The 235,322-nt window shown below is 39.6% G+C and overlaps 3 protein-coding genes, 1 long non-coding RNA gene and 1 pseudogene across 5 annotated transcripts; 2 read left to right on the top strand and 3 right to left on the bottom strand.

Annotated features, from left to right (window-relative positions):
- The first annotated feature begins 42,675 nt into the window (after positions 1 to 42,675).
- KLF9 (KLF transcription factor 9) lies at positions 42,676 to 70,655 on the top strand. The gene is made up of 2 exons (XM_061132846.1): positions 42,676 to 44,168; positions 67,253 to 70,655. Exons 1-2 carry the CDS (start codon positions 43,664 to 43,666, stop codon positions 67,480 to 67,482), a joined length of 735 nt encoding a protein of 244 aa, XP_060988829.1. The 5' UTR covers positions 42,676 to 43,663; the 3' UTR covers positions 67,483 to 70,655.
- Positions 70,656 to 70,820: 165 nt separating this feature from the next.
- Positions 70,821 to 137,283, top strand: LOC133048796 (uncharacterized). The gene is made up of 3 exons (XR_009691118.1): positions 70,821 to 70,898; positions 71,254 to 71,339; positions 135,582 to 137,283. It is a non-coding gene; the product is annotated as an uncharacterized LOC133048796 (long non-coding RNA).
- On the bottom strand, positions 85,433 to 85,795 carry LOC133048691 (10 kDa heat shock protein, mitochondrial-like). The gene has a single exon (XM_061132473.1). It carries the CDS (start codon positions 85,770 to 85,772, stop codon positions 85,464 to 85,466), a length of 309 nt encoding a protein of 102 aa, XP_060988456.1. The 5' UTR covers positions 85,773 to 85,795; the 3' UTR covers positions 85,433 to 85,463.
- On the bottom strand, positions 99,627 to 100,738 carry LOC133048423 (large ribosomal subunit protein eL36-like; annotated as a pseudogene).
- SMC5 (structural maintenance of chromosomes 5) lies at positions 122,092 to 229,069 on the bottom strand. Of its 2 annotated transcripts, XM_061132559.1 has the most exons (25): positions 228,785 to 229,069; positions 222,831 to 222,972; positions 211,330 to 211,382; positions 187,502 to 187,664; positions 186,471 to 186,605; positions 184,843 to 184,983; positions 181,491 to 181,652; positions 180,622 to 180,693; positions 157,343 to 157,598; positions 155,435 to 155,589; positions 152,467 to 152,580; positions 142,048 to 142,142; positions 141,296 to 141,428; positions 138,649 to 138,822; positions 137,294 to 137,463; positions 134,810 to 134,933; positions 134,419 to 134,541; positions 130,349 to 130,474; positions 128,395 to 128,439; positions 127,850 to 127,945; positions 127,316 to 127,420; positions 127,006 to 127,125; positions 125,681 to 125,860; positions 125,506 to 125,601; positions 122,092 to 124,481 (listed from the first exon to the last, which is right to left on the bottom strand). In XM_061132559.1, exons 1-25 carry the CDS (start codon positions 228,973 to 228,975, stop codon positions 124,338 to 124,340), a joined length of 3,315 nt encoding a protein of 1,104 aa, XP_060988542.1. In that variant the 5' UTR covers positions 228,976 to 229,069; the 3' UTR covers positions 122,092 to 124,337. The 2 variants fall into 2 exon arrangements, with proteins under 2 accessions (XP_060988542.1, XP_060988543.1); XM_061132560.1 differs by lacking the exon at positions 128,395 to 128,439.
- Positions 229,070 to 235,322: the final 6,253 nt, after the last annotated feature.

Genomic DNA, 235,322 nt, shown 5'->3' with positions numbered 1-235,322 from the left:
TGAAATCACTGTGTGTTTCAGGGCAAACTCTCGTGAGCTGATCTCTGAGAGGCTGTGGAACAGTCTGGAAAGTCCAAAGCTTTAAAAACTCTACATAAGAATTCTCCAAAGCAAGTGACACTCTCCAAGTGGGGGGCAAGGTAGGGGTTGGGAAGGGAGGCTCCCAGGAAAACGCCCTGGGGCTCTGAAAAAACCCTGAACTTGGGGACAGTGGACAGGCTGGGCACCTAGGCTCTCAGAACCTCTGTAAATGACATTAATGACACCTCCCACAGAGTTCCACCTGTCAGTCCATAAGGATGACAACACGTTTTAGCTGCCTGTATCATCAGGGAAAACAACAAAATACACCAATGGCTTTAAATTTGATACACAAGAAGAGAAAGAATGAGGAAATTCTAAATAAAAATCATAAGTTACTCTTCATTTTTCACACACTGACTTCCAAGATAAAAACCACCCCAGTTCTTTCTTCCCCATGGCCTCCTGGGTGCTCACATGGGGCTCATTTATTCCACGTGTGTGAAGAGAGAACACAGGGTGTTTAATTCACTCAGTGTCACTACATATTATCCACATTAAAATTGGGAAAGAGACAGTTTAAATGAGCATACAGTCTGAATCCCAGCTTTCCATAAATTCATCCTGGTGGGCACCTAGGCCTCAATATAAAAAGAACAAAATTAGTTCCTTGATTAATGGTGCCTCTTTCACTAAAATGTTAAGAAGCAACCTCTTGAACTTCACAGAGTACTGTGGCCTAGACCCATCAGGTAACTTACCTTGAATTTAGATAATGAATCATGCCAGTATTTGGGGGAAAGTAAAAAATTGCAGACTATCAGCAATCAGGTCAACTGCCAGAGAACATGCAACTGGTGCCTTTCATGATGTCATCAGTCATCCATTCATTAAATCATTTGTTCAACAAAGGAGAAGATCTTCAAGTCTGGTATGAATCCTTCTATTAGTGATATTGTTGTTCAATTACTAAGTTGGATCATACTCTTTGCAACCCCATGAACTATACAGCACACCAGGCTTCCCGGTCCTTCACTATCTCCTGGAGTTTGCTTATACTCATGTCCATTGAGTGGATGATGCTATTGAACCATCTCATCCTTTGCCACCCCTTTCTCCTTTTGCCTTCAATCTTTCCCAGCATTGGGGTCTTTTCCAGTGAGTCAGTTCATCACATTAGGTGGCCAAAGTATTGGAGCTTCAGCATCAATCCTTCCAATAAATATTCAGGGTTAATTTCCTTTAGTATTGACTGGTTTGATCTCTTTGCTGTCCAAGGGACTCTCAAGAGTCTTCTCCAACCCAAGAGTTTGAAAGCCTCAGTTCTTCACCACTCAGTCTTCTTTATGGTCCAACTGTCACATCCATACATGACTACTGGAAAAACCACAACTTTATATAGACCTTTATCAGCAAAGTGACATCTCTGCTTTTTAATATGCTGTCTAGGTTTGTCATAGCTTTTCTTCCAAGAAGCAAGGGTCTTTTAATTTCTTGGCTGCAATCACTGTCCACAGTGATTTTGGAGCCCAAGAAAATAAAATCTGTCACTGCTTCCACTTTTTCTCCTTCTGTCATGAAGTGATGGGACTAGATACCATGATCTTAGTTTTTTGAATGTTGAATTTTAAGCCAGCTTTTTTACTCTCCTCTTTGACCCTCATCAAGAGACTCTCTGGTTCCTCCTTACTTTCTTCCACTGGAGTGGTATCATCTACATATCTGAGGTTGTTGATATTTCTCCTGCAATCTTGATTCCAGCTTGTGAGACATCCAGCCTGGCATTTTGTGTGATGTACTCTGCATATCAGTTAAATAAGCAGGGTGACAATATACAGCTTTATCATACTTCTTCTATTAGTGATGCAACATTCATCAAATTGGATGTCCCTTCCTTTGTAGGTTGCAGATCACAGTAATTCCTACCTTGGAGATGTGCCATGAACATTAAATGAGTAGCTTTAATTATTAGTAATAATAGAAACAATAGCTATGGCTCAGAGCAGACTACATGCATGAGGAACTAAGAGTCATCTTGCTTCTCCCACTCTAAGAATGCTCTCTCCAGCCTTAAGGCCTTAAGTGGGTGTCATTGCCCTCATGGTCACATGCCACAGGTAGACATTAAAGAGAATCTTATACAAAGAAAGCTTTGCAAAGTGTCATGTTTCTAGTAAGACGATAGTTCCATCAGACTAAGCCACCTGACTGTTTTTGGAGAAAGAAAAAGAGCTTGAATGAGTAGGAACTAGAAAACAGAGAAAACAAAGGATGAAGGTAAATACATAAGAAACCCAGTTTAAGCAGATCCTATCTTTCTAGCACAAAGTTTTGATGAGCACAAAAGCTTCTCTAAATATGTCCCTGCTAACCACAATTTAAGCACAGTGTTTTGTAAAGAATGTGTGCTGCCAATATATGCAATAAATATGCTCTTGCCTCCATGGGATAAGCAAGAGTTCAGTTCAGTTGCTCAGTTGTGTCTGATAAGCAAGATGAGAGAACCAAACATGAATTACATGGTGCCCTCCCCTAGGGCATCTGTCTGGTAAATGCTCGATGACTTAGAAAGAAAGTTTTCTATTTCAGTTCTAGTTTTCAAATTCCAGAGCACTTTACCTCTCCCACTCTTAGAAAGCAGTTTCTCCTGAGTCTGTAGTTGATCTCCCTTGCCAGAGAAGGCAAGGAATTGGGATGGCCCCATGCCTGGTCCACCTGATCCACTGGGTGGACCACATAGCACCCGATAGAGTGCCAAACACACAACATATTTTCCTCCTTCCAACGTTCTACACACATACACACACACAGTACTAACTCTGTTTAGAACTGCCACACCTATAAAGGCCTTACTTTAGAAGGATGCAGAACTGACCATAGTTGTTTATATCTGAACCCCTATCCTTTGCCAGTTGTTTAACACCTAGTTCTCCAAAGAATGAGGACCACCACATTTTCATCTCTTCAAACCTCATCACAGCCTCCCTCCAGACATATCTTTCTCTGGCTACCTATAAGTCATTGACTATTTGGAGCTGAAAGAGCCAATACAACACACAGCCTCCACCATACTTATTATATAGTGAAATTAAGAGAGTGAAGCAAAAGGGGGATGCTCTACATCATAGAGTCAGTTCTGTGGTCAGAAAGAGGACCTAGGTCCTTAACTTCTTGTCTTTCATGTGTTCATTTTCCAAGGAATTAAAATCCCAATTTGGAAACAAGACTTTATTCAAAGAGATAACCAAGATGGCAGCAGAAATATGGAAGCAGTCCCTTCCTTACCTTTGTTGACTTTGAATTTTAAAGGCTATTGGAGAAGAGTTGTTCTATTATATGTAGCAAATGTACATGTACACACACATTTCATTGTGCATAAGTATTGTTGTTGTTCAGCCGCTAAGTCATGTCCAACTCTTTGTGACCCCATGAACTGCAGCACGCAAGGCTTCGCTGTACTTCACTATCTTCCACAGTTTTCTAAAACTCATGTCTGTTATGTCAGTGATGCCATCCAATCATCTCATCCTCTGTTGCCCTTGTCTTTCTTGCCCTCAGTCTTTCCCAGCACCAGAATCTTTTCTAATGAGTTAGCTCTTCACATCAGGTGGCCAAAGTATTGGAGTTTAAACTTCAGTCCTTCAGTTTCAACTTCAGTCCTTCCAGTGAATGTTCAGGATTGACTTCATAAATATACCCATCTACAGTGTTAAGCCCTAAGATATGTGTGTGTTTATAGCATTATTGTATGTTATTATATATACTATATATAGTATTATAGCATATATATGTTAGATTCAGTTGACCTGGTCAGCTATTTAGGTTGGCTCCTGAAGAATTTTATTTGCATATAGAACCAGGTGCCTCATGGGAAAATTTTGACATAATAAAATGTGAGTCTCAAAGCCTCTGCTTGGTTGAAGAAGTCAGTTTGCCTTAAAAAAGGATGCCTAGGGGGCTATTCCTTGGGGTACCTCTGCTCTTTCTTCCTGCTGTGTTTTCCTGAAGTTCTCTCCTCTCTTTGTGATGTTATTTTATGGAGGGTGCTGGGGAAAAGAAGTCTGCAGCAACTGCATCAAAACAACAGTCATGGGTTTACACCTCCTACGGGGGAGGGACTGGTGGCTGTGGGAAGGCGCTCTGGCACTCTTCACTGAGGGCACACAAAGAAAGAAAACGGGATTTGTCCCCTGCAAACTGGTTAGACTGAACCAAAGAAACACTTTCTGTTTGTCCCTAGTCTTTTCAATGATGTCAGCACCTCTACACCCAAATCCTAGAACTCAGCTGTTGTTTCTTGAAGGAATCCCTTCCTCACCCAAATTTGAAACCAATTGAGGAAAAGAGGAGTCAGGCAGATGGAGATGAAAATGCTATCCTTATTGTTTGCTATAGGCTGACTTTGTGCCCCACAGAGTCACATGTTGAAACCCTAATCCCCCGTGTGACGGTATTTGGAGATGGTGCCTTTGGGAGGTAATTAGGTTATGAGGATAGGAACCTCAGGATGGGATTAGTGCCCTTATAAGAAGAGAAATGAAAAAAAAAAAAAAAAGAAGAGAGAGAGCTTGCTTCCTCTCTCTGGTCTCTTCATCTCTCTATGATATGTGAAGATACAGAGAAAGGACAGCCATCTGCAAACTGCAAAGAGGGCCCTTGCGGCAACCTGACCATGCTGATGTCAGACCTTCCCAGCTCCCAGAAGTGTGAGAAATAAATGTTAAAATAAATGTCATGAGTCTATAATAATTTGTTATAGTAACCCAAAGTGACTAAGACTCAGAAAGGCTGGGTGGGAAGATGTGTGAAGTGTGCAGTAATAATGAGTTTTCTAATACCAAACCCCAGAACTAGGTGGACAACTCACCCAGTCACAGGCAGCAGTGATTGAATGTAAGGCCCCAACCAAGGCAAAGGCTGCTCTATATAGAGGATGCGTGAGCAGAGGAGAATGGGGGTTTTGGCTGGCAGGCCAGTCCCAAGAAGAGGGAGAAACTGAGCCACACAATTCAATTCCTTGTCTCAAAGTCATCATTCTGCTATGTCACCTAACCTCTCCTGAGAGGGATGAGTAAAAGGGTATGGAAGGGCCAGGAATGTTGCTGTAGTAAAAGGCCCTCCACATGAAAGGAATATTGAGTCAGAAGTAAACACTCACCAGCATGAGCCAAGACACAAGCCAGCCAAGTTCCAGGCGACAGTGGAGGTCCCCCAGCATGGCTCACAAATGGTGCTCTACTTCCCAAGTCATCATCTTTCCTAACTTTCTAGTCTCACTTTGTTTACAGTCCCTTGGGCTGCTCCTCTGGATTTTGAGTCATGACACCCCATCATGAGGGAAAGGAGTAACAATTAAACCCAAGGGTTTGTTGTTTCTGTTCTTCACTTCGATGACTTGGCTGGAGGATAGAGAATGGACAAGGAGGAGCAGGTCAGATGGGTACACAGTACCTCTGCCTGCTCACTTTTTCCCTGTCTTCCCAAAAATGACAGAATACAAGCAAAAGTACTCTAAAGTCATGGCTTTGCCTTAGCTAGGAAATCAGGAGTCTACCTAAGAGCAGTCTTTTGGATTTACAAAGCCCATTATTTCCTGGTAATACTCACTCATGCATTCATTCAGCATTTTCGTTGAACACCTGAAAGGTTGCAGGCATGGGGTCCTGGGGACACAGGCACAATCCAAGCTCTAGTGAGATTTCTGTTGATCCATTAGTCAGACAAGAATTTATAAGCATCTATTATGCACCTCATTGTGCCAGACAGTGAACACCTGAGATTTATCTGCCTCTAACCTGCTCAATGCAACTGTGGAAAGTGCAGACTTGGAAGTGTCCAAAAGCATGGTTCCCTTTGGGGTGAGATTCCTTCAGATTGCATGAGAGTGGTGGAGGGTTTAGAAAAACAAAGTAAATGAGTGATTCAATTAACTAAAATGTCTCTCACGGATGACTGCACAACTTCTGCACCCCTTAGAAGAGCTAGTGAGCATTACTCTTGAGTAGGTAAAGTGAAAGTGAAAGTCGCTCAGTCATGTCCAACTCTTTGCAACCCTTGGACTATACAGTCCATGGAATTCTCCAGGCCAGAACACTGGAGTGGGTAGCCTTTCCCTTCTCCAGGGGATCTTCCCAACCCAGGGATTGAACCCAGGTCTCCCTATGTGGCAGCTTTAAAAACATTAAAGGCTTGAGAATCTGCATCCCATCCTTGACGGAAGTGTGACTGCTGACCTGACTGTGGCTCTTGGATGAATTTGTATGTTTGGCTTGAATATGTATGACTGGCTCTTGGATGAATTTGTAGACACCATAGATTTCTTTCTGTCTGAGCTTCTTCTGAGCATTGTACATTTTGATAAAATTTTAAAACAACACAGCAGGTAAAAGAATAAAGTCTTGTGTCTCCTTTAGTCTCAATATATCTCTGTATGAAGGGCAGAAAGCCAAAAAGTTCATGTCTAAAAACTCAGGTGCTATTTGTAGCTTTCTAATGAGCAAGACTATGGGGGCCACTTACTCATTCGTTTTGTTACTACAAAACTTAGCATGAAGATAGGCACATAGTGGGTGTTCAATAAGGGATTATTTAATGAATAAATCAATTTCCAGAGATAAATCTCCAGTATGTCCAGCCTTCTACAAGCACAGTGTGACTTTGGGACTGGCCAGCAGTAACTACAGTGTTTATACTCCACCTGGAACTAGAAGCAGAGCAGTTCTTATATGCTGACCCTTAAAAGGAAAAAAATGAAGTATAGAAAGAGGATAGACTCATTCAGAAAGAAAGCTGAACCCTAGAAATAGAGAACTAGAGCACTTGAGAGATAAGAGGACTGGGAATTTATACACCCAGTCTTGTCCTCCATCGCGCAAGTGCTGTGAGGGGACAAGGGAGTATCTTCTCAGTCCAGATTCCTGATTCCCCAGAAACTGTGAGATAATAAATGTTTGTGGTTTTCATCCACTAAACTTTGGTGAAATTTGTCACATGGCATGGATAACTGATAGAACAACACTGGAAAATCAGCAAAAGGTACAGATTATTTTTGAGCCTAAGATACTGTTTCTTTCTTCCTTTTTTTGAGGGGGGGGTGCATTTGGCCTGGTATGTGGGATCTTTATTATTGATAGTTCCCCAACCAGGGATCAAATCTGTGCTCCCTGCATTAGATGCTCAGAGTCCTAACTACTGGAGCTGCCAGAAAGTCTAGATACTGTGTTTCTTTAAAATGAGCTTTATTATACAAACTACAACTACTCTCCTGATCCACATTTGTCTAAGTGCCCCATAGCGTAACATTCTGTTGTTCCACCCTATTATGAATATCCCCATTCCACCCCATTATGAATGTCCAGGCCAGGCTCCTGACTGTGTAAGCTAAAAACTAACAGCTTCCCAGTGGGAAGTAGTCCCTTCCTCTTCTGCCTCCCTCCGGCCTCAGTGTGGGCCCACCACTGATGATTGTTACGACCAGGACATCAGTTAATCATGATCTCACAATCATATAATCAAAGAACCATAAGATTAGAAAGAGCCCAAACGAGATTTATTGACTATAAATTTAATAAAGGTAAAAATTGTATGTCCAGTTAGAGAGGAAATCCTTAATAATTCTTCTCTCCCCTACTGAAGAAAGCTCATAGAGCAAAGAGCCCACTGAGTTCTCTCATTTTTAACTTTGTATAATGAAAACCTTCAACATAGAGAAGTAGAACAATATAATAAACCCATAACTCTTGCATCCATCTTCATCTTCAACAGTTACCAACTCAAGGCCAATTTTATTGCATCTCCTGCTCGCTTACTTCACTATTCACTTAACCCTCACCCTGACCCTTTGGGTTATTTTAAAACAGATTTCAGCTATCATATCATTTGTAAATACTTTAGTACATATCTCCAAAAGAGAAGTTGAGAACTTTCTTTGTTTAACATAATCATGATACCATTCTTATGCCTAAATTTTTTTAAAGGAATTCCTCAATGTCATCAAATATCCAGTCACTGTCTTATTTCCCACAATTGTCTCACGTTTTGTTTTACAGTTGGTTTGCCCAAACAAAGTCTACACATTGCTTTGGTTGATACGTCTTTTAAATCTGTTTTAATTTAATTCTCCCTCCATCACCACTCCCCACCTACTACGCCCTGAACTAGTGGTACATTTTGAGGCAATCTTTCCAACCTTAGTGAACATGTTGTTCTCTTACTTCCACTAGTGACTCATCTCTCCTGATCAACAAATAACAGCACACTGGACCTCCTTCTTTAACATATAACTTCAAGAGATGTGCTTGAACTTGGGTCCATTTTAAAGTATCAAAATTTATCAAGGAGAGAGAGACTGATTACACATCATCCTGGAGGAGATAGAAGTCAATTTCACACTACAGTTGATATAACACTTCTTAAAAACTCTCCTATTGGGGGATATTTCATGAAAGTCAATAAATATTTTGGTCCATTGACGCTGCCCTTGCCATAACTTTTAAATAATAAATATGAGATGAGAAAGTGTTTCAGCAGCAGTACACATCACTTACATCATGTGGCCTTTCTTCTAAACCTCCTTAAGATTTTTCTTATTTTCTCTAAAGTGGGATAAAACTAATAGCTTCACAGGAAAAATCTCACTGAGGCCTCTTTCCAAGTTTTTCCCAAGCGGAGGCGCATCTGTGGAGAGTTGGTGTGAAGTGAAAACACAGGGAGTAACTGATATCTGTGAATTTATTGGGGTCATCATGATGCTATTAACTACAGGGTTTTGACAGGAATGCTGTGAAATCTCCCAAGCCTGGTGTTGCTTAGGACCCAGGAGGAAGCACACTCTCAGGGCATGTTTACTTTTCAGACCTGTCTCCCTGGGCTTGCAGTTCACCTCTGCACTTAATACCTGGTCAGTCAGAGCTGGGCACTGCATTCTTGGAGGTGTGAGCCTCATTACGGCTTTTTCTCTGGTGCATGCCTGGGATCTGTCCTGCCTTGGAACAGGCAGGAGTTGAGAGCAGATGGCACCTTTTCATGACTTGAGTCAATTAACAAGGGATTCCAATCCGGCCTGGAAGGCCTGGCTGCCAGAGGGCCCTGGAGCAACAGCTGGAATAAAACTAATAAAAACAACTACAGAGCAATTTGTGAAAATGTCAAGGCCAGCACAAACACACTGACCCTCGTAAACCTTAATGTGAACTTGGAGGGGTTGGCCCAGCCTGCCTTCAGGATGGCAGAGCGGGTGGGGGCGGCTGCCTTCTTGCCAATTCTGGGGTCTTTCCAAGTCTCCTACTGCCTTGCTCCACCGCCCAACCCTCTCCTGATACGGCTTGCTCCAGTGGACCAGTCATCTGGGACAGTCACTCTCTCTCAGCAGACCCTCTCCATATTAAACTCCGTCTGCAATGAATGGAAGTGTCAGATGTATCAAAGGGGGCTAGAGCCGGGAATTCTAAGAGCCTGTTAAAAACAAAACAAAACAGCAGTTCCTCAAGCCCATACAGACACTCAGAACTTAAATAAGTAAATGTTAGGATTCCAAACTTCTTTTATCTCTTCCTCCCTCCCTCTAAATGGTTTGGAGTATACTCACCACTGTTTACACAAAAGCAAATGCCTCTCTCAAGATAAATGGACTTTTTGTAAACCTACAGCTGTGTAAGCTACAAGCAGTTACAGAGGTGATTAATTGATCGAGACAACAGCTTAGCTTATGTAGACACATGGCAAAAGGCAGCCCAGATCACAATTTTGCAACTACTGTAGGTATTGAACCAAATGACTGTTTCAGGATCCCTAAAGTCAGTTAAACTGAGGTGAGGAAAAATTAACCTATATTGAGAAAGGGAAAATAATATCTGCTTTTATTTCTTAATTATTTGCAAATGTGGTTTTTAAAAATACTTTCATGAGGATAATGCTTCTCCCTGGGACAAGAGGACAGTCTCCCAGAGGGGGCATGTAAATGGCTGCTGGAGAGCTGGCAATGTTGCCCCTATTTGGCCCAGCATGATGGTCACATCAAAATTTGCTTTGTGATCAGTCACAGGGTTGTATATTCCTATTTTGTATGCTTTTCAGCATGTGAGAGTGCTTCACAATTTTACATATGTATATACATTGTGTGTGTGTGTGTGTGTGTGTGTATCTTGTTTTCAAGATTAATAGACAGTCCTAAATAATGCACAGTCCCTAAGATCAGTTTGCAAAAGTTTATTTTTAAAGTATTGGATTGACCAAAAAGTTCGTTTAGGTTTTCCCATAAGCTGCTATGGGAAAACCTGTATGAACTTTTCGGCCAACCCGATAACTTTCGTTTTATGGGTGCCTGTAAGAACTCCTGTAACTTCAACTGTGTCCCTCAATTGCCTGCTTCTGAGTTATGTGGGGTGACTGTATAAAAGCAGAAAGTGGGATCCCCACCCAGCTCAGCTGACATAGACTTGGGAGAGGGAAGGCAGGAGGGGGGATAAGTACTTTCTTAGAACCCAATACCCAAGCCAGAAAACTGAGATGATTTGCGCCTCCCTCTGGTGCACCACCCACATCCAGACAACTGTCCCATCCCTGCTGTGACTCAGCCTCTCTGCTGCTGCCTTTCCCCGCTGACCTCCTCATGTGTCTTCAGGCTCCATTCTTGCCCTCCACCACTCATCTTCTGTACCATTTCCAGGATATATTTCTAAAACACAAGCATGACAGTGATAAGAGATCCCCTTTGCTAAAGCCCCACCTTCCTCCTACACACAGCCCAGCTCCTGGGCCGGGTCAACAACTGTACCTCTCCACTCTCCTCTTCCCCAGGTATACCTGTGGTCCTCCCACACCTCCAGTCTGTTCTGCAGGTTACAGAGGTACCATGTTCTTTTGCACATTCTTGTCTTGGCTAATTTTGTCTCCTCTGCCTAGAAGTTCTGCTGACTCCCTTCTCCAAGCACAGTCCTACTCAGATGTCTCCTTATCTGCCTTCCTTTCCTGCTGCCGGAGACCCTATAAGCCCCTCCCTTGCCATGACAGGACCTCTAGAATGATACCTTTTTTCTGTTCTTTCTTACAGAGAACTTGCCTACACAGTTATAAACACCTAAAGAAAGACACACTGCCTTGTTTCTTTTCGAATTCCTTAAACCTTGCACAGTTTGAGGCCCAGGGTTGGTGCTCAGAAATGTTTCCTCCACTGAATTTAATTGACCCTAACAAAAACCCAGTAAAACCTATCACTTGCCTCCGCAGCCTTGGATCCTCTTACCTAAACTGTTCGCTTTTGGTTCCTTTCCAGTCAGGGTGAACATTTGATCATTTCTGGCCTACACTGATGCTTCTCCTAATGCAGGTCTCTCTCCTAAGCCTCCTCTTATTGGCCAAGCTTGGGCTTGAGCAGCCAACATTGGTGCCAACAACTATAACAATTACACACTTTTCCTGCCAAAAGCAGCCATGACCTAGGGGTAAAATGAGCATGGTCACTGGAAAGTGTTCAGTCTTTGCCGGTTGATGGAACATTCACCTTCTGAAGCAGTATGCAATAGATAGAATTACCCTCACCTGAGGCAGAGGTGTCTGGGAGGATACTTATCTCCCTCCAAACCAAGCCACCTTTTCTTCCAAATGCCTTTGCAGTCTAGACTTCTGCCTCCCTTCCCTGGAACTTGTCTTCTTGGCTAGAGTTTGATTTTCTAGCCTAAGATGGCAGAAAGTCATCTTGGAATGCTTTGAATTCTGCAGGCAGTTGCATTGACTCAGGGGCTAAGTACAGCTTTTATTCACACTGCCTAGAGACACCCAGGACTGAAAACAGTGGGTCAAGCACTGGGTCCATGAAGTATTATATTAAAATATTTGGAGAGTGGACAACATCAAAAAGGACATTGGGTAAATCTCAAAATGTAATAGGAAGAATTTAGAGGTCAACAAGTCCACAGTCCCATTTTACACATAGGAAGCTGAGGCACACAGAGGGGGAATAGCTTGCCCATATCACACAGCTGATCAGCACTGAGCCTCACTCCACTTGGGGCTCTTTCCAGCATCCTTCCATACTTAAGTCTGAGGAGTTTCTGGCAAAAACAAAGTCCAGGGTTTTCTAACACCTCTGCTCAATCCATCTTTCATCTGCTCAGTTGCTTTTGTAGGGGTTGCATTTCAGATTCCCCACCTACTTATTTACAGTGCACATGTGACCCCCAGTGGCTGCAGAGTGTGGACCCTCTCCCGTGCACTTGCAGAACTTTCTCTTAAGCCATGGTTTCTAAACAGGCACCAGACCACCTGGAGTGATTTTTTAAAATATAGAATTCTGGTCCTCATATTAGTATTTTTCGTTTCAGTAGGAGAGGCTCAAGAATCTGGTTTGCTTTTATTTTTAACTCTTTCGCTAATTCCCTTGTAAGGTAAAAATTCAGGACCACCCTGACAACTTTCCTTTTTAGGTCCCTTCCAACCTGGAGGTTCTGTGCTTAAATGTCATATGGAATCTCTCACTTTTGATTTACTGGCAATCACCCATCATTCCTAAAAAAAAAAAAAAGGAAAGGAAAAGAGAAAAAGGAAAGATAAGATTGGAAGTGTGGGTTTGTTGTCCAGACTTTGAGCAAGAAAATGAGCATCCAGAAGAGAATGTGAAAGTCGCTCAAGGTCACCCATGACCTGCCTCTGTCCGTAGGAGAGCCCAGGGGTTTTAACTCACTGACCACGAGGTGATGCTGTCCTATAGAATAAGCAGCAAAAAGGAGACCTGTGACCCTGAATGACTCAACCATTGCCCTGCAAGGTGAAAGTCATAATGTCTGTGCACCATCTCTTCATCCATGACATGAGAGTGATAATGCTTGCCTCCATTTGACAGAGATGCTTATAAAAACACCGAAAGTATAAAAGTGTTAAGAGAAGACAGACTGTCTTTTTAAAATAACTCACATGCTATTCCCTCTTAAGTGGCTGTGTCAAGTAAAATTTCCATTTAGATCCAGCATGGAAATATGAACTATGAGAACACTGACATCTTAAACCACTGTTCATATAACTTGGGCTGCATAGGTGGCCTCGCTTAGTGTGGTTACTTCAGTTTATAATTTATTGAAATCAGCCTAACACCAACATAAAACTTTATCAGGTCAGGTGACTCTTTTAGTCTCCAGTCAAATCCAAAACCCCCTTTACAGAGCTTGCAATATGGAAGGTGCCTCCAAGGCAAAAGTCATAAACCCTTCAACTATAAACTCTGGTCTAAGGAGTTAGAAACTAAGAACTGGCTGAAGACCACTGCTTAGTGATCCAAAGAAGGTTCCTATAATCATTGCAGATCCCTGGCAGAACCTCTGTATTAACCATCTACTCCATCTTTGTCCCAACTCCCACTAATCTGGTTAGGTGATGGGAAACACTTAGGCATGACCAGTAGAATGCCTTAGATAGAATCGAAAGCTTAAGAAAGCCTTGAAGGACTTCTCTGGTATCTCAGTGGTTAAGAATCTGCACTTCCACTGCAGGGGGCACAGGTTCCATCCCTGCTTGGGGAACTAAGATCCCGCGTGCCATGTGGTGAGGCAAAAAAAAAAAATGAAAGCCTTGAATAAAATTCCACTTAGATGTATGGAATTTCAGTGGCTACTGTCTTGTGGGATTTAAGACTCTACAATGCTTAAGTTGTTTTGCAGTGTTCTTCCATCCATGTAATGCTCATACTCAGAGATTACTATAGTGTTCCCAGTGGTTTGTGGGATGGGAAATTCTGACCAGTCTTCACATACATGTAGTGGGAAACTGCAGAGAGAACAAATGAGCAGAAATACAGAGGAAACAGAGAGATTAGGGGAAATGGAGCTCCGGGACAGACCAGAGAGCAAAGTGGAGACACAGTGAGATGATGAGGTCACGTGTGAAGCTAGAGAAGCAAATGTGAAAAAAGAGAAGGGAGAAGAAGAAAAGGCCAAAAGGTGAGAATAAGATATCTGCCTTTCAAGGAATCCACATGCCAGGTAGATGCAGATGAAGACCATTGTCTGCTCCAAATTGTTCTGAGCTGAGGCAGTAGTAATAGAGATGGCGGTGACTGGAGTTTTATTGACTGCAAGGAGAGAAAAGTCATGTCAGCCTGCATACTGACTGGAGCAACAACTGACCTTCCTGGGCCACAGGAGCCACAGGGAGATCAGGCCTTCTGGACTGGTGTGCAGAGCAAAGCCTTGGGCTGTAAAATCAGACCACCTGCCCAGGTTCTCTGCAGAGCCCCTATCTCTGATAGAAGTCAGATCTGGGGGAAACATGGGTTTCCACTTGTCTGATTCAGCTCGGGCTGCCATAACAAAATACCACTGACTGGATGGCTTAAAGAACAGACATTTTTTCCCCAGTTTTGGAGTCTGGAAAGTCCACTATCAAGGTGCCTTGCTGGCCGGTTTGATTCCTGCTGAAAGTCCTCTTGCTGGCTCACAGGTGGTTGCCCTCTTGCTGTATCCTCACATGGCAGAGAAAGAAATCATGGCTTGTTGTTTCTCTTCTTTATAAGGGCACTGATAACATTTGTGAGGGCTCCACCCATGACCTAATTAATTTACTCCCCAAGAATCCACCTGCAATGTGGGACTCCTGGGTTCAATCCCTGGGTTGGGAAGATCCCCTAGAGAAGAGAAAGACTACCCACTCCAGTATTCTGGCCTGGAGAATTCCATGGACTTTATAGTCCATGGGGTCCCAAAGAGTCAGACACGACTGAGTGGCTTTCAGTTTCACCCCCATATCCAAATACCATCACACTTGAGAGTAAGACTTCAACATAGGAATTTTGAGGGGACACAAACATTCATTCCATAGTACCATCAGTATTTGTCTTTCTTATGAAAATTTTTAAACTGCAGTGAAGTATAATATAAGCCACAGGGCTTCCCTCGTAGCTCAGTTGGTAAAGAATCCACCTGCAATGCAGGAGACCCCGGTTCAATCCCTGGGTCGGGAAGATCTGCTGGAGATGAGATAGGCTACCCACTCCAGTATTCTTGGACTTCCCTTGTAGCTCAGCTGGTAAAGAATCCGCCTGCAATGCGGGAGACCTAGGTTTGCTCCCTGGGTTGGGAAGATTCCCTGGAGAAGGGAGAGGCTTCACTCCAGTGAAGCCACTCCAGTATTCTGGCCTGGAGAATTCCATGGACTGTATAGTCCATCTGGCCGCAAAGAGTCAGACATGACTGAGCGACTTTCACTTTTACTTTCACCCACTACCCAGACTTAAAAATGTTAACACTTTCCTGTATTAGTTTTAAATCTTTATTCTAAATGTTACATCTATGCTTGGAAACTTATCTGGACCCTTCTCTGATCCTGTTTCCTGAGAACTAACCACAGTCGGAAAAATTGTGTTTACCCATTTTATCTGTCTTTTCATATATTTTTTACTACATATATGTTACGATGATATGATAAGTTGCTTCAGGCGTGTCCAACTCTTTGTGACCGTATGGACCATAGCCAGCCAGGCTCCTCTGTCCATGGGATTTCCCAGGCAATAATGCTAGAGTGGGTTGCCATTTCCTTCTCCAGGGGATCTTCCCCACCCAGGGATCGAACCTGGATCTCTTAAGTCTCTTTTTCTGGGAGGCAGGTTCTTTACCACTAGCACCACCTGGGAAGTCTTACTACATATATATGCATCCGTAAACAATTGTTGGCATTGTTTGAGTGTGTTTTTAAGTTTTGCAAAAAAGGTAATACATAGGATCCTGAAACTTGCTTTTTAAAATTTAAAAATTATGCTTTTGAAAAGTAAAGAATTAGTCCCTCAGTTGTGTCAGACTCTTGGTGACCCTCTGGACTTTACCCTGCCAGCCTCCTCTGTCCATAGAGATTCTCCAGGCAAGAATACTGGAGTGGTTTGCCATTTCCTCCTCCAGGGGATCTTCCTGACCCAGGCTCAAACCTGAGTCTCCTGCATTGCAGGCAGATTCTTTACCATTTGAGCCACCAGGGAAGGCCTGATACTTTTGAGATCATTCATATTGTTACTTATAGATCTCATTTATTCTTGTAGTTGTTGTATGCTATTCCCTTATCTGAATAGCCCTCAATTTATTTATTCATCCTCCTTTTAATAGACTTTTGGTTTTCATTTTTTGCTGTTATAACACTGCTTTAAAATTCTTGTGAGAGCTTCTCTTGGATATAAGCTTGGTGGTAGGGTACATATATATATATCCAACTTTCATAGATATTACCAAGTTATTCCAGTAGCAGTCCTCCCAGTTTGTGTTCACCAACAGTGTTTGAGGTTTCCTTTTCCTCCACACCCTCACTATTGTTGTTGACTTCTAATTTTCACTAATCTGATGGGTTTGAGATAATATCTCATTTTAACTTTAATTTGCATTTCTATGATGTCTAGTGAGAATGTGCATCTGCCCCTTCAGGTCAGCCTCTTCTGTGAATTTCCTGTCTTTTCTTTTCTCATTTTTTTCCTTTTCTTTGGTTAGTTGGTTTTTTTCCTCAAGTATTTAGGGAAGTTCTTTGTATGTTGTCTGTAATGCAGAGTCTTTTCCCAAGATGTAATTTATATTTTAACTCTGTTTTTTTTGTTGTTGTTGTTGTTCTTTTATTACTTAGACTAGGTTTCTTTTTCTTAATATAGTGTCTTAATTTTTCATTTATGGTTGCAGTTTTTGTTTTATTTAAGAAATTCTTCCTTATCCTAAATTGTAGTCTGCCATAATTTTTTTTAAGTCTTGCTTTTTTTATTTAGAGCTTTAATTATGTAGAATATATATATATTATATATATATATATTAAGTATGATGGAATGTAAAGATATATTTTTGGCTTCCCAGGTGGCGGTAGTGGTAAAGAACCTGCCAGCCAATGCAGATTAAGAGACACAGGTTTGATCCGTGGGTCTGGAAGATCCCCTGGAGGAGGAAATGGCAAACCACTCCAGTATTCTTGCCTGGAGAATCTCTATGGACAGAGGAGCCTGGCAGGCTACGATCCACAGGGTTGCAAAGAGTTGGACATGACTGCAGCAACTTAGCATCAGCAGCAGAGATATATTTTCATATTTCTCATATAAGATATCCAAATACCACAACACAATGAATAGTTTATCATTTCCCTTATTGATTTGTAATGTGCCTTTATCTTACGTTTTCTTGTATGTTTATCTTTATGGGCTCTCCATTCTTTTCTATTAATCTTTCTGCTTTATTACTGCATCAGTATACTGTTTTCATTAAATAGCTGCATAATAAATAACTCTTGATATCTGCTAGAGCAAATCTCCCTCATCCACCTTCTGTAGTTTTTCAAAATTCTCTTAGCTTATTCTTGGCTTCTTCATCATCCAAATTAATTTTCAGATCAGCCTGTTAATTTCTATGAAATTTCTTTGGGATTGTGTTAGTAAAGAGTTGCATTAGTTAGGAGTTGATCAGAAACACACAACCACTGTGAAAGACATAGAAGAGGGATTTATTACAGGGTTGTATCTGGTGTAGGACCTGAAGTCAACAAGGCTAGCAATAGGGAAGGAAGAAAAGTGGGGCAGAGCAGAGACAATTAGGAAACCACAAGGGCAAGCCTGTGTCTTTCTCTCACTGTCCCCAACCTCCGTGATAGAGATGACCTTTCAGATAAGCTGCCATAGAACTGTCACACAGACCTGGTCCAGCTGCTACCTCATGAGTTGCAACAGGGCCTAGCCCTCAACAGAACTTCAGAGCATAATAAATTACTGCTGCTTTATCTCTACTACCCTCCAATTCTCATGCTTATCCTAATCCAGGACCATTCAATGAAGAGAAGCCCGCATGACCAAGATCCCCCCTAGCTAAATTGATGCTGTTCAAAACTACCTCAGGAACTTTATTTAGAATGGCTTTAAGTTATAGAATAATTTAGACTAATTGTCATCCTTAAAACATTTAGTCATTCCATCCATGAAACCAATTTCTCTCCTTTTAATCAGATCTTCCTTTATGTTCCTTGAACATTTTATGAATTTCTCCAGAAGAATCTTACACATATTTTGAACCTTAAGTACCTTACAAATCTGTTTAATATTTTGAATGGAATCTTTTAGTGTTTAATATCTTAGCTGATTACTAATGGTTTATAAGTTTTGATTTCTGTAAGTTTACCTGCTACTGTTCTGAACTATTATTCAGTTCAGTTCACTTGAGTAGCTCAGTCGTGTCCGACTCTTTGCAACCCCATGAATCGCAGCACGCCAGGCCTCCCTGTCCATCACCAATTCCCAGAGTTTACTCAAACTCATGTCCATTGAGTCAGTGATGCCATCCAGCCATCTCATCCTCTGTCGTCCCCTTCTCCTCCTGCCCCCAATCCCTCCCAGCATCAGGGTCTTTTCAAATGAGTCAACTCTTCGCATAAGGTGGCCAAAGTATTGGAGTTTCAGCTTCAGCATCAGTCCTTCCAATGAACCCCCAGGACTGACCTTCTTTAGGATGGACTGGTTGGATCTCCTTGCAGTCCAAGGGACTCTCAAGAGTCTTCTTCAACACCACAGTTCAAAAGCATCAATATTTCGGCGCTCAGCTTTCTTCACAGTCCAACTCTCATATCCATACATGACCACTGAAAAAACCATAGCCTTGATTAGACAGACCTTTGTTGGCAAAGTAATGTCTCTGCTTTTTAATATGCTGTCTAGGTTGGTCATCACTTTCCTTCTAAGGAGTAAGCGTCTTTTAATTTCATGGCTGCAATCACCATCTACACTGATTTTGGAACACACAAAAAATAAAAGTCTGATACTGTTTCCACTGTTTCCCCATCTATTTCCCATGAAGTGATGGGACCAGATGCCATGATGTTAGTTTTCTGAATGTTGAGCTTTAAGCCAACTTTTTCACTCTCCTCTTTCACTTTCATCAAGAGGCTCTTTAGTTCCTCTTCACTTTCTGCCATAAGGGTGGTGTCATCTGCATATCTGAGGTTAATGACATTTCTCCCAGCAATCTTGATTCCAGCTTGTGCTTCTTCCTGCCCAGCGTTTCTCATGATGTACTCTGCATATAAGTTAAATAAGCAGGGTGACAATATACAGCCTTGACGTACTCCTTTTCCTATTTGGAACCAGTCTGTTGTTCCATGTCCTATTCTAACTGTTGTTTCCTGACTTGCATATAGGTTTCTCAAGAGGCAGGTCAGGTGGTCTGGTATTCCCATCTCTCTCAGAATTTTCCACAGTTTATTGTGATCCACACAGTCAAAGGCTTTGGCATAGTCAATAAAGCAGAAATAGATGTTTTCCTGCAACTCTCTTGCTTTTTCGATGTTCCAGCAGATGTTGACAATTTGATCTCTGGTTCTTCTCCCTTTTCTAAAACCAGCTTGAACATCTGGAAGCTCATGGTTCTCATATTGCTTGAAGCCTGGCTTGGAGAATTTTGAGCATTACTTTACTAGCATGTGAGATGAGTGCAATTGTGCGGTAGTATGAACATTTTATGGCACTGGAGTAAAACTGACCTATTCCAGTCCTGTGGCACTGCTGAGTTTTCCAAAGTTGCTGGCATATTGAGTGCAGCACTTTCACAGCATCATCTTTCAGGATTTGAAATAGCTCAACTGGAATTCCATCACCTCCACTAGCTTTGTTTGTAGTGATGCTTTCTAAGGCCCATTTGACTTCACATTCCAGGATGTCTGGCTCTAGGTGAGTGATCACACCATCGTAATTATATGGGTCATGAAGATCTTTTTTGTACAGTTCTTCTGTGTATTCTTGCCACCTCTTCTTAATATCTTCTGCTTCTGTTAGGTCCTTACCATTTCTGTCCTTTATCGAACCCATCTTTATATGAAATGTTCCCTTGGTATCTCTAATTTTCTTGAAGAGATCTCTAGTCTTTCCCATTCTGTTGTTTTCCTCTATTTCTTTGCACTGATCACTGAGGAAGGCTTTCTTATCTCTCCTTGCTATTCTTTGGAACTTAGTTCTAATCATTTGTGTACTTGGATTTTTCTGTTTAGACAGTCCTATCAACTGTAAGTGTTGAAAATTTTGCCTCTTCCTTCCCAACCTGATGCTTCCCCCCCACCAAATTTTTTTGTTTCTTTTTGTCTTACTCAATTAACTAGAACTTCCTCTTTCGTCTAGACTAGTGTGGTAAAGGGGGCATTCTTGTCTTGTTTCTGGCTTTAATGAGAAAACCTGTAGAATTTCACCACTGAGTATCATAGTTCTTATAGATTTTTGGAATGTACTTTATATTAATGTAAAAACTTTTCTATTTCTAATTTAAATCTTTTATCATGAAGAAATTTTTAACTGTTTTCTTTTTATTTATTAAAACAATTATGTACATTTTCTCCTATATTTTGATTGTGATAGCCAGCCTCCAAAATGGCCCTAGTAATCCTCATCTCCTGGTATTCCCACCTTTGTGTAATGCCCTTCCATTAGTGTGGGCTAGACCTAGTGATGTACATACTTCTTTTTTCTCAAATTGCTGTTTATTTTTTTAACTTCTTATTTTATGTTGAATTATAGATGATGAACAATATTATGATGGTTTCAGGTGGACAGCAAAGGGACTCATCAGTGCATATACATGACTCCATTCTCCCCCAAACTCCCCTCCCATCCAGGCGGCCATATAACATTTAGCAGAGTTGCATGTGCTATACAGTCGGGCATGATGTACATAATTCTGATGATAATGTGGCAGATGTGATGGTATGTGATTTCTAAAATTAGGTTTAAAGCTTTTTGTGTCTGGTTTTAATAAATGAAGTAGTTTTCTGTCTTTTGCTGTTCTATAAAATATTTATACAGGAGAAATTATCTGTTTCTTAAAGATTTAGTAAGACCTGTTTGTAAAATTACCTGGGTTTAGTGTCATTTAACTGAGGATTTCCAAGCCAATATCTTAAATATTTACTGATAATTCTTCCTGATTCACTTTTTGGTGCTTTATGTTTTCCTAACATATTGTCCATTCCATTTAAGTTTTTAAATATAGCCTTAACCTAGTTCATATTCATTATCTGTGAAGTTTTAAATCTCTAGCATCCATTGTTGTGATCGCAATATTGTTTATTTTTACATTTCTCTTTTATCCCTTGATTAATCTTTCCAATAATTTGACTGTTTTATTAAACCCTTCAGAAAATCAGTTTTGGGCTTTTTTGAGAACCTCTGTTGTTTCTTGGTTTTCTGTTTTACTTAATTTCAGTTTTATGATTATTATTTTCTTGCTTCTACTTCGTTTGGATTTACTCTGTTATTTGCTATTTTCTCTTTACCTTCTCAAATACGATATTTAATTTGCGTCTTTCTTCATATCTAATAAATGTGTTGAATGCCCCACTTCAAGCAAAAACCTTTCTCTTCACTGCTTCTGCCTGATTTTGGATCCAGAGCCTGCTGCTTCTAGGGCTACTCCTTATTTGTCTTTCTGCTCCTTTGCTGATCAACAAATGTTTATCTTGTCTTTGAGCATGGCTGTGTAGTTTTATTTTCTCATTTTATTTTTTAATCTATCAATGGTATCATTGGAGCAAAGATGCTGATTGATGCATAAACTTAAAATACAATCTTGACAGAAGCCTCAAGCTGATTCTTGTATGGAGCCTCAAAACACAAAAGCCTTTGTCTACATGGAAAAGTTTAACCCTCCTGGAAGGGACAGGGATGTCATTCCAAATGTTGATTCAAAATCTGTGTTTGTAGACCTGAAGCTCTTTTTTTTTTTGCCCCATCCCATATGCTCATTAAAAAAAAAAAATTTTTTTTAATGAAGTATAGTTGATTTACAATGTTGTGCTAATTTCTGCTATGCAGCCAAGTGATTCAGTTATACATTTATATATATTCTTCTTTATGTTCTGTTCCATTGTGATTTATCATAGGATATTGATATAGTTCTTTGTGCTGTACAATAGGACTTTGTTGTTTATCCATCCTATATATAATAGTTTGTATCTACTAACCTCAATCTCCCATTCCATCCTTCCCTCAACTCCCTCCCTCCTTGGCAGCCACAAGTCTGTTCCCTATGACTGTGAATAGTCTGTTTCTATTTTGTAGTTAGGTTCATTTGTGTCATATTTTAGATTCCACATTTAATGGTATCATATGGTATTTGTCTTTCTCTTTCTGATTTACTTCACTTCGTATGATAATCTCTAGGATCACCCATGTTGGTGTGAATGGCAGTATTTCATTTTTTATGGCTGCGTAGTATTCCATTGTATACATAGACATCTTCTTTAGCCATCCATCTACTGATGGACATCTAGGTTGTTTCCATGTCTTGGCTATTGTGAGTAGTGTGGATATGAACATGGGCAAACATCTATCTTTCTGAATTAGAGTTTTGTCTGGATATGTGCCCCAAAGTGGGATTGCTGGATCATACAGTGATTCTATGTTTAGTTTTCTGAGGAAGCTCCATACTGTTTTCTTGTGGCTATACCAGTTTACATTCCTACCAAAAGTATAAGAGGATTCCCTTTTCTCCACATCCTCTCCAGAAGGTTTTATTTGTAGAGTTTTTAATGATTGGAGGCCCGCAACTTTGAGTGCTGTCCCACATATTCTCCCTAAATTTGGGTGTAGGGGTATGCATTAGCTTAGCCCTGCGGTAATTGTGTTCCTGGCCAACAGTGGAAGTGATAGCCATCACAGGGTTTACCCCAGTTGCCCCACTGTTTACTGACCCCTTTGTTTGGTAGAAAAATCCTCCCTTGAAATTTCCAGTCAAAGAGAGTTTGCAAACTGTTGGTAAGTCAACACATGTTTAAATTACTAAAACCCCAAAGATCAATTTACCCTTGAACTCATATAAGGATATGCATCCTAGTTAGGAGTATGTGGTCATATGGCAGTGATGGAGGTGTGAACTATACATGAAGCCATTGAATAACTAACTCTACACCCAGTCTTCCTAGGGGGAGAATTTTACCATGACAATTTAGGTAAGAAAAAAACGTACATTTTTATATTAAAATACACATAGATATGTGGCATCAATACAAAATTCCTGTGAGTCATTGTAATACAACACCAGTCTTCAAAGAAATGACAAGAAATTGCTTTTCCTTGGAGTCAAGCTCTTAGAATCTCAGAAGTTCACTCTTCTGGTTGGTTAGGATATTTCAGTAGAAAAGTTGGAGAAGAATCATCATAAGTGAATAAAGTAAAATATAACGTGGCATGAACTGTCCATTCCTTACTCATTCATTCACTTCAGATTCTTTTTTTTTTTAAAGTCGCTCAGTTGTGTCCAACTCTTTGCGACCCCATGGACTGTAGCCTACCAGGCTCCTCTGTACATGGGATTCTCCAAGCAAGGGTACTGGAGTGGGTTGCCATTTCCTTCTCCAGTCACTTCAGATTCTTATTTTCCTAACTTGTTAACCAAGGAGACGAGGACTTGAGGTAAGAGGTAGTGGTTAGGATGTTTAAAGCCCAAGAGTTTAGTCTTCTTTACTTTAAACATTTCTAGTTAAATCTAAAACAGAAACAAAACCTATGTGCAAAGCAGTAAGGATAACCCAGAGTTAAATATTCTGCTCAAAAGTATGTCAGTCAGCAGTTGTTCCCTTTCTTCTTTCATTCACACCAAAAAATTACTTGCCCTGTCCTAGGTCTGTATAGTCTCCCTTTGAGTGCCATATTTCCCACAGTATGAAACATATGACCTGACAATGAAGCAGAATATCTGAAATTAATACTGTCCTAGAAAATATCTGACTCACTGGAATTGTACTACCAAAAAAAGCCAATGATTGAATAGTATACAGCCTTCCACACAATGACAAGACATGAGAATGAAATCTCAAATGAGATAATTTTGTCACTATACCTAACATGTACTAGATGGTCAATAAATGGTGGCTAGAATTCTCCATATTCTGTTCTCTGCACCAGGTTCCTCTGGGGATTCCTCACTTCTTCCACCATTGTCTGCTCCCCAGTATTCTCAGGCTTATCTTACACAACAAGGGTTCCTACTGAAAGAGGGCCTGACCATTATTCATTTATTCAGTTTTTCAGAGAAGGCACTGGCACCCCACTCCAGTACTCTCGCCTGGAAAATCCCATGGGCAGAGGAGCCTGGTAGGCTGCTGTCCATGGGGTCACTAAGAGTTGGACATGACTGAGCGGTTTCACTTTCACTTGTCACTTTCATGCATTGGAGAAGGAAATGGCAACCCACTCCAGTGTTCTTGCCTGGAGAATACCAGGGACGGGGGAGCCTGGTGGGTTTCCGTCTATGGGGTCTCACAGAGTCAGACACGACTGAAGTGACTTAGCAGCGGCAGCGGCAGCATTCAGTTTTTATGTTTTCCTTTACACGTTAGCAACTTTTCACCATCCCAGCCTTTGAAGAGTTATACCACTTTATTTTTGACATAACTTTTCACTCAAAAACTCACAAACAATGAATAAGAAGTAATATTTCTTCATTTGGGTTTCAAGCAAAAAACCTAATCACCAATTTTCTTGACATAGGTTTATTGTAGGAAATATCATTTGGAACCAATTTACATTGTGAGCCATGTTTATATAAACCCCAGACATTTGATTTTGCCCAATGAAAGGACCAAAGAGGTCGCAGCATATATGACCCTTTGACCTGTTGAGTGCATTCACTATTTCCATTTATTTTGAAGCACTCTCAAGCTTAACCTTGATTCTGCCATAAAGGTATTGTTCTGTGCTGTAATTTTATTTTTAGCCCCATGTAAGTGCAAAAGTCACCAAAGTGTTGAAAAATTGAACAAGAAAGAAAGAAAAAGAATGATAATAATAAGCCTTTAATACATTCTCTCTGTATAAATGGTATTGATTTAATTTTTGACTTGCTGCTTATTACTTAATTAAATTTATTTTTATCATTCAATTGACATGTTATTTTTTACCTGTAGAGTCGTTTGGTATCTTGGGATGGGATACAGCACAATTTTTCCCATTAGTTTTTTTAAATTTTTTTTTATGTAACCATTTTTCACACAGCAGAATTTTCAGTAAAAATAAAAGTCATGAGTGAGAGATGGGTATACTCTGTTCAGGGCGCCCCACAAGGCATTGGAAATCCAGAGATGAATTGAACACAGATTGTGCCTAAAACTCATAATCTATTAAAAGACACTGATGAATCAGCATACAACTTAGAAAGCAACAAGATGAATGCTGTAGTAAAAATGCAGGGAGAGAAGTTTTGGTCAGCCAGAGGTACGAGGATGAACTCTAAGAGAGCATGTGAATTTGAGGCAGGAGATTGTTCAGAACTTTTACTTAGGCCTGGCTCCTTCAGCAAAACAAAAGTATCTTATTCCTTTAGAACTTTACAAATTAACTAGATTGTTAATCTGTAATAAAGTAATTTAAGGTGAGGAGTTAGTGGCTAATAATTACTCAGCTGTCTACTAGGCAATTCCTCTGGACTGTCCCACAGACACTGTGAACTGTAAAATATTTTTTAAAAATATTTATTTGGCTGCTCCAGGACTTAGTTTTGGTATGCGGGATCTTTAGTTGCAGCATGAGGCATCTAGTTCCCTGACCAAGGATCAAACCTGGGCCCCCTACATTGGGAGTGTGGAGTTTTAGCCCTGAACCAAAGACATATCCCCAAACCTGATTCTATATCCTCACCTACAAATCTATGTTTGCCACAGTTGTTGAACCCAGAAACCTAGGAAACATCCTTAGCCCCTCTGCCCTTCTCCACCAAATCTGATCCCCAACCTTTGTCAGTTTTTCATCCTAACTGTATCTCGGCATACTTCTCTCGACTCTTTTGCCACCATCCTATTCCAAGCTACTTTCATCTGTTCCCTGGATTCTCATTTCCCTTCCTCTAATCTCGGTTCTTTTGATTCATTCTTTAGACTACAGACAGAGTTGTGTTTCTAAAATGCAAGTCTGTATCTCTTTCTTGGATAGAGCCCTGAATGACTTGCTATTGCACTTAGGATAAAGCCATATGGGTATTCACAGCCATTTAAGATCTGCTCCATGCTTGCCTTCCCAGGCTCAGCTCTCTCCGCTTCTGCCTTCCCAGGCTACACTTCTTTCAGTTCCTTATATGTAGCCTGATCTCTTACCTCAGGACCTTTGTACTTGCTATTGCCTCTTCCTCAAACATTCTTCCACTCATTTCCCCTGCTTGCTTGCCTAACTCCTCCTCAGCTTAGCTCTGAGTCCTTCCCTGATGCTCTTATAAGGCAAAAGGACCCCTATTATGTTTTCTTTGTAGCACTGTTTAATTCTCTTGTCACAGCATTAATTATACAGTATTACATTTGATTATCCCTCCCCCCACCCCCACTTCTAGTATATAGGATTGGGAAGACAGTAGTCGTGTGTCTTCTGTTCACCGTTATATCCATTGTGCCATTCTGAGTGAAAGCAAAAGTCACTCAGTCGTGTCCGACTCTTTGCGACCCCATAGGCTATACAGTCAATAGAATTCTCCAGGCCAGAATACTGGAGTGGGTAGCCTTCCCTTCCCCTTCTCTAGGGGATCTTCCCAATCCAGGGATCGAACCCAGGTATCCTGCATTGCAGGCAGATTCTTTACCAGCTGAGCCACAAGAGAAGCCCAAGAACACTGGAGAGGGTAGCCAATCCCTTCTGTAGCAGATCTTCCTGACCCAGGAATCAAACCAGGGTCTCCTGCATTGCAGACAGATTCTTTACCAACTGAGCTACCAGGGAAGCCTTTCTGAGTAGCGTGATGAAATCTTGTGCTGTCCTGCTCCATCCCACCTGGTTCATGAATTGTGCCTTTGTCCAGAGTATCCTGCCATCTTGGTTATTATGTGTGGTATCTCAGTGCATGTGTTCTTCTCACCCTATTTTACTTACCAAGGGCCCCAAAGTACAAGTTATCCTGGCCATTCGGATATGCCAGAGAAGCCATAAAGTACTTCCTTTAAGTGAAAAGGTAAAAGTTAGAAATTTAATAAGGAAAGAAAAAATTGTATGCTGAAGTTGCTAAGAGCTGCGGGTGAGAATGAATCTTCTGTTCGTGAAATTGTGAAGGAGGAAAGAGAAGTTTGTACTAGTTTTGCTGTCACACTTCAAATTGCAAAAGTTACAGCCGCAGTGCATGATAAATGCTTACTTAAGATGGAGAAGGACTGATGCTGAAGCTGAAACTCCAATACTTTGGTCATCTCATGCGAAGAGTTGACTCATTGGAAGGGACCCTGATGCTGGGAAAGATTGAGGGCAGGAGGAGAAGGGGACGACAGAGGATGAGATGGTTGGACAGCATCACCGACTCGATGGACATGGGTTTGAGTAAACCCCGGGAGTTGGCGATGGACAGGGAGGCCTGGCGTGCTGCGATTCATGGGGTCACAAAGAGTCGGACATGACTGAGCGACTGAACTGAACTGAACTGAAGATGGAGAAAGTATTGAATGTGTGTAATAAGATAGTTTGAGAGAAAGAGGCCATATTCACTTGTGTTTTATTAGAGTATATTGTTATCATTGTTAGATTTTTAGTTATTGTTAATCTCTTAGTGTGCCTAATTTATAAATTAAACTTTATCATAGGTATCTATGAACAGGAAAATACGTATAGGGTCTAGTACTATCCATGGTTTCAGATATGTACTGCAGTCTTGGAATGTATCCCCTGCAGACAAGGAGTGAGTACTGTATAGAAGAGGTGTATCTCAAAGTGTCTTTTCCCAGAGTGACCTCTTCTTGGTCCCTGAAGGGCTGGAATATTGATTCTGGGTTCCTGTGAGGCCCCTCTAATTCTCTCCACATCACCTGCCCACCTCCTTCAATGACATGGCACTCTCTGTCCTTGCTGTAATGTAGCCACCGTACCAAAATCTCAAGACCCTTCTCTGAACAGCTTCTGCATTGCCAAACTGCTGCTGGGTTATTCAGGGCCTGTGTGCAGACTGGTATCTGCCTCTCGGAGCATGTCCAGTAGCCCTGCATCCGGAAATTGGCCTACTGAGCCTCACAAAACTCCCAAGTGCTGCTGAATATCTGACTCACCATTTTTTCTGCACCAACAAGGCATAGAAAGAAGCATGATAAAAGATAAATATAATGATAGACCAGATATGCAAATACAAAAGCGATTATGTAATGAACTTTATGACAGCTAACACATTCCCCAGTCAGATCTGTTTCCTCCTTGACGGGGTGAGGTAAGAAAATTACATATCAAATCTCATACAGGGTTAAGCTGACTCCCTGAGCTAAGAGGCCAGAGAACTAGTTGGACAACTTTTCTGCTTTTGCTTTTGGAACTGTTAGGCACTGCTTGGGGGAAACTTTAGAAACTTGCTTATCAGTGCTGTAACTAGTTTATGGTTGGGTTCCCAGGCAACTCTTCACTAAGTTCAAACTGATATAAATTTTGTGGAGAGCAATTTGGCAACACAGGGAAGTCCTGGCATTTTCCTCTTTGCTCTAAGCTCTGCTTTTGCCCTTCCATGCTCTGCTCTGCAGAACCAAATCCGTATTTGCTGGGTCAGTGCAAAACAAAAATGCTAGACTGTTCAAAAAAAATTTCAAAAGAGTCACAGCAGGGGGCCCTTCTAAGGGTGGGGCCCTTGTGCAGATGGAATGGCCATGAAGCTGGCCTGGCTTCTCTGTATCACAGGGAGCTGGATTCTGCACATTTTCCCCAGCCTTCTTTGCCATTTTGATTCTGATTAGGTTCAGTCAGTTGTGGGTATTGGTGGGGTGGGCGGGACCACCTGAAGGCAGGCAGGAAGGAGGCTTTTGTATCCCTCTAGCCATCTGGTCTCAGAGGCAGTGGGGTATCCCGTGGTTCCAGCCGCTGCAGTAGTGTGACTGCGGTTCCCACATCCTACAGCAACCCTAGCAGCAGCATGAATGGTTTCAACAACAGTTCCGTCTTCCCAGTGTCTGCAGTAAGCATGTCCTAGGTTCTGGCAATACAAACTCCTCCTGTTTGCTGCTGTAAGCCTAGGGTTGGTAGTAGCTTCTTGCAGTGACTAATCTAGGGGTTATCTCACCTTTTTGCCCCTTCAGCCCTTCCAACAGTAATTTTTCCTTAAATAGTTACCCTGATTGAAACAATTGCCATGGTTTCTATTTTCCTGGTGGGGCACTGGTTGAAAAGTAGCTAAATACTTAAAATCACATCTACCCATTGACCCAGGTAGTCAACTTCTAAGGATTTATATACTAAGAATATAATCACAGAGAGGGGAAAGAACTAGCCAAAATACTACTTATTATAGTATTGTCTGGCATGCTGCGATTCATGGGGTCGCAAAGAGTCGGACATGACTGAGTGACTGAACTGAACTGAGCTGAACAGCATTGTCTGGAATAGTGGAATTTTGGAAAAACCTAATTCCCAAATATCCAACAATGCATCCATTAACAATAATGAGGTGGGAAAGACACATATTAATGAAACAAAATGTAGCATAAAATCCAGAAATGGACTCAAACATTTATGGAAATTTAGTATATGACTAAAGTGGAATCTCAAATCAACACATAGCAAGGACATTACAAGGAAAGACCAATATGAGGGATACAGACCAAAACCCTCATGAAAATAATATGAAAATACTTAACAAACTATTATCAAATAGAACCAAGCAGTATATGAAAAGGTAATAAATTATAACTAAATGTGATTTATTCTAGAAATGCAAGTTGACTTATTAGTCATATATTAGTCAATATAATTCACCACATTAACAGATTAAAGGCCAAAAAAAGCATATGATCACCTCCACAGGTATAGAAAAGGTACTTGTTAAAATTAATGATAAAAACTTTCAATAGGGACTTCCCTGGTGGTCCAGTGGCTAAGACTCCACCTTCCCAATGCTGGGGGCCTGGATTTGATCCCTCAGGGAACTAGATCCCACATGCCTCGGCTAAGACCTAGTGCAGCCAAATAAATAAATAAATAAATTTAAAAGAGGGAAAAAAAACTTTCAACAAACTAGGAATAGAAGGGTACTTTCTCAGTCTGATAAACTGTATCTACAACTTAGAGCGAACATTGTACTTAATGGTTATGGCTTCCCAGGCAACTCCATACACTGCAAAATTGTTCAAAGTGGCATAAACTTTATGGAGAGCAATTTGGCAACACAGAGCCAGCCTGGGCCTTTACCAGTTTGCTCTCAGGTAAGGTCAAGAAGGAGAAGGGGACGACAGAGGATGAGATGGCTGGATGGCATCACCGTCTCGATGGGCATGAGTTTGAGTAAACTCTGCGAGTTGGTAATCGACAGGGAGGCCTGGCATGCTGCAATTCATGGCGTCGAAAAGAGTCGGACATGACTGAGCAACTGAACTGAACTGAACTGAAGGTCAAGAACAAGGCAAAAATGCTCACTCCCCCTAATTGAGCCAACAGTTTACTAGAGGTTTTAGCAAGTACAAGGAGGTAAGAGGGAAAAAAAAAAGAGGCACAAAGCTCAAAAAAAAAAAGGAAGAAAAACTGTCTTTATTTAGTGGTGACATGATTGTATCTTTAAAAAAATAAAATCAACACATAGGATTAAAATAACTAGATATCATCTGGAAAAAATTTTAATTGGGTACACACTTCCCAAATTCTGAAGTACAAAGTGAAGTCGCCCAGTCGTGTCTGACTCTTTGTGATCCCATGGACTGTAGCCTACCAGGTTCCTCTGTCCATGGAATTTTCCAGGCAAGAGTACTGAAGTGGGTTGCCATTTCCTTCTCCATCAGAAATTACACCCCCCAAAAATTTTAAATAGATCACTAAATCATAAGAGGATGGGGGGGTGATGTTTGGGATGGGGAACACATGTTAAAAAAAATAAAATAAATCATAAGAGGACTAGAAAAAGCCATGGGACAATTATAATATGAATGGAGAAGGACGTTCAAATTACAAAATATCTAGAAGTATAAGAAACTGATATAACAATATATATATATATATATATAACAATATATATAACAATATATAACTGATATAACAATAACAAAAAACACTTGTGCATGACAAAAACTCTAAGCAAAGGTAAAAGGCAAATGACAAATTGGGAAAAAATATTTGTGATTCATATCACAAAGGTCTAATATAGAAAGACTCTAGAGGGGAAAAAGCCCACAGTCTAGAAGAAAATGGATAATAGCTATGGGTTAAAAAAGGAAATATCCAGAGCTCTCAAACATATGAAAAGATTCTTAACCTCATCTCTAATGAGAGAATGAAAATTTAAAGCACCCTGAAATACCATTTTTATCAATCAAGTTGGCAAAGATCAAACACCTTTTTAACCACTCATTGATGAAGATGTAGAGAAACAGGCACTTTGTTTTTTACTTTTTAAATTTTTTATTTTGTACTTGGGTAGAGTTGATTAACAATGTGATAGTTTCAGATGAACAGTGAAGGGACTCAGCAATACATACACATGTATCCATTCTCCCTCAAACTTGTCCAGGCCACCACATAACATTGAGCTATATAAGTTCCATGTGCTATACAGTAGGGCCTTGTCAGTTATCCATTTCAAATATAGCAGGGTGTACAAGTCCATCCCAAACTCCCTAACTATCCATTCCTTCCCCTGGCAATCATTCTCTAAGTCTGTGAGTCTGAGAAACAGGCACTTTTATACATTGCTAGTTTATACTTTTATTCATTGCTATTTGGAGTTTGTACACATGCGTGGTACATGGTACAAACTCTAGGGAAAGCAGTTTGATATCCATAAGATTACAATGGCACATAGCTTTTAACCCAGCATTACACTTTTAAAAATTTTATCCTTGAAGTATATTGCTCAGAGTAAAAGAAGTTTATTTAAAGTAGTCTTTTTCAAAATCCTAAAAGACCCAAAGTAACATAAATGCTGAGCAGTAGTGAAGTGAAGTGAAGTCGCTCAGTTGTGTCTGACTCTTTGCGACCGCATGGACTGTACCCTACCAGGCTGCTTGGTCCATGGGATTTCCCAGGCAAGAGTACTGGAGTGGGTTGCCACTTCCTTTTCCAGGGGATCTTCCCGACCCAGGGATCGAACCTGGGTCTCCTGCATTGTAGGTAGACGCTTTTACAGTCTGATCCACCAGGGAAGTCCTGCTGAGCAGCAGGGGACTCATTAAATAAATCAAGGTACATTTGTATTAGAATTCTATGGCAGCCCTTAGACAGGAGGAAACAGGAGGAGAAGACCCTGATGCTGGGAAAATTTGAGGGCAGGAAGAGAAGGGGACGACAGAGGATGAGATGGTTGGATGGCATCATTGACTCAATGGACATGAGTTTGAGCAAACTCCAGGAGACAGTGAAGGACAGGGAAGCCGGGCATGCTACAGTAGATGGTGCAAAGAGTCGGACATGACTGAGTGAACAACAAAAAACAGGAGGAAACTATATGTTTTCATCTGTAATAGTGATCATGAAGATATATATATATGTATTTTAATTTATTTATTTTAAAAAGTGTATTTGGCTGCACACGCAGCATGCAGGATCTAAATTCTACAACAGGGATTGAATTCAGGCTGTGTCCTAACCACTGGACCCACTAGGAAGTTCCCCAAGATATATTATTAACTTGGTAAAGCAAGATGCATAACAGGAGCTTCCCTGATGACTCAGGGGTAAAGAATCTGCCTGCCAATGCAGAAGACACAGGTTTGACCCCTGATCTGGGAATATCCTATATGCCATGAAGCAACTAAGCCCATACGCCACAGCTATTGAGCCCATGCTCTGAAACAAGACACCTCAGTGAGAAACCCCGTACAGCAACTAGAGAGTAGCCCCTCGCTCTCTGTAACTAGAGAAAAGCCACACAGTGATGAAGACCCAGCACAGCCAAACATAAATAAAATTACTTTTTTAAAAAAGATGCATAACATTGCTATGATACTAACCATTTATATAAAAATGTGGGCAGTGTTTTTGTATTTCTTGGATATATAAAAAATGTCTCAGGAAGGATTTACAACAACAACTTTGTTGCTTCTGGAAAGGGTAATTAGATATCTGATGGATAGAGCTGGGGAAGAGATTTTTCATTATATATCCCTTTAAACTTTTAAAATTGAACCATGTGAATGTTTACTTATTCAGAAGATAATTATTTTAAATAATAAGGTAGAATGTAAAATACTTTCAGCTAGAATTGTTAGCTGAAATTATTCAGCTGACTTATTAACACACTGAAAAAACGATTATAAAAACATATATATGGCCTGATCTCACTTTTTTTTAAAATGTATAGTTGTTCATAAAAAGAATAAGACCAATATATACTGAAATATTAACCATGGTTACCTCCAGGTTTGTGGTATATGATTGATTTTTATTTCTTCTCTTTGGGTTTATCTGTATTTTTTAGCTCTTTTACAATGAAAAGATATTCATTTTGTAACAAGAAATAAGTTATTAAAGAAAGCCCCACAAATACATGGTTTACCATCTCAGCTGGGCAGCTGTTGCTATTTAATGATCCTGTTACTCATACTGAGTCAATTCACTCTTCCAATAGATAGAAACTGCAATGTGCTAGGCCCAGTGCAAGGAGATATACATAAGGTGGCTTATTTCAATGACAGGCGTTCCAGACCCTTGCCATGTTCCCCACGGCCTCTGTCACATTCCCCATCATCTCCTTTGCTCCACAAAGAACACTGGCATAAACTCCCCAGGGCTTTCCTCTTTTCTACCTCCAAATTTCTCCATGTTTCAGCCATATTCACATTGTTCTTTCTGCCTCAAAGGAAGACAGAGCTTTCCATTTTCGTTCTAGGCTCTTGAGACTATGTTGCCCTCTGTACCTTGTTTTATCAGTGATGTCCTCCTTCATATATTACAAATTTCTGCCTAACCTCTAACTTCTCCTCAATGAAACATATTAAAATATTTGCAATCTAGACTGTTCTTAGCATCTTTCCTTCCCTCTATATATCCCTATATCTGCTTTTCCCCTTAACCTCCCAAATTCTTGCAAAACTACCACATAGTGTCTGATATGTGTTTACCTATAGTTCCTAGCTCAGCTGATTTGAGTTTGATTAATGTGCCTCTAATCTACTGAAACATTTCTTCCTAAATGTTTCTGTTAGACTGCAAATAATAGAGCATCCAACTGTCAGTGGTCTATACTTTTAAAAGAGCTCTTGAGCAGTTGTGTTGAGAAAAGAAACCAGGTCAGGAGTGGAAGCTGGAAGACCAGCTGAAGACCACTAAAGTTATCCATTTGAGAGATGAAGGTGGTGCAGTAGAGGAGACCAGAAGTGCCAGGTTCTGGCTGTATTTGGAAAATACAGCTAACAGGAGTTCCTGATGGAAAAGCTGTGGGGTATAAATTAAAAAGAGGAATCAAGAATAACTCCTCGGTTTGGGGCCTGAGCAATCAGAGTCACAGGAATACTGTTCACCTAAGATGGGAAGGACTTTGAATTAAGGAAATAATTAGTAGTTCAACTTTATTTTTATTGATGTATAGTTAATTTACAATGTCGCGTTAACTTCAAGTACACAGCAAAGTGATTCAGTTATACATATATATGTATTCTTTTGGGGATTATTTTCTAATATAGGTTATTATAAAGATACTGAGTATAGTTCCCTATGTTATACTCAGTAGTTCAATTTTAATATGTTAACTTTGAGATTCCTGTTAGATCTTCCAAGTGCAGATGAGGAATGGATAGTCAGGCATGACTTTCAAGACAGAGGTCTGGCCTGAAGATAAAACTTGGGAGTTGGAACTTCCTTGGTGGTCCAGTGGTTAAGACTCTGCCAGTGCCACAGTGTGGGTTTGATCCCTGGTCAGGGAACTAAGATCCCACATGCTGAGTAAGGCAACCAAAAGATTTTTTAAAAAGATCCTGCAGGTCGCAGTGAAGATCAAAGATCCCATGTGCCACACTAAGACCGGGTGAAGCCAAATCAATAAATATATTTTAAAAATAAATAAAGTTTGGGGGAAAAGAAAAGACAGGAGGGAGTACCACATATTTTTGTGCTGAAGTGAATAATTTAGCAGAGAAGGACAATTGATTAGCAGGAGATGAGATAATTTCAGGAACAATCATTAAACAGTCAACAGGGGAGGAGACGATGGTGCCAAGGTCTTGATTTAGATAAGAACAGAGACACGACATACGTGAGACAGGAGGGAAGGCAGAGAGGCAGGTAGGATGGAAGACATGGTGGGTAGAAGATGAGGAGTTCTTGTGAAATTGCTTTTATTTTTCTCAGTGAAATGAGAAGTAAAGCTTTCAGCTCAGAGTGAGGAAGGGGAGAGGTGTTGGATATTTGGGAAAGGAGGTGCAATGTAGTCATTTCAGAGTGTGGGAAAGTAAACCAACTAGGGAAATGCAGAGGGCAGTGTTGAGAGCCCACTGGAGATTCATGATCATAAATTTAGTGACAACAGCTAGCACCGTTATTTTTGTCTGGTGTGTCAAGCTGGACAGAACCAGGGTTTTGCCAGGCAGGTGGTCCCAGATACAAGGAAGTGAGGAGTATATACAAAGGGGTGGTATAGTGATAGACTATGAAATGTAATGTAGGTAGGAAAGATGTGAGAATATAAGGGCTGTGATGAATATGGGAAAGTAGATTGGAAGTAAGAATAGGGGCAAAGAAATGTTCAGAAGGGATTATTAGGGTTATTATTAAAGAAGCTGGAAGGGAAAGAGGTGTTGATCAGGGAACAGAATGTTTGAAAAGTTCAGCAGTGCTGCTGTTATTTGCTGATGCAAAGGTCCAGGGTACCCGCATGACAGTAGGGTGGAGAGGGATGTGATTGGAGGGTTTCAATAAGGATACGGAATTCACTGACAATGTTAGCAGGAATGAGGTGGGGGTAGAAGACTGTGTGTCAGGTGCTAGAATCTCCAGGGAGTTGGGGGTGGGGTGGTAACACCAGAGAGATGTGGCAGAAGACAGTAACAAGCAAGCTGTGGTATAGTCTGATGGCAGGTACTTCAGAGCAGCTGGGGGCAGATGGGACAAACAGTCTTACTTGGGTAGTAATGCTCCAGGTGTGGGGAGACCTGCTGTGTTAGGAAGTCTACTCTCTAGGGCCTCAATAAGCTCCCTTCTCTCCTTCGCCTCTGAGAGGCCATCCAGGGTGGGATTTATTCAGGGTGATGGAGTCGGAAGGAAACCAGGGAAATGTTGGGACTTTTACTCCCTCTTCTCTGCTATCAAAATACCAGGACAGCATCTGTGCAACATGTGTGCTGCTGAAGGACAGGAAGCTGATAACAGTGGCCGGCCCAGTGGTGGTGAAGAGGTGGTTTTTAAATAGGGTGAACTTCAGGCAGGCGGCACCGGAAGCTCAACTCTCATGGCCTCCTCAGAACTCTGTTCATTCAGCTTCCTTTAGGGGGAGAGGCTGAATTCTTCCTCCGCCGCTGGGAAGCAGGCTTGGAAAGGGAAGGTTTTGCCAGATTCCCTATGGAGAGGGTGTGTCCCTGCGAAAACAGGAATCTGCCTGAAAACCTCAGTCAGCAGGGAACTTTGGGCACCCTGTCCGAAAAGGGTCAGCCTGTGATGGCGAATAAGCCCGCTCTGCGGCATCCTGGGTGAAGCACTCTCACACGGTCAGCGCTATCACTACCTGTCGCTGGACAGGTGGCCACTCATGGGGGTGGCCCAGGGCGCTGGCCAAAAACGCAGCCAGGCAGGGCCCCCACAGGATGCTATCTGGTGCCAAGTGGGGAGAGGAGGAAGGGAGGGAGGCAGGCCTCTTCCACATTCCTGGGCGGGGAGCCCCAAGGGCCTTTCCAGGACACAGACGTGCCCCAAGTGGACACAGGGCAGGGCAACCGCAGCCACAGCCGAGTCCAGGGACGTCTCATGACTGCAGTGTTTTGCTGCAGGTTTCCCAGCTGCTCTGGGCGGGAGGCGGCGTGGGGGTGGTGGGGGCGAGGAGGAGGAGGGTGGAGAGGAGGCGGGAAGTCAACACACGACCACAGAGAGAGCCAGTTCCCTGCGTTCAGAGCACACCAGCCGCCTCCGGTCCCGGTGGGTGGCTGTATGTGTGGAAATGAAACTGGGAGGGGACGGGAGAGAGGGAAGAGTAAGCAAGCGGTTCTCGGCTGTTATCCACCCATCTCGCCTTTCCTGACCCACCAGCCCACTCCTCTCTGGGGTGAGGGGGTGGGAAGGAGACGGTTCACGAAGCGCCCACCCCCAAGTACTCGTAGCTAGTTCAGCTGTCGGTGAATCAGACAGTCTGAGCAGCTGTCACCTGCGCTCAGGAGGGGAGCAGGGGGGCGGCCTTGGGAAGGGGGAGGATGGATGAGTGGCAGATGCTGTACTGGCCTGGGCGTGGGTGCCGCCTGGGGCTGGGAAGAAGGGGTGTCTACCTTTCAACACCTACACACGGCTGACCCGGTCCCAAGGACACTGGGATATCTGGGGTGGGCCGAGGGCATGGGGGCACAACTTAAGTGGGAACTGGAAGCGAGGTAGGGGGTGGAAGGCGGGGAGAGTCTGTCTACTGCGGCGGGAAGCGCTGGGGAGCAGGGCTGGCCGGGGCCGCGGGGCAGGGCTGCTGCCCGCCGCCTGCCCGCGCGGGGTTATGCGAGGTAACGGCGAACCGGGAGGAGGAGGGAGGCTGCGGGGGCCGCGGGCCGGGGTGTCTGGCGCTCGTTGGACAAAGAGATGATGAAACGTGAGCGCTATATTTACCAAGGGGGTGGAGATCGGGCGGGGGGCGGGGAGTAAAAAGGACAAACTGTTCCACAACAACCGCAGGAAACACAGCCCATCTGACTCACCGGGAGGGCCGCGCCGACCCCCTCTCAGGCTTAGCCTGGAGGCAGGCGCGGGGCTAGAGGGCGCGGAGGGTCCCCGAACTGACCTAACTGGGCGCTACAGCTATGGCTGGGGGGTGGGTTGATTTATATAAATAAAGGCACTTTAGAGTCAAGGGCTGCGCGCATACGTGTGTGTGGCTTTTGTGGGGCAGGGGAGAGCGCGGAATGGCACGAATGTTTCCTAACCCTGTGGCCCGACCATCGCGGGAGAGGTTTGCCTGCAAACTCTTCAAGCTTGATTCCTGCAAAGTCATCTCCTCCCGCACAGCCTGGCCAGTCGGCCCGGCCCGCCCCGCCCGCGGCCAGCAGCACGCGCTTCCCCCGCTCCCCCGCCCGAGTCCAGCACTCGGCGCTCAGAGTTGGGGTGCGGTGCGTGCTATGTTTAGAAGCTGATGTCATCCGACACCCTACTCTGCAGTGTTCCCAGGGGGACCGCAGGGCAGGTTTTCCTCTTCCTCACAGGCGTGGGTGATGGAGAAGGTACCTCCTCCTCCTCCTCCCAACCCCTCCCCCCAACACCTATCTTACCCCGGGGATTTTTTTTTTTTTAATGCAATCCCGCCAGAGTTATGAAACAGGGTGGTGGGGGCCGTACGCGCACGCAGAGGGCGCAAACCCTAGAGCTTGGGCCACGAAGGGCCAACCAGAGGCCCCCGCCCACTCCCACCCTCTCCCGACCGGGTGAAGGGGCTAATTTCAAGGTTAGTTCACGTGGGCGCGGGCGCCCGGAGCTTCTTGCACGAGTTTGGGGCGGGTTCCTCATCCCCCAATCTAGGGCAGTTTGTTCAACTGCAGTAAAGGGAGCTTGATGTTCCAGCAGGGAAGGGATTTCTGAGAACTAGGACTGTCCTCAGATGAACTCGCCTCCTCCGGCTGCTGCTGCGGCGGCCGCCTGCGGAAGACTTTTTAAAAGGGCGATGCCAGGCCGGGGCGCGCGGCGCGCGAGTGGCTGTGCCGCCCGCCAGTCTGCGGCCCGAGCGGAGCGCCCGCCCCCGAGCTCGGGTGATTCAGCGTGCGCGGCGCGGGGCTCCTTAGAGCGCAGGGGGCTGCGAGCTAAACTTATCCTCCTGCATATGCATGAACGGGTGGCCTTTCTGCTTGGCAAAGGAGAGGCCTGGAGTTTTGCGGAAGGCTGCTAAGTGGAGCGAGAGCAAAGTAGGGCGTCGTGCAATTTTTCGCTGGGCCGGATCCCCCCCCCCCCCCCCGACCCGCGCGTGTTAACTGTCATTATGGCCGCGGGCGTTTCACCAGATAGGGGTTTACCTGATTGAATTTCAAATCCGGGAACACCGCCATTGTTGGAAGCCCGATTCTTTCAGCTTCTCCTCCGTCTTCCCCAAACTCCCACCTTCCCCTAATTCCTCAGCTCTTAACTAAGACGAAGACTGTGCTTCTCCCACCGCACCTCCCTCCCCCGTCCCCCAAATACCCTCTGTGCCTTGATGGGATCGCTGAAGTCGAAGGGCCTGGGTCCTGAAAGAAGTTTTGGATCCAGCCCAGAGTGAGGTCCGACACGTGATTCCCTACCCCCAGTGGGCCATCTGTTCTCCTTCCTTCCCGCCTGGAGGCTGGCAGCTCTGCCCAGCACCGTCCACGCCTCCCAGCAGGAAAGAAGGAAAGAGTGAGAAAAGCCAGCGTTGGCGGAACCCACTACCTACAGAGTGCAATTTTAACCTAAACCTCTCTGAGCCTTGGGCATGGGTGAGATTGGGCAATGTGTATATTAGACTAAGCTTCAGGTGATTAGCTCCCCGGGAATTGCTTTGGGCTCCTTTGCTTTGGATTAAAACCAACAGGGAATGCACCTGGGAATGGGCTGAATTTGCCTGGAAATAACTCACTTGGAGCTCCGGTGGGAAACTTGTCTAGGAAAAGGGATGGGATTCTGTGACACCTCTCTGACCCCAGGCCACTTCGCACAAACTAATTTGAAGAAAGAAAACAAGAAATTGAGGAATAAAGGATTTAGGTGATCTTGGATGAATTTATATTTGTGCCTGCTCTCCAATTAAATATTGATTTAAGGTATTCTGACCTTTACTGCCCTAAAGAACTGTATTTGTAAATGCACAGCAGAAGAGTTGGTGTTTAAAAAACCCAAGTATTAGGCTTTTTTGGTTGGGGCATGAGGGGGGCCCAGAGACTATGTAGATGTATTAGTCTAGTCTCACTAATTCACAGATAAGGAAATAGCTCTAAGAGGTTGCGTAAGGTCACACAGCCCCTCTCTGGCCCAGGAGGCCAGTTTCCTACCCCATGGTGACTTAAACACCTGCTTAAAATCAGCTCACTGTAGGTACTGCCTCTGAGGAGGGGTGATAATGATAATTACTTTAGGAAGCACAGAAAATCAGACTTCTTGCTACAGGCATTGTTCTTGAGAACTTGGAAAATAAAGCCAAGACTTAGACAGGAATTAGGGAGGAAAATGCATACTTTAAAATGGTAAGCACAGTTCTAGTCTCTGAATGCTTGTGCTTCTCTCAGTTGGCTTGTGTAATTTTGAAATGTATGTTTATAAAGATTAACTTGGGGGAAAACAGAGTTCTTATATTTATGTGGCATAATGTATACTTTACTAGTAAATTATTCATTGTAATTAGGGATGATTCACATTAATCTGGGATAATTTATTTTGCCAGAATTTTAATTGGGACAATTGCATACTGGCAAAAAAGCAAAAATTAGTTTTAATCATAAAACTATTATAATATGCACCCTAGCACAGAAAGGAAACCCTATTGTTGAAAATACAAGAAAAAAATCCTGATGTAGGAATTACTAGTTGTTGTGAGACAGCTGTAACTATCTCTATCTATATTTGTTTTTAATATCATGCCTCATTGAGGATAGAGCCTCTTTTCATTTCTCTATTTACCCTTGCCTAACTCATTAGCAGAAACAAATATCTGGAGAGGGAATGAGTGGAAAAGGAGGAAAAAGAGAAAGCATTCTACACTTGTGGAATTATTGGCTTTAAAAAGATTGTAAATCAAGTAGCATTTATGTTTGTAAATGTGAGAGAAATTCATGTGAATGAAATCTCAGTTGTATTTTATTACTTCTTGTATAATTCTGAAATGAATGGGTTGGAAGAGTTTAGGGTTTACGTCCAGTCCGAACAAAATTAAAGGGAGTTAAAGAGAGCAAGAAGTAAATGTATACTTTAAAAAAACCTATGATGATTGACTTATTCAAGTTCCTAGATACAGTCTTCAAGAAAAGATACAGACTTTGTTTTTTATAATAACCCCACATTAACTCTAGAACTGTCTGCTATGAAGATACCTGGTGCAATGACAGTTACAATGCAAATCTGAGAGAGTAACAGGCCTTGATCATAGTAGTCCTAGAGAGATCCTGCTGGTATTTGTACTGGACCTTAGAGGGGCAAGCAAATGTAGAATTTCTAAGTGGTTATGTAGCCTTGGGGACAGAGTCTGTCCCAGAAAAATCATGAAGTAGGCAAATTTCTTTGGGCTTCAGTGAATTATTTTCTAAAATTAAGGGGATTGGAATACAAGAACTCGAAGATGACTTCACTTTACATGTACCTACCTTACTATGTTGGTAGTGGTGGTGATGATATTCTTAGTTGACCAGCACCCCCTTTCTAAACTTCCCTTTCCCGTGTAGTCACCTACTGCAATATCTTTCTGTGCCATTTTAAAAGCAAAGTCAAACTACACTAGCCTTCAAACTAGGAGGGTAAATTTGAGACCGCTCCTTTAGAGACCAGAACCTTTTCCAAACCTTAACAAAGGCTAATAGCCAGGGCGGGTTATGGTTGGACCTCATTGCATCTGTGTCACATAAAAGCAGGTACCTCTCACACCCACTTAGGAAAGTAAATGCATTTTTAATCCTGTGGACAGTACACCTCCTGCAAGAAACATCGGCCCTAGATTCCTTTTTCAGCTATCAAGATGAATAACAACCCCATCATTCTTTCAGAGAGAGACGCAAACCTAGTTAATCAGACTCTCAAGAGCCATACTAATTGTTGATCAAGTAATGCCACAATATTCAATGGCTTTGGCTGGTTCCAGTTCTTAAGAATCTGTTAAGCAAAGTTAATATTTCACAAAACCAGAGTTCAGTTCTGAAGCACAAAGAGCGAGGAATCATATTTATGTTTTCCATGGAGTTCTCTACCTGATAAGGTAGAGACAAGTCACTTCTTTGCATCTTAATGTTACTATCTGTTAAGTGAGGGAAGGGATACATACAGACCCTAACATCCCACAGGGGCTGTGGAAAGAAAATGAATTAAAAATGTTTTTGAAGTTTTAAAAGTTATACAGGGATTTTTTAGCTCCATTTATTTGAGGGAGATTAAAATAGTGTCAAAACAAAACGACAACAGCTTACTTAGAATAAACTGCAGGAGGGAAAAAGAGGAATTAAAGACGCATCACAAAAGCAAAGATGAAGTGTTCAAAGTAAGTATAGTCAGAACAAAAACAAGCTTTAAAACAGAACTTTTGTCAGCTCTGCATTTTCGAGATGAATTAGTCATAGTTAATGCACTGGGTGGAAGAATTATTAAAAATCTACCTAAAAGTATGCTGCTTCCCAAAACGGAAGAGAACGAATTGATGCTTTCTCATTTGTGTTTATTCTTGGGCAACTTGGCCTGATAATATTTAGTTGTTTTCTTTAATTATAGACTCAGTTTGCGTTTATTCATCACCCCTGCCCTCCCATACATATCTCCATTTTACTATCAGCAACACAAAGTACAAGGATATATTCAGTTTCACTACAGCTCTTCCCGTTTACAAGTGTGGAGCGCTTGTCTTCGGAACGCCCTTCTGATTGGCTAAGCCAATGTCAGTGACATCAACCAACTTACTTTTGATTGGAAGGTTGGTTGCTGGGACTGTAGCGTTTGCAGGAAGTCACTTAACTGTTTGCGAGCTGGAAAACCGAAACGGACGTTATCTTTTTGTCATAAGAAAGAACGCAGCTGAGTAGGGAAGGTGTATCCTACAACTCCGCTAGCTGGAACGTGAGCCAGGAAGCCTGGACCGCCTAAGGGATTGAGGGGACTCCCAAAGACGTCCAGCTGCTCCTTTCCAGCCTCCCGGCTGTTACCCTTTTAAATGTCAGCGTTCGAGGCTGTAGGGGTAGCACGAGGCATCGAAACGGAACAGTCGGATTGGCCGCGCGCCTCCGTTCTAGACGCACCTCTCCACCGAAAGGCCGTTCTGACTGGCAGCGGGAGAAAGTAAACAGAGTTGAATCACCCTCGCCACTGGCCAATTGGAGGGGGTTCGGATCGTGACGTGATGGGATTCTGCGAAATTGTTAGTGTGCGAGAGAATGCCGGCGCGGTGCGGACCGGCGAGAGCAGGGGCTCAGAAGCTGTCAGTGGACTGGGGGAAAAGTGTCTCTTAGACCTGGCGCTCCGTCTGGCGCTTGCCACCTGCGTCCAGGTGGTTGGGTGAATGTCCTGGGGCTTTGGCTCGACGGAGAGGCGGCCGAGGGCGTGTACCTCTCTGGCAGTTTCCTCTCCCAGCGCCTCGGGGGCGTTTTCGGTCGAATAAACTTGCGACCGCCACGTGTGGCACCTTTCCAAGGGAGCGAGCTCGGAGTGGCGGGCGCGCCCGTCGGTGGGGATCTCGCCCGGCTCTGGGCATCGGCGGCGGCGAGAGGCGGCAGCGCGGCGCAGCCCGGGGCCGTGGATGCTGCGTGCGGAGGCGCTGCTGGTTACGTAAAGATGAGGGGCTGAGGTCGCCTCGGCGCTCCTGCGAGTCGGAAGCGCCCCGCGCCCCCGCCCCCTTGGCCACCGCGCGGCGCAGCGCTCGTAGTCCGAGGCCAGGGCACGGCGAACCGAACCTCCGCAGCCACCGCCAAGTTTGGCCGCGCCGCCGGGGCTGCTGCCGCCCGCACCATGTCCGCGGCCGCCTACATGGACTTCGTGGCTGCCCAGTGTCTGGTTTCCATTTCGAACCGCGCTGCGGTGCCGGAGCATGGGGGCGCTCCGGACGCCGAGCGGCTGCGACTACCTGAGCGCGAGGTGACCAAGGAACATGGTGACCCGGGGGATACCTGGAAGGATTACTGCACGCTGGTCACCATCGCCAAGAGCTTGTTGGACCTGAACAAGTACCGACCCATCCAGACCCCCTCGGTGTGCAGCGACAGCCTGGAGAGCCCGGATGAGGACATGGGATCCGACAGCGACGTGACCACCGAATCTGGGTCGAGTCCTTCCCACAGCCCGGAGGAGAGACAGGATCCTGGCAGCGCGCCCAGCCCGCTCTCCCTCCTCCACCCTGGAGTGGCTGCGAAGGGGAAACACGCCTCCGAAAAGAGGCACAAGTGCCCCTACAGTGGCTGTGGGAAAGTCTATGGAAAATCCTCCCATCTCAAAGCCCATTACAGAGTGCATACAGGTTAGCGGCGGCGTCTCCCTCTCCCACCCAACTCTGGGGTTAGTTAACCTTTGGCCAGGCAGTGTTCCTGGGTGTTAAGGACTCCATATTCGGCCGAAAGGGTGCAAAATTTTGGATGAGGTGCTGTTTAAGTCTTGAAAATGATTGAACCTGGTAGAGACGGAGAGCTCACTCTCTTTGATCGTCCCCAGCCTCTAGAAGCCATGGAGAGCCTTAACCTGGGGGCCAGAGCGAGTGCTGAGTGCCAGCCCTTGTGCGTGGCTTCGTGGGGAGTGGTGCCGCCCCTCCCCTGTCCCGCCCCCCCCCCCCCCCAGGACTCCCGCACCGGGCGACTATGGGGCCACCCAACCTGGGCAGACGCTGGCGGGGGCTTGGGGGGACAGAGTCAAATGGCGTATCTTTTATTTTATTCTCCTGTGGGATTGCAGCGAAGTGGCTAAAACCTGGGAAGAAGCGGCGCACTTTACATGGAACCTTTTAGGGATGACTAAGGGCTCGGTTAGCTGTATGCCTGCTACTTTTCAGGGCTTGCCAAGGTGGTTTTAAATATGGCCAAGAGTCCTCAGAGAGGTTTAAAATAACACTGTTTCAGGCAGCAGAGGAGTTTGATCAAGTGATGGTTGGTTAACTTTACGACTAGTTAGCCTTTTTAATGAGATTTCAGAGCGGATTTTTTTCCCACGTAATTTAGATCACACCTTCCACCCTGAATAGAGCACTTAGCGAGGAGGTGTGGTCCTTGCCAGAGGTCAAGGCTGATAGTGAAGGTTGGGATGTTTTGGAGGCCCCGTGGAAGGGGGTCTACCGGGGGAGAGCAAAAGGCAGGTCTGATCACTGATGCATGTGGCTAGTAAGACATCTGCAGTATAAAACAGGCTTTGGAGACTTACAGGAACGTTGGTCAGTCAATTCTGTTGGTTCTGTTTAACATATTCAGAAAAAGTCGGGAAGCTTTCATGCTTGACCATGCCCTCTCACCACGTTTAGTGTCAGGGTCCTTTATCACTGCTGTTTGATAAGGAAGCACTGTGCCTGGTCCTCTCCTGAAACTCCTTTTCCATCTGTCCTATGACACCATGTTTAAGAGGAGGTTGTCAGAGTTCCTTGGAAAGTATTACCGGTTTTTGGTGTAGTTGTTAGTACTTTTAAGGTGAGGTCCTGGGCCTGTGGTTTCAAAATGATCTTTGGTTGGTTTGATTTGGTTTTGCTTTTTTGAAAAAGGCTACGTAATTGCATCTCATATTTTATTTCCTTTGGAAAGTGCTTCTTGTGGAGGTGGCTGCTGGCACAGGAGTAAAGCTGAATTTCCTCCACCGTTAATGTAAAATCAGGTTCTGTTTGGGGTTGTCATCTAGGTTGCTAAAAAATTTTACAGTTTGTATCTTCTTGTGCCTGACTTGGGGGATGTGACCTTTAGCATGGCTCCCGGGGTGAAGTAGGGGTGTACTAACCAGGGGGTGTTACTCACCGACAGCTGTTGGGCGGGCCTGGCTGTGTCAGCCATGTTCCCGGAGTTCAGCTCACCCTCTGCCACCTTGAGCAAAGGCACTTTCTCCTTCAGGGAGCTGCCCAGTCGTGCAGCTGAGGAGGCCTGCAGAGCTTCTTTGCGAGCTCCCTGAGTCTGCCCAACTCAGAAAGGCATTCTGGACCATTCCGTTGAGTGATTTCTCTCAGGCATTTACAGAAATGGCTGCTTGTGTGTGCGTGCATGCGTGCTGCTCTTTAATACTCCATGAGGCAGGTCAGCTCAGAAGAACCTTTTACATAGCCCAGAGTGGAAAACGAAGTGAAATGTTAATCCCATTTTAAATGCTACAGTCGGTCCTTTGAAACTAGTGATGTGGTAGTTGCGGTTGTCTTATTTAAGTCTGGGGGCTCTGTGATAATACTAGGACATGGTCAGACAAAAACCACTGCCTCTGGAAAGACCATCAGAAGCGTACTCCTGCTGGAGAAGGTACTCTTTCTCCTGTGCAAAGGCTACTCTAAATAAAAGACTGGTAGGAGGTCTCATGCATTTGGAAGTTTCTGATTCAGCTTCCAGTTAGATTATTTTTGGTGTGGGGTAGCAGCTTCTTGATTTTTTTAAATTATTGGCTGGTATTAAACCCAGAAGATGGCTAGGAAATAGCAACTGGCGTGTCTGTATTTTGTGGAGACTTTAAAAACTAAAATTCCAGCCACACCCCCTGCTCTGTGTGGCCCGACCAGAATCCCTCCTGCTGCTGGCTCTCCTCCGCCTGAGCCCCGCAAAACTGCCACTTGTGCAGAACCTGTGGCTTTTAAAAGCTGAGCCACTTAAGCAAAATTGTGGTTTAGTTCGGTGCAGTTCCTTCTAGAATCCCCGAAGAGAGAAGATCCTTTTGAGGTGGACCGAGCTGCATTCTGATTTGTCCTACCCTTTCTGAGTTGTGAGGCCTTAACCTAGTTCCTTGCATTCAGAGTTTGTAAACTGGAGGTCTGCTGCTCAATTTGCTTTGCAAAATTTTTGGTTTGGTCAGCGCAGGGTTTATAAACATTTCGTTACTAACGTGGAAAGATAAGGATTTCCGCACAAATCCAGATTTCTGGCTTCTCTGAAAAAATCAAACAATCTGGCAATATGGGGCCTGAATTCCTGCCCAGCAGCAATTGGCTTGAACTGACCATTCTTTGTAAGGGGCATGTCCTTTATTTTAATCATTTACATGGTTTCTGTTGGCATTTAAGTTTTCAATCTCTTCTCTGTTTGAGCCTCAGTTTCTTAATCTCAAGATACGATACTATCTCTGAACTTAGGTTTTTGTGTAAAGATAATAGTTTGTGTGTGATAGGCAGAGCTTAAAATCAGCAAACATAGGAGAAACTTACTTTTAAGTAGTACTGTACTTTATGTTTTCTAATACTTTGTTCAGTTTGTTTTTCTTTACCCTCTAGATCAGATATCTTCTCATCTGATATACCTCTAAAGTTTAAGCAGTAAATCCATGTTAATCTGAAAAAAAGTAAAACAAATATGAGCTTTTCTATCTCCAGACTCTTTGGAGAGTATTATTGTTTTGAATAAGTATTAGACCCACTGGAGTACGTACTTTGCCTGAAAACATATTGGGCTTATTATTTGAAAATGCAACCAACTTTTATCTTGGCACACCCCACATCCACACCAACACACTCCCCCCGCCTCGGAGCATACACCCCAAATTGGGCCTCCACAAGCCCTCACCCAAACCCACTGATTCCCCAACTCTCTCCCACGTGCCCTCAATCTCTCTGTAAGCACACACAAAAAAAGAGTATCCCAAGTTCCCTGACTTTGTGGTCACCCTGCACACACACCCACACCCATGGGAGTAACTTTTGGAGAAGTAAACAACTACATCCAAATTCCAGCTCAGAAGTCATCAGAACCAGCTGATACAGAGTCATCCTAGGGTTGACATTCCAATGATAGACACCCTAAGCCTTATTTCCATGCCAGGTGCAATTTTACTATCATTTTGGAGGGACTTAAATCAACTGTCCCCAAGTGGTGACAGTAGGTTGAGCCTAAGGGCACTGGTTACAGGATTCTGAGAACCAGAAAGCCCTAAATCCCAGTTATCACACCCCACTTCTGTAGAAAAAGAATTTTAATAATTTTTTCAATAGGGCAGAAGGGACGTTCATTAAAAACAAGGAGAGATAAGAGCTGCAAAGGGCTCAACAGTGGCTGCTCCTGTTTCTCTTTATCCTGTTTGAACATTTCCCTGGGCTACTTAGAATATGTGGTGGAGGGGACCTGGGGAGTTCCCATCCTGGAAGTTATCATCCAAACAGGAAATAATAGCTGAGACTTCTTTTACATTTTAAGATCCAGTTTTTGCCCTATGGGGGCAATTTTTTGGCTTCTCTAGGAATGTCCATCACTGGCTAGCTTTCACTCGGGTCTATTTCCTTCCCTAAGACTAAAGTTTTAAAATTTTGGTCATATAAAATGATCCAGGCCTGCTCTGTGCCTCATGAACTCTTCTTCCTTAATTGCTCCAAAAAGCTTTGGAGTCAATTTTTTGGTTCAGGAGACTCTAGTACCATCAGAGGTATGAGAAGGACCCACTTCTGTCACCCAGACAGCAGGGGTTTGGGGACAGGGCAGGGTCTTGAAATGGCCTCTAGGCAGTCCATAAATTAACCCCTGCTCAGTAATGGCAACCCACTCCAGTATTCTTGCCTGGAAGATCCCATGGACGGAGGAGCCTGGTAGGCTACAGTCCGTGGGGTTGCAAAGAGTCGGACACGACTGAGCAACTTCACTTTTCAGTCTTTCTCACTTACTCTTCTCTAGTAGAAGGGAGGCCTTGTGCCTTGATCCTTAAGGAAACATTCTCTCTCCCCTGTTCTTCTGTTCATAATGCTCCCCAAAGTGATGTAGAATAGTATTTCATAGCCTGACATGCTTCATTAAGTGTAAATATACTTAATATGGTGGTGGTTTAGTTGCTTAGTCGTGTCTGACTCTTGCGACCCCCGTGGACTGTATTCTGCCAGGCTCCTCTGTCCATGGGATTCTTCAAGCAAGAATACTGGAGTGGGCTGCCATTTCGTTCTCCAGAGGATCTTCCTGGCCCAGGAATCAAACCTAGGTCTCCTGCACTACAGACAGATTCATACTTAATATATGTCAGTGTAAATATACACTTAAGTCTGAGTGGAATCTGCAGAGATAATTGTTTCCCTACCCTTTATTCCCACTTTGTCTCCCCTAAGGAGATTGGCCCTTTTCCCCCCCATAACTGCCCTCCCCCATGACGTTTTGATACTGTAGAGCTGTTTATGTACTGTGCCCCTTTTGAAGGCTAGAAACATTGGAAGAGCTAAAACTTTTCCCACCTGCCTAAGATCCAGTTTTTGCCCTATGGGGGCAATTTTAGCCCCATTTCCACCCCCAGTGAGACTGTCCAGACACAAGCTCATGTATCCTGTCAGGAAGAAATGAGAGCAAAGGACGGCAAATGGGCTGTAGCTGTGGAGGATGATAGGATTCTAAGGACTACAAGGATGTCCTGTTAGAAACTCCCCTGATTCCAAGGAAAGATGGCCCACAGCTGCTTGAGTCCCAGCTCACTGTTGGAATCTCATCCCGGGGGCTAAAACCTGTGAGGGGACCTGAGAGTTCTTTATTCCTGGTCCCTGAGATAGAAGGACCAGTTGCTTCTTCCTCACTGCCCTCCATCCTTCATCACCCTCCATGTAGCTGACCTAACAAGACAGAGTGGAGTTGCCTTAGGAGAGCTGCTGTTGCTGGCAGGATTACTGTGTTACAACAGAAAATACAAGAGGAGTAGCATTACAGAGTAAAACCATTGTCTCCTGTGATTGTCCTCTCAAATCTTCTGTGAGTGGTGAGGAGAGGGGACGCACGTGGGGCCTCGGTCAGCGAGGGAGGTACCAGAGTACATTTCGCTCTGTTTTGATGGTAACACCTCATTACCTTCAGCAAAGATGTAACCTGAGGAAAATGAGTTCTTAGGACACTGAACGTAAGGGTCAGATTTACATTCCTGGCCCAATTGTTGATGTTTATCCCAAGAACTAGTCATTCTGCAACGTCTGTGGGAAATTCCCAGATTGAACTTCCCAGGGAGAAACATCATATGACATATTGGGAAAGTGGCTGACAATGGTCTTCCTTAATACGCTCATTGAGAAAAAAAAGTGGGCGGGTGATTTCCCAGTATTCAATCCTTCAGGAGCCCCTAAAACAACCTGATGTTGTACCCTGGTTTAAGTCGGATTTCTTGACCATCATTTTGATTTCTGCATGCCTTATGATCATGAGCATTCTTGATTCTTTTTTTTTTTTTAAGCTAGCTTTGCCATTTTTGTTAGTCTCGGCTACCAAAAATTTTTTCCTGGTTTTTTTTTTTTTTTTTTCCTTTCTTCCCTTTGGCTGCTCTCAGGCTTGGAGAAAAAGCTTGCAGCATTCCAGGCCTCTGCTGCTTGAATCCTCCCCCACATCCGACCCTCCCACCTTTTCCTAATGTTTCTCCAGCAAGCCCAGCGCCCACTGAAGAACGTAAATTAGTGCCTAGTAATTGGTACAAAGGCACTTTCTGTTTCTATGCAACAGACGCAAAAAGGAGGGGCAAAGGGAAGGATAAAACCTCACAGATGGTTAAAAAGGGAAAGAAATGGGATCCTCTGCAGTGGTCTTTGAGCAGTCCTGTCTCTCGCTCCGCCTTACTTTTTGTTAGGAAGTTAGTAACAGGCCTAAGCCCAACTCAGGGCCCTTGGTGGCAGTTGTTAGTACCAAAAGAATAGAATTTGGAGGTTGGAAGTGACCTTGAGAGGTCATCGCATCCATCATCTTGTCTGTAAAAAAGTACACTTTTTTACACTTTCAGATGGACAGGATCGTTCCGTAGAGGCACTGGGGGACTATGGAGGGTTTGGAAAAACAGCACCAAGGTTCAAAGGCTGGCTTAGCAGGCACCTGGAGCCTCAGCTTGCTCAGCAACACAGTGAGGGCACCAGGCCCTCTGAAGGTGAAGTTCTCCAGGCCAGAGCTTAGCCAAAAGGAGATCTTCCTTCACTGAATTCTTGGCAGTTCTTAGACTTGATTCCTTTCCCCCAGGGTCTCCTGAAGATTTCAATCTGCTTAAATCTGGTAAACTTAAAACACACACACACACACACAAAACACACACAAAAAACCCTGGATTTAAAGAGCGGCTTTGCATTAACCAGATTAACAATGGAGTGAAAGGGCAGAGGTGGAGTCAGCCCGAGGGATCTCTCCCCTTTTATTATGGGAGCAGCACTCTGAAACAGCCCAAGGCCAGCGCCTGTGAGATTTCCTACTCCTCCCTTCCTGGAGTCCTCCTGAAACCTTAATACCTTTTTGGTGCATTAAGGCCAAGAGTAAACATTTGTCTTATCCTAGCCTCTAGCAGCACCCTCAGCAAATAATAGAACTAACATTATCATTCTTTGAGAATGCCTTTCCCACTAAGGGAGTGAGATGCATCCATTTTTTATGCCTGGGATCTTCCATGGCATCTTTCCATTTATGATTAAAGCCCATGCTTATGATGGTGCACCTGTAGGCTTCCCTTGTAATACCAGCCTTTGTAGTTCGGAGGTGAGAATTGAACATCTGGATCTGAAATCTAGAGGTTCTGGAGCTGCAGAAACTAGTAAGTTCACCATCCTAAATCCAGGACCACTGGGTATTTGAATTTTTTTTTTTTCCAACTGAAATTGATCGAAAATTCAAACAGCAGAATGGAATTCATCCCTGATTGCGTACCCCCTCTTTTTTTTAATTGAGGACTTTATTTAAATTAAAGAGATGGGAGCTTAAGCCATACAAAATTAATGACAAGGATTTGAAAGGCAGGCAGCAGTATTTTGTATTAAACGAAGTATGAACATTTTTCCAAGGTGAGTCTCCATTGTTTTGGAAGTGAGTCCCTCCCAGAGGACCTGACTTGAACCAAAGTGGGGACCAGTGAGGTAGGCAATAGACAGAAGCCCAGAAATTCTGCTTGAGAATTACAGATATTTCAGAACTGGAAGGAATCCTTTAGATCATCTTTTTTCAAAGAGACAGAGATGGGGCGAGGTTTCACCCTCTCTCCCTTCCACGGAGCCAGCTTTGATGGGACAGTGGCAGTCAGAAAAGCAGAGTAAGGCCTATGAAGAGGAAACCAGCCCACCCTTAGGAACTTGAGCATGAGGGGTCTCCAGAGAGGTCTTTACCTTCAGCAAAAAGGCAGTAAGTAGGTAGAGCCAGTAGAACGTGGGCTTTGGGGGTCCCTCACACACCTGTGTTTGAATTGTGCCTCTGCCACTTTCTGATTGTGAGAACTCTCTGAGCCTCAGTTTTCCCATCTGTAAAATGGGGTTCAGTAATTACATCCCTAAGGAGTTTTTATAAGATTTAATTCAGTTGAGGTATTTAATGCACTTAGGACAGTGTCTCCATATAGTATTACACTTAAAAATAATTTACATGTGTTGCCCAGAAGCCCTTACAGTTCCCAGAATTTTTGTTTACAGTTCCACATTCATCCAGCAGCTTATTCATTTAAATAATACTTACTATTGAGTACTCTTACATGCAAAGAACAGTGCTAGATGTCAAAAGCAGGCACTGTGAATGTTGTGAATAATAATAATAATAGTAATAATTATAAATTATTAATATTGGTAGTAATGCTATTAATAGTAATAATGATAACATCCAGCATATATTACACACCAAGTTCCAAGCCAAATGGTTTACACACATTGTCACATTTCTACTCCCAGAAGGCCTGTGAGATAGGGTGGTACCCGCTCCGGTATTCTCGCCTGGAGAATTCCAGGGACAGAGGAGCCTGGTGGGCTACAGTTCATGGGGTCACAAAGACTTGGACACTACTGAGCGACTAACACTTTTGTCATTTTATAGAAGCAAACTGGAGATAGTAAACTTAGTCCAAAGTTACTCTTATGTTTTCCTTGGATATTTCTAGGTGTTTGGAGTTGTGCCATGATGGCTGTTGACAAGGACCCCTTGGATTTTTGCCAGTGGGAAGAGACCCTGTGTTTTGCGTGGCTCTCTTGGATTTGGCCGCAAAGCACCGTTGTCTCTACTCTTGGGTTCTAGCTCTGGCCTGTGGTTGGTTTTTATGAAGCTTGGTGAGGGATACCTGCAGAAATCATGGAGCTGGCCAAACCTATCCTGTATTTAACCAATAGCTATCCAGAACCTGCATCCTTCCAATTGAAAAAGACCCCAGTTCTGAGCCCACAGCTGATTTAATCAAGCCTCTTGGTTGGAAGGGAAAGAACCCAAACTTGGACTGGCTTAGTAAAAATGAGAACTTTATTGGTTTCCATTACCAACTCCTTTGGGGGTAGCGCTAGTGTCAGCATCTCTGGATACAGGTGGTCAGCATCTGCCCCTCTCCCTGGCCCAGCCTTGCTCTCCTCTGCTTTGGCTTTGCTTACAGGCAGGCTGTCTCTGAATGGTGGCAAGATGGCTCCCAGCAGTTCAGTCTCCCTTCCTGCCAATTCAGCAAGCCCAGTGGAAAGACAGCTCCCCTTTCCTAATGATTCCAGCAAAAGTCCCTGGCTTCAAGCTGCATAACCGAGTTAGAACTTTGTGCCTGTCCATGAACTTAGTCACTGTGGCACAGCTGGGTCACATCCAGCCTCTGGGCCTGGCGTGTGGGGTTGCCTACCTGGAATTACATAAACTCAGAGTGAGGAAGGGGTGGTTTCCAAAAGGAAATGCTAGGTGTGCTGTTCATTACCCCCAAAGAGGCAATAGGTGCCAGACAGGCAGCACCAACAGCTCTCCGCTCTGTCCACCCATTTGTAACTACAGACAGGGTATTCCAAAAAGCAGAGTTTGACAAAATGAGAGACAGTAGTATGACATTTTCCCCCCATATTTTTCTCCTCTTTGAAGAGAAAGAGCCCTGAACTCTCTCCGGAGTTCAACCTGTAAGATCGCTACCAGGGCATGTGCTAAGTGGTCTTTGTAGAAGACAGATTATTTCAACACGTATTTCTCGTGGTCAGGCTCAGCCCCACAGGCCCTCCTCGGTGGATGTTCTAGAAGCCGGAACCCAGAGACTCACATGGGATACGTGTAGCCGCAGCAATGTGATCAGCAGCGCCGTTTACTTGGTCTCAATTCCAGGCATCTATTTTAATGCCCAGAGGAATGAATTATGTTTGCCTGAATGTTTGTCACCTTGTGTGTTATTAGGTAGAGACCTTGTCTATACAAAGATGAGCTATTTATATGGTGGTTCCCACTGGGATTCAGAAGTCTATTCAGTGTATGTAATGCCCAATAAGAACACCGTAATAAATCATAAGAGGCAAAAATTAGACCTTAAAAATAACTTACAAAAACACATAAAAATGACTTAAACCCCTACGCTGCCATAATTCTACAGTAGTTTTGTACCATTGCTGTTTTAATGAAAATAGGCAGAATGACGAACAGCTGTTTTCCCTCTTTGGTGTTGCAAATCACCCATGGCCAGCCACAAGATGCTTGTCTGCTGAGCATCACCCACTGAAGCTTGGGTTCCCAGTGTGAAAGAAACCACCAGCTGCTCCTCTGACCTGAGTCATTTCTTCTCAATGCCCTGCTTGCTCTCAAACTTCAAAGCCCTGTCCAGGAATGCCTGCCCCAGGAGGGCTGGGGGAGTCAGGAGGGGGCTATTTGGTAAGAGCTGGACAGCTCAACCCTGTCGTTCTTCTTGGTCTTTGGTGACAAACACCAGACTGTATGAATTAGTGGCTCACTCTGTTGAAGCTGGAAAAACTATTTGATGGTGGCACATGTGGCATGCATGAGTGGGATCTGTGGTCATTGCAGCCTCACTCTCGTGCCAGCAGTATACAGAGGTTGAGCCCGGAGAGAAACAGCTGGAAATCTGGTGCTGTAGCAGCATCACTGATAGTCACCGTGGGTCACTGTGAGCGCCGTGACCTGGGAGGCCGGAGGAGGAAGCCTTCACTTACCAGACAGCGGTCTCCTGTGTTTCCTGGTGTTACCCATTGTCTTTTGAGCCAATGGCTTCAGCCCTCTGGGTAGCTCTTGCCCCCAGACTGGAAGCTGTAGGCGCGACATAAAATTTTACCCAAAGGCACACATGGAGAGGTTTTCCTTGCGTTTGCAAAGGATGCCAGAAATCTTGGTGGCCCTCAGAAAGCAGCTATGTCCTTGGGCAAGAATCCCCCAGTCACGAGCGTGGGAAGCACAAAAAGGGAACTATTCATAACCAGAGCTGAGTTCTCTGGAGCCCCGCTCCCTTCCCCACTGTTTCTGCTGTTGGGTGGGCAAACTTTCTTTTGGTAATTTGGAGTCTCCCGCTCTACTCTTTGTTAAGTTTTATTCTCTTTTGGGTATGTGCTCACAAAATCAGAGTTCTCTCTCCCTTTCCTTTTGCCTTTCTTTCTCTTGGGAGTGACTTCTTTGGTGGGCCAGAGCCTTGTCTCTTCTGGCATCATGGGAGCATTATGTGACCTCCTCTGACTTCCGGTCTCCCCCAGGGTGGCATGCCCCAGCCGGGTCGCATTCCTCGCGGGCGGGTGTCCTCTGCTGAGGAGGCCTCTGCATAGTGTTTCCTCTCACCCGTGCCTTGTCCTCCCCTGGCGTCCCCCCCAGTGCTTGCCTTAGACTTGGGAACACAGTCTCTTCCCCAACCCGATATTTGAAGGGGTGGAAACTCAGGCAGGCCCGTGAGACCCTTTTCTCAGCGTGGCTGCCCAACTCCTTAGGCACCCCGATGAGTGTCGGGGGCTTCCCTAGAGGGGCTCGGACAGGCTCCGGGCATGCAGTGGGCCGGACAGCACGGGCCGCTACTCTGAGACTGCCCAAGCCTGTTTGTAACAGGAGAGTCCAGAATCCCTGCCCTCCTCAGAGACCTCTGCGTCTATTCCCTAAACACAGCCCCTCTGATTTCTCTCTCTCTGTAGCTCAGTCAGGTCTTGCTAGGAAGCTTTGGAAAATTAAGGGAACTTAAGGGTTTCAGCGTCTGCTTTACATTTTTAAAACTCTATTTTGAAACCTCAAGCTCAGCAGCAGCCTACTTGTTTTAACTGTCTCTCCCTCCCTGAGGCAGTGCCTCTTGAAAGGAGGGCCTGGGAGTAAGGGAATTAGAAAAACACGGAAGAGGCGCGCTCCACGTTTAGTTAAGGCCTGTGTTCTTTCACCTCTAATCTTGTTCTGTGCTCAAAACAGAAAAAGGGATTTGAAAACTGGTTCTAATCTAACGGTGTCCTTGGTCGAGTCACTGGCCCTCTGAGTTGGCTTCACGTGCAAAGATACAAAGAATCTCTGTTCTCAGCTTAGTTTTGCCGTCAAGCTTACATATCCTTTTCAGTTACATATCCTTATCAGTTCCTGATACGTAATTGTTATTTATTTATTATTATTTTTTTCCCACAAAAACTGTGCAAAGGCAGCACACCACAGTCTGGGATGTGAGGAAGAATGCACTCGTGGGAATTGACTAATCTGGGCCTAGACCTAGCTGTGTGGACGTGGGACAGTCACTGCACCTCTCTGCCATTTCAGAGTTGCTGAGCCGGGACCAGGTAGCGTTGACATGAAGACATAATGACATATCTCTTGCTGGTTTGAGCACCTAAAGAGTCAAGACCCTAGTCTGTCATCTTCATTTCTGAGGTCCTGGCACACGCGCCCTCGCATGAGTCAGTTGAGGTTAGGGATGTGCAAGCAGTGTTCAGACAGGCTGACTTGCTTCCGTACACCTAGACACCAGCTTCCAGTGAGGAAGTATGCGTGACAGATGTTACAGACGCCCACTTCCCAGTTCAGAACCCCAAATCTGGGGACAGGCTGCTTTCCACAGATAAACACAGGGACCAGGAAGTAAAGTCTCACATCCAGACTTTGTCATGACTCTTTTGTATCAACAAATGAAATGTAAAAGGAAACCAAATCACAAGAAGGATTCAGACAGAGAGAGGCCAGGAGCAAACCTTAATGTGTTGGGATGGCATTCAGGCAGGATTATCCTTCTAATGCTGTCAAGAATTTTTATTTTTCAGGACATCTACCTGTGGAGATAGTAGCAATATTTTTGGCAAACACGAGTCTCATAATTTCTTGATTTTTGAGTTTGGTACTAATTGGAATGATTTATGCAGGAAACTGTAGAATTGGCTATATCCAGACAATGTACACCTCTTCTTAAGTGTATGGGCGTGTCAGCACTTGAGTAATAGAAATGAAAAGCAGTAAAGCCTTATGTACCTCACATTGTGTACCTGCAGTTAGCATTACTTTCCTGTGGGGAATGAGGATTGATGATAGTGACAGTGAGGTGTCAATGGCCTGGGGTCAGTGCAGGGACCCGGCCCAGGCTCTGGGCTTCGGGCTTCCTGTCTTTGCCCATCTGTCTCCCCCTGCTTCCTAAGGAGCCTATTTCTTGGTGGGGCAGGCCTACCGTCACTGCCTGTGTCAGTGTCTGAAGGGAGAGTCCTGTCTCTCCTTGCAGGGGCCATTTTCCTTTCACGTATGAGAGGAGGAGGTGGGGGAGGGGTGAGAAAACAGAATAAAACCGTTTATTCTGAAAGTTTCTCACTTTCTAACAATTTGAGAAGGAAGCAGAACAACTCTTCACCTTTCTTCAGTTTTGGACACTTGAGTCTATTTCTCAATAAAGTGCAAATCCTCCCCTGCCCCTGGAATCTTGATCAATCTGTTGGTGGAAAAATTTGAACTCATACTCATTATTGTTATGTAAGACGCTTCTGAAAAAAAGAAAAAAAAAGACTCTTCTGACTTCTCATTATGGAAGAAATAGTACTTAAAAAAAAATAAGAAAACATAGGGGGAAATTACACCCAAAAAAAGTAGAGGTTACCCCCTCACCTGTAGATGACTATTTTTCATATTTTGTGTATATTCTTCCAAGATGTTTCCTCTCCGTAAATGTTTACACACATACACAGCAGATCATGCACTACTCTCTTGATTTAGCCGTGAATTGCTAACATCTATACAGAAACATCTGTATAGGACCTGTGTAACAGGCACATATTATTCCTTTATGTGGAACACTGAAGTGTTCAACTAGATCTTCTTGGTTTGACATTTTTAGGTTGTTATCAAGTTTTACCTTTTATGAACAATGCTGGTATCCCTGTATATTTTCGTATTCCTCTCTTATTGTTACCACAGATAATTCCTGGACAAATGTATTACCAGAAGGTCCTGGAACAATTATAAGTTTCACCCATTCCTATTTTCTCATGCCACCATCAGTGATTGGTATATGAACATACTTTTTAACATTTTTACCATCCTGGTGTTCTTGATTGGCATGTTTTGGTTACTTATGAGATTGAATATATTTTCATATATTTATTAATTGGTTTTTAGTATTTCTTTTTTTTCTTAGATTATTCTGTTTGCATCCTTGCCTACTTCCCTGGTGGCTCAGACGTTAAAGAATCTGCCTGTAATGCAACAGACCTGGGTTCGATCCCTAGGTCAGAAAGGTCCCCTGGAGAAACGGAATGGCTACCCACTCCAGTATTCTTGCCTGGGAAATCCCATGAACAGAGGCTACAGTCCATGTGGTTGCAAACAGTCAGACACAACTGAGCCACTAACACTTTCTAGCTTTATTAAATTGGGCTATGTTGATTTGCTAGTGACCTTTTTGTACCATAGATTTTAACCTTTTGTCTTATGCTGCATTTTCCTTTATTAGTTCACTGTTTTGGTTATATATATATATATATACACACACACACACATATATATATATATATATATAAAGTTCTTAAATTCTCTTTCCTCTCTATGTATTATTTCCTCATTCCATCCTTTCTTACGTTCAAAGCATGTGTCTTTTTTCAGATACCTTAATATGTGTCTATCATTAACTAACATGCAGAAGTGCATCCCATGTAGGTTGTATGCAAACTCTCCACCAGATTCAAGAGGTGGATGATTTCAAAGAGCTGCAAATGCAAACATTTTAACATTTTTACGTATTTCAGACTGTCTTTCAAATAGGATACTGCCTTTGTTTTCTTGTTTAGAAAATCTCTCCCTACTCCAGGATTCTAAAAATATTCACCTATATTTTCTTTTACCTTTGTGGTTTATATTTTACATTTATGTGTATAGTCCATTTGGAACTTGAATGAAATGTGTAAGGGTAGGGATTCAGGTTTAATTTTTTTTTTTTTTACACCAAATATCTATGCCATTTATTGAATTAAGTATTCTTTTCTTCAGTGATTTGAAATGAAGTTTCAGTTTATTTTCAGACTTGACTCTGCTCCACTGATTTGTCTTTTCCTATGCTGGTATTACAGTATCTTAATTATTACAGCTTTAATCATCCATTTTAATAACTGGTATTGCAAGTGCTCATTTGTTACTGTTCTATTACAAAATTTTCTTGGCAAGTTGAGTGTATTTATTCTTCCCAGTGAACTTTAAAATAATTTTGTCAAGTTCAAGAAGAATTTCTTTAGTGTGTGTTAGTTTTATAGATTAATTTGTACAGAATAGCCATACTGACACCATTGGGTCTTAACCATCCAAGATCATGGGAAATGTCCCATTTATTCATTCTTGTCATATCATAGTTATGATTTTCTTTGTGCAGGGCCTGAACTTTATTTTAGGCTTATTCTGACTAACTATGGTTAGCATATAAGAAAACCGCTGCTCTTTGGTATATTTATACCTATGAATGCATTTTTTCTTCAGATTTTTTTATTGAAGTATAGTTGATTTCAGGCTTTTTTGGTGGCTCAGTGGTAAAGAATCCACCTGCCAATGAAGGAGATGTGGTCTGGATCCCTGGGTTGGGAAGATACCCTAGATAAGGAAACAGCAACCCACTTTAGTATTCTTGCCTGGGAAATCCCTTGGACAGAGGAGCCTTTTAATTTGTCCAAGAAGAAAGTTGTGTCAGTTGCAAGTAATTCTTATTTCGCCTCCTCCGTCCCACAATTTACTTCTCAATTTGTTATCTAATTGCATTCAGAAGCATTTCCTGAACAACATTTAAATAACTGTGATGATTGGGGCAGGAGTCTATTCCTGCCTTGAGCTTAACTTTAGTGGGAATGCTACCTTCTTTTACTATTGACCTTGCTGGGGAAAGGTTTGTATCTATATTTTTTATTCTTTAAGGAGCCATTTTGTTTTCCTAAAAAAAAAAGGATAGATGTTGAATTTTATCAAATACTGCTCTACATTTTTGAAGGCAAGATGTGTGTGTTTGTGCGGGTGAGGGTAAGTGGGGGTGAATTTAGCCTGTTAAAATGAGGAATAATATTATTATGATTTCCCAATATCAAATTATCTTTTTATCTCTGGAATCCTAGTTGCTTTTTTGTAATTATGAAAAACACTATTTTTCCTCAAGAAACAGCCTTGATTTTGTACATCTGTGTGATGCTGTGATTATTAATTGGCATTTTTAGAATTCTGTTTTGAAAAAGAGGCCTAAATTCCCTTAGATTTGTTTTACTAGACTGAGTTACTTTTGCTCAAAGCAGTGGAAGTATCAGGGCGTTTTTAACCCTCTTGTGTCAATTAAGTTTAGCCCATTTTCGGCTCTTCATGGAATTGTGGAAGGAGAGCCAGAGAGGGGAGGGTTGAGAATCCAGGCTGGGACCTCAATGGCTGCCCATCTGAGCTCAGGGGAGCCTGGACAGGGTTAGATGTATCCAGTTAGCAATCTCCAAGCTTGTCCTCTTTTTCATTCTATGCAGAACACTTAGCACTGTTCATTTCACAACTTTACACAGAAGAATAAGCCTCACTTGGCATTGTCAGCCAATCACCAGGTAGGGTAGAGGTTCTTTTCTTAAAAGCAATGAGCCATCAAGTTGGCAGGTACATAGCCAGCAGGCCCTACTTCATTTCTCTTGAACCTACTGGAGGCCCAGAAGACTTCTAGAGGCCTGACCTGTCTCTGTAAAGAAAATCTTTTACACGTTTGGTGCAGTGTTCAATAGCCACTTCGATCCAGTTTATATACTCAGAGCTGAGTCTGTCAGTGATAAGCACTTAGCTTGTTGCTGAAAGGGGAGGGGAGGGGAGTGGTGTATAAATAATGCGAACGCACAGAAACTTGTGCTGTTAACAGCTCTGCTTCAGTAAAGCAGACTTTATTGTGTCGCTGCCTCTGGGTGTGTTTTCCTGTGAAGGCCAGAAATAAAGCACCAGTCTTGTACATGTCTTTTATTTTTTTTTTCCCCCAGGAGGATGGTGACTCTCTCATTAATATGAAAGATAAGTTTAAATATTGTTTAATTAGTTGTTACTTTACCATATGATTTTTTTTTCTATATAAAGAAGGCTACCCATTCTTCTGGCATCTTAGACTTGAGCTAAAAGGAAGGGCCTGACTTGATCTACCCCCAGCTGCAGGTTGCAGGCAAATCCCAGCCCCTCTGAGGCCCATCCTTCCCTCTCTGCACATCATCTCCCGTCTCATTCAGCCTTAAATTCTCTTTCCTCTCTATGTATGATTTCCTCATTCCATACTTTCTTAGGTTCAAAACATGTGTATTTTTCCAGATACCTTAACAAGTGTCTATCATTAACTAACATGTGGGAATGCATCCCATAGTAGATTGTATGCAAACCCTCCACCAGGTTCAAGAGGTGGATGATTTCAAAGGGCTGCAAATTGCAAATCACCAAGAATTCAAGTCCCCTGCCTGCTTACTGCTTGGCTGGCACAGTGTTTTATCAGAGGTGGAATTTGAATGCCTTTCTGTGTGGAAAGCATTCCCCAGTTGGCTCCAGATTCCTCTACAGTCTATGATGCAGTCTAATATACTGGGCATTTCACCCACTTTTATTTTGTGTCTGATTCCTGAAGACATTTAAATTTACAAATTCTGGTGTGTACCAGATAGAGAATCAGGCCTGCAGGTTGAGATGAGGGGCAGCCAATTTTTTATAAAGGACCAGATAGTAAATATCTAAGGTTTTGTGGTCCATACGGTCTCTGTCACAACCACTCAGCACTGCCCAGTCAGGCTCCTCTGTCCATGGGGTTTCTCCAGGCAAGGATACTGGAGTGAGTTGCCGCCATACCCTCATCCAGGGAATCTTTCCAACCCAGGGATCGAACCCAGGTCTCCTGCATTGCAGGTGGATTCTTCACCAGCCGAGCCACCAGGGAAGCTCAAATAAAAAGTCAGCCATAGATAATACATAAATAATGAGCATAATTTGTGTTCCAATGAAACTTTTATGGGGACATGAAAACTTGAATTTCATATGACTTTTTCTTGTCACAAAATATTTGTTTTGATTTTTTTTTTTTTCAACCATTTCGTAAAAGCTAAGTATAAGGATAGTGTTTATTCCAGCAGGTCAAACTTGACCTATGGGTTGAAGTTTGCCAACTCCTGATTTAGATCATCGACCAAAAGCCCCTAATGCTTTTCCAAAGGATCCAAGAAAAATCAAAACAATCCTAGAGCTTTTAGACTAGCAACTCACTTCCAAGTAGATCTATTTTTAAATGCTTGGAAACTGTAAGCTTGAATTATACACATTACATGAATCTAACAAAGGCTACTATTGGCTCTGATTTGCTCTGGGCCCTGTGGGTGGCTTTCTCCTCTCTTAAGCGCTCAAGGAAAAGGATGTTAGGGCAAAGACTGTACCTGGGTTAGAAGCAATGAGAACAATCACATGACAACTGTAAGGGGCAGTGAAGAGAGAACAGCCAGAAGCTAGAACGAAAGTGAAGGCAGTGGGAACGGACCCTGATTACACTTGGAATGTTTGTAAAGCAATAAACATATATACTTCGTAGTTCTCCAGTACACACAGCTGATTCAGGCTTCATGACAATTTTCCACTGACTATCACTTCCATCTTGCTGAAACAGGGAATGCCTTTATTTCTTTTCCAATCTTAGCACATGCTGAAGTGGTCTTCTGACCCATTTTTCCCACAGTGGACACAGATTCATTCAAATAAATTAATCCCTCCTCATGACGCACTTGAAAGAAACACGTGCCAGTGAATAACTAAACCACATTACCACACCCTCAAGGAAACTGCCTCTGATGTGCATTTGTCCTAACAAGCATAGAGAAAACATGGAGCTTTTCCTTGTCATCACTTCCCTCCCACCAGATCATCAAGCAGTGGAGAGAGGGCTCCAGTAAAGGGGGAACAGCGAGGGGTTTCCGGTCTGTTTTGGGCTTTTTTGTTGTTTGTTTTACAGCTTTTCATGCTGTGAATTCTAACCATTCATTATATTTTTTAATGTAACATGTTTAAAAGAACACTTCTATATAGAGTCTTCATTGGGGTTAGAGAAGACTTTGCTGCTGCCTGATTCTGAAAGAGCCCAGAAATCTTTACGTGTTCTGGGAAATTCTGAACAGGATTTGGTCTTATGAGAGACCTGGAGGATGAGCAGACTCGGTGCACGTACGCATACGCACACAGTTGAGGCATTTACTAAAAGCTTGGCAGCACAGGTAGCACAGAAGTCAGACATGACATTGTCCTTGCCCCAGGAGGCTCAGACTTTTTGGGTTTTGATAAAACCTGCATTTTGCCTTTTGCTCAAAAGTTCTGCTGACCTGGGTACAAATGCTTTTTAATCCAACAGAAGTTACAAAACTGTCATTATAACTCCATGTCGTTGGCGTTTTCAGAGGGTTCAGCTTGAAGCCCCTTCCTTGCACATCATCTGCCTTGGGAATTCACTGGCTTGCTGTATTGCCTTCGGCTGCTGTGGCTTTTCAGCTTAGAGCTCAGGGAGGAAGTATTTATACTTCGACCTTTGTATAGTGAATCTGTGTATAAAAATTCATTTTGCCCACATCGGGTTTCCCATAAGAGCAGGTAGGTTGTACATGGCGTGGTCACTGTTGCTCTGCTTAGACAGCAGCAAATAAAATCTTGGTCATGTATAGATTGTCACAGAGGTGATAGCGGTATTTTGGTTTTATTCTCATTATTTTCACATCTCTGGCATAGGTTCGGAGAAGCTGGGGGAAAGAATCATTTTTGGATGACTCAGCTGCACCACACTGGGCAGCTCCCAGCCCTTTGAGCCTCTCTCTGGGTTTCAAGAAGGTGGGGACAGGAGTGAGACAATATTCACTCCTCACACCTACCTAAGGAGTGTCTGGAGACTTTTGTGGAAACCAGAGTTTGTGCCCTGAGTCTGTGAAGCAGCTGCTTTGGGCTGTGCTTGGAAAGGCGTGAGGAGCAGGGACACACGTACCCAGAGCTGGGGGCTAACAGTCACAAGAAAAGCAAGCGATTCTCATCTGAAGCAGCTCCTTCTGCCTTTCTGCTTGTGTGGATCCCTCACAAACGTGGACATGGACTCTCCCCTGCCAGTCTAGGGGGCAGGAGGCCCCCAGTGCTGCCCTGATCATGTCTGGAGGGCGAGGATTAGCTGCATTTTAAATGGGACAAGGAAACAGAGCATGAATCTGAGGAGAGCAACCATAATGGAAAGGATGTGGAAACACTGACGAGCATTAAGCCGGTTTCCTCATTTGTAAAATGGGCCACTTTCATGGGGTGTCACGTAAGAATTCAATGAGATAATACATGTGAAACCATTAGTCTGTACATGCGCTTTTGTCATTCAGTTGTCGCTCAGTCGTGTCCAACTCTTTGCAACCCCCTGAACCGCAGCACACCAGGCCCCCCTGTCCATCACCAACCCTTGGAGTCCACCCAAACCCATGTCTGTTGAGTCGGTGATGCCATCCAACCATCTCATCCTCCATTGTCCCCTTCTCCTCCTGCCCTCAATCTTTCCAGCATCAGGGTATTTTCCAATGAGTCAGCTCTTCGCATCAGGTGGCCAAAGTACTGGAGTATCAGCTTCAACATCAGTCCTTCCAACATCCTAAAGGACTGATTTCCTTTAGGATGGACTGGTTGGATCTTGCAGTCCAAGGGACTCTCAAGAGTCTTCAACAACACCACAGTTTAAAAGCATCAACTCTTCTGAGCTCAGCTTTCTTTACAGTCCAACTCTCACATCCATACATGACCACTGGAAAAACCATAGCCTTGACTAGACGGACCTTTGTTGACAAAGTAATGTCTCTGCTTTTTAATATGCTGTCTAGGTTGGTCATAACTTTCCTTCCAAGGAGTAAGCGTCTTTTAATTTCATGACTGCAGTCACCATCTGCAGTGATTTTGGAACACACAAAAAATAGTCAGCCACTCTTTCCACTGTTTCCCCATCTATGTGCCATGAAGTGATGGGACCAGATGCCATGATGTTAGTTTTCTGAATGTTGAGCTTTAAGCCAACTTTTTCACTCTCCTCTTTCACTTTCATCAAGAGGCTCTTCAGTTCTTCTTCACTTCTGCCATAAGGGTGGTGTCATCTGCATATCTGAGGTTATTGATATTTCTCCCAGCAATCTTGATTCCAGCTTGTGCTTCTTCCAGCCCAGTGTTTCTCATGATGTACTCTGCATATAAGCTAAATAAGCAGGGTGACAATATACAGGCTTGACGTACTCCTTTCCTATTTGGAACCAGTCTGTTGTTCCATGTCCAGTTCTAACTGTTGCTTCCTGACCTGTATACAGGTTTCTCAAGAAGCCGGTCAGGTAGTCTGGTATTGCCATCTCTCTCAGAATTTTCCACAGTTTATTGTGATCCACACAGTCAAAGGCTTTGGCATAGTCAATAAAGCAGAAATAGCTGTTTTCCTTCAACTCTCTTGCTTTTTCAATGATCCAGCGGATGTTGACAGTTTGATCTCTGGTTCCTCTGCCTTTTCTAAAACCAGCTTGAACATCTGGAAATTCACAGTTCACGTATTGCTGAAGCCTGGCTTGGAGAATTTTGAGCATTACTTTACTAGTGTGTGAGATGAGTGCAATTGTGTGGTAGTTTGAGCATTCTTTGGCATTGCCTTTCTTTGGGATTGGAATGAAAACTGACATTTTGTAGTCCTGTGGCCACTGCTGAGTTTTCCAAATTTGCTGACATATTGAATGCAGCACTTTCACAGCATCATCTTTTAGGATTTGAAATAGCTCAACTGGAATTCCATCACCTCCACTAGCTTTGTTTGTAGTAATGCTTTTGTCATTATTTTAGTTTATTTTAAAATTTTTATTTATTTATTTTTGACTGGGTGTTTCCTCAATTCTAGGGGCTACTAATGAACTGGATCTTCATTGCGGTGCATGGGCTTCTTGTTGCAATGGCTTGTGGAGCACAAGCTCTTAGGCATGTAGGCTTCAGTACTTGTGGGCTTATTAGCCTCTTGGCATGTGGAATCTTCCCAGACCAGGGATTGAACCTGTGTCTTCTGCATTGGCAGATGGATTCTCAACCACTGGACCACCAGAGAATCCCTGCCATTATTTTAGAATAATGTGAGTTCTTCTTTTATGAGAAATATAGAAGAACCTGGGATTATTTCATCCAGATAAGAAAAGAGAAAGGCATGATGGCAGTCTTCAGATAGTTAAGGGACTATTATGTGGCAGAGGAAACAAACTAATTCTTAGGGTTAAAATATAGCCTTCACAGGGAGGCAGGTTCATATCAGTAAGAAGTTTATTACAGGGATGCTCAGAAACAAGCAGGCTTCCTTGGCAAATATGGGGCTCTGCCACCAGACTTGTTCAGGCAGAAGATGGATGGCCAGGCCCTCAGACACTTGAGGGGAGATAGCAGCCCCTGGCAGGAGGTTGGTTGGATTAAATGCTCAGTTCTCTTCCATCTCTACAATGCCAGGAGACTTAGCAAGGGCTAAGGTTTGACTCCTCGGAGAGAACTCATGAAACCGGCAACAGCATTAAAAAAAAAACCTGGAAAATGTAGTCTCCAAGGCTCTTTGGCGATCCATTGGGTATAAAACAGCCAGCTCACTCATTTACCTAATAGAGATGAGTCTCAGCAGTTTCTTCATGGTATTACTTTTTTAGGGCTGCCATGACAAAGTTCCACAGACTGAGTGGCCTACCAGCGATCCCCAACCTTGGCACCAGGGACTGGTTTCATGAAGGACAGTTTTTCCATGGATGAGATGGTGGGGATGGTTTCAGGATGATTCAAGTGCATTACATTTATTGTGCCCTTTAATGCCACCACTGATCTGACAGGAGGTATTGGTCCATGGCCTAGAAGTTGGGGGCCCCAGGCTTTTAACAACAGAAATTTGTTGCTCACGGTTTTGGAGGCCAGGAGTCCAAGATGAAGATGGTGGCAGAGCCAGTTTCTTCTGAGGTCCATCTCCTTGGCTGGTAGATGGCCACCTTCTCCCAGCATCTTCACATAGCCTTTCCCGTGTGAGGCAGTGACCTGATCTCCTCTTCTCATGAAGACACCAGTCATTGGATTAGGGCCCATCCTGATGACCTCACTCACGTAACCTCAGTCAACTCTTTAAATACCCTGTCTCCAAATACAGCTACATTCTGACTGAAGTGCTGGGTGTTAGGACTTTGACTAGGGGCAGACAGTTCCGGGAACATAGAGGCGTCATCCTTTTGCGTCATGGTGATAAGGTCGTCCACCAGGACCAGCCTGGAGAGTCTGGTGACAGGTCCTTTAACCTCTGTCCCTGATTCCCTCCTCTTAGGTGAACGGCCCTTCCCCTGCACATGGCCAGACTGCCTTAAAAAGTTCTCCCGCTCCGACGAGCTGACTCGCCACTACCGAACCCACACAGGGGAGAAGCAGTTCCGCTGTCCGCTCTGCGAGAAGCGCTTCATGCGGAGCGACCACCTGACCAAGCACGCGCGGCGGCACACAGAGTTCCACCCCAGCATGATCAAGCGATCCAAAAAGGCGCTGGCCAGCCCTTTGTGAGGCGCCGCCCCCTCGGCCGGGAGGGACAGACCTGGAAGGACGAACTACTCCCAGCGAACGGACGGACGCGTGCGAACCGCGGCCCCCAGGAGGCGTGCTGCCCGCCTAGGAAGTTGCTGTTCTTTGGTCTCTAGTCTAATTTTCCTCTCCCCGCGTTGTTTTTAAAAGCACATTGTAGCCTGAGATCAAAGTCAACACTTGGTCCCCTTGCAGAGGCAACTCTGAACTGTTGCCTCTGACTGTTGGAGGGAAGGCAAATGCTTTTTTTTTTCCCTCTCCTTAATTTTTTTGGGGGGTGGTGGTGGGTGGGGGGAGGGAGTCAGCCCAAGACTGGGGTAGAATTTTAAAGATACAACACTGGTGTACATATGTCTGACTGGGTGAGTTGACCTGTGGCATCACACAGTGATTCTGGGCCCTTTCTGCTTGCTGTCTTTCAGAATTGTTTTCTTACCTTTTAATGTAATGACGAGTGTGCTTCGGTTTCTTTAGCAAAACCACTCTCTTGAATCACGTTACCTTTTGAGATACAAAACGCCATAGCACAGCTGTCTTTATGCAAGCAAGAGCACATCTACTCCAGCATGATCTGTCATCTAAAGACTTGAAAACAAAAAAGTTACTTATAGTCAATGGGTAAGCAGTCTGAATTTATACTAATCAAGACAAACCTTTGAAAGGTTACACTAAGTACAGAACTTTCAAACCTTGCTTTGTATGAATTGTACTTTTTGAACATAAGCTGCACTTTTATTTTCTAATGCAGAGGATGAATAAGTTAAGTACATGCTTTAAGGATAGAAGCAGACATTCTGTTTGGAAACGCATTATAATCTGCTTATTTTATAGTACATGTTTCCCTGTGAAATGGCAAAGATGTGAGGGCAGAATATATACAACAGATGCTGAAGGAGAAGGAGGGTAGTACTTTTTTTTTAAATTTAAAAAAAACAAACAGAATTTTAGCTCTATTAACTTTTCAAAATTTTCCAATCCTTTTAATTAACCTCATCTTATTGTACCATAATGCCACGAACAGGAGGGCTTTGACTCTGTTGGGTTTTATTTGAATGAGTGCATAATGGTAACTAGCTCTGGGAACGTCTGCTTTCTGGGGAAAAGCATTGTTGGTTACCATCTCATATTCCTACAAAACTCCCACTAACAGGTGCAAGAGTTATGTAAAAAGAAAAGGGGGGTGAAATGTGAAAAGAAAAGTAATACATCCCTGTAAGTAGTGAGTGCTAAGGGAAAATACCACAATGATTTCAGAGGAGACTGCAGAGTCGTCTCTTTTGGAAAAGGAAGGCACATGGAATATGTAGGGATGAAAATGCATCACTGTATCTTTTACATTTTACATCAGTAGCCTCACCACTATAGATCTTGTATCCAGGTGTCTAAAATGGCCTCAACCACTACATCCATAATATGCCATTTATCTGATAACATAATTTTGGCCTTTATGTGGTCAGAAAAATGAACTGAGTTTTCATCATTAAGAAGAAACCTCAAATAAGGGAGTCAGCAGTGATGGTGGGGGAAATGTTTACATTTTTTTTTTCATCAGAAACATTTTCTGACAATTTTATCTGATATTTAAAACAGGGAGCTATGGTGCACTCTAGTTTATACGTGTGCTATGAGATGTGTTGTGTAAACCTGGGGTGCCCACCTGTTGGTGAACTCATCATTTCACCTGACACATGCTTATTTCCAGTTCAGAACCAGTGTGGGCTCCTGCAGCAAGCATGGGTCACAGCTGATTCCAGCTTCCAATACAATAGCCATCACCTGCATGGTGTTTTTCTTTTATTTGTTTAACCAATGTAGTTGTATTAGTAGTTCTATAAAAAGAACTGCTTTTAACATTAGGGACTGGGAGCAGTCCATGGGATAAAAAGGAGAGTGTTTTCTCACGGGAAAACATGTCAGGAAAAATAAAGAACACTTTCTACCTCTGTTTCAGATTTTTGAAACGCTTATTTTAAACCAAATTTTAATTTCTGTGTCCAAAATAAGTTTTAAGGACATCTGTTCTTCCATACGAAATAGGTTAGGCTGCCTATTTCTTACTGAACTCATGGAATGGTTCTGCTTGTGATCCTCTGCACGCTGCCTTTTAATGAGTGAGGAGTTTGGGGTTGCCTAGCAACCCACTAACTTGTACAAACTCATCTTTCCCTCACAGAATGAAATGAAGGAAAACCAAGCAAAGTCAGTGAAAGACAATCTTTATAGTTTCAGGAGTAAATCTATATATGGCTTTTGTCCAGCACTTAGATGGATGTAAATGCAGCAACTTGTTTAAAAAAAAAAAATGCACAATTTACTTCCCCAAAAAAAAGTTGTACTTGCCTTTTCAAGTCGTTGAAGAACTCACATTTGATATTCTCTTATATGTTATAATAATATAACGTATAAACTCAAGGCTTTTTATTCTTTGTGATAACTCCTGTTTTAACATGTCACAAAACAGGAACCAGCATTCTAATTAGATTTACTCTATCAAGATATGGTTCAAATAGGACTACTAGAGTTCGTTGAACACTAAAACTATGAAACAGTTACTTTTTATATTAAAAAGACCATGGATTTAACTTTAAAAAATCCAAATGCAGGATAGTAATTTTTGTTTACTTTTTTAACCAAACTGAATTTTTTGAAAGACTATTGCAGGTGTTTAAAAAGAAAGAGAAATTGTTTTATCTAATACTGTAAGTAGTTGTCATATTCTGGAAAATTTAATAGTTTTAGAGTTAAGAGAACTCCTCTCCTTGGTTAGGGAAGAAGAAAGCCCTTCGCCACTGTGGAACGATGCCCTGGCTTTAAGGTGTAGCCCTACATCATGCTTCTTTTGAGAATTATATTTGGTAGTTATAATTACAGAAACTGATTAGTTGTCAGTTTGCAGGTAGATTTAGCACAGTACTCATCACTCTGGATAGATTGAGATGTTCTTTCACAACAGATAAATGATCTGTAACACTGTAAGATACTGATCTTTACAACTGTTTAATCAGTTTTATTTTTGTACAGTATTAGTGACCTAAGTTATTTTGCTGTCCCATTTTTGTAAATCAAATGAAATTATAAGAGGATTCTGACAGTAGGTATTTTGTACATATGTATATAAGTTGTCCAAATAAAAATAATAAATGATAAAGATCAAATTGTTCCAGCCATTTGTGTTCTAAAAGGGGTGTGTTTTTGTCATACTAGAGGTTACTTTTTTAACCAGTGCTCACAGGGTTTTATGATGAGTACACAGATGATTTACTCTAGGCTTTTCAACATGTGAGATATTTGTGTAGACCTGTCTGTATTTACTATTCACAGACCTCTGAGGAAGGAGATGGAATGGAGGCTGTGTGAAACTACTGTATTATACTGAAGGGGAATATTTATATTTTCAGGTAAATCACTTAAAGAGATCTATAAAGCTTATAACTGTTCTGGGGTAAACTAGGAACTAGAGAACATGACTCAGATTATTCTCTTGAGATATGGTATTGATAAGAACTCACAAATTGAAGTCTCAAAGGCAAAACAGTAAATCCATAAAACCAAGTGAAGATGAATACCAAAGTGTGTGTGTGTGTGTGTGTGTGTGTGTGTGTGTGTGTGTGTAATTTCGTCTAGATAATCTAAAACCTATAACCACAGTATAATCTAGTATAAGTAGATACTAGCTAGCTAGTATTTATTAAGCTTTTATTGTGCGTCACAGTGCCAAGCGTTCAGTACTTTTTTCTCATTTTATCTTTACAGCAGCTCTGTACAGCTCCTCACAGAAGATAACCACTGTTATCCACATATTTCAGATGCGGAAATTACTAACTTGCTAACACGTTCTAGTAAGTAGTGTAGACCATATTTAAATCTGGATCTGCTGACCTGAAGCCTCCATCTTTCTATGCTTACTACATCAGGTTATTTGCATTTGACCCATGTTATTGAGCAGCTGTTAGGGCCACGCATTGTCACTGAGGACACAAACGTGACAAGAACACACAAACTCTCTTCATTCAAGGAGTTTATATGTTAGGGGATGAAAACCCATAAACAAGTAAACAAAGTATCCATATAATTTCAGACGGTGATAAGCAGTGTGATGAAAATAGAGTTGGGTGACTTGGGTGTTGGTTGGGGAAAGCCTACTGTAGGTTGAGTCTCCCTGAGGGGACTTACACATACGAGCTGGGAGCTGGGTGACACGGAGGAGCCAGGCCTGCAGATACGGAAGAAGTGAGAAGAGCCAGTGCAAGGAGTTTGGCAGGAGGGTAATCAGGATTTTGGAGGAACTCAAGGAAGGGGCGGCTGGAGTATAAACAAGGAAGATGAGAGTGGATGGGGTGGTTGGCACAGGCCAGATCATGAGGCCTGTATTGGAGGTTACAGTGTAATGTTTGATTTTGATTCTAAGAGGGGGCCATCTCATGGAAGGACAAGCAGAAGACAGTTATGATCAGATATACATTTTCCAAGAAGCTCTTTCTGGGTGCTGTGTAGAGAATGGATTTTAGAGGGGCAAGAATAGAAGCAGGGAGATTGGTATTAGTCCAGGCAAGAGGTGATGATTACTTGGATCAGTGGAGGTAGGTAGAAGTGAATAGTTCCAAAAGTGCCTCATTTAGACTTGAAGATGGTAGGATGTCAGGGGTGAATGATAAAAAGCTCCAGTCATGACCCTCAGGTTATTACGGCCTGAGCAACAGGTTAATGCAGTTGGATGAGGTGGAGGAAAGGAGATGGCTGGTGTGAAGGAAAGTTGTGGACTCATCTGTGGACATATTGCCCGTCAGACATCACAGGGACGTGTTGAGAGAACAACAATTATACATACTAGTTTAGAACTCTTAGAAGTGTGGACTGGAGATTTGGAAGTCACAGGCATTTTTGATATAACTGAAGCCACAGGAATGGGTGGGATCACCTGTGGTAGAATAGAGAGAGAGAGTCTAGAACAGAGGAGGAGGGAGGGGGGGACAGAAAGGTAGCTGAAGAAATAACAAAACTTAGAAAACTGCAGGGTCCTAGAATAAGGCACTGGGGTTCCAAGGTGGCTCAGTGGTAAAGAACCCGCTTGCCAAACAGGAGATGCAGGTTCAAGCCCTAGGTCAGAAAGATCCCTTGGAGAAGAAAATGGGAATCCACTCCAGTATTCTTGCCTGGGAAATCCCATTGACAGAGGAGCTTGGTGGGCAATAGTCCATGGGGTCTCAAGAGTCGGACATGACTTTGAGACTAAACAACAACAGAATAACGGTTGGGGTGGGGGTGGGGGAAGATTAATCAATTATGTTGAATGTCACTGGGGGCTGTAGTAAGACTAGTGCTAAAATGTGTCCATAGTACTCAGGTGAAGTATTTGAGGTGATTGGTGAAACTTATTAGTGCTGCATTAGAATAGTGGAAACAGACATCTGGTTGGGGAGGGGGAAGAGTAATTAGAAGGTAGAAAATCATAAAATAGTTGTTTCTTGTACAATTTGCAGGAAATTTAAAAAGCAGAAAGAGCCTTGATCAATACATAGCGCAGGATAGGAAAAAGAAAGGAGACACAGAAATAGACAAAAATAAGGAAAGTAGAATCCACATGGCACCAAAATTTCCTTATTTAAAGTTATATTTTCAGTTGAATCAAAATATAAAATTGTGTGTGTGCATATTTCACAAGAGCTTCACTTAAAATGAAATAACAAGAATTATCTTTATCCAGTAAAAATAAATTATTTTTTTGTTGGCCTCTTCCTTGTTTGAGTTGTCAAATTGAAATCAGAAAAGAATAGAATTTAATGGAAACAATGGATGAAAGAAGGGATTACTTTATATGGGTACATTCTATATTGAAGATGTAACAGTGGCTAGTAACATTCCATCAACATATATGACACAAAAAAAAAGCCAGAAGAATTTCATGAAAACTATAGAATTGCAATCTTATCTAAATAGGAGACGACTTTGGTAATATACATCTTTTCAAATATTCATGAAACATGTTCAAAAATATAAGATACAAGATAATAAGTAACAGAGATTATACCTTCTGACCAGCAGGCAGTAAAGGGAACAATTCATAACAAGTTGTCACTCACCTAGAGCCAGATATCTGGGATTGTGAATTCAAGTGATCATTACTATGATCAAAGCTAGAGGCCGTGATGGAATTCCAGTTGAGCTATTTCAAATCCTAAAAGATGATGCTGTTTAAATGCTGCAGTCAATATGCCATCTTATTTGGAAAACTCAGCAGTGGCCACAGGACTAGGAAAAGGTCAGTTTTCATTCCAATCCCAAAGAAAGGCAATGCCAAAGAGCATTCAAATTACAGTTGCACTCATTTCAGATGCTAGCAAGATTATGCTCAAAATCCTTCAAGCTAGGCTTCAACAGCGCATGAACCGAGAACTTCCAGATGTACAAGCTGTATTTAGAAAAGGCAGAAGAACCAGAGATCAAATTGCCAATGTCCGCTGGATCATAGAAAAATCTAGGGAATTTCAAAAAATCATCTGCTTCATTGAGTATATGAAAGCTTTTGCTGTGTGGATCTCAACAAACTGGTAAATTCTAAGAGAGATGGGAATACCAGACCACCTTATGTGTCTCCTGAGAAACCTGTATGCAGGATAAGAAACAACAGTTAGAACTGGACATGGAACAAAGGACTGATTCAGAATTGGGAAAGGAGCACCTCAAGGCTGTATATTGTCACCCTGCTTATCTAACTTATATGCAGAGTACATCATGTCTTGAAATGCTGGGATGGATGACTCACAAGCTGGAATCAAGATTGCTGGGAGAAATGTCAACAACCTCAGATATGCAGATGACACCACTTTAATGGCAAAGAGAGAGCAAAGAGGAACTAAAGAGCCTCTTTATAAAGGTGAAAGAGGAGAGAAAAAACTGGCCTAAAACTGAACATTCAAAAAATGAAGAACATAGCATCCAGTTCCATCACTTCATGGGGAATAGAAGGGGAAATCGTGACAGACTTTATTTTCTTGGGCTCCAAAATGAGTATGGACAGTGACTGCAGCCATGAAATTAAAAGATGCTTGTTCATGGAAAGAAAAGCCATGACAAACCTAGACAGCATATTAAAAAGCAGAAAATAGCTTTGCCAACAGAGGTCCATAGAGCCAAAGGTATGTTTTTTTCAGTAGTCATGTATAGATGTGAGAGTTGAACCATAAAGAACGCTGAGTGCCAAAGAATTGTTGCTTTTGAACTTGTGGTGCTGGAGAAGACTCTTGAGAGTCCATTGGACAACAGGGAGATCAAACCAGTGTCAATCCTAAAGGAAATCAACTCTGAATATTTATTGGAAGGACTGATGCTGAAGCTGAAGTTCCAATACTTCGGCCACCTGATGTGAAGAGTCAGTTCATTGGAAAAGACCCTGATGCTGGGAAAGATTGAGGGCAGGAAGAGAAGGGGGCAACAGGATGAGATGGTTAGATAGTGTCACTGACTCAATGGACATGAGTTTGAGCAAACTCAGGGAGATACCGAAGGACAGGGAAGCCAGGAGTGGTGTAGTTCGTGGTGTTGCAAGGAGTAGGACACAACTTAGCAGCTGAACAACCACAGCAATATCTTAATTCTTAATGAAAGAGAAAATACAAATTGTAATCAGTTTAAGTCAATAAAAATAAGAGAAAAACTATATATCCAAAATATACCCAAAAGCTTTACGTAGAAGAAAAATTCAGAGCCTTTGTTGTTGTTTAGTCACTAAGTCATGTCTGACTCTTTGTGACCCCATGGACTGTAGCGCACCAGGCTTCCCTATCCTTCAACCATTTACTGGAGTTTTTTTTATATGTTTTTATTATTATCCATTAAAAATAAACCAAACAATCAGTTCAAGAAGCAAGAAAGTGAATAAAATCTGGGAAAAGCATGAAGAAAGAATAGATTAAACCTAAGAGGTGGATCTTTGAAAAGACCAAAAAATGTCCCTCTTGATAAAGCTAAATGGCAAAAATAGAAAATCTAAATAAATGCATGACACTACAAATAAAAAGAGAGATTAGCTATAGATATTATAAAATAATAGTTTGGGGTGTTTTGATTAAATGGCTTTCTTAGGAAAATAACAATTTTGATGAATAGTACAGTATAGACCAAAAACTATAAACAAAGTTAACAAATGTCAGAGAATTTCAGCACCTACATAATTTTATAGGCAAAATCTTTCAAATCTTTAAGGAACCAATATCTTCTTTAGAATTTAAACTGTTAGAACATAAAGCATAGAAAATGATGAGAAACATTTCAGTTCATTTAGGAAGCTAGTTTAACCCTGACTTAAAAGAATCATCAAGAATATTTTGTAAAAGAAAAATAATGTAGGAGAATTTGCTCTACCAGGAATTACAGCCCATTTTAAAGACATAAGAATTTAATATATAAGAGTGACATTCCAAGTCAATGGGGAAAGCGTGAATTATCCATTGTGTTTAGCCAGTTAATTATCTAAAAACTATATACCAAATTAACTCCTATATTAATTAAATATTTAAATGGAATTATTAAAGCACTTGAAGAAAATATAGGTGAAGATTCAAAAATCATGCTTTGAGGAAGAACTCAAATATACAAATCTAAGAGTAGAAGTCAATAACAGAAAATTAGTAGATTTAACTATTTAATAATGTGAAGCTGTTATTAAAAAATTAACCTAAACAAAATTGAAAGGTACAGATATAGAAAAGTGCACCTCAAAAGGGTTAGTATCTATAATATATATCTTCTTACAGGTCAGTATAAAAAAACATTTAGAAAAATTCAAATAATATAAACTGACACTTTAAAAAATGATAAAAATAGTCAAACATTTAAAAACCACTTTCAGTCAAAACCACAATAAAAAAAATGAGTTAGTTATATTTTGGAGAAGGAAATGGCAAACCACTCCAGTATTCTTGCCTGAAAAATCCATGGGCAGAGGAGTCTGGCAGTCTATAGTTCATGGGATTGCAGAGAGTTGGACATGACCGAGTGACTGAGCAGACACAGTTGTATTTGCCTAGGCAATTAGTGAAGATTTAAAAAATAAAGCACCCATTTTGTCAGAAATTAGGAGAGATGGACACATTGTTAGTGGGAATCCAGACTGGCACATGTTTTCTAGGAGACAATTGGGCCACAGAATTTAAAAACTATAAAAATGTTCTGAAGACTTAAAGAAGCAGTGTCTGGAAGGGAGGTTGATAGGGGGCATCTGCGCTCCTTATATTGTCCCTCTTCCCCTTCACTCCAGCTCACTCAGGCTCCCATCATGTCCCACCTATATTCCTCGAATAGCCTCTTAACTAGTATAGTTTCCTCCATACTTTCTTTTAACATGATCATCTGCTTTGCCATGTCAGCGTTCTAAATATAAACCATCCATGTTGTTTTGTTTTGCCAGTACCTCCCATGTTCCCCTCACTTAAAGGATTCAGGTCAGTCGTCTTGGTATGGCTTGCAAGGTTCTCCATGTCCTGGCCCCTGCCAAATTCTCTAGGCATACCTTTTACCCCCACTGTTTTGCCGTCCGTTCATAATACGCATCTGCTGATAATTTTTACAGATGTGTTACTTCTGTTCATATTCTCTCAGTTCAGTCCTGCCCTCCCCGTCCCCATCACTCTCTTTCTTTGCAGAGAAGGCTCTGCGTGCATGCTTGCTAAGTCGTGTCTGACTCTGTGATCCTATGGATTGTAGCCTGCCAGGCTTCTCTGTCCACGGGATTCTCCAGGCAAGAATACTGGAGTGGGGTGCCTTTCCCTCCTCCAGAGGATCTTCCCGACCCAGGGATCGAACCTGCATCTCTTACTTCACCTGCATTGGCAGGTGGGTTCTTTACCACTAGTGCCACCTGGGAAGCCCTAGTGAAGGTTGTACCTTCCTTTAGAAAGCTTTCTGTGACTTCCTGGGCTGGATTAAGTACCCCTCCATTTGCTCCCACAAAACACATTATCTACTCCCCCACATTATTTTTGTGAAATTCATTCATGTCACTGTAAGTAGTTGTAGCTTGTTCACTCTCATTTCTCTATTCAATCATCAAAATATTTCACAATTTTCACAATTGTTATTAAATAATTACTCCAGATACAGGTTAATATGTGTGGTGCTTCTGTTAGCGTTCTTGTGCCTGTGTTTTGGTAAACATGCACTCATTTCTGTTGGGTATATATCTAGGACTGTAACTGTTCAATCATAGGAGGAGGTAGGCAGAATAATAAAAGCAGCCATTTAGAATCCTTGCCCTAATGATAGGTTTTCCAGGTGGGCTTAGTAATAGGGAGATAACCAGGTGGGCCTAATATAATCACAACTTCTTTCAAAGCAGGCGCTTTCTTCATCTGGGAGCAGACGAGGGAGTCAGACATGAAGCACAAGGAATACTTGCTGTGTTGTTGAGGGCTTGAGGATACAGGGGTCCACATTGCAAGGACTGGAAAGTGGCCTGTAGAAGCAGAGTGTGGCCTCAACTGGCCACCAGCAAGGAAACAGGGCATCAGCCCTACAACATCAAGGTTCTGAATTTTGCCAACAGTGAGTTAGGGATATGGGGTTCTCCCCAAAGCCTCTAGTTGAAGACTCATCCTCCCCAACGCCTTGATTTCAGCCTTGTGATATTCTGAGTAGATCACCCAGCCACGCTATGATGGACTTCTGATCTACAGAATTGTAAGCTAAAAATAATTCTGTTCTTAAGTTTGTGGTAATTTGTTATATAGCTAGTAGAATACTCATATGTAAAATTTCCATGTATTCATTGTAGAAGATGCTGCCAATAGCCATGTATGAGAGTTTCAGTTGCTCTATAAAATCAATACATATTGCTTTTAGCATAGTCACAAAATACAAAGCATCTAGTAAAAATTTGCCTGATTATTGAACCTAAGTATTAATCATTAGCGAAACAAAATTAAAAGTGAAATATAGCATTCAGTATCTCGTCTCGAGTAAAATATCATATAAATTATAATATTCGTTTCTTAAAAACTGTAAGAATATTCATATTCTTGACCAAGCAATTGCATGTTCAAGGAATTATCATGAATGTCTGTGAAGGTTGAGTTGCAAAAATCTACCTGGTGGTATATATTGTTTATATGTATTGTTTATAATAGTGAAAACTTGAAAACAATCTCCATATTTAGTTCTAATGAACCCTTTAACAATGGAATATGGTGCATCCATTACAAATGATATAGAACAGCTTTACACCAAAGATATTCTGTAGAACATTAATTTTCCAAATGTTCTAGAAAGATTCCATGATTAAATAGGTTAAATGAGAGATACTCTGGGCAAAGTGACCCAGGTTTCTCTACTGGCGCTCTTTGCAAGCCTTTGCTCTAATCAAACAGCCATTGTTAACGTCTGAGGCTGGGACAGTATAGCATTGCACAAATCTATTTGATTATGGTCAGTTTGCTTTGTTTTCTGGGACATTTTGCAAATTAGATTTTGGGAAATGACACAAAAGCATGTTCATGATATATATATTTGGTGCAAAAAGTGGTATGAATAGCATAGTCCTACTTTAACATGTAGAATGTAAAGGATATTATACAAAAATGTCAAATGTGATTATGTTGATGGAGGGTTTTTATATCCCTTATCTGTCTTTTTCTAAAGTTTCTATAAAATTAATATAAGCTACAATTGTAAAAAAAGAGGAAAAAGGAAATACCAGAAGTCAATCTAACTACCATTTCTTGGAACAGCAGTATTAAAGCCATAGCTCTTGCACTGGGATTAACCTGCTCTGTGGTCTGGCTGAATTAAATTCATTAATGATCTACTGCTGGGCTGCCTGTCTTGACCATGGCAGGCCAATCTGGGGGTCAAACGCTCCAGTCAGTTTGGGTTGATTTGGGGTGGCCTCTGGGACTGTTGGGCATTCCCTCCTCTGTGCTCTAATTCAGGCACGCCTGGTTGCCCTGGCACCGAAGGCCTGTCTTCCTGAGTTTCATCTCTTCCAAGTACAGCTTCTACTCCTCCGTTTTTCACTATCAACTCAGGTCTTCCCAGGTTGCAGTACCACGTTGAAGGGTTACTGAGAAGACCAACCCATGTTCAAACCCTACCTGCGGACCAGGTGGAGGCACTTCATCTTTGAGTCTCACTTTTCCTCAACTATGAAAAGTGTACATATATGTGTAATACTGTAGTATTAGTAATATGTTATTATTAGACACATTGTAATAGTACTGTTGTGAGGAGTAAATCGAGATTTAAACACAGTACTAGGTTTTCAAGAAATATTCTTTCCATCTCTCACTCCTAGAGTTAACATGACCGTCCGTTAGCAGTAAGAGCTACCACCTGGTTTCTTTCTCGTGGGTGGGTCCTGTTTTCTTACATCAGCCTTTGTTTATGAAAGAGCTTGAAGTAGGGTGAGCAGGTGTTGTTGATACTGGTGTCAGCAAACGATGGCCCCTGGTCAAATCTGGTCCGTAGATCATTTTTATAGTCCGCAAGTTAAGAATAGCTGCTGCAGTTTTAAATGGTTGAAGAAACCAAAGAGAATTTTATATCAGACACTTGAAAATGATGTAAAATTCAAATTTCAGTGTTTGTAAATTTTCATTGGAACACAAGCACTCACTCACTTGCATGTTGTCTATGACTGCTGTCATACAACGTCAGTTGAGTATGCATGACAGAGACTGTACAGCCTACAAAGCCATGTTTACCATCTGATTCTTTGCAGGAAAAAAAAATCTACTGACCTCTACCATAGGCTCTTTCTTTCTTTTGTTCTTTTTTTAAAAAGTAATGTTTACTTTTTTTGGCTGTGCTGGGTCTTCGCAGCAGCTAGGCTTCCTCTGGTTGTGTTGCTCGGACTTCTCATGGCAGTGGTTCTCTTCTTGCAGAGGATGGGCTCTGGGGCTCACAGGCTCAGTAGTTGTGGCTCACAGGCTTAGTTGCTCCACAGCACGTGTCATCTTCCCAGATCAGGGATCAAACCCATGTCTTCTGCATCAGCAAGCGATTTCTTTAGCAGTGAGCTACCAGGGTCCTTAGGCTGCTTCTTATCAAGTATTTCTTACAGACAAGCTTTGAGAGACATGGTGCTCATTCAGTTCAGTTCAGTCGCGTCTGACTCTTTGTGATCCCATGAACCACAGCACACCAGGCCTTCTTGTCCATCACCAACTCCCGGAGCTTGCTCAGACTCATGTCCATTGAGTTGGTGATGCCATCCAACCATCTCGTCCTCTGTTGTCCCCTTCTCCTCCCGCCTTCAATCTTTCCCAGCATCAGGGTCTTTTCAAATGAGTCAGCTCTTCTCATCAGGTGGCCACAAGTATTGGAGTTGCAGCTTCAGCATCAGTCCTTCCAATGAATATTCAGGACTGATCTCCTTTAGGATGGACTGGTTGGATCTCCTTGCAGTCCAAGGGACTCTCAAGAGTCTTCAACAACACAACAGTATAAAAGCATCAATTCTTCTGCACTCAGCTTTCTTTATAGTCCAACTCTTACATCCATACGTGAATACTGGCAGAACCATAGCCTTGACTAGATGGACCTTTGTTGGCAAAGTAATGTCTCTGCTTTTTAATATGCTGTCTAGGTTGGTCATGACTTTCCTCCCAAGGAGTAAACGTCTTTTAATTTCATGGCTGCAGTCACGATCTGCAGTGATTTTGGAGGCCAAAAAAATAAGGCCAGCCACTGTTTCCCCATCTATTTGTCATGAAGTGGTGGGACCGGATGCCATGATCTTAGTTTTCTGAATGTTGAGCTTTAAGCCAACTTTTCCACTCTCCTCTTTCACTTTCATGAAGAGGCTCTTTAGTTCTTCACTTTCTGCCATAATGGTGGTGTCATCTGCATATCTGAGGTTATTGATATTTCTCCCTGCAATTCTTGATTCCAGCTTGTGCTTCTTCCAGCCCAGCGTTTTTCATGATGTACTCTGCATATAAGTTAAATAAGCAGGGTGACTGTATACAGCCTTGACATACTTTTGTTCCATGTCCAGTTCTAACTGTTGTTTCCTGACCTGCATACAGGTTTCTCAAGAGGCAGGTCAGGTGATCTGGTATTCCCATCTCTTTCAGAATTTTCTACAGTTTATGGTGATCCACACAGTCAAAGGCTTTGGCATAGTCAATAAAGCAGAAATAGATGTTTTTCTGGAACTCTTTTGCTTTTTCGATGATCCAGCGGATGTTGGCCTTTTCTAAAACCAGCTTGAATATCTGGAAGTTTACAGTTCATGTATTGCTTGAAGCCTGGCTTGGAGAATTTTGAGCATTACTTGCGTGTGAATGAGTGCAATTGTGCAGTAGTTTGAGCATTCTTTGGCATTGCCTTTCTTAGGGATTGGAATGAAAACTGACTTTTCCAGTCCTGTGGCCACTGCTGAGTTTTCCACATTTGCTGGCATATTGAGTGCAGCACTTTCACAGCATCATCTTTCAGGATTTGAAATAGCTCAACTGGAATTCTATCACCTCCACTAGCTTTGTTCATAGTGTTGCTTTCTAAGGCCCACTTGACCTCACATTCCAGGATGTCTGGCTCTAGGTGAGTGATCACACCATCGTGATTATCTGGGTCGTGAAGATCTGTTTTGTACAGTTCTTCTGTGTATTCTTGCCACCTCTTCTTCATATCTTCTGCTTCTGTTAGGTCCATACCATTTCTGTCCTTTATTGAGCCTATCTTTGCATGAAATATTCCCTTGGTATCTCTAATTTTCTTGAAGAGATCTTTAGTCTTTCTCATTCTATTGATTTCCTCTATTTCTTTGCACTGATCACTGAGGAAGGCTTTCTTATCTCTCCTTGCTATTCTTTGGAACTCTGCATTCAAATGGGCATATCTTTCCTTTTCTCCTTTGCTTTTCGCTTCTCTTCTTTTCACATCTATTTGTAAGGCCTCCTCAGACAGTCATTTTGCCTTTTTGCATTTCTTTTTCTTGGGGATGATCTTGATCCCTGTCTCCTGTTCAATGTCACGAACCTCCGTCCATAGTCCACCAGGCAGTCTGTATCAGATCTAGTCCCTTAAATCTGTTTCTCACTTCCACTGTATAATCATAAGGAATTTGATTTAGGTCATACCTGAGTGGTCTAGTGGTTTTTCCTACTTTCTTCTATTTAAGTCTGAATTTGGCAATAAGGAGTTCATGATCTGAGCCACAGTCAGATCCTGGTCTTGGTTTTGCTGACTGTTCTTCATCTTTGGCTGCAAAGAATATAATCCATCTGATTTTGGTGTTGACTATCTGGTGATGTCCATGTGTAGGGTCTTCTCTTGTGTTGTTGGAAGAGGGTGTTTGCTATGACCAGTGCATTCTCTTAGCAGAACTCTTATTAGCCTTTGCCCTGCTTCATTCTGTACTCCAAGGCCAAATTTGCCTGTTACTCCAGGTGTTTCTTGACTTCCTTCTTTTGCATTCCAGTCCCCTATAATGAAAAGGACATCTTTTTTTGGGTGTTAATTCTAGAAGACCTTGTAGGTCTTTGTAGAACCAGTCAACTTCAGCTTCTTCACCATTACTGGTCAGGGCATAGACTTGCATTACCACGATATTGAATGGTTTGCCTTGGAAATGAACAAAGATCATTCTGTCATTTTTGAGTCTGCATCCAAGTACTGCATTTCAGACTCTCTTGTTGACTATGATGGCTACTCCATTTCTTCAAAGGGATTCTTGCCCTCGGTAGTAAATATAATGGTCATCTGAGTTAAATTCACCCATTCCAGTCCATTAGGATCGCTGATTCCTAAAATGTCGACGTTCACTCTTGCCATCTCCTGTTTGATCACTTCCAATTTTCCTTGATTCATGGGCCTAACATTCCAGGTTCCTATGCAATATTGCTCTTTACAGCATTGGACCTTGTTTCCATCACCAGTCACATCCACAGCTGGGTGGTGTTTTTGCTTTGGCTCCTTCTCTTCATTCTTTCTAGAGTTATTTCTCCACTGATCTCCAGTAGCATATTGGGCACCTACCGACCTCGGGAGTTCATCTTTCAGTGTCCTATCTTTTTGCCTTTTCGTACAGTTCATGGGGTTCTCAAGGCAAGAAGACTGAAGTGGTTTTTCGTTACGTTTTGTCACAACTCTTTACCATGACCGATCCGTCTTGTGGTGGCCCTACACAGCATGGCTCATAGATTCATTGAGTTTTGTATACATATACACCCGAATATAAATATATATATAAAATACATGTATATAATTTTTAAACTAATTACTACAGATTTATCATTGGTTTTAATTGGTAGTTAACCAGCAATGCCTTAGAAGACTGTCTTTGTTATTGCCCCCCGCCTTGTTATTTATAAACAAGCATCTGAAAAGATGCTGCTTCAAAAAGACCCTGTGATCCATTTGTCATTTGAGGATTCCTGTGCAGTGCAGCCCCTGTCACCTTCATGTTTTTCTGTAGGTGAGATGTTCAGATACTAATGGTAAGTATTCTGTTGCATAGTGCAAAGGGCAGTCTCCTAACAGGGACAGTAGGGTATCTTAGGTAAAGCCTCTGCAGATTTTTTTTCTCCTTCTCTGAGAATGGGTATTTTGGTAGAGACTCTCTGCAGCCAATGCAGGAGATGTGGGTTTGATCCCCGGATTGGGAAGATCCCCTGGAGAAGGAAATGGCAACCCACTCCAATATTCTTGCCTGGAAAACTCCATGGGCAGAGGAGCCTGGTGGGCTACAGTCTATGGAGTTGCAAGGAGTCAGATATGACTTAGCAAGTGAACAAAAACAACAAATCTGCAACCTGGCCAGCTCTGGCTGCGTAAATTATAGCTGAACTGGGCTTAAGTAATAGGAGGGTGGGTCCAGTGTATTGTCCATTCTGTTTATAGTTCTATGAAGGTAAAAATCTGTTAAATGCAACTAACTCAAAGCAAAACAGTATACATATGAGCAGAATTTAAATGGCCAATGCCTGGTTTTGAGTGATAATAAAGCCAAACTGAATTCGATTTTGCTTATTCTAAAAGAGACCTTTCTGTTGTTTTCAGACAGAAAAAACCACACGCAGAGCATACAGGTTTTCTTCTGATGCCAGCTCTCAACAACCATATTTGCCCAGTTTTAGAATATGTTTGCTTTCTGTTAGTCTTTTCTGTTTCTCTAGTTGCAGCGAACAGGGGCTACTCTGTGCTGTGCTGGGGCCTCTCTTGTTGTGGAGCATGGGCTCTGGGTACGTAGGCTTCAGTAGCTGCAGTTTATTGGGCCCTAGAGCATGTAGGCTCCAGCAGTTGTGGCTCACAGACTTAGTTGCTTTGCAGTATGGGGGATCTTCCCAGACCAGGGATAGAACCCGTGTCTTCTGCATTATCAGGCAGATTTTTTTTTTTTACCACTTAGCCACCAGGGAAACCCCCTTCTTTGCATTTTTACGAGCTGTGAACCATCAGTACTTTGCAGAATTTCCTCATTTTCCTAAAGCATCAGGATAACAGTCCTTCCTGACTCCCTTCAGCTCCCTGATTTCAGTGTTTGTCTCTACTAGCCTGTTTCCTTAGTAGCCTCCTGCCTAGGTCAGACTTTTAACTCTTTTGCATCAAAGTTCTAAATAGACAGGAATCTCCCACAGAGGAAATGCTGAGTTATCTATAGCTTCTCCAAGCTTTCATTATTTTCTAGGATCAGTTCAGTTGCTCAGTCGTGTCCGACTCTTTGCGACCCCATGGACTGCAGCACACCAGGCTTCCCTGGCCATCACCAACTCCCGGAGCTTGCTCAAACTCAAAGTTTGAGTCAGTAATGCCATCAACTCTAGGATACATTCAGTAATTTTTCTAGGATACATTCAGTAATTTCGTTATATAGTGTTTATGGTGCCCAAGATTCCAGCTAACTTTTTTTTTTTATATCCTTAGTTTATTATAAAAGAGAAACATGGAGATTATTTACATGATGAAAGATTTCAGAACTTCAGTGGAATGGGCGGCTTCACGTGATGCCATTTCAATAGTGACTTATTTCAGTCAACGTATTTCCCAAGAATGTCACCATCTCTAAATAAGAAATAATCCTTGTTGTCTAGAACTACTTTGGTGCCTCCATATTCTGGGAGAAGAACTTTATCTCCAACTTTCACACTAACTGGTTGAATCTCTCCACCCTTTCCTTTAGAGCCTGATCCAACAGCTACCACCGTTGCTTGCAATACTTTTCCTTGTGATTTTTCTGGAAGCATAATGCCTCCTTTGGTTACAGTTTCGGCTGCACTTCTTTCAACTAATACTCGGTCAAAGAGGGGAAGAAACTTTCTAAATGCCTGTCCTGCCATGACTCCGGCTGCCGCAGCTCGTACTCTACACTCGTGCCGCAGGCAAAAGGACTCCAGCTAACTTTAAGGGAGCCATGGATAAAGGCATTGTAAATGGCTTGTTTACCTTTCTGGGTTGAGATAAACATTGACATGCAATGTATTGTTCCTAAGCACCTCTGGCAATGTCTAAAAATGTTTTCTTTTTCTATAGAAGTCAAAGTCACTTTTTAAAAGCCTACCGTCACTTTCTATGTTTCTCTGCTGGTCTTAGGAAATCAGCTTTGGGCATCCTAAAACTAATTTTGTTATCACCACCCATGGAAATGCCAGTTAGGCTCTGAGGAATTTACCTAAATGAGTCAACCTTTATGCATGCTTCACTTCTGGTTATTTTTATTATCAAGTTTTATCATTTATATTTTGTTTTCTTTTCAGAATCCTATGAAGAAATGTCTCAACATTTAAATATTGACTTTTTAAGTGTTCTTCAGTTTAAATATCTGAGATTTTACATATATTCCAAACGGCATTTCAGAATGAGGCTGCCTGAAGTTTACTTTTTTGTTGTTCAGTTGCTGGGTCGTGTCTGACTCTTTGCAACCCCATGGACTGCAGCACACCAGGCTCCTCTGACCTCCATCTCCTGGAGTTTGCTCAAATTCATGTCCATTGAGCTACCTAACCATTTCATCCTCTGCCTCCCCCTTCTCCTTTTGCCTTCAGTCTTTTCCCAGCATCAGGGTCTTTTCCAGTGAGTCAGTTCTTTGCATCAAGTGGCCAAAGTGTTGGAGATTCACCCTCAGCATTAGTCCTTCCAATGAATATTCAGGGTTGGTTTCCTTTAGGGTTCACTGGTTTGATCTCCTTGCAGTCCAAGGGATTCTCCAGAGTCTTTTCCAGCATCACAATTCAAAAGCATCGATTACTTTCACCACTAGACACATGAACAACTGAGTGTCGTTTCTGCGTTGACCCAGCTACTTCATTCTTTCTGGAGCTATTAGTAATTGCCCTCCATTCTTCCCTGGTAGCATATTGGACACCTTCCAATCTGGTAGGGGCTCATCTTCCGGTGTCATTTTTGGTTTTTTGCTTTTCATACTGTTCATGTGGTTCTCTAGGCAAGAATACTAAAGTAGGTTGCCATTTCCTTCTCCAGTGGACCACATTTTATCAGAACTCTCCACTCTGACCCATCTGTCCTGAGTGGCCCTACACAGCAATGCTCACAGCGTCTTGGAGTTACACAAGCCCCTTTGCCAAAACAAGGCTATGATCCATGAAAGGGGAAGTTTACTTTAGAAACTGGCATTTATTTAATTTTTCTGGTGCTTCTGTGCTTCCCTGTCCCCCGCAAATACTATTTGAAATCTTAATGGATGACAATGTATACAGAAACACAATTGAAGAAAAATAAGCTTGGCATATCTGGGAAAATAGACTAGAAAACGTTGCTCATTTGAAAGTAGGAATAAGCTTCTTTTATCTTGAGATTAGGGTCGTGGTGGATGGGAGGAAGGTAGGGGAAGAGGGCTGAGTAAGCTACTATACAGTTTTGCATGAGAAAATGTTGTACTTAACAGAAATGAAGTATAAAGTTCAAGTACTATGCATGTACTCTGATGAGGCAATGTTGATATTAACCATGGAAGGTTGAATCCATTTTTAAAAACAAAGATTTGGGTGCTCGGTCTTCTGAGCACACAGTGTCACGAAACTACAGCTTTCTGTTTACTCTTGTCTTTCCCATGAGGCTGTTAGTTCCTTAACTGTGTAACTTAGCTGTATGTGTATATATAATATATATATGTATCATCCCTCCAACCCTGTCCTTTGGGGGCTCTCATACCCTGCGTCTCTGAGATACTCTGGCCCAACCAAAATTGAGAAGGAGAAGTAATTTTGTCTGCTGCATTTGCTAGGTTGGACTGTATTATGAGTCTGGTCCTATAAAGGGCCATCTTTCCTGGCTGCATGAAAAAACTGTGTACAGGAGAAAAGGAGGTAACATACCAAGGCCGGAGAGCTCAGAAGTCAAACCGGAGTGAGCCCCGAGGATACATGAAACCTTGAATACAGCTGAGCCAGTTTCACACTGTACTTCCTAGTTGTGTGTGAGTGAATTTCCTGATTTGTCTCAGCTGGTTTAAATTTGGCATCTATAACTTTGTTAATGGAGATAAACTAAGGCAAGCATGAATTATCAGAAATTAAGTCAGGAATAGCAGAGGAACTGTGATTTGAAAACAAGTGCTCCAGCAAGCTGCAGGCCAATCTACTGAGGGCTGTTTTTACTGGCAGGGAGTGCAAAGAGGGGGATGTCCAACCACCATCCAAGCGGTGAGTTCATTGCCTTGAGGATGGAGGGAAATTCTTGGCGGATATTCATTGGTTAGGAGATAAATCTTGGTTCTGTGAATCAAGTGTTTATGGGAAACCAATCTCCCAGTTCTTTGCAGGGCACATTGATGAGATTCTCTGTTCTTTTTCCAGGTATATTTCACATTTTCTTAGACTGTGATATTTAGCTATCTTTTATAAGTCAGATAACATTGCTGTGTTCCATTGACCAGTGGTTCTTTGGGGACTGTTTTTTTCAAAATGAGATGTGGGACCCAGGTGATAATTTTAATGAACCAAGGATTCTCTCCCAGATGTTTTTGTTCCTCTCAATCTGAAATATTTGAGTTGTTTTAAATTGCTTATACCTATTCTGCTATGTAAGCAATACTTTCATTGTTTAAAATTTTTCATCTTTTAATTCCTAGTAAATTGTTCAAGAGCAAATTGGTAAACAAGCACAGCTTCTTACAGTCAATTCACAGATAACATCTGTTCATTCCTGGGAGATCTGGCAAATTTAAAAAAATTTAAGTGACCACTTTGTTCTAAAATACTTTTTTTTTTTCAGTCAGGGATGCCACTTTGGCTGTTTGTCAACGAGTGCCACACTTTTTACTGGTTATTTCATGTTTAAGCAACTTTAATAGGTTTTCTTCAAAATAGAAAACCCCAAACCTGTAATAGGATGATCAATTTTTATGGCATATTCCTTAAAAAAAAAAAAAATTATAAGCATCAGAGTGTAAAAGCAACATGTGAGAAGCATTGTGTGTTATTCTCATTAATTTAGTCTGCTAAGAGAAAAGGTCAGAAAGAACCTAAATGTTCATCACACAGCCTCAAGTAAATACATTATGACAAATTGAGAAAATGGAGGCAAATTTGCTGTTAAAAAAAAAATGAGGTAGAACATGTACGTGATATGGGACACAGAATTTAAGATAGACAAGGTCTCTGACATTCTCGTGTCCACATTAGGATCACATATTTCTAAGTATATATAAAAGTATAATTTTAAAATATGCTTGGGCTTCCCTGGTGGCTCAGCGGCAAAGAATTTGCCTGCCAATGCAGGAGACACAGTTTCGATATTTGAGGAGCAGCTAAGCCTGAGTGCCACGATTATTGAACCTGTGATCTAAAGAGGCCGGGGACCAAAACTACTGAGCCCGTGAGCTTTAGCTACTGGAGCCCACGCCTAGAGCCTGTGCTTCCCTGTAAGAGGAGGAGGCCGCCACAGTGAGAAGCCCGCCCACTGCAGCTAGAGAGTAGCCCCTGCTCCCTGCAACTAGAGAAAAGCCAACACAGCCAAAAATAAACAAAATCTTAATTTAAAAAAATTTAATGCTTATGTATGTATATGTACATATATACACATATATATACACATATATATAAACACTCATTTATATGTGTATATATAAAATGTTTGCTTTACAATCTTCTTGAAGTATACCAATAAAGTGCTATAGTGACTGCCTCTGGGGAAGGGGAGGGGAGTCTGAAGTAAGTCGGAGCCTTCCTTGTCTACCATTTGGGTACCATACACATATATTATCTTTTCATCCAAAATAAATTAGTTTTCACCAAAAAGAAATTACTTTAACTTTCCAATAATTATAGCCAGTATTTGTAACTTTCACTAAATATATAATCACTGTTAAGGTAGAAGAGTCATTGTGGTTGAAAAATTGTGGGACCATGACTAGAAATACTCATTTCCCAATAAATCTGTTTGCTTCTGTATGATCATATCTGGCATTTGATAATACTCAAAGTGAATAAAGAGTGCCCTGTAGAACTGGACCAAGAAGTAATCCAAATTAAAATCATGAACACAGAAGGAAGGGGAATGTTATTAATATTAAAGAAGTACAAATAAAGAATAGGCAGGTGAGAATTTTTGGTCCTCACCAATAAAGCCAAAAAAAAAAGGGAAATACAGTGAGTTCAAAGGAGATTTAGGAGTCAGCATTGGAATAGTGGTCAGGTGGTCGAGCAATTTCAGGTACCAAATATTATAAGATCACAAAGGCAGAAAGCAATTTATGAGAGGAAGAACAACAAGGCTTCCCTCAGCATAAGGCTCTATGGAGCCTCTGCAGGAACAGAATGGACCCTCCACCCCAAATTTGGTTCTGATGTCAAGATTAGTGCCACCTCCATGACACCAAGAGGTGTGAAAGATTTATTCTTCTTCTAACAAGACTTTCTGGAGAGAGCAGAGGAGGCTCCCAGGTTGATTCAAAATGGCTTGAAAACAAGCAGAGGAGTGGTGTGGGTTTTATCATGGTTAGGGGTGAGGTCAGGGTGAAGCTTCCTGCAGTGAGATTTGAACTACCTGCTCGCGCCAAGGAGGGAGCGCCCGAGCCGTCCGTCAGCTTGCCCAAGTGTGGGACACAGGAGTAAGCTTACAGGCCTCAGAAGTCAAACATCATCAGCCAAGTCAGACTCTACTGCACAAGGTCCAAAGACTTTAGCATCATTTTCCATTATTCCATTTCCATGTGGAAAAGATGGAATGGAACAGAAAATTCTGAATCTCTACTGCCTTATGTTTTAAGATTGGTAAAAAGGAAGTATGGCTCTGGAGAGAAAAAAGATAGGCAGTGGACAGTGTGGAAAAGGCATGGGGAAAATGAGACAATTTGAAATGCTGGGCACTCTCAAACATGACTTAAGGGCTCTATGAATTTGCAAGCAAGGTTGCTACTATGTCAGAAAGTGGCTACAAAATTTGAAGTTTGAGACAAAGATGGAAACTCATAGGAAAGGTTTTATACCAAAAAATAAAAATAAAGCACCCTGTTCATTTCAGTATTAAATTTGTTAATTTATATCCATTTTGCTTGGTAAATATTTGAGATGATAAAATCATTATAAAATCAAAGCTAGAAAATGTCTCTTGAACAAGAAGGAAAACATGGTCTTTCTAGAAGAAGAGTAGGGAGGTCAAAGATCAGTCAGATACAGAAATTCAGCAAGAAGGCAGTCAGTACACCAGGGCTCAGGCTCCCAAACAAGACAAGGCACACGCAGCTCTCTTGTCTTGCCACTTATCCCCTGAGTAACTTTGAGTTAACAAGTAACTTGATTTTTTTTTTTTTCTTTTTTAAGCCTTAGTTACCTCCTCTGCAAGCTGGACACAATACTAGGACTTATACAGTGGTTGTAAGGATTAAATTAGATAGTATATATAACCTACTTAGCACAGAGTGTGGCGTTCAACCAGTGCTGGTATTAATGTTGATATAAAAAGATTTTGAGAGTACTTAGCAAAAAGTGGAGAGTGAGGGTGGCTCTGTTTTGGAACATACATCATCTCATTTAATCCCCATGACAACACTGCAGGGCAGATACCATTACTATCTCCACTTTACAGATGCTGAAAGAGAAACAAAGGTGTCCTATCACTACTCCAAGATAGGTACTGGTGCCGGCATCCAAGTCCAGGTCTTCATGGCTCCAAAGCCTCCAGGCTGTCCCACACCAAAATGCTTTTCTTTGCTACTCATTAATGGATACGTTTCAAGTGAGACAGAAGAGGAAGAACAATGGCTCTTAGAAAGAATAGAAATGTGAAAGTTTACAAATGTGTATAGTCAGAAGAATGGAACCAGAATGTAAAATACATTCGAGAATTTTTTTTTTAAAAAAGGATGGAAAAATAATGGCCATAAGTATATTGTGTTTTTTTTTTAAAAAACTGCAATGCTTTTGGAAAATTTCTTGGCTAGGTGATGGAGGAAACTGTAAATGTGTAAAATGTTAAGGACAGCTTTTATAATTAAAACCTGTGAGAAAGAGATACGAAATGGCTTTAATAAAATTAAAGGTACTTTATCATTAAGATGGTATTAGAAATGAAGTATCCTTTAAATGCTTCTTGATAAAGTTGTAACTAAAGCAGGTTTTAATCGCCATAATCTTTTAACTTTTTTTTTTTTAAAGATGAGGTTGGTACACAATAAATGGAAAGAAGGCATTTATCCAAACAACTCCACTTACCTCATTTCCGCATTCTTGTTGTTTTTGTTGATTTGGTTGGTGGCAGGGGAGGGAAGTGGTCTCTTCAAATGACTTTTCCAAGACAGTCTCAAAGGACATCATTGTTATTTGGATATACATACAAAATTTATACCAATAGCAACAAATCTTGGTCCTAGTTTTTAATATTCCATGCATCTCACAGCTTGCTCCTCACTTTAAATTCCTCAACATTTAGTTTCTAAAGAGCCACCATGTTTGGAATTGAGCTGCAGAAAGAATGTGATGAGAATACAAGATGAAAACAGTAATTGTGTACTGCAATTCCAGAATATTATAAAGGCCAGTCAAATAGCAAAGTCTAAGCAAGAGAACAAGTCTTGGTGTCCCATCCTCTGGTTCACCTGCTTTTCATGATGCTCCCTGAGATATAACCCAGCCCTCTCTCCATACTCCTCCCCTGTGTTCTCAGACTCACATCCAACAGAGAACTGTACTCCATGGTAACACAGGCTCTCTGTAAAGACTTTTCATCCATTTGGAAGCTATGGCTGAGGCAGGAGGATAAGTAAAGAACAGAATTTTTCCACCTGACTTCCGTGGATGCTGGAGGCTTCCTGCTTATTTCTGTAAAATGAATCCAGATTTATACAGAGTAGTTTTATACTGGGTTGGCCAAAAGGTTTGTTTGGGTTTTTCCATAACATCTTACAGAAAAACACAAATGAACGTTTTGGCCAATCTAGTATTTCCACATTAGAATATAAAAGTAGAATAGACTTAATCTTCCTCAGAGACACAATTTAATCAATTTGTCAAGCTGGGTATCCTACTTGTTTATGTACTATTCAGTTCAGTCACTCAGTCGTGTCTGACTCTTTGCAACCCCATGGACTGCAGCACACCAGGCTTTCCTGTCCATCAGCAACTCTTGGAGCCTACTCAAACTCCTGTCCATTGCGTCAGTGATGCCATCCAACCATCTCATCCTCTGTCGTCCCCTTCTCCTCCCGCCTTCAATCTTTCCCAGCATCAGGGTCTTTTCAAATGAGTCAGTTCTTGCATCACGTGGCCAAAGTATTGGAGTTTCAGCTTCAGCATCAATCCTTCCAATGAATACTCAAGACTGATTTCCTTTAGGATGGACTCTAATACTGAAACTCCAATACTCTGGCTACCTGATGCGAAGAGCTGACTCATTTGAAAAGACCCTGATGCTGGGAAAGATTGAAGGCGGGAGGAGAAGGGGACAACAGAGGATGAGATGGTTGGATGGCATCACTGACGCGATGGACATGAGTTTGAGTAGGCTCCGGGAGTTGGTGATGGACAGGGAAGCCTGGCGTGCTGCAGTCCGTGGGGTTGCAGAGTCAGACATGACTGAGTGACCGAACTGAACACAGTCAAAGGCTTTTGCATAGTCAATGAAGCATAAGCAGATTATTTTTGGAATTCTCTTGCTTTTTCTGTGATCCAGCGGATGTTGGCAATTTGATTTCTGGTTTCTCTGCCTTTTCTAAATCCAGCTTGTACATCTGGAAGTTCTGGGTTCACATACTGCTGAAGCCTAGCTTGAAGGATTTTGAGCATAATCTTGCTAGCATGTGAAATGAATGCAATTGTATGGTAATTTGAACATTCTTTGGCATTGCCTTTCTTTGGGATTGGAATGAAAATTGACCTTTTCCAGTCCTGTGGTCACTGCTGAGTTTTCCAGATTTGCTGGCATATCAAGTGCAGCACTTTAATAGCATCACTGGAAGGACTGATGCTGAAGCTCCAATACTTTGGCCACCTGACGCAAAAAGCCAACTCACTGGAAAAGACTCTGATGCTAGGAAAAGTTGAGGGCAGGAGGAGAAAGGGGTGACAGAGGATGAGATGGTTGAATTGCATCACTGGCTCAATGGACACGTGTTTGAGCAAATCTAGGAGATAGTGAAGGACAGGGAAGCCTGCCATGCTGCAGTTCATGGGGTTGCAAAGAGTCAGAAAGGACTTGGTGACTGAACAACAAAAACAACCACATTTCAGTGCGTGTATAGTTGTATCCAATTAGTTTATTTCCCTAATGACTAATGTTGAGCACTTTGTAATATGTTCATTTGTTTGCATCTCTTCTTTATTCTGTTAAAACTTTTTGCCTATTTAAAAAATTAAGTTATTTTCTAAGACACATGTACCCCAGTGTTCACTGCAGCACTGTTTACAATAGCTGGGACATGGAAGCAACCTAGATGTCCATCGGCAGATGAACTGATAAAGAAGCTGTGGTACATATATACAATGGAATATTACTCAGCCAGAAAAAGAAACACATTTGAGTCAGTTCTATAGAATGAGGTGGATGAACCTAGAGCCTATTATACAGAGTGAAGTAAGTCAGAAAGAGAAAGATAAATATTGTATTATAACCCATATATATAGAATCTAGAAAAATGGTACTAATAACCTATTTGCAGGGTAGCAATGGGGATGCAGACATAGAGAACAGATTTGTGGACACTAGGGGGAGGGAGAGGGTGGGGGAATAGGGAGAGTAGCATGAAAACATACATACTACCATATGTAAAATAGGTGGTGGGAATTTGCTATATGACTCCGGGAACTCCAGCCAGGGCTCTGTGATAACCTAGAGGGGTGGGATGGGGTGGGAGGTGGGAAGGAGGTTTGGGAGGGAGGGTACATACATATACCTATGTCTGATTCATGTGGTATTGAAGAAACCAACACAATATTGTGAAGCAATTTTCCTTCAATTAAAGATACATTTTTTTAAAAATTAGACTTTAAAAAAAAATTGGAAGTACTTTATATACTCTGGATAGAAACGCTGTATCAGATGTAGGCCCTGAAATGGTTTTGTAGCAGTTTGTGACTTGTCTTTTTTCTTTTTTGCAAATATCAGATGGGGTTTTTTTTTAAATAGAAATACAGTTGACTTACAGTGTTGTGTTAATTTCTGCTGTAAAGCAAAGTGATTCAGCTGCATATATATACACATTCTTCTTTATATGATACTGCATTGTGATTTATCACAGATATTGAATACATCAGTTTTCTGTGCTATATAGTAGGACCTTGTTTATCCATTCTATATATTAATATGATAGTTTGCATTTGCTAACCCCAAATTTGCCTTCCATCCCTCTCCTACCCCACTGCCCTTGGCAACCATAAGTCTGCTTTCTATGTCTGTGGATCTGTTTCTGTTTTGTGGGTAGGTTCATTTGGGCCATATTTTAGATTCCATATATAAGTGATATCATGTGGTATTTGTCTTTTTTTTTTTATTTACCTCACTTAGTATGATAATATCTAGTTCCATCCATGTTGCTACAAATGGCATTATTTTTGTTCTTTTTTATGGCTTAGGTAGTATTCCATCGTACATATGTACCACATCTTCATACATTCATCTGTTGGTGAATTTTTAGATTGTGTCCACGTGTTGGCTATTGTGAGTAGTGCTGCTATGAACAGAGGGGTACATGTATATTTTCATATTATAGTTTTGTCTGGATATATGTCCAGGAGTGGGATTACAGATCATATGGTAATTCTATTTTTAGTTTACTGGGGAACCTCCACACTGTTTTCTATAGTGGCTGTACCAGTTTACATTCTCACCAACAGTGTAGGAGGATACCCTTTTCTCCAGTATTCGTTACTTGTAGACTTTTCTTCAATGCTGTCCATTCTGACTGATATGAGGTGGTAATTCTCTATAGTTTTGGTTTGCATTTCTCTTAATAATTAGTGAAGTTGAACATCTTTTCATGCTATTGGCCACCTGTATTTCTTTTTTGGAGAAATGTCTACTTAGGTCTTAAGTCCATTTTTTACTTGGGTTGTCTCTATTATTGTTGTTGAATTGTATGCACTGTTTATATATTTTGGAAAGTAAGTCCTTGTCAGTTATGTCACTTGCAAATATTTTCTCCCCTGTTTTGTAGGTTGTCTTTTTGTTTATGATTTCCTTTGATGTATAAAACTTGTAAGTTTGATTAGGTCCCATTTGTTTATTTTTGCTTTTATTTCTATTGCCTTGGGAGACTGACCTAAGGAAAATATTGCTACAATTAATGTCAGAGATATTTTGCCTATGTTCTCTTCTAGGAGTTTTATAGTGTCATGTGTTACATTTAAGTCTTTAAGCCATTTTGACTTTATTTTTGTGTATGGGGTGAGGGCATTCTAATTTCACTGATGTACATGTACCTGTCCAGCTTTCCCAACACCACTTGCTGAAGAGACTTTTTTCATTGTATATTCTTGTCTCCTTTGTCAAAGATTAAGTACCTTTAGGTATGTGGGTTTATTTCCCTGCTCGCTGTTCTGTTCCATTGATCCATTTTTGTGCCAATGCTACACTGTTTTGATTACTGTAACTTTGTGATATTGTCTGAAATCTGACACAGGGTTATGCCTCCTGCTGTGTTCTTTTTTTTTTTTTTTTTTTCTTTCAGATTTGCTTTGGCAATTCTTGGTCCTTTATAGTTCCATAGAAAGTTTAGGATTATTTTATTTGTGTGAAAAATGTCATGGGTAATTTGATAGGGATGCTTTGGGTAGTATGACCATTTTCACAATATTAACTCTTACAGTCCAAGAGCATGGGCTCTCTCCATTTTTTTGAATCATCTTCAATTTCCTCAGGGCTTCCCTGGTGGTTCAGATAGTAAAACGTCTGCCTGTAATGCAGAAGACCCGGGTTCAATCCCTGGGTCAGGAAGATCCCCTGGAGAAGGAAATGGCAACCCACTCCAGTACTCTTGCCTGGAAAATTCCATGGACAGAGGAGTCTGGTAGGCTACAGTCCATGGGGTTGCAAGGAGTTGGACAGGACTGGGCAACTTCACTTTCAATTTCCTTTATTAATGTTTTATAGTTGTCAGCATATAAGACTTCTACCTCATTTACTACATTCTTCAGCCCAGGGCATCTCAGGTCTGGCTCTTCAGGGCACTGCCATAGTGACCCCTAGTAGTTCCACAGCCAGACTTTGGGTCTAACCATGGTTTGTCAGACATGGCCAGACTTTGGGACTAACCATGGTTTTGGTTGTTTCTTGTCTGAACGACACAAGAGAAGACTCTACACATGGATATCACCAGATGGCCAACACCAAAATCAGATTGATTATATTCTTTGTGGCTAAAAATGGAGCAGCTCTGTACAGTCAGCAAAACCAAGACCAGGAGCTGACTGTGGCTCAGATCATGAACTCCTTATTGCCAAATTCAGACTTAAATTGAAGAAAGTGGGGAAAAACACTACACTATTCAGGTATGACCTAAATCAAATCCCTTACGATTATACAGTGGAAGTGAGAAATAGATTTAACAGACTAGATCTGATAGAGTGCCTGATGAACTATGGACAGAGGTTCGTGACATTGTACAGGAGACAGGGATCAAGACCATCCCCAAGAAAAAGAAATACAAAAAGGTATAATGGCTGTCTGAGGAGGCCTTACAAATAGCTGTGAAAAGAACAGAAGCAAAAAGCAAAGGAGAAAAGGAAAGATATAAGCATCTGAATGCAGAGTTCCAAAAAATAGCAAGGAGAAATAAGAAAGCCTTCCTCAGTGATCAATGCAAAGAAATAGAGGAAACCAATAGAATGGGAAAGACTAGAGATCTTTTCAAGAAAATTAGAGATACCAAGGGAACATTTCATGCAAACATGGGCTCAATAAAGGACAGAAATGGTATGGACCTAACAGAAGCAGAAGATATGAAGAAGAGGTGGCAAGAATACACAGAAGAACTGTACAAAAAAGATCTTCATGACCCAGATAATCACGATGCTGTGATCACTCACACTCATCTAGACCCAGACATCCTGGAATGTGAAGTCAAGTGGGCCTTAGGAAGCATCACTACAAACAAAGCTAGTGGAGGTGATAGAATGGAATTCCAGTTGAGCTATTTCAAATCCTAAAAGATGATGCTGTGAAAGTGCTGCACTCAATATGTCAGCAAATTTGGAAAACTCAGCAGTGGCCACAGGACTAGAAAAGGTCAATTTTCATTCCAATCCCAAAGAAGAGCAATGCCAAAGAATGCTCAAGCCACCACACAATTGCACTCATCTCACATGCTAGTAAAGTAATGCTCAAAATTCTCCAAGCCAGGCTTCAAGCAATACGAGAACTGTGAACTTCCAGATGTTCAAGCTGGTTTTAGAAAAGTCAGAGGAACCAGAGATCAAATTGTCAACATCCACTGCATCATTGAAAAAGCAAGAGAGTTCCAGAAAAACATCTATTTCTGCTTTATTGACTATGCCGAAGCCTTTGATTGTGTAAATCACAATAAACTGTGGAAAATTCTGAAAGAGATGGGAATACCAGACCACCTGACCTGCCTCTTGAGAAACCTACATGCAGGTCAGGAAGCAACAGTTAGAACTGGACATGGAACAACAGACTGGTTCCAAATAGGAAAAGGAGTATGTCAAGGTTGTGTACTGTCACCCCACTTATTTAACTTATATGCAGGATACACCATGAGAAACGCTGGGCTGGAAGAAGCACAAGCTGGAATCAAGATTGCTGGGAGAAATATCAATAACCTCAGATATGCAGATGACACCACCCTTATGGCAGAAAGTGAAGAAGAACTAAAGAGCGTCTTGATGAAAGTGAAAGAGGAGAGTGGAAAAGTTGGCTTAAAGCTCAACATTCAGAAAACTAAGATCATAGCATCCAGTCTCATCACTTTATGGCAAATAGATGGGGAAACAGTGGGAATAGTGGCTGACTATTTTTCTGGGCTCCAAAAATCACTGCAGATGGTGATTGCAGCCATGAAATTAAAAGACGCTTACTCCTTGGAAGGAAAGTTATGACCAAACTAGACAGCATATTAAAAAGCAGGACATTACTTTGCCAGCAAAGGTCTGTCTAGTCAAGGCTATGGTTTTTCCAGTAGTCATGTATGGATGTGAGAGTTGAACTATAAAGAAAGCTGAGTGCAGAAGAACTGATGCTTTTGAACTGTGGTGTTGGAGAAGACTCTTGAGAGTCCCTTGGACTGCAAGGAGATCCAACCAGTCCACCCTAAAGGAAATCAGTCCTGAATTTCACTGGAAGGACTGATGCTGAAGCTGAAACTCCAAAACTTTGGCCACCTGATGAGAAGAGCTGACTTATTTGAAAAGACCCTGATGCTGGGAAAGATTGAGGGCAGGAGGAGAAGGGGACAATGGAGGATGAGATGGTTGGATGGCATCACCGGCTCAGTGGACATGAGTTTGGGTGAACTCCGGGAGCTGGTGATGGACAGGGAGGCCTGGTGTGCTGCAGTCCGTGGGGTCACAAAGAATCGGACATGACTGAGCGTCTGAACTCAACTGTCTGTTTAAAGGAATATTATCACATCTAGTATGAGTGAACCTGTCATACAGAATGTGATCAAATCACTCAAACTGGTAATGGGCTAGGACTTTATCAGCCTGACAAAACAAGTTGTATGGACAGTTTTGTGCTTGCTTGTAATAATGTTTCCTTTTTTTTTTTTTTTTTTCTGGAATAATTTATTGGGCACAGAGGGGAAGGGCTCGGTCCTTCTTGGCTGCCCCTTTCCTCCTGGCGACCAGGATGTTGCTCAGCTCCTCTCTCTTCCTCTTGGTGCGGACATGTGTGCCCACCCTTTACTTGATGAACTTGAGGGCCCATGTGTCCTTGGAGACCTTGAGCAGCTCCATGGCCTGTTGCTCTTAAGGGGTGAAGCCGCACACCTCCCAGATCACGTCCCGCATGAGCGTGGTGTGTTTGCTGAGGCGCCCGCAGCAGCGGCTGTGCCTCAGCTTGCCCACGTTCGCGGTCACCTTGCGGCCCTTGTTGAGGCCCACAGCCATTTGGTAGCGCAGAGCCATGGCTGTTGTTCTTCAGTGGCTGCTGCAGCGGAAGTTGTAAGAACGCTTAACAAATACATGTTCTAGGCAGAATTTGATCTAAGACTTACTTTCATTGTATCCTTTTAAACAAGGTTGTGGGGAAACAGCTAACTCTCAGCCATGCTAAACTTAGTTTTTTTTTGCCAGTAGAATCTCTTAAGAGCTGTACATTGGAATCATTGTCTTGAATCAGCTGGAAGTAATTGGATGTATATTTTTAACAGCATGAACATCTTTCCATTTCCTATAAAACACCCTAAAACACATGTTCTTCCACCTCTTAGAAGGTCCACAGTGATTATCCAGATACTGTGTCTTCCTGAAGCCTTACCAGTCCTCTAGCAGATCCTATCCCCTCTCAGTTCCGATAGTATTCAATCTGCATATTACTGCATTTCAGAATTTGTCTTTGTGGTTCATTTCATACCACTTGATAGACTAAGTTTCTTAAAATTTTTTTTTAAAATGTTTTACCTTTTTTACCCTTTCATCTATTTATGTCACCTCCCCCATTCTACTACCACTGGAACCATCAATTCAGTCTCTATGAGGTCAGTTTTTTGGTTTTTAGTTGTTGTTCTCTTGTTAGATTCATTGTTTAAGAGGGATCATGCAGTATTTTTCTGGCATATCTCACTTGGCATAATGCCCTCAAGGTCCATCATGTTATCACAAATGGCAAGATTTCAATCTTTTTTATAACTGGATAATATTCCATTATATGTATATATATATATTTTTTCACCTTTTCTTTCTTTTCTAAATTAATTAATTAAACACACACACACACACACACACACACACACACACACACACACACACACACACACACACACACACACACACACACACACACACACACACACACACACACACACACACACACACACCATGCGTGCAGGATCCCAGTTCCCCCAAAAGGAATCAAACCTGTGCCTGCTGCAGTGGACTGCCAGGGAAGCCCCAGTAGCTGTATTTTTAGTTTTTAAAGAAACTTCCATTTTGTTTTTTGTAGTGGCTGTATCAATTTACATTCCTACCGACAGTGTAAGAGGGTTCCCTTTTCTCCACACCCTCTCCAGCATTTATTGTAGATGTTTTGATGATGGCCATACTGACCCATGTGAGGTGATAGTTCATTGAAGTTTTGATTTGCACTTCTCTAATAACTAGTGATATTGAGCTCATTTTCATGTGTTTTTTGGCCATCTGTACATCTTTGGAGAAATGTGCATTACATCTTTTGCCCATTTAATGATTGGGTCATTTGGTTTTTGTATATTAAATTGTATAAGCTGTGTGTATTGTATATTTTGGAAATTAATCTCTTATTGGTCACATCATTTGCAAATATATTGTCCCAACCTCTAGGTTCTCTTTTCATTTTTTTTTAATGATTTATTTTGCTATGTTGTTGTTATTCAGTCACTAAGTCATGTCCACCCCTTTGTGACCCCATGGACTGCAGCACACCAGGCTTCCCTGTTCTTTACTATCTCCCAGAGTTTGCTCAAACTTATGTCCATTGAGTTGGTGATGCTATCCAAGCATCTCGTCTTTTGCCATCCCCTTCTCCTCTTGCCTTCAGTGTTTTCCAAGATCAAGGTCTTTCCCAATGAGTTGGCTCTTTGCATCAGGTGGCCAAAGTATTGGAGCTTCAATTTCAGGATCAGTGCTTCCATTGAATATTCAGGGTTGATTTCTTTTAGGATTGACTGATTTGATCTCCCTGCACTCCAACGGACTCTCAAGAGTCTTCTTCAGCACCACAATTTGGAAGTATCAGTTCTTGGGCACTCAGCCTTCTTGATGGTCAAACTCTAACATTCATACAGTACTACTGGAAAAACCATAGCTTTGACTATTCAGACCTTTGTCAGCAAAAGCTTTTAAACTGAATTAGGTCCCATTTGTTTATTTTTGTCTTTACCTTCATCACTCTGAGAGATGGATCCAAAAAGATATTTCTGTGGTTTAGTTCAAGGAGTAATCTGCCTATGTTTTCCTCTAGGAGCTTTATAGTATCTGACTTTACATTTAGGTCTTTAAACCATTTTGACTTTATTTTTGTGTGTGCTACAGTGTTCTAATTTCATTTTTTTTACATGTAACTGTCCCGTTTTCCCAGCACCACTTATTGAAGAGACCATCTTTTCTCCATTGTATATTCCTGCCTCTCTTGTCTTAGACTAAATGGCCATAGGTGTGTGGGTTTATTTCGGGGCTTTCTCTCCCATTCTATTGATTTATATTTCTGTTTTTGCACCAGTACCATACTGCTTTGATGACTATAGCTTTGTAATATGGTCTGAAGCCAGGGAACCTGATTCGTCCATCTCCATTTTTCTTTCTCAAGATTTTTTTGGGTATTCAGGGTCTTTTGAGTTTCCGTATAGATTCAGGAAAAAAAATTTGTTCTAGTTCTGCCAAAAATGCCATTGATAATTTGCTAGGAACTTCATTAAATCTGTGCATTGCCTTTGGTAGTATACTAATTTCTAGAATAATGATTATTTCAATCCAAGAACATAGCATATCTTTCCATTGGTTTGTGTCATCTTCAGTTTCTTTCATCAACAACTTATAGTTTTTGGAGTACAGGTCTTTTGCCTCATTAAGTAGGTTTATTCCTAGGTATTTTATTCTTCTGATATAGCAGGAAATGTGATTGTTTTCTTAATTAATATTTCTGATCTTTTGTTGTTAATATATGGGAATGCAAGAGATTTTTCTGGTATTGATTCTGTATCTTCCAGCTATACTGACATCATTGATGAGTTCTGGTAGATTTCTGCTAGCATATTTAGGATTTTCTGTGCATAGTATCATGTCCTCTGCAAACAACAGAAGTTTTACTTCTTCTTTTCCAATTTGTATTCCTTTTATTGCTTTCTCTTCTCTGATTTTTAGGAATTCCAAAACCGTGTTTAATGTGGCAAGAGTAGGGGCAACCTTGTCTTGTTCCTAATCTTAGAGGAAATACTTTTATCTTTTCACTGTTGAGTATGATGTTATCTATGGATTTGTCATGTATGTTCAGTTCAGTTGCTAAGTCTTGTCCGACTCTCTGCGACCCCATGGACCGCAGCATGCCAGACCTCCCTGTCCATCACCAACTCCTGGAGTTCACCCAAACCCATGTCCATTGAGTCGGTGATGCCATTCAACCATCTCATCCTCTGTTGTCCCCTTCCCCTTCTGCCCTCAATCTTTCCCAGCATCAGGGTCTTTTCAAATGAGTCAGCTCTTCTCATCAGGGGGCCAAAGTATTGGAGTTTCAGCTTCAACATCAGTCCTTCCAGTGAACACCCAGGACTGATTTCCTTTAGGATGGACTGGTTGGATCTCCTTGCAGTCCAAGGGACTCTCAAGAGTCTTCTCCAACACCACAGTTCAAAAGCATCAATTCTTTGGCACTCAGCTTTCTTTATAGTCCAATTCTCACATCCATACATGACTACAGGAAAAAACATAGCCTTGACTAGATGGACCTTTGCTGGCAAAGTAGTGTCTCTGCTTTTTAATATGCTATCTAGGTTGGTCATAACTTTCCTTCCAAGGAGTAAGCGCCTTTTAATTTCATGGCTGCAATCACCATCTGCAGTGATTTTGGAGCCCCCAAAATAAAGTCTGACACTGTTTCCACAGTCTCCCCATCTATTTGTCATGAAGTGGTGGGACCGGTTGCCATGATCTTAGTTTTCTGAATGTTGAGCTTTAAGCCAACTTTCCCACTCTCCTCTTTCACTTTCATGAAGAGGCTCTTTAGTTCTTCACTTTCTGCCATAAGGGTGGTGTCATCTGCATATCTGAGGTTATTGATATTTCTCCCGGCAATCTTGATTCCAGCTTGTGCTTCTTCCTGCCCAGCATTTCTCATGATGTACTCTGCATATAAGTTAAATAAGTAGGGTGACAATATACAGCCTTGACGTACTCCTTTTCCTATTTGGAACCAGTCTGTTGTTCCATGTCCAATTCTAACTGTTGCTTCCTGACCTGCATATAGGTTTCTCAAGAGGCAGGTCAGGTGGTCTGGTATTCCCATCTCTTTCAGAATTTTCCACAGTTTATTGTGATCCATACAATCAAAGGCTTTGGCATAGTCAATAAAGCAGAAATAGATGTTTTTCTGGAACTCTCTTGCTTTTTCAATGATCCAGTGGATGTTGGCAATTTGATTTCGGGTTCCTCTGCCTTTTCTAAAACCAGCTTGAACATCTGGAAGTTCACAGTTCTCGTATTGCTTGAAGCCTGGCTTGGAGAATTTTGAGCATTACATTACTAGCATGTGAGATGAGTGCAATTGTGTCATAGTTTGAGCATTCTTTGGCATTGCCTTTCTTTGGGATTGGAATGAAAATTGACCTTTTCCAGTCCTGTGGCCACTGCTGAGTTTTCCAAATTTGCTGGCATATTGAGTACAGCACTTTCACAGCATCATCTTTTAGGATTTGAAATAGCTCAATGGGAATTCCATCACCTCCACTAGCTTTGTTTGTAGTGATGCTTCCTAAGGCCCACTTGACTTCACATTCCAGGATGTCTGGGTCTAGATGAGTGTGAGTGATCACAGCATCGTGATTATCTGGGTCATGAAGATCTTTTTTGTACAGTTCCTCTGTGTATTCTTGCCACCTCTTCTTCATATCTTCTGCATCTGTTAAGTCCATACCATTTCTGTCCTTTACTGAGCCCATGTTTGCATGAAATATTCCCTTGGTATCTCTAAGTTTCTTGAAGTAATGTCTAGTCTTTCCCATTCTATTGTTTTCCTCCATTTCTTTGCATTGATGACCTTTATTATATTGAGGTAGGTTTCCTGTATTCCCACTTTGTAGAGTTTGTTTTTTTTTAAATCATAAATGGATGCAAGGAGATTCAACCAGTCCATCCTAAAGGAGATCAATCCTGGTGTTCACTGGACGGACTGATGTTGAAGCTGAAAGTCCAATAGTTTGGCCCCCTGATGCGAAGACCTGACTCATTGGAAAAGACCTTCCTGCTGGGAAAGATTGAGGGCAGGAAGAGAAGGGGATGACAGAAGATGAGATAGTTGGATGGCATCACTGACTCAACGGACATGAGTTTGAGTAAGCTCCAGGAGTTGGTGATGGACAAGGAGGCCTGGCATGCTGCAGTCCATGGGGTCACAAAGAGTCAGACATGACTGAGCAACTGAAATGGATGTTGAATTTTATCAGAAATTTTTTCTGCATTTCTTGAGATGATCATATAGTTTTTATTCTTCAGTTAATATGGTGATTAATTTTTTGACACTGAAGAATCCTTGCATCCCTGGGATAAATCCCACTTGATCATGGTTTAGTCACTAAGTAGTGTTTGACTTTTTACGATCCCATGACTACAACATGCCAGGCTCCTCTGTCGTCCACTATCTCCCAGAGTTTGCTGAAACTCATGTCCATTGAGTCAGTAATGCTATCTCACCATCACATCCTCTGCTGCCCCTTTCTCCTTTTGCCTTCAATCTTCCAGCATCAGGATCCTTTCCAGTGAGTTGACTTTTCATATCAGGTGGCCACAGTATTACAGCTTCAGCTTCAGTATCAGTGCTTCCAATGAATATTCAGGATTGAGTGCCTTTAGGATTGATTGGTTTGGTATCCTTGCAGTCCAAGGGACTCTCAAGAGGATTCTTCAGCACCACAGTTGGAAAGCATCAATTCTTTGATGCTCAGCCTTCTTGATGGTTCAACTCTCACATCCATACATGACTACTGGAAAAATCATAGCTTTGACTATACAGACCTTTGTTAGCAAAGTGATATCTCTGCTTTTAAATATGCTGTCTAGTTTTGTCATAGCTTTCCTTCCAAGGAGCCAGCGTCTTTCAATTTCATGGCTGCAGTCACTGTCCACAGCATTTCTGGAGCCCAAGAAAATCTGTCATTGCTTCCATGTTTTCCCCTTCTCTTTGCCATGAAGTGATGAAGCAGATACCATGATCTTAGTTTTTGAATGTTGAGTTTTAAGCCAGCTTTTTCACTCTTCTTTTTCACTTACATCAAGAGGCTCTTTAGTTCCTCTTCACTTTCTGCCTTTAGTATGGTATCATCTGCATATCTGAGGTTGATATATCTCTCAGCCATCTTGATTCCAGCCTGTGATTCATCCAGTCCAGCATTTCGCATGTTGTACTCTACATATAAGCTACATAAGCAGGGTAACAATATACAGCCTTATCTTACTCCTTTCCCAATTTTGAATCAGTCCGTTGTTTCATGTAAGGTTCTAGCTGTTGCTTCTTGCCCTGCATACAGGTTTCTCAGGAGACAGGTAAGGTGGTCTGGTATTCCCATCTCTTTTAGAATTTCCCAGTTTGTTGTAACTACACAGTCAAAGGTTTTCACATAGTCAATGAAGCAGAAGTAGATATTTTTTTCTGGAATTCCCTTGCTTTTTCTATGATCCACCGGATGTTGGCAATTTGATCTCTGGTTCCTCTACCTTTTTTAAACCCAGATTATACATCTGGAAGTTCTCAGTTCACATACCACTGAAGCCTAGCTGGAAGGATTTTGAGTCTAACATAGCATGTGAAATGACTGCAATTGTATGGTAATTTGAACATTCTTTGGCATTGCCCTTCTTTGGGATTAGAATGAAAACTGACCTTTTCTGGTTCTGTGGCCACTGCTGTGTTTTCTAAATTTGCTGACAAACTGGTTGCAGCACTTTAACAGCATCATCTTTTAGGATTTTAAATTGCTCAACTGGAATTTCATCACCTTCATTAGCTTTGTTTGTAGTAAAGCTTCCTTAGGCCCACTTGACTTCAGATTCCAGGATGTCTGGCTCTAGGTGAGTGACCACACCCTCATGGTTATCTGGATCATTAAGACCTTTCTTGTATAGTTCTGTGTATTCTTGCCATGTCTTAATCTTTTCTGCTTTTGTTATGTCCTTACCTTTTTTTGTCCTTTATCATGCTCTTCCTTGCATGAAATGTTTCTTTGATATTTCCAATCTTTGAAGAGATCTCTAGTCTTTCCCATTCTATTGTTTCCTGAATTTCTTTGCATTGTTTATTTAAGAAGACCTTTTTATCTCTCCTTGCTATTCTCTGAAACGCTTCATTCAGTTAGTTATATCTTTCCCTTTCTTGCCTTTCGCTTCTCTTCTTTCCTCTGCTATTTTAAAAGCCTCTTCAGACAACCACTTTGCCTTCTTGCATTTCTTTTTCTTTGACGTGGTTTTGGTCACTGATTTCTGTACAATGTTCCAAACCTCTGTCCATAGTTCTTCAGGTAATCTATCAGATCTAATCCCTTGAATCTGTTCATCACCTCTACTGTATAATCACAAGGGATTTGATTTAGGTCATATCTGAGTGGCCTAGTGGTTTTCCCTGCTTGCTTTTATTTAAGCCTGAGTTTTACAATTAGGAGCTCATGATCTGAGCCACAGTTAGCTCCAGGTCTTTTTATTGCTAACTATGTAGAGCTTCTCCATCTTTGGCTACAAAAATAATATTCAATCTGATTTTGGTATTGACTATCTGGTGATGTCCATGTATTGAGTTGTTGCTTGTGTTGTTGGGAAAGAGTATTTGCTATGACCAGTGTGTTCTCTTGGCAAAACTCTTCTTAGTTTTTGCACTGCTTCATTTTGTACTCCAATGCCAAATTTTCCTGTTATTCTGTGTATCTCTTGACATCCTACTTTTGCTTTCAAGTCCCTTATGATGACCAGGACATTTTGGGGGGAGGTGTTAGTTCTAGAAGGTGTTCTAGAAAGTGCTGTAGGTCTTGATAGAACTGGCCAACTTCAGCTTCTTCAGGATCAGTGGTTAGGGCACTGGATTGGTGTTGGATTACCATGATATTGAATGGTTTGCCTTGGAAATGAACTGAGATCATCCTGTCATTTTTGAGATTGCACCCAATTACTGCATTTGGGGCTCTTTTGTTGATTGTGAGGGCTACTCCATTCCTTCTAAGGGATTCTTGCCTACAGTAGTGGATATAATAGTCATCTGAATTAAATTTGCCCATTCCCGTCCACTTTAGTTCACTGATTTCAAAGTGATGATATTTTCAATGCCATCTCTTGCTTGACCACATCAAATTTCTCTTGATTGATGGACCTAACATTCCAGGTCCTAATATTGTTCTTTAAAGCACTGGACTTTACTTTCACCAACAGACCCATCCACAATGGAGCCTCGTTTCCACTTTGGCCCAGTAGCTTCATTTTTTCTGGCACTATTAGTAATTGCCCTCCACACTTCTCCAATAGCAAGTTGGTCACCTTCTGACCTCGGGGGCTCATCTTCTGGTGTCATGTCTTTTTGCCTTTTCATACTGTCCGTGGGCTTCTTTGGTCAAGAATACTGGAGTGGTTTGCCATTCCCTCCTCCAGTGGACCACATTTTGTCAGAACTCTTCACTGTAACTCGTCTGTCTTTGGGTAGTCCTGCACGGCATGACTCATAGCTTCATTGAGGTATGCCAGCCCCTTCACCATGTGAAGGCTGTGTCCTTCTAATGTATTGTTGAATATGGTTTGCTTGTCTTTTGTTGAGGATTTTTGTGTCTATATTCAGAAGTGGTTATTGGCCTGTAATTTTCTTTTTCTTTTTGTTGTATCTTTGTCCAGTTTTGGTGGCCTCATAGAATGAGTTTGGGAGTATTCCTTCCTCTGTAATTTTGGACAGTAGTTTCAGAGGATAGGTATTACATCGTCTCTATATGTTTGATGTAATTCACCTGTGAAGACATCTGCTCTTGGACATTGTTTGTTGGGGGTTTTAAATCACAGTTTCAATTTAAGTACTTGTAATTGGTCTGTTTATATTTTCTACTTATTACTGGTTCAGTCTTGGGAGATTGTACCTTTTTAAGAATTTTCCCATTTCTGCTAGGTTGTCTTTTTATTGGCATATAGTTGCTTTTATTGTTGTTGCTAAGTCATGTCTGACTCTCTGTGACCCCATGAACTGCAGCACACTAGTTTCCCCTGTCTTTCACTATCTCCCTGAGTTTGTTCAAACTCATGTCCATTGAGTCAGTGATGCCATCCAACCATCTCATTGTCTGTCATCCCCTTCTCTTCTTGCCCTCAATCCTCCCCAGCATCAGTCTTTTACAGTGGGTTGGCTCTTTGTATAAGGTGGCCAAGGACTTGGACCTTCAGCTTCAGCATCAGTCTTTCCAATGAATAGTCAGGGTTGATTTCCTTTAGGAGTGACTAGTTTGATCTTGCAGTCCAGAGGACTCTCAAGAGTCTTCTCCAGCACCACAATTGGAAAGCATCAATTCTTCAGTGCTCAGTTTTCTTTATGGTCCACCTCTCACATCTGTATGTGACTACCTGAAAAACCATAGTTTTGACTATACAAACCTTTGTTGGCAAAGTGATATCTTGACTTTTTAATACGCTGTCTAGGTGTGTCACAAATTTTCTTCCAAGGAGCAAAAGTCTGCAGTGATTTTGGAGCCCAAGAAAATAAATCTGTCCCTGTTTCTACTTTTTCCCCATCTATTTGTCATGAGTGATGGGACTGGATGCCATGACCTTTGTTTTTTGAATGTTGAGGTTTTTTTTGAAACAAAGATGAATATTTTTAATGATAAAAGATAAAATTCACAAAGAAGATAGACATCATAAACAATTAGACACCTAACAGCAAAGAAACAAAGATACAGAAAGCAAACATCAGAAGAAATAGAAAAGAAAAAAATACATAATCATATTGAGACATATTAATATTTCTCTGAGAATATATTTCTCTGAGTACAGAAAAAATAAGAACAAGACCATCTTGAATGATGCCATTAATAATTTAAATATTTATATTTAATTAATATTAATCTTATATCTTACACAAACATATTTAAAAATTTTATCTCATATGTTATTAGATGTCCATAGGATATTTAGAAAAACTGGCAAAAAGATAAGTAATACTAAATTTCAAAAAGTAGAATTCTTTGTGTGTGATTCAGTTGTATCTATATACATATAATACTTTTGAAATTATTTTCCATAATAGATTATCACAAGATATTGACTATAATTCCATGTTTTATACAGTAAACCCTTGTTGCATATCTATTTTTCTTAAATTAGAAATCTAGCATTCTATTCATACTAAGTCAAACAAGTGGAATCAAAATGTCATAAATTTTTTAATTAGGTGAAAACTCATATTTGTTCTATATATATATTATGCATATTATTTATATATAAGTATAGAAAAGCTTCTCTAGTATGCTTAATAAAGGCTTGAGAAAGAACATTAAAAAGAGATGGAGAGATTGGAAAACATAAAACTAAATGAAATGGGAGCATTGAATATGAAATAGGAAAAGTGAAAGTAGATAAAAGCAAAAGATCCTCATAGTCCAGTTGTTTTTAAACATGGCTGCTGATTAGAAACATATCTGGCATTCTGGCAAAAAAGCAAAAAGCAATACCTGAGCATTTGTATAATTTAGAAAATTCCAAGATAATTCTGCTATCTGGATTTTAAAAAGTGATCACAGGTTTTTCTATTAAATGGTAGTTTTGGTGACATAGAATTCTATTATTTTTCTGTTGACCAATCATAAGACAATGGTATTGAGTAATAGTTACATAATCACAATAGTAAAAGATGTTTATCAGTTTTCACAATTTATAGCCAGACAAAAAATTAAAGATAATTAACCATTGCAAGCCATAATGGGAGCATGACTAACCTAACAATATGAAATAATTACATACAATCTGGGGGGTCAAGCAGAGTGATGTGGTAAGTGAAAGTCATACATGCACATGTTCTCATCTGCTCAGCCAGTCTGTCTTTTGGTTGGTGCATTTAATCCATTTACATTTAAGGTAATTATCAATATGTGTGATCCTATTACCATCTTCTTAATTGTTTGGGGTTTATTTTCTGTAGGTAGGTCTTTTCCTTCCCTTGTTTCTTGCCTAGAGATGTTCCTTTAGCATTTGTTGTAAAGTTGGTTTGGTGGTGCTGAATTCTCTTCATTTTTGCTTGTCTGGAAAGCTCTTTGATTTCTCTATTAAATCTGAAGGAGAATTTTTCTGGGTAGAGTACTCTTAGTTGTAGGTTCCTCCCTTTCATTACTTTAAATTCATCATGCCATTCCCTGTGGCCTCTCAAGTTTCTGTTGGGAAATCCGCTGATAACCTGATAGCAGTTCCCTTGTATGTTGTTTGTCGTTTTCCCCTTGTTGCTTTTAATATTTTATCTCTGTCTTTAATTTTTGTCAGTTTGATTACTATGTGTCTTGGTGTGTTCCTCCTTGGGTTTATCCTGCCTGGGACTCTGTGCTTCCTGGACTTGGTTGATTACTTCCTTTTCCATGTTAGGGAAGTTTTCAGCTAGTATATCTTCAAATATTTTCTCAGGTCCCCTTTCTCTCTTCTCATGCTGGGACCCCTGTAATATGAAAGTGCATGCATTTATTGTCCCAGAGGTCTTTTAGGCTGTCTTCATTCCTTTTCATTCTTTTTTATATGTTCTGTTCTGTGGCAGTGACTTCTACCATTCTGTCCTCCAGGTCATTTATCCATTGTTCTGCCTCAGTTATTCTGCTATTGATTCCTTATAGTGATTCATCTCTGTTCTTTAGTTCTTCTAGGTCTTCGGTAAACATTTCTTGCATCTTCTCAATCTTTGTCTCCATTCTTTTTCTGAGATCCTGAATTATCTTCACTTATCATTCTGAATTCTTTTTCTGAAAGGTTGCCTGTCTCTAATTGTTTCTCTGGGGTTTTATCTTGTCCCTTCAATTGGGACATAACTTTCTGCTTTTTCATGCTGATTAACTTTCTGTAATGTAGTTTTGTTTTAGTCACTGTGGGATTGTTTCTTCTGCTTCTGTCTGACATCTGATGGAGGAGGCTGAGAGGCTTGTGTGGGTTTCCCTGGTAGCTAAGGTGGTAAAGAAACCTCCTGCAATGCAAGAGACCCCGGTTTGATTCCTGGGTCAGGAAGATCCCCTGGAGAAGGTATAGGCTACCCACTCCAGTATTCTTGGGCTTCCCTGGTGGCTGAGACAGTAAAGAATCCACCTGCAATGTGGAAGACTTGGGTTTGATCCTGGGTTGGGAAAATCCTCTTGGGAAGGGAAAGGTTACCCACTCCAGTATTTTGGCCTGGAGAATCCCATGGCCTGCATAGTCCATGGGGTAGCAAAGAGTTGGACACAACTGAGTGACTTAAAATACAATGTAAGAGGCTTGTGTAAGCTTCCTGATGGAAGGGAGTGGTGATCGGAAACACTGGGTCTTGCTCTGGTGGGCAGGGCCTTGCTCAGTAAAGCTTTAATCCAGTTATCTGCAGATGAGTGGGGTTGTGCTTTCTCCCTGGTAGTTTTTTGGTCTGAGGCGACCCAGCCCTCTGGTCTTGGGGGGCTATGGTTGGGTTAGTGGAGACCTCCAAGAGGGTTTACATCAAAGGGGACCTTCCCAAACTGCTGTTGCCAGTCTTCCCATCCCTGTGGTGAGCCCCTGCAGACCCAAGCCTCCACAGGGACCCTCCAACAGTAGTAAACTAGTAGTTTTGGTTCAGTTTCTTGTGGAGTCACTGCGCCTTTCCTCTGAGCCTTGGTGTGCACAAGGTTTTGTTTGTGCCCTCTAAGACTGGAGTCTCTGTTTCTCCAAGTCCTGTGGAAGTCTTGTAATCAAATCCTGCTGGCCTTCAAGGTCAGATTCACCATCCCTTTGTAGCGTCCCCAGGCTGGGAAGCCTGATGTGGGGTTCTGAACCTTCACAACAGTGGGAGGACTTCTTTGCTTTATTGTTCTCCATTTTGGAATTATTTGTTCTCCATCTGGTGGGTATTGGATTTGATTTTATCATGATTGTGCCCCTCCTACTGTCTTGCTGTGGCTTCTACTTTGTCTTTGGATATGAGGTATCTTTTTTTCATCGGTTCCAGCGTCATCCTGTCGATGGTTATTCAACAGCTAGTTGTGATTTTGGTACTCTCGCAGGAGGAGATGAGCCCATGTCCTTTTACTCTGCCATCTTTGAAGGTTGAGTTTTAATCCAGCTTTTTCACTCTCCTCTTTCTCCTTCATCAAGAGGCTCTTTAATTCCTCTTTGTTTTCTGCCATTAGAGTGGTATCATCTGCATATCTGAGACTATTAATATTTCTCCCAGCAATCTTGATTCCAGCTTGTGCTTCATCCAGCCCGGCATTTTGCATGTCTTCTGCGTATAAGTTAAATAAGCAGGGGGACACTATACAGCCTTGATGTACTCTTTTCCCAACTTTAAACCAGTCTCTTATTCCATGTCTGGTTCTAACTGTTGCTTCTTGACCTACAGACAGGTTTCTCAGTGGGCAGGCAAGGTGGTCTAGTATTCCCATCTCTTTCAGAATTTTCCATATTTTGTTGTGATGCACACAGTCAAAGGTTTTAGCATAGTCAATGAAGCAGAGTAGATGTTTTTCTGGAATTCCCTTGCTTTTTCTATGATCCAGCAAATGTTGGCAATTTGATCTCTGGTTTCTCTGCCTTTTCTAAATGCTATTTGTACATCTGGAAGTTCTTGATTCATGTACTGCTAAAGCTTTTGAAGGATTTTGAGCAAAACCTTGCTAGCTTCTGAAATAAGTGCAATTGTGTGGTAGTTTGAACATTCTTTGGCATTGCTCTTCTTTGGGATTAGAATGAAAACCGACCTTTTCCAGTCATGTGGCCACTGCTGAGTTTTCCAAATTTGCTTGCATGAGTGCAGCACTTTCACAGCATCATCTTTTAGGATTAGAAATAGCTCAGCTGGAATTCCATCACCTCTGCTAGCTTTGTACTAATGCTTTCTAAGGCCCATTCAACTTCACATTCCAGGATGTCTGGTTCTTGGTGAGTGACCACACCATCATTGTTATTCCAGTCATTAAGATCTTTTTTGTATAATTCTTCTATTCTTGCCACCTCTTCTTAATGTCTTCTGCTTCTGTTAGTTCCTTACCATTTGTGTCCTTTACTGTGCTCATCTTTGCCTGAAATGTTCCCTTGGTATCTCTAATTTTCTTGACAAAATCTCTGGTTTTTCCCATTGTATTGTTTTCCTCTATTTTCTTTGGATTGTTCACTTAGGGCTTTCTTATCTCTCTCCTTGCTGTTCTTTGGAACTCTGCATTCAGTTGGGTATATCTTTCTCTTTCTCCTTTGCCTTTTGCTTCTCTTCTTTTCTCAGGTATTTGTAAGGCTTCCTCAGACAACCATTTTCCTTCTTGCATTTCTTTTTCTTGGGGATGGTTTCCATCACCACCTTCTGTAGAATGATATGAACCTCCGTCCATAGTTCTTCAGGCACTCTGTCTACTAGTTCTTCAGGCACTGTCTACCAGATATAGTCCCTTGAATCTATTCATCACCTCCACTATATAATCATAAGGGATTTGATTTAGGTCATGTCTGAATGGCCTAGTGGTTTTTCCCTACTTTCTTCAATTTAAGCCTGAAGTTTGCAGTAAGGAGCTGATGATCTGAGCCAGTCAGTTCCAGGTCTTGTTTTTGCTAATTATATAGCATAATCCACCATAATCCATCTGATTTCGGTATTGACCATCTGGTGATGTCCACATGAAGAGTTATCTCTTGTGTTGTTGGAAAAGAGTGTTTGCTATCACCAGTGCATTCTCTTGGTAAAACTATTAGCATTTTCCCTGTTTCATTTTGCACTCCATGGCCAAACTTGCCTGTCCAGGTATCTCTTGACTTCCTACTTTTGCATTCCAGTCCCCTTTGTTGAAAAGGACATCTTTTTTTTTTTTTGGTGTTAGTCCTAGGAGGCCTTTTACATCTTCAGAGAATCATTCAACACCAGCTTCTTCAGCATTAGTTGTTGGGGCATAGATTTGGATAACCAAGATCATTCTGTTGTTTCTGAGATTGCACCCAAATACTGCATTTTGGACTCTTCTGTTGACTGTGAGGGCTACTCCATTCCTTCTGAGGGATTCTTGCCCACAGTGGTAGATATAATGGTCATCTAAATTAAATTTGTTCATTCCCATTTTAGTTAACTGATTCCTAAGACACTGATGTTCAGTCTTGCTGTCTCTTGCTTGACCACATCCAGTTTCCCTTGATTGATGGACCTAACATTCCAGGTTCCTATGCAATACTGTTTTTTTACAGCATCAGCATTTACTTTCACCACCAGACACATCCACAACTGGGCATCATTTCTGCTTTGGCGCAACCTCTTCATTCTTTCTAGAGCTGTTTCTCCGCTCTTCCCCAGTAGCATACTGGACACCTACTGACCTAGGGAGTTCATCTTTCAGTGTCATTATGTTTTTGCCTTTTCATATTGTTCATGGGATTCTCAAGGCAAGAATACTGGTTTGCCATTCTCTTCTCCAGTGGACCACATCTTGTCAAGTCCTGACTAGCAGGGATATCTGCTTTAGCTGCTCCACGTAGCTGGATGACATGCCTGGTGCCCTAGTTGTCCCACTGCTGGTCCTCATAAGTGTGTAAACCTTCACCAGCCATTCACTGGATGTTGGTCATTGTGCTGTCCCAGTGCTGAGGCAGAAGCCCTGCAGGGGTTGTTAGGAAGGGGGTCCGGGTAAGGCTGGAGCTGATGTTGGACGATGCCCAGGAGTGGAGGGCAGCCTGTAGTTATCCAGGTCATTAAGAACTTCTTTGTACAGTTCTTCTATGTATTCTTGCCACCTCCTGTTCATCTCTTCTGCTTCTGTTAGGTCCTCGCTGTTTTTTCCTTTATTGAGCCCATCTTTTCATGAAGTGTTCCCAGTGTACCTCTAGTTTTTTTGAAGAGACCTGTCATTTTTCCCATTCTGTTGTTTTCCTCTATTTCTTTACATTGTTCACTTAAGAAGGCTTTATCTCTCCTTGCTATTCTTTGGAACTCTGCATTCAGATGGGTGTATCTTTCCCTTTCTCCTTTGCCTTTCACTTCTCTTCTTTTCTCAGGTATTTGTAAGGCCTCCTCAGACAACCACTTTGCCTTGTATTTCTTTTCTTTGGGATAATTTTGGTCAGCACTTCCTATATATTATGAACCTCCATCTATAGTTCTTTAGGCACTCTGTCTACCAGATCTAATCCCTTGAATCTGTTTGTCATTTCCACTGTATAGTCATAAGGGATCTGACTTAGGTCATACCTGAATGGCCTAGTGGTTTTCCCTACTTTCTTCAATTTGAGCCTGAAATTTTCAATAAGGAGCTGATGATCTGAGCCACCCACAGTCAGCTCCAGGTCTTGTTTTTTTGTTGACTGCATAGAGCTACTCCATCTTTGGGTGCAAAGAATATAAACCGTCTGATTTCAGTATTGACTGTCTGGTGATGTCCATGTGTAGAGTCGTCTCTTGTGTTGTTGGAAGAGGGTGTTATCTATGACCAGTGCGTTCTCTTAGCAAGACTGTTAGCCTTTGCCCTGCTTTACTTTGTACTCCATGGCCAAACTTGCCTATTAATCCAGGTATCTCTTGACTTACTACTTTTGCACTCCTATCCCCTATGATGAAAAGGATATCTTTTTTTTGGGGGGGGGGGGGTGTTCTATTTAGATAGATGCTTTTAGTAGTCTCTTAATGTCTGTTGTATTTCTGTGATGTTGGTAATAACCTTTTTTAATTTCAGAATTTTAATAATTTGGATCCTTTCTATTTTATTCTTGATGAGTCTGGCTAAAAGTGTATCTTCTTTGGAAAAATGTCTATTCAGATCCTCCATCCACTTTTAAATAGGCAAACTTATTTTTTCATAGTAAGCTGTATGAGTTCTTTATATACTTTGGATGTTAATCCTTTATCAGATATATTATTTGCAGATATTTTCTCTTATTCAATTGGTTGTCTCTTCATTTTGTTACTGGTTTCCTTCCCTGTGCAGAAGCTTTTTAGCTTGTTGTCCAATCTGTTTACTTTTGTTTCTCAAGTCAAATTAAAAACCGTGTTACTAAAACTTGTATCAGGGAGCTTACCACCTATCTTTCTTCTAGTTTTGTGGTTTCATGTCTTGTGTTTAAGTCTTTAATTCACTTAATTTTTGTGTGCAGTGTAAGTTAGTGGACTAACTTACATGGACTTTTGCACATGACTGTCCACTTTTCCAATGTCATTTCTTAAAGAGATTGCCCCTTCCCTGCTGTATATTCTTAACTCCTTTGTCATAATTTAATTGATCGTGTATGTGTGGGTTTTTCTGGGCTCTCATTTCTGTTCCATTGACCTGTGTAATTGTTTCTATGCCAACAAAGTTATATACTATATATATAGTACATATACATACTATAACTTTGTAATGTTTAAGTGGACCCTTACAACATCAGTTTGATCTGCGTGGATTCACTTATACCTGGAATTTTCACTTAATACATACTACAGTACTACACAATCAGTGGTTCGTTGAATCCTTGGGTATGGTACTGCAAATATGGAAGGCTGGCTGTTAAGTTATACACATAGATGACTATGAGGAAGGTTGGTTCTCTTAACCCCTCCATTGTTGAAGGGCCAACTGTAGTTTGAAATCAGGGTGTGTGATGCTCCAGCTCTTTTCTCAAGATTGCTTTGGCTATTCAGTGTCTCTTTTGGTTCTGTATGAATTTTAGAATTGTTCTATTTCTGTGAAAAATGCCATTGGAATTTTTTTAGGAATTGCAGTGAATTAGAAGATTGCTTTGGGTAGTTTGGACATTTTAACAATAATCTTCCCATTAGCACAGAGTATCTTTTTTTATTCAATTTCTTTCATTAATGTTTTGTACTTTTCAGTATACAGGTCTTTCACCTCCTTGGTTAATTATTTTCTAAGTATTTTATTCTTTTTTATGTAACTGCAAAAAGATTGTTTTGTTCATTTTTTGATAGCTCATTAGCATATAAAAATGCAAGAGATTTTTTGCATTGATCCTGTATCCTGAAACATTACTGAATTCATTTAAGTTTTTTTGTAGAATCTTAAGGGCTTTCTGTATCATATCATGTCATCTACAACTAGTGACAGTTTTAGTTTTTTCTTGCCAATTTGGATGCCTTTTATTCATTTTTCTTGGTTAATTCCTTGTTAGGGCTTTCAGTACTCTGTTGAATATAAGTGGTGAAAGTGGGCATCCTTGTCTTGTTCCTGCTCTTCAGAGGAAAAGCTTTCAGCATTATACTGTAAAATATGATGTTAGTTCTGGAATTGTTATACATGGCCTTTGTTGAGGTATGTTACTTCTGTCCCCATTTTTGAGTGTTTTATTATGAATTGACATTGAAGTCTAGATGTCAGATATTTACTTGCATCTAATGAGATGATCATATGATTTATATTCTTCATTTTGTTAATTCTTGCATCCCTGGAATAAATCCCACTTGATCTTGGTGTATGCATGGCCCTCTTATTAATATATTGTTGAATTTGGATTGCTAATATTTAGGTGAGGATCTTTACATTTGTGTTCACTAGGGATACTGGCCTGAAGATTTCTTGAGGCATCCTTGTCTGGTTTTGGTATCAGAATAATGCTGGCCCTGTAGATTGAGTTTGGAAGAGTTCCCTCTTCTATTTTTCTTTTTTTAATTTTGGAAGAGTTTGAAAAGGTTTGGTGTTAATTCTCCTTAGAATGTTTGGTTGAATTCACCAATGAAGCCACTTAATTCTGAACTTTTGTCTGTCGGGGAGTTTCTGATGACCAAATAGTCTCATTACTAGTAATCAGTCTGTTCAGATTTTCTGTTTTTCACAACTGACTTGATAGGCTGTCTCTAGGAATTTATCTATTTCTTCTAGATCATCTAATCTGTTGGCATATGATCATTCATATTGGTCTTTTATGACCCTTTGTACTTCTGTGGTACCAATTATAAAATATCTTCTTTCATTTCTGATTTTATTTATGAGCCCTCCCTTTTCGTCTTGCCTCAGGATGCTGTTTCCTTACCCAGTTTAGGGAAGTTTTGAGCCATTTATCTTCAAATAATTTCTCTGCCCATTTCTGTCTTTTGGGAGCCCTAAAATGTGAATGTTAACCCTATTTGATAGTTTCCCATAAAACCCTTACCCTATTTTCAATGTTTTTCCCCCTCTTGCTGCTCTGATTGGGTGAATTTCACTGCCTTGTCTTCAACTTGATGATTAATTCTAATTGTTTAGTCTCCTGCTGAACTTTTCATTTTCATAGTGTACTTTTCATATTCAGTTCAATTATATTCTTCAGCTCTGTGACTTATTTTTGGTATTTTGTCTTCCAACTCTTCATTGAAGTTCTCACTGTATTCATTTATTCTACTCCTGTTTGGTGAGCATCTTTATAATCATTTCTTTGACTGTAAATTACTTATCTCCATTTTATTAAGCTTGTCTCTGCCCCCACCCCTGGAGCTTTTATCTTATTGTTTACTCCTTTCTTTATTTCTTGACTCCCTGTGTTGGTTTCTTGCAGTAGATAAAACAAAGACCTCTCTCAGTCTAAAAAGAAGGGCTTTTTGTGGATGAAGCTTGTTCAACCCTGCCCTAGCCTCTTGTCGTCTCTCAAACCTTTGTGATTGTCCAACAGCCTATTATATTGTTAACAGCTCCTAGTAGTTGAGGGTGTTCCAAAAGAGGTTCTCATTACCTAGATTCAGGCAAATTAGAAGTCAGATCCTCAGGCAGCAGCTTTTAAAAGTATGGACATGTATATAGTCCTGTGAGACTGTAAGTGTAAACCTTGTTGGCCACCAGAGTCAGAAAATTTGGAGGTGTGCCTGGGTGGCAGTCAAAAAAGTTGTGCCTCCAGACACATGTACAAGCTGTTTTCTGGGAAATACCAACGATCTGGAGCAAGGCAGCAGAGTGCCAGGATGGCATCTGTAGCCTATATGCCCTGAGAATAACTTCAGAGACCACAAAATGTACGCCACACTTGAAGCCTGCTTCTCAGGTCAAAGCTCCAGGACAGGTAGAAGCTACAGCACAGAAAGACTAGGGTGAGGGGTTACTTCAGTCTGCTCTCTGTGGCCATGCTCTGCCAAGAACCATCTCTATGATCATCACAGTCCTGTGGGACCCAGAACTGTAAGCCCCCCTGGCCATCACAACCGGGCAATCGAGGGGCATCCCCTGATGGGCAGCTGCAGAAAGTAAGGACTGGTTGCGGAAAACCAGGATACCAAACGTGTAAAGCTCCCGTCTGGGAGGCACTGGCACTCTGGAGCAAGGCAAAGGGAAAGCCTGAAGATAGTACCTCTCTCCCAGACTTCTGTAAACTATTCGGACAGTCCCAGATGAGTAACTGGAAGCCTGTCTCTCGGGCTGCAGCCATGATTTTTAATAGGCCCTCACTCTTCACAAAGACTGAGCTCCTGGGTCCAGTGCCTCTTGCTGTGCTCTGGAGATGGTAGCTATTTAAGAACTTTTCCTCCATTCACTACTGTTCCATGGGATCTGCTGACATAAGCCCCATGGTTATCAGAACCAGGGAGTATAGAGGTGCCCACTGGCAGCAGCCACAAAAATCAGAACACGGATTTTTCTGGTGACACTGATTGTTACAGTCCCAAGGGCCCAGGAACACAAGCTCCCCTGGCCTCCAGAGCTAGGTGGTCCAGAGGTGTCCTCTGGGCAGTAGCCAGCAAAACCAGGGCATCAGATGCATGTGAACCCTCTTGGCTAGGAGATACTTGTGCTCCGGGGCATGGGCATGAAAACAGCACTTGCCCATCTCTGTACCCGCCAACTTAACTCCTACACGTGTCTGTCAGAGTAGATGCCTCTTCTCAGGCAGAGTGATGCTTCAGTTTAAGGTGAGCCTCCTTCACTTTATGTCTGGGTGTGATCTGTTGCTTCTGAGCTGGGCCCTGGGTAGATGAGTCTGAGCAGACTAGCCTCTGAAGAATCACTTTTCAGATCACAAGCCTCACTGGTTATCAAAATCAGATGGGGGCTTCTCTTCCAGGTGTAGGTCTTAAAGGTTGGAGTGCCTGAGGTGGGGTTCAAGCTCCTCACTTCTCATCAAGCAGCTCTGGGCTTTCAGTTCTCTTCCAATTTGGGACCCACTGGGGGTGGGGTTTATGGTGAGTTTGTTCCAGCCTCCCCTACCTGCTTGCTTGATGTGTGGTTGTCACTCAGCCAGTGATGAAGAATTTTCTATTATGTAACATAGACGCAGTGTGTCTGTGGCAAAAGATAAGTTCAGGATGTTCAGGATGGGGTTTAACATCTTGAACTGGAATTACCACCCTGAACTAAGTTTCTTGACAGTGGAATCATATGCAGGCTGTATTTTTTATTCTTCAAAATATACATCATTGTGTTTTGCCAGTGGTATATATTAGTGGCTTAGGGATGATACTTTGGGAGAAGGCAATGGCACCCCACTCCAGTACTCCTGCCTGGAAAATCCCGTGGATGGAGGAGCCTGGTAGGCTGCAGTCCATGGGGTCGCTAAGAGTCGGACATGACTAAGCAACTTCACTTTCACACACTGGAGAAGAAAATGGCAACCCACTCCAGTGTTCTTGCCTAGAGAATCCCAGGGATGGGGGAGCCTGGTGGGCTGCCGTCTATGGGGTCGCACAGAGTTGGACATGACTGAAGTGACTTAGCAGCAGCAGGGATGACACTTTAGATGAGGGCAGTGGGGGGAGATACGTAGAAGTCTTTGAAGGCTGTGACAACTGGATTTTTATGAGTGTGATGAAAGCCTACCAAGTCTTTCCCTCTGAAAACACTGTCAGCAAACCACAGGGTGACTCTCTGTATCATGGCAGAGACTCCTGCTTGTCTCTACTATTCACCCTCTCCCTCTTGAGTAACACAGCGGGTGAAATTTAACTAGGTACACAGCCATATAGGTGAAGATGCCATATTCAAGGCTCTCTTGCAGGCCATCTAAGGTTTCAACCTAAAAATATTTATACTTACCTTGTAACTGGTTTCTTTAGATGATTTAAATACCTTTATTTTTCTGGTATGGCTTTATAAAAGACTAGGATCACCATGCAGCAAAACAAGGGACTAAATTTTCTATCCTTTTGAACACAGACTGCCAAACAGTATTCTGTAAATGGTAGGCATTCAATAGACTTCAGCAAATCTGAAAACCAAAATGACTCTTACAAAGATTCAAAGTATATAAAAAACAGTGCTCATTCAAAAAGACATACACTAAATGAAAATATGCATTTATTACCAACAAAGTAGCATTTCCCACAAAGAGTTTTTTTCCAGTTACACCTGCAGATACATAGTAGCAGGACAAGTTACACTTTTTTTTTTTGGCCATGCTGCACAGCTTGCAGGATCTTAGTTCCCCGACCAGGACTGAACCTGGGCCCTTGGCAGTAAAAGCATGAAGTCCTAACCACTGGACCACCAGTAATTCCCCCAAATTACGTTTTTTTAGATACTAAAGATTCATACTCCAAACAAAATAAACACACGTCCAAAAGACAATTAGAAAGCAGCAAGAAACCTTTCCTTTTAATGCTAAAATCCTTAGGCAAATCAATTAAGATTTTGTCATTATAAATAATTGCTTGTCACCTTTTAGGGTTTTAAATATTTTATTCATCAAATGAGACTATTATATGAAGTTTTTACAACTTGTAATTAAAATCAACTTTTGCAGAAAATATGTGAAGTTTCCAGTGGCTGAGTTATTGTGCAGGACTTACTATTTTATTAATGTTAAAATACATAATTTATTCTTTGCAGCTCAACTTTCAGTGTAAAACCAAGTATTTGTCCACTAGAAAGATACAAATGCTTATAAACAAGGTTTGGAATAATTACTGGCATATGCAAACTGAAATAATCTTCAAACTTTTTTCACATTGATGATCATTTTGGAGAAATAAGATGACTGGCACTTAGACAATAAATGAACTACACCAAGCACATATTAGTAAAGGTACTTTGATGGAAAACAAAGTATTTAACAACAAAACATTTGCTAACAACATTCATTTACTAACATGTTACCAACATTTTCAATGTTTACATGAGTTGTTTGCACTAGTAAAAATGTTATTTTAAAATAATATTTTCATAGTACATGCATTAGACTTAGTTTAAGAGGGGAAGGTTCTTTAAAATTTTTATGAAGAAAAAAATAGTTTTTTAAAGAGAAAATGTCCAAATAAGAGGACGTAGACATTATTTTTTGACTTAACAAGAATATAAATTTCAGTAGCTATTTAACAACATATAAAACCCAAACTCAATACAATTCTCCAATTTAGTCAAGCTACCAAGTCAAAAAAATAATTGTCAATACCTCTACAGATCCAATCCACTTTTTAAAGATATGTCCTTGATCCAATTCTTTATTTTACAAGATTTTAAAGAATAGAATGTTTTGGCACTGTTAATTAGTATAACTCAGAGATAAACAAATGATTTTCTAATCTGATTCTTCCATGCTGCAAGAACAGTTTAAATTAGATTTTCTAAGATAATGGGGTAGAATCAACACTGTAAATTAGAAGGACCTGCATAAGCTTAAGGTCTAAAAACAGTTATGGTTTTAAACAAATCAATGCTTTTGCTCACTCTACATAACACTGAGAAATTTCAAATATAAACTGTAGAAACCAGTATAAGAAATGTTAAGAAAAATTTTACTAAAAATAATTATAAAAATGCTTTAGAAATTTAAGATGTAAAAATTGACTTTAAATTAAAAAAAGAAAAAAAAGATTAAGCCCGAAAAGACCCACCCACATTTTACAGGGTTATTCTTTCAAAACTCTTGCCACTTTATTCTCTGTCAATCTTTTGGTTGCATTTTGCATCATCTAGTGGCCATCTTGTGGCATTTCAAAGAAGTCCTGCTACCCTCCTTTGAGATACCAATACAATTACAGTATCAAGTTTCATAAAACTTTTTTTTAAAAGGTTCCTAAAATCCCATTTCCTAGTGGAGATAAGGTAATCTTTTTAATAGGAAGAAATGAATAGATTTCTCATAAATTATTACTATACATTAGACATTTCCATATCAAATTTTAAAAATTAAATATAACACTGGGAGAAACTATGACTTAAGCTTTAGAGTCATCTTTAGACTCTAAAAGTAGTTAAAATTACATTGCAAGTAAAGCTCAGGGTTCCCATGTCAACTAAACTTCTTGTAACTAATAACACTGTGTTCTGATTTAAGTAGGAAATACTGTCGAAGTGGGGACCCAGTCACTTACGGTCAGAGTGCTAAGGACTCAAGATTTAAATTTTACTACCAAATGATGTTCCACAGAAAGAAGTTATTATGGTCTCTCTTCATCAACCCATTTGTATCTAATAGCAGGTTTCAAAAATAACTGATCCTTTAGTCTTAATGAATCTTTTACTCAGTTGAGCCACACTTACATATAGGATTTAACAGAAAAGTCCCAAAGTTCTTGCCCTTTCATTGAGAAGGCTGAGTGAATGTAATACGGCGCCGCCGCCTTTGGAAAGCCTTTAAATTCCATCTGTTTGGTTCCAGCATATGAGGACCATTGTAGACAAACAATACTGTCATCTTTTCAGAATAAGGAAGATTTTGAAGGAGCTGTGAAGTGTTAAAACAAACTGTTATGGAATGCTATATATTAAGCACAACTTTCTGAACTTGCATGTATATTTTATTTGTAAAATTAATGAAACTCTTAATGAAGTTCTCAACTCAACATACACCCTGCCAGATGGTGATTTTTACTTGAATCAGCACATCAGAAACCTGGCCTAAGGACTGTCAACATATCTTAGGAGCCTTCCACATTCACAGGCCAATGGGATCATGCTGTTTCCTAGGTTGACCCTGGAAACGTATATCCTTCAGAACTTTCCTAGGGTAATTTCACTCTTTTATCCACAAAACACCTTTCAAGCAACTTCTATAGTCAGGTACTGTAGATCAGTAGTCTGAAAAGTGTATTAACAGAATGGTTTGATTTATAGGCCAACAACAATAGGGTATTAACAGATCTAGCTATTCCACAGAGTATCTGCTGGAATAAGGAGAGATTATACTATTCAATAAAAAACTGAATTTAAGATAGGCTCTCCAATGAAATTTCTTTAAAAAAATCTGATTACATTTAATAAAAACATCTTTGATTGTTATACAACAGTTTCATAATCAACCCATAGCACAAGAGGTAACAAAAGAAAATTTCCCATTGTAATGGTTCTATAAAGGTAAGTCTGTTTTTTATGTAAATAGAAGATTTTGAAGATACTTAGGATTTCCTCTGGGCCAGGACAGAGCAAAACAGGCCTTTCTGAGGAAATGAGGAGGACCAGTGCTATTTTTCAGTGCTAAGAGAGGAAGTTCCCTAGAAGAAGAATAAATGCCAAAAAAGCAGAGGAACCCTCAGTTCTAGAACAAAATGCTATGCCTACTACTTTCTTCCTCTAATGATAAGGTTTCTGATTATAGTAAAGGGGAACAAGTTCCAATAACATACTTAATCTTTAAAATTCTATTTTGGGACTGTTCCTGCTCATATTTATACATACTGGGCCAAAATCTGCTACATGTTTTAGCCGAAAGGGACTTCCAAGTACGTATTTTTAGATTACTTATTACCTACCTTTGGTGTAATAAAGAAGTACTGAGATGTGTTTTCTTTGCAAGCAGTATTTACAACCATTTCAAACACTCTTCGTTCATTGATTGGGTCCATTCCCTAAAGAAAGACAATAATGATGATTAGATTTAAATCTATTACAAGATACAGTGAAACCCAATAAAAGAATAAGCTATACCTGATTGATTTCATCAACTACTCGGAATGGACATCTATTAAGCTCCTGAAGTGCCATCAAGTATAACATAGTAGAAACACTTCTTTCACCTCCACTTTGATGATGAGGAGTTAATTCATGCAGTTGAGTACTACTGCGAAATTTAACTCTAATTCGAATTCCATATTTATCATAGTCTTCCTACAAAACATTTAAAAAGTTGATGAAAGGTGAGTGTTTTCTCTGGCAATTTTATACTGTTTTTTTGAAAATAAACTGAAGTTCTTTACTCTTATAATGGACTTATTCATGATATCAGTTTTATCTAAATAGATCTTTGGAGACCTCTAGAGCTTGTAGAGAGCAAGTGGTTCTAATATTGTTTCAGTATAGAGTCAATAAAAAGTACCTGCTTTATAGAATGGTTCTGAAGATTAAAGAAGATAAACCTAGAAATGCTTGGCACAGTGTCTGGCACAAAGGAAATATATTATAAATTACATGTTATTACAATACATTTCTTCCTTCTATCAAACCCAGACTATGTTGATGATGATTCTCTTCACAGGTCTAATATCTTATTAAAACTTACAGTTACATGATGTTTGCAATCCTTATGTTTCATAATAAACAGATAAAGAAGTAATGGGACAAAATTCCTAAGGAGAAATAAAGGCTCTACCTTGCTTTACGTTTCTTCCTTCTTAAAAGAAATGCTTTATTAGGGAAAAATTTCAACATTTACAAAATTAGAACTCCCAGATAAGCTCAATGTATCTACCATCAACTAGTCTCAACTGTGATCCATATATGACCAATCTTGTTTCATCTATAGCTCCACCCACTCCTATTTTACCCACAATTGCAATGCATGAAACGTATATAGTTCAAGAAATCAGTACCAAATTTTTTCAGTATTTTTGTTCTTGTGAACTCAAATTCTTGATCAAAAGGAAATCACTGGTACTATTCTATATTTCAGTTATGTATGCCAATTTGTATATGACTCTTCAAAGTTGAGGAGTAGTGATTTCAAAAAGCAATGCATTTGTTCATCACAACTGAATAACCATTCAGCTATTCAGTTGGATATGAATTCAGTTAGGCTGGATATGAAAAGAGTCTGTAAGGTATTAGTTGCTAATCTCAGATGTCACCAAGAAGAAAATCCTCAAAACAACAAGTGACCCTGATGGAATCCTAGATATGGTCTCTTCTTTCCTTTGGACATTTTTTTTTTATAAGCAAAATTTTAAAATATACCTTTAGAGTAAATAAACAATTTACATATACTTTTATCATATAATTAAAATTCTTGTCAGGAAACATATCAAATGCAATTTTACCTCATTTTCTGTATGGAGGTCAACTTCACCAGCACACTGCATAGAACTAAAAAAATAGCTAAATTTTTCGTTAATTTTTTCTACCAGCTCTTTTAAAGGATTAAGCCACCTTTCTTTTACCTGTAAGTAAAGCAATATAAAAATAAAAATGTAAAAGAAGTGTTATTACATTGATACAAGACTTTATATAAAACAAATTTAGTATCGATCTGGTCCTGAGAACATACATTTTTTTCTTAGAAATGTTATTTCATTTTGCATTATTCTACATTCCCATATTAATGCACATGAGAAAAAGTTGAATAATTACCTGTGAAATGTTTTCTCTGTATTTATCCAGTTCAACTTTCTTTATCTTTATTTCCTCAGTTAATTGCTCTATTTCTTCTTCTCTTTTTGTGTATTCCTCAACAACCTGGCAGAAAAAAAACCTTTAAGAATAATCTACCAAAGGATAAAGGTACAAAAAATTTTGCATCAATTAAAACATTAATTGAAAATGCCACTGTTTGTAGGCAGTTAATTTATGTTCTTGTAACATACTAAAAAATGTCATTTTTTTAATTCTTAAAAAAGACATCTCAGTATTTCAGGTTAGCCCAAGTATTCTTTTTATAAAGGAAAGGCACAGAACACTGTGTTCCTTAGGAAGAATCTATTTAAAATTCTAACAGATTCAGAATCTGGCATTTAAAAGTACATTGTACTAGAGTTCTTGGTAATAATAAGCTAGGCAGCAGGAACAGAGTGGGAGGCAAGTGCTGGGGGGAACTGTGTGTGTGTGGGGCGGGGGCAGGGTGTGCTGTGGTGGCGACTGCAGCAGGCACTAGGGGAAGACACATACTGTAGGATTGAGTCCTGTGAAGCAAGATGCTCTTGATCTTTCCTCAGTTAATAAAGCATCAATTTCATCCAAGGTGTTTGGAAGATCTTGGAAAGCCTAAAGAAGGAAAAAACTGTCCATTATTATGGGTAGTACAATGAAAACAGTTCAACTCAAATAGTTTAAACGAAAATATTCTGTCGAGTGTCTGCTACATGTTGAACAGCATGCTAGCACAACACAGTAAGGAATCAAAAGAATTACAAACATGGCTTTTTGCTTTCAAAAAGGGGTTTATACTTTAGAAGAAAATAAAATGTATATACTTAGTAACATGAGCTAATACCTTAAGGCAATGTAATGATGTTGAGTATTAAAATAAGCAGTACATATCATACAGGTTATGGAATTTAGAGAAAGGAATTATCAGTTTATGCTACAGGAGCTACAAGAAACAGTAAGAGAATTCAGAGGCCTCAAATTCATCTCTGGGCCTTAAAGCAAACAGCTAGGGAAAAGTAAGGCAGAGGAGAGACAGGAGCTTGGAGAAAAAGAGCACTGCATACCATGGGGGGTGAGGAGTTGTGTCCATTTGGAATGGTGGGTACTTGCTGAATTGGTAGAATGGGTCCAGAATATGTGGGGCATTGAAAGAGAGCAAGAAGTTAGAACTTTATACTGTACTTGTGAAGAACTACAAAAGCATCCAAAGAATCCAATTACTTTGACAGCAGAATTTCACCACAGTACTATCTTCCGAGACCATATCATAGAGACAAATTAGAACAGGGTGGGGGCAGGCAAACAGTACAACGTTTTGTCAGCACAACTTGCAAAAGCTTATGTACTACAATGTACAAAATCAATCTTAAAACTCTGAAAAAGATCCTAACATGCCACATTAATCTAATATCTTAACCTGTCTTTTTTTCCCTCTAACCTTCTGGAAAGCAGTTCAGCTTCTATAGGCTTTCAGATATTAAGTTCATTTTGTTGAAGCTGACTTGTCCTTTGAGCTTTGAACTCATGTGCCACACACTTATTTCATATCTTCATTTGATTCTAATAGACCAAACTTAAGATGGTGAAACCAATCTTCAACTTACCCACCTTCCCCACCAATTTGAGCAAACCTATTTGTCCTTTGAGCTTCTCCATCTCAGTAATTGGCAAAATTTAGGGATCCTCTCTCTACCCTTCAATTCAAATCCATTAGCAAGTCCTGCTGGTTCTGTCATTAAAAGATACCTCAAGTATGTAAACTACTCTATCGTTTCTGTTTCCACTCTAATCCACACCACAATAGTCTCTTGCCTGGTCCAAAGCAATAATCTCCTAAATGGTCATCTTCCATTCTTGTATCCCTACTTTATTCTCCAGATTGCAGCTGGAGTGCTCTACAAACGGTTGTCCTACCTCTATCGATCTTCTGTTTAAAATTCTCCAATGGACTCCATCCCAAAGTAAAGCCCAAATTCCTTCTGTGGTCTATAAGGCCCTACAGGATCTGACTTCTGCCCTCCTTGGATAATAAATTTTAGCCCCACTAAGATTTTTTCTATTCTGAAACAGGCCAAATATACTTCTGCCTCAAGAGCTTTGAATGAGCTGTTTTCTCTGCCTGGAATGCTTTTCCCTCAAACCTTCACTTGACTGATTTCTTCTGTTCATTCAGGACTCATCTAAAATAGTATCTTCTCAAAGGAGACTTCTCTGACACTAGCCTTTTACCTTGTATTATTATTCTTTTTAACACCTCCTGCTATTCCCAACATAATCTATTTGCTTTTTGATTTGTTTTCCCCACCCTCCAGACTAGAATATAAATTTCAAGAGAGAAGAAAGTATGTGTTTTGTTTAATGTGTGATAGAAGGTAATCAAGGCATTATCCCTACCTGCCAGATAAAGCTTCAGGTCAAGGGCTACCTACTCAATGGTAGAACAGGCAGAAAAGGGCAGTATCTTCTCATTTTACTAACTAAATGATATGTCAGGATATAAAGTACACATAATGAGAAGAAGGAAAGGCTCTTTTCTTTACCAACAGATGTTAGTCATAAAGAATCCACTCCCAAAGAACCCTAGATAAACACCCTGATTTCCAGGATAACATTTTCATTTTGTCTTTTTCTAACTATCACCTGTATGTACTGTTTCTTATATATCAATTACTAATACAACTATATCCCATCTCCCAAACCTCTCCTAAAAAGGTGCTTGGGGAAAAAAGCTTTTTACTGGATAAATGTTTTGGTAGAAATAATTTTGCAAAATGATACCCATATCTGAGTAATTTTGGTACTAAGCAATAAGACTGAATGGTGTCCATCTGAGTACCAGGAAGAAAAAATTCATTGAGCAAAACTACATGCATACTCAGTTTAAAAATGGCGGCAGGGTTATCTCATTTATGGCAGATCATGTTTTTCATGGCCCTGTAAAATGCCTAACACACTTTAAACTTAAAAATACTATGTTAAATATGTTAATTTGTAGCATTATATACTTTTTATACTTACTGTCTGATATTCTTGAGGAACAGTCTGCTCTGCACCCAGGTTACATACTTGCCTGGCTCTCTTCATAAGTTCCTTGCATTTCTGCAATAATCTCTGTCTATTTTCATCCAACTCAATGAAATGTTGCTATTATAAGAAAAAGAAATATTTTGAAAATGTTTATGTTACTGTTCAATCAGAGGGTTCTTTTATTAATAAATATCATCACACTATATCACATATATTACAAATTTTGATAACAGTAAGCAAATCATCCAAAAACCATATCTCAAAGTATGACTGAGTTTATTGCTAAGGTAGAATTTGAACTTAAACTTCAAAATATATTGGGACATTAATAATATGGCATTCTTGAATCCCTAAAAGCTTTGAAATTTAAACTTCATTTCCTTTTTATGAAAGTTTAACCTATGTATAATTATACTCTAATAAAACAATATATACAATACATAAGGCTTCATATCAGAAAACTCAGCAGAACCTTTAAATGATTCATGTAGTTATCATTTATTCATGGACCCATTCATTCCTTCACCAAATAATTACTGAGAACCTATTAAATATCAGTATTTTATCATGTATTGAGCATAGAAAGGTGAATAAGATGCACAGTCATTTTCATAAAGACACAGTACAGAAACATCCTTTGTATTTCTGCAGATTAAGTAAAAGAATTAAACTTGTGTAATCTTATTCACATCCATCATGCAGTGTGTGTCTGGTCCTTCCTCCCTCCCTCCCTTGTCAAATTTGGAGTTCAGACATCAGTGGTCTTCACAACATTTAATATACAAGCTTGCAAGTTCTATTTCAATCAATCAAATAGTAAACAATGGTACTGGCAATAATACTGTTTACTTGGTAAAGGTCCCCTCCCTCCCCAAATACATACACATCATCTAAATCGAATAAAAAGTCTTTCCTGAAGTTCAGTTTTTGCGGGAGAGTAGCGAGCAGGTAGGTAGAGTAAAGAACATTAGATGAAAGCACAATTTCTAAATTTGATAGTAGGATAAAAAGTAAATTTAGCAACTTCCAGTTCTTATAATATGAATCTTGATGTAAATCCATACATGTTTCATGCTAGGGAGCGCACTAAGCATCTTGATGTATTATTAAACTTACTATCACAATAGCCCTGCAAGTTAGGTAGGTATTGTAATATCTGTGGCTGAAGACAACAGGCTTGGAGTGGTCAGGAAATCTGCCCAAAGTAAAAAACCAAGTAACATGTTCATCCATCTGTCCACCTCCATATCTGGATTTATGTGCAGTCAGCTTATGAACTTGTAAAAATATTCCAGATGGTAGTGACCTACCTCTGGAAATATTTAATGGGTTTGGATCCCTTTTCCACTATTTGCCCTCCAATAATTTGAGGACGTTATTAAACTCAATGGTGTTTAGTTATCCCTAAGTTCCTTCATGAACACAACTTGTAGTGAAATTCTGTGTCAATCTTTTTTGTGTATGAATTTGTCTTTCATGACCAGGGTAAAAGACAAACCCCAAAGCAGGGTGAGGGGAAGAAAAGAAGGAAGGAAATGATCTCCTTTTGTTTCAAATGAAGAATAGCAAGAAGAATAAAGAAGAGCAAGTGTGGGCAAGTGAGAGAAAACGTGAGAAGAAAAAAGAGCAAATGAAAGACAAAATGAACTACTATAGACTCACTCTTCTCTGTATCTCTCACTCATCACTCTTGACTATTTAAAATGCACAGCTGGTGACTATGATCAGTCAGTAACAAACACTTACCAAAACACAGTGCAAGAAAGAAAAGAACCCTACAAAAGGGTTGGTAAGACAATTATAAATAAAAAGCATTTAATAATTTTCAGATTAACATATAAAAAAAGAGAAATAGTGATGTAAAATATTGCCGAGAAAATAGAAAATAAAGTCAGGGGAAGTATCAAGAAGATTAGTATGGAAAAACCTGTCAGAGTTTGCGTATATATCCAGGCAAGAAAACCTAGTGTGACAAGTAGCTAATGAGATTATATTTCCCTGGACAATATAATTAAGAACCTTTCTACTCGCCAGAGTAATCAGCTCAACTCAAAAATATTACTGTGTCTGCTGCTACTAACAATATGGACAGGAGACTCCCTTGTCAGGTTAGGGAAGGCAGCAGGTGTAGAAGTCTTTATTCTGATTATATATGTAGATGTATGCTAAACATCCTTCCATTTTTATTTGAAAGATTATTTATGCACAAGTATCTTATATAATATCCTTGTGGCCTGAGTATCTTTGACATACTAGTTCCTACTATAAACAATACTGAAATTCTCCCTCACTTCCCTCTCCTGAACCATCTAATCTGAGGTAGTATCCTTTTATTTCCTCATAGTACCTACAGGACAGTCAGCAAAAATACTGTTTTACTTACACTGTCTCCCTTCCTGTGTTTGAGTGCTGTGCCTTTAGCGACCGTGTCGGCCTTCTGACCACATGACACAGGCCTGCTGTCTCCTTAGCCTGCCCAGTGGTTCTAGTTCTCCTCAGTAAGCTACTCTGCTCTGCAAGGCAGTTTCAGGTGAGCTGCTAGTTCACGGGACCTCAATCACCCCAGCACCACCTGACCTTTCTGGAATCTAAAAGTCACCTCCCAGTTTCAGCTGCTCTGAAATTGGTCTGCTGAGCTTTCCACACCAAATGGGGCCTCTTTTCTTAAAAGATGAGAACCTGCTGGTGACTTAATTTTTGGATTCTTTGAGCTTTCTCTGTTTCTTACCACATACTTGCAATACCACACCAGTCTTGATGCTGCTGCTGACTATCTTACCCACCTGTACTCTTGGGTTCATGGGTGTTGTAAAACACAGAACTTGACTGATGTTTGTCCCTGGTTCTCGGGAGGAAGACTGTAAAATCCTAGGAATTTTCTGAGTGATAGGAGTGTCTGAGTTTATGCTAAGGAGTGACGCAGAATGGGGGAAGTCAATGCCAGAAAGACAAATGATGTGACTAAAGGGTTGGGGCTTTGAGTCTTATTATTACCCCCACCCAGTTTCTTAAACAGCAGAGAGAAGGGCTAGAGCCCAAGTTTAGCCATATGGCCAATGATCCAAACAGTCATGCCTAGGTAATCAACCTGGTAAAAATTCCAAACACTGATGTGCTATGAGAGCAATAAATTATTTCACCAGAAAAGGGCATAGAAACGGTGTGCAGGACCCTGCCCGCCCTATATACCTCTTCACTTGACTAGTAGGGATTTGTATTGTTTATATAATAAAACTGTAATGGTTAAGAACAGCCTTTTCTTCAGTTCTGTGAGCCACTCCAGTTAATTACCGAACTTGGGGAAGCCATGAGAACCCTTGAATCAGTCACCAGTTGGTCAGAAGTGCAGGTGGCATCTGAAGGGCAGTTTTATTAAGGACTAAGCCTTTAACCTAGCCTCATGCTAATCCTGGGTGATGAGTGTGAGAATATGCTGCAGTACACCTACAGGGACACCTTTAAGCCGAGTCTGTTGTCTACATTGTCCCTGGGCTTGCTGTTATCATAGTATCCCAGCTGCTCTTCTATTTTGGAGTAAGGATTTGAAAGACTCAAAAACTATGTCACTCTTACTACCTCATTTTGTTGCTTGGTCTTCTTTGAAATTTATGTTAACTTAGTACATCACCCCCCTACCCTCCCCCATTTCAATATTTATCATTAACAGATTAAATCAACAGGATCACACACTAAGGCCATTCTTAGTATTGACTGGAACTCATCTATAGTTTATGGGATACAAACTGCAATAAAAGCTATTAGTTGCTTCTTGGCAACAGTACTAACTATAATTTGTATCGGCTAAGAAAGCAGACATGGTGAGATTTTGGTTTTCAAATGACTAAATCAGGTACTCTCTTTGTTATTTAATTGGGGAAGGGTAGTAATAATAATAAAGGTACACAAAGGGTTTCAAATATTCCTAATCAGCAGAGTGCATGAAATCTGTAAATTAAAGAGCATACCAAAACCTGCACACTGCAAGGCACGATATATAAATACACATGTATATATAGCTTTCAAACTGGTCTGAAGTCCCAAAATAAAAGCAAAAACTTTACCTCTGTGATACGTAGCTGTGATGAGGTTGCCATATAATCTGATTCTAATTTGTTCTTCTCAGAGATCACCGTAGTATTTTGAAGAATTAAATCTACTTTTTGTATATGTAAAGCAGTACAATTCTAGGAATAAAAACCTCTATGAGTTTTATTTTACAATATAGTTTCTTAACATTTTTCTAATGTGATTGATACTTCTCTTCAATCTTAAATAGTTCTCCTTTGAGTCATTTGAAATAAAACAATTTAGCCTAATGAGTACTTTTAATCAATTTACTGATCTATAAAGAGAAATGTCAAACAGAAAGCTGAAATTACTAATAAATCTCTTGCTAAGATTTTACTATTGACTTGCAACAAAAAAAAAATGACTAAAATGAAAATGTCTTACCTTTATCAGGTTTGTTAATTCAGTAACAAGTTTTGCTTTTTGAACATTTATTTCTTTGATTTTGGTACTTGCTTTTCGTTCTTCCTCTTCAAGATTGCAGGTATCCTGTTCCATCAGCTTTAAACTGTATGAAATGCATAATGATGTAGAAATCAGAGAAAACACAAGGATTGAGCTCAATTCTCAGGTTTCCTGCTGCTTTATGGTCTATGTAGCAATGCTACTCAGATGTTAACTGATAGCTTCCTGATTAAATAATCATTTTATGCAACCACTCAGGATTGAAAACTATTTGTTGAGATGTATCAAATGCCCAGCATAGTCTAGGTAATGCTAGTGCTAATGGTATAGGATCTAGAGTCAGAAAGTGGATTTAAACTTCCTCTTTGCCACCAATGAGCAGTACAACTGAACAAGCTACTCTTCTAAGCTTTGGTTTCCTCATCTATAAACTGTAAATAAAAATAGTGCTTCTGCAGGGCTTTGGTGAAGACTAAAAAAAGGCAAATTATGCAACACACTTAGTATAATGTCTGGTCCATAAGTGACAAGCATTCTTTATAAAAACAGTCCCTTCCCTTAAGGAGCTTAATTGTGGCAATCTAATAGGTAAAATAATGATGAAGAGACAATACAACAATTCTAAAAGTTAATACTTTGCTTTTTAACATGGAGACACAAAGGCTGAGAAGTTTACTTAAGTTACCTAACAATACAGATACTAAATTTTAAGATGTGTTTGACATCAAAGGCCAAGTTCTTTCCACTACAGGGAAAAATCCAAGATGGAAGCAATAAAAACAAGAATAAACAAGTTCAGTGGATATTGTCGAGAGTGTGCTGAATGGTGAGTGAAGAGTGTGTTGGGGCAGAGAGGGAGGAAATTAGAATGGGTGGAGTGAAAGAAGATTTTGAAAAACGTGAAGGACAAGCTAAAGGAAAGCAGTATTTAAATTTCATACAGTAAAGGCAGGAAGCCACCAGAGATATCTTGAAGGGGGCAGGACCATGAAAAGATGATAAACTTGAGGACAGTATTCTCTATGCACTGAAGAGAGGCGACCAGTCAGGGGGAGCCCACTAACCACGCCCCCACTGCAGTGTTCCAGAGCAACTGCAGACACGAGACAGCAGGACAGCAATGCACGTAAAAGGTTAGCTCACTACACAATTCAACATCATAAGGAGAAAGTTTAGTTTCAGACCATGAGTTCAATACAGCAGTCCAACAGTAAAAGGCTGACCTGTGGATGACTAAAGATAAAAGTGAAGGGTTTATGTAGAAAAGAATTCTAGGCAGTTAAGACTCAGCAGATATATCTTCTTTTAAGCAACCAAGGTACATACACTACTGACTTTTAAAAGTTAACGGGCATTTTGCTTAAAAAAACCCAAAATTTCTAGAAGCATTTTAAATATTCAACTTATGTGTTTAGAAACACTATTATATTAGATCAAGGTAAATTTATACTGTACTCAAGGCAATGAGCTGTCATTTATTATGTCTTTAATACCTATATCTTTATTCTATAGGAAAGAAGCATAAAAGAACAATCACCAAAAAAGGTCTGCATTGTGTCCTGAAATGGGCATGGGAAAAACTTTGAAACTGGAAATCACTTTCCTCTCCCCTGGACTGAACACCCTAACAGCTTTTATCTGATCTTATATATTCCAAGTTTCCACAAAACATCTAAGTTCAAAATAAAACTTACAAATCAGTTCTGAGACCAACTGCCTGGGATCTCACAGTAAGCTAGCATAATGTAACAAAGTCATTCATGGGTAAAAGATGCACTTATGGTAATGTTAAGAGTATATTTCTTCATTAATGATTTCAGTTTCCATGTTGCAGTTAAATGTTAACAAACCACACTTCGGCAAGTTTTGATGTAACATTAAAGAATACATATGCTGACAAGTCTATTAAAGTAGTCCTCCCTTTCCTAATTGCATATATATGTGGGTCCAGATTTTCTTCATATACGTCAACCAAAATATCTCATAACCAAGTGAATGCAGAAGCACTTATGAAAAAACAACTAACTTCATCTAAAGAGATTTACAAATGTAAAAGTAATATCCCTCTTCTTGCGAAATGTATTTTGTTTGGAAAATTGTCTCATATTTTTTGCTAACAAATTTATCATTTTAACATACTATTTAATTTTTAATTTGGTAAATATCAGTAGATATAATCCATATAAACAAAACTTTCTCAAGGTCTTCAATAATTTTTGAGAATATAATGGGGTCCAGGGATGAAAATAGCTGATCAAGGAACAGAAAAATCTGTAACACTTAAGATTCCCCCTGCTTTGTCCTGTGTTTTGTGTAGAAGGGTTTGAGTTTGAGAGAGAAATTCTACACAGCATGCTGGTGGGAACTCTGTTGTCATTACAAGGTATGTATAACTAATAATATCCTTATAGTGCATTTGTATCACCCTCCCAACCCCCCAGCACAGAACAGGCTGAAAGATACCTTCCTAGTTTGGAACTAATTTTTTGTTCCAGTTGTCTTTTCTTGGTTTTCCTTTCAAGAAGCTCCTTCTTCTTTTGTCTAAGTTCATTATCTTTGTGTTCCAGATGCTTGTTTGTCTCACGTAAGGCAATCAATCCTGATTCTACTGCTTGCAATTTTCTATTAATTTCCTATGGAATATGCAACATTGTTAGGATATTTAAAAAACAGACTAGTTAAAGTATTATAAACTAATATTTTTAAACACTCAAAATAACCGATCTTTAACTTCAATAGAAGATGTAACACCGTAATTCTGACATGAATCATACCAATGTTTTCTTAAGTCAATCTTCCAAGACAACAGAAATAAAAGCAAAAAAAAAAAAAACACAAATGGACTTAAACTTACAAGCTTTACACAGTAAAGGAAACTATAAACAAAATGACAACCTGTGGACTGGGAAAAAATATTTGCAAAGGATGTGACTGACAAGGACTTAATTTCCAAAATATACGAAACAGCTCAGTAACATAAACACAATCCAAACACTAAATGAGCAGAAGACTTACATAGATATTTCTCCAAAGAAAAACAAATGGCTAATAGGCACATGAAAAGATGCTCCACATTGCTAATAATATCAGAGAAACGCAAATCAAAACTAAAACAGAGTACAACCTCATAACACTCAGAATGGCCATTATTTAAAAAAGTAAACAATAAATGGTGGAGAGGGGGTACAGAAAGGGGAACCCTCCTACACTGTTGGTGAGAATGTAAACTGGTTCAGCCATCATGGAAAATAGTTACCATATGGTCCAGCAATCCCACTCCTGGGCATACATCCAAACAAAACTATAATCTGAAAAGATACATGCACCCCAATGTTCACAGCAGCACTATTTACAACAGCCAAGACATGGATACGATCTAAATGTCCATCAACAGGTGAATGGATAAAGAACAGTACATTCAATGAATGGTATAGCCAATGAAATAATACTTAGCCATAAAAGAATGAAATAATGCTATCTACAACAATATACTAGATTAAGTAAGTCAGAAAAACAAATACCATATCACTTATATCGACAATCTAAAATGTGACACAAATTTCCTAATAAAACAGACTTGGATGCAGAGAACAGATTCCCAGTTGCCAAGGGAAAGGGTGAGGTGGGGTCGGATGGATTGGGGTTTTGGGATTAGCAGATACAAACTATTATACACAGAATGGATAAGCAACAAGGTCCCACTGTATTGCACAGGGAACTATATTCAATATCCAGTATCAAACCACAATGAAAAAAAAATATAACTGAGTCAGTTTACACAACACTGTAGATCAACTGTAAAATAAAAAATGACCAACCTTTAACTGTTCTTCTAAGTGTCGTCTTTGCTCTAGATCCACGGTGACTGTGAGAAACTGGGCTACTTTTAGGGATGTGTTACTTGAAATGACTTTGTTTGAATAAAAAGAAGTTTTCACCACATACTTTTCTTCTGCTGTATAAATTTGTTTTAATCGGGTTTCATGTATTACCTATAATGTAAAATAAACATTTAGCAGACATCTATCTAAGAATTATCAGATGGGGCTTCCCCGGTGGCTCAGACAAAGAATCCGCTTGTAATGCGGGAGACCTGGGTTCGATCCCTGGGTTGGGAAGATCCCCTGGAGGAGGGCATGGCAACCCACTCCAGTATTCTTGCCTGGAGAGTCCCCATGAGAAGCCTAGTGAGTTACAGTACATGGGGTCGCAAAGAGTCAGACATGACTGAGCGACTAAGCACAAGAATAATTATAACATTAAAAAAAAAAAGGACTAAAGAATTAAAAATACAGATCAAGTGAAATACAGATCAAGTGAATTTTAGATCAAACTAGATTTATTTTCATTTTTTAAAAGAAATGTAATCCAACATCTCTAAAAAGGTGAGTGATAAATTTCAGGTTATTATTTTGGAAAAAAACACTAAGGAAGAGAACTGGGATAAAACTGAAACAACTACCAAAGTTAGCTATATTTCTACTTTACTATACAATCTCTCCCAAGTAGGTGTACTTTTGGGGAGTCGGTTGCCCAGCAGAATGAAGTCTGTTATCTCAATTAACACATGTACTCTCCTTCCCCTTAGTTATATTGTTCAAAGATACATAATCTTACATTTAATTCCTATACATTTGGGGAATACTTAACGCACATACTTTTCAAGGATTTTAAGGACTTCTTTTTGCATTTTTGGGGAGAGTTTTTCTCTCAAGAATTTATTAAGGAGTTTTATAAACTACGCACATTCTAAACACCATAACATTGTTGGATCGGTTTCTGTATATTTATAAAGAATAGGCTGCTGTAATGTAGTTTTTTCCAGTCTCTAAAGGTTTATTACCAGTATTCTTGTGGCTTGTTTCTCTGCAGAAGTTTACAGTCTAAGCGATGAGATAGGACATATTTAAACATACTTAGCTTCACAGGGTATAAACTAGCATCCACAAACAGTCAGTAATTTGAAATGAAAGGAGAGCCCACATGACGTTGGCCTACCCACCACGTGTCATGAAGATAATCATTTACAGGGTCTAAAATGTCACAATTTGATAATAAAGCAAATCTTACACTAAAGAATGCTATTTTTTTCTACGGGAGAAATACGACCATTGTTGTCAGGAGGTAGACACGAAACGTTTAGATAGTAAATTTCTTCAGTGCAGGTTTGTGTTTTCTGAAAGATGGCCAAGACAATGTTAAGGGCTTCACTAGGTGTCTGACTTTGCTTTTCTATATACCATGTTTTTTTTCTAGCATAGACAGTAGAGTTAAAGCTCTTTAGGTGACCTAAACAGAATGTTAAAAAGTAAAGCACATAAAAATATTTCAACTTGAAGAACTGTTCAAAGAATGAAAGGATTTTCCAAGTGCAATACTATCCTTTTTTGCACCAGAGTAAAGCTATGAAAGCCCTTAGCAAATTTTCTAGTCTTTCTGCAACAGTAAAGAATGCCTACTATCCTAACCTTAAGAGGTAGCACCCTACCTACCCCTGAAGTTATGACAGACCACAGGATGGTCTGTGCATGTTGTCTTCTTTTTTTAAACCCCATCAATGAGTATTAAAGAGTGGTCCACACACACAGTTCTATTTTTTTGGTTTCCCCAAATGATCACCATAATATGATATGCAACTTAATAATTTGCTTGTCTTCGCAAAATGGGTTAGTAATGAGGCCCCATTTCTATCTTCTGTTAATGAGGTATACAAAGGCGCCAGACTACAAGTGAATATTCTAGGGATACTTGTAGACTGGCTGTTAAAAACTTAAAACACATTCTCTAATAAATTCAGTGTTATAAACAGCAGTTAGGTCTGTAAATGCATACAAGCAGTATTAGTATTATGGACAAATCTGGCTGTTTCTCCCTGTAATTAAAAGGTGGTTTGGAGTCTTGGAGACTACTGGTAAGGAGAAGAAAACTTGAAGCAGCCATCAGAGAACCTAGGAACCTAAGAGTTTATGTGGCTGTCAGATAAGAAAAGGAGATCCTCTTAAGAGTGGTCATTCACTTATGAGATAATCTTAAAAGGAACTTTAAGGGGAGGGCTTACCAGAACAGTTCTATATCCTAGCCTACCATCCTAAAGTATAATCTGTTTGAAAAATAATCTAGAATACAAGAATTTAAATGAATAAACCATTAATGTTTGAACAAATGTTTGTCAAGCAAAGCAGAATTCAGTAAGAGAGTCAGGTGTCTCTTTTCAGGCTTTAATTTAGTTACCCTACAGGTATTAAGTATTTATTTAGGTAACTCCACATCCTTATTGTCATAAAGTATTAGTCAACATTCACTGTCCTATGTAATATCAGAAATGTAAAATTATTATTATAAGGTAATTCCTGTTTAGTTAAAAACAATGACAGGTTTCTTTAAATTTCTCACAAGTTTTCCTTGACTTTAGTAAGTTTTAACAAAATTACATTTTTGGTACTGATTGATTCAGTATTTTCTTACCCGTTCAATTTTTTCTCTGGTTCTTTCAGTTCCTACAGGAACTTCATGAATGTGATACTGGCAGCAAAGGTAACTCATGACAGGGTCAGGGGCATCAAACAACTCTCGCAAATAAGAGAAAAATCCATATTGTCTGAAAGGAAAAGCACCTTTTAGGATTTTCTTCTTAAAACAGCATTAAAAAAAAAAACTCATAGTTGACAAGAGAATAAACAATAAATAAAACATAAATGAATGATGGTACAGAAGTTAGTCACTTAAGTGATTTTATTTCCTGATCAGATGATTCATTTCCTGATCAGAGAAGTTTAATATTTATAATTACAAACTATTAATCTCTTCTTTTGTGGTTTCTACCATTGCTTTTATACAGAGTTAAGACTTTATTTACTTGTAGGCATTTTATAACTGTAGTATTTCCATTTGATCCTTCTGGAAATTACTTTTACATTATGAAGTAATTTATCCTTCTACTTCCCCAATAACTAACCAACTATTTTAGGAGCTCACTAAGTAGTCCAATATTATTCCAATGATTTGAAAAATTACCATCATATACTAAGAATACCACAATCTGTTCCTGGGCCTAGATTTTGCCTTTTTAGACTTAAGTAGAGATCCTAAAAGGGAATAATACAGCCTATAACAAATGTATTCGTGTGACAAAGAGATAATTTACATATATTTAAGAGACAGATGATTATTCAATATTCAAAAAACAGCTTAGTTCTAATACTATTGTCAAGACTTACTTCAGGTCATTCAAAGATCTTGAAGGCGCTTTGTCTGCATATGAACTCTTAGGAGCAATAACAGCATTTACTCTTAATTTTTTATTGTCACGAACCTTAATATAAGGAAAATAAAATACTACTTTAATTACCAAATACTTTAAATGAAGATTTTTAAAGTTATGATATTATTCTTACTGGCATTCATGGGATGATCAAAAAATTAAACACTGACTAGATACTTAATGGTACTCATAAGAAAAACTTTTTAGTGTGATATTAATAGCTATGTGTTTTCACAGAAAGTACATTTCTTTTATTATTTTCCCTGATAAAGTCTATCAAACAGATAAGGAAGCAGTAACACCAAGTCAGAACACAGAATGACAGGACACTTGCCAAGTCATTTTATGATTCCAGTATAATCCTGACAAAAACATTACAATATCCCTCCTGAACACATAAACAAAAATCCTTAACAGAATATTAGTAAACAGAATCTAGCAATACATAAACACTGTACATGACTCAGTCAAGTTTATCCCAGGAATATGAGATTGGTTGACTTTGAATGCTACATCAGTCTAACTAACTGTACTGTCAGAATAAAGTACAAAACCATAAGATTATCTCAGAATTTTCAGTTAACTAAGAATAGAAGAAAACTTCCTACATGTGATAAAGGGCATCTATGATAGGCATATAGCAGACATAATACTTAATTGTGGATTAAAAGTGCTTCCCCCCTAGGCTTGGGAACAAGTAGGGACATCAAATCTTACCACTTTTTTTCAGCATTGCCCTAGAAGAGCTAGACAATGTAGTGAAGCACAATTAAGGGGTAAAAGATTGAAAACGAACAAGTAAAAAGATCTGTTTGCAAAGATGGTAATTTTCTACACAGAAAGTCCTATGGAATCTATAAAGCAACTACTAGAATTCAGGATATGAATTCAATAGTGTCACAAGATAGAGGTCAATGAAAAAAATCAAATTATGTTTATGTACTAGCAGTGAACAACTGAAAAATGAATTTTAGAAATCCATTTCTAAGAGTGTCAAAAAGACATTAAATACTTAAGAACATATTTAACAAAAGATGTATAAGACATCAACACAGATAAAGGTAAAATACTGCTGAGAGACATGATGGGATGATGGACTGGAGGGATTTCATGGTGGCACAAATAGCACTGCTGAAACTACTTTCACAGCCTAGTATGCTGTGACTACTTTCACAGTATTTTAGGCTTGAACAAATCAGTAAATAAACTGATGGTAAGGGGGAGAGGGAGGTATTTTTCCACAGCTACAGTAGGAAATTACAAATATGCAAAGGAAAAAAAGTAGAAGGTACCCTGTTGTGTTCGACTGTAATTTGAAGCATCAGTGTGAACTCCTGGTGCCCTTATGCACTTTTGTTCTCCAGATAAATATAGAAATAAATATGGGTATAAGAGTTTGCACGTAAGGACTTAGAAACCATGAGAGACTAGCAGCAATGGACACATCCAGCACCCAGATCCTAAGTTTCTAATAACCAGGGTTCTTTGGGGAAAAGGCTGATGTTTAAGCCCCAGACAGAGCAAAGATAAAGTTAAGTCAACATGCTTGCTCTGCCAGAAAGTAAGCAGTGCTCAAAATACACTGGCAAAATACCACACAGGAATCAGCCTGAAGGTCTCACTGGAATCTGGAACAATTTGAGCATTCAAATAGAAAATGATAGTCATGGATTAAAATCCATAAGATGTAAAATCCTATGAATCTATATGATATAATAAATGAGTAAATAAATGGAGAAGAAAAAGCACTATCTTATAGTGTTAGTTGCTCAGTCGTGCCTGACTCTTTGCAACCCCACGGTCTGTCCATGGAATTCTCCAGGCAAGGATACTGGAGTAGGCTGCCATTCCCTTCTCCAGGGGATCTTCCTGACCCAGGGATCAAACCTGGGTCTCCTGCATTGCAGGCAGATTCTTTACCACATGAACTACCAGTGAAGTCCAAATAAATGAAGAAGAAAAAGCAGTTCCTCATATAGTCGAATACCAACTAATAAATACAGAAAGAACAATTAGAATCATTAATGGTTCTTAAACCTATTAGGTAGTTCCATGAAAAACAGAATATTTTAAAAATCTCTCCACATACATAATTACAAACAGAAAAATAGTTGTACTATAATGCTTATTTTTTTTTCACTTTTGAACTTTCTACTTTGTATTCGGGTATAGCTGAGTCAGTCTCGTGATAGTTTCAGGAGAACAGTGAAGGGACTCAGCCATACACATACATGTATCCATTCTCTCCTAAACCCCTCTCCCATCCAAGCTGCCACATAACAGAGTTTCATGAGCTATACAATAGGTCCTTGTTGGCTATCCATTTTAAATACAGCAGTGTGTACATGACCATCCCAAACTCCCTAGCTATCCCTTCCCTCTGGCAACCATAAGTTCATTCTCTAAGTCTGTGAGACTCTGTTTTTAAAGTTCATTAGCATCATTTCTTTTTAGATTCCACATATAAGGGATGTCATACAGTATTTCTCCTTCTCTTGACTTACTTCATTAAGTATGACATTCTCTAGGTCCATCCATGTTGCTGTAAATGGCTAAAATGCTTGTTTTGAAGAAAAATTTCTTCCAAGTAATTTATATATTAGGGGACAATTTAAATAGTATGTGACTCTCATAGTTACTTATGTGCAATTACATACATAAGAAAAATAAGGTTTTCTCTAGGTGAATGCAAAAAAATTACACCCAGCTGAATGAAGCTGTGTGGGAAGAGACATAATTTGTACACAAATACTTTTTCTCAAACATCCACCAGCTACCTCAGTTCACCACATATTATGAGACACACTCAACCACAGCTGGTGTTACAACTTTTCATCCAATTTCTGATAAATGCCTTGTAATTGCTTAACCCACAAAACAATTCACAAACAGAACCCCTACAATGCTTACTTCCAGAAGCCAACTTCAATAAGGCACAGTACACGGAGCACAGCCAATATTTTACACTAACTTTGTAGGGTATGTAATCTGTACAAACATAGATTTACTGTGTTGTAAACCCAAAACTAGTAAGTCAACTATACTTCGATAAATAAATGAAACTGAAAAAGCACAGACTTAGAGAACAAACTTACGGTTACCAGGGGGAATGGTGTGGGGAAGGGATAGAGTAGGAGTTTGGGATTGACAGGTACACACTGCTGTACTGAAGAGAGGGAACCAACAAGGACCTACTGTGCAGCACAGGAAACCCTGCTCAGTCCTCTGCAGTAACCTAAATGGGAAAAGAATCTGACAAAGAATAGATACATGTATATCTGTTATATAACTGAATCACTTTGTTGTATTTCTGAAACTAACACAGAACTGTTAATCACCTATACTCCAATATAAAATAGATATTTAAAATTATTTTAAATTAAAGCAAATAGAACAAAAGGCAAATAATTAGTGAATCTGGGTAAAAAGTATACACCTGTCACATGTATGACTCTTGCAACTTTTCTGGAAGTCTGAAGTTATATCAAAATAAGTCATTAAAAAAATAGAGGAGTGTAGGCACAGATAAAACAATATTGGCCCTGAATCAACGGTCTTAGTATGCAGCTCATTTAAGTTTAAAAATCTATTGTCTTAATGGTTACGCTAAATAAAATTGTATTATACAATGAGAAAGCAATTTCCTTTTCAATTCCCTTTCAATATTTCCAATCATACCAATGACATATGGTTCAGCATATCTTTAACTCCTTATTATGTCCTTTAAAACAAAATATCAGATTATCTGCTTTCAGGAAGCAACAACACAGATACAGGATTTACTAACACTGTTGTTCTTATTTTTACTGTTATGCAAATTATTTTTCTAATTTGGTAATGACATTATACTTCCTTTTAAAATATTTCATTTCGGGAACAAGAAGTGATTTAAAAAAAATTTAAACAATAGTATAGTTAGGACCTAGAAATGATAAAAATTGTGATGGCAGTACATGTGTGCTGTGTGTGCTAAGTCGCTTCGGTCGTGTTTGACTCTTTGCAACCCTATGGATTGTATCTCGCCAAGCTCCTCTGTCCATGGGATTCTCTAGGTAAGAACACTGGAGTGGGTTGCCATGCCCTCCTCCAGGGAATCTTCGAAACCCAGGGATCAAACTCTTGTCTCCTATGTCTCCGGCACTGCAAGCCGATTCCTTACCACTGAGCCACTGGAGAAACCCCATGCAGTACATGGTAGTGTATAAAAATGGCAACACCATGAAGAGTTGTTTCCGTTTTGGCTCAGCCTCTTCATTCCTTCTGAAGCTATTTCTCTGCTCTTCTCCAGTAGCATGTTGGACATCTACCAAACTGGGGGGCTCATATTTCATTGTCATATCTTTTTGCCTTTTCATTCCGTTCATGGGGCTCTCAAGGCAAGAACGCCTAAGTGGCTTGCCATTCCCTTCTCCAGTGGACCACGTTTTGTCAGAACTCCCCACCATGACCTGTCCGTCTTGGTGGCCCTACGCAGCATGACCCATAATTTCACTGAGTTAGAGAAGGTTGTGATCCATGTGATCCGTTTGGCTAGATTTTTGCGATTGTGGTTTTCATTCTATCTGCCCTCTGATGGATGAGGAAAGAGACTTGTGGAAGCTTCCTGATGGGAGGGACTGGCTGTGGGGAAAACTGGGTCCTGTTCTGGTGGGCGGGGCCATGCTCCAGTAAATCTTTAATCCAATTTTCACAGCCCCACAGCTGATGGGTGGGGCTGTGTTCCCTCCCTGTATTGTGGCTTGAGGCCAAACTATGGTAGGGGTAATGGCAGTAACGGGAACCTCCTTCAAAAGGACTTATGCCAGCATGCGCTGCCTCCCAGGAATGCTGCAGTCAGAGGCCCAGCCCTGCGGTAGGCCACCACCGACCCACGCCTCTGCCAGGCTCCCAAACACACAGGTTAAGTCTGCCTCAGTTTCTTGTGGCGTCACCGCTCCTTTCTCCTGGGTCCTGCTGTGCACAAGATTTTGCTTGTGTCCTCCAAGTGTCTCTGCTTCGCAGTCCTATGGAAGTCTGCAATCAAATCCCACTGTCCTTCAAAGTCAAATTCCCTGGGGGTTCTCAGTCCCTTCGCTGGACCCCCAGGTTGGGAAGTCTGTTTTGGGGCCTAGAACTTTTGCAGCAGTGATTCAGAACTTCTTTGGAATAGTTGTTCTCCAGTTTGGAGAAGAGTAGAGAAATAGCTTCAGAAGGAATGAAGAAGCTGAGCCAAAGTGGAAACAATGCCCAGTTGTGGATGTGTCTGGTGGTGAAAGTAAAGTCCGCTGCTCTAAAGAACAGTATTACACAGAAACCTGGAATGTTAGTTCCATGAATCAAGGTAAACTGGAAGTGGTCAAACAGAAGATGGCAGGAATGAACATCAACATTTTAGGAATCTGAACTGAAATGGACAGCAACGGGCGAGTTTAATTCAGATGACCACTATATCTACTACTGTGAGCAAGAATCCCTTAGAAAGAACGGAGTGGCCCTCACAGTCAACAAGAGAGACTGAAATGCAGTACTTGGGTGCAATCTCAAAAATGACAGAATGGTCTCTGTTTTCAAGGCAAACCATTCAATACCACAGTAATCAAAGTCTATGCCCCAACCACTAATGCTGAAGAAGCCTAAGTTGAACAATTTTATGAAGATCTACAAGACCTTCTAGAACTAACACCAAAAAAAAAAAGATGTCCTTTTCATCATAGGGGACTGGAATGCAAAAGTAGGAAGTCGAGAGATACCTGGAGCAACAGGCAAGTTTGGTCCTGGAGTACAAAATGAAGCAGGGTAAAAGCTAACAGAGTTTTACCAAGAGAATGCACCGGTCATAGCAAACGCCCTCTTCCAACAACACAAGAGATGACCCTACACATGAACATCACCAGACAGTCAATACAGGAATCAGACTGTTTATATTCTTTGCAGGCGAAGATGGAGAAGCTCTATACAGTCAGCCAAAACAAAACAAGGAGCTAACTGTGGCTCACATCATGAACTCCTTATTGCAAAATTCAGACTTAAACTGAAGAATGTAGGGAAAACCACTAGGCTATTCAGGTACTTCCTAAATCAAATTCCTTATGATTATATAGTGGAAGTGACAAATAGATGGAAGGGATTAGATTTGATAGACAGACTGCCTAAAGAACTATAGACAGAGGTTCGTCACACTGTACAGAGGTGGTAACCGAAACCATCCCCAAGCAAAAGAAATGCAGGAAGGCAAATGGTTGTCTGAGGAGACCTTGCAAATAGCCGAGTAAAGAAGAGAAGTGAAAGGTAAAGGAGAAAAGGAAAGATATACCCATCTGAATGCAGAGTTCCAAAGAATAGTAAGGAGACATAAGAAAGCCTTTCTAAGTGAACAATGCAAAGAAACAGAGGAAAACAATAGAATGGGAAAGATTAGAGATCTCTTCAAGAAAATTAGAGACACCAAGGGAACATTTCATGCAAAGATGGGCACAATAAAGGACAGAAAGAGTACAGACCTAACAGAAGCAGAAGATATTAAGAAGAGGTGGCAAGAATATGGGCTTCCCTTGTGGTTCAGCTGGTAAAGAATCTACTTGCAATGTGGGTGACCTGGGTTTGATCCCTGTGTTGGGAAGATCCCTTGGAGAAGGGAACGGCTACCCACTCCAGTATTCTGGCCTGGAGAATTCCATGGACCATACAGGCAATGAGGTTGCAGAGTCAGACACACAGGCAAGAGTACACAGAAAAACCATACAAAAAAGATCTTCATGACCCATATAACCACGATGGTGTGATCACTCACCTAGAGCTAGACATCCTGGAGTGTGAAGTCAAACGGGCTTTAGGAAGCATCATTACGAACAAAACTAGTGGAAGTGATAGAATTCCAGCTAAGCTATTTCAAATCCTGAAGGATGATGCTGTTAAAGTGCTGCCCTCAATATGCCAGCAAATCTGGAAAACTCAGCAGTCACAGGACTGGAAAAGGTCAGTTTTCATTCCTATCCCCTGAAGGATGATGCTGTTAAAGTGCTGCCCTCAATATGCCAGCAAATCTGGAAAACTCAGCAGTCACAGGACTGGAAAAGGTCAGTTTTCATTCCTATCCCCAAAAAAGACAAGGCCAAACAATGTTCAAACTACTGCACAACTGCACTCATTTCACATGCTTACAAGGTAATGCTCAAAATCCTTCAAGCTAGGCTTCAACAGTATGTGAACCAAGAACTTCCAGATGTACAAGTTGGATTTAGAAAAAGCAGAGGAACCAGAGATCAAACTGCCAACATCCACTGGATCATAGAAAAAGCAAGAGAATTCCAGAAAAATATCTACTGCTTCACTGACTATGCTAAAGCCTTTGACTGTGTGAAAGTGAAAGTGAAGTCGCTCAGTTGTGTCCAACTCTTTGCAACCCCATGAACTGCAGCCATTTCCTTCTCCAGAAGATCTTCCCAACCCAGGGATTGAACCCAGGTCTCCCACATTGTGACTGTGTGGATCACAACAAACTGTGGAAAATTTTTCAAGAGATGGGAATACCAGACCGCCTTGCCTGCCTCCTGTGAAACCTGTACGCAGGTCAAGCAACAGTGAAAACCAGATATGGAACAACAGAATGGTTCAAAATTGGGAAAGGAGTACATCAAGGCTGTATACTGTCACCCCGCTCATCTAACTCCTATGTAGAGTACATGATGTAAAATGTCGGGCTGCATGAAGCATAACCTGAAATCAAGATTGCTGGGAGAAATATCAATAACCTAAAGATACGAAGATGACACCACCTTAATGGCAGAAAGCAAAGAGGAATTAAAGAGCCTCTTGATGAAAGAGGAGAATGAAAAAGTTGGCTTAAAATTCAACATTCAAAAAACTAAGATCATGGCATCTAGTACCATCACTTCATGGCAAACAGATGGGGAAACAACAGAAACAGAGACAGACTTTATTTTTGGGGGCTCCAAAATCACTGCAAATGGTGACTACAGCCATGAAATTAAAAGACACTTGCTCCTTGGTAGAAAAGCTATGACAAAGCTAGACAGTCTATTTAAAAGCAAAGACATTACTTTGATGACAAAGGTCCATATAGTCAAACATGCTTTTTACAGTAGCCATGTATGGATGTGAGAGCTGGACAATAAAAAAGGCTGAGTGCCAAAGAACTCATGCCTTTGAACTGTGGTTCAAAGGCTCAGTTGGAGCCTTTGAAGGAGACTGGAGAAGACTTCTGATAGTCCCTTGGACAACAAGGAGATCAAACCAGACAATCCTAAAGGAAATCAGTCCTGAACATTCATTGGAAGGACTAATGCTGAAGCTGAAGCTCTAGTACTTTGGCCACCTGATAGGAAGAGCTGATTCACTGGAAAAACCCTGATGCTGGCAAAGATTGAAAGCAGTAGGAGAAGGGGACCAGAGGATGAGATGGCTGGATGCCGTCATCAACTCAATGGACATGGGTTTAAGCAAACTCTGGGAAATAGTGAAGGACAGGGAAGCTCAATGTGCTGCAGTTCATGGGGTCACAAAGAGTCTGACACAATTGAGTGACTGAACATCAACACAGTTGAGCAACTGGTTTGTAAGTTACCAAAGGATGGGAAATGGTACTCTAGAAGATATAATTACAGATTACATACAATAAACTTCATAATTTAAAATACACACACAAAAAATCACACATGTAAGCAGTTCTAGTCCTAATGATGAAATGCAATGGATAGTTCTCATAATACAAGAAAAATAAAAGGTCAAATTTCCTGGAAACTATGTCATATTGTCATATTGGGGCTTCCCTGGTGGTTCAGTGGTAAAAGAATCTGCCTGCCAATGCAGGAGATGCAAGAGACACAGGTTTGATCCCTTGGTTGGAACATGCCCTAGAGAAGGGAATGGCAACCCACTCCAGTATTCTTGCCTGGGAAATCCCATGAACAGAGGAGCCTGGTGGGCTACAGTCATGGAGTCACAAAAGAGGTGGACACGACTTAGTGACTAAACAAAAAATGTCTCATTATAAGGTTCAAATTCTTGGCACAGAGGAAGCATGAGTTTCTGAGGCAAATCCAGTTACTCAGTGTAGGCTAGGCTGGTCATCTGCAAAACAGAAATCATCTAATTATACCTGACTCCAGGCCCTTCACACTGTGCCATGTCTCACAGAGTTCTCATCCAAGTAAACTACTTTTTCAGTGACATCAGGTCAAGAACCCAACTGTTTAGACTTAAATAGCTCTAAATACACAAATGCTTAACTTTTTGGAGTCCATTTTATACTTCCGTAGATTCAGCCTTTTTATCTGGTCATCATATATTCACATTCCCTGCCAACTCCCAAACCAGAAGGAGGTCAATACAGTGACTGTCAAAGAAAGTAAAGATTTTTTTCCAGTAACTTGTGTACCAGAGAAATAGAGGACCACTTAAGCTGATTCAGGGTCCTGTCCTTACTTAGACTTACTAGAAAAATTTAAACCAAAACAAAATCTAAACGTCATCTTTCCAGGGTTTTTTAAAAAACAGAAGGCATATTGCAAAAGGAAAAAGAAATCTTACTGACAAAATAGTTAACATACATAGCTCACAATATATATTAATATTATACAGTGAAAACTATAGTACCTAACACTGCTCTTAACTTTTTCATTTAATAAGTTATTTAATCATCATGACCAGATTTTGAAGTAGATATTACTCCATTTTATGGTGAAGAAATTAAGAAACAAAGCATTGAGTTTTTGAAAACAGCAGCAAAGCCAGAATTCAAAGTCTGGTAGCCTGTCTGTTGAGTCTATGCTCATAACTAAGCCATGTTGGTTTCTAGTGGCTTAGATTCTTGGTCAGCGGTGTTTTTCTAGTCAGATATAGGATTCTCACTCTTTTTAAAGTTTTATTTATTTGGTTGCACCATGCAGCCCATGGGACCGCAATTCGCCACCAGGGACTGAACCTGTACTCCCTGCACTGGAAGTGCAGTCTTACCCACTGGACCATCACGGAAGTGCAGATGTTTTATTTATAAGAAGAAGCAATATTATATTAATTCCCTCTCCAAAGAAAAACTGAGTTCATTCCAATACATTTCCAAAAAGGATGTCCAAGACCAAAGGCTCATCATTAAGATGTTTCTTTTTCTTAATGTGACATAATTACTTTATATTAATTCCAAATTATAATTTCAAAATATGTTACAGATGGAATTACGGCCTGTTTGTCCTCTTGTAAAACAAATTCCATTCTCAATAATGGCACCGAAAAGAAATTAGTGAATTTGAATGATTTTATACAAGAGTTATTGCTGGTAAAATAGGCCATTATCATTTTTTGCTCCAGGATGAAGTTAAAAACTCAAGCACTGGAAAATAAGTGTGAAGTGAGTTAAAATATGCTGGTCAGTACTTGCCTCTTTGAGGAAAACCTCCATATCTTCTTGACTTTCAAACACAAAAGCTCTCAGGTCATTTGATGGAATATGATTTTCAATGTATTTGGCATTTTTATTATCTTTCATATTTATCTATACAAAACAAAAAGAAAAGCTGATTTTCATGATACCCAAACTGATTACTAGAATGTAACTATATCTAACTTAGATTTATTTAATTAGGTTAAATTCAATCCTTGAGAAAAAAGTAGATCAAAAAAGAATAGTTTGGTATTGAAAAGTCAACATCTTAAAACACCTGTTTCACTTACTGTCCATACATAGTAAATAAAGCAAAAGCTAAGACTTTAACAGCACCTAATGCATACTGTCTTTAAGAGAAATTCATACTATCCATAGCAAAAACTAATTAGTATAAAAACACAAAGGCCTAAATAAAATTTTGAGACTAATGAAAAAAACTTGCTATGGATTAATTATAACTATTAGTGCTTTCAAGAGAAACCTTAGGTTTATACTACAAGAGCATAAACTTAATCACTTATTTTAAAAATACTGACCAACAGACATTTCTGCATGTGAGGCTCAGTGCTATGGAAAATACTAAGATATCAATAGTTTAAGAGCTAGGACTCTAGGATCCAACAGATGTCACTTCCATTCCTATCCTGATCTTGATCAAGTACCACCTAAATCTCTGAAAGCTTTAGCTACTTTATCTGTAAAATGGGTAAACAGTTTATATTTCATGGGACTTAAAGTGGATTAAAAGAAATAATATAAAAAAATTAGTACAGTGCTTGTCACATAAATTATTGGTCAGTATTACTTGAAATGACAGAGTATCAATCAGTATAGAAACATGGGAAAACTGATATACAAACAGAAAAAAAAAAAATCACAGCCATATAGAATATTGTTACACAGACATAAATGCTATAGACATTAGATGCCTATTGTTCCATAATTTTTTGGTATAAACTACTTTGTTGGAAGGAATGGAAAAAATGAAAAAAAATAAAGTGGGTAAAGTAACCCCAATATCACCATAGGAAAATGTCTTTTTTTTTTTTTTTTTAAATAGATAAGCCAATCTAGGACTTAGCTCTCAATATCATTCTCCCCCAGGATACACTTATCAGAGATTTTCTGCCATGTCAGACTCTGGGGCCCACACATTCTGTAAGTTGGTTACATGGACATCTAACTCTGAGATGAATTTCACCTGCTTGTTTAGGTAATGAATCTCAAAGAAGCCACATAAGTAGGGGTCATTTTTGTCACTGGTCAGTTCCTGCATTTCCTGTAGTAATTGACAATTTTTTCCAAGTGTATACACATTCCATTGCTGATATCCTGAAGGAAGATTTGGCCACCCTGTTGGTTTTGCACCTTGATCAGCTTTTTAGTGAACTCTTACTCCTTATGAGATTAGTGAAGAAAATATTTGGCAAAGTTCTATCAAAGCCACATCTTCACAAAATACTAAGACATAGACAGGTACCCATAGGAGGTGTAGCACTCCAAGATGTTCTGGTAGTTAACGGCAGACTCCTGTTTCACTATTTTTTAAAATGAAACCTTTCTAATATCTATCCTGTAATCTGTTTTAAAATTCATGAATGTATCATAAATGCCCCCCTTATATTAGTAAATAGAGACCTGTGGCAACACTTTAAGGTCTATGGAGGTAGAGTTAAGTGTGGGCAGGATACAGCTGGAAGGAGGTGGTAGGAAAGGTAAAAGGTTATTCCAGGAAAGGATAAAATAACAGAGTATCTCCCTTTATCTCAGACTCAAATGTAATTTAAAAAGTAAATACATGCCAGCTAGTAATCTGACTTGGTGACTGACTACTATCAGGAAATCAAGTGACAAAAAGATGACAGTATTTTGAGGTTGGCATTTTAATAAAAAATCTGTTGAAAATAACACTTGCATTATAATTTATTATACTAACAGTCACGTATTTTTCTCGTGTTTTCTTTCAATCCTTACTAGATTAATAAAAACAATAATGTCTGCATCCAAAAGAGGTATTCCCTTCCTGATCTGGCAAAAATATTCTAATAGTACATATTTGAGCAAGAAGAGAACACAGTATCATGCATACTAGTTTTGCTAATACGATGCACGTTATAATAAAAGACAAAGAACTATATGAAATGATTTTGAATAAAGTGTATTACAAACAGGAGTTACAGAAAACAGAACTTGTCATGAATCCTGCAAGGATCTGCAATGAATTCTTTCCCAAAGTTAAAAAACAATCACCTAGTAAAAATGATCCTTTTATCGTTTTGGGGTAACTTTTAATGTCTAACATATCATTAGCAAAGTGTTTTTATCTTTTCATTCCTCCTCACAGCCCAACTTACTATTATAAATATTTTAGATGGAAATCTTCCTATTAAATCCACACCCACATTTCATTAAATAATTTACCAAACACAGCCTGCCCTATTCTTGATGACCCATGGTCACCAATAAGATCTATCAAATGTTTATGAAGTCAATAAATTTGTTGGTTTTGACTCTCAGAATCCTCAGAATGCTTCCATTTTTGTAGCAGATGATTTTCTTGTCTATCCTGTCAGATATCCCCTTATCAGTAGCATATATTTACAGAAGTTTTCTACCCCTTTGGCAGAATTTACTATACTGCCTATTGTAACTGAAAAATTATAACAGCAATTGCCAAAGGAACCAGCTAACCAAATTTATACATGATTCTTGGATAATAAGCTGCCAGTTTCATACTTCTATCAAAAAACAGTTGAAAAGTTTATTATCAAAGACCCTTTAAAAAGGGTGCAGATTCAGCAGCATACCAGATCTCATGTGCAGATTCAGCAGCATACCAGATGCCACAAGTCTACTAATAGAAAACTAGGGTGTTAATAAGACTAAGAATTCTTAAATCAACAAAATCTATAATGATTATAATAAAACTAACAGATATTACTAAGGTGAACAAATTTCTTACCGTGAGCATTATGGGCTCACAGACTCTTTGTTTAAATTTGTCTCTATTATTTCTTAGCCATAAAACAGCATCATAGGTATCACGATATCTCTGTCTCAGTTTATCTTCTTTTTGATTCATAAGATTGTCAAAACGTACAATATGATCATCTACACCTAAAATTGGAAAAAAAAAAAAACATTATTTCTCTGAAAACTTTAATTAGTAAAATAACCTATTAATAATACAAGAGTATCTTAGATCTGAAAGCTATAAATATCACTCAGAAAGTATCCAGCATAGTGAAAAAGACCCACTGTGGACAAGTCATTCTCAAATTTCCAAACATCTGGGATAAAAGATGATCTTTAAGGTATCAAAAATAAACAGGTCATGTACAAAATAATGAGAAAACACTAGACTTCCTATCAAAAAACAATCACAATAGGTGTTCAAAATTCTGAGAAAAATTGTTTTCAGGCCAGATTTTTATATACAACAAAAAAGGGGGGTAACAGAACAAATATTTTCAGGGATGCAAAGACTCAATTCTCAAATATCTCTTCCTAGGAGGCTACCTGAAGATGTACTCTTGGAAAATAAGGAATTAAAAAAAAAAAAATGAAAACACAGAATTCAGCAATAGCTTTTTATCCAACACAGAAAAGGTGTGAGAAAAGTCCTAGGTATCAGTCATGTAACAGACCTTGAGAACAATCAGTTTAGATGGGAGGGGGAAGACAGAAGGTTTCAGAACTCGAAGATAATTTTGTTCCCAATTAAGGAAATGCCAAACTAAATGGCATTTCTAAAATATGGTAAATTAAAATCCTTAAAAAGAATTATCAATGAATGGAAATTAGGTCATAATATACTACCTGGCTCTGTTGTGAACAAGTTTTACTGTTGTAATAACATAAATAATACTTAGTATTTCTAGCTGTTAGAATTAACCCATAAACAGAACATGTAACATTTAATTATGGTTCTCAGTAAAATATATTTCAGCCTTTAAACTATAAAAACCAGAGTACACATTACAGATTTAGATTATGAGAAAGGAGGAAAGTAAAAAGGAAGTCTGGGAGCACCAATATTTTTAGCTTATAAATATGCAATCAAGCATTATCAACAAGTGCTAAATGGCAAAAAAAAGAGTAAGAATATTTATAGTAAGTCACATTAATATATGTTATGATTACTAATATTAAAATAATAATCCCACTTGAGGAATTACAACAATAGGTAAGGGAGGTGTCATGAGTTGAAATCCACATCTAAAGTAACAAACTATTAAAAGATGATATCTAAAGTTGATTAACCAAGACATGGAGAAACAAAAATGTGATTAAGATATGTGAAAAAACACTAGAAAAAAAATTACTGAAACAGAGAGTGCTTACTCTTGACAGTGGATCAGGAAGTTGTCTTATCTAGTTTTGTCTTCTCTTAAAACCATACACCTAGCATTTTGCTAAATATATTTTAAAATGTTTTTTAACTGATCTCAGTCTTATATACTGAGAAGACAGAATGCAAGATTTCCTCTGTCTGAACAATGATCTAGCCATATGATATACAGGAAAAAAAAAAATTATGAAACTGGAGAGGCTTCAAAGAATAAAGCTAACAGAAGGTTGTGAAAGCTAGAATAAAGAGCTTAAATTTGACCTGAGAAGTAACAGAAAACTGAGTGACTGTACAGAAAATAAAGTATTTTTAGGGAATTAAATCAACTGCCATAATCTGATCTAAAACAGTGGTTTGCTAGTGGCAAACCATTACACAATAGATACAGGTATTAAATAAGTTTCCTCAACAAGCAGAGCTGAACATTTAGACATGATCAGGGAAAGAAGAAAGCCCATCAACAGAGACATATCTTCCATTTTATTAACATGTCTTCACCCTAAGTTTAGTAAAACTTACTCCTCTTCTCCTTCTCTAGAGTTTCCCTCTCTCTTCGCTTATCAATTATCTCGCTTTCGCATAATGCCTTTTCATCTTGAACTCGTCTCAGATCATTTGTAATGGCATCAATTTGGGGCTGAAGATTCTCACAGTTTTCTGTGGTCTTCAGTTCATTTTGCAAATCTTCTATCATTTTGCGGGTGTTACTTATTCTCCTCTGTCGGTCATGCTCTTCATTTTGTTTTACTGTTAAAGCCTGCTGAAGCTCCTCAATCTAATAAAACAAAAGGAGATTAGTATTAGAGATTGTTTTTTCTCCTGGTTTATAAGGTTTTTATAGTGATAATAGTTTTAAAAATGCAAACACTCTAAGAACATGGGTTTTTTTCTCACTAAAAGGTATCCTGCTAGAATTAGACTGCTGCTCCTACCAACTACTTGTCTCTTTATTTCTTCAGTAATACATATCAAGTATCCAGAGCAGTGCTTAGTATATAGTAGCATTTATTATATATTTGCTGAATAAGCAAAATATTTATAAAGCCAAGCAGCAGATCTCTAAATATTTACAGAAGATTTTACATACATCATAAAGCTGAAAATAGTCATATGGTACAACAGACATTAAATAAAGCAGTAATAACAGAAACGATGATGAAGATTATATCCTACTAATTTTAAACCAAAATAAACCATTTTCTTTCAGTTACTTTCTACTAGTTTGTCAAATTAATATTTTAAGATTTCAATCCTAATCTATATGTTCATGTTCAGGGTACATGTGTGCTAAGTTGCTTCAGTTGTGTCCTACTCTTTGCAACCTTATGGATTGCAGCCTGCCAGGCTACTCTGTGCATGGGATTCTCCAGGCAAGAATACTGGAGTGGGTTGCTGTGAACTTCTCCAGGGGATCTTTGCAAATTTGGGTTGGTATCAATTTTCCTTTTTAAAAGTTTAGCTTTGACAGTATCAGACAATGAACTGAATATATGCCAAAAATCCCTCTCCTACAACAAACACACAGAAGAAAAAATATTTGAAAAAAATAAGATATATGTATGTGTGTGTGTGTATGTGACTGAAAATTAACAATGTTCAACGGGCTTGAAAGAAGGAAGCAGACAAGAAGCCATAGTGTTCAGCCAGGAAGCCCATGTTTTAGGAGACTAAACTGGCATGGGAGACAAGGATGGAATTAAGAATACACCAAACACGTGAGGAAGTCCAAGTCAATCAAAAAGGGACAAGAAATTTAATAAATATAACTTCTGCAATCCCAGCAAAAGAGACCACCAAGCTACCAAAAATCACTGAGCTGCTGAAAAAATTTTATACCAAGAAGTATCTTGACACTGACCTGAAAAACTGAAAAGCAACCTGATGGTGCCCTGTCCTTCAAGCTAAGTTTTGAGTTCTATCTTTAACTCATTCAACACCTTCATCCAACAAACTACCATAACTAACTAATTCTGTATACCCAAGTTCAGCTCAGGCACAGTAAGTCCAAGCCTCTTAGATAATCCATGTTCACTAGGATACTATCCACATACTGCTCTGTATATTTAATTTCTCTGAAAGTCCTCTCTTCTTGTTCTAAGTAAAATTTGGTGATTGCTGGAAGACACTTCTCCCTGGAGCCCTTTCAAATGGTGACCTTTTCCTGCCATAATCCTTCAGGACACTTCAGGACTCAGGTGGGGAGGGTGTCCTCATTAATCTCCACTGTACTACTTTCTCCGTTAACTGAGTCCCACTTCAGATCCTTTGAAGACCATGCAATCAGACGTTACCACCCATTATCTTTGCTTTGTTAACTACCTCCCTCAAAATCCTTCCTCAACCCCTTCATTCAATCATGACTTTAGCACCTGACTATGACTACCTTTTCTCTCCATCATTATGCTGGCCATCACCATATTTCAACATACATACAGAAAACCAGTTTAAGTCTTTGGCCTCTGTGTTCCTTGACTTCTTCAACTTCAACCGTCTTTTCCTAAACACCACCTCAGCCAACCTCTCCTATGGTTATATTTAATGATATCTATGGTTGTATCTCTAACTAGATCATGTAGATCACCAAAAATTCACACCACCTCCGAAAACTGTACTTCCACAATCCTACTCTTTGATCACCGCCTTCCTCCCCCCTTCCATTTTACATCCATGGTATTACAACTATTGTTTGACTACACAGAGTCCTGCAAACCACAGAGCCTACTATCTTTCACCATCAACCGCCCCCCTCATTTCTTTCCTTCACCTGCTGAGGTTCCACAACTCAGCATGAGAATCACTCCCATACAAAGACCTCCTGACTCTGCACCATTCCTAATTCACATCAGCAAGGGAAAAGGTCAGTCCTTATTAAACCTAAATATATACCTTCTATTTATCTGGATCTAAACAACTGAACTAATTGGAGAAATTTCTGAAAACAGGTCTTAATTCAAATTTATGGCCACATAACTTAAACAGGCACTCAGAACTCCCCCCAAAAACTACTGCATTTGTCTAATAAATGTATGCTCTCATTCTGAGATGAATTCACATCTTCTCCTCCCTCCTCAATCCAATATTGCTAAATGCTATCTACTCACTCAGTTAATATGAGACACTGTCTCAGATCTCATTAACAGCAGTGTTAAAAGCAGACTACTCTGATCAGAGTACTTCCCTCCTTTTAAAACCATCACCCTACCTCCAAGTATAATCACTCTGCTTTACCTTATACAATATAAGAGTTCTTACAGCTACCTAAATCTAACCCTCCAAGGCTACTCCAAGCAATATTTCCCAAGTTATTCATGGTGAAAGAACAGTAAAAAAATTCTTGGCAACCACAAGTCAACTTTTATCGATTGTTGTTCAGATGCTAAATCATGTCTAACTCTTTGTGACCCCATGGATAGCACTCAAGGCTTCCCTGTACTTCATCATATCCCAGAGTTTGGTCAAACTCACGTCCACTGAGTCCGTGATGCCATCATCTCATCCTCTATCGTCCCCTTCTTCTCCTGCCTTCAATCTTTCCCAGCATCAGGGTCTTTTCCAATGAGTCAGTTCTTTACATCAGGTGGTCAAAGTATTGGAACTTCAGCTTCAGCATCAGTCATTCCGATGAATACTCAGGATTGATTTCCTTTAGGATTGACTGGTTTGATCTCCTTGTTGTCCAAGAGACTCTCAAGAATCTTCTCCAACACCACAGTTAGAAAGCATGAATTCTTCAGTGCTCAGTCTTCTTTATGGTCCAACTCTCACATCTGTACATGACTACTGGGAAAACCATATAGCTTTAAGTAGACAGACCTTTGACAGCAAAGTAATGTCTCTGCTCTTTTGTATGATGTCTAGGTCTGTCACAGCTTTTCCAACAAGCAAGCATCTCTTAATTTCACAGCTGCAGTTACCATCCACAGTGATTTTGGACTGTCAAAAAAAGTCTGTCACTGTTTCCATTGTTTCCCCTTCTATTTGCCATGAAGTGGTGGGACTGGATGACACAATCTTAGTTTTTTGAATGTTGATTTTCAACCCAGCTATTTCACTCCCCTCTTTCACCTTCATCAAGAAGTTCTTTAGTTCCTCTTTCACTTTCTGTCATAAGGGTGGTATCATCTGTATATCTCAGGTTATCGATATTTCTCGTGGCAATCTTGACTCCAGCTTCTGTTTCATCCAGCCTGGAATTTCACATGATATACTCTGCATATCAGTTAAATAAGCAGGGTGATAAAATACAGCCTTGACATACTCCTTTCCCAATTCTGAAACAAGTATGTTGTTCCATGTACAGTTCTAACTATTGCTTCTTGACCTGCATACAGGTTTCTTAGGAGGCAGGTAAGATGGTCTGGTACCCCCATCTCTTTAAGAAGTTTCCACAGTTTGCTTTGATCCATACAGTAAAAGGCTTTAGTGTGGTCAATAAAGCAGAAGTAGATGTTTTTCTGGAATTCTCTTCCTTCCTCTATGATCCAGTGGATGTTGGCAATTTGATTTCTGGTTCTTATGTCTCTTCTAAATCCAGCTTGTACATCTGGAAGTTTTCGGTTCACATACTACTGAAGTCTAGCTTGAAGGATTTTGATGATTACTTTGCTAGCATGTGAAATATAAGAAACTGCGCATTAGTGTGAACATTCTTTGGCATTGCCCTTCTTTAGGATGGGAATGAAAACTGACCTTTTCCAGGTCAAAACCTTGTGGGCACCAAGACCCAGGATAAACAAGCAGTGACCCCACAAGAGACTGAGCCAGACTTGCCTGTGAGTCTTCAGAAGACTCTGGTGGAGGTGTGGTCAGCAGTGGCCTGCAGCAGGGTCAGGGGCACTGACTGCAGCAGCCCTGGGAGGTGTGGCAAGCTGGCATAAGTCCTTTTGGGAAGGTCGCCTTTATCCCTACCATAGTTTGCCCTTAGGTCAAACTACAGGGACGGAACACAGCCCCATCAGTTAGCAGAAAATTGGATTAAAGATTTATTGAGAACAGCCTTACCCACCAGTTCAGTTCAGTCACTCAGTCATATCCGACCCTTTTGACCCCATGGACTGTAGCACGCCAGGCCTCTCTGTCCATCACCAACTCCTGGAGCTTGCTCAAACTCATGTCCATTGAGTCGGTGATGCCATCCAACCATCTCATCCTCTGTCGTCCTCTTCTCCTCCTGCCTTCAATCCTTCCCAGCAACACGGTCTTTTCCAATGAGTCAGTTCTTCAGATCAGGTGGCCAAAGTAGTGAAGCTTCAGCACCAGTCTTTCCAATGAATATGCAGGACTGATCTCCTTTAGGATTGACTCTTTTGATCTCCTTGCAGTCCAAGGGACTCTCAAAAGTCTTCTTCAACACCACAGTTCAACAGTATCGATTCTTCGGCACTCAGCTTTCTTTATAGTCCAACTCTCACATCTATACATGACTACTGGAAAAACCATAGCTTTGACTAGAAGGACCTTTGTTGGCAAAGTAATGTCTCTGCTTTTTAATAAGCTGTCTAGGTTGGTCATAGCTTTCCTTCCAAGGAGCAAAAAAAAAAAAAACCTCAAATCACTGCCCACCAGAGTAAGATGCAGTTTTCCCCACAGCCAGTCCCTCCTATCAGGAAGTTTTCACAAGACTCTTATCCTCATTCATCAGAGAGCAGATAGAATGAAAACCACAAGCACATAAAACGAACCAAACTGATCACATGGATTATAGCCTTGTCTAACTTAATGAAACTATGAGCCACGTGGTGTAGGGCCACCCAAGAAAGATCATCTGCATATCTGAGGTTGTTGGTTTTTCTCCCAACGATATTGATTCAAGCTTGTAATTCATCCAGCCTGGCATTTTGCATGACATACTCTGCATGTAATTTAAATAAGCAGGGTGACAGTATAGGGCCTTGATGTACTCCTTTCCCAATCTGGAAGCAGTCAGTTGTTCCATGTCTTTTTCTAGCTACTGCTTCTTGACCCACATACAGGTTTCTCAGGAGACAGGTGCAGTGGTCTGGTACTTGCATGTCGTTAAGAATTTTCCACAGTTTGGGGGAGACAGAAGAAGATGGAAGAGGAGTAAGACGGTGAGATCACCAGCCTCCCCACAAATATGTCAAAATCTCATCAAGATACAGAACAATTCCTACAAAGAACCTCTAGGTGACAGCAGAAGCCCCCAGGCCTCCAGGAGGCAAGCTAAGCTCCCTGGAATGAGATAAGAGAGAGTATGGAGACACAAAAAGGGAAGAGACAGAGAACTACTGGATCGGAGGGAGGGAGGGAGGGAACAGTGAAGGAGGAAGAGTTCCCAAGCACAGGAACTCACAGTTGAGCCCAAGGGGAGCTGCAGATCTTGGAAAGCCAGGCACAGCAGGGATCTAGGGGGCAGAAAACAGAGAAAGCTGCTGCACTTCTCAGCTCATAAACAGCTCACGGACTGTGGCCCTGACTAGACAGTGTGCTTGGGAAACCCAGAGAAGCCCACAGAGCCCTGCAGGGAAGAAGGTGCTGAGAGAGGCGCAGCATACAAACCTCTGCAGCGCAGACAAACCTCGCGGTGTAGAGGGTGAGGGGGGCGTGGTGTGAGAGGCACAGCGGCACATACAAACCTCTGTAGGGCGCACAAACCTTGTGGCACAGAGGCTGGGCCCTGGGGGCTGAAAGAGGGGCACACAAACCATGTGGTACAGAGGGTGAGCTCAGAGGGCTGAGGGAAGCCCACACAACTCTCCATGATGCAGAGGGCAGGGGTGGGGAGCCAAAAAATGATCCACACCAGTCCCTACCTAGAAAGCTTCAGCCTGTGGGGTGGGACTGGGGACAGAGGCACTGGCAATGATTCCAGGAACAAGTAGGGGGCTGGTGGCAGTGAAGATATGCTAAGAGGGCCACTTTGAGGTGGCTACAGAAATAGATATGTCTAACACTGCCAACAGAGAAGGCAATGGCAACCCACGCCAGTACTCTTGCCTGGAGAATCCCATGGACGGAGGAGTCGGGCAGGCTACAGTCCGTGGGGTTGCTAAGAGTTGGACATGACTGAGTGACTTCACTTTCACTTTTCACTTTTATGCATTGGAGAAGGAAATGGCAACCCACTCCAGTATTCTTGCCTGGAGAATCCCAGGGACAGAGGAGCCTGTTGGGCTGCCGTCTATGGGGTTGCACAGAGTCAGACACAACTGGCGTGACTTAGCAGCAAGACTGCCAAACCAGAAAGGCTGCCCAAAGACATACTGAACCCACAGACACCAGAAACCTACTACTGGACACCACACTGCCCTTCAGACAAGACCCAGTTTGATCAACCAGAACACAGGCACAAGCTCCCCAACCATAAAAATATTACAGGACACTAACCCAACCCCATCCACGGGGGCAGACTCCACAACCAAGATCTATGATCTTGAGAACTTTTTCTTCTTTTTTAAATCATACTCTTTATTCCCCCTACATATTTCTACCTTCACATTAGACTTTTGTAGTGCTGGGGAGTGTTCTTCTTTTTCTTGTTAAAAAAGAAATTAAAAAAATTTTTTTCACCCTTTCTTGGGTGATTTTTTTTATTTTGTTTTTTATATATTTGTTTATATATATACATGTTTTTATATAGATTAAAATATATAAAAATATTTTATATATTTTTATATATTTGATTGCTTTCTTATAGTTCTTCACCAGCTGTAGCTGTTCCTGAATATATATAAATCTTTTTCAAATTAATTTATTTTTGTTTTTCTACTTTATTTTTAAGCCGTCTTTTCCTCCCCTTCTCTCTCCCTTCTCCTTCTCCTTTTCTTGGCCTTCACTTTTTCCTTTCACCATGTCGGTTAAACTGCTGTGCTCTCCTGGCTATATTCCTCAGCTGGCACTCTGCTCAGGCTCAGTTTTCCAGATTGAGCATTAGCAGCTCTGCTTTTAATTGGTTGATACCACTTTTGGTTTCCCTTGTTCACCAAGTCAATCTCCTATACTCTTTTCTTTCAAATGCTTTGGTTATAACTATGCGTGGAAGTGTGTGTATATGTCCCATTATTTCTGTAATGTTGATTTTGTATTTATCATTCATCTGGGTTCATCTTTTATTTCATGGCATGTTTTACTTTTTGTCTTGGTGTTTGCTTTAACTCCCTTTAATCCCATAACAAGTGACTTATGGAGGCCCAATCCACAGACCAAGGATCACACCTGAACCAGTGAGCTGGGAGCATGGAGTCGAAGATCCCAGATTGCCAGAGAACTCCTAACCCCAGGGGGTATTAATTACTGAGAACTTTGACACCTGTACACAAAGCCTAGTATCATCCAGCTGTTGACAGCATCCACCCGGGACACTTTACTGAAACAACAAGCAAGAAAAAAAAAAAAAAACAATCATCAACAGATAGGAGTTCCACAGGCGTCCAAAGTATACCACCTCACACAGCCCTTCCCAAGTGTGGGGGGGGGTGGGGTGGGGAACCTCCCCTCTTCCCACTAGAACACAGGCACAAGTCATCCCTAATAAGAAGTCAACACAAACCACTAAACCAACCGTTCCCTCCAAGGACAAAAACCAAAAGCAAAAAGGTATTCAACCCTAAAGCCTGGAAAAAGGAGACCTCAATCAGAGCAAGTTAGAAAAAAATAAAAAGACAGAGAAATACAGTGCAAATGAAAGAACAAAGGAGAAACTCACAACACCAAATAAACAAAGAAGAAATAAGCAATCTATCTGAAAGAGAATTCAGAATGATGGTAGTAAAGATGTTCCAAAGACTTGAAAATAGAATGGAGAAAATGCAAGAAACAATTAATACAGTTGCCAAGGACATAGAAGAAATAAAGAATAAGCAAACTGAGATGAATAACACAATTACTGAAATTAAAAATACTCTAGAAGGAACCAACAGCACAGTAACTGAGGCAGAAGAATGGTTAAGTGAGCTGGAAGATAGGATGGTGGAAACAACCGCTGAAGAGCACAATAAAGGAAAAGAATGAAAAGAACTGAGGATAGCCTCAGAGACCTTTGGGACAATATTAAACACACTGACATTCGAGTTATAGGGGTCCCAGAAGAAGAAGAGAAAAAGAAAGGCACTGAGAAAATTTTTGAAGAAATTATAGTTGAAAACTTCCCCAATATGGGAAAGGAAATAGTCAATCAAGTCCAAGAAGCACAGAGAATCCCTTACAGGATAAAGCCAAGGAGAAACACATCGAGACACGTATTAATCAAGCTAGCAGAGATTAAACAGAAAGAAAGAATATTAAAAGCAGCAAGGGAAAAGCAACAAGTACCATAAAAGGGAAAACCCATATGATTAACAGCAGATCTTTCAGCAAAACTCTGCAGGCCAGAGGGAATGGCAGGATATATTTAAAGCACTGAAAGAAAAAAATCTGCAACCAAGATTACTATACATGGCAAAGATCTCATTCAAAATTGATGGAGAAAATCAAATGCTTTATAGACAAATAAAAGTTAAGAGAATTTAGTACCACCAAACCAGCCTTACACTGCCAGTAAACCCAAGAGAAAGGAAAGATTACAAAAACAAACCCAGAACAATTATGAAAAAGCCAACACGAATATATATATATATATATCAATCATTTCTTTAAATGCAAACAGATTAACTGAACCAACCAAAAGATACAGACCAACTGAATGGATACAAAAATAAGACCCATTACATCTTGCCTACAAGAGACCCACTTCAGACCTAGAGATGCATACAGACTGAAAGTAAAAGGATGGACAAAGATATTCCATGCAAATGCAATCCAAAAGAAAGCCAGAGAGGCAATCCTTATTGCAGACAAAATAGATTTTACAATAAATAATGTTATAAGAGATAAAGAAGGGCACTACATAATGATCAAGGGGCCAATCCAAGAAGACGACACAGCAATTGTAAATATTTAGGCACCCAACATAGGAGCGTCTCAATACACAAGGCAAACACTAACAGGCATAAAAGAGGAAATCACAGTAACACAGTAATAGTAGGGCACTTTAAAACTGCACTTGCACCAAGGGACAGATAGTCAAAACAGAGAATCAATAAGGAAACACAAGCCTTAAATGAAACATTAGACCAAATGGATCTAACTGGTATATTCAGGACTTTCCAGCCAAGTGCAGAAAAATACAACTTCTTCTCAAGTGCACATAGAACATTCTCCAGGAGCGACTACATCTTGGGCCACAAGTCAAGCCTCAGTAAATTTAAGAAAACTGAAATAGTATCAAGTATCTTCTCTGACCACAAAGCTATGAGACTACAGGAAAAATGCAAAAAACACAAACCCATGGAGATTAAATAATATATTACTAAATAACAAAGAGGTTACTTAAGAAATAAGAAGGGAAATAAAAAAATTCCTGGAAACAAATGACAATGAAAACACAACCACCCAAGACCTATGGGATTCAGCAAAAGCAGTTCTAAGAGGGAATTTTATATAGCAATACAATCCTATCTCAAGAAACAAGAAAAACATCAAATAGACAACCTAACTCCACATCTAAAGCAGCTGGAAAAATAAGAACAAAAATCCCCAGAGTCAGCACAAGGAAATAAATTATAAAGATCAAAGCAGAAATAAATGAAAAAAGAAATGAAGGAAACAACAGCAAAGATTAATTACCCAAGAAAGCTGGTTCTTTCAGAAGATAAACTGACAAACCACTAGCCAGACCATCAAGAAAAAAAGGGAAGAAAAATCAACAAAATTAGAAATTAAAAAGGAAAGGTTACAACAGACAACACAGAAATACAAACAACCATAAGAGAATATTATGAGCAACTATATGCTAGTAAAATGGACAACCTAGAGGAAATGGACAGATTCTTAGAAAAGTTCAATCTCCCATGACTGAATCAGGAAGAAAGAGAAATTATGAACAAGACAATTACAAACACTGAAATTGAAACTGAGATGAAAAATCTCCCAAAACACAAAAGCCCAGGGTCAGATGGCTTCACAGGGCAACTCTATCAAACATTTAGACAAGAGCTAATGCCTACTTTTCTGAAACTCTTTCAAAAATCTGCAGAAGAAGAAACACTTCTAAACTCATTCTACGAGGCCAGAATCACCATGATAGGAAAACCAGGCAAAGACAACACAAAAATAGAAAATTAAAGGTCAATATCACTGATGAACATAAGTGTAAAAATCCTCAACAAAATTCTAACAAACAGAATTCAACAACACATTAAAAAGGTCACACATCATTGACAGCTTACAGTGAACAGTGCTGGATTTGAGATTTCTGAAGGAGAGAACTTTGCTTTGGGACCAAAGACATGGCTGCAGTTACTCAGATCTTCTTGAGACACGAGTTTTTTTTTTTTTTTTTTTAGTTGGAGGCTAATTGCTTCACAACATTTCAGTGGGTTTTGTCATACATTGATATGAATCAGCCATAGATTTACACGTATTCCCCATCCCGATCCCCCCTCCCACCTCCCTCTCCACCCGATTCCTCTGGGTCTTCCCAGTGCACCAGGCCCAAGCACTTGTCTCATGCATCCCACCTGGGCTGGTGATCTGTTTCACCATAGATAGTATACATGCTGTTCTTTTGAAATATCCCACCCTCACCTTCTCCCACAGAGTTCAAAAGTCTGTTCTGTATTTCTGGAGACACGAGTTTTATTAAAGTGGAAATGGACAGAGACAGCTTCTGACAAAGACACCAGAAGGGGCAGAGAGGGGCCACTCACTAGGTTTATCAAGGTCTTACACACTTTTTCAACTGGTTATTAACAACAGAAAGGTCTGACCAGACTCACTCCCACAACATACATGTTTAGATAACAGGATTAGTCAGAAGGTTCTTAAGGAGAAAACCTGTCCTTCAGCAAGATACATTGTTATATAATCATTAGTACAGAGTTTAAGGAAAAACATACACTTGAGCAACATGAGTTGCTTTGCTATGTAACCATTAGTTCTGGGCTTAAAGAAAGTTAAGTCTTAGAAGAAATAGATTGTTGCCATAACAACTCAGAGCTTAAGAAAAAATGTCTTAGATGAATAAGACAAAGGAATGTAGGGAAAAAAAGTTTGTCCCTTTCTCCTCCTCCAGGGTCCTGGACCCTTTTCTCCTTGAGGGTCCCAGATTCCTTATCAACCTACCTAAGAATTCACTCCCTCACCATGATCAAGTCAGGTTTATTCCAGGGATGCAAGGATTTTTCAATATATGCAAATCAACCAATGTGAAACACCATATTAACAGATTGAAAGATAAAAAACATATGATCATCTTAATGCAGAAAAAGCCTTTGACAAAACTCAGCACCCCTTTATGATAGAAACACTTCAAAAAATGGGCATAGAAGGAACCTACCAACAACATAGCAAAGGCCATATATGATAACCACACAGCAAACATTATTCTCTATGGTGAAAAACAGAAAGCATTCCCTCTAATATGAGGAACAAGACAAGGGTGTCTACTCTCACCACAATTATTCAACATACTTTTCAAAGTCCTAGCTATGGCAAGTAGAGAAGAAATAAAAATAATCCAGATAAGAAAAGAAGGAGTAAAACTCTCACTGTCTGCAGATGACATGATATGATACACAGAAAACCCAAAAGAAACTATCAGAAAATTACTAGAGCTAATGAATGAATTTAGCATAGTTGCAATATATAAAGTCAATACACAGAAATCACTTGCAGTCCTATGTACTAACAATGAAAAAATCAGAAAGAGAAGTTAAGGGAACAATCCCATTCACCACTGCAACAAAAAGAATAAAATATCTAGGAATAAACCTACCTAAGGAACACACCTACCTAAGGAGACAAAAGAACTGTATATGGAAAATTATAAGACACTGATGAAAGAAATCAAAGACGACATAAACAGATGTAGAGATATTCCACGTTTCTGGGTAGGAAGAATCAATACTGAGAAAATGAGTATACCACCAAATGCAATCTACAGATTCAATGTGATCCCTATCAAATTACCAATGGCATTTTTCACAGAACTACAACAAAAAATTTCATAATTCATATGGAAACACAAAGACCCCTAAATAGCTGAAGCAGTCTTGAGAAAGAAGAATGGAGCTGGAGGAATCAACTTTCCTGATTTCAGACAATACTACAAAAGCTACAGTCATCAAAACAGTATGGTACTGGCACAAAAAACAGACCAATGGAACAAGATAGAGAGCTCAGGGATAAATGCATGCACCTATGGATGTCTTATTTTTGACAAAGGAGGCAAGAATACACAATGGGGCAAAGATAGCCTCTTCAATAAGTGGTGCTGGGAAAACTGGACAGCTATGTGTAAAAGAGGAAATTAGAACACTTCCTAAAGCCATACACAAAGTAAGCTCAAAAGGGTTAAAGACCTTAATGTAAGACATGAGACTATAAAACTCTTGGAGGCAAACACAGGCAAAACACTGGATGACATAAATCAAGGCAAGATCCTCTATGACCCACCTCCTAGAGTAAAGGAAGTAAAACCAAAAATAAACCAGTGGGACCTAATTAAACTTAAAAAAAGCTTTTACACAGAAAAGGAAACTACAAACAAGTTGAAAAGACAACCCCCAGGAGAAAATAATAGCAAAGGAAACAACTGACAAAGAATTAACTTCCAAAATGTACAAGCGGCTCAATATCAGAAAAATAAACAACCCGCCCAAAAAGTCAGGAAAAAGACCTAAACAGACATTTCTCCAAAGAAGACATACAGATGGCTTACAAAAACATGAAAAGATGCTCAACATCACTCATTATTAGAGAAATGCTAATCAAAACTACAATGAGATACCACCTCACACCAGTCAGAATGGCCATCACCAAACAGTCTACAAACATTAAACGCTGCAGAGGGTGTGGAGAAAAGGATCCCTTCCTGCGTTGCTGGTTGGAATGTAAACTGACACAGCCACAATGGAAGATGGTATGGAGATTCCTAAAAAAACTAGAAATAAAAACCACCATATGACCCAGCAATCCCACTCTTAGGCATATACCCTGAGGAAACCAAAACTGAAAAAGACACATGTATACCAATGTTCACTGCAGCACTATTTATAACAGCTAGACATGGAAGCAACCTAGATGTCGATTGAAAGATGAATGGATAAAGCAGCTGTGGTACATATATGATGGAATATTACTCAGCCAGAAGAAGGAACATATTTGAGTCAGTTCTAAAGAGGTGGACAAACCTAGAGCCTATCATACAGAGTGAAGAAAGTCAGAAATATGGAATCTAGAAAGACAGTACTGATGATAGGGCAGCAAAGGAGAAACAGACATACAAAACGGACTATGGACATGGAGGGAGAGGAGGAGGGAGAGGGTGAGATGTGTGGAGAGAGTAACATGGAAACTTACAACACCATATGTAAAAACAGACAGCCAGTGGGAATTCGCTGTATGGCTCAGGGAACTCAAACAGAGGCTCTGTAACAACCTAGAGGGGTGGGGTGGGGAGGGAGATGGGAGGTGGTGTGAGAGGGAGGGGCATATGTATACCTATGGCTGATTCTTGTTGCTGTTTGACAGAAAACAACAAAATTCTGTAAAGCAATTATCCTTCAATTAAAAAAATAAAATAAAAAAAAAAACTTTCCAATTTGCTGTGATCCACACAGTCAAAGGCTTTAGGCACAGTCAATGAAACAATTACAACAACAAAAAGTTGATGATAATCATTTTGGAAAACAGTTTGACAAATCCTTCAAAAGTTACATGTATATCTACTATAGCTTACTTATAGGAAATTATCCAAAAGAAATGAAAGCGCATCTTGTATTAAGAACTTCACGACAGTTTTAGTACTAGCACCAAACAAGAAACAAACTAAACATCTGTGAACAGATAAATGGATAAACAAATTGTGATCTCAAGAAAAGTGTAAAATAAAACCTGAGCAAAAATAATAATACAATATATCAAAATCTGTGAGACACAAGTACAGCAGTGATGATAAAAAAACATATCATTAAGTGCATATACACAAGAAAAGGAGAAAATTCTCAAATCAATAATCTGAGCATCAACCTCAGGAACCTAGAAAAAGAGCAAAACAAAACAACATCAAGCAGAAGAAAGGAAGTAATAAAAATATGAACAAATTTCAACGAAATTAGAAAAACAGAAAAGTCAGTGAAACAAAGAGCTATTCATTCCAAAAACAATAAAATTAACATACCTCTACCAAGACTGAACCCATCCTCACACTCCAACAAAAGAAATAAAAAAAGTAAGACACAAATTACCAACATCAGGAATCAAACAGGGATCAATCAATTATCACTACAGAACCCACCTAAATCGAAAGAATAGTAAGAAAATTTGTGAACAGATAAATTTAACAACTTAGATAAAATGGACCAGTTTGGGGGGGCGGGCAGGGAATCACTAGCACAAGTAAACCAACTGAAAGATTATTTGAACTGCCCTATAACTTTACCAGAGAACGCACTGGTCATAGCAAACACCCTCTTCCAACAACACAAGAGAAGACTCTACACATGGACATCACCAGATGGTCAACAATGAAATCAGATTGATTATATTCTTTGCAGCCAAAGATGCAGAAGCTCTATACAGTCAGCAAAAACAAGACTGGGAGCTGACTGTGGCTCAGATCATGAACTCCTTATTGCCAAATTCAGACTGAAATGGAAGAAAGTAGGGAAAACCACTAGACCATTCAAGTATGACCTAAATCAAATCCCTTACTATTATACACTGGAAATGACAAATAGATTCAAGGGATTAGATCTGATAGACAGAGTGCCTGTCTCTTCCAAACCTGGGAAGAGGAGAGAACACTTCTGAATTCATTCTAAAAAACTAGTTATTATCCTGATATCAAAAGCAGACAAGCATGAAAAGAAAACCAGAGTATGTCCCTCATGAATATAGACAGAAAAATCCTTTAAATGTTAGCTAACAGAATTCAACAGTGTGTAAAAGGAATTATAAATTTATACACCATAACCAAACAGGGTTTACTTCAGAAATATAAGGTTGATCTGATATTCAAAAATCAATGAAATTCATTTTTACAAGCTAAAATTGCACATGTGCATGATCATATCAATAGATATGCAGAAAAAGCATCTGACAAAATCCAACACTCACTTATGTTACTCTCAGAAACACAGAAATAGTTAACTTCCCAATCTACAAAAAATCTACAGCTAATGTTATACTCCACAGTGAAAAAATGAATCCTTTCCTCCTAAGACCAGGAATAAGGCAAGGATGTCCACTCTTACCATCTTTAGTCAACACAGTGCTGGAATTTCTAGCCAGTGCAGTAAGGCAAGAAAGGAAATAAAAAGCATAAAAATCAGAAAAGAAGAAATAAAGTTGTCTCCATTTGTAGATGACATGCTAGGCTCTGAAAAAATTCCAAGTAAATTATTTCAAAAAGAGAGAAAAAAGGAAAATCAAAGGAAAAACTTAGGTGTAATCTAACAAAATGCAGAGAACTTATATGCTGAAAACTATGTAGTGCTGATGGGAAAAAATCAAAGGTCTAAATCAATGGCAACACGCTGTGTTCATAGATTAGAAGATTCAACATGTTACTTTCTATTTTCCCCCAAACTGATACATATGTTTAATGCAAGTCCTATTAAAATCCTAGCAATGTTCTTCTGTAGATTCAGAAAAGATTTGGATGTCAATAGGATGACAAAGTAAGGAACTCTGAAAATCCTTTCCTCCAGAAAATTAATGAAAATGTTAGCAAAAACTGTCAAAAAATTAACTCTTTCACAACTCTGGAATTACTCTACATGTAAGCTAAATAAGCAGGGTGACAATATACAGCCTTGACGCACTCTCCCAATTTGGAACCAGTCCATTGTCCATGTCGGGTTCTAACTGTTGCTTCTTGACCTGCATACAGATTTCTCAGGAGGTAGGTAAGGTTTTGGTATGGTATTCCCCTCTCTTCAAGAATTTTCCAGTTTGTTGTGATCCATACAGTCAAAGGCTTTAGCATAGTCAATGAAGCAGAAGTAGATGTTTTTCTGGAATTCTCCTGCTTTTTCGATAATCCAATGGATATTGGCAATTTGATCTCTGGTTCCTATGGCTTTTCTAAATCCAGTGTGAACATCTGGAAGTTCTCGGTTCATGTAATGTTGAAGGCTAGCTTGCAGAATTTAGAGCATTACTTTGCTAGCATGTGAAATGAGTGCAACTGTATGGTAGTTTGAACATTCTTTGGCATCACCTTTCTTTGGGATTGGAATGAAACCTGACCTTTTCCAGTCCTGTGGCCAGTGCTGAGTTTTTCAAATTTGCTGGCATATTGAATGCAGCACTTTCATAGCATCATCTTTTAGGATTTTAAACAGCTCAGCTGGAATTCCATCACCTCCACTAGCTTTGTTCACAGTGATCATTGTTCCATTTGCAGTTCCAACTGTTGCTTCTTGACCTGTGCTCAGGTTTCTCAGGAGGCAGGTAAGGTGATCCATTATTTCCATCTCCTTAAGAACTTTCCAGTTTATTGTGATCCAAACAGTGAAAAGATAACTTGTCAGGGACTCTATACAGCTTCAGGATAGAGACTGATTGCCCCAAGAAACAACCACATGATTAAAAGTTGGATTGCAAGTTTCAGCCCAACTCCATGCCCTCCAGGAGGTGAAAGAGGCTGGAGGTTGACCTCAATCACCAATAGCCAATAATTTAATCAATCATAATGAAACGTCAATAAAATCTCTTGAACAACATGGCTATTGAGCTTCTGGGTTAGTAAGCGTGTCCATATGCTGGGAAGGTGATGCACCCAGAAAGGGAATAGAAACTTTGTACCACCCTACCTTGTTCTATGCACCTCTTTCATTTGGCTGTTCCTGAGTTGTAACCTTTATAGTAAACCCATAATTGTTAAGTATAATGTTTTCCTGAGTTCTGTGAGTCATTCTAGTACATACTGAACCTGAAGGCAGGGGTAGTTGTGGGAACCTCTGAACCAAGTCAGAGAGAAGAGTAGGAAAACAGGTCAAGGGACTTCAGACTGGCATGAAGCCAGGGCTGTCTTGTGGGACTGAGCCATAAATTTGTAGAATCTACTTAAATTCTAAATAGTATCAGAACTTTCTGAGTTGAATTGTATAGAACAGAGTTGGTGTCAAAGAATCAATTATTGCCACAAAGATGAAACTTCATAAATAATTACAAAACTATTTTGATAGGCTTATAATGCTTAAAAATGTAACTGGTATGACAATAACAGCACAAAGGAAGGAGAAGGGAATAGAGCTATATAGGAGGAAAGTTTTCTATACTACTCAAGTACATATTTATATGAACTAGACTATTATAAATTAAGATGTTATTTATATTTCTAAAGGCAGCCATTAAGAAAATAGTTCAAAAAAATACAGAAAAAAAAGAGACAGGAATTAAAATGGTACATTAAAAAATAACACAGAAGGAAATATTGGAGAAAGAGAGAAGCAACAAAGTCCTAAGACATATGACAACAAATCACAAAATGACTTAACAGCAATTACACCAAATGCAAATGGTTTAAATACTCCAATTAAAAGGCAGATGTAGGCAGAATGGATTAAAAAACCATCAAGACCAACTAAATACTGTTTTTAAGAAACACATTTTAGATTTGAAGATAGAAACAGGTATAAAGTAAAAAGATGTAACTCTTCTACACAGTCAAATAGAATTCTTTATTTTTCCTCTCCTGGTGGTGGTTTAGTCACTAAGTCATGTCCAACTCTTTGCGACCCCATGGACCATGTAGCCTCCCAGGCTCCTCTGTCCATGGAACTCTCCAGGCAAGAATACTGGAGTGGGTTGCCATTTCCTTCTCCATTTCCCTCTCCTAGCAAATTTCATTTCAGTAAAAGGCACCACTATCAACTTGTAAGGTCAAAAGGTTAGATCTGATCCTTGATTCTTTCACAATGTATTCTTATATCCACTTCCTGAGCAAATACTGTTGGTTCAATTTTCTAAATTTATCAACTGCTACCACCTTAGATAAAATCACTATTATCTCTTGCCTAGACTACTGCAATGGCCTCCTAAATGAAACTCCCATGTGTGGGGCAAAAATGAACTATATAGTCCATCTTCCATAAGGCAGTCCAAAATATTTTAAGATTTATGATATACTGTTTCTCTATAGCGTAAAAACTCAAACCAAAGCTTTCTTACAGTTTCTCACTGTAAGAAAGACTGTATAGTCCATTTACAATCAAGTTCAATTTGCCTTTTTTCTTCAAGGGTCTACCTAATATGGTCTCTGTCTACCTCTCATATCTGCTGCTTCTCAGGAACAATACATTTGTCTCCTGACATCCTTGGGGGATTTGTTCCAGCACCTCACCATCCCCCCCACCACCTGCTACAGCTATCAACATCTACAGATGCTTAAGTCCCTTATATAAAATGGCACAGTATTTGCATAAAACCTACACACATTGTTATTACGGGGTGCAAAAGTACATCATTATTGTAATTTAAATGTTGTACACAAGACACACTTTGGTTTTACTTTACACTTTTACTAAATGATCTATTCCCTATCCCAAAGCAAACATGGATAAAATTAAATGTTAAAAAAAAAAAAACTCAAGAAAAAAAATATCATCTATACTACAACGTAAATACTATGAATAGTTTCTAGTATACAACAAATTCACGTTTTGCTTTTTGGAACTTTCTGGAAATATTTTTTTCCAAATATTTTTGCTCCATCTTTGGTTGAATCCACAAATACAGAATCCACAGACGTGGAGGGTCAACTATATTAGACCCAGGAAGACACTGAGACAGACTGCCAAAGTCCTAAGGAAAAACAATTTATAATTTAGAATTCAACATCCAGCCATTTTAATATTCCTTAGTGACTGCAAAAAAGATATTTCCTAACATACAAGGACTCAGAAAGTTTATCACCCAAAGAACCTCTCTAAGACACCTACAAAAGAGAGACAGTATGAAAAAACAACCTAAATTCCTCTCTCTTCAAACAAAGGAATCACAAAAAATGTGACGTAAGCAGTAACATGATCAAATAAGCCAATAAAATATTTTAAGTCTAAATAAACACAGACAGTAGGAAATAATACCTTAAATAACAGAGAAGTAAAATTTCTAATGACACTGGCACAGAGTGGAAGAAGAGGAAATAAAAGTTTGCTAAGATTCTGATCTTTCTCAAATAGAAGAGGAAAAATACTAATTAACTTTTTCTACTAAGAAACATATGTTATTTAAACTTTTTAAGGGTAAGTAGAAGGCAGTGGTAAATGTGAACTGGTTAAACTTCTTTACTGTATGAGAAAGTGTCTCATACTGAATTTTAAAAATTACAAAGCAAAACCCAGTGTATGTTAGTTACAGCAGATAAAATAAAGAACAAACAATAAAGCCTTAATATCTAGAAAGCAAAAACACAATTACAAGAAAAACAGAAAAGTCTATATTCAAAGAAACAGGAACTGGAACTTTAAAGTGCCTGGATAAATCAGGCTAGGAAAAAAAAAAAGAGTAGAACGTTTGCATAATATAATTACAGTAAAAGTCCAAAAAGATTTCAAAACATTTTAATATAAAGTCATAAAGGTCACATCTATTAACCATAAAGCAATATAACTTTTTTTTATAAAGATTAAAAATTCCATGTCCAAGTAAACTGAAATAGTAAGAACTCCTATATAAATATAAATGAAAACCTGTGAATGAGAATTATAAAATCTTGAACCAAAACAATACAAGCACATACCACACATGTAAGATGTAACCAAATGATAATCAGAAAAAATTTATATGCTCTAATGTATTATATTAAAAATTAAGAAAAGCTGAAACTTCAAGAACTTACAGAATTCCCCTGTGTTAATTATGACACAGGGGAAAAAAAAAAGAAAACACTGGTTCTAGGAGAACTAAACTACTTAAATGTCGGCTTAACACTGAAATAAACCAGTTAAGGATGGAACAAAATAAAATTTTAGGTCAATCTTATTAGATGGTACAAAAAATGGTAAAGACAAGATTTTCTATTTGAATCCACCAATGTATTAAAATACTGAGATTTATGTCAGAATGCAAGCTGTTCAGTTGCTCAGTTGGGTCCAACTCTTTGCAACCCCACAGACTGCAGCACGCCAGGATTCCCTGTCCTTCACCATCTCTTGGAGCTTGCTCAAACGCATGTCCATTAAGTCAGTGATGCCATCCAACCATCTTGTCCTCTGCTGAACCCTTCTCCTTTTGCCTTCAATCTTTCCCAGCATCAGGGTCTTTTCCAATGAGTTGGCTCTTCCCATTAGGTAGCCAAAGTACTGGAGCTTCAGCTTCAGCATCAGTTCTTCCAATGAACATTCAGAATTGATTTCCTTTAGGATTGACTAGTTTGATCTCCTTGATGTCCCAGGTATGCTCAAGAGTCTTCTCCAACACGACAGTTAGAAAGCATCAATTCTTCAACAATCAGCCTTATTATGGCCCAAATCTCACATCCATATATGACTACTGGAAAAACCATAGCTTTGACTAGAAGGACCTTTATTGGCAAAGTAATGTCTCTGCTTTTTAATATGTTGTCTATGTTGGTCATAGTTTTTCTTCCAAGGAGCAAGCGTCTTTTAATCTCATGGCTGCAGTCAACATCGGCAGTGATTTTGGAGCCCAAAATAATAAAGTCTCACTGTTTCCATTTTTCCCCATCTATTTGCCATGAAGGGATGGGACTGGATGCCATGATCTTAGCTTTTTGAATGTTGAGTTTTAAGCCACCTTTTTCACTCTCCTCTTTCACTTTCATCAAGAGGCTCTTTACTTCTTCACTTTCTGCCCTAAGGGTGGTGTCACCTGCATATTTGAAGTTACTGATATTTCTCCCAGCAATCTTGACTCCTGTGCTTCATCCAGTCAGGCATTTTTCATGATGTACTCTGCATATAAGTTAAATAAGCAGGGTAACAATATACAGCCTTGACCTACTCCTTTCCCAAGTTGGAACCAGTCTGGCGTTCCTTGTCCGGTTCTAACTGTTGCTTCTTGACCTGCATAGATTGCTCAGGAGGCAGGTAAGGTGGCCTGGTACTCCCATCTCTTTCAGAATTTTCCAGTTTGTTGTGATCCACACAGTCAAAGGCTTTAGGCACAGTCAATGAAGCAGAAGCAGATCTTTTTCTGGAATTCTCTTTCTTTGCTATGATCCAAGGAATACTGGCAATTTGATCTCTGGTTCTTCTGTCTTTTTAAAATCCAGCTAAATGTTAGACAACCTATCAACCTAGCAGTTCTGTTTGGGGTTTTAAAGATGAGTCTTTATGCCTTTTCCCTTCTAAACTCTAAACTCTAATAAACAAATGGAGCTAAAAGGGCTTGGTCCCACAAGGACAAAAGGAATAGAGTAACTGGAGAGTTCAATAAATATTCAGAAGAGTAAAAGCAGCAGAAGGACAATTTAGCAGCCTACTATAGGAACCACAGTATAAGGAGTGAATGAAAGAGAAAGAAACAAGAACTGACTCTTCCTAAAAAAAAAAAAATCATAGAAGAATCTTACAACTAGGAAATGTCAAGTATAAAGACCTCATATATTAAGTAATACTTTTGTGGAAATTTTTATTTTATACTGTGGAAAATAAAGTGTGGCACTCGGAGCCACTTCTGAGTTCTCTAAAGTCATTTAATTTTGTTGAGACACTATTTCTCTACCAGGTATTTAGATATAATAGTTATTGCCCTGTGCAAGCTTCAGAGGGATTTACAGAAAGGAAATGATTGCTAAGCCTTCCAAAATGTAAAAAAAAAAGAGAGAGAAAGAGAGACATCACATAGAAGAGAATGATTCCTACCTACCCCACCTGGCTTCCCAGGTGGCACAGTGGTAAAGAATCTGCTTCCCAGGACAGGAGACAGAGGAGATGTGGGTCCAATCCCTGGGTCGGGAAGATCCCCTGGAGAAGGAAATCGCAACCCATTCCAGTCTTCTTGCCTGGAAAATTCCATGGACAGAAGAGCCCAGAAGACTACAGTCCATGGCGTTGCAAAGAGTTGGACACAATTGAGCAATTGCACATGCATACCACCCTACCTTTCTACTACAATGCATCCACACCCCCTCTATGCACACACCTTGAGCACTACTGCTATCAAGCAAGCTTCAGTCAAGAAAATTTAAGGTTTATCCTCTGGAGAAGTTAAATGAGAGAGGATCGGAATTTGAAGATAAAGATATAGGAAAAGGGATGAGGTTGAAAATGAACAGATTTAACATAAAGCTTTAAACACCAGAAATGCTTCAAGATGTGCATCCCTCTCTAAGAAAGGTAATTCAAGCTTTAGTTTCTGAATGGTCCTGGAAAACAGAACCCCAAAACTATTTGGGGATCTCTCTGACCCACCAGAGCCGCAGCAGCTAAAAAGCCCAATTCCTTGCATAATTATCCTAAAATAATTTTGCTATCAAGCTCCATCCATGCACAATGAATTTATAATCAGCTCTGAAATATCCAACACTAAACAACAGAATCAATCCTTTGCAATTTAATTGCTGCTATGAAGACAACTAAATCCCATTTTACTATCACCCTATTAAATGCGTATCTATAGAGTAGTTTTGAGCCATTCCCCCCCAATTATCCTCTGTGCAACTGGTATACTTCCAAATTTTAGGCCTCCTCACAGATTAAGACAAGAAAGAGAACGAGGAAGATCGCAGGCAATTCAAAAACAAGAAACTCTCTCATAACCCACACCTGAACACAAAAGTTAGGGTAAATTAACATAAAAATTTCAAATTCAATGCAAGATCTTACTTGTTTATCTTTTCTTTCTATAACATCTTGTTTATGTTTGCACTTCTGAGATGTCTCCTTAATAGCTAATGCCTGCAAAATTGAATCAAAAGAAGGGAAGTTAGTTAAAAAAAAAAAAAGGCAAGGCAATTCTGTGACCCTGCTCATCCAAATATAAAATTGCTCTGTAAGTTTACCCACAATGCTCTTCTATGATTTCTTTCAAAGTAAATTCATTATCACCCAAAATACAATTACTTGAAAATTTATGAAAGGTTATTCCTATAGATATTAAAAGTAGTTGCAGCTATATGCATACACATGTTTCTACATTTCTTCACATTTATTTCCTGTTATTTTATCCTAAAAGCAGTAATACAGAATAGCAGGGTCCATAGTTTAAAACACTCTCAAAACAATTATGTGATTCCAAAGTCTTCCCTAAAGGTTAAAAGCTATGATTGCAAAATTTTTAGTTACGTTTTCAAGGTATACAGAGAATATTCCATTATATTATTTATTCTAAAAAACATGAGGTTTTTTACATTATGTTCCTACAAAAGGGGATGTAATTATATAACATGTATGAGAAATTCACAAAAGGAGATCAATGTTTCTAGGAATAATGCTCTGAATCCTCCTGTAATTAGAACAATCACATTTCATTTCTCTCTTTTTATATCTTGAAATTTCTATAGAGTAGCAAGTTCCTATAAAGTAGCAAGTGATGATTAGGATCTTGAAAGACCTGTGGTAGTAGAATTCCTAATAAAAGAACTTAAAGAACTAAAGTTACAAGTAAATCCACAAACATTACAAAACCTACAAAATATTTTTTATATTTGCTAAAATAAATGACAAGAAATCCAAAATTGATCCAGAAATATAACCTTCTCTTTGATTCGAGCCTCCAAACTGTGACGCTGCCTTTCCATTTCTTCAATGCGTTCTGTTATAGGAATCTGACTTTCTTTAAGTTTTCTGACCTCTTCCTTTGCTTGGTCCCGAGCTAGTTTTACTTCTTCATATTCCTGACGAACATTTTCATATTCCTTACAATGAATTCAAGAAAGAAAAGTTAATATACTCTTTGCTTAAAGTAACACATATACTAAAATCAAGCTATAGGCAGAAACCAAATCTATGAAAAAGACAATTTTTAATCCCTTTAGGAGGTCTACTAATAAAAAAAATTTACCCCCTGAAACAACTTCAGAAATAGTAAATATCAAATGATGATGAACTCAGTGATACTCACTGCAGACTTAAATCATTAGGCCAGATTCTGTCTTCCATCCCTTCCTGTTTCTGAGACATATATCCTAATGACTACTAAAGGGAGGATCTCCTCTAATCTCTCAATAATGAAGGGATTCAAAAACTTGTAAAGAACCAAAAGAAACTCACTTATGAAAAATTTTTAAAAACCAAAAAGGAAAATGGTTCAACAGAAAAACAAAACAAATCATCCAGGTGAAAATGATTGTCACATCATAGGAATAAATAAATATTCACTAAAAAAAAAAAATAAAGTGCTAAGAAAGCATATAGTAAGAATGAATGGGATGAAGAAAGCTAAAAAAAAAAAAAATACAAATAAACATTATAAATAACTGAGAAAACAAGAGCAGTAAAAGGCAAAGGAGAAAAGAAAAGATATACCCATTTGAATGCAGAGTTCCAAAGAATAGCAAGAAGAGGTTAAGAAAGCTTTCCAAAGTGAACAATGCAAAGAAATAGAGGAAAACAACAAAATGGGAAAAACTAGAGATTTCGTCAAGAAAATTAGAGATACCAAGTGAACATTTCATGCAAAGATGGGCACAATAAAAGGGCAGAAAAAGTATGGACCTAACAGAAGTAGAAATATTAAGAAGAGGTAGCAAGAATACACAAAACTATACAAAAAAGGTCTTAATGACCCAGACAACCAAGACAATGTGATCACTCACCTAGGGCCAGACATCTTGGGAGTGTGAAGTCAAATGGGCCTTAGGAAGCATTACTAGGAACAAAGCTAGTGGACGTGATGCAATTTCACTGAGCTATTTCAAATCCTAAAAGATGATGCAGTTAAAGTGCTGCACTCAATATGCCAGCAAATTTGGAAAACTCAGCAGTGGCCACAAGACTGGAAAAGCTCAGTTTTCATTCCAATCCCTAAGAAGGACAATGCCAAAGAATGTTCAAACTACCGCACAATTGCACTCATTTCACATGCTAGCAAGGTAATGATCAAAATCCTCCAAGCTAGGCTTCAACAATATGTGAACTGAGAACTTCCAGATGTACAAGCTGGATTTAGAAAAGGCAGAAGAACCAACATCAAATTGCCAACATCTGCTGGATCACAGAAAAAGCAAGGGAATTTCAGAAAGACATCTATTTCTGCTTCATTGACCATGCTAAAGTCTTTGACTGTGGATCACAACAAACTGGAAAACTCTAAAAGAGAAGGGAATACCAGACCACTGAGAAATCTGTATGCAGGTCAAGAAGCAACAGTTAGAACTGGACATGGACAACAGACTGGTTCCAAATTGGGAAAGGAGTACATCAAAGCTATATACTGTCCCCTTGCTTATTTAACTTATATGCAGAGTACATCATGTGAAATGTTGGGCTGGATGAAGCACAAGCTAGAATCAAGATTGCCAGGAGAAATATCAATAACCTCGGATACAAAGGTGACACCACCCTTATGGCAGAAAGCGAAGAGGAACTAAAAAGCCCCTTGATGAAGGTAAAAGAGGAAAGTGATAAAGCTGTCTTAAAACTCACCATTCAGAAAACTAAGATCATGGCATCTGGTCTTCATGGCAAATAGATGGTGTCAAAATGGAAACAGTGACAGAGTTTATTTTCTTGGGCTCCAAAATCACTGTGGACAGTGACTGAAGCCATGAAATTAAAAGATGCTTGCTCCTATGACAAACCTAGAAAGCGTATTAAAAAGCAGACACATCACTTTGCCAACAAAGGTTCATAAATCCATAGCTATGGTTTTTCCACTAGGCATACGGATGTGAGAGTTGGACTTAAAGAAGTCTATGTACCAAAGAACTGATGCTTTCAAACTGTGGTGCTGGAGAAGACTCTTGAGAGTCCCTGAGACAGCAAGGAGATCAAACCAGTCAATCCTCAAGGAGATCAACCCTGAATTTTCATTGGAAGGACTAATGCTGAAATCTTCAATACTCTGGCCAGCTGAGGCAAAGAGTCAACTCACTGGAAAAGACCTGGATGCTGTGAAAGATTAAAGACAGTAGAAGGGGACAACAGAGGATGAGATGGTTGAATGGCATTACTGATTCAAGGGAGATGAGTTTGAGCAAACTCTGGGAGATAGTCATGGACAGGGAAGCCTGGCATGCTGCAGTCCATGGGACCACAGTCAAACACAACTAAGCAACTGAACAACAATAAACATTATAGGAAATCAAAAAAGGAAACACTGAAAAATCATTAAACTCAATCTTTAAAGGGAGAAATCAAAAGGCTTCAAAGTACAAAGATAAAACAGGTGTCAGAATAATAATAAACATAGTAAAAACATTATGAAATTGAGCTGAAAAAGAAAGAAAAAGTTTAAGAAAAATGGAATTACGGAAAAGGATATGGTGAAACAGGTGGGACAGGCTGAATAAGGTCACAAATACAGCCAGACATTTTTCCAATCTAATAATTATTTCCATCCTGACATTAAAAATATTATTAAACTTTCTTATTTTTGTTCCACAAACTGAAAAATAATGTATTGAGGGAAATGAACTTTTGACCCAAACTGTGGTTCCAAATCATATACATTACAGTGATTAAAACAGTAAACTCAGTAAACTTATGAACCATAATGAGTAGAAGATTACAGTTAATATCCTTCAGCTCTGTCTGTAGCTGAAGCTGATATCAGTAGCACACTCCAAGTAAATTTTCAGTGACCTGAGGACATTTCATTTTTACATATGTACATATTTTTACCTCATTAATATTTTATAAAACAAAACTATCTGTTGACTCAATTCTGGAAGAATTAAGGACAAAGACTAAAATCAACTGTTACCTGTTATGCAATAACAATAACATAGCACAGTTACAAAATAACACAGAGACAGATAAATATTACTATGCACGACATACAAAGCAAAAATGAACAACAGCACCTAATTTAAGTATTTAGTGTCTCCTTTATAATTTTCCTGATACTTAAAGAATCACTATTTTACTTTAGTAACTCAGACTTACCACCCACGGCCTTTTTGCTTCAAGCATCTCAATCAAATCTAAATGTCGCTTACGTTCATAGAACCTGTCCACATCTTGTTTATATCTTTCATTCCTCTGAATCATTTTCTCTAGATATTCAGTTTTCTCTTTGCATGAGGTCTAAAATAAATATTCATTTAACAATTAGCTTAATCAAAGAAAGACAAAAGGTCAAATCTTTTTATAATGAAAAATGTATAGTGCTAGCAAAATTTCACAATAGGAGTTCTTAAGAACTGTGTAAAACTAAAGTGCACACCTGAGTTCTGGTCTAGGCTCTACTATTTATCAATTATGGGACCATGAGGAAGCCCTGCCACACCTCTAAGCTTGGACTCTTCTTGACTCTAGAGAAGAGAGATATCTGCCCCATTTATCTCACTGGTAGGAGCTACTCAACTTACTACAGGTGAAAGCTCAAAAGCTGTTACATGACATAGAGAAAAGTGGTATTATTAGTAGTATGTTATGAATACCCATGACTGAAGGACTTAGAAATGAGATAAAGGAAAGCTAAAATCTAGCCTTTATCTTGTGAATTAACAAACACATAAAATGTACTCAGAATCTAGAAGAATATGTGCTTGTTTTCTTTCAGAAGTTGGTAGGTAGTTAGTGTTTCAGAGGGGAGTATTAGATGATTTGATGTGGGGAAAAATAAAAGGACTGACAGGGGTATCTAAAGTAGGATTAAAATAATTACAACTTCTTTGGTCATTCACTCTGAATAAGTATAACAATAACAAGAGCATTAGATCAGAACAAATCACATTATCAAGTCCAGGTAGTTACAGTTTGGGTGTGCTTAGTCACTTCAGCTGTGTACAACTCTCTGCAATCCCATGGACTGCGGCCCAGCAGTCTCCTCTGTCCACAGGATTTTTTAGGGAAGAACACGGGGGTGGGTTACCCTGCCCTCCTCCAGGGGCTCTTTCCAACCCAGGGATCAAACCTGCACCTCCTGCACTGCAGGCAGATTCCTTACTAATGAGCCCCCTGGGAAGTGCCAGTTACAGTTTAAAAGAAAGCATTTATTTACTAGATTTCTCATTACAAAAACGTACTGAATTAATTTTAGCTGTTGAATTATGGAAAATGATTCATTAAATAAACATCTTTTAATGTGATATACTATAAAAGGACATTTAAATATATTTATTAAAGGTGAAAATAAAAATCAAACACTGCAACTAAATGTACAGTTTTTTTTTTTTTTTACAAAGTCTATCCTCACAACTGAATACAATATAAGAACAAGCTCAACAGAGTGCTATATATATGCTGTATTACCCAAAACCTTATACAGCACCTGACATATCACAGGTGTTTAGTAAACACTGAATGAATAAAAGAATAACATCGAAACTTCCTGAGAGAAAAAAGTACTTTGTAATACTATAAATTGGCTCTTTAGAAATTCAATTAATAATATATATTTGATGACATGATAGTCAAAACTTTATATCAAAGCCATTCATACTTTTTAGTAACCTAATTTAATTACTGAAAATTCTTGCTGAAAAAAAATCACAAATACATGAACTCACTCAATGAACTATTATTTACTGGCCATTCAAAGACAATAAAACGAGTTGACTGTAAATTACCTCTAGTTGTTTTTCTTTCTCCCTGAAATTTTTGAGTTCACAGTGGTATTTGTGCATTTCTGGAGGACCAATTGACTTCTCGGTAGCTTCAAGGAGTTCAATTTTACTGAGTTTAGCAAATTCTCCAACTTTATCCTAGAGACAAAACTTAAATATCAACTAATATTATCATTTACAAAAATCTTCAAGACATTTTTCACTCAATGATACTTGTCAAGAAGAAACTGATTCAAAAGAAAAAAAAACCTTTGAGATATGAATCTTAAATCCTATCCTTTGATATATTATTCTTTAAAATAATAAACTTAGGGTATAAACTACCATCTTTTTGAGAACTTTAAAAAAATTTCAATGTCAGTATTTCCAGGTTGAAACTTTTATATACATTTAACACAGTTTGGAAATAAAAAATACTGCCCTGGATTGAAATGATCATTACCACATGTCAATCGGAATGAAATTATCAGATGAAGGCAGCCTCAAATCAGCTGATAAATGCTTTCAAATTTTAACTTTTACTTAACTTGGACACAGTAAACAAACCACCACTGTTTCTGAAGAAAAAAACTAATTCAGTCACTAGAATAACATCCAAAGGCAAGTCTAAAAGATATTTGACTTTAATATTCAACATGGAATATCAAGATGTTTTATTTTTTTTGAACAGATCTAAAAATATAAAATGTTTCTAGAGGCATACACATAGATTTAAGAGTCTTGGTATATAAAGTATTTTATACAAATACACTGATTAAGAAGTTGTTTATTAACACAATTTTAAGAGCCTATAAATTGGAGCACAGAACTATTCAAGCTACTTTGTGTACTGATAAATAATACCTTTATTTCCTTTATAATACTTCGATAGATTTATTAACTGAGTATTTCCAAATTACTAAAAAGTAGTAAGATTTTACTATAAGAGATGAGATGCTACCTTTTACAATACAAAGAACTGTTAAGTATGAAGACCACTATGCTCATTTTAAATAGTAACAATAGCTCTCAAAAAGTATTTAATTCTCTCATACCTGAGGTAGAAACTGGCAAAGATTGCCCACTTGAATATTTAAGGCTGCAACTTGCTCTTCTACTATTTTTTGGGATGTAGATCTTTTGTTGATGAACCAAAAGGACTGATTTTTTGCCACATCAATCTCACGAGTGATTACAAGATTTCCAGAAGTCCTGAACCTATTTAAAAATTAGAAATCTTTATATTCAAAATACGTAATTTTAGAAATTAAATTTCTAAAATTCTCTTGCACCAAAGGTTTCCACATATGACTATTATTATAATTTTTATTCCTTTTAACATTATAGCCCCTCCAAAGAAGGAAAGCCTGGCATTTTATTAGTGGTAATAAATAACTGACCACAAATAAGTTACTTCTTTCAACATCTGAAATCATTTAAACCTCTAAAATAAAATTAAAACACACTGATATTAACTCCCAAACACTGCCTGAGGATTCACATATCTGGAGTTATTTATCCTTTAATCATTATGCTATTCTCTAATCACATGTGCTCACTACAATTCAAACTGGGTTGATATATGAAAGCATAAAGAGTTCAACCTTGAAACTCTCTCTACTTGGAAAATGTACAAATGAAAACCAACTACTGTGTATGTATTTCCAGGTATCAATTAGAAATGCATAGAGGTGGCCCATGGCTTCCTCATCTTATACTCCACCACTCTGAATTCAGAAGAAACTGTATCACATGACTATAAAGGAACACTGAACAAAAGAAAATTCATCTGAAAGAAGGGTATTTATTTTTTGCTTTTAGAAGCACTACTGCACCACACCTCCTACCTATTCATCCATCTTCTTCACTGGCAATCAGCAGCATGTGGCATAAAGATAACTTATTGGTATCCAATGGCAAAATGACAATGTAAGTATTGTATATATTATCTAGATTATACTGTAATCAGAACACTCCAAACAGTAAGATTTTAGGATGTTCAACAAGGTATTTTAAACTTTCACTTCCAGAAGCATAACTAACAAAGTATTTTCTGATTCTCTTACTGGAAAACTACTAAAAAAAAAATTAGTAAAATATCTTTATAAATGTATTTATAGGTTAGCATGAAAGTAAGGAATTCTGGCCAAAATACCAGTGCAGATGGGAAACCATCAGTGGAAAAATGAAATTGCCTTTCATTCTGAGGGCATTTGGCCAACCAGGTAACCTGGTGTATTTATTTTTATGATCCCGAGAGAGGGGTGTTGAGGACAAAGCCCAGAGTTCTCCAAGGTAGAGAGTCTAACAGAAACCATCCCAAGGATCTGATCAAGAAGACAGAGGAGTAGGACACGGGGACCACCTTCTCTGATAAATACATCAAAAATACATCTACATGCAGAATTATTTACATAGAACATCTACTGAACATTGGAAGACTTCAGACTTTCTAAAGGGCAAGAAAATCTTCATGTAACTAAGTAGGACAAAAGAAGAAAGGAAAAAGAGAGAGCGAGAGGAACTGGGATGGAACCTGAGTCCCTGGGAGCAAGCTGTGAAAGAGTAAAGGTTTCTGCACATTGTGAAGTTCCCTCTTTGGTGGTGAGATCAACTGGGACAAAGGGGTAGCTTTGGAGCCTCAGGGTGGGTGCAGCAACTGGCTTGCAAGGGCAAAGTGGAAAGACACCTTCAGACAGTAGGTGCCACCTGGCAGATCCCAGCCTGAGACACTCATCTGCTGGGGCAGGTGGAGCGAGGCTTGGGCTTTGGAGGTTAGATCGCAGGAGAGGGCCAGGGCTGGCCATGTAGAGACGACCTGAGGTGGGTAGGGTGTGGTGCACCACAACAGAGCGAGTATGGGAAGAAGCCTGGGGCTGACAGAGAGGCAAGGCACCATTGTTGGTGGCAGGACCATCAAAAAAAAACTTCCTTCTCTGAGTTCATGCTCTTAGGCAGCAGAGCACTGCCTACACAGGTTTCAGAGATGGGCATGAGCTACCACTATCATCTTGGACTCCAGAGATGGGCATGGGCTGCTGTTGCTCAGGATCCTGTGAGAGGTGGCTGGTTGTGGCCCCCACTTCCTGGGAGCATGTGTGGGCAGCACACCTGCACACTGCCTACCAATATCCAGTACACACTAAGGAAAGATATGATAAGCATCCAAACCAAAAGCAGCCCTCACACCAAAAAAAATTAAACCCATACAAGCTATGCAAGGACGCTACCACATATTAATAGCCCTGCAAGAGAGGAGAGCGAAAAAGTTGGCTTAAAACTCAACATGCAAAAAACTAAAATCGTGGAATCCGGTCCCACCACTTCATGGCAAATAGATGGGGAAACAATGGAAACAGTGACAGACTTTATTTTGGGGGGCTCCAAAATCACTGCAAATGGTGACTGCAGCCATGAAATTAAAAGATGCTTGCTGCTTGGAAGGAAAACTATGCCCAACCTAAACAGCATGTTAAAAAGAAGAAATATTACTTTGCCAACAAAGGTCCGTCTAGCCAAGGCTATGGTTTTTCCAGTGGTCATGTACTGGATGTGAAAGCTGGACTACAAAGAAACCTGAGTACCAAAGAATTGATGCTTTTGAACTGTGGTGTTGGAGAAGACTCTTGAGAGTCCTTTGGACAGCAAGGAGATCTGACCAGTCCATCCTAAAGGAAATCAGTCCTGAATATTCATTGGAAGGACTGATGCTGAAGCTGAAACTTCAATCCTTTGGCCACCTGATGTGAAGAACTGACTCACTGGAAAAGACCCTGATGCTGGCAAGATTGAAGGCAGGAAGAGAAGGACGACAGAGGATGAGATGGTTGGATGGCATCATTGACTCAATGGACATGAGTTTGAGTAAACTTCGGGAGTTGGTGATAGACAGGGAAGCCTGTCATGCTATAGTCCATGGGGTCACAAAGAGTCGGACATGACGGAGTGACTGAACTGAACTGAACCAACAGAAATGCAAACTATTTAAAAAGGAACTAAAAACTCTAAGGAAGAGTCAAGAAAAATTAGAAAATTCATTTGCTGAGAGAAAGGCTAAACTACAGGCAATGCATAACAAGAATGAATAATGCTGAGAGAATAAGTGATCAAGAAGAAAGAATAATGGAAACAATCTGGTCGAAACAGCCAACAGCTAAAAAAAAAAAAAAAAAAGGCAATATAAGACCTATGGAACAATATAAAGTATGCCAATCCACATATAACAGGGATTCCAAAAGGAGAAGAAAGAGAAAAGAGGATTGAAAATTTATTTGAAGAAACTATGGCTAAAAACTTCCCAAACTTAAAGGTGGAAACAGATACCCAGATACAGGAAACATACAGGGTTCTAAACAAGATGAACCCAAACAGGCCTACACTAAGACATATTATTTTAAAAATGCCAAAGTTAAAGAGATGATTCTTAAGGCAGCAAGAGAAAACAAAGAGTTAATGACAAGGGAACTCCCATAAGACTATCAGCTGATTTCTCTACAGAAATGTTACAGCCCAGAAAGAAGTGGCAAAATATATTCAAAGTCTCAAAAGGGAAAACTCTGCAACCTAGAATACTCTAACCAGTAAGATAGCCATTTAGAATAGGAGTAGAGATAAAAAAATTTCTCAGACAAGCAAAAACTAAAATAATACAGCAATACTAAACCTATCCTAAAAAAAATATTGAAACACCTTCTCTAAATAGAAAAGAAGTAAATAGATATAGGTAGGAGGAAATCACAATGGAAAAGGAAACCACTTAAGCCAGTGTACATACAGATGAAAAAAAAACCCAACCTATTTGTGAAAGCAATGATAAACATAATGAATAGCAAAAGGATAAACATGAAGATATAAAAATGATATAAAATAAAATGTGTGAAAGAAGACTAAGAGAATGTAGATACTTTTTTTCTAAGAATGTTCACCTATGTGACTATTAAAGCAAGCAGATGTAGGAAAGAGTTAACATACTTGAAAAAGAGAGCAACAACAAATTAAAAACATACAAAAATTCACAAAAACCAAAAAGAGAACGTAAGCATAAAATTTTCATCAAACCAGAGACAGGAAAAAAGAAGAAATATAGTCAACTGGAAAACAAGGTTTAAAATGGCAGTAAATACTTATGTATCAACAACTACCTTAAATGACAGTGGACTGAATACTCCAATCAAAAGACAGAGTAAAAGATAGGATAAAAGAAAAAAAGAGCCTCCCACGTTAGGACAAAGGACACACAGACTGAAAGTGAGGGGATGGAAAACGGTATTTCATGCAAACAGAAATGACAAAAAGGCAGGAGTCACAATACTCATATCAAACAAATAGACTGTAACAAAGGCCATAAAAAAAGGTTAAAAAGGACACCATATGATGATAAAAGGATCAATACAAGAAGAGGATTTTACACTCATTAACATATATACACCCAATATAGGAGCACCCAGATATATAAGACAAATACTAACACGACACAAAGGCAGAAGCTGATAGGGATACAACAGGAAGAGACTTTAATACCTCGTTCACATCAGGGGATACATCCTCTAGAAAGAAAACCAACAAGGCAACAAAGATCTCATATGATGCAATAAAACAGATTCAAGTGATATTTTCAGGACACTGCATGCAAAGAAACCCAGGATACACATTCTTTTCAACTGCACATGAAACATTCTTTCAGCTCAGTTCAGTCGCTCAGTCATGCTGGACTCTTTGCGACCCCATGAACTGCAGCACGCCAGGCCTCCCTGTCCATCACCAACTCCTGGAGTTTACCCAAACTCATGACCATTGAGTCGGTAATGCCATCTAACCATCTCATCTTCTGTCGTCCCCTTCTCCTCCTGCCTTCAATCTTTCCCAACATCAGGGTCTTTTCAAATGAGTCAGTTCGCATCAGGTGGCCAAAATATTGGAGTTTCAGCTTCAACATCAGTCCTTCCAATGAACACCCAGGACTGATTTCCTTTAGGATGGACTGGTTAGGAATGACCACATACTAGGGCACAAAATTAGCCCCAACAGATTTAAGAGTACAGAAATTATTTCAAGGATCTTCTCTAACCACAAAGGCATGAAACTAGAAATTAACCACAGGAAAAGAAATGAGAAAAAAACAATTACATGGAGATTAAACAAAATGTTACTAAAAAACCAATGGATCAAAGTGAAAGTCACTCAGTCGTGTCAGACTCTTTCAACCATACAGACTACATGGTCCATGGAATTCTCCAGGCCAGAATACTGCAGTGGGTAGCCTTTCCCCTCTCCAGGGAATCTTCCCAACCCAGGGATCGAACCCAGGTCTCCCACATTGCAGGTGGATTCTTTACCAGCTGAGCCACAAGGGAAGCCCAGGGTAGCCTATCCCTTCTCCAGCGGATCTTCCCGACCCAGGAATTGAACCAGGGTCTCCGGCATTGCAGGTGGATTCTTTACCAACTGAGCTATGAGGGAATGAGGAAATCAAAAAGGAAATAGACAAGAGTAAACAAAATTGACAAGCCATTGGCCACACTCACCAAGAAAGGATAGAGAACCCAAGTGAATAAAGAAAGAAACAAAAAAGAAGTCTCAACTGATACCACAGAAATACAAAACACTGTAAGAGAATACTATGAACAATTATATGCCAATAAATTCAACAACCCAGAAAAAAGGGATAAGTTTTCAGAAACATACAAACAAAATTCAATCAAAAAGAAATTGATAATTTGAGCAGACAATCATTAGAAGTGAAATAGAATCTGTAAATAAGTAGAAGAAAGACACCCCCTACAAACACAAGTGCAGGACCTGATGGCTTCACGGGTTAATTCTACCAAACATACAAAGAAGAACTTAAACCCATCCTTCTCAAACTCTTCCATAAGAATGGAGAGAAAGGAACACTCCTAAATACATTATATGAAGCCACCATCACCGTGATACCAAAGCCAGACAAAGCAACACCAAAAAGAAAAATTAAAAGGCTGTATCTTTGATGAATATAGATGCAAAAATTCTCAACAAAGTATTAATAAACCAAATACAACAACACATAAAATAAAAAATCATACACTAAGACCAAGCTGGATTCATCCTAGGGTCACAAGAAGGGGTCAACATATGCAAACCAATCAATGTGATATGCCACATTAACAAAAGACAAAAACCACATTATCATCTCAATAGATGTGGAAAAAGCATTTGACAAAATTCAATATCGATTCATGATAAAACTCTTACCAAAGTGGTATAGAGGGAACATTTGCGTTAGTTGCTCAGTCATGTCCAACTCTGCAACTCCATGGACTGTCACCCACTAGGCTCCTCTGTCCATGGAATTCTCCAAGCAAGAATACTGGAGTGGGTTGCCATTGCCTTCTCCAGGGTGCCTTCCGGACCTCAGGGTCAACCCAGGTCTACTGCACCGCAGGCAAATTTATTATCATCTGAATCACCTGGGAAGCCCAGAGGGACCATATCTCAACATAATAAAAGCCATTTATGACAAACCCACACCCAATATAACACTCAAAAGCAAAAAGCTGAAAGTCTTCTTGTTAACATCTGAAAGAAGACAAGGATGCCCACTCTTATCTCTGATAGCATTAGAAGTCCTAGCCAACAAACAAAATGAAAAACTCTACTCAGCTATCCTTGCTTAAATGGGATACAAAAGATATTTAAAAAATGAAATAAATGAAAAAAAAAAAAAGGAAAATATTTAAAGAGAAAGCTGCTAACTATATTCATTAATGGCAAATTAAACAGATTTTAAGGCAGAAAGCCTCAAAAGATGAAGAATTCAGTATATAATAGAGTTCAATACTGTCCTATAAATATATAAAGGAAAGATAGGCAAAACAAAGGTAATTAACAAATCTACATAAAGAAAGGGATGGTGTAATGCTTTTCTCAGTAATAGTAAAAATAACTAATAACCTTGCACTAAATAAAGAACAGTGCACACACAACAGCAGAATACTCATTCTTTCAACCAAATAGGTAACAATTACAAGAGCTCAGTATGTAAGCCTTATAAAATTTCAAAAGACTGGGAACATAAAGATCACCTTATCTATTTTTTACCACATTACCATCAAAGTGAAGATCAATACTAAAATAAAACAGGAAGACCACTACATTAGAATTTGAAACAGCTTTTAATTTGAGCTCAAAAACAAAATGAATAAAACATTCACAACTGAAAAGTAGAAAAATATTATACCAAAATTTGGGAGATGGAAGTAAAGCAGTACTGATAGGCAGATTTTTACCCTTCACTATTTACAGTAGGGAAAAAACAAGACTGAAAATGGGTACAATTTCCATTTCAGGAAATGAGAAGAACAAAAGAAATCAAAAGTTTAAAGAAGAATTAGTAAAGAGAAGAGAAACATGAATGAAATATAAAACCATGACATAAGACAGAAACAACACTGCAAAAAGTTAAACTCATTAAAAAAAGACGAATAAAACTGACAAATCAATTTTTTCCAAGCCATGAAAAAAAAATGAATGAAAGAGGGGAAAACAACTACAGAATATACTTAGATAATATTTTTTATATATGAGAAGACATAATACAAACATAATAAAGTTACATAAGAACATATTATTCAGCCAAATAAAATTAAAAGCCAAGATGAAAATATTTTTTAGAAAACTATAAATTACCATGATGACTCAAGAATAGAAAAACTAAATAATTCATTGCTGCCGCTGCTAAGTTGCTTCAGTCGTGTCCGACTCTGTGCGACCCCATAGACGGCAGCCCACAAGGCTCCCCCGTCCCTGGGATTCTCCAGGCAAGAACACTGGAGTGGGTTGTCAGTTCCCTCTCCAATGCATGAAAGTGAAAAGTGAAAGTGAAGTCACTCAGTCATGTCCGCCTCTTAGCGACCCCATGGACTGCAGCCTACCAGGCTCCTCTGTCCATGGGATTTTCCAGGTAAGAGTACTGGAGTTAGTTGCCATTGCCTTCTCTGAAATAATTCATTATCATTAATTAAATCAATAGGCCCAGATGATTTTATCAGTAACTTTAATCAAACACCCAATCAACTAATATTTCACAAGCAAAATACAGATGTTAGGGAACAAAGTCTACCAATGCAAAAACTATGACTATGTTGAATTTATTCTAAGAATGCAAAATAGAGTGAACATTAGGAAATTAACTGAATTTCCAATTAAAATAATATGATCAATTCAATACATGCTGGTAAGATTCATTTGCTAGTTCTAATTAAAAGAATATGAAATCAGGAACAACAAGGAATACCCCCAAACAAGTAAATCATATCTTTCAAAGTCCTACAACAAGCATCTCATTTCACTCCAGCCACCCTATCGTTTTTCTGTTCCTCAGCAACAACAAATTTAATTTTGCCTGAGATCCTCGGCACAAACTATTCCATCTGCCTGGAATACTCTACTCCCAGTTCTTACGGTTCTCATTCAGTTCTCACTTCCCAACAGGCCTTTCCTGAACATACAATAGGAATAAATAAAACACCACCTCCCCCAAGCCCTGCCAAGGCCTACAATGAACTAAATCTGATGAAAGTTCTTTTTCTTTATTTTGTTCCACCTGTCAGCAGCATTGGACAGGTTGACAGCATTGGACTCCTTGAGTGCTTTCCAGGTACTGCATTCTTCTCACTCACTAGCATTCCTCCCAGTCTCCTTTCCCCATGTTCAGCCTCTAAATGCAGCAGTACAACAGAATCCAGTTCTTAGAGACTTCCTTCCTACATCTGCATCTTCTCCCTTGGAGATTTCAACCACCCTACCAACAACTCCCCATGTGTATTATCTTTGGCCCAGACTTCTCTAATTGGGGGTGGGGGTGGGGGTGGGGGGTGGGCAGGGGGCGGGGTGGGGTGGGAGCTAACTGCCCATTCAACATTTCAACTTAAATAAAATGAAGACACAAAACTGAATGAGATTTAGCTCATCACAGACCTTGGCAACATTTCTACCTGAATGTCTATATAAGCATCTCAAACTTAACTCTGTATTTTACTGACCCTAAAAGCATTTGCTTTTGTTGCTGTGCTTTTCCATCTTAACATTTCTGAAACTAGCTCGCACATTTCAAACTGTTTCATAGTTTAACTGGAAGTTGCATTTTACAAAGGTGGCATCTTAATTCGATTAAATATGGTTTACTCCAAAATGACCTTCTGATCTTACCCTAAACCTCCAGATGCAGGTTTCATTATCTCAGTTAAGGGAAACTTCACTCTTAAGGATGCCAGATACCTATATTGGTACACTTCCTCTTCGATGCCCCTCTCTCTTTCATATTCTGTATTTAATTTGTGAGCAAATTTTAGACTACTTTCCTTTCTCTTAGAATTATTAATTAGAAGCTTCATTGATTTCCTTGCTTTTGCCTGTTTTCTTACAGCCTATTTTTCACAGAGCAACCTAAATGATCTGATTAAAATTTAAGCTATTAAATTATGTCACCTCTCTGCTCAAATTCTGATTGCTTCACAGCTTACTCAAAACAAATGCAAATTCCTTACAATGGTCTACAAAGCCTAATGAGTTGGCTTCCTTATATTTTCAGAACTTATCTTTTACTTCTATTTAACGCAACCCAGTGACACTATGTACCACTTCCGGGCCTTAGCATTTACAGATTCCTCTACCTGAAATGCAGTACTTGGGTGCCATCTCAAAAACGACAGAATGATCTCTGTTCGTTTACAAGGCAAACCATTCAACATTACAGTAACCAAGCCTATGTCCCAGCCACTAATGCCAAAAAAGCTGAATGGTTCTACGAAGACATACAAAAGCTTATAGTAGTAACACCAAAAGAAAACAAAGGTCCTTTTCATCATAGGGGACTGGAATGCAAAAGTAGGAAGTCAAGAGATACCTGGAGTCATGGCAAAAACCATTACAATATTGTAAAGTAATTAGCCTCCAATTAACTAAATTAATTTTTTTAAAAAAGAGAGAGATACCTGGAGTAACAGGAAAGACTGGCATTAAGAGTACAAAATGACGCAGGGCAAAGGCTAACAGAGTTTTGCCAAGAGAATGCACTGGTCATAGCAAACACCCTCTTCCAACAACACAAGAGATGATGCTACACGTGGACATGACCAGATGGTCAATACTGAAATCAGACTAATTACATTCTTTGCAACCAAAGATGGAGAAGTTCTATACAGTCAGCAAAAACAAGACTAGGAGCTTGACTGTGGCTCAGATCATGAGCTCCTTATTGCAAAATTCAGACTTAAGTTGAAGAAAGTAGGGAAAACGACTAGGCCATTCAGGTATGACCTACATCAAATCCCTTATGATTATACACTGGAGGTGACAAATGGATTCAAGGGATTAGATCTGACATACAAAGTGCCTGAAGAACTACAGACATATATTTGTAATATTGTACAGGAGGCAGTGATCAAAACCATCCCCAAGATAAAGAAATGAAAAAGGCGGGATCGGGATTGGGAATACATGTAAATCCATGGCTGATTCATATCAATGTATGACAAAACCCACTGGAAAAAAAATAATAATAATAATTAAAAAATAAATAAATAAAAGAGAGACCAAAAAAAAAAAAAAAAAAAGAAATGAAAAAGGCAAAACGGTTGTCTGAGGAGACCTTACAAATAGCTGAGAAAAGAAGAGAAGCAAAAAGTAAAGGAGAAAAAGAAAGATATACCCATATGAATGCAGAGTTCCAAAGAACAGCAAAGAGAGATAAGAAAGCCTTCCTCAGTGATCAATGCAAAGAAATAGAAGATACCAACAGAATGGGAAAGCCTAGAGACCTCTTCAAGAAAATTATAGATACACCAAGGGAACATTTCATGCAAAGATGAGCACAATAACGGACAGAAATGGTATGGACCTAACAGAAGCAGAAGACATTAAGAAGAGGTGACAAGAAAACACAGAAGAACAAAAGATCTCAGCGACACAGATAACCATGACACTGTGGTCACTCACGTGGACAGAGCCAGACATACTGGCGTGTGAAGTCAAGTAGGCCTTTGGAAATGTTACTAAGAACAGGCTAGTACAGTGATGGAATTCCAGCTGAGTTATTTCAAATTCTAAAAGATGATGCAGTTAAAGTGCTGCACTCAATATGCCAGCAAATTTGGAAAACTCAGCAGTGGCCCCAGCACTGGAAAAGGTCAGTTTTCATTCCAACCCCAATGAAGGGCAATTTCAAAGAATGTTCAAACTACCATATAGCTGCACTCATTTCATATGCTAGCAAGGTAATGCTCAAAATCCTTCAAGCTAGGCTTCAACAGTATGTGAACCAAGAACTTTCAGATGTAAAATCTCCATTTAGAAAAGGCAAAAGAACCAGAGATCAAATTGCCAATATCTGCTGGGTCAAACAAAAAAGAAGTGAATTCCAGAAAAACATCTACTTCTGCTTCACTGACTACACTAAAGCCTTTGACTGTGTGGATACAATAAACTGTGGAAAATTCTTAAAAGAATTGGGAATACCAGACCACCTTACCTGTCTCCTGAGAAATCTGTATGCAGGTCAAGAAGCAACAGTTAGAACCAGATATGGAACAATGGACTGGTTGTTCAAAACTGGGAAAGGAGTAGGTCAAGGCTATATATTGTAACCCTGCTTATTTAACTTACATACAGAATATATCAAGCAAAATGCTGGGCTGGATGAAGCACAAGCTGGAATCAAGAAGGCCGGGAGAAATGTCAATAACCTCAGATATGCAGATAACGCCACCCTTAAGGAAGAAAGCAAAGAGGAACTAAAGAGTCTCTTGATGAAAGTGAAAGAGGACAGTGAAAAAGCTGTCTTAAAACTCAACATTCAAAAAACTAAGATCATGGCATCCGGTCCATTACTTCATGGCAAACAGATGGGGAAACAATGGAAACAGTGACAGACTTTATTTTCTTGGGCTCCAAAATCACTACAAATGGTGACTGCAGCCATGAAATTAAAAGATGCTTGCACCCTGGGAAAAAAGCTATGACCAACCTAGACAGTATTAAAAAGCAGAGACATCACTTTGCCAACAAAGATACATATAGTCTAAGCTATGGTTTTTCCGGTAGTCATGTATGGATATGAGAGTTGGACCATAAAGAAGGCTGACTGCTAATGAATTGATGCTATGGTCTGTGGTGTTGGAGAACTCTTGAGAGTCCCTTGGACTGCAAGGAGATCCAACCAGTCCATTCTAAAGGAAATCAGTCCTGAATATTCATTGGAAGGACTGATCCTGAAGCTGAAGCTCCAATACTTTGGCTACCTGATATGAAGAGCCAACTCATTACAAAAGACCCTGATGCTGGGAAAAACTGAAGTCAGGAAAAGAAGGGAACGACACAGGACAAGATGTTTGGATGGCATTACTGACTCAATGGACATAAGTTTGAGCAAGCTCTAGGAGATCGTGAAGGACAGGGAAGCCTGGTGTGTGGCAGTACATAGGGTCGCAAAGAGTCGGACGTGACTGAGCGACTGAACAACAATATATTCCATGACGGCAGAATGCTGTTCCCCTCCAAAAAAAATGCTGTATCCCTCAATGTACTAAAAAATATTTTAAAAATGACTGCATAAATGCATGTCAGAGACCATTTATTCTACCCACCATTCCCTTCAATGAATATATGACCAGTTATTGCCTCCATTCAACAGCAATGACAGTTTTGACAACTGATAATCAGCCATTTGGGGCTTGGTATTCTCAAAGCCACAAGGACCCTAATGGAACAAAAGAGCACAACATAATCATGTTGCGTATGTGGAAAGGAAATCTTCCCTTGTGCTAGACGTGGTAACAGAACTCTGGTTAACAGTCGCTGGTTAGATTATTAGAGCAAGTAGCTACTGAACCCCAGAATAGTTTACCTCTTTAGATAACAACAAGACAACTGGGCTGTGGTGATTCAGAGTAAAAAGTCAGGAGTGCTTAAGACCTACAGCCATCCTTAATGGACTTCTGAAACTTAAATGTTAATACTCTCTGTGTTTTATAAATATACTGGTTTAGTATACTTTTTCAGTTTCAGTATCTAGGAAACCATCATGATCAATGCTAACCTAGGAGTATCTTGGCAATTACAGTCATATCTCAGATACATTGTGGGTTTGGTTCCAGAACACTGCAATAAAGTAAACACTGCAATAAAGTGTACTGTATCAATTTTTTGGTTTCCCAGTACAAGTGAAAGTTATGTTTATACTATACTGTAGTCTACTAAGTGTGCAAAAGCATTACATCTAAAACAATAACCTACCTTAGTAAAAATATTTTATTTCTAAAAAATGCTAACCATCATTTGACAATGCAGTTGCCTCAAAATTTTAATTTATATAAATACATCTGCAAAGCACAATGAAACAAGGTATGCTTGTGTTTTTTAAACTGAAATATAATTCACAAATCATAGAATCCACCATTTTAATGTGTACAATTAATGTTTTTTTTAAAAAGATGGTAAATGTATAGAATTTACTATTTTAGCCATTTTTAGGTGTCCAGTTAAAGGTGTGCATCAACAGGGGTTTTTAAGTACATTCACAAAGTTATGCAGCCATCACCATCATCTAATTTCAGAATATTTTTATCATGCAAAAGAAGAGCTCATACCTGTTAAGCCAGTCACTCCTCATTCTTTCCTCCACTCAAACACCAGGTACCACTAATCTATTTTCTGTCTCATGAATGTACTTATTCTGGACATTTCACATAAATGGATGGAGAAGGAAATGGCAACCCACTCCAGTGTTCTTGCCTGGAGAATCCCAGGGATGGGGGAGCCTAGGGGGCTGTCGTCTATGGGGTCGCACAGAGTCGGACACGACTGAAGCGACTTAGCAGCAGCAGCATATAAATGGAATCATGCACATGCAATGTTTTGTGTCTAGTTTCTTCACCAAGCATAATCTTTGCAAGGTTTACCCATGTTATAGGATCTATCAGTACTTCAGTCCTTTGTATGGCTCAATAATGTGTTATAGTATGGATATATCACAATTTGTTTAGCCATTTTTCAGGCAATGGACATGTGAGTTATTCATAATTTTCATCATTAAAATTAGGAAAAGGCTATGTTATGCCAGTGAGCAATCATTCTCTAGAACAGTGACAGGACCAAAGAATACTTGTATTTAAATTTTAACAGATACTGCAGAATAGGATATAGTGCCTATACTCCCACAATAGTGCATAACAGGATTCTCTTTTCTGTAACTTCATATAATTGAACTTTATTTTAACTTTTTCTAAGCTGAGAGGAAAACAATCTTCATCTTGATTTCCTTTGTAACTGGTAAGATGTGTGTTTTTTTTTTATATACTTGTCATTTATAGTACTTTGTATTAAACTTCTTTGCTTGTTTCCTATTAAGTTGCTTATAATTTTTACTGACTTAATGAGATATTGAAATCTTAGTAATTTTAAGACATGTACATATTATCTGTGCTGAAAATGTTTCCTCCCATCTGTCACTCATTTTTAATTATGGCACCATTATTTTGGACTGAATTTTTATGGAGCCTAAATTTCCTATCTTTTTTTTTCTTTTCCAGGCAAGGTTTTATAGGGCTCATGCTGCAGCATGAGGGAGCGAAAACATGAGTCTGGTACCCATGCACTCCAAAAGAGGAGCTGTTTGGGTCCTTAAAACAGGTAACAACAGGGGCAGCTTATGTGGGTTGGGCAGGAGGTATAGCTTAATCTGCCTGCCACCCTGCCCACCACCTTGGTGGTGCTGTGTGCAAGAACCACACACAGTGCCCTGCTTTTGCTACTGGTACTTGTCGGTTTATGGCCTTTTCTGTACCTTATTGTTTATAATTGTACCAACTTCCATGTGTGCAGTTATTTTCAGTCCCTTATAGTGTCTCTGCATTCTGTTGCTTCAGGGGATATTTCTCCGTGTTCAAGTATTCTGAGAAATAGTCCCAGGTCCCAGCCGATCTTAAGTGAAGACCTGCTATCCTCAGCCTACCTTATCACAGGTTGGGCAGAGGCCAAGCAGTTCTGGGCATCAAAACAGCCTTCTCTTCCTTAGAGTTTCTTCTATCTTCCTTTATATGGTTACTGGCTATCCTGTTTTACTGAGAAAGGTCTTTCCCTTCCCTGAGATTTAAAAAAATATTCTACACCATTTTTCTATTCTTTTTTAAACATACATATTTTTTCACTCAAGTCTTTAACAAATCAAGATTTTACTTATGTACAGGGTTACCTGATAAAGCTCTAAATGTATCTGTTTTAAACTAACAGCCAATTATCTCAACTCAGTTCAAGTAATTTACGTGCTGTGTCCAACAGACTCTTTGCGAACCCACGGACTGCAGCCTGCCAGGCTCCTCTGTCCATGGAACTTTCCAAGCAAGAATACTGGGGTGGTTTGCCATTTCCTTCTTCAGGAGATGTTCCTAACGGAGGAATTGAACCCGCATCTCTTACATCTCCTGCCCTGGCAGGTGGATTCTTTACTACTCTGCTACATGGGAAAGGAGCCAGGAATAATTAGAAGTGGTCAAACAGGAGATGGCAAGAGTGAACATCGACATTTTAGGAATCAGTGAACTAAAGTGGACTGGAATGGGTGAGTTTAACTCAGATGACCATTATATCTACTACTGTGGGTAAGAATCCCTTAGAAGACATGGAGTAGCCATCACAGTCAACGAAAGTCTGAAATGCAGTACTTGGATGTGATCTCAAAAACGACAGAACGATCTCTGTTCATTTCCAAGGCAAACAATTCATAATTACAGTAATCCAAGTCCATGCCCCAACCGGTAATGCTGAAGAAGCTGAAGTTGAATGGTTCTATGAAGACCTACAAGACCTTCTAGAACTAACACCCAAAAAAGATTACTTTTCATTTTAAGGGACTGGAATGCAAAAGTAGGAAGTTAAGAGATACCTGGAGTAACAGGCAAATTCAACCTTGGAGTACAAAATGGAGCAAGGCAAAGGTAACAGTTCTGCCAAGAGAACGCACTGGTCATAGCAAACGCCCTCTTCCAACAACACAAGAGAAGACTCTACACATGGACATCACCAGATGGTCAATACTGAAACCAGACTGCTTATATTCTTTGCAGCCAAAGATGGAGAAGCACTGTACACTCAGCAAAAACAAGACAGGGAGCTGACTGTGGCTCAGATCATGAAAATAAATATATTGCCAAATTCAGACTTAAATTGAAGAAAGTAGGGAAAACCACTAACCACTCAGGTATGACCTAAATCAAATCCCTTACAGCTATACAGTGGAAGTGACAAATAGATTCAAGGGATTAGATCTGATAGAGTGCCTGAAGAACTATGGACAGAGGTTTGTGACATTGTACAGGAGGCAGTGATCAAGACCATCCCAAAGAAAAAGAAATGCAAAAAGGCAAAATGGTTGTCTGAGGAGGCCTTACAAATAGCTGAGAAAAGAAGAGATGCTAAAGGCAAAGGAGAAAAGGACGGATAATTCCATTTGAATGCAGAGTTCCAAAGAATAGCATGGAGAGATAAGAAAGCCTTCCTCAGTGATCAATGCAAAGAAATAGAGGAAAACAACAGAATGGGAGAGACTAGAGATCTCTTCAAGAAAACTGGAGATACCAAGGGAACATTTCATGCAAAGATGGGCACAATAAAGGACAGAAACGGTATGGAACAGAAGCAGAAGATATTAAAAAGAGGTGGCAAGAAAACACAGAACTATACAAAAACAGTCTTCATGACCCAGATAAACATGATGGTGTGATCACAAACCTAGAGCCACACATCCTGGAATGTGAAGTCAAGCGGGCCTTAGAAAGCATCACTATGAACAAAACTATTGGAGGTGATGGAATTCCACTTCAACTATTTCAAATCCTAAAAGATGATTCTGTTAAAAGTATTGCACTCAATGTGCCAGCAAATTTGGAAAACTCATCAGTGGCCACAAATTGGAAAAGGTGAGTTTTTATTCCAATCCCAAAGAAAGGCAATGCCAAAGAATGTTCAAACTACCGCACAACTGCCCTCATCTCACACACTAGTAAAGTAATGCTCAAAATTCTCCAAGCCAGGCTTCAGCAGTATGTGAACCACGAAGTTGCAGACGTTCAAAATGGATTTAGAAAAGGCAGAAGAACCAGAGATCAAATTGCCAACATCCACTGGATCATCAAAAAAACAAGAGAATTCCAGAAGAACATCTACTTCTGTTTTATTGATTACGCCAAAGTCTGACTGTGTAGATCACAACAAACTGTGGAAAATTCTTGACTAGATGGGAATACCAGACCACCTTACCTGCCTTCTGAGAAACCTGTATGCAGGTCAAGAAGCAAGAGTTTAAATCAGACATGAAACAACGGACTTGGTTCAAAATTGGGAAAGGAGTACATCAAGGCTGTATATAGTCACATGCTTATTTAACTTACATGCAGAGTTTATCATGTGCAATGCCAGGCTGGATGAAGCACAAACTGGAATTAAGATTTCCGGCAGAAGTATCAACAACCTCAAATACGTGGATGACACTGATGGCAGAAAGCAAAGAACTAAACAGCCTCTTGATAAAAGTGAAAGAGGAGAGTGAAAAAGCTGTCTTAAAACACAACATTCAAAAAACTAACATCATGGCATCTGGTCCCACCACCTCATGGCAAATAGATGAGGAAACAATGCAAACAGTGACATACTTTATTTTCTTGGGCTCCAAAATCACTGCAGATGGTGACTGCAGTCATGAAATTAAAAGATGTTTGCTCCTTGGAAGAAAAGCTACGACCAACCTAAACAGCACATTAAAAAGCAGAGACATTACTTTAACGACAAAGGTCCATCTAGTCAAAGCTCTGGTTTTTCCAGTCGTCATGTATGGATGTGAGAGTTGGACTATAAAGAAACCTGAGCGCCAAAGAATTGATGCTTTTGAACTGTGGTGTTGGAGAAGACTCTTGAGTGTCCTGAATCAGTCCTGAATATTCATTGGAAGGACGATGCTGAAGCTGAAATTCCAATACTTTGGCCACCTGATATGAAGAAGTGACTCACTGGACAAGACCCTGATGCTGGGGAAGATTGAAGGCAGGAAGAGAAGGGGACGGCAGAGGATGAGATGGTTGGATGGCATCACCAATTAGACTGACATGAGTTGAGCAAGCTCTGGGAGTTGCTGATGGACAGGGAAGCATAAGGTACTGCATTCCATGGGGTTGCAAAGAGTCAGACATGACCCAGCAACTGAACTTAACTAAACCTGGGAGAGTGAAAGTCACTCAGTTGTGTCCGACTCTTTGTAACCCCATGGACTATACAGTCTATGGAATTTTCCAGGCCAGGATACTGGAGTGGGGAGCCATTCCCTTCTCCAGGGGATCTTTCCAACCCAGGGGTCGAACCCAGGTCTCCCGCACTGCAGGAGGATTCTTTACCAGCTGAGCCACCAGGGAAGCCTGCAGTAATTTACATCCCATGCTTACACAGCCACCTTTACAAACCTTTACATAGCTACCTTACATACCACCTCTCAATAAATTAAACTCTTATATACGTTTAGAACTGTTACTATTTTCTTCATTCTACTCCTCTGGTTTTTCTGTACTAATACCATACTATTAACAGCTTTATTAACTTGCCACCTATATGTAAAAAAATGAAACCAGAACATTCTCTAACACCACTCACAAAAATAAACTCAAAATGGATTAAAGACCTGAATGTAAGGCTGGATACTATAAAACTCTTAGAGGAAAGAAAAACAGGCAGAACACCCTTTGACATAAACCACAGCATTATCTTTTTGAACCGATCTACAGTAATGAAAATAAAAGCAAAAATAAACAAATGGGACCTACTTAACTTGAGAGCTTTTGCAAAGCAAAGGAAACTATAAACAAGACAAAAAGACAATCCTCAGAATGGGAGAAACTATTTGCAAATGAAGCAGCTGACAAGGGATTAATTTCCAAAATATACAAACTCTCATGCAGCTCAGTATCAAAAACAACAACCCAACCAAACAACAGGCAGAAGACTTAAAGACACTTCTCTAGAGAAGGCATACAGATGATCTCAACAAACACATTTGAGAAGATGCTCAACATCCCTAATTATTAGAGAAATGCAAATCAAAACTATAATGAGGTATCACTTCACACTAGTCAGAATGGCCATCATCAGAAAACTCTACAGACAGTAAACGCTAGAGAGGTGTGGAGAAAAGGAAACACTCCTATACTGTTGGGAATGCAAATTGGTATAGCCACTACAAAGAACAGTATGGAGATTCCCTAAGAAACTAAACACAGAATCACCATATGATTTACACTATTTAAGAGCCAAGAAATGGAAGCAACCTAAATGTCCACCAACAGAGAAATGGATAAAGAAAGTCTGGTACACATAAACAATGGATTACTACTCAGCCATAAAAAGAATGAAATAATGTCATCTTCAACAACATGAATGGACCTAGAAATGACCATACTAAGTGAAGTAACTCAGAGAAAAATAAATATCATATGGTAACACATATGTGTGGAATCTCTAAAAAAAAAAAAAAAGATACAAAAGAACTTATTTGCACAACAGAAACAGACTCAGATTTCCAAAGCAGATTTGTGGTCACCAGGTGAGGACATGTGGGGGAAAGGGATAAATTAGTTTGGGATTAACATATACACACCACTAAATATAAAATAGATAATCAACGAAGATCTCCTATATTGCACAGGAAACTCTACTCAATATTCTGCAATAACCTATATAGGAAAAGAATCTGAAAATGAATAGATATATGTATAACTGAATCACTTAGCTGTACAGTGATGGAACTAACATTGTATATCAACTATACTCCTATGTAAAATAAAAATTAAATTAAAAAAAAAAAAGCTTTACTGTTCACTTTAACATGTTACACAAATGCCTTATTCATGATTGTGCTTTTTCAAAACCTCTTGGGTTTCTGGCACATTTATTCTTCCAGATGAACTTTATAATCAACTTATACACTGTTGAGACTCTCACTGGAATTATATCAAATTTATGCATTAGTGTGGAAATGACTGGCATGCTGATGATGATTGCAATTTTGTATTTTTAGAACATAATAAGCTTCCCCATTTATTCAGGCCTTAGTTTTATATCCTTCAGTAAAACACCATCATTATATTTTAGTGAAATGAACATAATCTCTTAACTGTTTCCTTACATGTGGGCCTCTTTCTCATCTCTACATAAATTTTAAAATTTTCCAACAATTTTTGAATAAAAAGATCATTTCTTTATATCCCATAAAATGACAGGGCTATTAGGTATTTTTTAAGAGCTATTTCAGCTATGAAAATTCAATAACTTTCTATAAACATTCCAAAAAATGATCTAAAAATCATCTAAAGAATGCACATATTGTGCACATGTTTATTATGTATAAAAAACAAAGTATATACATGAAGGATATACTGCTTTCATCTTGGAGAGGAACTCTCATCCATTAGAAATCACTGCCAAGAGCAGTAGACAGATTATCTAGGTTAAGGGAAACGAATACTATAATGAATTATTGATTTCTGCCATAAGGGAGGGAATAGAAAACGGTGACATAAATGCCAAGTTTTTGCCATACAAGAAATTCACCAAACTATTAACAAAGGTTGCTTCTAGAAGTGGAATTGTCAAGAGAGCCTTCATTTTCTACTTTTTATAACCCTAGATTAAGTTTTTTTCTCTAACAATCAAGTATTTTGCTTTCAAAATTCAGGGGAAAAAAAAAAAAATTTTCCCTGCTGGTGCAGTGGTTAAAAATATGCCTTCCAATGCAGGGGATGCAGGTTTGATCCTGGTCAGGGGACTAAGAACCCACATACTGCAGAGCAACTAAGCCAGTGCACAACTAGGGAGCCGGAGCTACAAATAGAGAGACTGTGTATCGCAGTTACTGAGTCTGCATGCTCTAGAGCCTGCATGCCACAACTAGAAAGAAGCCTGCATGCCTTAACAATGATCCTGTGGGTGCAACTGAGATGCAGCAAAATAAATATTTCTGAAAGATAAAAAAAAAAAGCTTAAGTTTGTAAAAATACTGCAACTTCTTAATGAATAATTAATATTTAATAGTGGTATAGTATTATTTCATTATCTCCCATAAATTTCTAATTTCTTATGAATTTTTCCAGAAAAAAGTTCTTACAATTCAGGCTTTAAAAGATGCATTAAAGAAAAAAGAAACTTACTTTTCTGGATGAAGTATTCCTTAAATATTATTTCTAATATTAATATCATAATATAGTCTTATACCACTGATGCTGAAGAAGGTGAAGTTGAACAATTCTATTAAGACCTTTAGGACTTTCTAGAACCAACCAAAAAAAGATGTCCTTTTCATTGTAGGGTACTAGAAAGCAAGAGTAGGGAGTCAAGAGATACCTAGAGGAACAGGCAAGTTTGGCCTTGGAGTACAAAATGAAACAGGGCAAAGGCTAACAGAGTTTTCTCAAGAGAACACACTGGACATAGCAAACACCCTCTTACAACACAAGAGATGACCCTACACACATACATCACCAAATGGTCAATACTGAAATAAGACTGATCATATTCTTTGCAGTCAAAGATGGTGTAACTCTATACAGTCAGCAAAACCAAGACCCGGAGCTGTGGCTCAGATAATCAGCTCCTCATTGCAAAACTCAGGCTTAACTTGAAGAAAGCAGGGAAAACCACTAGGCCATTCAGGTATGACCTAATTCAAATCCCTTATGATCATACAGTAGAGGTGATGAATAGATTCACGAGATTAGATCTGGTAGCTAGAGTGTCTGAAGAACTATGGACAGAGGTCCATAACCTTGTACAGGAGGCAGGGACCAAAACCACCCAAAGGAAAAGAAATGCAAGAAGGCAAAATGGTTGTGTAAGGAGGCTTTACACATAGCTGAGAAAAGAAAAGCAAAAAGCAAGGGCAAAAGGGAAAGACATACTCAACTGAAAGCAGAGTTCCAAAAAATAGAAGAGATAAGAAGGCCTAAATGGACAGTGCAAAGTAGAGGAAAATGACAGAATGGGAAAGACATGGGGTTGCAAAGAGTCGGACACGACTGAGCAACTTCACTTCAGAAATCTTTTCAAAAAAACTAGAGATACCAGGGGAACATTTCATGCAAGAATGAGCATGATAAAGGACAGAAACAGTAAGGACCTAACAAAAGCAGAAGAGATTAAAAAGAGGTGGAAAGAATACAGAGAAGAACTATACAAAAAAAGGTCTTAATGATCCAGATAAGCAAGATGGTGTGGTCACTCACCTAGAGCTTGACATCCTAGAGTGAAGTGAAGTGGGCCTTAGGAAGCTTTACTACAAACAAGGTTAGTGAAGTAATGGAATTCCAGCTGAGCTATTTAAAATCCTAAAAGATGATGCTGTAGAAGTGTTGCACTCAGAATGTCAGCAAATTTGGAAAACTCAGCAGTGGTCAGAGGACTGGAAAAGGTCTGTTTTCATTCCAATCCCAGAGAAGGGCAGTGTTAATCTACCAACTATTGTACAATTATGCACATTGTGCATGCTAGTAAGGTTATACTGAAAATCCTTCAAGCTTGGCTTCAACAGTATGTGAACTAAGAATTTCCCGATGTACAAGTGGGTTTAGAGAAGGCAGAGGAAACAGAGATTAAACCACCAACATTCACTGGATCATAGAGAAACCAAAGCAATTCCAGAAAAACATCTACTTCTGCTTCATTGACTATGGTAAAGCCTTTGACTGCGTGGATCACAACAAACTGGAAAATCTTAAAGAGATGGGAATACCAAACCACCTTACCTGCCTCCTGAGAAACCTGTATGCTGGTCAAGAAGCAACCTTTAGAACCAGTTAGAACCTTTCATGGACTGGTTAAAACTTGTAAAATGAGTACCACAAGGCTGTATGCTGTCATTCCATTTATTTAACCTCTATACAGAGTACATCATGAAAAATGCTGGGCTGGATGAATCACAAGCTGGAATCAAGAATGCCGGGAGAAACATCAACAAACTCAGACATGTAGATGATGCTACTCTAATAGCAGAAAGTGATAAGAAATTAAAGAGTCTCTTGATGAGGATTAAAGAGTGAAAAAGTTGGCTTAAAACTCAACATTCAAAAAACTTAAGATCATGGCATCCAGTCACATCCCTTCATGGCAAATAGAGAGGGGAAAAGTGGAAGCAGACTTTATTTTCTTGGGCTCCAAAATTACTGCAGTGACTGCAGCCACAAAATTAAGACACTTGCTCCTTAGAAGGAAAACTATGACAAACCTAGACAGCGTATTAAGAAGAATAGATATCATTTTGCCGACAAAGGCCCATATGGTCAAAGCTACGCTTTTTCCAGTAGTCATGTATGAATGTGAGAGTTGGAAAATAAAGAAGGCTGAGCACTGAAGAACCGATGCCACAGAACTGTGGTGCTAGAGATGACTACTGACATTCTCTTGGACAGCAAGGAGATCAAACTAGTCAATCTTAAAGGAAATCAACCCTGAATGTTCATTGGAAGGACTGATGCTGAAGCTCCCGTACTTTGGCATCTGATGTGAACAGCCAACTCATTGAAAAATACCCTGATGCTAGGAAAGACTGAAGGCAAAAGAAGGCGGTGTCAGAGGATGAGATGGCTGGATAGCATCATCAACGAACTAGATGTGAATCTGAGCAAACTCCAGGAGATAGTGAAGGTCAGGGAAGCCTGGAGTGCTGTAGTTCATGGGGTTGCAAACAGTCAGACAGGACTTAGCGACTGAACAACAAGAATAAACTCTGTATTATTACTCTTGACTAAAGTCATCAGGAATGCATGAACATAAACTAAGAAATTATGCAGAAAAAACTGGTTTCAGTACTTTTAACACTTACAATTCAATTTCAACCATGCCTTTGGAACATCCTCTCTTCACAAAAAAGCCAACCTAAGATATAAAAAGAGACAAAGTGAGCTGTGTGGTGACATTCCCAGGTGAGATGTAGCAAAGTCATTATTATTTGTCAGATCAAGATTCTTTCCATAATTATTCTGTACATTCATTCCCTTCACTTTCTAACTGTACCCTTTCCAGATTTAGGCTCCTCCAATGTTTCCACTCACAGATGATAACATTCTAAGATATCAATATTTTAATATTCTAATATTTACTGACCTTTCTATGTGTCTAACAGCCTCTTACAAAGTTCATGACAAAGCTATTTACAGTAAGTAGTGCAGAGCAAAAATCTGAGTCCAAGTTATCGAGTTCCAGATCCTGAGTACTTCTATAGAGCTGCACTGATTAAATATTATTAATCATCACTCTAAATAATAGTTCCCATCCTGCTATTAATTAGTAAACACCTATCACCAAGCACTTTTTTAAAAGTCCAATAAATACAGTAAATACAATTTAAGTGAGCACAATTTATATCATAAAATAGATATATTTAAGCTACTTCCTATATGTATGTGAGTGTAAAGTATAAAAAAGACCCTGGGCCTAAAAAAATCAGACTGGATCTTAAATCAGGCTATAATTAAGTAATACTCAAAAAAGGTGGGAAATACACCTTGCAAATAATTGTTTTTTTGATAGTGGTAGTGACAATGATGATGACAATTATAACCACAACAGTTAACATTTATTAAGCATTACTATGTTTATGTTCTAAGCACCTGATATACAATTTTCTCATTTAATACTCATGAGCAAATTTATGAGATATGTATTATATCCATTTTATAGATGCTGAAACTGAGAACCAGAAAGATGAAAAAGAAAGTCTGCTCCTGTAACAAGTACAGTTTAATGATCAAGAGTACAGGCTTCCACATAAACCGTGTCCAGTTCAAATAGCTCTGCCATATACAAGCTGTTCCACCTTGACCAGGTTACTTAACATCTCTGTTTCAGTTTTTTCATAAATAAGGAAAACAATGGCATTTTTTAGGAGTGGGGCATCTGCTCATTAGGTTGCAATAATTAACATACTTGGTACCAAATGGAAGAAATGAAAAAATTAGAAGGCAGTTTTTATTATAAAGTATTTGTACCAGTGGTGCAGAACATGCTTGTACTAAATTTTTATATTGCATTTAAATAGAAATAGAACATTAAAATTTTTTTTGCTAAGAACTTGTACATCCCCAGAACACATCTGTGAATACATAAAGGTCTGCAATCTGTCATCTAAGAAAACTGCACTTCCCAGCCTCCTTTAAAAAGCCTACCACTCAAGGGTGAGGACAGATGTATCTTCATGACAAAAATAAAGAAGGTTGGTGAAAATTGTTACAGTCCAATCCATTCTAACTATGGCAGCCCTTGGAATATAATCCAGCAGACCATTACAGAGAGACAACGAATTAATAAACTACATATAGGGAATTCCCTGGCAGTCCAGTGGTTACAACTGGCACTTTCACTGCCAAAGGCCTGCATTAGATTTCTGGTTGGGGAACTAAAATCCCACAAGCTGTGCAGTGCGGCCAAAAAACAAACACCACATGATATTAATAAAAATCTGAGTATGTCCTTGGAAATTATCTACTCCAACCCCTGTTCTCTGAAATAAAAACTGAATTCCAGACAACTGACTCAGATTACAAAATCAATCACTAACAAAGCAGTATCTTTTCTACCTCATAAAAGCCTCCCTTATAGCATTAAAAATTTTGTTTTGAATAGGTTATTTACAATCTTAAGGGGTATATAAATCAATCTTGTAACCTACATTAAATTTTTCTGTTGTTTAGTCGCTAAGTTGTGTCTGACTCTTTTGTAACGCCATGGATTGTAGCCCGCCCAGCTCCTTCTGTTCATGAGATTCTCCAGGCAAGCATAATGGATTGGGTTGTCATTTTCTTCTACAGAAGATTTTTCCAACCCAGGGATTGAACCTGCATCTCCTGCACTGGCAGGTAGATTCTTTATCATGGAGACACCACGTAAGCCAGCACATTAAATATTAAGCTTTGCTTAAAAATCTGTAGTATCACTTTGATTATATTGTAATATTTACAGTAGTTTTAGAAAAATAAAAGAATCATTTGAAGTTTTAAAAATATTTTACAGTAAAAAAATATTTCACAGTGAAATAACTCAACTTTCAGACTTTCTTTTTAAAATGTTTTTATGTGAAATATATACCAACAGTATATACAAACTTCATGAACTGTTTAGAAATAATAAAACAACTATATATCTACCAGTTTAAGAAACTGATCACTGATCTGACCTTCCTTAATTCATGCTAACTGCATCCTTTTTCTCTCAACTAATGGGGAAGAATTAGGGGAAGAAATAGTTAGGCATTTGGGATCGACATGTACACACTGTTATAGATTTTAAATAGATAATCAATAAGGTCCTACTGTGTATGTATAGCACGGGGAACGCTACTCAATGCTATTTGGCAGCCTGGATGGGAGGGGAGTTTGGGGGAGAATGGATACATGTATACGCATGGCTGAGTACCTTTGCTGTCCAGCTGAAATTATCACAACATTGTTAATCGGCTATACTCCAATATAAAATAAAAAGTTTAAAAAATGAAACAACAACAAATGTAATCTCTAAACTGATTTAATTATCTCTAAACTGATAATTCCTTTGTTTTTGTTTTTTACTGTATGAGACTCCAAATGTTTTTGACTGTTCCAGAAACAAACTCACATTACATGTATTTTTCCAAGATGATATTTTTCCTTAAAATTATGTTTTTGATATTTAACCAATGAGCCAAAGTTTGTTTTCATTGTCATATAATATTCAATTGTATTTGACTATTCCAGAATCTACTGCAAACAATACTTCTATAAGTATTTCCATGATTTCACCTAGTATAAATGCACAAAAGCTGACTAGGATACCTAGAAAGCAGAATTTTTGAGGCGCTAGATATAAGCATTTACAGATTTACTAGGCAATACCATAGCACTTCCCAAGGGGGTTGTACAAATTCATATTCCCACCAAGAATTCATCAGAGTTTCCCCTGCTTTATATCCTTCTAAGCACATGGCACCAATAGAATTCTGGTGGGTCTGATAGATATACCTTACCAGGGCTAATGAGCGTTTCTCTAATAATTAATGAAGTTGAGCATCTTTTCACGTCTGTAGGAATGCACTGGTTGTCTGGGTTGCCTCTTGACTGTGAGACTTTTAAGCATATCTTTTGCTCACGTGTCTTATGAGTTGTCATTATTTTGCTTATTATATAGTTTGTATATCAATCTTGTTATATGTGCTATATATACATGTTCCCAATTTGTGATTAGTCTTTTCTCTACAAGGTGTCTTTTAGATGAACAGAAGTTCCTTAATTTTATTATAGCTGAAATTATCAACTTTTCCTTTTAGGTCTATACTTTAAGACATTTTCATAACCTAAAGTCACAAAAATATTCTCTTCTACTACTGATCTCTTCTAAAAACTTACTGGTCAATCACATTTAGATATTTAATCCACCTGGAACTAATTTTTGTTAAAGTATGAGGAAAGGACTCAATCTCATCTTTTCGTATACCAATAACCAGTTGTCTCAGTACCATTTATCCATCTATTCCTCACTCACCTACCATGTCAGCTCTGTCATAAATCAAGTTTTTACTAAGCTTTGTATCTTGGCTCTTTATTCAGTCACATCACACTACTCTATCCTACATCAATACCACAATGTCTTAATTTACCATAATTTTGTATCATCTTGATATCCAGTAGATAAGTTTTTCCACTTTATCCTATTGTTTTAGAAGGAGCTTAGCTATTTTTCGCCCTCTGTTTTTTCATCTAAATTTTAGAACCAGCTTGTAATTTTTAGATGGTAGCAGGATTCTGACTGGAATGACACTTATCATGACATGTACCAAACGTTAACATTTTAAAATAGAAACTGTAATCTCTGCATAATACCTTTTATTTGCAGCTATGTAACTTAAACCTTTGTTGCTACAATATCCATAGTTGCATTTACTGTTCACTGTTAAGTGAACACAGAAATGCAACTGATTTTTGTTATACAACTTTTTAAGGGGGTTCTCAGTTCTTATTTCTAATCTGCTAATTATAATTCTAAGTTTATTATTAATTCTAATCAATACATATAACTCACAGAAAAGGTTTTGGAGTCCTTAGTAAAAATGTAAAAAGGTCCTTGACTTAGTCTGGGATTCTGTAACAAAAGTCCCCCAGGGTGGGTGGCTTAAACATACATTTCTCAGAAATCTGAAGGTTAAGATATGCAAGATCAATGCATTCACAGATTCAATGTCAGTGTTACACTATCTTACATCTCAGTTCAGTTCAGTCACTCAGTCGTGTCTGACTCTGCGACACCATGCACTACAGCACACCAGGCCTCCCTGTCCATCACCAACTCCCTGAGTTTACTCAAACTCATGCACGTTGAATCAGTGACGCCAGCCAACCATCTCAGCCTTTGTCGTCCCCTTTTCCTCCAGCCTTCAATCTTTCCCAGCATCAGGGTCTTTTCAAATGAGTCAGCTCTTCACATCAGGTGGCCAAAGTATTGAAGTTTCAGCTACAGCATCAGTCCTTCCAATGAACATTCAGGACTGATTTCCTTTAGGATGATGGATTGGCTGGATCTCCTTGGAGACCAAGGGACTCTCAAGAGTCTTCTCCAACACCACAGTTCAAAAGCATCAATTCTTTGGCGCCTAGCTTTCTTTATATTCCAACTCTCACACCTATACTTGCCTACTGGAAAAACCATAGCTTTGACTAGACGGACCTTTGTCAGCAAAGTAATGTCTCTGCTTTTTAATATGCTGACTGGGTTGGTCATAGCTTTTCTTTCAAGGAGGAGGTGTCTTTCAACTGCATGGCTGCAGTCACCAACTGCAGTGATTTTGGAGCCTCCCAAAATAAAGTCTCTCACTGTTTCCATTGTTTCCCCATCTATCTGTCATGAAGTGATGGGACCAGATGCCACGATGTCAGTTTCCTGAATGTTGAGTTTTAAGCCAACTTTTTCACTTTCCTCTTTCACTTTCATCAGGAGGCTCTTTAGTTCTTCTTCACGTTCTGCCAAGGGTGGTGTCATCTGCATATATGAGGTTACTGATATTTCTCCCAGCAAGCCTGATTCCAATTTGTGCTTCATCCACCCTAGTATTTCGCATGATGTACTCTGCATATAAGTTAAATGAGCAGGGTGACAACATTCAGCCTTGACATACTTCTTTCCCGATTTGGAACCAGTCTGTTGTTCCGTGTCCAGTTCTCACTGTTGCTTCTTGACCTGCATACAGGTTTCTCAGGAGGCCGGTAAGGTGGTCTGGTATTCCCATCTCTTGAAGAATTTTCCATAGTTTATTGTGATCCACATAGTCAAAGGCTTTGGCATAGTCAATAAAGCAGAAGTAGATGTTTTTCTGGAACTCTCTTGCTTTTACGATGATCCAGCAGATGTTGGCAATTTGATCTCTGGTTCCTCTGCCTTTCCTAAATCCAGCTTGTACATCTGGAAGTTCACGATTCATGTACTGTTGAAGCCTGGCTTGGAGAATTTTGAGCATTACTTTGCTAACATGTGAGAGGAGTGCGATTGTGAGGTAGTTTGAACATTCTTTGGCACTGCCCTTCTTTGGGATTGGAATGAAAACTGACCATTTCCAGTCCTGTGGCCACTGCTGAGTTTTCCAAATTTGCTGGTATATTGAGTGCAGCACTTTTACAGAATCATCTTATAGGATCTGAAATAGCTCAACTGAAGTTCCATTACTTCCACTAGCTTTGTTCGTAGTGATGCTTCCCCTAAGGCCCGCTTGACTTCACATTCCAGGATGTGTGGCTCTAGGTTTGTGATCACACCATCATGTTTATCTGGGTCATGAAGACTGTTTTTGTATAGTTCTGTGTTTTCTTGCCACCTCTTTTTAATATCTTCTGCTTCTGTTCCATACCGTTTCTGTCCTTTATTGTGCCCATCTTTGCATGAAATGTTCCCTTGGTATCTCCAGTTTTCTTGAAGAGATCTCTAGTCTCCCCCATTCTGTTGTTTTCCTCTATTTCTTTGCATTGATCACTGAGGAAGGCTTTCTTATCTCTCCATGCTATTCTTTGGAACTCTGCATTCAAATGGAATTATCCGTCCTTTTCTCCTTTGCCTTTAGCATCTCTTCTTTTCTCAGCTATTTGTAAGGCCTCCTCAGACAACCATTTTGCCTTTTTGCATTTCTTTTTCTTTGGGATGGTCTTGATCACTGCCTCCTGTACAATGTCACAAACCTCTGTCCATAGTTCTTCAGGCACTCTATCAGATCTAATCCCTTGAATCTATTTGTCACTTCCACTGTATAGCTGTAAGGGATTTGATTTAGGTCATACCTGAGTGGTTAGTGGTTTTCCCTACTTTCTTCAATTTAAGTCTGAATTTGGCAATATTTATTTTCATGATCTGAGCCACAGTCAGCTCCCTGTCTTGTTTTTGCTGAGTGTACAGTGCTTCTCCATCTTTGGCTGCAAAGAATATAAGCAGTCTGGTTTCAGTATTGACCATCTGGTGATGTCCATGTGTAGAATCTTCTCTTGTGTTGTTGGAAGAGGGCGTTTGCTATGACCAGTGCGTTCTCTTGGCAGAACTGTTACCTTTGCCTTGCTCCATTTTGTACTCCAAGGTTGAATTTGCCTGTTACTCCAGGTATCTCTTAACTTCCTACTTTTGCATTCCGGTCCCTTAAAATGAAAAGTAATCTTTTTTGGGTGTTAGTTCTAGAAGGTCTTGTAGGTCTTCATAGAACCATTCAACTTCAGCTTCTTCAGCATTACCGGTTGGGGCATGGACTTGGATTACCGTAATTATGAATTGTTTGCCTTGGAAATGAACAGAGATCGTTCTGTCGTTTTTGAGATCACATCCAAGTACTGCATTTCAGACTTTTGTTGACTGTGATGGCTACTCCATGTCTTCTAAGGGATTCTTACCCACAGTAGTAGATATAATGGTCATCTGAGTTAAACTCACCCATTCCAGTCCACTTTAGTTCACTGATTCCTAAAATGTCAATGTTCACTCTTGCCATCTCCTGTTTGATCACTTCCAATATGACTTGATTCATGGGCCTAACATTCCAGGTTCCTATGCAATATTGCTCTTTACAGCATCGGATTTTACTTCCATTACCAGTCACATCCACAACTGAGTGTTGTTGTTGCTTTGGCTCCATCTCTTCATTCTTTCTGGAGTTATTTCTCCACTGATCTCCCATAGCATACTGGACACCTACTGACTTGGGGAGTTCATCTTTCAGTGTCCTATCTTTTTGTCTTTTCATACTGTTCAAGGGGTTCTCAAGGAAATACTACTGAAGTGGTTTGCCATTCCCTTCTCCAGTGGACCATGTTTTGTCAGAATTCTCCACCATGACCCGTCTGTCTTGGGTGGCCCTACATGGCATAGCTCATACTTTCATTGAGTTAGATAAGGCTGTGGTCCATGTGAGCAGATTGGTTAGGTTTTTGTGATTATGGTTTTCAGTTTGTCTGCCCTCTAATGGAGAAGGTAAGAGGCTTATAGAAGCTTCCTGATGGGAGAGACTGACTCAGGGGGAAACTGGGTCTTGTTCTGATGGGCGGGGCCATGCTCAGTAAATCTTTAATCCAATTTTCTGTTGATGGGTGACTTAACCCTACTAAATTTGCATATTAATCCATCAGGAGGCTTAGCCAAAATTTCTTTATGGTTTTTAAGCAGACATTCCTACGATCTGTGAATGAGTTTTCTTTCTTTTTAACACATATCTTTTCTTTTCTACCTAGAACTTCCAATGCAATGTTCAATAGTAATGACTGTAGGTAACCCTGACATGTACATTTTCATAGATATCTCCTGAAATTAAGAAAGGTCCATTCTGTTCCTAGTTTACTAAGAGTTTTTAATCATAAATTACTGTGGAATTTAACAGAATGCTTTTTATTTGTTGAGAAATTAGTGAGTTCTACTTCTTTAAAACATGGTATATTATGTTAATTTTTTCCTAATAATCAATCTCTCATTTTTTGAATAATTTTCATTTGTTCACAATGTATTATATATTATTAAATTCAGCATGCTAAAGTTCCTTTTTTGTGTGTGATTTTTGCCTCCAGATTCATGAGTGAAATGGGCTTGTTATTTTCTCATGCTATCCTTGATTGATTTGGGTACCTAAAGTCACATTTCCCTGTGTAAACAGCAACTTTTGCTGTTAGGACTAATCCACATTTTGTTTTTGTCCGGTGTTCTCTATGAGAAAAAACTTACCAGCTAATTTATCTTCTTCTCTACTTAAGAGTCAGTTTTGATAATTTAAATAGCTGTAGAAATATATAGTCATGCCAGTCAGGATGGCTGCTATCCAAAAGTCTACAAGCAATAAATGCTGGAGAGGGTGTGGAGAAAAGGGAACCCTCTTACACTGTTGGTGGGAATGCAAACTAGTACAGCCGCTATGGAGAAGAGTGTGGAGATTTCTTAAAAATCTGGAAATAGAACTGCCATATGACCCAGCAATCCCACTTCTGCGCATACACACCGAGGAAACCAGATCTGAAAGAGACACGTGCACCCCAATGTTCATCGCAGCACTGTTTATAATAGCCAGGACATGGAAGCAACCTAGATGCCCATCAGCAGACAAATGGATAAGGAAGCTGTGGTACATATACACCATGGAATATTACTCAGCCGTTAAAAAGAATTCATTTGAATCAGTTCTAATGAGATGGATGAAACTGGAGCCCATTATACAGAGTGAAGTAAGCCAGAAAGATAAAGAACATTACAGCATACTAACACATATATATGGAATTTAGAAAAATGGTAATGATAACCCTATATGCAAAACAGAAAAAGAGACACAGAAGTACAGAACAGACTTTTGGACTGAGGGAGAAGGTGAGCGTGGGATGTTTCGAAAGAACAGCATGTATATTATCTAGGGTGAAACAGATCACCAGCCCAGGTTGGATGCATGAGACAAGTGCTCGGGCCTGGTGCACTGGGAAGACCCAGAGGAATCGGGTGGAGAGGGAGGTGGGAGGGGGGATCGGGATGGGGAATACATGTAACTCCATGGCTGATTCATGTCAATGTATGACAAAACCCACTGTAATGTTGTGAAGTAATTAGCCTCCAACTAATAAAAATAAAGGAAAAAAAAAGAAAAATAAAATTTAAGTCTCAAAAAAAAAAAAGAAATATATACAGTCACAACTTTTAAAACATTTACACTTTAGTGGAATCATTCTCATAATATTCTTCTATTAGGAATATATAAACCTCTGCTGCATTCTTGTAATGCCCTGGTGGCAGTCATAATTATTGTGAAATGTATTGTGCATGTATTTCCACTCTTTCTTATGTTTTCTAATGATGTCTTTTTTCACATTTCTGTTTCTTTTCTCTCTCTCCTTTCTCAAGACTCCTTCTGGAATGTTTGGGCAGTGGTCATTTTTCCTCTACTTTGCTCCTCCTACTTTAACCTTTCCTGTTTGGAAGTTACATATTTCAATTTCTCTTTTTTTTTTAACTGGTTTACCCTACAAATTTTAACATGTACATTTCACTTAATAAACTCTTAAGTTAACCAATTATCTTAACTTTCTCCCAACAATACAGAGAATACTTTAACTCTGATCACTGCTTTTGACAACATTTAGTTCTATCTTCTTTGATTTAAAAAAGCGACAAATGAGACATCAGTATTATTTTATACAGTTTACACATAACTTTACTACTTGTTTAGTAGACTTCACTGGTGAGATGGTGAAGAATCTGTCTGCAATGTGGGAGACCTGGGTTCGATCCCTGGGTTGGGTAGTTCCCCAGGAGAAGGGAATGGCAACCTATTCCAGTATTCTTGACTGGAGAATTCCATGGACATAGGAGCCTGCTGGGCTACAGTCCACAGGATTGCAAAGTGTCAGACACAATTGAGCAACTAACACTTACTAGGTGTTTACCATTCCATTGCTCACATCTTTTTACCTCTCAGACTTTCTTCTGAAATAATTTTCCTTCTTCCTCAATTAAACACTTTCAAAGTTCCTTTATGAGGATCTCAGACTGTTCTCTCAACCCCTTCACATTCTGAGACCATATCACTACCATGTTTGGTATTCTAAAATTTACTACAATGTGTCTATTTGTGTATTTCTTTCATTTACACCATCTGGAATATATTTAGGTGCAATGAATCTGAGGATTCAAGTTTTTCAGCATTTCTGGAAAATTCTTAGTCATTCTTTCCTTGAGTACTGCCTCTTCCTTAGTCCATTATTTTCCTTTAACTAGCAGGTCTCAATCTTGATTTCATACTTTTTATTTTTTTGCTTTAGCTCTATATTTCATTTTTAGAAAAACTGTCAAGTATTTTGGTTCACATATTCTCAAATATGTCTGCTTTGTTGTTTTACCTGTCCATCAAGGTTCTCTCTCATGTATTTTTATTTATATTCTCACTGATTCTTTTTCAAATTTACCTGATCTTTTTGTTACTTACTCCTTTGCAACCTTCTTTCAGTTCCTAAATAAACTAAATATTCCTAGTTTACATTCTACATATACAAGCTCTATAGGTCAGATTATATAACCTGTTGTTTTTATTAGCTCTCATTTCTGATAGTTCATTTCCTCCTATGCTTTGTGATTTTTTGGGGGTATGGATTCATGAATTTCTTGGAACTTTACGTTAGATTTCTTTTCAGGACTGTATTGAAGGCATTTTCCTTCAGAGGATTTGCATTTGCTTCTGCCAGAGATATTACTAAGCGAGGACACTTTAAACTAAAATTACAATGTATTTGTTGAGGCTTGTTTGAAAGATTTTTTTTTTCTTTTTCCTTCTACTACTGTATTCAGAGATAACAATGAGACAAGTAGCCCCACTTTGTGATTTTTTTTTTTTCCCCTGCTACACACTACTCATAGTTTTATCTTCTAACTCTTCTACACCCTCAGGACCCCCAATCCTATGCAACAAATTCAAAGCCAAGTTTCAGGGCACAAGGTAAGTAAACAACCCTGGGAAAACAACTCCAGAGTTTGCAGAAATCTTCAGATCCAAATCACTTTGTTTGTGCCGTTTGTAAACTTACTTCTCCTTTTCACAAGTCCAGTAATACATTTAAAAAGTTTCTTACACTATTTCTAAGGCTGAAGGTGTTACACACTTGGAGAATTCTCTAGGTATATAGCAAACTACATAGCAAACTACTTCTGGAAATTGAGATCTTTCCTCAGTGTCTCTACCTGCCAACTTCATTATCTATATTCAAGCAAAACACATTTGACATACCCAAGGAATTAAGATGCAGAAATTGATTTGTTACCAAAAGCAATTCATGGTTTTGAATTTTGTTAAAAGTATCTATGTTAACTTACCTTATCTGCCCGTCCCATGAAAGCAGGTTTGCCTGCTAATCCAAGGCAAATGGCACATACGATGCTGGACTTCCCTGTTCCATTAGCTCCAATGATCATATTCAAGTGGGGCCCAGGAGATACTTCACAGACATCATATGTCCTAAATTATAAAGAGGTGAGATTACTAAGTAGAGACAAGAAGTGAAGAATATTTTCCTACCTAAAGCACTTGCTTTACCCTTATCACTATCTATAGGTTTCCTCAAATTCTTTAAAAACCAACTAACCTTATAAATTTTAATGTAAGTAAGATTAGGTTATAGGTTGTTAATAATTTAGATGGGAAAAAAAAATCTGTCAGTGAGAGAAATGAAAAAGTGACAAAGTATATCTAAAATTAGGACATTCATGGGAAAATAAAAGTTCACGTAATTTTTTTCAAATATTAAGTCTGCTGAATAGAGCAAAGTTTGATACAATTTATTCTTAAGTAATTCTAATACATGAGAAACTACATCAAAGCTACTGTACAAATGAGTTTTAAACAAATTATATGTAAGTGAAGTAACGGCTCATTCTAAATTTGTGTATTTTACATTTCTATTTCTCTTGAATTAAAATGCTTACTAGAAACTTATCATAGTCAACTGAATTATTTTTATTATAATTAGAAAACTGAAGACATAGCAACTCAATAGTTTAGTTTATTAATTTTTAAAAATAACATGAATTTCCTTTAATATGCTGCCAGACATTCACCAAAGGATCTATTTCTAGTACAAACTAAATTTTATTCCTATGGGAGGAAACAAGAGTGCATCATCACCAGGCATGTCTGTAACATTCCCTCATACTAGAAAGCAGCATGCTGTCCTGCTCTCTACCTGCAACAGTAGCATCTAATCCAGATTAGTCTTCAGGGACAGCTATGGCAAGATGTGAAGGAAACTGACTCAGTATCTCTGTACCATGTCCTTGAATATCTGGAACTGGAGCCCATAAGTAAGCCCATAAGTCCTGTGCCCAGTTTCAGCTGGCTACCAACTAATTCCCCAAGGGTAAAAGCTTAACCTATTACTAACCTGCTAGGTATTCAAAGAATTTAACCAAGCACACTTCAACTTTAATACTCCCAGAAATTAATAATTCTGAAATTCCAAGTGGTAATAAAATCAATGCAGGTGGTAAAGAGAAGTATTTTCTGGCAGGTTTCCAACCCCACTTCTCTGCAGAGCATCCATCTTTTCAGAAGCTTTATTCTAGTAACAACAGAGTCTTGAAACAATCCTTTACAACAGTTAAAATAACACTAGTTTGGGAATTTCAGACATCTGGAAAATTATCTGACTTGGAGCTTCTTAATCCCAACACATGCAGTTACATTCTTTTAATATTTGAATTTCCTGCTGTGAACTGTCTTACTAAAATAGTGATGCAACTAGTATTTAAGCAAACAAATACAGCAGAAAAAAAGCATGAAAACTTCTGACTTATATCGTTACACACAAATACTATAAACACAAAAAGCTGCCAAAAACTAAATAAAGCCTCTGCAATAAAAACAAAAACAAACAAACAAACAAAAAAAACATTCTGAGTCTCTACATTTATTGGAAATTACCTTTTGTGAGTTCCCTTTTCTCTGACCTCTCCCTGAAAAAGCTAACTTCAGAGGCCAGTTTACATACTTTATCTAGTACCTCATAATATTCTCCATGGCCTCAGGTAACATCTATATACTGAAAGTCAGTTCAGATGACCTACAGATGCAATTCCCACCTCAAGAACTCTATTTGGATGTCCCACAACAGTCACTTCAAACTTAACATATTCAAAACTATTACACTGGTACAAAAGTAACTGTGGTTTTGCATTGTTGAACTTTGCTGTTTGATACTGGAATAGATTTTCAAATAAATGTGGTTATGTTACACATCATTTTAATGCACATTTTTTGCCTCTTTTTTGCTAATGACTTATTACTTGCTGTGTACTTTATATTTATTTTAGACTAGGGAAATGATGTTAGACAAAATGCAAATTCGAGCAATTTTCTTATTCGAGTTCAAAATGGGTCATAAGGCAGCGGAGATAACTCGCAACATCAACCACGCATTTGGCCCAGGAACTGCTAATGAAACTGCACCGTCTCAAGAAGTTTTGCAAAGGAGATGAAAGCCTTGAAGATGAGTAGCACACTGGCCGGCCATTGGAAGTTGAATGACAACAACCAACTGAGAGGATAATCAATGCTGAACCTCTTACAACTACATCAGAAGTTGCCCAAGAACTCAATGTCAATCCTTCTATGGTCATTTGGCATTTGAAGCAAATTGGAAAGGTGGAAAAGCTCGATAAGTGGGTGCCTCATGAACTGACCAAAAAAAAAAAAAATCGTTGTTCTGAAGTGTCATCTTCTCTTACTGTATGCAACAACAAACCATTTCTTGATTGGATTGTGACATGTGACAAAAAGTGGACTTTATATGACAACCGGTGATGACCTGCTCAGTGGTTGGACCAAGAAGAAACTCCAAAGCACTTTCCAAAGCCAAACCAAAAAAAAAAAAAGGTCATGATCACTCTTTTGGTGGTCTGCTGCCCATCTGATATACTACAGCTTTCTGAATGCTGGTGTAAAGAAACCAGTACATCTGAGAAGTATGCTCAGCAAATCGATGAGATGCACAGAAACTGCAATGCCTGCAGCCAACACTGGCCAACTGAATGGGTCCAATTCATCTCCATGACAACGCCTGACCATACATCACAAAACCAACTCTTCAAAAGTTGAATGAATTGGGCTACGAAGTTTTGCCTCAACAGCCACATAACCTATCGCCAACCGATTACCACTTCTTCAAGCATCTCGACAACATTTTGCAGGCAAATCACTTCCACAACCAGCATGAAATAGAAAATGCTTTCCAAGAGTTCAACGAATCCTGAAGGACGGATTTTTACGCTACAAGAATAAACAAACTTACTTCTTGTTGGCAAAAATGTGTTGACTGTAATGGTTGCTATTTTGATCAATGTGTTTCAGTCTAGCTACAATAATTTAAAATTCACAGTCCAAAACCGAAATTCCTTTTTCATAAGCCTTAAAAAAAAAAAAAAAACTAAAACCACTCTTGCAGTCTCTTAGTGAAAGATACCATTATTCATCCCCCTGCCGACAGCAGAAACCTAGGCATCATCTTTGATTCTTTTCATCTCCTTCACCTCTGTTCACACTACCCACCCACTCATCATTCCATTTATCACCAAATAATGTTGGTAAACAAGAAAATCTGACATTGTTTTTAAAAAAAGAAACAGATAAAATAGGACCTTTCATAATTTAGGTCTAGATCATCTTTTTCTACTTTCTATCTCCTTCCCCTATTCTCTAATTAGACCTCTAAAGTTTACCTGTAAGGAATTTCCTTCAGTTTCTTGACTATCTTATGCTTCCTTCTTTCTCAAAGCCTTTGCATATGCTATTACTGCTGCCTAGAAATCTTCCCTCTACTCTCAATCCCACTGGACTTGGTTAACTCACAGCAATCTTTCCCTTGACTACTCTCTTCCAGGCCATTTCAATTCTCTAGGCCTACTCTTCTTACTTCATTCCTAAATCTCAAAGTCTTCTCACAAAAATAAACAAAACCTTACTTAGTTCTGCACTTTCCAGCTACCTTTTCTTTCTCCTCTTCACATCCAAGCTTTACTTCCTCACACTCATTCATTCTTCTGACTGCAAAGTTTTCCACTTCCACTACCTCAAAGCGCCAAAGATCTCCTGACTGCTAAATGCAGCAGGTGCTTTTCTGTAGTTATCTGACTTCACGGTATCACATGATGTTTTTGAAGCACTCTTTTTCCTTGGGTTCTCTGATAATACTCTCCCACGGGTCCCCCCTTATTTCCCTGAATAGTTCCTTCTCAATCTGTCAGTTCTGCTTGCCCATAAATGTTGGCATTCCTCTCGAACTCTGTACTTGGACTTCTATTTCTATTCCCTTCGAGGCAACTTCAACCATTTCTGCAATTTTAACAATCACCTATATGCATGATTCTCAAGTCTCTCATCTATCAACATTTTCCTATAAGCTCCAAACCCTTATAAATACTGCCCATCGAAGACCTTTTAGATGCCCCACAGGAAACTTCAATTCACAAGATACAAAAGGCATTTATTACTACCCTCCCAGAATTACTCTCTCTTTGGCACAGCTCTATACCAACTAGCCAAGAGAGAGACTTGAGAAAAATGCTCCATTTCTCCTTCACCCTGATGCCTCGCAATTAATCTGCAGACAAAATCCTGTCAAATCTATTCTTTCTGCTCCTAACTTCCCACTGCGAGACTCAAATCCCGATTATCTCTGCCTTCATATTGTAAAAGCTTTCTTGCCTCCAATCTTGCCCCCTTCCTAAATCATCCTTCACACTGCTTCCAAAGTAATATAAACCACATAAGGGTGCATGCGTGTGCGCTATTTCAGTCATGTCCAACTCTTTGTGATGCTATGGATGAAGCCCACCAGGCTACTCTGTCCACAGAATTCTCCAGGCAAGAATACTGGAGTGAGTTGCCATGACGCCCTCCAGGAGATCCATCCCCTGTCTCCTAATTCTCCTGCATTGGCAAGCAGGTTATTTACCACTAGCACCACCTTTGAAGCCCAAACCACATATGATGCCCTATTTAAAATGCATCCTGGCTGCCTACAGGATAAAGTTGCAATTTCTCAGCACAGGAAACACAGACCCTCAATAATCCTATTTATCATCAGTATCAACTCTGTCCATACACTCACTCACATCCTATGTCCTAGTCATACTAGGATACTGGAAACTTACTAAATACAGCAAACTGTTTCAGGTAGTTCCATGCTCTTCCCTTAAGACTTTCATATCCTCCAGTACAAGGCCCTTCTCACAACTGTGGAGGAAATTAATCATTTCATCCTTTGTGCCCCCAGGGCATCCTGATAACACACACACACACACACATATAAAATTATGGTAGGTACTTCATTTGACTATATTTATCTTTCCTGATTTGAATTTAAACAACTCAGGTTAAGTATCAGCTGAGTAAACCTGGTCAAATTAACCTCTCTGAGCTTATCAGTGGAGATACTATAAAGAGTTATGAGGAATGAATGAGGGTACTGTGTAAATAAAGTACCTATTTCTATACCTGGCACAGGATAGATGCTTTAAAAAAAATGTTATTGTTACTGTAATTGTTTTCCTTGGGCCACTGTGCAAGCTTAAAATATAACAGACAAATGAACTGCAAGGTGCTAGACGGATACACGGTAGTTGTGTTACAATATCTTTACAATTCTAAAGTGAATACTATAAAAAAAAAAAATAATAAAGTGAATACTATGATTAGTTAGTTGTCTGAAGGGTGAGAAAGGAACCAGGGAAGAAAGTCAGATTTGAAGGAGTCAAGGCTCTGCTGCGTAACGCAACAATTGAGAGCAGGGTTTAATTTTCTGGTACATTTCAGGAAATGTCTGCATCCATGACAACCATCACCATCTTTGTCCACCTGATAACTGCCTTCTCTTCACGAATGTGCCACAGCGTCACTGTCGCACTGATTTAACTGTTGCTTTTTGACTTCCCAGGTTTTGTGAATTACAGATTATGTCTACAGGCCGTGACTTCCAGCGGGAGGAGATGTAATTCCTACTACGTCCACTGCCCGCCATTTGACGCCTTCTAACAACTTTGGCATTAGGAATTAAAAAACTGCAATACACAAACGCACACACCTACCACATCAACAAACACGTCAATCTCCTCGGCCCACAAGCCAATATCCTCACCGCAATCCCCGGGCGAATTTACTAAAAGCCTCAAAAGTCAGGCACACCTCTACCGACCCGCCCCCCGCACGCACGCAGCTTGCGCCCCTCGTGTGTCCGCCGCTGGCCTCCCATGCCGCGGCGCGGCCTCCGGTCACTCACAGGAAGTTCTCCATCGCGATGCGGACGATAGAGCCTTCCACGAAAGGCCCGGACGACAGCAGTGGCGGTGGCGCCGCCGGTGGGACCGAACTCTTTTTCTTGCTCGGGACTTCCGACGAGGGGTCACTCAGGACAGCTCTCTTGGAGGCCAGGGAGCTTGGAGTGGACGTTTTCCTGCTCGGTGTCGCCATCCTGGCGGTCTCTCTTCCCGGCTGTGGCTTCCGTTCCCACCTACCTGCGGCCCCAGCGCGCCGGCGTCCCACTCCCGCGCGAACAGCGCGGCGCGCGACTGCGCGAGAGCCCGCCCCGGCGCCTGCGCAGTCCCTGCCTGGTAGCGTCAGCGGGCACGCCCCGCCCCTCCGCCCCTTGCGGCTCCTAGGAGACGCGAGCTGGCGGGAATGGGACGCGGTGGCACACGGGACTCCGCGGGAAGCGGCCACGGGACTGCTCTGTACATTTCTGCTTTTTTCCGATTTTTTTTTTTAACTCAGAAAAAAATGTCAGCTGCATTTAATGTTTTGGAAGCCTTTTCAGTGCTCAAGGAAACATCCACGAGGGGAGGGAGTGCGGGACCTCGTCATCTTCTGACTGTGCTTTTAATCAGGTCCCCGTGTCTAAACAAAAACCCCAACAAAGCAAACTTTCAAATGACTATGCCAGCTCTTCCCTTAAAACAGCGCTCAGATCTGTTCCGCTCTCTAACAGGTGGAACGATTACACCGCACAGGTTTTCTTCACTACCCCCACCACCACCGCCGCTCCCTAATTCGCTAGTAAGAATTCCTCCTTCGAGCTTTCTAGAAATACCCCAACGAGCGCGCTGGCATCGTTGAGAGGATGCTTCCACTTAAACCTAGTCAGGTTCATCTAGTTAACTCCCTTATTGAAGATGAGGTTCACTGAGGCCTCTACAGGTCTTTAATAATGTCTGATCTACAGTAGGCAAGGCTGAGGCAGTGAAGGAGCCAGGCAAGCAGGTCTCAGAGCTTACGTTCTGCTGTGGAAGACAGGAAAAGAACACGGTAACCTACACAGGATCAAGATAATTTGGTGATAGGTGTCATGAAGGAAAAAAAACAGAATGAATGTAAGAGAGAAGCGGGGAAGGCCTGTCAGAGAAAGTGATACTTGAGCTAAATCCTGAAGAAGGAACTAGCGGAGGAAATGAGAAAAGAGCATTCCAGGCAAGGACAGAGGCTCTGAGGTGGAAGCCAGCAGAATGAGGAACAAAGGGAAGGCGGACTAGGCTGCACCGAAGTGAGCAAGTTTGCAAAGGGGGGCCTAGCCCATCATGCATTTTATCTCAAAAGCCATGGTAAGCCATTGGATGGTTTTAAACAGGAGAGAGACAAGATCTTTAAATGGGGCATTCTTGTTGCTGATTCGTCAGAATCAAGCATAGAAGTTGGGAGGCAATTTAGAAAGCTATTGTAGAAAACCCTGATTCCCCACTCCAGGATAAATGCTCCTTTCCTAAGCCCCTGCTTCTCACACAACTGAAATCTGCACTCTTTAAAAGCTGTAACCGAAGAAAGAATGTATATATTTTTAATGTGAACATGTCTTGGTTGTTAGAAAATTTTTAGTTTTTCAGCAAATTAAATAATACCTTTAAAACTGTTCAAAAGGCAGGGAATAATCTTGTTAAAAATAGGGCTTAGGAGGGTACTATACCCTCATTTGCTACATTGCTAGTACAAATTTTTTGAGAAGTGACTTGGTAACCTGCTTCAAGAGCCTTCAGTTCAGTTCAGTTCAGTGGCTCAGTCATGTCCGACTCTTTGTGACCCCATGAATCGCAGCACGCCAGGCCTCCCTGTCCATCAACAACTCCCGGAGTTTACTCAAACTCATGCCCATGGAGTCAGTGATGCCATCCAGCCATCTCATCCTCTGTCGTCCCCTTCTCCTCCTGCCCCCAATCTCTTCCAGCATCAGGGTCTTTTCCAATGAGTCAACTCTTCGCATGAGGTGGACAAAGTATTGGAGTTTCAGCTTCAGCATCAGTCCTTCCAATGAACACCCAGGACTGATCTCCTTTAGGATGGACTGGTTTGATCTCCTTGCAGTCCAAGGGACTCTCAAGAGTCTTCTCCAACACCGTAGTTCAAAAGCATCAATTTTTCGGTGCTCAGCTTTCCTCACAGTCAAACTCTCACGTCTATACATGACCACTGGAAAAACCATAGCCTTGACCAGGCGGACCTTTGTTGGCGAAATAATGTCTCTGCTTTTTAATATGCTATCTAGGTTGGTCATAACTTTCCTTCCAAGGAGTAAGAGTCTTTTAATTTCATGGCTGCAATCACCATCTGCAGTGATTTTGGAGCCCAAAAAAATTAAGTCTGACACTGTTTCCACTGTCTCCCCATCTATTTCCCATGAAGTGATGGGACCAGATGCCATGATCTTAGTTTTCTGAATGTTGAGCTTTAAGCCAACTTTTTCACTCTCCTCTTTCACTTTCATCAAGAGGCTCTTGAGTTCTTCACTTTCTGCCGTAAGGGTGGTGTCATCTGCATATCTGAGGTTATTGATATTTCTCCTGGCAATCTTCTTTCCAGCTTGTGCTTCATCTAACCCAGCATTTCTCATGATGTACTCTGCATATAAGTTAAATAAGCAGGGTGACAATATACAGCCTTGTGAAAGTGAAGTCACTCAGTCGTGTCCGACTCTTTGCGACCCCGTGGACTGTAACCCACCAGACTCCTCCGTCCATGGGATTCTCCAGGCAAGAATACTGGAGTGCATTGCCATTTCCTTCTCCAGGGAATCTTCCCAACTCAGGGATCGAACCTAGGTCTCCCACATTGCAGGCAGATGCTTTAACCTCTGAGCCACTAGACATCCTTGACGTACTCCTTCTCCTATTTGGAATCAGTCTGTTGTTCCATGTCCAGTTCTAACTGCTGCTTCCTGACCTGCATACAGGTTTCTCAAGAGGCAGGTCAGGTGGTCTGGTATTCCCATCTCTTTCAAAATTTTCCACAGTTTATTGTGATCCGCACAGTCAAAGGCTTTGGCATAGTCAATAAAGCAGAGATAGATGAATGTCTTTTTATGCCATTAAGTATTTTTATAGGTGGGAAGGAGGCTCAAGAGGGAGAGCGTATATATATACTTACGGCTAATTCACACTGATGAGAAACTAACACAACTTTGTAAAGCAATTATCCTCCAATTAAGAGTAAATAATAAAAAATATTTTTCTGTAACATGGTGTTAAGTAACTATATAGCATTCCATCAAACAAATGTACTGTAATTTATCTAAATACTTCTCTTTTGTTGGGCTCTGTATGACTGGAAGTTAGCATGAGTCAGAGAGGTGCTGGCAGGTTATATGAGCTTGTGCATGCTCAGTCTCTAAGACATGTCTGACTCCTCGCAGAACCATTGACTGTAGCCCACCAGACTCTTCTGTCCCTGGGATTTCCTAGGCAAGCATACTGGAGTGAGTTGCCATTTCCTCCTTCAAGAGATCTTCCCAACCCATGGATCAAACCATCTCTTTAGTGGCAGGCGGATTCTTTACCACTGTGCCACCTTGGAAGCCCAGTGCTTCCTAATATTCTTCAAAAATTTCATACACCCATAAAGGTATATACATGTATTTATTAACCAACCACATCTGGTTTCTTAAGTGCACTGGTGAAAACTGTTGAAAGGGGTAGTGTTAAAGAAGTAGAAGGAGGTCTTTAGAAATAGAATATCAATTAACCAGAATCTGATGCTAATGAATGAGTGAGCCAAAATGGTTAATCCTACACATCCACTATTTAAAGTGCAGTCATCAGTTGAATTCATTGTGCCATCCTTGCTACCTAGTAGACATAGCAAAGCAATTGTATTTAACTTTTTATTGACCAAGGAATAAGTGACCAGGGGGCATTTTAGTGATGGCTTTCCAATCCTGCAGAAACTTTAAAACAGACAGGGCAGGGTCAAGGATTATAAATATATTTTACCTCCCCATCAGAATGCCATCTTTTGTTTCTTGGCTTCACTTCAAGCCCTGGATAGCAAGGGAGGGTGGCGGGGAGGGGGGGGGGCAAGATGCATGGAGTGGGACTCCACTGAGCCATCTCTGACTGAGATAGTTTTCTCTTCCAGTTCTAACAACCCTCAGAGGTTAACAGGAATACTCTCCTCTGGTTTATATACCAAATGAGAGGGAATATTCCTTTTGCTTTTGGTAAATTCATAAAGTAGAAGAGTGAACCTTCCAGGCTTGGGGAGGGAGGGAAGTCAGATGCTAAAACCTTGACTCCCAGGAACAACCCTACACACACACACACACACACACACACACACACACACACACACACACACACACACTCTCTCTCTCTCTCTCTCTCTCTCTCTCTCTCTGGTCAACCTAGTGAAGGAACTGATCTGGAGGGCTAAAGAGAATGATCACCTTTCTCACAGACAGCTGAAACCCCAGACAAATTCTGCTAGAGGTAAAAATGTCTAATCTCTGCAATTCTTAATTTTTAAAAATTGGTTTCTAACATCATCCTAAAGTTGAAAACAATCAAAACATCTGCTGCTTCTTGGTGTAGCTACATTAGTATTGGAATTGATTATAGTAATATCTAACACTAACAGCATTTACCATATACAAGTTGCTGCTCTAAGCACTTTTTCATAACTCATTTTTATGTTCTGGATCAATGTCTCAATAGATCTGTGTCTTTCTCAAATTTCCATCTCTTGAATACAAAAACCAACTGAAAGACTCAAGAAATCATTAGGAATTAATGTAAGGTTTCAAGTGTTCTTTGTGATATGTCATGATAGGAAGCCTAGAGCTAAACAGGCCTTCATTTCTTTGGAGGATATCAACTGGGAAAACAATATTAAATAACTCCAGAAGGAATTTACCCTCCATTTCAAATCTAGGGGGAGAGCAAGCATTCTCCCTCACACCCAGTTACTTCCTATAGAAAAGAAAGTTGGTAATTGTCAGCACTGTTCTAAATCTGTTGATATCAGCTTCATAAATTATAAAATAAGTGAATTTTTTAGTATTAGGAACTGAGAGTGACATTTCATCTCATTATCTCCACAAGCTGGGATGCTGAACTCTCTCATAAGCTTGTTGGTTTTAAGTTCAATTATTTTTAAGTACAAAAACAAACTCATAGGGAAAAAAATCAGATTTGTGGTTACCAGAGGCAGAGGGTGGGGAGAGGGGAAATTAGATGAAGTTGATCAAAAGGTATAATCTTCTGGTTGTGAGAATAATAAGTACTAGGGATGTAACATAAAACTTGATGAATATAAGTAAAACTGCTGTGTTACATATGAAAGTTTTTAAGAGAAATGCTGAGTTCTCATCACAAAAATATTTTCTCTCTTTTAAATTTTATATTTATATGAGATGATGGATGTTCACTAAACTTATTGTGATAATCATTTCATGATGTAAATAGGTCAATCATTATGCTGTACACCTTAAGCTTAGTGCTACATGTCAATTATATCTTAATAAAACTGGAAAGAAAAAAAGGAATTAACCCTGAACAACTGGCATAATTTAATTGTCTTTTTAAATCTATTCAAAAAGTTACATGTGAAATATATGAATACATTCTACTCTTAAAAATTAGAACAATACAGATAAAATTGTGTGCATTTGACATCTTTTTCTTCAATCTTGTTGCTGCACTCCTTATCTTCCAGAGTTAACTACTCTTACCCTTGCCCAGTGTGTAATGTAATGTCTTTTAAGGCTGTTTCAATATTTACATGCATTTTATTTACAGAAAATATGTAATAGCATTTTGAGTGTGAAGCATTATGTAAATGCACTATTATATAAACACAATGTATTACATGCATACATATCTAAATGTATTAACATAAAAATATGGTATGAATAGTTATGCAACTTTTTTTTGTTAAAAAATATATTTTTGTGATATATCCATGTTGACAGATATATTGATAAGTTTGGTTCCCTTTTACCTGCTATAGAGTTTTTGTATGAAAATATCACACTTTATCCACTACTCTAATGATTTGACAAGCAGATTGCTTCTGATTTTTCATTTTTACAAACACTACTCAGGGACTATCCTCAGACCTGTCTTTATGTATATGTACTAACATTTCTCTAGGATAGGTGTCAAGAATTAAAACTGCCAGATCATATACCACAGTAATTACTTTCCTTCAGTTTCTTGAAACTGTTGCTTATGGGCAATTTCTTAGTAACTGTAATTATTTGAAAATTATGTCTAAAAAAATTTCTCTGTCTCCCAACCCCCCGCCCCCACTTCTAGCGCTGGTTTTGACTCAGTGATTTCTCTCTCCCCCTCCCCTACCTACGCACACACAAACCCCTCCTCTATATAGCGCCCTCTTTTTCTCCCACCAGGTCCAGGTTCTATGGGGCCTGAAATTTATAAAAGTTTTTAAGCCCTCTCTGAAAAAACCCGTATTACAAATACCAAATGAGAAGAGTGATTATTACTTCAGAATGAAAAAATAAATCACAGCCTCAGCACCACTGACCATTGACAATTTGG

The sequence above is a fragment of the Dama dama genome, chromosome 29 (genome assembly GCF_033118175.1).
Source record: "Dama dama isolate Ldn47 chromosome 29, ASM3311817v1, whole genome shotgun sequence".
Taxonomy (NCBI): Eukaryota; Metazoa; Chordata; class Mammalia; order Artiodactyla; family Cervidae; genus Dama; species Dama dama.
The sequence above is the reverse complement of the archived record's forward strand: the minus strand, read 5'-3'. Positions and strand labels throughout refer to the sequence as shown.

Bases quoted from the DNA above. Each gene is read 5' to 3' on its own strand.
- SMC5 (XM_061132559.1), bottom strand. From the start codon at position 228,975: ATGGCGACACCGAGCAGGAAAACGTCCACTCCAAGCTCCCTGGCCTCC. The intron at 211,383-222,830 runs GTAAGTTAACAT...TTTATATCTTAG, and splicing joins TCATGGGACGGGCAGATAAG to GTTGGCTTTTTTGTGAAGAG. The intron at 124,482-125,505 runs GTAGGTAATAAG...AACACTTCACAG, and splicing joins ACTTCTTTATTACACCAAAG to CTCCTTCAAAATCTTCCTTA.
- LOC133048691 (XM_061132473.1), bottom strand. From the start codon at position 85,772: ATGGCAGGACAGGCATTTAGAAAGTTTCTTCCCCTCTTTGACCGAGTA.
- KLF9 (XM_061132846.1), top strand. From the start codon at position 43,664: ATGTCCGCGGCCGCCTACATGGACTTCGTGGCTGCCCAGTGTCTGGTT. The intron at 44,169-67,252 runs GTTAGCGGCGGC...CCCTCCTCTTAG, and splicing joins CCATTACAGAGTGCATACAG to GTGAACGGCCCTTCCCCTGC.